At 36.7% G+C, this 288,358-nt stretch overlaps 1 long non-coding RNA gene and 1 pseudogene across 4 annotated transcripts; one reads left to right on the top strand and one right to left on the bottom strand.

Moving 5' to 3' along the window:
- Window positions 1–91,282: 91,282 nt before the first annotated feature.
- Window positions 91,283–91,992, bottom strand: LOC103545095 (swi5-dependent recombination DNA repair protein 1 homolog pseudogene; annotated as a pseudogene).
- Window positions 91,993–106,252: 14,260 nt separating this feature from the next.
- Window positions 106,253–274,551, top strand: LOC103553798 (uncharacterized). 4 transcript variants are annotated; one of them, XR_011538190.1, is made up of 8 exons: window positions 106,264–106,448; window positions 166,346–166,457; window positions 169,954–170,006; window positions 175,186–175,254; window positions 178,375–178,487; window positions 227,225–227,311; window positions 267,419–267,493; window positions 269,772–270,068. It is a non-coding gene; the product is annotated as an uncharacterized lncRNA (long non-coding RNA). The 4 variants fall into 4 exon arrangements; XR_011538188.1 differs by having other exon boundaries at window positions 267,416–267,493; XR_011538191.1 differs by lacking the exons at window positions 175,186–175,254; window positions 269,772–270,068 and adding an exon at window positions 273,317–274,551 and having other exon boundaries at window positions 106,253–106,448; window positions 267,416–267,493.
- Window positions 274,552–288,358: the final 13,807 nt, after the last annotated feature.

The following is a 288,358-nucleotide window of genomic DNA, read 5'->3' as shown; positions in this document are numbered from 1 at the left end:
ACTCTTTCTTCTGAGCTCCAGACGCTTATATAAAAGATATTTATAACAGAAAGTTCAAAACTAAATTCATTTTTCTCCCTTCCTCATTGCTCCTCTCCCAAAACATGGTCAAACATGCAATCCAAACAAAAACTGCAACTTTTCTTTGTTTTTCCACCCGTGGCCAGTTACCACCTTCCTTGGAGTCTGCTTTCTAAATCATTTTCATCATCCTTCTCCTTTCTCCTTCTCTGCTGTATTTGTCCTCAACTGTCATCTAGTTCAGCAATCTCAAAGAAGAATATACACACACTTAAGAATGGTGCATGAAAGTCAGAGAAAATATTTTGGAATTTCTATTTCTGTTTATTTTTTTCTTGTCCTTTTAAGTTTCTGTATGAACTTTATAACATATACTTTACATGAGTATGTCAATACATGTTATAAGATGTGCATATAATAGGGAGTATGCTCAACATTTTACTGATAAGATTTCATGATCAAAAAGATTTGGAGAGGCCTGCCCTGTGGCGTAGTGGTTAAGTTTGTGTGTTCCACTTCAGTGGCCCGGGGTTTGTGGATTCAGATCCTAGGTGTGGACCTACACACTGATCATCAAGCCATGCTGTGGCGGTGTCCCACATACAAAAAACAGAGGACGATTGGCACAGATATCAGCTCAGTGACAATCTTCCTCAAGCAAAAAAGAGGAAGATTGGCAACAGCTGTTAGCTCAGGGCCAATCTTCCTCACCAAAGAAACAAAAAAGATTTGGAGGTCACTGATCAGTACTGGAACCTTCTACCCAGTTGCTTTGTCCCTGTACTTACATTCTCCAATTCATTTTGCAGTTATTAAAACACTTCCCATACAATTGGATGGGATCAGACTTTTTTTGGCAAGACAAACTGTGCCCTTCATTATCTACTCTAAATACAGTCTTTCAGTATCATCTCTCACCACTCTCCCCGTCACATAGCCTTTGCACAGGGCAAAGGGAGCGTTAGTATTCTTCCAGTTATTTCCCCGCTCCGTGACTCAGCTCTCCCTGTTGTTCTCTCTGCATGGGCAGAGGCTTTTCTTCTTCACCTAGCAAATGCCTGCTCTTTCAGACTCTGGTTGAAGTCACTTCCTCCTGAAGCCTTCTCTGACCCAAAGCAGAGTTAGTCTTGTCGTTTCTTGTACACGTGAAGTAGTTTTCCCACAGTGCTATTTTAGCATGAACTGGATTGCATTCTAGGTGCCTGTTCAAGTTTTTTTCTCTCCCTTTTAGACTGTGTCTTTAGATTCTACCTTATTCATCCTTATGCTCTCCAACACTTCCAGTTCAGTGGTTGCCACACAAGGCAATAAATAAATCATCTTTTAATGTTTAAGTTAATTTAGTGGAAAAATAAGAGCTACGGTAACAGAGTGTTATTAAAAATTTCATATTGGGGCCAGCCCGGTCGTGCAGCGGATGAGTTCTGATGTTCCGCTTTGACGGCCCAGGTTTGGATCCCAGGTGCAGACATGGTACTGCTTGGCGAGCCATACTGTGGTAGGCATCCCACATATGGAATGGGGGAGGATGGGCACAGACGTTAGCTCAGGGCCAATCTTCCTCAGCAGAATGAGGAGGACTGGCAGCAGTTAGCTCAGGGCTAATCTTCCTAAAAAAAAAAAAGAATTCATATTATTTTGATATATCAGATAAGCATTATAAGAGAGCAGACTGGATATTAAGATCAATGAAGGAGCCTAGTGGTGATAAGCACTCTTTTTTCAGTGTATTAATCTGAGTAAGGCCTAATGTTTCTATTTCAGGGGTGACTTTAGAAGAGCATGCTCTTTTACCTCTTGATGACTGGATCTTATCAAGGAGGCACCTACTTATATAGGGTAAAATATGTTTGATGCTTTTATTTTATTTTGTTTTCTGTGGAAAGAACACAACATGAGATCTACCCTCCTTACAAAATTTTAAGAGTACACTGAATTATTGTCGACTGTAGGTACAATGTTGTACTGCAAACCTCTAGAGCCTATTCGTCTTTCTTAACTGAAACTGTATACACATTGAATAGCGACTCCCCATTCCCTCCTCCTGCCCCCCAAAGTCTGGCCACCAACATTCTGTTCCTTGATTCTATGACTTTGACTATTTTAGATAGCTCTTTTAGTGGAATCACGCGATATTTGTCTTTCTATGACTGGCTTATTTCACTTGACACAATGTCCTCAGGGTTCATCCATGTTATCACATATTGCAGAGTTGTCTTCTCTTTAAACAATGAATAGTATTCTGTTGTACGTAAGTACCACAGTTTCTTTATCCATTCATCTGTTGATGGACATTTAGGTTTTTTCCACATTTTGGCTTTTGTAAATCGTACTGCATTGAGTCATATCTCTTTGAAACCCTGATTGCAATTCTTTTGGATAGATATCAAAAGTGGAATTGCTGGATCATATAGTAGTTCAATTTTTGATCTTTTGAGGAACCTCCGTACCGTTTTCCACAGTGACTGCACCATTTTGTATTCTTGTCAACGGTGTGCTAAGATTCCGGTTTCTCTACATCCTCGCCAACACTTAGTGTCTTTACGTCCAAAATATATAAGAAATTCCTAAACCCAATAGTAGAAAAAAAATAAGAACAGAAACTAATAACCCGATTGAAAAATAAGGTAAGGACTTGAATAGACATTTCTCCAAAGAAGATATCAGAGTGACCAAAATGTATATTAAAAAATGTTCAATGTCACTAATCCATCAGGGAAATGCAAATCAAAACTACAGTGAGAGATCACCTCACACCTATCAGGATGGCTATTATAAAAAAAATATGTATGGTATTTAAGCAAACATTGATACTGTTTCCTAGTGTACCAAGACTCAGTGGGGAAGCAAGGAGTGGACAAAGAGGTGAATGAGGGATTCTCACTTTTCCAAGTACACTGAAGTGACAGTAAAGAAGGGTAGGTATGGACCATTGTTCAACAGCCATGGATTCTCAGACTATTTGATCTTTTCCTCTTCAGCCAGAGCGAATTCAGCTCTTCGTTGATGATCCCAACAAATGTGATGGAACAGATGTATGTTCTGTTCCCTTAGGATGTCCCAGCCACTAAGTCATATAGGGCTGGATCAGTGTAGACAAGAGTCGCCAGCATATCTAGGCCAATCGAGGCTAGCCAAGCATTCATAAAACTCATCATTTATTTTAAAACATAGGGCTAAAAGTTATTTACCCTCTTAACATTTCAAAGTCAGCAGCAGCATTATTCAAACTACTCTCAACAGGTTGTATTAGCAAGCTTCATATCTGTGGTCTGCAGGTTTAAGTACTGTGGAGAATGGTCTGAGAGCCCGAGAAAGTCTCATCACAAAGCATTATTCAGTTGGAATCCATTAGGTCCCAGGAAAGTTAGGGAGTATACAAAGAGTAATCAAGAAAATAACTAAGAAACAGACATTTTGGTTTGTCTCTCACAGCAAAATTTTTGCTGAAAGTCAAGGGAGGGCGGTCTTACTTTATATATTAAATGTCTTACGCTTACGTTGTATTCTCATGACCTCTCTTCTTCCTTTTTTCACTTTCTGTACGCCACTACACCGCACGTATTCTTTACCCTTTCTAACAGTGATACAAGGCATTTTATTGTGGGAAGCTGTTCTTTTTGGTAATAAAGATATCACTCTATTTCAAGTCATGTGTTCTTAGGTTTCACTAAGATTTTTTTCTTTTTAATATGCTTCAATTTTTATAATAAAGGATTTAAGTGCATTTTTTGCTACATTTGCAACTAAAAGCCACTTTTACTTTGAAGCCTTTCCTGAATTGCTTCCAATTCTAAGGCAGAGGTGATTATTCCAGTCATGATCTCCCAGAACTTCATAAATAAGGTCTATGAGGATACTCACTACATTCGTTATAGTTATTTTTTCATGTTTAACATCACAATCCTAATGTAATCTCCATGAAGGTAGATAATGTATTTTATTCATTTCTGTATTTTTCTCCGTGCCAGACCCTCAGTACATGTTCAAGAAATATTTATTGAATAAATAAATAGATAATTAAATACATGGGTAAGTGCATGAAAATGTGATTTCTGTATTTCCCAGAGCATCATAAACAGCATCATGAACATTATAAGCACTTAATAAATACATGAGAAATTATTAAAGTATTTCATGGGTACCCCTTTACTTTTATTGATTGAAATCCTACCTGCAATGATCATTCCTCGAGCTTCTATTTATAGGCAGAGGGAGGCAACTGAAAAAGTCCTGAACTAACAATTGATTTTTAGCTCTGGTCATGGATATTTTTTTTTCTATGATTTTGGGCAATTCATTTTTAACTTTACAACCCTCAGTATCCTTACCTGTAAAATGAAGATAAGACCTGCCCTGCGCTCTTCCTGGATTGTGCTGAGAATGAAATGGGATACCGTACTTTGTAAATAAAGGAGCCCTGTATAGTGATAAATTGGCATATTGAGTCTGCAATTTTGTTCCACCAAGATTAACTTTCTCCATTCAAAAAATGATTTGAAAGACATGTTTTTGTGGTGGTCAGATGAGTTAGGCATGTACATAAAGCCTTTGTTTAAGGTCTGAAAGTGAATGTTGTTTAATACTAACTTAAAATATTTTATGAATACACAAAAACGTTTTGATAAATTTAAGGAAAAATTGAAAGAAAATATAGATACTAAAAAATTAAAATTCTAATTCATGGTAAATTATGCATTCTGGGAAATTGTTATAAAAATTAGATGTGTCAAAGCATTTCTTCTCCAGCCAGAAGTGATAATCGGGGATCCTTACAAACTTTATTTTATTTTTCACTGGAAGAAAAGTCACATTCCTAAAATCCAGATTCATAGCTATGTTGGAGGTAATTAGGTTTTTGGCAACATATAAACACCAAACTCCAGGTCTAGCACTTGGCAGTGTCAGAATTTCCCGGTTTCTTTGGCAACTTTTATCCTTTATAGGAATTTGAATGTTCATATTCAAAGTTGTCTTCACATCATGAAAGCAGCTCTCAGTAGAACTCAGTAAATTATATTCAATGATCCCAATATTAAAATTTAATTAAAAATTTTTTAAAAATTAACACAAAATTTGAAGCAGACATCTAAGTGTATTTTTCCCTAGGAATTTCTGAAAGGCCAGGCATGAGAGCAATAGTAGTTAAAGACTTATTGGCAACCTGTTTGAGTGTCTGAAATAGTCGTTTAATTTAGGTTATGATGTAACACAGCTACTCTTGAACTGGCTGTTAAATGAATATCCCTTCATTATTGGAAATAATTTTTGAAGATTAGCTTTAGCAATTCTGATGAAACATACTCTATATTCAAGTATATTTCCCCCAAATATGTTTAAATACATATTTAGTAAAGGGTCCCATCTTCTTATGAAAAGGTCATATTTTATACTAGTGTGTTTAGTAAGTTAAGGATATTTGTTGATACACTAGAAAGTATTAGAATAGCAATTATAAAGTATGCTTTTGGAAAGAGTTAGTATGTAAGTATTTAAGATAGCATTTAAGTATTCAGCAATATTTTAGTTTCAGGGGATATATTACAACTCTAAAAAATGTCAGTTTGTGTATTCAATCAGCATGTATTGGACACTGATTGGATACTACTATATTAAAGGCACACTGAAAATACCACGAGGGATTCAAGAATATAAAATACATTTTAATTGCTGTCAAAATCCTTGCACTAAAACAGGAGAAATGCAAGGTAGAAAGTAATAAGAATCAAAATAAGTCAGATAAAATACTAAGGCTGCTTAGAAAAAATGCAGAATTACATCTGACTGGAGTGACTGAAGGAGATTCTATGAAAGAGCATTTTAATTAGTCCTCGAAGGATAAAATATCAGAGCATATGAAAATTGGGGAAGAAGAGGTAACTAGATGTAGAAAAGTTTGAACAAATTCAATCCAATTTATAAATATGAATTTATAAAGCTAATTAATGGAGAAATAATTAATTAAAATCAGAAATAATCTTCCCCTTAGCAAAAGATTTATCATAGGTTTCTCTGAAAAGCATCCAGGTAGACTTAAATATTTTATTCATTTATAAGGAAGAGGTACTTCAAGGGTATCTATTTTAGAAAATGAGGACCGCTATGCGATTAACATTAAAGGAACTCTACCATCCACCGCTTCTGTTTAATTTGGGTTTATTAAAATATAATCTTAATGTCAACCTCCTTTACTGATTGGCTTCATCCAACGTTATTTTTAGCAAAACCTAGAATCTGAGTCACAGCAGTCAGGAGAAAAGGCAAATTTTGGAAATACAAAATTTTAACAAAAATGGGAGGAAAACACCAACAAAAGGAACAACAACGATAATAATATCAACCATATGCTTTATAGTTTTAAAGAGCTTTGTGTAGTGGAAGGAGCATGGCTTTGAGGTCAGGTCATGAGTTTCCACCATTTCTGCAGTCATTTCTGTGACCTTATGCAACTTACTTAAACTTTCTAAGATTCCATTTCTTCAGATGTAAAACAGAAATCTGAATGCCTACTTTACGTGATTGAATTTGTTAACATAAAAGTAAAATGATTAGTGTATAATAGAGAGGCAAAACAATGTTAAATGCCTTTGTCCACTGTTCTTACACATTATCTCGTAACAATCTGGTTAAGTAAGTATTATTCATTTAACTACTATGTATTTCGGAGGCTCCTACTCCAGTGGGCTTTACACCAGCCTAGGAGAGGATACAGTAGAAAACAAAACAAACAAAAATAACTGCATTCATCAAGATTCAATAGCAGAGGGTTGAAGGAGAGACAGCCAATAAACCAATAAAGAAGGAAAATGCATAGTATTATTTGTTTTCCTTGAATTTTAATAACTCACCTAGTATATTGCTCAACTTAAATTGTTTGGTTTTACTTTTATTTTGAAACATGTAGTCCCTATTTGATTTGCAGATTTATTTCATCTTTTGTGTTAGAAAAATTTTATCCAGTGATTATACTTTTCTCTTTCATTTGTTCTTTTTCCTGAAAATTTATGTTTAAAGTTTAATAGGTTTGTGCTAATTTGCATTTGTAAAGTTATAAAATCACATAGATTGAAGTTGGTGCTCTAGTGAAAACTACATAGAAATACTATTTTAAAAGGCATTTCAAAACTAGAATGGAAGGGGCAAACATAAGATGTATTTATTTAAGCACCTACTACCTTTTAAAATATATCTGTCTATATAGTTTTCACTAATGCACTTATTTCAGTCTATGATTTTATATTTTACAAATTTGCACCTATTAAACATCAGAAATTTGAAGGAAACACAACAAATGGGAGAGAAAATTCATTTGATCACTGAATAAACTTTTCTTAATATAAAAGGTAAAATAAATCTGGAGATCAAAATCTTATTCCACGTTACAAAATAAAAGTAAAACCAATCAAAGAAAACCTAATTTGAGGCATATTCTAGATGAGTTATTAAACTTCAAGGAAATGAAAAGTTCTTGAATCATTCAGGTGGGAAAAATGTCCAGTCAACCACAAAAGGGAAATAAAGCAATGATCACGTTTTTTCATAGCAATATTCAATGCCAGAGGACAATGGAACAAGACCTATTCATTCTATATAAAGAAAGTGGGACCCATATTTTCATTCAAAAAAATCAAGAAAAATGGCAGACTTTATCAAACTTGAAAGAATTGAATACTAACACATGAACGATTGTTGTTGAACCAGTTACACATACATATATCCAGTCAACCACAAGATGGATGGAGAGAGAAGCTGTAGTAAAAGATGTTACAACATCTGATGTTATATGACAGTGGGAGCATGTTAGTAAATTTTCAAAGAAAACAAACATTATTCTAAGAATTTTATACCCCGCTAAGATGGATATTGGCAACAGACATTTATTTTCAGCTTTATAAGCACTTGGAAATACAGTACTGTGGATACAGAATAATATAAGCTTCCTCTTAAGAAGAAAAAATATGAAATAGTGAATGTAAGTTTCCGTTTAAGAAGGGAACTCACTTTCATTAAAGGGAACTTATAAAGCAAATCACTTAGGAAATACTTTATTCATGGGCTGTGTTATAAATTGCTTTCTTTGTGTTGGTTAGAAAACTGGAAGAAACAAATATTTTAGGAAGCTAGGGATAAATGAAGCTTATGCCCTGACTAATCATACTGAGACAAAAGTTCCATGTCTGATTATTTTTGACTACTCAGTTCTCTATTGTACGTGATATTTTCTCTAAGTTTCTTAAAAGTATTCCTTTTTTGTTTTTGTTTTTTTCTAATTTCCACACTGGTTTTTTTTTACAGGGAATAGTTTGTGGTCAGTGATTAACTTTTATTCTATTATTTTGTGATTTGATGTAAATATATGTACTGCAAAATGATTGCCACAATAAGGTTAGTTAATATATCTCTCACTTCACATAGTTACGTTTTTTTTGTGATGAGAACTTTTAGGATCTACTCTTCTAGCAACTTTCAATATAGAATACAGTGTTGTTAAGGATAGGCATCAAGCTGTTCATTACGTCCTCAGAATACATTCATCTTACAACTGGAAGTCTGTGCCCTTTAACCACCTTCGCCCATTTCCTCCACAATCCCTTACCGCCTCACTCAGCCAGCCCCTGGCAACCACCAACCTGCTCTCCTACTCTCTTGTCCCCACGAGTTCAGTTTTTCAGATTAAAAGTATTCTTTAGAGAGATGAGTACTCTTGTGGGCGAATTGTTTTATAAGAGAAATTTTCGTTTTCCATGTGAAATGTAAACTTCCATATTTGCATAGATGTCAAGGTTTGTAAAACACGTTTTAGATAGCTGTATAAAGTCATAAAACAAGGCTAGTGTAAGAAAGAGAGATAATCACAAATTGCACCTGTTTTTAATTACTTCCGACATAAAAAGTCACTGTAATCTCTGGGGCTGCATGTGTCTGTTCCAAGTGCTAGAGCTGCTTACGACAACGTTAAATTAGACAAAATGCTCCCAATAGTTTCTAAATCTGAAACATCACATGGATCGGTGTTTGGACAGCAGCAAGAAGTCCTTTATAAACAAACATCAGTCTCCTCGACATTACTCGATATTGCTGAGAAAGTGGAGAGATGGAGAAGCTGTGGCAAAAGTTGGTGGAGAACACGTAAATATGGTACTCTCAGATTTAACAACTGGAGAAATTAGAACGTCAGAACAGAACAAAAATTTTCAAACATCGTCAAAAGAAAAATGATAATAAACAACAAAAATGAAAAGTAGAGGAAGAATGCTAGCTTTCTCACCTTTCAGAGTGGAGAGTCACTTAAATTCTCCGATATTGTAAAACTGAGGGCAAAAAAACTCAGCAAGAACGTCTTTATTTTTTTTTCCATACTTTTTTAAACACTAAAGGGGTCATTTAGAACTTACTAACTCTTGAAAAAATATTTTTCTGAAATTCAGCTATTTCATTTTCACTTCTGATTCTTTTATTTCTAAACTTTAGAAAATAAATTTGCTGCTTTTTATTTAATAATACTATGAGTACTGTGTTTTAATTTGAATGCAATTGCCTCTCTGTTCCTTCTGCATATATGCGTGAATAGATGTATTTTGTATCGTTCTTTAATTTTAGTAATGGTTGCTTCCTTTGTTTTGTTTTCTTCTTTGTGGCTTTTTTCTGGTTTTTATAATAAGCATTACATTTTAAAGGAAAAAACCCCCATTTATTCTTCTAAAAAAAGACAGAAATTGAGGATCAGAGAAGTGAAGTAACTTGTGAAAGTCACATAAAAATGTACCCTGAGTACCTTTTTGGTGAAGATTTAAAAGAAAATTGGCCTAGTATTTCAGGGTTTGTTTGTTTGTTTTTAAACATTACTTCTCTGGATCACCAGTATTTTGCAAATATTTAAAGTTGCAATTTTTCCTATTTTTTCATTTATTTTTAAAAAGATAGAATGCGAATAGATTACTTTTTCTTTTCGTGTGTTCTCAAAATAATCAGATAAGTGTAACTGGAAATTTCAGGCCATTTTTTTTTAGATTTGATACAGAGATAGAAAATCACAGCCTAAACATTCTGTAACACATGCATGTGTGCAAACACACACAGAGAGATGCAGAGGCGGGGTTGGGGAGGTGGAGGAGTAGAGAGCTGCACCAAAAGGGGAGGATGAAGGGAGAGAGCGAGTGGGAAAGGGAAGAGGGAGCAGAAATAAAATCAAGGATAAAGGATAATTAAGGGCTTTTGCTACGTCTGTTCCTTCTGATTCTGCAGCACTCAATTTGAATCCTCTCCACAGATATATATGTATATATGTGTTTGTATACATATATTTGCATATAATTTAAATTTTAAATCTGGATTTATCCCACATGAATGTTCACACTCTTTATCTATAAAAGGCTTTAGAAACTGGAAGGGAGACCATACATTTTAGCCTAATCTACTTTAGAGTACCTTTAAATTGTATTCAACAAAGCAGTTTTATTAAATTCCTTGATTTAAAGTATTACTGAATTATCCTGAAATCTACAATTCTCAGGTGAAGACACGAAAATCTCAAAAAGCTGAGGAGACAGGAATCTAATTCTATAGAACAAAATGTGCTTTTAATAAACTGTGACAAGACAGGCAAGGGAAAGAAAAAGGTTTAGGAGGCAAAAGATTCAAGTCTCAGACTAATGAAAACATTCAAACCACGTGTCACAAGCAAATTGGAGAGAAAAGAATATGGTGAATGGGCGATGACCTTAGAGCAAGAATACATCTTCTCTACACCATAGCAAACTCACCTGAAAGAGCAACGAATCCCTGGTAAAGATTTATCTTACAAAGAAATGTTCTAAAATGGTTAAAAGAATAGAGTTTCAATGCAACAGCACAATGAAACCAACCTAGCCAGAGGAATATATGTCAGATAATACAAATATAATCCCTGTTGAATTACAGGCCACATCTGTGCATATGTAAGCACATATACACAGCATGGAGATGGCTTGGTTGTGGGTTGCTTCCGTCTTCCAAACTCTGCTGCTATTTGAAACTTAAATTATAAATTAAAAATTCCGGTTATAAGTAACATATACCCATTATAGAAAACTACAATAGCCAAAAAATAGAATTAAGAAAAAAATGATGCACACGCTTGAAATCATTGTTAATATTTCTGTGCTTTCACTTTGTATTACTCTTTTTATTTGCTAGATTTTTTTGCATAATTGAGATAATGCTTTTATCTAATTTTATGTCCTTCTCTTATCACTTAACTCAACATAAAAGTTTCCAATCACATTAAAAAAACCGAAATTTTAAATGAATGCTTGGTATTCTAATAGGGCCATGTACCTCAATACCTACATATACCTTATTTGTGGACATTTGGAACAAGTTTTTTTGCTTCTAAATAATGCTACGGTAAATGTCTTTGTGTATACAACATTTGATGTATTTTGCTGCATTTTCTGTGTATAATTTCGATGAATGTAAATTTTGAGACCAAGAGCAGGAACATTTTGAAGTGTTTTTGGTTTATATTACCAATTACTTTCCAAAGATTTGCATCAATTTATACAGCATTACATGGGGCTGTCTCTTACCCTGTGATTGAGCTAACATTGATTACAATTTTCAATTTTTTATAATTTATTAGATTTTTAGAAGTCCCTCTTTATTTGATTTTTCTTTATTCTTGATTATATTCATATTGACAATTTTATATGTACATATTTTTTGCATTTTTTCAGCTCCTTATTTTCTTTTGATTTCTTATTTTCTTATTTTCTTTTTGTTATCTGTTGTGCTTTTTATATAGGAAGGCTCATGACTTTTGTCACTCACATTTTTTACTTTCTTATTTCTTCCTCTGATGGTAATTATATTATGCTAACCATGCAAATATTTATTAGTTATTTGTTGCCTAGATTCTTTTTCAGATGTTAAAAATTGAGAGTGTTCTATTCAAGTTTCCATCCACGGACATGTTTCCATTTCTCCTAGCATTAATAATAATCCTGCTGCTGATGGCTAGCATGTATGTACTGCTTTCTGTGTGTTTGGCACTGTTTGAAGTGCTTGCCACATTATGCAATTTGGTCCTCACAAAAACCCAATGAGGAAGGTCCTATTATCAAATCAACTTTTCAGATGAGGAAATGGAGGCACAGAAAATTTAAATAACTTGCTCAGTGTTACTCATCAGAATTCCAACCCAGGCCCTAGAGTCCATGTTTTTGCTTATGGCATTTTAATACTATTGCGTTCAGTACCTAGGGGTTCATGATGAGCCCATCTTCATTGAGTATGGGATTTTTAATCAATCTAAGCCTACCTTTGAAACCAGTATAGGGTGATGAACATGTTAAACTCTGTGAAGCACGAATAAGAATGGTTTTATTTTCTCCAATCATTGACTTCAGCCGTGCTTTATTGAAGCCCTTTTTCCTTTTTTTATTTTTAGTTTTTTGCTGAGAAAGAGTCATCCTGAGCTAACACCTGTTGCCGATCTTCCTCTTTTTTTCCCTCCCCAAAGCCCCAGTACATGGTTGTATATTGTAGTTGTAGGTCCTCCTAGCTCTTCTACATGAGCTGCTGCCACAGCAGGGCTATTGACACAGGAGTGGTGTGGTTCTGCCATCGGGAACTGGGCCTGGGCTGCAGAAGCAGAGCATGCCAAACTTTAACCGCTATGCCATCAGGGCTGGCTCCCTTTTTCCTTTTCTTGATGACACTTAATGGTATTGTTATCTCAAGCAGATCTTGTAGTAGTCCCAGAAAGACCCTTTCTGGTCATTGTGATATTAAAAAGCCCACTCGTTGCACAGGTTACTTATATAGGAGAGGAATTCTAGCTCAAACTCTTCTAAATCTCCCTCCTCTCTGTCCTCTGTCAGTATGTCCCATTGTCTCTTGCTGCTGAGCTCCTTAGCCCAGCAGGTGGCCCTTTGGGGGTACCTTCAGGACAGCTCAGTCTGTGCTACCTTCTGTGGTGTCCATTGGCCTCGCTAGAAACTCACACGGTCTCTCATCTGCCACCAGGTAAACGTGCAGGCTGCTCTATCGTATCTGCCTACTCTGCTCTTTCTCTCCAATTTTCTTTCAATAAAACAGGATTTGGGGCAGAAGTGGGGCTCTGGCACCTCAGCCAATCCACCACATAAGCAGATGTCCAGCTCAAGAATGAGATGCCTGTTTTACTAACATTCCTAGTTCCTAGGAGTGATTCTCTCAGGATCCCTTCCTTTTTTCAGGGGATGAAGATTCTCTCTCTTTCTCTCTCCCTCATTTTGTCTCTGTCTCTTTCTCTTCCTCTCTCACTCTCCTGCCCTCATTTCCTCTCTGGCTGTCGTTTATACAGGCTGACAGGACTAGAGAGTGGATTGTTTGAGATGCTGGTGGAGGGCAGCAAATTCATTTCGTTTTCTCTTATAATAAGCCCTGAAAACAATGTCTGGCTACTGCTAGTTACTTTTCTCTTTTTGGAATGTATTTTGTGTATTATCTTTTTGATTTAGCTTAGAGTCCTAACTGTCAGTTTTGGGTTAACCACACAAGCCCTGTTACACATTTACTCATTTTTGCCTGAAGTCTATTTGGGTTTTATTTTTGCCAGCCCTGATGACTTTTGGTTAGCGTGCTTTGTTGGTGTATGCCTAGATTTTACTCTGCTTTGAACGGTATGTTTCTCATAAGCAACATAAAGTTTGTAAATCGGCTGAAACACTTTGTCTTTTTGTGTCTCAACAAAGTAAATGACATACCCAAGATTACACCATTAGCGAGAAGAGACATGAGAATTCTATCTCAGGTGTCTCTGCCTACAAAGACTGTGCCCCTAATCACTATATTTCCTATTTTTCTCCAGTAATGTGGAAAATATCACCGTGAACTCCATTTTACTGATTATTGTAATGTTTTTCCAACGTTCACACCTGAAATTTTAATTGTCTAATTCAAGGATAATACCATAAGTTTTGATTAGATGAGAAAACTAATACACTTCATTTCCTGCCACTTCTGCCTACATAGTTTGCAATCTTTCTTGATCTTTGCTTTTCTAATTGGTTTAGTGATTAAACTCATGAGTCTTAGAGTCAAAGGCCTGGGTTTAAATTTCAGATCTGACACAGTTTCATCTGTAAAATGAGGATTAAAGTGCTGAGACATCAAAGTGGAAATTATAGTGTGCGTCTTGTAGAAGTCAATTGACGGAATTTAAACAGGGCTGGCCGTGCCTGGAAAACTGGTGACACAAGCCCAGTGAAAGTCTCTTTGCATTTTGGGGTGAAGATGCCTCTGGGAAAGAATTGACCTGCATACCTGGATATTTATAAGGATATTTATCATTAGTGGGTAAGTCTAGTAGAATTGTATGTACATGCGCGGGATATGTTGTTTAGCTGTTTAGGGAATAGCTGAATTTGACCCAAAATAAATCCTAATGATCATGATTTTGAGCATAGCTTGGGGCTTTTCCTCAAATCTGTTTTCAGTTTAGTCTCCTGAGAATATTGGATCCTAGAGAAGGGGGTGAAGGTAAGTCAAATCTGAGGAGCTGTTTTGGGAAACTGAATCTGGGAGCACAAATAACACCATGTTTGAGCTCTTTAAAAAATACATGTGATGATGTCAAAGGAAGAGAATGGCTTTTCCCTTTCCCTCTTTGCCCTATTCTGCTACAGATACCAATGCCAGGTGGAGCTCCTTCTGAATAGCAGCTTTGTCAGCACGGAGCTGCTTCTTCCAGGTGAGCAGTTATGACCCTGGGGTGCTGAGCGCATCCACCAGAGCCAAAGCGAGGCATGAGGAAGGGATGGTGGAGCCTGAAAGAACAATAGTGTAGAGGAGTAGCTGCAAGTACTCCTGTGGTTGCCAGGTGCTATTTGCCAAGTGCCGCAATAGTGGCACCTACACGCTCCAAAACTAGCTGTGCAGAGCTGTGGTGCCCTGAGGAGTAATGATGCTGCAGCGCTACACAGGTTTGTGAGCATGAACTCCTGATTTCCCCCCTGAAATCTGCTCCAGATGCAATATTCTACACCTCAGTAAATGGCACTTCTGTCCTCCCAGGTACTGGAGCCCCAAACTTCCTTTTTTCTCATCTCACTTCTGATGCATCAGGAAATCCCATTGACTTGTCTTTTGAAATACAACCAGGATGCCAACATTCTCACCGTCTCCGCTGCTACCCCCTTAGTGCTGGTCCCCATCATTTCTCACCTGGAACATCCCCTTAGCCACTTCACTGATCTTGCTGCTTTTCCCCTTGCCCTCAGCAATGTATTTCCACCACAGCAGCCAAGTGAGTCTTTTATTTGCTTTATTTTTATTGAGGTATAATTGACATACAACATTGTGTAAGTTTAATGCGCGTAAGGTATTGATTTGATACATTTATATATTGCAATATAATTACCACTGTAGCGTTAGCTAACACCTCTGTCAGCTCACATAATTATCATTTCTTTTTTGTAGTGAGAACACGAGATCTAGTCTCTTAGCAACTTTGAAGTGTATAATACAGTATTGTTGTTTATGCTGTGCATTAGACCTCTAGAACTTATTTATCTACTGGTTGCCAGTTTGTACCCTTAAACAACATCTCCCCAATTCCACCACCCCAGCTCCTGGTAACCACCATTCTCCTCTCTGTTTTTACAAGTTTAGCTCTTGTAGATTCCACATGTAAGTAATATCATACAGTACTTGTCTTTCTCTGTCTGACTTATCTCATTTAGCATAATGCTCTCAAGGTCCATTCCTGTTGTTGCAAATGGCAGGATTTCCTTTTTTCTCACGGCTGAATATTATTTTATTACATATATATATATATATATATATATATATATATATGATATATATATAGAGAGAGAGAGTGGGATTTTTGCCACATCTTCTTTATCCATTCATCCATTGACAGGCACTTAGGCTGTTTCCATATCTTGGCTATCGTGAATAATGCTGCAATAAACATGGAGTGCATCTTTCTCTCTCTTTTTTTAAGATTTTATTTTTTCTTTTTCTCCCGAAGCCCCCTGGTACATAGTTGTGTATTTTTAGTTGTGGGTCCTTCTAGTTGTGACGTGGGATGCTGCCTCAGCGTGGCCCGATGAGCAACGCCCAGGATTTGAACCGGTGAAACCCTGAGCCTGGTCAGAGTGTGCAAAATTAACCACTTGGCCACGGGGCTGGCCCTCCATCTATCTCTTCAATATCTTGTTTTCATTTCCTTTGGATGTAACCCAGAAGTGGAATTCTGGATCATATAGTAGTTCTATTTTAATTTTTTGGGGGAACCTCCATACTGTTTTCCACAGTGGCTGAGCTAATCTGTGTTCCTGCCAGCTGTGTACAAGGCTTCCCTTTTCTCCATATCTTCACCAATGCATGCTATTTCTTGTCTTTTTGATGATAGCCATTCTGAAACTTTTAAAGTGAAAGTCAGCTCATGTCCCTCCTTTATCCAAAAACTTCTAAGTGGTTCCTGATCTCACAGAGTGAAACTTAAAGTTCTTACATTGGGTTATCACCATAGCCACTGAGATTTTGTATGATCTGTCTTCTGTCCATAATCTCCTTGTCGTCATTGAGGATTATATTAATATAGTGTATATTATATTAATATACAGTATGAATACATCACATGTAATAGTTACTATATAATACAATGTGTAACATAGATAAGATATACCTCATAGGTCTGTTAAGAATATTATATAAATTAATACATGTAATAGGTGGGTGTCTGGCACATAGTAAGTGCTCAATAAATTTAATTTATACTTATTTTTAATTTATACTTATTTTTGTATTCTTATTATTAACCAAGAAGGTGGAATTATGGAAATGAGCAGATCCTCAATTCAGATATTAAAGAATGCAGCTCACAAAGATGGAAAGAGTTGCCTAGGGCCGTTGCTAGCATGTGGTAGAACAGAGATTCTCTCCCAGGTCTCTTGACTGACTCAGATTGCTCAATCTTTTCCCAACAAAATAATTATTAATATCCTGTGAAATCCACTTTGGAAAATGGTGTCCTGAATTCATCTTTTATTTTATATTTTCGTTTAAACTTTCTAGAATAAAGGATGTTGAAAAAGAGCTCTAAATTACATTTATCCAGTATTTCTTACAGCTATGTACCTACGATCATATGTTTGTAAATAAATGCTTCCATGTCTCCTAAACATTAAACTCTTTGAGAGAAAGAACTAGGTAATTGTTGTTTTTTTTTTAAAGATTTTATTTTTTTCCTTTTTCTCCCCAAAGCCCCCCAGTACATAGTTGTATATTCTTCGTTGTGGGTCCTTCTAGTTGTGGCATGTGGGACGCCGTCTCAGCGTGGCTTGACGAGCAGTGCCATGTCCGCGCCCAGGATTCAAAGCAACGAAACACTGGGCCGCCTGCAGCGGAGCGCGCGAACCCAACCACTCGGCCACGGGGCCAGCCCCAGAACTAGGTAATTGTAATTTGTGATTCCCTAAACCAAGAAAATAAATAAACAAATACAGAGCAATGTTGACGAGTATTAAAGCATTTTTATTTGCATTCATCTGTCAATATTGTTTTAAATATACTGACCTATAATCTAAACTCTCTCATAACTTGAAATCAAAATTTCCTATAATTTGTCTTTTTTTTCTTTCTCTTTGTTTCCCTGTGGGTTGTTTGCAGGTCTTTTCGAGTTTGTGATTCACCCTTATTTATATTACAATACTTTATTTATCACAACTAATTCCCAGACTTGACATTAAAAATTGCATGTCACGAAAGTGTAGTCATTTCTTTCACAAGGTGACATTCATATGAGTGAAAAACACCAATTCAGTTCAAGAGCTGTATCCAAACCAATAAGAATAAGATTTATATGCTTCTTTGCTAAGACTGTTTCTTGACTGGTAGAAATTAGAACAAAACACCACTAGCAAATGGAACCAAATGATAAACTCAGTGTAAGCAACACTTAGGAGCAAGTCTATTTAGAAAGTCCATTCCACTTATCTATATACCTTTGAGCGTGCTACAATATTATATAGGCATTTGCATTAATTTAAAACCACTAGAGTGCTGATAATCAGGCATTGCAGTGTCCTTTTTCTCTTCCATTTTAAATTTGCTATATTCAGTGACCTGGCTATCAGGGATAATGATCATGTTAGTTAAGGTGGATGACTATATTTCAAGGGATGAATGGCTGCAGTTTTTCACTCAGAGCATCTCAGATGAGCATAAATATTAAACCATAGAGACCTTTGCTGACTGCTGGCAATTACCGGTGCAGAGGCACAGTGATCCAGCACGGATGACAAGAAGGAGAAAAGATACAGGTTGATGCCGTTTTCTTCCAGGGTTCCTCCATGCCAACAGAAGTAGTAACAGCCACAGTTTTCAAAAGATTAGAACATTATTATACTTTCTTCTGTTTGCTTCAGTTTAGACAATGCTTTCTTTCTGTCCTGAGTAAATGGCAGAGAAGAATTTTCACCTGTAGAATCTTAAAAGGTAGAGGGAGGGTTTTGCCAATGATTTTGTCTCATCTCTCAGGCTTGGAATGGGCATGGGAAATTTGATGATTTTAAATTATTAGAAATGTTTTCCAGCAAGAACCGCTAAACAGATATAACATTGCAGATCCAACATAGCAGATTTTCAGTGTTTCTTTTTCTTAAAAATATATTCATTGTGTAACTAAAGTTAAATTTCTTCTTCAGAGGCTTATGTTCCACCAGCATTTACCTGAAAACATTAAATATCACTTTTCTGTACTATTTTCTCCACTCAGTTTTGAGACACCCCACAATCTCTACTTACCATTGCCTCTAACTTTTCTTTCCATGGTCAAACTCCTAAAGGATGGTATATTTATCACATGTCATGACTTAGTATCAATTATTTTTCAGACCTTCTATGTTTTGGTCTCTATCTCTTCCAGTACCCCAATTCTTCATTCGCTCTGGTTTTTAATGTATTCCTAACTGCCAAAGGGGTAAAAAATCTCCAGCCTCAAATTTTGAAGGTTAAAAATTTATACCATCTCCCATTAGAGGAGCCAAATAGACAAATGATCTCGGAGGAAGATTCCAGCCTTTTGATTTTATGGTTTCAGATAATAAGTTCCTTGAAGTTCCTTGAAGTATGTGCCTATTTGATTATAGTGATTAAAATCAGTTTACATTTATCACTTGGGAACTGATGTGACATTGGGAAGGAGGCAATAGTGAGCAAAAATCCGCTGCTACATCAATTTCATATCGAAACAATGTGACAGCCCCTTTCTCAGGGACTTTCAGGTACTTGTCGGGTAGAGTATGCCTTAAATATGAGATAGATTGATATTGGAAAGGGCTTTGTAAATTCAAATTTAAAAATTGTAGCCAAACTAATTTGCAAACGTAATTTTGTGTAAGTAAGGACTTTTGTGAAATTTACACATAGATCTAGTTTAGAGGTTAATGTCATAAGGCTATGCTACATGCTTTTTTCTCCTTACCATCATCCTTAGGGCTGATTTTCTTCCTTTTATCATAATGCTTAGAACAGTAGTCCTTGAAATTTTTGTTAAAGTTAGAATAGATAAATTTATAAATATAATATAATATTATGTGATATCGGGAACCCAGAATTCTAAACAGCTGATTCTATTCTGTGACTGTTGTTCACTTCGCTCTCGATTCTTGAGGCACAAGAAATTTTATTATTGTTAAACTTCGGACTCTATTTTAGGCAAGGCCATTGGGAAGGCTCAGCTTAACTGACATGTGGAAAGATTTACTTTATTCTTTTCTCCTTAATTTCATACCTAAGCCTGAGATTTAACGTTCCAGTAGTGTTGAAAAAATAAGTTGAGACTGTGACAGCTAGTAAGAAGAGGAGTTCAAAAGCATTAGAGCTAGATGAAGATGGACACTGGGGCCTTGCGCATTGAGGACCAGGTCCTAAGCCCCGTCTTCCTTCTCCAGCCTTGAGGGAGGAAGAACACCCAAAGAGAACGCCTGCCATGTGGAGTCTCACTTTCACTTGGTACAGTTGAAACCCTCCCTGACTTGGAATTGTGATCTAATAAAATATCAGCAAATTGGACCCATCCTCGCATCTCTCCCCTTCTGTGTGAGCAAATTGGGGGTGGGAGTTGGCAAAGAGAGCTGGAAGCTTTCCTTACCCACTTTGCCCCATAACTAGACTGAGGAAATTTGACACATAGGAAAGATGAGTCGGAGGAAAAGCGCTTTGCTTCTGCTGGGACTCTCTGTTTTGCTTGTCTTTCCAGAGATGTTTACTCCTTTTTTCCTATCAACACATGAAAGACAGATGAAATCTGTGTCCCACCAGTCCCGTTGAATAACACTGACTCTGGGAATAACAAAAAGGTACCCTTCCGAATTCCTTATTGAATAAGGAAGCAGAGAGTTTGTTTTATTCTATCTTTGGCAGAACTTAACTAATTTGACTCTTATAACAAATTTCTCAAAATTTAAGCAGCCTGTAGGAATCCCAGGATTTGACCTTTAGAGCTAATGATCGGGACAGATTTTGGCAGATAATTACTAAGGATATAATTTCATTAAAGACAATCAGAGGAAGCTTGGTTTTCCATTATTCTTGAGAAGGCTCCTTTTTCTCAGCTTTATAATCCTAAGTAGTTAGAGTTATAGACACTTGTAGACACTATGTTCATTTTAAACCAGGATCAGTAACTCTATTTTTCCTAATCTATCTGAAAAAATAAAGCTGCATTTATGAATAATGAATTAGCTTAAAACCATTGTCTGCTGTTCTGATTGGTGGTCTCTAAGCATAGTAAACTGCTCTACTTAATATATTGGTTATGTTGTTTTTTGGAAATAGACTGAAATTTTGAGTGCTCTATTTTTATAAAGGTCAATTCTCTATTGCAACAAAGCTGCAGTCTGATTCATTTTCTGCTTATTCTTCAACTATAACATCAGTTATCTTCTGGAAATTTCAAACCTGGATGATGTTGGTAGAAAACCCAGTGAAGGTTATGCAATCCATCTACTTTTCTCGAGATTCTAAATTCTGTTGTTAAACTGGAACAGCAGGAGTTGCATCCATGTGCCATGGAATCTTTGCTCATCATAGAACAGTATTCACCAGGTTGCGTTTGATCACTACACCGCTGGCCCTTAGGAAACATTGCAGGCAGCTGATGGCCCAACGTGAGTGTTCTCCAGGCTCTACTTCCTTTTCTTACTGCGACATAGCGGTCCTCTCTTTCCCAGCCTCCCTTTCAGTTAGCTGAGTCATCTGACTGGGTTCTGGCCAATAAAGTATGGGCAGAAGTGATGAGCGCCTGAGCCTGACCCAGTCTTCAAGCCCTTTCTCTCCCCTTTTCTGCCAGCCTGGGTGCAGAGGATTCCATGGAAACCCCAAGGATGCTGCAATAGGTGGATAGAAGCAGCTGAGGCCCTGAATGATTGTGTGGGACAAATCTTCCCCGACCCCCACAACTCTTTTCAGACAGTGATATAAATGAGAAATAAAGTGAGAGGAGAGAAAACAAGAGAAAGTCATGAGTGAGAGCAGGTCACGAAATAAGAGCCAAAGGTCCTGCAATGAGAGATCGAGAGCAGAATAAAAGAAACATAATCTGAATCAGCTTACTACTTAAAAACACATAAAAATCAGGAGTAAAAAAGAAAAAAATATCTTGATGGTATTATGCTAAGCAAAATAAGTCATACAGAGAAAGCCAAAGACCGTATGATGTCACTCATCTGTGGAAGATAAAACAACAGCAGCAAACACCCTAGACACAGAGAACAGGTTGGTGGTTACCAGAGAAAAGTGGGGAGAGGCGAGTACGAAAGGGGTAAGAGGACACATGTGTACGGTGGCGGGCGGCAATTAGACTTTGGGTGGTGAACACAATGTAGTCTACACAGAGGTAGAAATATAATGATGTACACCTGAAACTTATATAATGATATAAACCAATGTTACTGCAACAAAAATTAATTTAAAAACCTGAAAAATAATAAAAAATAAATTTACTTAAAAACAATTTAAATAAGATATATTTAAAATTGTTAGTTTCGAGGGGAAAGAGGGTGACAGAAATGATGGAATAAACTTGATATTTATGAAGCTTTGGTTTGAAACCAATTACAGTCTGTTAGGGAGGAAGGTACCATGGGCAAATGAGCTAGATCAGAGTGACTGGCTAGGATTTGCTTTGTAGAATTCAGCATGTAGTCATCTTGGGTGGCAGACCTAAAGTTATATAAATAGAGTGACTAAATAATTTATTATCCAAACTGCTAACTTTCGAGAATAGAAATCTTACTACTTAGTTATCCTGGGAAAATAGGCATAAAATTATCCCAGGCAAGCAAAACTGGTGTGATGGTCACTATTCTCCAGAGAAACAGAACCAATAGGATATATATATTCAAAAATCCAGAAATAGCAAAATTAAACCCATCAAATCAATAAATAGTATTTAGCATGAATTTACTGCACATGTAAATACAGTTCGTGAACTGGGAGCTTTCAAATTGAAAACCGATATGAAGCTAAGGGCATGACCTTATAGGATGGCTTACAAAGTGAAAATGAGGAAGGTGTTTAAACTTTACAATGATTGGTTATTGCAATGGGGTTTCCAGATGGCAGGGGATTGGTTAAAAGTGATTACCTTTCATCATTTTTTTGGAAGATGACTTAAGTTTCTGTTGTGATTATCAGAGGCGTTTATAAGAAATAACCTAAGTTAAGTTTCACTTGTTTTGCCGAATAAGCTAAATTAAGTTTTGCTTATGTGGCTTAAGTGGTTTTGTCTGCTCAGGGAATTTCTAAATCCTGTTTATATTTTGTATTTAATTTTAACAATGTATGTCCATATACATATGGAGAGAGAGAGAGAGACTTATTTTAAGAAATTGGCTTACGTGATTGTGGAGGCTGGTAAGTCTAAAATCTGCAGATCAGCCCAGAAGGCTGGGGACTCCACGAAGAATTGATGTTGCAGTTCAAGTCCAAAGGCAGTCTGCTGGGAGAATTCCCTTTTCTCCTGGGGAGGGCAGTCTTTTTCTATTAAGACCTTTAACTGATCAGATGAGGCCCACCCACATTATGGAGGGTAATCTGCTTTACTCAGAGTCCACAGATTTAAATGCTAATTTCACCTAAAAAATACCTTCACAGCAACATCCAGAAGTGTTTCACCAAATATCTGGGTACTGTGGCCTAGCCAAGTTACTACGTAAAATTAAACATTACACTGGATATACAGTCAATCAATACAGGAACGATGCACCAAACTGGCAGCCCTGTGACTGAATTCTCCCTGAAAACATGATGTGTTTGGCTCAGGATTTATAAAGTTCTTTCAGTCAACATTTTGAACTGGGAAATTCCACAGAGAGACAAAACATATTCACATTCCTAGCTTCTCTTAAATATTGGTATACCCACCTCCACTGGGTCCTCATTGCATCACGACCACAAATAGCTGGAAGTCAGCAGCATCTGCCTCCTTAGGATGGGTACGTCCTCACTCCTCCCCCACGGTTCCCACTTCATCACATTGCCTTGTTTCTTACATCCCACCATCCTCACCCACTTATGTGTGCTGCCTAGATATTGTAGGCGTTTAGGCTTTGAATCCTGGCCATATAACTTGTGTGTAGTGAAGATGGATTGACAAAGCCCCCTAATGCTTTGCCCTATACTTAAACCAAAGGTAATCATATTAATGAAATAAGAAATGACTTCTGGCGCTCCAGGGAGTGCAGAGCTGCCTTAGATGGGGCCCATATTCCCAACAGGTACTTAGAATCGGTAACCTACTACGGTGAACACTTAATTTACCTGGGAGCCTTTGACAATAAAAGCAATAAAAAGGAAGTCTTTTCTCTCTTTCTAGTGTTCATTGTCCAAGGAAAGCTAGGTTACATGTTTATCTGGCTTGTAGTATAACTTATATAGCAATTTTAACGGAATATATAATAGAAGCTTTAAGACAACATATGAAAAAATAAAAGTGTTGACTAGCTCTCTTTAGAATTATTATTCAGTATTGTTTTATTCTTATGGGGACCTTTATAAAAAAGGCAAATAGAAATGCATCTGTGTTATAGGGAAAATATGGCTTTTAAGGTTTTGACAGCCTAAATTTTCTTAATAATGAGATTCACAATTGACCTGTGATGCATTTCCTTATCCATATAGGTGAGCAAATATAAGCTTATTGATATGGGCCACTGCTTTCCATGACTCTGCTCTAAAACCCTTTTAAGAAGCTCCTTTTGGGTGGTCAGAAAATATAAAGTGCCTTAGAAATGCTGCAAGAGAATCTGTTCAGATATTAGCAATTCAGTTGGGCTAAATGTACTACTTTCTACCTGTCAAAAGCTTTCAGGGGAGAATGCCTTAATTGGGAGCCAGTCCTAAGGTCTAGGGCAATTGGGCTCCTCCCTTTTCCTATTCATTATTTTCTAGTCTCTTGGAATTTAGTACAAAATTCAATTCTTCTTAAAAGCTTTGGTTGCGGGGGCTGGCCCCATGGCCAAGAGGTTAAGTTCGTGCGCTCCACTGCAGGCTGCCCAGTGTTTTGTTGGTTTGAATCCTGGGCGCGGACATGGCACTGCTCATCAAACCGTGCTCTGGCGGCATCCCACATGCCACAACTAGAAGGACCCGCAAAGATGAATATACAACTATGTACTGGGGGGTTTTGGGGAGAAAAAGGAAAAAAATAAAATCTTTAAAAAAAAAAAAAAAGCTTTGGTTGCTATGCTCCCACCCAAATAGGAGTGCAACAGTAGTAAGGAAGGGTAGTGGAGGCTTCAGGGGAGCTCCATGCCTCTCGACATCAGTAGAAGAGCCACAGACGTTGAGTTGTGCAAGGAGATGTGTATGATGGCTTTTGTGCACTTAGCTGAAGGAGGAAAGAAGAGAGAGGAGGTGTGTGCAGCGTGTCTGGTGAGAGGGTCGAATATACAATATCCGGTCCTCAGCTTGGCCTCAGGCCTAGTGCTGATCGCTACACAAAGAGGGGCATTATTCTCGTTTTATGCATGGAGCACAGTCTGGCTTCAGAACAGTGAGGACTAAAAGCAGCTCAGAATTTTGGCGTTGGGAAAGGTTTGCTGCTTTGGGGTGGACCAGAGGAAAACACCTGGCCAGGGGGCACTGAGAGTGGACTTGAGGCTTTATCACCAGTGAGGGTACAAGTCACTTGGTCACAGCAGATGCTAAATAGAGGCTTGTTGGGAGAGGTCCTCTTGAGGTGTGTGTGTGTGTATGTGTGTATGTGTTAGTGAGGGCAATTGGGGAGTACCTTGTAAGGAACCAAATTTCTGGAATTAAGTAAGATGTAGGGTAGGATCCGAATAATTTGGGTTCTACAAGACTAATCTTATATTGGCAGGACTAACTACTCTGGCCACTTAAAAAAAATCTCATTTGCCAATTATGTTCCCCATCGCTACACTCTAACTCTAATCAACTCTGAATCAAAGAAGTCCTCGTGATCAGGCCGTACATAGCAAGAATTTTGACCCCAAACAAAAATTTCTTCAATTATTCCACTTTCCCTTTATACACTTAACTTTTAGCTTATATACAGTGAATTTTTTCTCTATTTTAGTAGTTTCATGAATATTAACAAATATATATAGTAGTGTGATAATTAACAGTCAGAACAGCCCCGTCACTCCCCAATTCCCTGCATTTATTCTTTGTATCCAGCCCATCCCCCACTCCTTCCCTTTTGAATTACAAACAGAAGTCTCCAGATTTTCTGAAATCTAAACAACTTCTTCGTTGAGAGAAATAATGAAATAATATATGCCTCTGGCCGATCACCTCTGATTCCTTTGCTCTGGCTCTTTTTTGGTTAACAAGCAAGTGTGGGGACCTGGAAATGGCCACCCCAAGATATGTCTCTTTGGCATGAGGATTATTTGAGGCTGGTTACTTTGCAGACAGGAAAGAAACTGAAAAGTAGAATTTACTTACCCTTTGTAAGAGACATTTACATTGTAAAGGAACTTTCCATCTGTAAAGATATCTCTAGAAACTCTTAATCAATGGGGAAGGCAAGGACTTAAATCTGCATTTGTTTACTGTGCTTGTCTGGTAACCTCCTGTAACTGACTTCCCTCCCCCTCCCAACGTTGGCATTCCCTTAAGGATTAAGCATCTTTCCTTAGGCTAGGAACCGATTGCTGCGCTCACCTGTGACCACCCAGCTCAAGACAATAGACTTGCCTCCTGCTACGCCCTCCAAGAGAGCAGACCCACTACCTGCTGTGTCCATCAAGAGCTGTGCGGACACGGCAATCTTGTGACCATTGTGGGAGGGACATTTCAATCATATGTGAAACACCCTCTTTGAGGGTATATAACCGGCCTATGTACCCCCACTTCTTTGGAGCGCTCTGTTCCTTTGTGGAAAGACTCTCCCGGGTTATAATCCTCAGATTTCAGCTCAGAATAAACTCACCCAAATTTTCATTTACAGATTGGTTATGGATTATTTTCGTCGACACCTTCCTGGCTTAACTGCAATAAAAGCTTTTTTTTTAAAAATTATGAAAAAATTAACATATTCATTCATTTGTAAGACCATTTTTCCTTCTTCTTTTGCTTTTTCTTTTTTCCAGACAACTGTCCAGTTGCCAGTGAGTTATATCTCCATTGGATATAACCACCAAAATGCAAAATACAAAGGAAAATACAAAATGCAAAAAATACCATAAAAAAGTTATACAAAGGTACAGATTGATGAGGATATTTAGGCTGCTTAATTTTAAATGAGGGTTTTTAGGCTGGTTACTTTTAAAACTACAGATGAGAAGCAGGTTCCAAGGAGTGGAATTTGCTTGTCCCTTTGTTGGGAAACATTTACATTTCTAAGGAAAACCTCTATCTGTGAAGATGCCTCCCTCTTTGTGCCAGGAAGAAGGGGGATGGGCTTATCTCTAGAAACTCTTAATCAATGCCAGAGGCCAGAACTTAAGTTGGTTACTGTCTGGCAACCTCATGTAACTGACCGCCCCCCCCCCCCCAATCCTCCTTTGTTTTTAGCTGCGGATAAAATTCAAGTGGTGACTTCTGCCATTTACTCAATCCGGTTTGATTCTTATCTAAAAGTTGTGGGACCGCCAAATGGCCAGACCATATGGGCACTGATACCATTTTAACTTTTTTTGCATATTCTTTGTCTTGTAAAGACATAACTCACATACCTATGCCTTAAATTTAGCCTTACTCTCCACCCAACTTTGCAGCAGCAGCAAAGACAGCAGAAGCGGCAGCAGCTGTGCCTGCCCATGGGTCCTGTCCCCATGCCAGCGGCGGCAGCAGCAGCTCCCCATGCCAGCAGCATCTCTGACTGCCCGTGGGTCCTGTCCCCATGGTATTCTATTCTCTAAATAAAAGAGCACTACTGCCAGATCTTAAGAGTCTAAGAAGTCTTTCTTTTGACTCCTCGGCTCACTGACCCCGCATCACAGATTAGAGTTATCAAATAGACTGGAAGCTTCGAGCAGGTTATTCACCCTTTCTTCTTACTGGACTTGGTCTTAAAGCTTCCTGTAGACTCTGCTCTTTAGGGCTGCCTCCTTGTATTAAAGCATCATGGCGGGGCGGCCCGGTGGCGGAGTGGTTAACTTCACGTGCTCTGCTTCGGGGGCCCAGGGTTTTGCCAGTTCGGATCCTGGGAGCAGACATGGCACTGCTCATCAGGCCATGCTGAGGTGGCGTCCCACATAGGACAACCAGAGGCATCCACAAGTAGAATCTACAACTAGATACTGAGGTGCTTTGGGGAGAAGAAGAAGAAAAAAAGAAGCTTGGCATCAGTTGATAGCTCAGGTGCCAATCTATAAAAAACAACTCATCATGGTGTGGACAGCCAGACTTCTGCTTTTCCAGGAAGTTGTTCAGATATATAGTGAACAATACATGTTCATTAATAACTTCAGAGTTGTAGCTTAAGGCAAGAAATAAGTGAAATTCACTGTTTTTAGAAGCTATTTAAAAAATTCTTGTCTCCATCCCATTTTGTTTTAAGATATAACGTTTCCTCAAAGAGAAGAACAATTTTAAGAATAGCTGTTTATCTGTTCATCCTTGGCGATGTTTCCTGACTGCACTATGCTTTAGCAATTTTGAAGGTGGGGCAGTCATGCCAGTATATTGCACTTATAGATAATAGCATTTTACATATTGTCAAGGCATTTTGCTGTTTATTAAAGCCTTTCAAAATCAAAATTTAAATTAAGGCTTTAAACAGAAGCACAGACTTTTCCTGACCTCCTTAATTCAGAAATTTGGATTCTATTGACTATCAATTTCTATAGATCCTGCTTATCTGTTCAGACTTGCACACAGATAGAGATAATTCCACTGACAATAATAGTTACAAATGTATGTTTTACTTTTCATGGAGACAATTCTCTGTGTAGGAAAGATGAGCTGAATCAGAAGAAATGAGAGCCAATGGGAATCTTTTGCCAAGAGATTAAACAAGAAACCTGATTATAGTTGGAAAATGTTGAATTCATCTCCATAATATTTGTATTTCAGACATCCATCTTGGAAGGAGCAAATAGGGAGAACTTTGTATTATGCTGCATTTCTGTGAATTATGTCCATTTTAGAAGGGACTTGTATTAGCTATAGGTAGTAATAACAAAACTATAATAATAATGATTTCAATTTTCCAAAGTAGAGATTGAGTTGATATAAGCTCATAAAAAAGAGTCCTCCACAGGTATTGTATAGAGGAAGAGATTAATAAACACGTTTTATGGGTACCAGTAGCATTTAATGCAGTTGCTGTATTCTCCAAGGAACTAGCCACAAGATGGAGCCCTAGGGAGCTTCCTTCATAGCTGATCTAAATCTGCACTTCTTTGCCTGTACTTTATCCAAAACTGGATCCATCTTCTTCTCTTCCTCTTTGAGTCCATGTCTCAGCACATGGCCTCGCTATCCACATGCCTCCTTTCATGTCTAACCTCTCCTTTGCCTTTCTACCAATATCTTAGTTCAGCACTTCATCATTTCTTGCCCAAATTGTTTTCCTCTATTATTTATTTTGTTCATATGCCCTTACCCTCACTGCAATTTGCGTGCCTTCTGAGATTATAAATATGATCATGGCATACCTTTTATTCACTCCCTTGTTCATTCACTCACTCATTCAATAAATATTTGTTGTACACCTATTATTCAGGGAATAGAATTGTTAATAAAAGAGTTATGTTTCCTGTTCTCAGGATCTTTCTATGAGGGATATAGACAATAAATACACATAAAAGTAAATAAACGTAATTTATCAGGTACTGATAAATGCTGTATAAAAAAATAGAATAGGGTAATTTGACAGAGAGATTTGAGGTGGTAAAATAGGCTATATTAGATGGATTGAACAGGAAACTTCTCTCTGAAGAGATGGCATTGCCATCCATGTGAATAAGCCATGCATGTAAAGATCAGGGGCAAGCATATTAGACCTAGGGAACACCAAGTGCAAAGGCCCTGAGGCAGAAATGAGAAATAAATTTGAAAAACAGAAGAAAGTCAGTCTGGATGGAGCATAGTAAGCAAGGGAGAGGATAGAAGGGAATGAGGTAAAGATCAGAGAAAAAGGGGGGGACCAGGAGCTTTTGGGAGCTTAAAGGCCAAGGTAGTAGTTCCTATTTTACTCATCTGTCTTTGTTGCCCCCTTGACCTCTTTGGCTCCTCAACTAGGGAAATCTACTTGAGTTGTTTTGGACATGCTTTTGCCTGCTCTGCATGACCCCTACTGCTCAGTCTCTGGGACTCAACTTCGATGTTAGGTTATTTCCGCCAGAAATCTGTTGCCCACTCTCGAAGGCCCTCTATTATGCACTCTTGTGATACCCTGTGTGTGTTACCTCACAGCGTCATAGCACTGAATTGCCATGCTATTCACTTATTCCTTCCTTCCCACCTTTGTTTATTTTTAAATGTATTTTTGGATTTACCACAAAAATTAGATTGTGAACTCCTCAAAGGAAGAAATCTAGTCGCAGTCACTGTGGATTCCCTAGCACCTAGCACCTGGCATGGCATCTGGCATATAGTGGAGATTCAACAAATGTGTGTTGAAATATAAATAAGCAAAAGATTAAAAATTGCAGTGCAAATGACAGTAACTAAATTGAACTTCAAATTGAGGAACATAATTGGTTTGAGCCTAGATTTGCCTTCAGTGTGATCAGGAATAAAATAACTCTAGCTTCCTATTACTATCAGTATAAATCTAGGCCTTTGTATTCAAGGCTTGTCAAAATCTAGTCCCAACCACAGTTCCATCTCATAGGATGCTTTCCCCAAGCCTCCAGAGCTTCCATCATCAGGGGCTGATTTCCGCCCTTTCACAGCATACCCCTTCATGCCTTCTTGTCTTCATACTTACAGTTCAGTCCTTTATGATTTATTTCCCACGTTGGCTTTTTGGGCATCTCCAATTTATCTTTCATGAGTTAAATCTGATGTCGCGCTTATGAAGATCCCCAGGAGTTAGTGAAGAGACTTCCATGAAGAGTTAAGTTTTCTTTCCATTGTGTTCAATAGCTCTCTGTCCATACCACTATTATAGCATTTGCTGTGTCACTCTGTCCGTGTCACTCTCATAGTGCATTGTAATTATTCAAAAGTATGTTTTCCCAAACAGGATCTCTAAAGTCAGTAGCAGTGGCCTACTGTTGCAGCTTCAGTGCTTAGCCTGGCATCTGCATAAAAGTCGATGCTCAGTAAATGTTGGTTGAATAAAACGAATGAATAAAAACAATAAGCAATTCTGTAATAGTTTTTTAAATTTTTTGACTCCAACAAAAGTATTTTTCCTGGTGGACAAAGGTGCCCCAATTTTTAAAAAAATGAGCATTTGTTTTTAAGCATGTCCAGGTATGTGCCTTTCTCCTTTGGTCAACTCAGCATCTGATCACAGGGATAATGTGTTTTTCCTAGATGGTATTTTCTATGCCTAGGCTTGCTTCAAGGATTAGTTTGCTTTATCATTTTAAGTACTTGGGGCAATAATATAAAATTTTCAGCACAAAGTTAACTTATAAATAATTGTGTTCAGCCATACAACACAGAATAATAATACACAAAGCATAATATTAGTTACATAAAATCTAATTTTTCTCCTCTGAAGATCTGTTTGCCGTAAAGCATATCATTTTGAAGAATGGCTCACTTTTGCAATTACTTCTACTTTTCTTCACTTTCATGGAGACAGTTGGAATGTAGGTTCTCTGAAACTGGGTTAATCTGGGTAATAGTATAATACTAAGAGTTTTAGGACACAGTTCCCAATATATCAAGATGTTAATCACTCATTAGATATGGCTTGCTCAATTACCTTCAGTATTTGAGAAATATTTAACTACATGAGGTTGTTTGGGGACAAAATTCTCGATGGGTTTCTTGTATTTCTGTGTATTTTGCATGCGAGGCACTGACTACTGTTTGCTCCTAACCATCTTTTCAAAGATGTTTGAATACCATTCAACAGTGGATGATGGGGATAGTGTTTCTCTCTAGAGCAAAAATGAGTCACGTTTACAGACCCTTATAAAAGATTTGGCTTCCCACAGCTCACGCTTCCTCTCCTGTAACATAATCCACTGCAGGCGTCATCTAACCCTCTTCACATGACCCTGTGGGATCTGGGCTTCTGGGAACTGGCCAAAAAAAAAAAAAAAAAAAAGCTGATACTCTGGCTACTGCTGCTGCTGTGTGTAGTAAATTATTCTTCGTCTCTGATCCAGGAGACTTATGTCCCTTATCATTATCTATGAAATCACATCAGGCTAACTTATTAGTTTGCAAGATGGTTAAAATTTCAATCTCAGACCTTTCATAGTCCTTGACAGGTGGCTTGTTGTGCCTTCCTGAGCATATAGCTACACTAAATTTCACAGCCTCTCTTTCAATTTTGTATGACCTTGTGACTGAGTTCTGGCCAATGAGTTGTAGGCACATGCACCCACCTCCAAGACTGGCTGATAAACTACTTCTTGTACTGTCTCTTCTTCTGTCTCCTGGCTACTTAATGAGGATCTAGTGGGGAACTCCAAGGACCTAGATTACAGAGTCATTAGATGGAGGAGCCTGGATCCCTAAAAGACTATGTGAATCAGAGCCCCTCAGTGAACCTCACTGGACTGTGATGAAAATGTCGGAAAAAAAAATCTTCATTAGATTAGACTTTTCAGATTTTGAAGTAGTTTGTTACAGCAGTGAGCCTTTCTTGATTAATACATACACTACTGGGGCTGACTCGTGGTCGAGTGGTTAAGTTTGCATGCTCCACTTAAGGGGCCCAGGGTTTCGCCAGTTTGGATCCTGGTTGCAGACCTAGCACCACTCATCAAGCCATGCTGAGGTGGCACCCCACATAGCAGAGGCAGAAGGACCTATAACTAGACTATACAGCTTGAACTGGGGAGCTTTGGGGAGAATAAGAAACAAACAAACAAAGACTAAGATTGGCAACAGATGTTAGCTCAGGTGCCAATCTTTAAAAAAAAAATTACATACGCAATGTCAACTTCCTAGTTAGTGTTTTTAAGCTGTTAAAATAAATGCAATGGCTATTTAGAAACTTATTCTGCTAGTGTGATTTTAATTTTGACCTATGTTTCACAGGGAGTTGGTAATATTTCCCTACCCCATTAAGACTAACTAGTTCCATGTCTCAGGCATGCTGTTTTAATCACTTACTCTCTTAGCTTTTTCTCTTCTTTTCCCTCATGTCCTCTTTTCTCCACTTCTTTCATCACCTTGCATGTTCCTTCAGGGGATTATGCATTCCTCTAAATCACTCTGCATCCAATTATTATATAACTAAATCTTTCCCATGCAGCCTGCAGAGCCTGAAAAGTAAATTCTTTCCTCCACCCACACATGTTTTTTGTAGTTTCTCCCACATATCTCCACTTTATTGGAGTTGTACTCTGTGTTCACACAAAATCAATGTTTGTTGTTGTTGTTTGATGATGTTGCTGTTTCATACTAAATCATTCCTTGTATCTGCTATCTTCAGCTCCCTCCTTTCAGAGCGTACTCACTGTGTAGCTTTCATTAAACTGATTTACTTTCATTAAACTTTATCTGTACCAAATCTCTAGTAGGTGGCGTGATCTATAGCCAAATATATTGATCATTTATTCAATAAATGTTTATGAAGTGCCTACATAGTTCTAGGCACTGGAGTGCAAAGTAAATAAAACCAACAAAAAGCTCTGAGGTTGTGTAGCTTACGGTCTAGTGGAGGAAGATACGGAAACAAATAAGTAGAATGTATAGAAAGTCAGAGGATGATATTTTCTTCACAGGAAAATGAAAAAAAAAAAGGGATGAAGAAATACTGTGGTGGTAAACAGGGAGTGATTGGACTGCAATTGTCAATAATGTGTTCAGGAAAATTCCCGCTGAAAAAGTGGCATTTGAGTGGAGACCTGTAGGAGGTGAGGCACTGAGCCATGCCAGTATCTAGGAGAAGTGTGTTGTATGCACAGAGAAGGGCAAATGCAAAGACTTTGAAGCAGGATTATCTTGACTTGTTCTTGGAGCAAGAGAGAGGCCAATGTGGCTCAAATAGGGGACAATGATAGGAGCGAAGATCCAAGAGGAAATGGGGGGACCAGACTGCTTAGACCTTTTTAGTCTTTACTGTGATTCTGCCTTTTAATCTGAGAGAGCTGGGAAGCCACTGAAAGGTTTTGAGCACAGTAGTGACATTATTTGACTTATATCTTAACAGGACCAGTTTGTCAGTTTTAATAAAAAAACTGTAGGAGGCAAAGGTGGAAGCAGCGTGAAAGGTTGGAAGGCTTTTGCAACAATCAGAGTGTAGCTTGAAAGAGGGCCTTAGGAGTAAAGGTGGTAAGAAGTGATAGTATTTGGGGTATATCTTGAAGGTGTAGCTTATGGGATGTGCTGATGGGTTGGCTATGAAGTGTGCGAAAAAGAGAAGAGGTAAGGATGGCTTTAAATGTTATGTTCGAAGCAAAAGGAAGGAGAGTGTTACCATCAACTGAGATTTGGAAGATGGCACGTTGCGGGGGATATAAGAAGTTCAGTTTGGGAAATGTAAACGTTGAGATACTCAAGAGATAGTTATGTGGACATATCAAGTATCCAGGTGGATATGAGTCTGAAGTCCAGAGAAGAGACTTTTTCTGAGGAAATATAAATTTGGGAGTTGTTAATGCAAGGATACTACTTAAAGCATGAGGCTAGATGAACTTGCCAAGGGAATAGGCAGCTAGAGAAGAGAAGGGATTCATCTGAGTCCTGGACCCTCCCACATTAAAGATCAGGGAGGTAAGAGGAAATCAGCAAAGGTGGCTGATCCAGAGAAACAGAACCAAAAGAAAAAAAATATATGTGTATTAGCTCATGTGATTGTGGAGGCTGAGAAGTACCATATCTGCCTTCTACAAGCTGGTGGTGTAGTTCGAAGACCTGAGAATTGGAGCCAATGGTATAGGTTCTAATTCGGGTCTGAAGTCCTGAGAAGCAGGAGCACTGAAGGCAGGAGAAGATCAGTGTTTCAGATCAAGCAGCCAGGAAAGGAGTGAATTCAGTCTTCTTTCACCTTTTTGTTCTGTTCAGGTCCTCAACGGATTGGATGATGCCCAGGGATTGGGGAGGGCCATCTACTTTACTCAGTCCACCAATTCAAATGCTGATTCTTTCCAGAAACACTGTCACAGACACACCCAGAAAGAATATTTAACCAGCTATCTGGGTATCCCTTCGTCCAGTCAGGTTGACGTATAAAAGTAACCATCACAGTGGCTTAGAAATAGAAGCCAGTGTGGTAGGAGAAGCTGGTGTTTTCCTAGAAGACACACTAAGGAAGTGTTTGAAAGAGAAGAAAAGGATTGACAGTGTCTAATGCTCTGATAAAGCAGATAAGACGAGGGCCGAGAATTGATATTTGGTTTACCAATGTGGAGGTCATTTGTGATGCTGACAAGAGCAATTTCAGCAGAATTGGAAATAGTTTCCAATGAACAGAAGGAGAAGAAATCAAGACAATGAACGTACATACTTGATGAATTTTTACTGCAAAGGATGGTAGGAAAATAGGGAAATAACTAGAGGAGTATATGAGATTATAAGAGGCTTTTTTTTTTAAAGCAGAGAGATTTTACAAAATGTTTATATACTCATAGGATAATTCAATAAAAAGGAAAAACAGATAATGGAAGAGAGAGAGGAGAGGCTTGCTGGAGCAATGCACTTGAGTAGGTTGTAGGGAGTGGGATCAAACACATGATAAATAATGATACGGTTTGAATGTATAATGATAGTAACACTTAGCAAATGTAGAGGCTGCACCAAGGGGGAGTGACAAACTAGCTGGAGGGCCAGGGAAGGCTCCTTGGGGAAGAGTGGTTGAACTGAACTTTGAATGATAAAGAATTTCTCAGGGAGATAATTGTACTGTATGCTACTGTATGGAGATATGGGAGAGCATAGCATTTTGAGAATTGAAAGGGGAAAAGGCTGATGAGTTGGATAGAAGCCAGATTATGATAAACCTTATGTGCAATGTTAAAGAGTTTGAATTTTATCCTGTATGTTATGAAGAGTCTTTAAAGGATTTTAACCAGGACAGTCATGTACTTCATTTGATTTTGAAAATCTCTCTCTAGTCATAGTGTGGAAGATGGATTGAAAGGGAGCAAGTTCAGGTGAGAGATGATGAGTACTGAACTAGGAGACTGGCAGAATAGATAAAGAGGAAGGGTTTACTTTTACTATCGCGTAGGAAATGAATCAGATTAAATATAACCAAATAGCCAATTAAATGACTAATTAAATATAGAAAGTGATGGCAAGAGGCAGAATCTAGGATAATTCCCAGATTTGTGGCATGACTGACAAAAAAGATATAGAAACTAGGTAGAGAAGAGGCTTAAGAGGGTATACGTTGGTTTAGCTTTGCATATATTGGGAGAGGAACCGGTAGGATATCAAGGTGGGGATGACCGTTAGAGAATCAGAAATGCGGGTCTGAAGCCCATGTGTGAGATCTGGCTGGGAGAGACAGATGTGGACATCACTGGTATATTCTTGTGGTTGAGATTTGGAGATAAATGAGATACAATGAGAATAGAAGAAAAAGAGAAAGGGGCTAAAAGCTCCAGGTGTTGCCAGGAATTTGCAAGTGGAATAAAATTCAATTGTCTAGAAGCCAATTATTTGGCTCTGCAATTAACTAGAATTCTTTTTGTGTGTGTGTGAAAGAAATATAGTATCTTTTAAGGGGAATAACACTACCAATCAGCACTTATCAGTGATTTAAAAATATAGCAACGGTCTGTATATGTGCAAACAAGTGCAAATCTAATTGCTTTTTCCATCCCTGTGACAGCACAATGAAAAAAGAGCCTCCTAATGATAAATCTAAAGCATTTCAAGATTTCAATCATCAAAGAATGATGAAATTCATCCAATATATTCTACTCATGAAATGCTGAGTAGAAAATTTTAGAAAGATTATTACTAAGGGCAGCAAAAATATGTTAATTATAAATCATTCAATTCATTCAATCCATCAACTGGTTCTCAACCTCTAAGGATTTTAGTTAGTCCATATTTTAGAGTATGTATTTATCTAGATGCAAATAGCTTTTATGTAGGATCTGGCAAAGTTATATTTTTAAAGAAGATTACGTTAATGAAGGCACTATGTAATTCTTTTCTGGGAAAATAGTCATAGAGCACAGGAGTTTTCTACCTGTCTAACAGGCATATGTGGTGGCAGCACCTCTCAGCACTTCACTGGTTTTCCAAAGGTTAAACAGACTTTAAGAAATAGCATTCATTTTATGCTGTACAACTCTCTACTATATCACAATTCTTACCAATTTAATGCCATATCCCTAGATTCTTCAAAATGAAAGAAGTGACACATTTCACAAGCAACAAGAAAGCAGCGATTCTGGGAAACCTCTCTCCTGCCTACTCTTCAGTTCCCTCCACGGTGACAGGTGCTCCCTGACTCTCTCAGCAGTCAGGATCCCGGCTGCTCCGGAAATGTGAAGAGCCTCAAGATTAATCCTGATGCTTAGGGCACGAGAATACCTTGCTAATTTCCTTTTTTCCGGAAAATCCACCTTTTTGGAATGACCTTAGTCTTGGCCTACTCTGTGCAAATAGTACTTTGCTAGACTTATAACAACTGATCTTAGAAAATTGTAGGTTCATATGACGCTGATGCCGCAGAGACTTCGGGCATTTATTCCTGTAAGTGACAAGGAGATAAATGTTGAGCTTAATCCTTCCTTGCATTTCCTGCCTTGATGTTGTCTCTTCCTTCTTTGCTATCTTGCCACAGCACTGGCAAGCTGTGAGTTTCTTCAGTTGTCTACCAGGAGACTGCAAATCCATGCATAGAAAGGCTTTTCTCCAGGATAGCCTCTTCATTTAGAGTGGATAGCGACGTCTCTTTCCTATGTGAGAAAGTCGCTCTCGGCCTTCTGTTCTTCATCCTGCTTGCCTTCCTTCTCCCTGTAAACCATTTCTAGTGTTCTTCAAGACTGTGCTTCTTCCGGACATACGTGTGATCCAATGTGTAAAATAAGACCATGGCCTTATAGAGCTTGGAGGAAGGTTCAAGATCAAGAAGTGGAGATGCCTTATTTTACAGGTGAAGGAACTGAGGCTCAGAGAGCAGAGGCTGTGGCTTGAGTCACACAGCCTGCTCAATTGCAGAGTTTGGACTGGTTTTCTGATTTTCAGTCTCTCGTTCTGTATACAACTCTACCTAAGAAAAGCCATAACTTTAAATGCTTTGTGTTCATGGGTAAAAAGTTTTTTTTAGGTGGGTCTTAGTGACCATTCTCCTTTCTTCCTGACCTTCTACCTATCTGACAAAGGTGCTGTGCACAGATTTGCGTCTTCCCACCCAAGCCTTTCAGAGGTGTGTTAGTTTTGCCATGAGCACCTCCTCTCCAGGCTCAACACACAGTGATGAGATGGCAGGAAATGGAGGAGGCAGATAGAAGAGACCTTTGTCAGGCCATACTTAGGAATGAGAACGCATCTCCCTTACCAACAGACATAGATTTTTGGTAGAAGAGCTTTGAAAAGCAAAGAAACAACAAAAAACTTCTTTTGAATATTCCTCTCAACATGAAAAACACACAGGCACCTGTATACCGTCAGGTACAGATGGCTTTTCTGAACTAGCAGAAGACGCACAAAGCTGAAATGGTTGCCTGAAGAATCGCTTACTATCTCATTAGTTTTTTGCACATAAATTTTTGCATTCAGAAATGTAATCCAAGAAGATTTCTTTTGGAATTTCTCTACTAAGAAACTAACATTTAGCTATCACATGCAGGACCAGAGACATTAAGAGTCAAAATGCTAAGTTCAGGTCCTAGTTCTGTTTCAAAGTATGTGGATGTACACGGGTTAGATAACCCTCACAGCTTAGATTCTCGTCTAAAAATGGGCACTAATATCTGAGCTACATGAATATTAGAGTTCTGGAGAGAAAAATTAGAATAATACATGTGAAGGCACTGAACTTCAAGAGAGAAAACAATCCATAGCATCATTACTAGTACAAAAGAATGAGGCATTAAAAAGCAATCAAAATAAATTAAAATATTCCAAAGTAGAAAATTCCTTTTTCTGTACATCCGAGAGCATGTATCCCTGACTTTCTCTCCCCAAACCCCTAGTATACTTAAGAGACCAAATCTCATACCCTGGCAGCAAGGACCAATCCAGGTTTTGTGAGGGCTGAAACATAGACAATTTGAGGAGCACTTTACAAAATCTGGCACAAAAGAGACTATTCATTTAGAATGAGAAATCATAACAAATTAAAAAAATTTAGAGCTAACCGTTACTGGAAACATTACGAAATTCGAAAGGTAACATTATGTTTTCAATAATTTATTACCTGACACAGCTCTATAATTATATTTACTAACTATACTTTCTGGTTGCATGATTTTTTGATCACCTCTTCATATGATAACAATTTTATAATATCAATTTCTGTGAAGACAATAGTCTCTATATAGAAGCTTTTCTCCAGCATGGTGGATGGCAATTTTGTTTTTATTACTGAGAGTTGGGTTGCAGAAGACACGTGACTTCATGCACAGATGTTCTTGCCATTTGCAGGACTGCTATGGCTCAGTGCCCTACATCACAGGGGAGTAATACATTCTAGTCCTTGTGACTTCCATCAAAACAGAGTAGAGTGTATTTGTAATCATATATGATGCATTATTGTGTATATTCCAGACAGAAGAGAAATTTCATTTGACTAGGCATCAATAAGAATTGATGTTTACAATTTTACACATCTGATGATTGGAAGAATTATTTTTAGACTAACTTCTGGCTTTATACATTTCAAGCCTTGTTTTTCCTCCTCTATCAATGCACTTCTGATGTCAGGGATCTCAGGACATGGCCCTACCACTATGCTACATCAGGTCCTGCATTTTGGGATTAACTCAGCAGATCAGTTGGCATAGTTGTCAGTAGGGGGTGTTCTTGGAAACCATTCCTACAGCAGGACAGTTAACAATGGCTTTCACATGCAAATAAGTTAGAACCATATAAATATAACCCAATAAATCCAGATAAATGTATCCTTATCTCAACTTATTAGCTGGACTCCTAAATCATCTAGGGACCTCCAATACCATCAAAACAAGAGGAAATGGGCATGGAAGAGAAGACAGAGTGGAAAGAGAAAGCAATCTTAAGTAATTGTGATTAAAATATCTTCCTTATATAAATTGTACAAAAACATCCAATCATATTCAGACATTACTGGTACCCCTCTCCTTGGAAGGAGCTTATATAAGTAAGGGTCCTGAAGCTCAAATGTCTTAAGCTTCTCAGTGACTTTGCACCTCCCCTGACAGAATCTCTTACTACATGGTACATGCTTGCCTTTGGGGTGCTGTCTACATTACTACTTCCCTGTATTTGTTTCCAGGGCTGCTGTAAGAAATTTCCACAGACTTGGTGGCTTAAAGCAATAGATATTTATTCTCCCACAGTTGTGGAGGCCAAAAGTCTGAAATCAAGGTGGGGGCAGGGCCTCTCTCCCTCTGAAGGCCACAGGGGAGAATCTTTCCTTGTCTCTCCCAGCTTCTCCGGGATCCAGGCATTCCTTGACTTGTGTCTACAAAACTCCAGTCTCTGCCTCTGTTTTCACATGGACTTCTCCATTCTGTGTCTGTCCTTCTCTTCTGTCTGTTATAAGAACACTTGGCAGTGAATTTAGGGCCCACCCAGATAATCCAGGATGACGTCATCTTGCTGCTGAGTTGGTGAGCTGAGGAGTCGAAAGAAAGATTTCTTGGACTCTCAAAGTCTGGCAGTAGTGCTCTTTTATTCAGAGAATAGTGTGGAATAGCATGGGGACAGGATCCATGGGCACTAAAGAGCTGCTGCACACATGGGTTGAGGGTAGGGCTAAATTTAAGGTATAGGTATGTGAGTTATCTCTTTACAAGACAAAGGAAAGAATATGTAAAAAAGAAAGTTGTTAAAATGGTATCAGTGCAGGTGGGGTCTGGTTATTGAGTGGTCCTATAATTTTTAGATAAGAATCAAACTGGATTAAGTAAATGGCTGAAGCTACCACCTTAAATATTATTTTTAGCTAAAGACAAAGGAGGATGTTGGTGGTAGAGGCAGAGTCGATCATGAGAGATTACCATACAAGTACAGTAAAGACGATGCAGATTTAAGTCTTTGCCTTTGGCATTGATGAAGAGTTTCTAGAGATAAGCTCATTCCCCCTTCTTCCTGGTACAGAGAGGGAGACACCTTTACAGATGGAGATTCCCTTTACAATATAAATGTCTCTTAACAAAGGTAAGTAAATTCTACTCCTCAGAGCCTCCTTTCTGTCTGCAGTTTTTAAAAGTAACCAGTGTAAAATAATCCTCATCAATCTCAAGGTCCTTAACTTAATTTCATCTGCAAAGACTCTTTTCCTAAATAAGGTTATATTCATGGGATTTAGGGGTTAAGACATAAACACATCTTTTAAGGGGCCACGATTCAACCCACTATACTGCCTTTCACATATGTCATTCAGGAACAGTCAGAACATGGGTCCTAACTAACTTATATGAGACAGAACTTCCATTATTTATAGATTGTTGTATTATCCTCTACCTTCCTGAAATTTCAAATTCATCTTTTTTCCAGATTCTAAGCCAGGGAGCTTCCTAAAACAATTACCAAATATTTTTGTACCCATTTCACTTAAATCACTCAATGTATAAGCAAACTTTATTTTTATGGCTCAATATGCCATGATCTACGCATCAAGGGAATACAAGGACAGTAGAAAACCTAGTGTGTGTTAGGAAGAGGTAATCCAATTACAAAGGCAATAGGTACGTGGCAGCCAGTGGCTTTGTAATGTTGTATGTTTTCATGCACTAGAATGTTGTTCCCTGTGGAAAGCATTCATTAGTAGGAGATGTAAGTGCAGATGTGTTCTCTAATGGATGTTATGGGGTAGTACTATCTGTCGAGTTCCACAGAATCTGTGACTTAAGGCTACACTAAAACAAGTTTATGAGACCTGCAGGCGAGCTCAGTGGCAAGATTACAGTCAAATCTAAGGATATATTACCGGGATGTGGACACCCATGAAAAATAACAATTGCTGAGTAGTGTTAGGGACGTGCGCAGAAACATTTCCTTCTGACATCCTCTGAGCAATTCTTCTGCAACCTGTTTTTACTGGACCAATCTCCACAGTCTGGTAGGAAGGGAGAATGAGGATTATGTGTGAGCAGGTGTCATAAAGAAGTGATGAGATCCTTAATACTTGGCTTTCATTAACACTGTACTAATTGGCAACAGTGGATTTCTCATTCTGATAAAGCAGTTGTTCACAAAAGTCTCTCCCGTGTTTTTAAAAAAATTTTTAAAGATGCTTTGTTAATCTTTGGCAGACTATTTTCCTCATAATAGCCAAGCTTTGAAATGTAAGTATGCTGTGCAGTCTTTTGTAGGTTCTGTGCACAATGAACGTAATTTGGCTGAAAGATACAGGAATCTTAGAACAGATGGAATTGTAAAGTCAATTCGTATTGTTTTTTTTTCCTTCAGATTTTGCACCTGTACTTTATTATTCAAAAAGATCAACAGGAATACATCAATTTTATTTTGTAATAAGATTATATTCTTACTCTTAAGGTTTTGTAGGGCTTGAGAGCACAAACAGAACTTGGGGGTTTATATTTCATTTATTTATTTATTCATTTCTTACACAAATAGTTGTGGAGCCCCTGATACATGCTAGGTAAAGCACAGAATTTCATTTGGGGCAAAAAAAATTTAAACAAATTTATATTCCTTGAGTAATGAACCTTTCTGAAGTGGAGAAAGAGAAAATAACAAGATTTATTTACCTCTATTCATTAAATATTTATTAAGTGCTTACTTTAGGCACTGTGCTTAGGCTATAACCTCAGATAAGATGAAATATCTGCTCTTAATCAGCTTACCACTCTCGGCATGGGGAGATAGTATAACAATCAACCTTTAAGGTACAACATGCTAAGTCCTACCACAGAGGTGTGCACAGGGTGACATGAGAGCGCAGAAAAGGACATCAAAATCAGCCTGCGAATCAAAGATGTCTTCTTGGTGGAGACAGCACTTAAGCTGAATGTGGAAGAATGGTTTTGATTTAGATCCATGAAGGAGTGAAGACAGGACCTAGGCTGTGGAAGTTGCTCAATGAAAGACCTAGAAGTTTGACAACTTATTACCATGTTGAAAAAACTCAATGTAGGGAATTTTGTAATTAATTTCTATAGCACTTTCCAATACAAATCTCACAAACTTGGTTTGGGAGAGTCCAGGCATAAGATTTGCTGCCAATAGAAATACTTAAGAGCTTTGAAGATAGAGTAATAAATAGAAACAATCTACTAGGTGATGCAATGGAGTATGGATGAGAATTAGCTCTGATAGCTCTATACTTTATAAACCTCACAATTTCTCCTTATGGTCTGTAGCCAGACAGGGATGTTGGAGTCACCGCACGATGAACTTTCAAAAAGATGCACACATCAATATACATAGCTCAATAAAATTGTCTGCTAAATGGGAAATGTTAGCCACAAAACAAATAGAATGAACTTTCTTAACGGTGTTTTTTCGGGGAAGCAAATTTGTCTTAGCATCATTTCTGGAAATACATTTGGAAGAAGAGAAAGGAGGATAAAATTGTGTTGTGGACCTGAGATTGGAATGTATAAAAAATAATCTTAACCTTGTATGAGAGATAACAAATATGAGAGAATATAATTGTAGGAAGATCATAACATTTTTCTTTACTACATGGCACGATATCAAGGAGGAAGTGAAAAAAATGACAAAACAAAGCCTAGACAAATGTAATTATCAGTGTACATTTACATCCGAGTGCTCAAATGGCCATTGTCTGAGAAGGTTGTTTAATGACGGCAATAGAGAAGTTGGGCGCACAAGCCCTGCGACTGTCATTTATGACCACTTACTTCACAGGGCTATTGGGAGGTGCAATAAATATCAGAGAAATTTCACCCTGCTATATAGTCCAGCAAAATTAGGTGCTTTCATAGGTTAAGTGAGTCAGTGCTAAATCAATACAAAAAATAGATGATTTGGGTTCATAAGATGGTCAGCCAAGTTTATTTCCCAGGCATAGATCTCCCTACAAAGAAAGCAATTAATATGCTCACCAAATCAGGACAGTTCCTTTATAGGCAAATGGGAGTGCTGAAAATAGACTTCTTGTAGACTTTTACAGATCTTATCTGATAGGCACGATTCCTGCACTTAAGACCAAATACAATCTATGCTATGTTTTGTTCAACACCAAATAGTGATGAGCTCCTCATACTGAATTGTAGGAAGCATAAAGTGCTGTATTAAGGCCATTGTAAAATTTCCAGAGAGTCATAAAGGGATGCCAGCCCCAATTCTTCAACCAATAACAGGGTTATCTTGGGCTATTAGGACGCATCCAATTTTGTAGGTCACACAGGTTTTAAAGGATTCTGCCCTGCCTTAATTCAACTGTATTTTACAATCATCTTCAGACCAATCAAACTGGACCTGACCTAAAAGCATCAGTACACAAGAAAATGAATGTCTTGTACTTGGAAAATAATAATCAAATAACACAGCATCATATCCTATCTGTGCCTCAAGGTAGCAGAGGAAGTGACACAGAACTGGCAACATTTCAGCAGTCTTAAGAAACAAAAAGAGGAGAGGGCATTGCAGGAAGTAGGAACAGTACGTGCAAAGACCCTGAGTGTGGATGGAACACAAAGTGTGTATGGGAGAGAGGTGGAGGGGAGGTTGGAAAAGTACCCAGGAGGCAGATGATGAATGGGTTGCATGGCATATGTAAGTTCAGATTTTATCCTGCAGGTGATGAGAACTTTGAAGACCTTTTAGCAACAGAAGGATTATGGGAATTATTTTGATCCATCACTGCTTGTTGCCTCTGGAGAGAGCTTGGATCAAGACTCAATGAATTAACTCTTCCAAAACATGCTAACCATATACAAGTTGCATGAAGGTCCTAATTCAAATCGCACGAACTTGCGTTGAACTAGTTACTGATAAACACGCTTACATATGTTACCTTATCTATTCCTTTTGATAATCCTAAGGGAGTGTGTTGTGACCCCTTTTTTACTGATGAGAAAATTGAGAATCAAAGTGGTTAATTTTCTTGTGCAAGGTCATAGAGTCTGTCAAAGTTATACTGCAGAGGTTGGAATTCTGGTCCGGTGGTGCTGGTTTAAGGGTTTAATTTACTAGCAAAAGCTTTGTCCTGATTCTCTGCAGAAGTTCACCAAACCCTTCAACCAGATACTTCAAGATACAGAGTGCTCAGCTGTGGCCTTATAAGCTACTCCTTATTTTCAGTGGAGGAGAAGACAGTTGCATAAATATTTTATTTATATTTTACTTTGTACAGTATCAATTAAGAAAATAAGTATTAATTTAGAAGTTGATCAGACTTTGATAATGGTCTATGGTAAACTCTTTCCATGCAACAGTAAGAGATTCTTTCTTAAAGAATTTCTATATAAATGCCTATATAGAAAAACAAATGGCCAAGAGAAGCTGAGAAAATTTTAAAGAATAAGGTTACATTCCTAGAAAACGTCAAGCACTCATAAAGAATAGAAAAACACTTGGAAATAATAAAGGTCAGCTTCAGAACCTTCGTACTGCGCCTCCCCTCGACTGTGCTCTTTCCTTGGATGACTGAACGATCCTCTCCTCTGCCTTCTTCAGATGTCTGTTCCAACGCAAGCTTCTTTTTCGTAAAACGGCAGCTTTCCTATCCCTGGCACTTCCCATCTTCTGCCCTGTTTGATTTATTTTTTCCATAACATGTATCAATTTCTAGCTCACTATATAATTAGTATTGTCCATAATTTGTTATTGTCCATGTCATCTACTAGAAAAGATGCTTAATGAAGGCACAGAACTTTGCTTCTTTTGTTTTCTGATAAAAATTTCCTGACACATATTATGTGTGAAATCAATATTTATTGGTCATACGAATGAACAAAAATAGGTACCAGGGGGAGCAGATAGTAGGATTTATTATACAGCAATAGAAATTAAGACACTGCAAACTGGTTAGAGGATAAACACTAGGTTGAAGAAACAGAATAGAGAGCTGAGAAACAGACTCATGCTTATTTATTACAAAACAGAGTGCTATTGCAAATCATTGGAGAAAACAGTAGACTATCCAATATATGACACTGTGAAAATTGGTTGTGTGTATGGAAAATCTTTACATCACACTCATCCCAAAATGAGTTCTAGGTGGATTAGATAGGTACATATAAAATGAAAACTTTTTCAGCAAAAATTATATTTATGACCAGGATTAGGGAAGAAATTTTTTATGCAAGACATAAAGAGCAAAAAAACCATAAGAGAATAAAGGATAAATTTGACAACATTAAATTTAAAATCTCTATTCATCAAAAGGCACCAAAAATAAAAGTGAAATGGTGAGCCACAAGCTCTGTAAAGATAGTTGCAATGCATAAAGCTGGCAAAGAATTAGCATCCAGAATATTTATTTAAAAAACCACATATCAATGAGAAAATGACAACCTGATGGAAAAATGTGTCAACAGCAACAACCCTTCTTAGAAGAGAAAATACGTGAAATGGTGGTCATCCTCATTATCTCCCATGGAGAGTCAAATTAAATAAGATGCTGTTTCATGCCCACTAGTTTGACAGAAGTGAAAAAGTCTGACAAAATCAAGTGTTGGTAAAGATGTGGAGCATCACTAAGGCTCCAAACTACACTGTTGATGTCAATTAATTCAATATATTAGAGAAATTCTTGGAATTATTAATAAGATATTGCATTAACATTAATTTATGTTAATGTTAAATAAAATATTGAATACAAGTAAAGATAATATATCCAGTTCTTCTCTCCTGTATAATCCATGGGAGGATTAAATTCTCTTGGTGCCTTGATGCTAGGAATAGCTGTGAGCCTTCCACAGGCCAAAGAATTGTGAGTGGAATTGGAGCGTTTTGTTTACAGATCAAGCACGTTAATGCTATTACACAATACTTCAAGCCCTCTCTTGCTTTGCTCCATGGACCATGTGAGCACATGGTGATATGAATTTGCTAAGACTCAAAGTATTCTGAATGCCAAGCCTATAGCTGAAGGACAGCTCACCTGGACAGGAAACTTTTGTGAGCGAGTCTCTAACTATTGTGTGTTAAGCTACTGAGATTTTTAGAGTTATTAGTTGTTGTAACATAACTAGTTTATCTTGACTGATAGCCCCCAAAATCGAGAAGTTCTATGTCTACATAGGTACCCTACGAAAACGCTTGTACATGTGCATAAGGAGATACACATAATGAAGTTTTAAATAGAAAATATTTTTAATAGCAAAAATTTAGAAATAATCTAAAAGTCTATCAAAAGAAGGGGGAATTTGCAGTATAGGCATACAATGGGATGAAGCAGTGGAGATGAATAAATTGGAGTTACACGTATCAATAAGGATGAATTTTAAAAGTCTAATATTAACCAAAATAAGCAAGCTGAGAAGAATACATATAGTAGTATCCATACTATATTATATATACGTTTAGATCATGTAAACACATGCAAACAATGCTATGTATTACTTAGGAATGGATATTTCCATTAAAATCACAAAGCACTACATAGAAGTATGCAACATCAAATTCAAAAGAGCGGCTGTATCTGGAAAGGACAAAAAGAAATATGATTGAGGAAGGGTTCACCATAGGCTTCAATTATAGTGAGAATTTTTTTTTCTAAAGCTGGGTGGAGGGTATATGGGGGGTTGTATAACTTTTGTGTACATTAATCTTCTTACTAATAAAAATACTACCATTTATACAAGTAAAAAATATGCAAGCAATTATGGACTATCTTGCAGAGTCAGATCAGTATTATGGACTGATTTTTGAAAAATGAAGAAACTTTAGGAGATAAGTATTTCCCAAATAAGAAAGGCCCAAATGTAGTTTCAGATATTTATTGGAAATTTCAACTGAAAAGCACTCCCAAATTCTATTACTTGGCAGTGTATGGAAATGGAAATAGAAATCAAGAAAGTTTGTGAGACTTTTCGAAGAGTAAGACACATTGATTTGCATTCAAATAAGTGGATGTAATCCATATGTATTAATCAGGGTAGGCTAGCTGATATAAAGGATAACTGCAAAATTTCAGTGACTGAACTTAATAGAAATGCATTTCTTGCTAACATAGCACTCCATCTGGGTGTATGACAAATAGACTTCTATGAAGTAATAGGAGCCTCTTCCATCTTGTGGCTCTGGCTTCTTCTATGTCCTCCTGAGTCCTTTCCTTTCAGCCAGGGGGATGGAGAAAGCATGAAGGGTGACACAGAGGAATTTTAGAGGTCAGCCCTGAAGGTAGCATACACTTTGACCACAATCCAGGGAGCCAATATTAGAAACTTAGTCACATCTGACTTTAAGGTAGGCTTAAAAGGTAGTCTAAGGGGAGAGTGAAATGAGTTTGGTGCATGCGTATCCAGCCTTATCCACACTGTATTTAATATAAATGGTGAAACTGGATCATCAAAATGAACTAGATTCTGATCATCAATGATGGATCCTCCAACAGGCAAAATTAGGATGAGCTAAAACACTAGTCAGTCAGAGCCAATAAAGATATTCTTTGAAAAAATTAGATAGTTGATATTGCAAATAACCATCAAATACATCATCATGGGAAAAATAACTCTTTGGATTTCCTTATACATATTTTTATATATTAGGATAGTTTTATTTTTAACACCTTGAGGATGCACCATCAATTATCTTTTCGGTGCTTAGGGCCTGAGAATAAATGTACCCTTACCTTAAACTTTTCTGGGCTGCATATTCATGAGGAGGCAATGGGATGGAGAGCTTCAGGAGAGCATCCAGTACGTTGGGCAGAGAGACAGGAGAATGGGCAGAATGACAGCAGGGAATATTGAAATTGGAGTTGTGAAATTTAGGCCAGGTCTTAGTGCTGACTTCCCTAGTCATGCAATTGTGAGGAAGTCATTTCATCTATCTGTATAAAATTTACTACATGGGACAGTGAAGGGAGAGGACTAAATATTTTCTAAGGCTCTTTCCAGCGCTAAAGACAGTCTGTTTGCTTAAATTAGGCACTCTAACTATAATCCTTCCCACATTACCAACAGCAATTCAATAAGTGTTCTTTCTGAGCAAAGCCAATGGACAGCTAGCAGGTCCAATAGGCAGATAGCACTTAAAAAGCTTAGTGCATAGTTGACTCAATTACCTTTTTTAGGGCATGCAACGAAGAAAGAACGAGAAGTTTTCAGTTGTATCTGCACCTTCCTATAGTACCCCTTTTCAAAATTTCTGGAATCTTTGTCCATTTCTCACTCCTTAAGCAGTTTTTTGGTTATTTTTTTTTCTCCAGCAATTTATCACCAACAGGTTTTGCTTATTTTCTGATTCCTCCCACTAGAGTTTAAGCTCAAAGAAGGCAGACATTTTTGTCTATTTTCTTATTTTTGCATTTCCAATACCTAGAACAGTACCTGGCACGTAATAGAATATTCACTAAATATTTATTGAATGAACAAATAAATTGGAAAGCCATGGAGACTTCAGAATCATCAGGAGAATTTCCAAGGAGGCTGAAATGAACATTTTTGCAGTTTGGATGAAGATCTTTTTGAGAACAGTAAGCTGAGTTTTGCATTGCTTTTCAAACTCAAGCAAGCACCTCAGGACCAGAGAAGGACATATCCTTTTGGGGGCAATTTTTCATAAGTTTGAAACTTAAACCTCTGAAATTTAAAAAAATTGTCATAAAAGATGGATAACATCACATGAAATTATTTCGATAGGGACTATTCTAACAATATATAATAGGAGGTAACAGAGTTTTGTTTGTAAGCTTCAGACAGAATTTTCATGAGGATTCTAATACAATTCAAAAGTAGCAAACAATTCTTAATCTGTTCAGTATAAAGTAAGGTAAGAGTACCACACAAATCTCCATGTCTCCTACTTCAAATCAACATCTAATTATCAGTGTTTATATATTATTCCAAGTTCTCATCCATCTAACTCTAGACCACTATTTAATCATGATGGATTGTGATAACAGCACTGTTTGTGGTGTGGGCTATGATCTGCTATGATTCCTGTGCAAAATTATTATGATGAATCACACTTGTCAATGATTTTTGAATGAGACAAATCCAAAACTAATTTGCTATCTGCAATCCAGATGTAATTGGCTATGTATCATAATTCTTCCATGAAACTATTCTTCAGTTCCATTTCTCTCAACAAACAAAAGTGTTCTTCATAGTTCATTCTCCAAGAAAAACAATAGAGTATAATTAGAAGGGAAGGGAGAAAGTGCACAGTTGACTTGAACATAAAAACCGGAAAATGCCTGGATCAAAACGGCTGCACAAATGAATCTCTGTTATCAAAATCATTATAAATTTTATCTCTCCATTTTTGGTCCAGAGACTCAATACCTTAAGATAGCCATAAAATATTTTATCTTCAAGCTAAATTGTGGAAATTAAACAATGCTAATGGAGCACTCTAGACTTTGAAAATTACTTACACTCATTTATTTTGAAATAGGTGGAAGTTCAGTTACGAAATATTGAGGGAGGCAAAGGTGGAATTCATTATTGCAGTATAGTGAACGTAGATTTGTTGGGGCCAGCCCCATGGCTGAGTGGTTAAGTTCATGTGCTCCTCTGCAGCGGCCCAGGGTTCGGATCCTGGGCATGGACATGCCACTGCTCGTCAGGCACGTTGAGGTGGCGTCCCACATCCCACAACTAGAAGGACCCACAACTAAGATATACAATTATGTATGGGGGGGTGGGCCGTTTGGGGAGATAAAGCAGAAAAAAAAAAAAGATTAGATTTGTAAAATTTTTGTTTTATTCACTGGAGGGAATCTTGCCTATTAATTAACTCTGGTGCAAATAAAACATAGACTATTGTTTCAAACCACATAGAGTCCAGAAACCTTTGTACCAGGGCATACTGACTACAGCATTGACTCTGGAGGGTGTGTGTGCATGTGTGTGTGTGTGTGAGATCTATAAAAAGGGCATCCTTGTTTGAAATTGGAAGTAGATGAGAAATTCTGCAGGAGTATAAACCTGTTATTCCTATTTTTATAAAATGATTTAAAATGCCTCTTTTCTCCGTAGTGGGTCAGTAACCTCTTCCTCCTATGTATGGAGCACGGCACTCTTCATTATGCAAATTTCCGGTGTCAGTATAATACATCCTTTCCAAGTATATGAAAGAAGGCATTTTGACCAATCAAAGCTCAGAAAGTGTAAATAGAACCAAATCTTCTCTAAAATGAAATGTGTCTAATCACAAATGTCATTTCTTTTCCTTATAGTACATTCCTTTGTGCTACTCTTCATCTAATCCTTGCTTCCAAACTAACCTCACGTAATAATATCATTGATAAGGCCTAGCACTTATATAGTGCATCCCATCCTCAAAGTTATGAATCAATGTTGAATAATTAATGCATATTGAAAGAAGTCAGCAAAAGTACAAAAGTTCCAAATTCTCATGACAGGAGCAAAAATATTTCGTTATTAGTTTTTGGATGATGTTATTTGTTTAATCCGTTTTTTAAAACATTCTTTACCCTGACGTATAAGAGGAGTAACGCTCACAGTGGGGAAGTATACGAGCTTATAACTGGCTTTTACAGATGATTAAATGCTGGGGTTGAAGCTGAGCTTTTTGAGAACTGCTAGAGCCATTTATGACCTCATATACTGCTCCACTGTGGAACATTAGGCCTTAAATAACATCAACCATGTGCTTTTACTGAAAAGAGGAGAAAAAAAAGATTCTCTTTCAGATGAAGAAAAACTACATGTAGAGAATTCTATGGAAACGTCATAAATATGCATGAGTAAAATTATATTTAGTAAAGGTTCTTTAATAGGTTTGGGAACCAGGGTATCATTTGACACCTGTCTAGGTAGCCTTTGGATAGAAAATTTATGAAGGTATATTTCTTTTATCTATGGGTATAAAAAATGCCCTGGGTTTATAATAGGCCCTGGCATTAGTCACTCCTGAGCAGAGGCCTCTAACCTTCCCACAAAGTGACCTGATGCTTACAGCATTCATGTGCTTCATTGAATATGGTATCGCTATGTTTATCTTTTTTTTTTTTTTTTTTTGCTGAGGAAGATTAACCCTAAGCTAACATCTATGCCAATCTTCCTCTATTTTATATATGGGTCACTGCCACAGCATGGCTGCTGCTGAGTAGTATAGATCCATGCCCTAGATCTGAGCCTGGGAACCTGGCCTGCCGAAGTGGAGCATGCTGAACTTAACCTCCAGGCCATGGGGCTGGGCTTGTATCTTCTTTTTTAAACTGAGGTAACATTGATTTATAACATTATATATGTTTCAGGTGTACTCTAAATGAGCAATTTCTCAAAATCACATCTAAAAATACCATTGGACATACCATGTCATACCTAGGATCTACATAGTGGGAGCCATCCAGTGTGCAAATGTGGCTAAGGAGGGCCAGGGTTTAAGGCTAAAAACTTGTAACAAGTAGTAAATAAACCATAGAGATACGACGCACAGTATTATGAATATAAACAATAATATTGTATGACAATTATGTAATATGATAAATAACGGTACATTGGCAATCATATTACAGTATATAAATGTTTCAGAATGGCACTTTGTACACCTTAAACTTACACAATATTACATGTCAAATTTATTTGATTAAAAAACCAAGAAAACCATCTATATTGTTGTAAAATGTATCTAGCAGAATGCAAAGATATTGCTTCTCAGGTTGCCACTTAAAGTATGTTCATTGGCTTCTTAATCCTTGCTATATTTTTCCTGAACTTTAAGCATCTGGCACTGAATGACATTTCTCTGAGTAAAAAAAGAAGACCAGAAGGAAGATCTACGTGAGAATATGAATAAAGAATCTGTAACAAGTAACAAACAGCAAAGGAATAGAGGTGCATTTATAATAATTACAATAATATTAATAATGACAGTTATAGTACTAAATTCTCTATACACATTGTCTCATTTATTCATCATAACAATCCCATCAAGAAAGTTCCATTTTTATTCTTATTTTACAGATCAAGAAACTGAGAGTTAAGGACTTTAGTGAGCTCCTACGTGGAAGAGCTGAGATCTAAACCCAGAGGTCTGATTCCAGAGCTTAGACCGTCACCGCGAACTGCCTCAGCAATCAGTGTGCCAATGTCCATGTGTACCACTCATTGCACACACTTCACATGTATCAATCATGACAAAAATCTTATATATTAAATCAGAAGAGTCCTAGAGAGCAAGGAGTAAAACTAGAATTCACATTCATAGTTGATGCCCAAACCTGTGTTTGTTCTAAATATACGTAGGCTGTTTTATCATTTTTGCTTTGGAAGAGACCTCTGCAGCCTCCAGTACAGATCTCTCAGTTTCCCATGCACCGAGGAAAAGGTGGGAGATCTGTCAAAAGTCCTACAATAAGGCAGGGTCAGAGCCCGGAGGAGAATTCCTTGATTTCTGTTGTGACAGTTCCTTTTTCCTGAAGCTGGTAGCATTACTCCTCAATACCCAAAGGGAAGAAGAGTTCCTGGAGATAAAGAATAGCTATTTGGAATGCTCTAGTCTCTATTGTCTTTGCATTGAGACACGTGACAAAAATAATACCATTGAATTTAATGTCAAAGGATTAATAATTAAACCCAATACTGCTAATCCCACAGGTACACCTAATTGTTCTAATATATACTTGAAGATGGTCAAGGAACTGAACTGTACGATTACATTTAGATATGCTAATGAGCACTTACCATATACTGGGCATTGTATTAACTCGATCCTCACAACAATTGTATGACATGGGCGTAGTTATTCTTCACATTTTAGAGGTGGGGAAACTGAGGCACAGAGGGGTAAGTAACTTGCCCAATGTTACCTAGTGGGTTAACATTGGAACCACTAACCCTGGCTGCCTGACTTGGAGCCCACTCTCTCATCCTTTTGTCTGAAACTGTCTCTTAAGTATATTTTTCATGATTTTAAGCTGCAACTGCAAATTTAATGCCAATGGATTTCTCCTGGCCCCAAAGAAATATACAAAGTTCCTTAAAAAAAGATATACATGGGCTTAGATATACATTTAAGAAGACACTTTAGATTGTCTGAAAATGATATCACTCAGGTTACTATTTGGTGCCTAATTTAATCAATGTTGTTTGGTATAGATGAATGTTTTCAAACTAGGAATAATATGCCTGTCTAGAAGAACACTGAATTATTTGAGTACTTCTCTGTATAGGAGAATTAACAGCCACGAAGTGATTTCTTTTCTCCGTGTTCAGATTTCCTTGATATTGTAAAACTGTTTCTTCAGTTTCCGTGATGTATCTGAATTATGAGGAACAATGGTGTGCATTATTATTAGTTGTTAATGTATTTTTTGTAGACTTCTAGCCAAACATGCATTTACAACTGATGCCCCTTTGTGGCCAGTAATTTTCATTTCTTCATATAGGCCCTTTTGTTGCAAAGCGCCTCATTGGTCTCTTATTTTTAAATGGAAATTTCCTGCAGTAAAATGTTAAGGATGTAAATTTGATTCCACAGGCAGATGTGCAAAAATCATTGGTATTCTAGTTAACATTAACTCCATTCTACAGATAATTTGTTGGATGGCTCTGCTTAACAGTGCAAAAGGCAGTCTCAAACAGGTGCTCACCACTTCTCTGTAACCCGATAGGATGTGAGTGTGATACCTGTACATCTAAGTATTTCCACCTGAATAGTAAGTTCCTGCTTTTCAAACACGTGCCCAATAAATGTAGAGCAGGGGCAGAATTTGGTCAAGTAGAAAGTTAACTCCTGATGGCCTCCCTGATGTAATAGTGGAGTGCAGGATAATCTGAGAATGGTATTCATTTTGATCTTTTAACAGATGTTATTTTGATTTTTGATATGTAGATATCAGGGTTTTTTTTTTTTTTTTTTTGCCACAAAGTCTCGTAAAAAATAATACAGAACCTCATTGGCCCATAACAATAAGCCTTTATTAAACTCACACTTTTGAGTTGGTAGACAGGTGGCCCTGCTAAGTTTGGTGGGACTCATTTTTATTTCTAAGGGATAGCAGGCTTTTAGATGATCTGAAAGGGCTTTAGCTGGAAAGACTGGGTCAGCTTGACTCTCCCCCACGTTTCTCATCTTTTTGCAGGCTGGGCTGGGCATGTCCTTCTCAAGCTGATGGCAGAGGGCAACAGTAAGGAGAGTTTTACTAGAGCATCTCAAGCTCTGTTTGCTAACAAGCCATTGGCCAAAGCATGAGATGTGCTCAAACCTAAAGAGGGAAGTTACGTCAGTTCCTCCTACACCTATCCTGGGAAAGCTTGAAAAGTTACGCAGTAGAGTACGTGGATACAGGGAGAGATAAGTAATTGGGTCCATTAATGTCAGTTAGCACAGTCTTAAGCTACAATTATTTAACAATCTCTAATATGTAAAATTTTCTCAACTCTATTCCACCAACCCCCTAGATATCATGCAATCACAGCATCAGGCTTTCATGGTCTTAAAATCTTATAATCTTTAACATATTTGGATGTGGCTCCTCTTGATCTGGAGAACTGTAAAATAGAAAGGTAAATTGTCTTCCCCCAAACACTCGGACTGTGTGGCAGATTATATCTTTAAAAATGATCTCAGTAGTACCCACTGTGTTGTGAATAAGCCAAGTCCACCTGGGAAGACCATGAGAAAATATTACACCCAGTAGATCCAGCTGAGGTCCCCACCAGCATCCATGGTTAGACATCTTAGTGAACAAAACTTCAGATAATTATAGCCCTTGGCCTTCAAGTCCTCTAGCCAAGGTGACAGAGATTGTTATGTAAAGAGAATCTATCTCCACTATTTTTAGTCCAAATTTCTGATCCACAAAATCCATGAACATAATAAAGATTTGTTTTTTGCCACTCAGTCAGGGAGAGAAAACATACAATAAACATTTTCACTTGAATAAAGAAAAATAGAAGGCACTGTAGCAGTCGCTAGTCTATATCAATTCTGGAATCCTTCCCTTTAGAGTGTTGCCAGCTTCCTGCACTCTGGAATGGACTATGTTCTTTGATTCAGCCTCAGTTCTGTAATCTGGGAATGACAAAGTCCCTTTAGAACAAGATGGCGGTGCTTTTGCAAGTACAGCTATCTTGAAAACTGTGGGTTTTCTATGTATCAGATTTGAGTTCTCTACATGCACCAAAAGCTGCATCCCAATTGTTGTGGAGACATTCCTGTCTCTCTAGACTTAATTACTGGTAGTTTTGACATGTCAAGCTACTGTGAGACAACACCATTAAGATTTATAGGAGTTCGTTTGTCCAGGTTAGAAGGTCTACCAGGCATAAATTTAATTCTTTCGGAGATTTTAACAAAAGGTCTTGAAGAGCCTAGGACCTGAGGCAGTATATTAATATGAGAATCTTTTACTTGCTTGAGGGGCTGAGGATGTGAATGGTTTTATTTTCCAAATAACAACTTCAAAAATTTCTGAGCTCTCCACATTCTTACCAAATGTTGCTTGGAAAGTGGTCAGTACTTTGGTCTACATTTTTCTTGTAGAACCTTACCATGAACAGCTAAAAGCAACAAGCAGATATTTCAGTATTTCCTTGGACATCTCTAAGTCAAGTCCAAAAGTTCATTAGGTACCATTTCTAACTTTTAGATTACGTGTGACAGTTTTACTAAATGTGACACAACTTCATAACACAGGTCACTGTATTTCACTTTCCCTCTCACAGTTTTCTTCTAGTTTTTTTAGCCTCCTCTAACGGTATCCTTACTACCTGGCCTCCTGGTCCTAAAATCAATGGATCATATTTTTGTTACAACAGCACTCCACTTTCAGGACAATTTTTTTCTTCAGCTACGTATAGCCTTAATAATGATGTGAAACAAACAACCCCAGAACTTCTGTGACAAACAACCATAAGAATTTGTTGCTTACATGTATGGAATAGTCCTAACAGCAACTCTGCTGATTATGCATGTGGGTTACCTGATTATCAGACAATTTAGCATGGCCTTATCTAGGAAATCTGAGTAACCTCAGCTCTGCTTCATATGTGTCCCATCCTTTATCAGGCTATCCCAGGTATGTCCTTTCACGGCGGTGTTAGAAGGAAAGTGTGAGAATGAACCTAATTGTACAAGCCCATTTTAATCTTTCTTTTGCATCATATTTGTTAACGTACCATTGGCTGGAGCAATACATGGTTTAACCAAGCAGTGGAAATTGTGTTTACCCCATGCCTATGCGTGGGATGGCAAAGTTATATGGCAAAGCATGTGGATACAAGGAGGAGCAAAGCATTGGAGTCATCTCTGCAATCAACCAATTCCAGATCTTCTGACTCCAAACTTCTAATTCTTTGGCACAAGACCAATTAAACATTGTCTGTTAGTTTAGTTTATATTTTACTGATATTGTTTAAGCATTTTTCTTTAGATTCTACACTGCTTATAATTTATTTTGTACATTTAAAGATACTAATTAAAGGGGCCGACCCAGTGGCATAGAGGTTAAGTTCGTGCACTCTGCTTTGGCTGCCTGGGGTTCGCTGTTTTGGATCCCGGGTGTGGGCCTATGCACTGCTTATCAAACCATGCTGTGGCAGGTGTCCCACATATAAAATAGAGGAAAATGGGCACAGATATTAGCTCAGGGCTAATCTTCCTCAGCAAAAAGAAGAGGATTGCTGGTGGATGTTAACTCAGGGTTAATCTTCCTCAAAAAAAAAATTTCCTTTTGAGGAAAATACCTTTCATTGTTTTAGTTAACAGATAAGGAAACCTCAGTAGAGAGTTTAAGATATGTGCTAAATTTCCTTCCCTTTAGGAACAAACAGTTAATGATGTTCAAATTGGTTCCATTTGTCGATTAGAACATTTTTTTCTGCATTTAAACCATATCAAATAGCAGCAAAGTTTATTTTGGTTGAGAGGACTTTCCCCCCTCTGTCTTTTATAGATATATTTTATTTTCTTATACATTAGGTGTTTAATGAGGTTTTCCTGATGAAGACACTCAGACTGTATTTTTCTAACACCATAAACAAGATTCCATATATTTCCACCTTCACAATGTATGAATGTATATTCTTTGATCAATTGGGATTTTCTTGCAGAATAAACTGAATTGTCATGGGTAGCTACTAGGGGAAGTATAGATGACCAGAATGATAATCACTGGTTGTGACTAAAGCTGTCATTTAAGCAACCACACCCCTGACATAAAAGTCCACTTTATTTTCTTTAAACATAAACTAGTTGAATTTTACAGGAACCTTTTAGCCTTCTGTGGTTCTTTATTTCCCAAGGTGGTCACTAAAGGAAAATTAACTAATATTCAAGGACAGGAATATAATACCTTTGTGACTTTCAATCCCAAGAGCAAAACCCATTAGTAGCTATAGATTTTTCTCTGCAGCAATGAGCTACTGGATAATCAATTTATATTAGTCTAACACTGTATATCAAGATGGTGAGTCTTGCTGGGTCTGTGCTTCTGTTTCCTGTGAGAGCTTGTACCAGGCTATACGTTAAGTGTAAGACATGGGACTCAAACTGGAGTCTTAATGGTTATAAAACAATCCTTACTGTATGACCCCAGTCACCTTCTTAACCATCCCTGGGCAATAAACATTTATTTTAATCAATAACTTCCCTCTGGGTGAAACAATTTAATCTTTAAAACTTCTGATACTTTAAACAAATTAACACTAATAATGGGCAGTATATTTGGCTAATGTTTTCAGTTCTTTCTCTTTCTGTCTCCTTTCTTCTTTGTCTTTCTTTCTTGATCTCTCTTTTTCTGTTGCTCTCTCTTATTTTTCTCTGTGTTACATTGTCGAGAATTAGTTTTCTTTGGAGTACGGAGAATTTCAGGTATTGAGAAATGTTTTCTGTAGTCTTAATCTAAAGAAATTAGACTTCTAGAGTATTTAAATAATCTGAAAATATAATGCACAAACATATACTTTCAAGCCTGAATTTTCCACTATATTCACTGATCAAAATGTTTTTCTGTTTCTTTCAAAAATTTTTACGCTGTGTAGTTTTATTTTTTATGGTTACCAATCCATGAATTTTTTGTGTAATGCAAGAAGACGATATAGTGTGTTGGAAAGTTTCTGTTACCTTGGAGCCAGAAGCTCTAGCTCTCCAGTCTTTCACAATCATTTAAGCCTTAGGTTCTTCATTTCTTAAATTTGAATAACAATCATAATTCCTCTTTCTCTATCTCAACAATGATTCATGAGGATAAAAGAGATCACTAATATGTGAATGTCTTCAGCGTACTATAAATCTTTCCACAATGCAGACACATGAGTGTTGGTGTAGATATGGAGCAATTGGATTGCTCAGGCACCTCTGAAAGGAATCTAAAACAGGAATCCTTGGTATTTACTACAATGAGTTGAAAACTTCCACACAAAAACTTGCACACAGATGTTCAGAGCAGCTTTATTCATAAGTGCCAAAACTTGAAAATAAACAGGATGTCCTTCAGGAGGTGCATTGGTTTGCTAGGGCTGCCATAACAAAGTACCACAGATTGGGTGGCTTATATAACAGTAACTTCTATTCATAAATTTCTGGAGGCCAAAAGTCCAAGTTCAAGATGTTGGCAGCATTGGCTTCTTCTGAGGCCTCTCTCCTTTGCTTGTAGGTGGCCATCTTCTCCATGTGTCTTCACATGGTCCTCCCTCGGTGCGTATCTGTGCCCTAATATTTTCTTATAAGGACACCAGTCATTTTGGATTAGGGCCCAGTCTAATGACCTCATTTTAACTTACTTACTTCTTTAAAGGCCCTATCTCCTAGTACAGTCACATTCTGAGGTACTAAGGGTTAGGACTTCAACATATGAATATGAGGGGGAGAACACAATTTGACCTACAACAGTAGGTGAATAGATAAATAAACTGTGGTACAACCACACAGTGGAACTAAACAGAAATGAGCTATCAAACCATGAAAAGACATGGAGGAAACTTACATGTGTATTACTAACTGCAATTTATAATATGAAATGTCTACATATGTTACAATTTAATGTTCTGGAAAAGACAAAACTATGGAGACAGTAAAAAGATCAGTGGTTGCCAGGATACTATAATGATGGATACATGTCATTATACATTTGTCAAAAACCATAAAATGTGCAATACCAAGAGCAAATCCTGACGCAAACTATGAACTTTGGGTGATTACGATGTGTCAATGTAGATTCACTGATTGTAACAAATGTACCACTTTGATGTGGGGTATTGATAGTGTGGGAAGCTGTTAGTGTGTGGGGAGGCTGTATATATGTGGGGTCAGGGGATATATGGAATTCTGTATGTTCTGACCACTTCTTCTGTAAACCTAAAGCTACTCTAAAAAATAAAGTCTATTAAAAAATAGTAACAATGCCAAATGATGACAGATATGCAGAGAAACTGGATCTCTCATACATTATTGATGGGAATATAAGGCTAAGGTCACTTTGGGAAATTGGTTGGCAGTTTCTTAAAAAACTGAGTATATACTAACCATACGCCCCAACAATCACACTTGTGGGCATTTATTTCAGAGAAATAAAAACTCCTATCTGCACAAAAATGTGTACAAGAATGATCATAGCAGCTTTATTTGTAATTGCCAAAAATTGGAAACAACCAAATTGTCCTATAATAAGTGAATGGGTAAATAAACTGTAGTACATCCATACCATGGGATATTATTCAGCAATAAAAAGGAAAAACTTGGATGGGTCTCAAGAGCATTAGCTGAGTGGAAAAAGTCAATCTCACAAGTAATATAATGTATAATTCCATTATATAATATTCTTGAAACGACTATGTATATACAGATCTTCCTTAACTTACAATGGGGTTACACCCCAATGAACCCATCATAAGTTGAAAATATTGCAAGTTAAAAATGCATTTAATACGCCTACCCTACCGAACAGCAGAGCTTAGCCTTGAATGTGCTCTGAACACTTTAGATTAGCCTAGAGTTGGGCAAAATCATCTAACACAAAGCTTATTTTATAATGAAGTGATGAAGTTCTCATGTAATTCATTAAATACTATATTGAAAGTGAAAAACAGGGTGGTTGTATGGGTTCAGAATGGTTGTCAATGTATTGGTTGTTTTTCTTGTGATTGCACGGCTGACCGGGAGTTGTGTCTCTGTGCCACTGCCTAGCATCAAGAGAGAGTATCCTATGGCATATTGCTAGCCCAAGAGAAGATCAAAGTTCAAAATTTGAAGTACAATTTCCACTGAACGTGTATCACTTTTTCTTTTTGGTGAGGAAGTTTGGCCCTGAGCTAACTTCTGTTGCCAATCTCCCTCTATTTTGTATGTGGGCTGCTGCCACAGCACTGCTTGATGAACAATGTGTAGGTCTGCACCTGGGATCCAAACTGGCAAACCCCAGGCCACTGAAGTGGAGCATGTGAACTTATTTAACCACTATGCCACCAGGGTGGCCCCTGTGTATTGTTTTTGCACCATTGTAAAGGTGAAAAATCCTAAGTGAAACCATTGTAAATCAGGGACCATCTGTATTATATGTGTATAATCAATTAGTAGCTGCCAAGGTCAAGAGCTAAGGACAAGGGGGATAGATATGACTGCAAAGGGGTGTTATGAGGGAGATCTTCATGGTGATGGAGTAGTTCTGTATCTTGACTGGGGTCGTGGTTACAGAAATCTATACATGTGATAAAGTAGTATAGAACTATACACACACATTGTAATCATGTGAATTTTCTGGTTTTGATATTCTTCTATATCTATGGTTATGTAAAATGTAATCCTTGGGGGAAACTAGGTGAAGGGTACATGGGGCCTTTCTGTACCAACTTATCTTGACTCTATAATTATTGCAAAATGGAAAGTCAAAGAAGGTACTGTTACAGATATATTAGCATTCAATTGAGACTTTCTTTGTAAAATAATTAGAATGATGAGGATCTCTGAAAAATCACTGGAAAGTGGTGTGAAAAATCTTCCAAAATTTTCCATGTAGGGAAGCAAATGATGTTGATTTGTTTATGTAAAATGCTTTCTACTTTCCAGGATTTATCCTATGTAGATGAGGTTTCAATTTTGTGAATTCTTCTTTTTTTTCCTGATAAAAAGTCATTGCTTCAATGATAGGTTAGTGCTACACAAAACGATGTTAAAATCTAATAAAACCAAAGAAGGAAATTTATATTTACAAGGTTTTGGTTGTTTATTGAAATTAATTTGATTGCTCCTTACTGAGTTTTTTAAAAACATTATTTGTATCCCCTTGCACATTTTTTGTTTATAATCCCATGATGGAGCAGTGGCTCCGAGAGAAATAGGAAATAGGAAAATGTCTTTATTCATAGTATTTTTCCATACTGGAGTTCTTTCTATTTTAAATTCTCAACAATTCTGATGCTCTCAGCAGTATGACATTTATACATTAGCTCTGTGATGATGGTTATGACAGTCTTTGCATGAACCACTTTCTGGAATTCATAGCAGTAAAACAGTCCAAATCTTTCCACTAAGGGCTTTGTTTCCATAAAATTTCCTACTATTGAAATTATTTTATCCTTTCCATCTTCCAAGTGTGTGAGTTTGGAGCACTGTTGTATATTATTGTATTGCTTTGACTAACTTTCCCCTGTTGATGTATTTCTTTAACGGATTTTTTACTGTCAAGTATCTATTGAGTGGGAACAGGAGAATGGAGAAAGAAGAGTACTGGTTCTCCATCTTTTCCAGTCTTCATAGTGTCTTTAGATAGTAGAGATAAGATACCATGGGGATTTGTGACATCTCTTTTTTATTAATGCTTCATGAGCACTGGAAAATGATAAATATGTCTTTGCTTAGTACCGTTACAACCATCACACCTTTAAACATACATATTATTCATTTGATTTACTTGTTTAAGCCTTGCTAACATACATAGGAAAACATGGACTCACCTTTCCTTGGTCTTTTATGTTAAAAACATTGTTTCTTTTATACATTTGCTGAATAGTTTATGTGTTTTCAGAAGGCAGATGCTTCAAAATGATTGAAGGTTAAATGATGATAATAAAGGACCATTATTTTTAAATGCTGGGATCTAAGATCATCACTGAATGCTTGGCTTGTTCAGTGGTTCTGTTTACGTTCCTAAGAGGAGGGACTTTGTATTAGTCAGTTTCCCAGAGCACTTGGACCAATATTTATTATAAGGAGTTGTCGCACATCATTACGGGGGCTGAGAAGTCCAGACCCAAGAGAGCTGATGGTCTAACTCCAGTCTGAGTCTGAAGGCTTGAGAACCAGGAGAGCTGATAGTGTAAGTTCCAGTTGGAGTCCAAGCTCGAAGGCAGGAGAAGACCAATGTCCCAGCTCGAAGACAGTAAGTAGGCAGAGAGAAAAAACTATTTCTTACTCAGCCCTTTGTCCTACTCACGCCGTCAATGGATTGAATACGGCCCATCCACATTGAGGAGGGTGACCTGCTTCACTCAGTTTACAGATTCAAATGCTAATCTTAACCAGAAGTGCTCGCATAGACACACCCAGAAATAATGTTTGACCAAAGACCTGAGCACCTCATGGCTCAGTGACACAGAAGATTAACCGTTACAGATTTACTCTGCAGTGGTCACTGGGTGTGTTCTTTGCTGCAAATGGAATATAAAGAATATTAGAAGGGATAAGAGAGAATCAAAACTACACTAATTTCTTTTTACTAAAGCATTCCAGATGTCTGTCTTTCTGTTATTTTTTTCACTAATTTTATGTGCACCAAAGGCCAAGAAGAACTATGCTTTCTTAAGAAACTGACTCAGAGAAATCAGTGTGCCATCTACAATGTAGCGTTTCCGCCTTTTACCCAGTTTCATTTTCCTGGCACCACTGAATATCCATTTCTTCACTTAGCCTCCCTAGAAAAACAGATTACCATGGTAGCTAGTAACTTCAGACAATTTACAGATAACTATAGAAACATTGGGGGCTAACGCAAGCTGTTTTTATATTATTAGAGTCACCAGTGGTTAATTTCCTTGCTAACATGTCAGTGTAAAAATAGTACCAGAGAAGAGATAATTGCAGAAGTTATTCTTCTAATAAGCAACAATAGGAAGCTACTTCTCCAAATAATAAGTTGTATTCACTTAAACATTTACGTGTGTCATTTATTCAACACACATTAATGAAATACTGGCTAAATTCAAGATACTGCATAGTCCTCCAGGGAAACATAAAGATGAATAACATATTCTGTCTTAAGATTTAGTAGGATAGAAATGCAAGAAAACAACTAGCAATAGGGCTTAAAATTTAAATATCACGGCAGCTTATGCAGTGTGAAGAATGAGATGATGGACAGCAGATTTGAGTAATTCTTGGAAGTTTAGGCAGACAGCTCTAAAAGGGTCTGAAAATGGCAATAGGGCTTTGGCTATAGTTATTTGAACCAGGAAAATGTGTCCAGTCCCTGACTGGGACTGAAGAAAGCAAAGAGAACAATGAAGAAATAGACCAATTACCAGAAGTAGAATTTCAGAACAGAACTCGATTTAGAAGAATTGAAACATATGATGTGAAATCATTTGGAATAAGGTCAGAGCTCATCCTGCAGAAATATAGCACTTCGTTGGGGTCCCATGAGTAACAAGGACAACCTGGTGCTCAGTCAAAAATGTGCCGTGAAGGTCCTTAGAGACTGCCTGTGGGAGTTCATATTGGGTCTTAGAATCTGGAAGCTCTGAGACTTCAGGTAGATATTTAGTCCGAGCTACAGAATAGAGGAAAATGCAAAACCAAGTTGCAGCATAGGTCTTACAGAAGTCAGTGTTTGCAGCCTCAAGAAGCTGATTTTCTATATCTTCCAACACAGATCTGCTTCAGTGGTAAAGGAGAAAGAACGTAGGCTTTATAATTGAGTAAGCTAGGATTTGCACTTTTTGCTACTAAACGGATGATGTTATGTGAATCATTTAAGCTTCTCATCGTTTGTTTCTTTTTTTTTTTTTAAGATTTTATTTTTTCCCTTTTTCTCCCCAAAGCCACCCCGGTACATAGTTGTATATTTTACTTGTGAGTCCTTCTAGATGTGGCATGTGGGATGCTGCCTCAGTATGGTTTGATGAGCAGTGCCATGTCCACGCCCAGGATTCGAACCGAGGAAACACTGGGCCGCCTGCAGCGGAGCGCGCGAACTTAACCACTCGGCCACAGGGCCAGCCCCTCATTTGTTTCTTTATATTTAAATGTGTGCAGAGTAGATCAATTGCATTGATGACCTTAATTTTTCATTCTTCCCATTGTTGGTAGGACATTCTGCCCCACTTCTTGACACTGGAAATAGCCATGAGATTTGATTTGACCAATGGAATACTATTACCAAACATGATGTAAGTATAATGTCTCACTTATCTGTTGCTGTATAAGGAATCATCCCAAAACATAGTGACTTAAAACAAAAATCATTTGATTTTAGTTCTGTGGGTCAGCAGTTTGGGCTTAGCTCAGTTGGCTGGTTTTCTACTGATCATTCCTGGGGTGGCTGGTGCAGAGGCATTCGTCTGGTGGCTTGATTTAGGGGCTGGTTTGCCTAGCAGTTCTCAGCTGGGGTGATTAGTCTCTTCTCCATATTGTCTTATTACCCTCCAGCAGGCTGTACAGAATTTGCTCAAATGGTAACATGACTTTCCAAGGAGATGAAACTAGAACCTGCAAAGCCTCTTGAAGTGTAGGCTCAGAAGTTGAACAGTGTCACATTGACACATTCTATCAATCAAAATAAGTCACAAGACCATGCCAGATTCAACAGTTGGATAAATAGACACACATTGCAGAAAGGCAATTATAGAGGGAGGGGAGGAATCATTATGACCTTCTTTGTAAACAATTGGACATACAAAGACGCGAAAAGCACTTGCATATTGAGTCTTGCTTCCCTGCTATCAAATTCCCTAACTTTTTTTCTGAAGGATGACATATATGGAACAGAGCTACATCATCCATCATCCCTCCTATTCTAGACTAGTCCTCAGTCTGCTGACCCCCAGACATGAGTGAACCCAGCCAAGACTAACTAGTTGACACACAGTTGACTACAGATGCATGAGTGAACCCAGTCAAGATCTCAAAATCCCCCAATTGACCCAAAGACTCATGAGCAATAATAAATGGTTGTTATTTTAAGCAACTGAGTTGTATGTTATTTTCTTATATAGCATTATAGTGCGAATAGATAACTGATAACTTATATAGAGTATGATAAAGCTAGATTCTCAGAGGAGTTTTTATGTATGTTTAGGGATGTGTATATATGTGTGTGAATAATAAATGTGATAGGGATCAGTATAGTGCCTGGCACATAAGATGGTCAATAAATATTCACTGAATGGACAGAATCAGATGCTAATGAATATTAGCCCAGAGACCTCAAATTTTATTGAGAAATCTATGGCAATAGAATATCATTTAAATCCTAATTGGGATAATTGTAGATGTTTCTTTTTCTCAAAAGTGAGTTTTCTTTTGTGAATTAGCTATGTATTTGAGCTAAAGACTGATTACTCTTGTTTTATAGTGTAAGTCAGTGGTTTTCTGGGGAAGCCAGAAAAGCAGTGCCCTTTAAGAGGCCGATCTGACTCTAGCAAATTTACTCCATGTCATTAAAACTCTATTTTAAATGATCAGCAAAAAAATGGAGTGATCTGCTGATTTTGATCACTTTATTCACTAATGCATAAGTCTCTGGCTTGGCTGCAGTGGTTACTACTACATCTTAGGGTAAGATATTGTCGACACAAGTAACAAATAATCTGTAGATTAGAAATGGGGTGAGTTTATTATATGAGTCAGTCTGAGGACTATAGCCTGGGAGCACAGTCTCCACCAGGGAAGAGAGCACTCTGGAGAAACAAGGTGTACAGCGTGGTGATATACCATTTCGGAACATAACATTGAAGACAAGAATACTTCTTTTTCTCTTATACTACAGTCACAAGATGTTTTGCTGTGTACACAGCAGGTCAATCTGACCCCGGTTTCTGGGAAGGATTGCTTAACTTGAAAGAAATGCTGATATGGGAGGGAGGCATCCATCCCAATCTTTAAAGGCAACTCTTTGCTTTGGGATACTGTTTATTGTTTAAAGCAGATGTACAAGGGATGCTTGACAGACCATTCTGGAAAAACAAGTTCAGGACAAATCAGTTTTAATCCAAAATGCCTTCTCCATATACCTCAATATATTAACTTTCCTTATTAGTTTTGTTGCTTTCATTTACTCCATCAATATTTTTCCTCTGGAAACTTTAAGCCAAGGCAGCTAGGATGTTACAATATAAGTAGAATATATCAAACATCCTCTTTTGTAAGTGACTGCTCCCAAATGGTACATAAAAGGATAGAATTGCTTTCGGTGGGTTGAATTCTAGCTGGTGTGTTTGCACAAAGAATTTGTCCAAAAGGCAGTCTTGAAATATAAGTGGGTACAATTTTATCATGTTTTAATGCATTATATGTTTAAGGCATTGTTTTTCAAATCTTTTATGTTTTCCACATTTAGTTTGTGAAAGAAAGAAAGAGAAAAAGAAAGAAAGAAAATCTTTGTAAGCTAAAAAAAAAAAAATCTAAATGCAAAACAATTAAAAGGTCTCATTCGTGAGCCCTGTGGTTATTCTGATCCTATTGTTGTAATGGCTGCTGTTTGCTAACAATGCTGCAATATTTGTGAAGAGGAAGGTAGGAAGGAAGGAAGGAAGGGAGGAAGGAAGGAAGGAAGAAGAAAAGGAGGAAGGAAGGAAGGGAGGAAGGAAGGGAGAGAGGGAGGGAGGAAGGGAGAGAGGGAAGGAGGAAGGAAGGGATGGAAAGAGAAAGAAAGAGAAAGAAAACACTCTCTCCCTTCTCCTGCAAGCTGTTTAATCATCTCTGAATGGTATTTTAAGGTTTTCTTCTTTTTTGGAGGAGGATCCAACTATTATTGCAAGGCTATTGTCATTAGCCTTGTGTTATTAGCAGAGGTAAACTTTTGGTCAGGAGAAGAGAAGTAGATTACTGGCTCAAGGCAGTCAAGAGCGAATGGGCCTTAGTGACTAAAGTCTAGGCATTTCTGATGCCAAGATCTGTTCTCAGATGACAGGAGCTTAATCTCTTTTGTGAGGGTAACAAATGGAACGGTGGATCGGCGGTTATTGATGGTGCAGACACGCATCCAGATTCCCAGAACAGCAGGAAATTTATTTCTGGCAAGTCCTGCATAATAAATAGACAATGTTGCTGTTATCATTATTACTAATAAGTGACATAAGTAGAAAAACATGCTTTCAAATAATCTAACTGAAACAGAGTAGCATTCTCATTAGAAAATAGCTTTGCAGGTTTGTTGTTCCTGATTGATGAAGGAAGAATTGAGGCAAGAAATTGGGACGAGTTGACTCTTCACCTGTTCACATCACTAACTAGTCAGTAATTGACCTTGAGCAAGTGCCCCAACCTCCCTGAATTTTAGATTTTCCAGTCTAACCTACTTGTCCTAACAATATTGCAGAAAACATAAAACAAGATATTTGCACAAAAGAGCTCAATGGGAAGTAGTATACAGGATAAGGTTTTATTTTTGTCACTACTCCTGCAATAATAACTGGACTTTTGAAACAAGAATAAACTGCATACCTTATGAGGGCCTATATAAAAGTACATAATATTTTTAGTTGCTATTCTTCAGATTCTTTAAATTAAATCATTTTTAATATAAATAATATTAATTTCATCACTCGCCATAGTTCCTTATATTGCATTCTCAATATGAGAAGCTTTCTTTCAAAGTTTAGAACCATTCCTGGATATTAATACAACAGAAACTAACTGCTCTGTGGACAGGACTAATCTGAAAAACGTGCCCCATTCTAGTGGTTGATTTTATGATTGTTTACTGACACTATGCAGGGATCTTTTCACATATAGTTTTGGTGTTTTTTATAATAAGTATACAAGGCTACAAGGTAGATATTGTTAGTATTATTATTTTACAATTAAAATAACCTTGCACATTGACAATTTAAGTGACTTGTCCAGTGTCATAAAAGAGCTAGACAAGCCTTTCTATTATATTAGACTATATCCAATCTATAGCCCCTGCCTACATGGAACGTAGGATCCAGCAAGAAAGAAAAATGCAAATGGAACTATTACAATAATTTGAGAGAGATAGTGTTAAACACCATAAAATCAAAACAGAAAAAAATGTGAAAACATATTGGCGAACTTTGGTTGGGGGCCGGCCCCATGGCACAGCGGTTAAGTTCGCACAGTCCACTTTGGAGGTCCAGGGTTCAGCGGTTCAGATCCTAGGTGTGGACATGGCACTGCTTGGCAAGTCGTGCTGTGGCAGGCATCCCACATATAAAGTAGAGGAAGATGGGCACGGATGTTAGCTCAGGGCCAGTCTTCCTTAGCAAAAGAGGAGGATTGGCAGCAGATGTTAACTCAGGGCTAATCTTCCTCAAAAAAAAAAAAAAAAGATATTGGCAAGAATAGAGATTACCTCTACTTATGGGGTAGAAACAGCTAATATTTGAGGAGGATCCTGAAAGGATTGGGAATATGAAAAAGCAGAAATAGAGGGAAATCCATTTTAACTAGCAAAACCTTAATGATAAATTTATGGAAGATGGAAATAAGGTGATATTTGGGAAATTCTGAGTGTTCATTTCCCTGTCGTCTTTTTAAGCTCATGACCTTAGCTCTGGTTATTCCAAGGTTTCAGATGTCTAGTGTGGGGGACTGGAATTGGCCACCCCAAGATATGTCTCTTTGGAATGAGGATTATTTTGGGCTGGTTACTTTTAAAAACTGCAGACAGGAAAGAAACTCTGAAAAGTGGAATTTATTTACCCTTTGTTAAGAGACATTTATATTGTAAAGGAAATCTCCATCTGTAAAAAGTTGTCTCCCTCTCTGTACCAAGAAGGAGGGATGACCTTATCTCTAGAAACTCTTATCAATGTGGAAGGCTAGGACTCAAGTCTGCATAATAACCTGACTCTTGTTTACTGTACTTGTGTGGTAATCTCCCATGATTGACTCCCCCTCCACCCCCAACATCCTCCTTTGTCTTTAGCTGAAGATGATATTTAAGGTAGTGGCTTCAGCCATTTTGGCAAGTTGCTCAGGTTGCCCGAGCCTCTCCCATGTATACATGTTATAAAGCTTTGTTTAATTTTCTCCTGTTATTCTGTCTCATGTGAATTTAATTCATTCTCTGGCCAGAAGGACCCAGTGTGGGTAGAGGAAATGTCTCCCTTCCCTAGAGAGTGATAGTGAGACTTGTTACCATGGAATGACAAGTGGAGAACCGAGGCAAGTTTCAACTTCTAATATGCAAAAAAGGGATTTTGCAGCAAAATCAGTGTTTTTTGAAAACAAAAGGAATTTCCAAATTCATTTATCATCCAGTGAACGTCTCAAGAACCAAAGACTTAAATCATTGAGTTTCTTCCATAAGGTAGTGAAGATGCTCTTTCTCCTACAGCAGCCAACCCTAAAACTTGCTTCTCTAGAGAAAGGAGCAGTGGATATGGAGGAAGGAGGAGAAAATCTTTCATGCTGACTCAGAGGCTGTCTGGAAGAAGACAGAGAAAGGGGAAGGCAGAGGTGTTTTAGTTAATAAAATAACGCCAAATGGGGTTGGGCGGAGGGCTTTTTCCTATGGTCCCCATTGGGAACTCTGGAAAGAGCACTTCTTGCAGACCACCCTGTACTAACCTGCTGCACAGCCAACTGTGCTGCCCTGGGTTCTCAAATGCCGTAGACCAAACAAGATGTGGCCAACATGCTTCCAGTGTGTTTCCAAAGGGAATATCATTGCAGAAGCAAAGCAGCTGTTTTGTAAATTTTTCTTACCAGGGAGCCATATCCATATGAACGTAGTGAGATCTCAGAGGGGTTAAAACTACTAGGCAGGTCTGAGATGAGGCTTCATCAGTCAGAGCTCACCACCAGCCTCTCTACCAACTCAAAGCCACATTATGAGCTATATCAGTATTGAATGCCATCAGGTGGTCAAGAACCATGATCCTAGAGACGAAGGAAACTTATCGATCCTGAATCAATCCTCTAACATGAGGTTGCTTAAGCCGCATATCTCCCTCCATTTAACTGGAAGCTACCTTGAAAAGGATCTGAGAAGGGGGATGGGAAACTGAGGCATCTGAGAGACCAAGCACTTTTTCCTAAGCGGCTGAGTTTTATCCAAAGGAAGTCTTTAACAATTACTTATTTTCCACATTACAATAGGTTCAGGTTTAGGAGAAAGACTAGATTATTGGTAGATGAGAATAAAGAAGTTACATTTTCTCTATGAATCTGAGTTGTAGGAGTTCAATTTATAATTCAAACTAAAATGTGGAGGAGATATTATTCCCATTTTTGGATAAGCAGAAAAGATTTGGAGTAGCTCAATAACTTGGCCAAGGTAACAGAACAGGAAGAAGATGAGGTGAGACTTGAGTTGGATACTCTGGCTCCTAAGTCATGCTTTTACCATAATACCATGCAATAATAGGGAATAGCAAATCACCTTGTTTGGATGCATTACAAGAAGTATGGTTAGGAATTAAATGTGTTATGTCCTGTCTTGGCCAAACCATGAGATAGCTTTGTTAGGAATTATGAGAACCAAGAAGGAATTTGAAGCCCAGACCTAATTTAGGTCTGGGTAAAAAGTATGGGAAAAGAGTACAGGGTTTGTACATCTATTATATGCATTATGCACCTCTTATATCATGGTACAAATTCCATAGATAATACATAGTGAAAACAGTATTAAACCGCAAAATAAGTAGAGTGATGTCCAACCTATTACTAATATTTCCCATGATAACTACTTGAGTAATCAAAACTTTGATGCTTGAACCATCAAAACTTTTAAAAGATTTTTTTCTGGGGTCCATCTGTTTCTGGTGCTGTAAACATTTATCATAATATTACATATTCCAAGACTGTTAAGATAGGAGGATGTCAGTTTCTGTAGTAGGAATGGAGTCAAGATGCAGCTAGAGTAAGATCTCAGAAAAAGTTATCCAAATCTAATTCTTAATTTTTAGTTTTTTTGTTTTATTTTTTGCTGAGGAAGATTCTCCCTGAGCTAACATCCTTGAGAATCTTCCTCTATTTTGTATGTGAGTCACTGCCACAGCATGGCTGCTGACAAGTGGTACAGATCGGTGCCCAGGTATTGAATCCTGGGCCGCCGAAGTGGAGCATGCTGAGCTTAACTACTAGGCCATGGGGCCATCCCCAATGTTTAGTTTTCTAAAAAATATTTTCTTAAGAACTTTAGTAGATTAGACCTAAAAATTTCACAATTGTACTGATTTTATTCATAACATAAATAAATTAAAACTATAAGATTCTTTTCTTGTATTTCAAATTTATATGTGAGACATTTGGATTACTTTTCAATAAATACTCTATTTATATTTATAAATAGAGTATTTTTACATATGGAAAAATGGGGAAATGAACTTACCACATTCTAAAATAACATCATTTGATGACAAAAAGGGCTCATTTTTTAATTTTCACCACAGCTTCTCCAACCTTATGTTCTTCACCCTCAGTTCACCCTCAGTTTACTCATGTAAAGTTTTGAATTGAAATAGAGAAATAATTTTCAATATATCTTTTCAAGTTACATGAAAGCAACCATTGATAAGTTTTGATAATTTTCATAACTACTGCATATAAAAAGCAATGGAGAGTTGCAAGGTCTTAGGAAGTGAGTTTTGGGTTATCTGCATATGAGTAGAAGTTTTTCATTTGAAGGAAAGTATAGAAAAAGGGAGTCCCTAAGCTGAAAAAGTGCAGAAAATGAAAAGAGAACATCCCAGAAGATTTGGGCCCTCTTGGAGAAATAAAGGGCTCAGTATGCTGTTGGTGATGGCTGGCATTTTGATAAGTTTATTTAAAGACAACCTGTTGGGCCTTTATTTTTTCTTTCTAACCATATCTGTAATGTCATAGTAGAAGACAAGGAAGGAAATAGCCATAGTAAATATTTGACATTTAGTAGGACTACATCAATAAATTTTTACTTACTATTACTCTGAGTCTTTTAGACATATAGCATAAATCTTTGGGACCTAGAACAGTGCCTGGAAAATAGAAGAATTATAATGAAAACTTATTTGATGACTGACTATTTCATAAGGGCTATTGCATTTGAAATGTTGGGTAGTGATTGGCAATGATGCTTGAGAATCCTATGTTGAGTCAGACTCAATCCTTAACTGAGTGACTGGAGATTCAAATTCATATCTCAGTAAATTTACAAATTATCACATGTCACAGTCCTTAGGAGTCCTCAGGTATACTTGGAGCAATGAAGATTAGGTTATTCATAAACCCATCATCATGATGCACTTTTAAAAAATGTGTGAATAAGACAGAATAGCTTTTTGATTTTCATTCTGTTTTGTTTTGTTTTTCAGGCTATGGATCTTGGAATCCCAGATATCTGGATTTGAATGGTAACTGAAATATTTTCTTGTTGTGTGACTTGGCTATATTATTCACCTCTTTAAATATCCAATTTATCATCTCTAAAGGAGAAATACTACTCTATCCTTCAAAAATGGATGTGAGAATTAAATGAAATAACATACATAGTCAGAACTCAATAAATGTCAATTCTGCACTATCAACTGCTAATCAAATCTGATATATCATGAAGCTGTGGATATTCACATTGCTATACATGTACACAGCCAGGTAAACCATCACTCAGACCAGAGTAAGTGAGTATTTCCAGCACCCAGGATGCTCCCTCATGTTTCCTCTCAGTTGGTAAACACTCAAGGATAACTGCTGTTTTAATTTCTATCATCTTAGATTGGTTTTACCTACTTTGAGCTTCATATTAATTAAAGGTAGTATATATGCTTGTTTTTGGCTTCTTTAGCTCAATATTATGTGTGTGAGATGTAGCCATGTTTTTGTCTGTAGCAAGAGTTCATTTTTTTCCATTGTTGACAATTTTCATTTGTTCATTCTACAGTTGTTAGAAATTTGGATTGTTTCCAGCTTTTGAGTTTTGTAAGTAACACTGTCATGAACATTTCTAACAATCTTATATGTCTTTTTATGATCAAAGCAGTCAGTTTTTCTTGAGATATATTTAAACTTGCAGTTACATGATGTGTGCGTATGTGTGTTTGTGAGTGTGTGATCATAATAGACATTGTCAAGCCATTTCCCAAAGTGTATGTCCCAGTTTACAATCCCATCAGAAATGTATGAGGGTTTCAGTTGCCCCATATCCTCACCAATACTTGATATCAGTCAGTGTTTGTATTGTAAATTAAATAAAAAATAAGTATCTATGTACAATTTTAGCCATTCCTGTGGGGATGTAATGAAATCTCAGTGTGAATTCAATTTGCATTTCTGTGACGACTATTGATGCTGAATATATTTTCATATGTTTACTATCCATTGGCATATCATTTTTGATGATGTTCCTTTTCAAGTTTTACTCATTTGAAAAATTAGATTGTTAGTCTTTTGACTGGTAGGATTCTCAGTTCAAGTCCTTTGCTGTACCTTAATATTGGGAATATCTTCTCCAAGTCTGTAACTTGCCATTTTGTTCTCTTACTGTTACATTTTTGATGACAGAATTTTTTAATTTAACAATTTTTTTCTTTTATAATTAGTGCTTTTTTGTCCTGTTTAGGAAATTTTACCTATCTAAGGTCAAAAAACAGTTATCTTATGTATTCTTCTAGAAGCTTTTTCTTTTATTTTTCACGTGATATATCTCAAATTACTTTTGCATATGGTGTGAGGTAAGGGTCAGTTTCATTTTTTTCTTTTATGGATATCTAATTTATTGCACAATGTATTAAAAAGACTGCCCTTTAAGCCTGAATTGCAGTGGTACTTTGTTGTAAATCAGGTGACCATGTCGGTGTGGGTTTATTTCTTGATTCTATAGTGTGTTCCATCAGTTTCCTTGTGCAAAAATTTTTATTATCATTTTGTCCATGTTTAGTATCAATTGCGGTGTTTGTGATTTTGTGTCTTTCAATAAAATAAGGCAAAAATTTATAATTTTGGAACCATTGGGTACTAAAATTGTTCTTTCTCAGAAATACATAAGTTGTTTGCTGTCAAATCCTACTTAATTTTCTACAAATAATCACAAATCAGAATCTACATTGGTTTCAACTATTGATGTATCAACACTCATCATTATAGGGTTCAATTTCAAGTTCAGTTTGTAATGTGTTATTTGTTTATCCAGTCATGCACTCATTCACTGTTTGAGGACATGCTACTTTGTTCTTGGCAGTAGTGCTAGCATTTCCCACATATCAATTCAGATATAGGCTCATGACATGTATTTGCATATGTTGTTGATGTGGACAAAATTGAACCAGAACCTAAGGCATGTGGACCTTATGGATAGAGGTAAGAATGGGTTAGACTGAGGAATGGGGAATAGATTCTGGGGATAGGGTCTACGGCCCACAGTAGAAACTAAAATTTGCATCATGAGTCATTCCTGATGATAGAAATGCTGAAAAGTAATAGCTTTGGATTTTTGATTCTTTGGAATTTTTATTTCTGAGAAAGATGCTTTGATACAGACTGAATGACGTTAATGCGCTCATGCTATTCCATTTAAATTCGGTTATTAACAACCTATTATTTAAAGACAAGATTGTTCTTTTAGAGCATGTCTGAAGCTGAAGTATTCCCAGAGAAAAAAATAGTAAAGCTACTCAAATACTATTAATAATGTATTGCAAGTAAGAGCTCTGTTTTCCTTTCCCATTTTTTAAAAAAGAAAAGACAAGTTATTTGATGATGGTTTCAGTTTGCTTTGAGTAGTCTTTTATCACAGGTTTCAAAGGGAGATTTCTTTGAAGCACATCTTTGCTGAGACAAAAAAACACAAGCTGGCTAAAGCCGACAAGTTTGCTACAGTGAGTTAGTCTGGAATATAGGAAAAAATAGGAGGCTTTCTCAATTGCAATAAACAGCTACCAAAGCCTGCCTCTTCCTTTTTACTATGGTGTGTGTTAAGCATTACACTGCCTTCTCCTGAGATAGCATTAAAATCAATCATTTTCTTATTAACTTCAAAGAGTATGTTTCAACAGTATTGCATTTAGCCCCCAAAGAGCAAATCTGGGAGGTTAAATGTGAATCATAAAACTCTGTTTCTCAGTAAGAGGATTGGGTGGGTGGCAAAGGCAATGGCCAATAAGAGTTGATATGTGGTGGTCATTGATTCTATACAATATTCTGAAGGTTTCTTTTCACATTTTTCTTTCCAAAAAAGAAAAATATAGACAGAATTTCAGTAAGTATTTTGAATGATTTGTGTACTTCCTTAAGGGACAGCACTCAAAAGAATAGTTCAGTCTTCATAATATAGATCATTATCATTGTTTTAAAGCAGCCTAGTAATATATATATTCATATGTATGATATATATATGTATATATACCAGTTGACCAAGTAACAGCTATCAAGCTCTTTTCCTGGTCTAAAAGGTCTAATAAGTATTTAAAGATATGAATGAGAAGATTCCCTGTTATTCATTCCAATATACTGGATTTTGTCACCTTTGTAATTATGTTATTTTCACCAATTCATCCTTCTTTAGCATATTGCAGATAAGTTTTTGATGCAATTGTTTTGGTATCAATATAGCAACTTTCCAAATATTTAGTATCTTGCTTATAGAACGGAATACTGAGAATATCACTACCCTTAAAACTTCTGTTCTCAGGAAATATATCTTCTCCTTCAGAACCTTTAGCTTTGCAATCAACACTGCTGGTCAAACAAACATATTTCACAGTAGTGTCTGGTGGAATCTTGGTTAAAAAAAAGACAATTTCCATTCCTGGACAAGCAAGTTTTAATCTGCAATAGGGAACCACAAAAATGTATCAATCATAAATTTAGCCACTTAGGGTGCTACCAGACAACAGGAGGCACCCTCACAGGGTTAACCGATATGAGTTAAAAGGGACTAATTATGGAGATGTAGCCAGAAATAAGAGATGCAAAAAGGGATGGTGAAGCATTCAGAGGCCCACAAGAATGGCAAGGCATTACTACTGCAAAGCCTGATGGGGTGAGGGTGAACTTAGCAATAGCTGCAGTGGGCGGTGATGGGCTGCCCAACAGTGGTGGACACACACAGAGGAACACGGCCACTGTCAAAGCATGGGTTGGGAGAGATGGAACTGAAGTGTTGTAGAAATCTGTACCTGATAACTTTGTCCTCTTACTCTTTTCTCCTGATAGTGGCCTCCTATGGGTGGAAACCAAGAAGATGCCAGGGGCAAGAGATACCAAGTGATGGAGTTCTGGGGCAAACATCAGGGTGAAGAATGAATCCAGAAAGGTAAAAGCAAATGAAGTGAATGCAGAATAACCAGCACAGTCCATCCCTTTTTTCCAATTAGCATTCATTCCTGTTCTTCATTTAGATAGACAAATCTGAAATACAAGGGGAAAAAAAATCCCCAAACACATAGGAAACACAAAATCTTATTAACTACATTATCACCTTTGGAAGATGTCAGTGTAGCTAGAATCTCACCAGGAACTTTAATTGTAATGTTATTGAGCATCAGTGTTCTTCATATAAAGTATTGATATCCGGGGTGGATGCAAAGGAGAAAAATAATGATTAATATAAAACATAGCTGATTGTAGTGCCCACTTCTATAGCTTAGGTTTCAAGACTTGTTGAAATCACAGCTTCATTCTTTGATCACCAGTTTCATGTTCCCTTTATTCTCTGCCAGCATCAGTTGGTGAGTTTTTGTCCTGATGTCGTGACCAAAACTCCACTCCTATAGAACTCACATCTCTAGTAGTCTTGTCTTAATTATGTTGCCCCCATTTCCCATTGGCAACTAATGAAAGAACGGCTGTATTAACAACTGCCACAATGAGTTCTCTGGATTTCAAAATTCTCTTTCCTCCTACTAGTTGGGAGCAATCAAATTTCTCTTTAGTAATTGAATCAATTATTCAAACCAGAACACTGATCTCTTAACTGCCTGTTGGTTCATCAAAATAAGGAGGCCAAGACAGCCTGAGGTCAGTCTCAGTTTCTGTTTCAAAAGAATCATGACTGTGTGGTGGAAGCATTGACTCTCCAAACACACTGAGGTCACTTCTAGTGCACTATTAGGTATAGTGGGAAGAAGGGCTTTTCCTACATCCACTCCTTATTTCCTAGGCCCACGCAGTCTATCTATAAAGGAGATGGCACTGTTTATTGTCCACTGGCTTAAAGCATATTAAAGCAATCACAGGGTGTCCTCACTTACCTAGTGCCATTACTGAACCTTTGGTGGCTAATTCATCACTTTGTCAAACAGCTACTCTCTGGGGAATATGATAAGACCAGAGAACACCTTGAGAGGAGCACGTTGCTATATTTCCTTCACTGTAGAATGCGTCCCTCTAGGAAAAGTGATTTTTTTTAGGATGCTAAGATGATGAACAAGGCATTTTGTTAGTCCCTGCACGGCACTACTGATAGGGTTTCCCAGACACAAAAGTAAATCTGTGTCTGGAATATGAGTAGTTTCCCATGAGAACAATCTTTGGGATTAAAGGGGTGTAAAGCAATCAACTTTCACCTGGTGAATGGCTAGCTCCCCAGGAAATGGCAATATGGGGGGCCTAGCATTCACTTCTGCTGTTGGTGTGTAGGATACTCAGCAATAGTTGTGACCAGATCAATCTTAGTGAAGGGAAGTCTATGTTATTGAGCCCATGCGTAGCCTCCATCCCTGCCACTGTGGCCTCTTTGTAAATGGGCCCATTAAACAAGCAATTTAGCGGCCAAGGATAGAAGCTGACTTATAGCCACAAAACAGGCAATTTTGTTCACTTGATTGGTGAGAGCCTTCACTTCACTGGAGAGAACTTATGTGACCCATGAATATTTTCACACTCTGTGCTCATTCGGAAATGTTTATTCACAATCTTCTCTTCTAGATTCCCTTCTCACTCATTTTCCAATCTTTTTCTTTTCAAAACTATGACCAACAACTAACTTGTTATCCACTGACTATGACTTAATTCTATAATAATTGTTAAATATTACTATGAATTAAGGTAGATTTTACATCAGGTCATCCACCTCTCCTTCCAGATTTCCACAGGAAGTGGACAAATAGATACACTGGCCAAAACCCATACCCAATGTTCAAGGTTCTATTTCTTTCTAACTAGTGGCCTTAAGGTTAGCATAGGAGATCTGAAGAAATTGTACATTGAACTGGCATTGCATGTCTATAGCACTTACAACTAGGCTTTGTATCTGATCCACAGTCATGTGTGCACTCCAGCTATGTGAGAACAGCTTCACAGAGTCTTTCTACACATTGGAAAGGAAGTCCAGGCTTCGAGTTAATTTGTGTGTGTGTTTGTGTGTCAGTTAGAAGCAACAAACATATTCCAGATTTTTACAGCAACAATGTTAACATAGCAACTAAATGCCACAGCAAATTGATCTTCCAAATCCTCTTTCCACTGCACTCCATCTCAAGCCATCTATGATAATTTGTGTAACCATGGTGCCACTGCAACCATAAAGTACCACTGTCCTGTTGCCCCCTAATGAAGAGATGATCTGGGTGCTCATCAAATATGTGAGACATCAATCTTGACATCCAAATTTTAGAGTCTATTTCCTGGGGATAATCTTGGAGAAATTCTCATGTCACCTCTGGTTCTGGCAAGAAATCATTGACATACTCAAGATCATTAAAGAGAGTATAAAGATGGGGTTATTTACAACCTGAGGGCAGGGTTAAGGGTAACAATAAGAAAAGATAAAGCCACCAGGAATTAGCAACAATTATTATGGAACACTTACCAAGAACTAGCTGTTACCATGCCTAGTTTTAAAGGGAAAAGGAGAGAGCATTGTTACTGGAACTCATTGAGAGGAGGCATTCGACTGATGATCAAGTGGAGAGAATTTTAGCCGTCGTCAACACTGCAGGCCAATAGCGAGAAACTAATGGGCTCTCTCCTGATCTCTGCTCTCCTTCCGCTGCCTCCCATTGGTTGAATGCACCTAGAAAACAGAGGGGAAGGGATCCTGACCATAGCCCATAAAGCTCAGCAACTAAGGCAGAGAGAAGGGTGGGACATAGATCTGGAAGAATAAGTGGAGAAAATCCAGCACAAAGCACAGATTAATTATGTTTTTGACTAGTCAATAAATTATTTTAGATTGGCATATTTTCATTTTATCCTTTTAGCCACAAATCTATAATTTTGTTGATTATAAAAATATCTACAGCTTCCTTTGAGGTTGATACAGGAAAGTTTGCTGATTTGCTGCCAGCCGCTGGAATATAGGCATCACGAGGGTGTGGGATTCTGCTCCAATCCTGTATTAGTTTGCTGGGCTGCCGTATCAAAGTACCAAACCTGGGTGGCCTAAAGAGCAGAAATTTATTGTCCCACAGTTCTGGAGGCCACAAGTTGGAGATCAAGATGTTTGCAAGTTCGGTTCCTTCTGAGAGCTGAAGGGAAGAATCTGCCCCATGCCTCTACCCTAGCTTCCGGGGCTTTGCTGGAATTCTTTGGTGCTCTTTGGCTTGTTGAAGCATCACCCCAATCTCTGTCCTCACCTTCACACAGTGTTCTCCTTGTGCCTATCTGTGTGTGTCTGTGTCCAAATCTTTCCTTTTTATAAGGACACCAATTATTTTGGATTAGGGGCCCACCCTACTCCAGTATGATTTCATGTTAACTAGTTACATCTACAGTGACTCTATTTCCAAATCAAATGACATTTTGAAGCACTGGGGGGTTAGAACTTCAATATATGAATTTTAGGGGAACACCATTCAACCCATAACAGATCCTAATGCCTAGGACAATGTATGGCCCAGAGTAGGTGCCCAATAAACATCGTTGAATAAAGGTATGAGTAGTAGAAGAGAACCCATTTATCTATTTTTTAAGTTTTTAGGGTGTTAAGTCTTATACCTTATCCATTAATCTACATATGATTCTCCTGAAAACTATTAATTTAAGTTAAGAAACTTGAGCTGGTATCAGACAAGATCTTTGATTTGCCCCTGATGATTAATTAGTGATAGAAGAGCTGGGTACTGTATTGGGTAATAAATCCTTCTACTCAAGTTCTACCTCTGGTTGTGCCCCTTCAGCCAGTTTCAGAGACAGAGAGAAATCTGTCGAGCCCATAAATGTCATTCTGACCTCTGAACTATCAATTTACTTCCTGCATCATGAGGTTTGATTAAAAAATTATTGCTTGAGCTGGTACCTGACAGTGCTTTTGAAGCTCATAAAATAATCCAATCTCTTTAAAATCTAATTTCAATATTTATCCCAGTGATAGCCTGCACATAAGAACAATTAAGATAATTTTTGCCAACACCCTTTGAGTCATTCTAAGCTAATTTCATTTGTCGTCCTGCTGCCTGTCCCGCTACCACCTGCATTTAAATCCATCTTTACTTTCTAAAATTCACGGGCACCTTTTTCTTTTCCAACACCTAAAATTACAGGAAGCTTTTTATTTTTCAATAAACATTGCACAACATTTTTGAACATGGAAATAAAGATTGTGGTGTTTTCACTTTCCCCATCTAATTTTCTCCTCTGTCAAATTTTGGATAGCAATAATGTGTTTATAAAGCTTTTCTGCAGGAGCCCATCCATAATACCTTCCAATGCAGTGCTGTTTAGAGGGCCCTGGAGTTGGAACCCAATTCTTGTGTTTGGAATTTAGGTATGAAATAAGATAAGGTTATATATTATCATGTATAAGCAAGTAGTAGTATTACTTTCTATAATTACTTAGCTGTTATTTGATCCTTTCATCTTCACTACAACCCTATTATAAACTTCATTTAACAGATGAGGAAATGTTAAGAGAGATTAATTAATCTGCCTGAAGACATGGCTTGGTAGTGGTAGCGGATTTAGATTTAGAACTACAGCTGTCCGCTTTCAGAGCCCACCATAACTTATCCCATCACCCACTAATTAAGAGCAATTCAACAAAGTAGGCAGGCTGGACCCTCCTCTGACCGTGTCTGCTTTCTCTGCCTTGAACTCTCTTTGCCCAGAGAACTTCATAACTCCCGCTCATCCTTTGGGATTTTGCTTTGACATCAATTACGTAGTGATACCTTCCCTACTCACGCTTGTCATTTCTCCTTGGTGGAATTTATTTCACTCATAATTTCTTGTTTAATGTCTGTCTTCTTCATGAGATGGTAAACTCTGTTAGGGGAGTGATTGTCTGCCTTGTCTACCACCATATCGCCAGCACATTTACAGTCCCTGACTGTGCTCCATACGTGTTCCTTGATGCACAGATGGATAAGAACACATTCATCACGTATTTATCTTGCACAGGGCCTAGAAGGCAAAGATTATCTTCTGCAAGTCTTATGCTCAATAAGTCCCAAGAATAATTCAGACAGAACAGCTAGAGTTTGTAAAGGAAGTGCCTCTTTCTTCCCAAATATTCTCAAAATTTATGCAGGAGAAAATAGCACGATGCCTATTTTAGAGGCCATTAAGACTCCATGAAATGCTATAAAAACACATACACATATATAACACACAATACCCTTTTCTACTAAGCTATAAAAAATTGATGCATTTGATTAAAATAAGAATTAGTACTCTGAAAGACACTAGTTTGGGGTTATATTTTCAATTTTAATTGGAGTTTTTATTGTTCACAGCATATGTTCTTACGAACATTGAACCTATGCTTTGCATCTCCCATTTTAGAGACCATAGTTTACTTATTAGATTAGATCTATTAAAATTCACCTAAATAAGGTTTTAATGTCAGCCTGAATCACAAATAAGAAATAAAATGGTTCTCATTTAAGCACATCAAATTATTTGTTCATAGTAGGATGATTAAACATAAGACAATATGTTAACGTTTGATGTTTATTACCATGGACAGCCCATAGATATTAGCTCTTCAAATTTCTGTCCAATAATTCTAGTCAAGTGGTTCTCAAATCTTCTGAACATCAGAATCATTTGGAGGAGTATTGTAGAATAACGCAAATGATAGCACCCCATTTCTGGAGATTCTTAGTGTGTATGGGTTGGGGCCATGAAATACGAATCTTTGAAGAATTTTCTGGTGATTTAGATTTTCACGTAGATTTGGAAACAACAAAATTTTTCAGTAACAGGATAGCAAATCTGGCTTTGCTTCCAACATAAGCCACTTATTAATGACACGTTAGTAACTTGGGAAGATTAACTAATTATTTCAGACAGCAGTCACTCAAACTTTTACCATTCTTTTACCAACCAAAATATAGGGGCTGGGAACTTTCATTTATCCTTTATTTAACTAAAATGGGACATAAGGATAGGCAGTAATCTTGGGGCTAAAATTAATATAATGGAACTTGGGTGTAATTATTTGGTGCACTGAATTCTGCACTGGACACTATATTTCAAAATGTAGTAGGAGGCCACATAAAACTCAATTTTCCTCTTATATATATCTCTCCTCAACATGTGCTTTTCTTTTAAAAGTAAAATAAAGATTCATGACTGAAAATTGAGCTAAAAATGCATAAGAAGAGTATGTAATTTTCAAATCTTAATTTTGCTATTTCTTAACCTAAATCCCAAATTACTTTCAAAAGCCTCTATTACTCCTGCATTATATAATGCTTCATTTAAGAAGCCAAGTTTTGGAAGAAAGTGTAGGAGAACTTTACGTAGAGCCATTATGCAAGAATACCGGGGCTACCTTAGCCAAACTTCACAGAATTGATGCACAAAGAGATGGAGGTAGAATGGGAGAGAGCTTTTATTTCTTATGAATGCCTTTTTATCCTTTGAAATGCTATATTTAACTGTGAAACCATTTTCCAGGTCCCAACAGTATTTGTGTGAGCTAGAAGCTCAATAAATGTTTTTCTACAGCAATCTTCAAAGTGTCTGACAGAAGTGTTAACAATGACAGAAAAGGCAGCTTAGAGTGGTGTTTACCATGACAGAGTGACATTACAGTCATAGCCAATCCGGAGGAAGCTACATGCTAATCACATATTGTTGACTTGAGGATGGATGATTCCTCTCCGTTGAACAAGAACTACAATATCTGATGGCCCGTCTTTATTTGCCACAGTGGGTTAATTTCTAAATATTTTCATTTCTCAATTTTCTCTCCTAAAAATCTAGAATCAATAGGTTAGTTTGGAGGTTGGGGAAGGTGAGCTTGCAGACTTCTTTCTTAAAGTTTTTCAAGCTTTCTACTGTACAATCCTAGGAAATAATTCATGATGGTCTCAGGAACCAGGAAAGAAGATAAAACAGAGACTTTCCTCTTATCTAATATTTTCCAATTCTCATTTTAATTGGTAAGTTTAGTTCTTAGTTCCTAAACATGGTTCCCGCAGTGTGATTTGTCGCATGATTACAGTACAAAGTGCATACATTAGAGAAGCCTGAATCACTGTTTCAAAGAGTCCTTTGACATTTGTGGATTTAACATTTCAGGTTGCAGCCCTTTTCCAGTGACCGTACGTGTTTGTGTCTTGCATATAGTTGTTATTTGGACAAAGCACAAATTTGAACTCCATATGCTGAGACACTGGAGCCTGTCACTGAGATAGGCACTTAGCCAGCTGCGTCTCAAGTCATCCCTGGGTTTCAGCTCATTGTCACCCCTGGATTAAGTGACTTAAGGGCCTAAGTACTTTATGCTTCATGCAAAAGTAGCTAAAAAACAAATTTTGCACAAGTTGAAAAGACAGTTAAGTTGAAGTGTATATACAGGAAAAATATGCTTGTGCTTGAAAACAAGGTTTGAAAAAAACCTGGGAGCCTATAGTCACATTTCCACATTTGCGAAGATATCAAGATTTATCATCTCCTGCATGTCAAGATTTATCACTAGAATGTCAAATGTCTGAAGTAGAAGTCTCTTAATAGTAGGATGAAATTTATTATTTGCATTCATGAAAGCTGTCACTGAACTTGAAGCACTTTCAATTCAAATTTAAAAGTGGAGAGTAATTTAACCCTCATTAGTCTCAACTTTTCTGTATTGTGCCACCTTTACTACAGTAAATTTTAATACTATGCTTTACAAGGTTGAATTCCTCAGGCAACTCTGTCTCCTCTACTCTCGATGATTAAAAACCTGCTCACGAAGAGATTTTTCTGAAGCTATGCTTATTAAACATGCACATACACACATACACACATAGGTTTTAAAATTTTAAAGAATTTATGGGATCTGTGTGGATGATTTTGAAGGATGAGAAACTATGTATTGAAATACGTATATATGTTGTTCTAGCTGGAAGGAATAAAAGATAAGGATTTATGTCCATGTTAAAATCCCAAAGAGTAAAACGTGAAGAAGTTGACATGAAAAGGAGCGATCCATAGGAGTAAGTTACAACTGTGCAGAGAAGAGGACTGAGTTTTGAAGCTGCATTCTAGATAAAGTAGAAGAGTAGCGTTTATAAGAATAAGCGACAAGCAAATATCATTGGTCTTAATGGAGCGATCTGAGTGGGAAGCATGTGCATTTGGAAATAATCTTGAAATAAAAAGTACATATATGAGTTAGAAACGATTAATTCAGGTGACAATCTTATGAATTGTAGTAAAACTTATGCAAATTAGCTTCCAAGCTTTTGGAAAATTCTTTTCCCTTCCCCCAGGCTTATTTTCTACTTCAGAATCCTGTTTGGCTTATCTTTAAAATTAAAATTAATTAATATAAAGTTTTATTATCGTTGACATAATTGGGCTCTCAAACCACCAACATGACTATTTTGGTAAATTATTGGCAGATAAAAAGAAAGGGGATTGAGAAAGTCATATTAGAAATTCCTTTGAAAAGAGTGGCAAGGACCTCTAATAATAATAATAATACAGAAATCAGGCAAAGAATAATATTAGGGCAGAACAAAATGATAGGAATTTAATAAATGTGCATGATTGTCTAAATTGATTTTTGTGCAACTTACGGAAGATATTAAGTAGTTAAGGAAATTTGCCACACAATTTTAATTACTAAGATGAGAAGTTGAAAGGTGAACTTGGGGAACGAACAGAGAATAAATAAAAGGATTTGGAGTGAACTGAAGGAGACAGAGAGATGATAAAATAATGTAAAGTATTGGCTAAATAAAGTTGTCAGTATTTAAAAAGGGGATACTGGCAAGTGGCAAGTGCTTTATCAAGTATGACTGAACAAAGTCCCATTTCCCATAGGACTATAGATCAGGATATTTACATATTCAGAGCAGATCCAAACAAAGGCAAAAGATACAGAAAAGCCCACAGAAATATGAATGGGAGAGGCAAGCGAGTGATATACATTTGTGCAATGGAGGCTAATAAATTGCTTTTTATTATTACTATTTCCTTTTGTTTTTTAAAGATTTTATTTTTCCTTTTTCTCCCCAAAGCCCCCCAGTACATAGTTGCATATTATTTAGTTGTTGGTCCTTCTAGTTGTGGCATGTGGGACTCCACCTCAGCGTGGCTAGATGAGCAGTGCCATGTCCGTGCGCAGCTGGTGAACTGAATCGGAGCGCGCGAACTTAACCACTTGGCCACAGGGCCGGCCCTATTATTGCTATTTCCTTGATGAAACAAGTAATTAGCACATTTCAGACATGAAACATGGAGAATGTTCTTGAATCTGGAACAATTCTGATTAGTGAGGCAACTTGAGAAGGACAAAATTACATGAATATCTCATCCTTTTAGACTTCACCAAAAATGTTCTGTAGAATCAATTATCCAATTGTTTCATAGGACTCAATAAACTGGGGCTGGCTGGTAGCATAGTTGTTAAGTTTGTGTGCTCCACTTCAATGGCCCAGAGTTCGCAGGTTCAGATCCCAGGCGCAGACCTAGCACCTCTCATCAAGTGGCATCCCACTTAAAATAGAGGAAGATTGGCATAGATGTTAGCTTAGCGACAATCTTCCTCAAACAAAACATTAATAATAAAAATAAACAGTTAAATGTGGTAGAAGGTCTTTTGGACCTTTTGTTTTGTTTATGGCCTAAACACTTAGTGCAGACGAGTTTTAGGTGGGAATGAAAAACAGACAACAGAACCTCTGAGTTATGCACTTCCCACCATTCCCTTTGTCTGTGATCAGTCTTCTGGTTTTTCTAGGGTTCTGCTAATTTAGCATCAGCTCTTAGATATAAATGGTATCTTTCTCATCTTCATTTTGAGGGAATGAGAGACACAGCAAGACAAATAAAGGGACACATCTAAACTCTAACAAACACATCCTTTTTAGGACTATGATCAAATATCCCACTTAGTTCCTGAGACATTCATTGGCCCGTTAGCCCACACAAGTCAGATTCTCCCTTTTCTACCCTCTATCTTACGTGCATTATGACAACATTTCAAACCCTGAAAATATAACATTAAGTGATATGAAAATGTAAGAAGCTATGAAACTATAGTCCTGACATAACAATGACTTTAATTTCCTTATGTGTAAGCACATGCAAGTTTGACTCGGGTGCAATCACAGTGTAGACCACAAACTTTGCTCTCTCAATATGCTTTGTAGTAATCATGATACAATGCTGTGTAATATTTTTAAAAATTGCTTTTTAGCAGTTGCTTAATATTTAGTTGAATATTATGAAATGCTCAAAGTCATTAACTACACTGAGATACTACTACATAACCACAAGAATAACTCAAGTGAAAAAGATTGGCAATATTAAGCTTTAGTGAGATTGAGCAGCAACTATAACTTCTACATATTGCTAGGGGGCACGTGAAATGCCACAGGCCAAGGTATAAAATCACTTAGAAACATAGAATTTACAGTACACTTAGTATATGACCCAGAAATCTCATTTCTAGATATTTCGTTCATGTTAGTACCACATAGTCCATTCCGACTCCTAGCACTCTTGTGTACATCAGAGCGGAACCCTGCCCAGTCCTTTGTGCACCAACCTCTTACCTTCTGGCACTATATCAAACAATGCTCTGCCGCTATTGACAGTGTTTTCAGGGCCCATTTTTTTCGGACGTGGGTGGCCTGGTTCTCCTTCCTAGACTATCTTAGTCTGGAAGCTCTGCTGAAACTTGTTACCCATGGGTGACCCTGCTGGTATTTGAAATACTGATGGCATAGCTTTCAGCATCACAGCAACACACAGCCACCACAGTATGACAACCGACAGAAGGGTGGTCTGGTTCCCTGACCAGGAAATGAACCCAGGCCTGAATCCAGGCCACGACAGTGAGAATGCTGAATCTTAACCACTGGACCACCAGGGCTGGCTTCTAGACATTCACCCATGAGCAATAATCACATATGCTTATACAAAGAGTTTTACATTTGTAAAAGCATAACCAAAAACTAGAAACATCTCAGATGTCCATCAACTGATAAATCGATGAACAAATTTTGGTATAGCTATAGGTATAGCTATATGACGGAATGCTACTGAGCAAAAAAGGGCAACAAGATATATGAAGCTCTAAAGCATTCTGGTGAGCAAAAGCAGCCAGACATAAGACTACATAATATTATTCCATTTATATGGAATTTATGAATGATGTTATTTTCTTGATTTCAAATTCAAATTTTTAAGTGCTCAAAAATTAGAAGTGCAATCAATTTTAGTGTGTTGATCTTATGTTCTACAACTTTGCTCCATATGTTTGTAACTTTTAGTAGTTGTCTTGTACATTCCTTAGGCTGTCTAATGCAGACTTGATTATGTCATCTGAGAAAGAAGAAAGTTTTACTTTGTTTCCTGTCTGGATGAACTTGGAATTTTCTTTTTGGGAAATTTTAAAATCACAAATTCAATTTCCATAATACATATAGACCCATATATAGTATACAGACATTTAATACATATAAATTGAGCTTTGAAAACTCTTATCTTTTGAAGAATTTGTCATTTTATCTAAATTGTCAAATTCAGTGACATAAAGCTGTTTATAATATTTTCTTATTTTCTTTTCAATGTCTGAGGCGCCTGCAATGTTGTTCTTTTTTTCATTCTGGATATTGATAACTTGTATTTTTTTAAATCTTGACCTGAGATAAATGGTTTTTTATTATTTTTTCCAATTTTAAAGAACCGTTCTTTGGTTTCACTGATTTCCTCTTTTGCTTGTCTCCTTTTTCATTAGTTTCCAATTTTATCCTTATATTTTTCCTTCTGCTTACTTTAGATTTAATTTTCTTTTCTAGTTTCTTAAAGTGGAAAATGAGATTTTTACTATGAGAATTTTCTTGCTTGTTAATATTGGTGTTAAGTGCTATAAATTTTCTTCTAAGCAATGCTTTAGCTGCATCTCCAAATTTTTATATATTGTTTCATTTTCCTTCAGTTAAAAATGTTTCTATTTTCTCTTGCGATTTTTTTCTTTTACTTATGGATATATTTATATAAGCATCTCTCATTTTTAAATATTTATAGCCTTTCCAGATTTTTTGTTGATGATTTTTTGTTTAATTCTGCTATAGTTAGCAAACAAACTTTGCATGATTTCGTTCCTTCTAGATTTCTAGCAACTTTTTTAACGGAAGTAGATCAATCTTGGGCAATGTTTCATGCACACTTGAAAAAACTTTGGATTCAGCTGTTGTTGGGGAGAAAGTTCTACAAATGTCAATTAGGTTAAATTCCTTGATGTTGTTATTAAAATCTATGTTCTCACTGATTTTTTGGGGGAAAGGTGGGGCTGCGTGTTGTATTGATTGCAGAGAGGAATATTGAAGTCCCCAGGAGGTCTAATTGTGTATTTATTTAATTCTCTTTCAACTTCCATCAGTATTTGTTTCATATATTTTGATATTCTCTTACTAGATACATAGATACAGGATTGTTATGACTTCTTAATAAATTGTGCCCTTTTCCCCTATAGAATGCACTTTTTTATTCTTAATAATATTCTTTGTTCTGAAGTCTACTTTGTCTGATATTAATATAGCTACTCCAGCTTTCTATTGATTAGTGTTTGCATGGTATATATATTTTTTCCATCTTTTCACTTTTAACCAATTTGAATCTCTACATTTAATGTTTCTTGTAATAGTATATAATTGGATCTTGCTTTTTTTATTTACTGTGACACTCCCTTGTCTTTTAATTAATGTATTTAGATTATTTAAACTTAATGCAATTTGGTATGGATCTACAATCTTGGTGTTTGTTTTCTGGCTTTCCATCTTCTGTTTTTTCTCATTTCCTGTCTTGTTTCAGATTAATTGAATATTTCTTATGGTTCTACTTTGTCTCTGCTATTGGCTTATTGGCTATATATATTTACTTAGTGGCTTCTGTCAGGTTTACAATATATCTTTAACTCATCACAGTCTACATTCAATGACATCAAAGTAGTTCACATACAGTATAAGAACCTTCCGTTTACTCCCTATCAGCTTCTGGATCGTCATGTGCTTTACTTCTACCCATGTTATAACCTTGACAAACATTATTACTTTTGGTATATACCATCAATTATCATCTTAAGAGATTAAAAATTGAGAAAAACTGGCATTAGTATTTACCCACAGAGTTGCCATTTCTGGCACACATCATTCCTTTGTGTAGACCCAAATTTCTCTCTGGTATTATTTTTCTTCTGCTCGAAGGACTTCTGTTAATAATTCTTTTTAGTGCAGTTCTGCCGGCAATAAGTTTTGTCAGCTCATTTTGTGGGTAAAAGTCACTATTTTGCCTTCAAATTTAAAACATATTTTCTCTGGATGTAAAATTATCATTAACAGTTTTTTTCTTTTAACAATTTATAGATGTAAATTAATTTTCTTGTGGCTTACCTAGACTCTGACAAAAAGTCAACAATCATTCTTAGCTTTTTTTTTTTTTTAATATAATGTGTCTTTCCTCCCCTGTAGCCACTTTAAAGGTTTTTCTCTGTGGCACTGATGTCTTAGGGATTTCATTATGATACATTTCTGTATTTCTTTGCTTAGGGTTTGCTGAGCTTCTTCAATTTGAAAGATTAGAGTTGTTTTTTTTTTTTTTTTACAATTTTGGACATAAGAGTTTAATTAGCTGCTAGACCATCAAGATGGAAATATGTGGTAAATGGATGGAAATGGATTCATAAACTTAGCAGAGAGACAGGTATTTTTAGACCACTTTTAGGTTTAGACATTTACCAGACTGCACTATTTTTTAAACTTTAAAATGAAACTTTCTTACCACAATAAACAAAAGAATGTATTAAAACTGATTTTCAGAATTGTCACAATTATTTTTTTAAACCTGAATTTTTTTTTCACATTTCTTTAAATGTCAAGTTTTCTTTGGCAAATTTATCCAAAATACTAAATTTTCATTTCAGAACTTAGTTTCTATTTATATAGCAGATTGCCCTAAACTGATGCTCATCAAGATACTTTTCTCTAAGCCCTAATGGTTTATATCTTCCCTTTCAAATGTATTAAGTATCTTTTAAGTTGTCATTCTCAAAGATATTCTGGAGAAAAATCAGGAATTAAACACCTATAAATTCTTCTTCATTTCTGTTATAGGGTAGCAATTTCTCATCTAAGCCATAGTAGTCTATCAACTAAGTAAGGCTGAGTTTCTTGTTTTCCTCGGACAGCTGACTGCAACTCGTAAAGCAACAGCTGGCTACAGCTTCTCCACTTCTTTATTAACAGCTGTAACTGAGACAGGTCATTCTTTGATCTGTACATTTTGACTAGTTTCAGCCTCTGAAGAAGGTCCTCTTTCTCCTGAATCTGCTTCACCAATTTTGCTTTTTCTTCATTTAATCCTTTTTGGGGAAGATTCTCATTCACAAAGTCATTTTGGAGAGCCTCACTGCATGACCCAGCATCGAGTGAATCAGATTCACATGCATTGATATTCTCGAAGGTATTTTTCAAATACGTATTTTCTTCAAATTCACTGTCTGTGTTTAAAATCTTCTCGAAATTCCACCCGGTTTTCTTCTACTGAAGTTGCTGGTTTCTCTGAAAAGTTCTGATCATCTTCATTCTCTACTTTGAGACGTTTTACCATACTGTAACAGGAATTAAATGAAAATCTGGTTTTCCTTAATCGTTCTCTAAGTGTTGTACTCATAGGTTGTTTTCTTGAACTACTGGTATGGGGAGACGGTGACCTGGCACAAGCCTGTGGTGTGCGACGTGAAACCATAGCTGAGTCTGATGGGCTGTCCATCTTGAAAATGAAATCCTGGTTTACCTACTTCCGTTCGCCGCCCCACACGCTACCTCCCTCCTCTACCCCTGGAGCGCAGAAAATGCGCACAGCCTGAAAGATTCGAGTTTTTATTGAGTTTGATATTCTGGTCATTATTTCTTCAATTTTTTTTCTTAGTCACATATATTTTTTCTGAGACTCCAATTATACGTATTTTTGGCAGTTTAATATGCCCCCATTGGACACATCACTGATGTGCGCTTCAGCTTTTCAGATTTCTTTATGTGCTCTGAGTTATTTTAATGCTCTGCCTTCAAGTTCACTAATCCTTTTTTTCTGAAGTGTCTAATCTGATGTTCATCAGATTTGTCTCTACTATAATCATTCAATTAAATTATTATATTTTTTATCTCTAGAAGTTCCATTTGATTCTTTCCTATACCTGCTTTTCCTTTTTCATCACTTTCATGTTTGCTTCACATCCCTGAGCATGTTTATGATATTTGTGTTCTTAAAGTCTTTAATCTCTGTCATTTCTGGGTCTGCTTTTATTAATTAATTGTCCTTCTGGTTATGGGCCATATTTTCCTGCTTCTTTAAATACCCGGTGAGTTTTTATTGGATGATGGATACTGTAAAGTTTACAGTTGTTGGGTGTGGATACAGAATGGCCATTAGTTAGGTCTAATTTAGAAGCACATCTGAAGTGATAGTCTTCTGAGGACTTAAAATTGCCCTGTAAATTTGATGTTGTTTCACTCTAGATGGTAGGAATGTGAACTACTCCCACCCTTGTGTGAGCTCCAGATATTATTTGACCCACTATTTTCCAGAATTTTATTCCCTGGTCTCATGGAATTTCAGCTCATACTTATCCAGATCAGTATGCAACAAAGACTATAGATCTCTGGAGTTCTTACTCTAAATAACTCCTTTCTTTCCGTTACACTGCCCCACAAATTCTAGCTGCCTGACCTTGCTGAAGTCTTTTCACTACTTTCTCTCTCCTCAACACTGCGAGGACTCTGGACTCCTTTGGGCTCACCTTTGTGATCTGCAGCCTGGAAACTGCCTCCGTGTAGTAAGCTTGGGCCATCACAGTGTCTACCTGGTTGGTTATCCTTCTCACAGGGATCACAGTCCTGTGCTGCCTGTTTTTGAATGCCTGCAAACAGAAGTTTCATATATTTTGTCTAGTCATGTGGTTTTTTTATGGTGGGAGTGAAATCTCTATGGCAGTTAATTTTTCATGTATGGAAGTATAAATCCTTTCCAGAAATTTTATAACCACCTAAATCTTACTGTTGTGGTTACTATTGCTGAGTAAAAATTACCCCTAAACACAGCAGCTTAAAACAACCATTTTACTTTACCCACGGTTTTATATGTCAGAAGTTTGGGAAGGTATGTCTGGAAAGTTTTTGCTTGAGGTCTCTTACATTATTGCAATTAGACATCATGAAGGCTGAAATAGATTAGATTCCTCTAAGGCTCATTCACATGGCCTTCAGTTGATGCCTACTGTCAACTGGCCTATCAAGCTTAGTAATCTTGATATAGTTAGTCTTCTCACATGGCATCTGGCTTCTCTCATAGTGACTATCCCAAGGGAACTGGGCATAAGCTTAATGGATTTTTTTTTAATGCTGTTTGGTGAGGAAGATTGGCCCTAAGCTAACATCTGTTGCCAATGTTCCTCTTTTTTTTTTTTCCTCTCCAAAGCCCCCCTTACATAGTTGTATATTCTAGTTATAGGTCCTTCTAGTTGTGCTATATGGGATGCCACTTCAGCATGGCCTGATTAGCAGTGCCATGTCTGCGGCCAGGATCGGAACCGGTAGACCCAGGGCCTCTGAAGCGGAGTGCATGAACTTAACCACTTGGTCATGGGACCAGCCCCTTAATGGATTTTTATAATCTATATTTGGAAGTTATATAGGGTCACTTGCAATGTAGTCTATCATTGAAGGAGATAGATGTCAATCCAAATTCAGAGAAGACACTGATCCCATCTCTCAATGGGAAGAGTGTCGAAGAAGTGGTCATTTTTTTTTAACTGCCACATTTCTATTGTTTCTTCCTGCTTGAAATATCTAGAGTGATTTATTTTTGTGACTAAATTCAGAAATTGGCACCATAATTTGGATGCTGCCTTCGCAGCAGATCTAAAATAGGTGGAGTTCACTTAGCAAAAAGGTGGTAAGCAGCAATTAAAAAGCTATAGCAGCTAAAGGACTGTAGAGCCCCTGCTATGGCAAAACACGTGGTAAGATTATCACTGTGATAACTTAGAATCCTTTTTAGGAGAACATTTGAAAGAGAGTGACAGTGTGTGCTGGCTACTATTGGTGACATTTATCCAGGTGTTACAAGAAAGAGATTAGCTTAAGCAAGAATTGACTGGTTTTCAAGCAGAGATCAAAGGTAATAGAGAAAGTTCAGAGCTCAAGTGCCTTACAAGACTGCAGAAGTTGGCTGTTTCTTGAAGCCAAATACTGAGAGGAAGTTGTAAGAGGCCTTACGTAACCAAGATCTAGTAAGTCTCTTTCTTAAAGATATGAATCATTTGTGTGGTAATTATCAGATGAGGATTTTTTTTCCTTACCCAACTCTACTGCTTCAGGTGGTCTTAATATCATCATCAGTAGTTTGAGAAAGAGATGAGGTGAGGAAGCAATGAAATAGGCAAGCTTTAAGACACAGTCTGGGAAACGACTTTGCGCATAGTTGCTAGAACAAGAAACTAACTAGAAACAAATGGAAAAGAACCACCAGCCAGAAAGATATAATTTGTTAATAGTTGATGATCTTTAAAAAAATAAACCCCAAAAAAGCTTTGGGACCTAGAGTCATTGCAAAATTTGTTCAGCTCCCAAGGAAGGCAGATGTTTTTCATACTTAGCTAGATAATAAAGGATATTCAACATGAAAATACCTCAAAAAAGACAAAAATAGGGTTCTCAGGGAAGAATTCTTTCCAGAAAGAAGATGTAGGATATAATTAAGAACATTTCCTTATCCCCAGGTACGGGACCTTCACAATGCCTGCTCAGCAGAATTTCACACTTTCTATGGACCAGTGACTGTTTTGTGTCATCCATTCCCCTCTTTTCCGAACAGAAGATTTTATTGGAGTCTTCTTTTCCTGCTTCACCACTGAAGTGTAGGGGTGAGGAGAAGATAACATGTCATTTTGGCTCCTGGTTTCCTGGATGATGGGAAAGATGCATCTGACCCTGATGACAAGAAGTGTACATCTGTAATTTCTGGACTTTGAATTAAATGCTTAAATAAATGAGACTTTGGGGAGAGGATGTATGAGTTCTATGTGTAAAAATAAGAGTGATATTTCTTTTTTTTCTTTCTTTTTTTTTGTGACAAAGATTGGCCCTGAGCTAACATCTGTTGCCAATCTTCCTCTTTGTGCTTGAGGAAGATTGTAACTGAGCTAACATCTGTGGCAACCTTCCTCTATTTTTTTTTTTTTATGTGGGATGCTGCCACAGCATGGCTTGATGAGCTGTGCACATGTCTGTGCCCAGGATCTGAACCTGTGACCCCTACGCTGCTGAAGGGGGACATGCAAACTTAACCACTCTGCCACTAGCTGGCCCAAGAGTGATATTTATAAAATAATATTTATTTGATATTTATGTGAAAACAAGGAGATAGAGAGTAGCAGCAAGTTTCTGTGTTTATCAAAATACATTCCTCCTGGATACACAGCTAGATTGAGCTCTTTGGTTTTCCTTGTAGTTAGAAGTGACTATATGACTAAATTCTGGCTCATGAAATGGGCTCAGGTGATGTAAGATGTTTCATGGCTTGACCCATGAAAATCTCCTGCATAAATCTTCTTGCCTTTTCTTTCCCAATCTGCTGATTGAATTATTAGAATTATTAGAGAATTCCAAGGAATAAATAAGAGAAGGGCCTGAGTCAACCGAATGACCACATGGAAGGCTATCTAACTATAAACCTTTATAACACCTGGATTTGAAAAAAATATCTTTTTATCATTTTAAGTCACTGAGATTTTGGGGTATTTCTATTATAACAGTTAGAGTTACATTAAGAAATACATAATTATTATAGGAAGTGGAGAGGGATGGCAGCTTTTAACTGAACCAGAGAGCCTACAGGGGAAAAAAAAGGAAATTTAAGACTGTGGATTCTCAACTCAAGGCACAGAGAACCAGAAAGTCTTTATGAAAATCCTAAAAGAATTTCTTACATTTTACAACCATGGGGCCAATGGCGCCTATAATCCAACTCAAACTTACCCTGTGGGAAGCAGATTACAACAATTAAATTCACTTGACTAGCCGAGTCTCACGTGTTAGAGAATTAGTTGAGAAAGGGTGGGACTCTTAAGAATTAGAATAGAAATATGTGTGTATATACAGATAACCTTGACTGCTCAAATTTCACTGAACCTCTCTTATCACCAGAAGTAATCTGTAATACCTTCATCTATGGCAAGCAACTTTCAAGAAGCTGTTAATACTCCTTAAGATACTTTACCAATTCTCTTGGCTTCCAAATCTGTAACAAAGTGTCCCAGCACTCCAAAGGGGGACTAGTACAATGTGTGATCTAAGGAAAGATAATTCTCAAACCTAAATGATTGCAAAATTTTGTTTATTTATATCAACAGAATCCCAGAGAGCCTATGTGGGGGATGGATTGTAAAGACGTTTGACCAAAGAGGAAAGAGCATAGCTTTGGACTGGGTTGAAATTACTTATATGGGTTCAGTTTTCATAAATTTTGATTCAAAGTTTTAGATGAAGGAACTGGTCATGAATCATATTGCTTTCTTGGTTGGTTGACTGAAATCTGGAATGAGTGATGACCTACATTAAATTAAGTTGAGATTTCAGAATTCCCTTGGTAAAATACAAAGAAAGGAATCCAAGGATTTAGTGGTATAAGAATGTGGACTGGATTTATTATATGCAACCCAATCACTATTTTCCCCTTTATATCCCACAAGAGATCAGAAGATACTCCCTTTACAACAGCTTTGAGAAATATATTTGTGAGAGAGTACCAGCATCCTTCAAAATCTCTGTAGTAGCTTTTTCAGCCAACTGAGGATGACCAGTGTTGTTATATACCCCCACAGAAGTGGGCTAATGGAGGCTTGATGGGATCCTGGGGTGGCAGTACTCAACCAGGTAAAAAATAGATGTGGTTACCAAATAGGTAGCAAGGCTGGAGAAACAAACAGAATTGTCTGACTGATTCTGTCAGGAGGGTCTAACTAATTAATCATTGTGTTATTTTAGTACTGAAATAGATGAGACATCTACTAAAACTATTTGATCCATATAACTGAAATATGCAAAAGAAATTTAGATCGAATGAGCAAGGATCTGATTACAACCACTGATTTAATTTGTTTTCCGTGTAGCCCATAAGGCTGCTGATTTTGAATGGAGCCCAGAGTAAGAAAAGTTTCTGAGTTGAGCATTAACAGATTCAATGGCAACTAAGGTACCTGTGGAAGATACAGATGCTCTGTAAACTTCTGGTAAGCCCAAGTAGGAGAATCACAGCATAGAACCCTAGAGTTTTGGAGCAACACCATGCACTTTGAAGACATAATTAAGGCTGTTAATCAGTTGACCTTGAAATAGGGAAATTATTCTCAATTAACCCCGTGGGCCTAATCTAATCAATGAAGCCACTTAAAAATAAGAAGTTTTCTCCTTCTAGCATAGAGAAGAAACTCAGAGAGATTTGGAGCATGGGCAGGATTTGATGCACTATTGCTGACTTGAAGATGGAGAGGGCCACAAGTCAAAGGAACATTGACTCAGTCCTACAACCTTAAGAAATTGAATTCTGCCAACAACTTGAATATGCTTGGAAGCAGATTCTTGCCCAGAATCTCCAGAAAGGACGACAGCTCTGCTTACATCTTGACTTAAGCCTTATTAGACCCTGAGCAGAGAAGCCATTCATGTCGTACCAGACTTCTGACCCACAGAGCTGTGAGCTGATATCAGTGGGTATCATCTTATGCCACTAAATTTGTGGTAATTTGTATATAGTAATAGAAAACAAATACCTCAATTTTTTAAAAAACATGCATTGTCTGGTCCACTGAGCTCTTATATCAGGCATATACAGTGGTACTCCATCAGCAAATGGAAATGTGTCCTATTGGCATAGGTAGGTGTAAGCAAGTCACTCCAACTTTCAAGGCACTTGCTGCTGCTACAAAGCAACCTCACTCTTTCAATTCCACCCAGGGCCTCATGGAAGGTTGTCTATGACTAAAAAAAAGAACACTGGGACCTTATTTAAAGAAGATTTCACATGTTATGTTGGTGCCAACCTGAAATACAGGCATTACAGTCCCATCCAGACTGAGAGATAGGAAGAATGGAAATACTCCTAATGGACTGAACATCTGTATGTTCAGTTTCTGTTGAAGAAACATTGGCCAGAGATATGGGTTTATATCTATTTATGGACAAGGACTAAGTTGGCTGAATGGTCAGGGACCTGGAAAAACATGATTGGAGAATTGTTGCCAAAAAAGTATGGAAAAAGATACATGGATGGACCTCTCAGTGTGTAAAGATATTGCTGGTGCATACAAATGTCCACCAGAGGATATCCACTCAATAAAAGCTTATTGTATTCAAGTAAGCAAGATGATTCATTCTATGATGGTTGTTGTCATTGATGAATGCCCAACTTGCCAATGGTAGAGGTTAATGCTGAGCTCCTGATATGACACCATTTCCTGGGGAGACCAGCAAGTCTCCAGATGGTAAGTTGATTACATCTGACCCCTTCTATTTTGAAAGAGGCACTGATTTCTCCTGTTTGGAATAGCACTTGGTCTGAATATGGATTTGCCTTTCCTACCCACAGTGCTTCTGTGAGCACCACCATGTGTAGACTTTCCAAATGCTATGTTTACTGCCATGTCTGACCAAGGAACATTTTTACAGCAAAAGTAGTGATAAATGGGCTTAACCCAGAGGATTTACCGGTTTTATCATGTACCAAATCAGTCATTGTAATGGAAAAATGGTTTAATGGAAGATATAGTAACAGTCTTAGTTGGTGATGATAAATTGCATTGTTGGGGTACAGTCAAAAAGATGGACCATCTGATCAGAACCAGTGACTGGTCTGGTGTGGAAGTGGGGGCATCTCTTGTCACTAATAGCCCACTCACAAGCATTTTGTGTTCTGTTTCCAGGACTTTGGGCTCTGCTGACTTAAATACGAAGAGGAATGTTTCCACTAGAAGAAATAACCACGGTCCCATTGAAAGAGAAGTTGTGACTGCCTTGTGGCCACTTCTGCTTCTCACATCAGTGAATGAGCAGTCAAACAAGGGAGTTAAAGTATCTTCCAGGGTGATTAAATATGATTGTAAAGATAAAATATAGTTACTAGGGACAGGATTGCTAGATAAAAATACAGGATGTCCAGTTAAATTTGAATTTCATGGAAACAATAATATTTGCAACATACTTACATTAAATAACTATTTGTTATTTATCTGAAATTCAAATTTAACTGGGTTTCCTATATTTTTATTTTATAAATCTGGCAACTCCTCTAACTGGGTGTAAGGTGATGTATTTCTGGAAACCAGACAATTCTCAAGTACTCTTGATCTTCCTATTCTTTCCCTTTCTAACCATTTTCATTCACATCCTCTTCACCATACAAACTATTGCGATAGCCATGACAGGCCTGCTGGCTTTGGTTTTTCCTGTACAGCCGATCCTGTATGCCAAGAATAGAAAAGTCAACCTAAAATAGCTAACATATCATATCATTTACCTGCTTCAAAAGCATCAAGGATTCTTCTTTGCTACAGAGATAAAGTTCAGATCCATGAGCATCGAATTCAAAGCTTTTCATGCTTCATGCTCTTTTCCCACAACATCCTTAAGTGAGTTCCTTAATCCAACCACGGATGTTTTCTTCACTGATGCATATTTTCACACATGAACTTACCTAAATCTGAGATTTAAAGTCCCCTCATCTTCTGTTGAAGTTTTTCTTATCATGCATACAATAAGGGGTAACTCCCTCTGAAATAGTACAATAAGATAGTGTAGACTTGCACTTATTTCTCTACTTATATTTCCCCAAATTGACAGTAATCTCTTTCCTTGGGAATCACGTTGAACTTTTGAAATATTTTAAATTACACAAGTTATAAGAATTAACATGTTCTATGTACTACAGTTGGTGCTAAACTCTAGATATATATATATAAAACATTTGAACTCGGTTAATCATCAAATATGCCTGACATGATGTATAAGTAGATTCCATTTTTATCTTCATTTTACAAATAAAAAAGCAGAGGAACAAAGTTAAGTAACTTGCCCAAGGTCACACATTTGTAAATGGCAGATTCAGAATTTAAAACCAGGAAATCTGGTTCAGAGTCTGCACTTCTAACCGTTATACTGTGTCTATGAGGAATGACTTTTTCTGATTTAAAAAATTGAAACAATAAGATAAGATTAAATTTTCTTTTGATTTACCAGTTTTCAAAGTCCATGGCACCACTTGGCAAAGCCATGCTGTGGTAGGCGTCCCACATATAAAGTAGAGGAAGATGGTCACAGATGTTAGCTCAGGGCCAGTTTTCCTCAGCAAAAAAGAGGAGGATAGGCAGCAGATGTTAGCTCAGGGCTAATCTTCCTCAAAAAACAAACAAACAAACAAAAACAAAGTCCAGTAACTCACCCAGAGATTACTATTATAATCAGTTTGGTTTGTATTTTTTCATACCTTTTTCTCTATATTTCTTTGTCTATGAATATGTACCCATAGAAAGCACATACTGTTTGAGTATATTTTAATATATATAACATATATACTATATATAAATAGTAACACTATACTGAACATCATTGTACATGTCTCTTTGGGAATATATTCTGTAGGTAGATGGAGAACAAGTGAATTTTTGATTCTGAAGTATTTATGTCTAGCCACGTTTCCAATAGTAGTATATGATAGGATCTATTTCATTTCACCCTTACTAACACAATTTTGTCAAACTTTCTTTTTAATTTATGGATGAAAATTTCAAACTCATTGCTTGTGTTTTCCCAAATGCTGGTAAAGTTGAACCTGTTTTCATATGTAATTGACCATGTTTGTATCTCATCTGTGAAGTGCTCATTCATATTCCTTACCTATTTCCATTAGATTGAGTATGCATTGTATATCTGCTTTAGATATTCCCTATGGCACGAACAAAGGCCCTTGAGATAAAGGTGCAACTTCCCTCCCCCTCCCAACGTTGGCATTCCCTTAAGGATTAAGCATCTTTCCTTAGGCTAGGAACCCATTGCTGAGCTCACCTGTGACCACCCAGCTCGAGAGACAATAGACTTGCCTCCTGCTACGCCCGCCAAGATAGCAGACCCACTACCTGCTGTGTCCATCAAGCGCTGTGCTGACAGGGCAATCTCGTGACTATTGTGGGAGGGACATTTCAATCATATGTGAAACGTCCTGTATGGACGTATATAACCACTCTGTATACCTCACTTCTTTGGTGCCATTTCTTCCTTCGAGAAGAAAGGCCCCTGGCCATGGTCCTCAGATTTCAGCTCAGAATAAACTCTCCCAAATTTTCATTTATAGATTGGTTATGGATTATTTTCATTGACAATTACCTTACTTTTTGGTGTGACTCAGCATTCAGACTAAAAGACGAGCTCATACTGGCACTTCGGGTGCATCGGTGAGAAGACTCCAGAGGCATAGTCAACTAGCACAATTGTTTTGTAACCAAGGCTTACAGATTATCGAACTCTTTAAGGTAGATGAATGAAGTGGAAGATTTCTTTTCTGAGCAATGTATAGGTCTGCACCCAGGATCTGAACCTGTGAACGCTGGGCCGCTGAAGCAGTGTGTGAACTTAACCACTAAGCCAACAGGCCAGCTCCTCAACATTTATTCTTTTGATGCCTTTTACTTCTTTTTGTTAAAAAATACTATACACTGAGAAAAGTGGTTCACACACGTACGCATCTGTCTTTCGGGGCACCTCAATCACACTGTACATCTGTAACGTGTGTACACATATCTGTAATATATGCAAACACACCACATTAGAATCACTGCCTTTTTCTCGTTCTGAGCCTGACACTGCCTCTGCTGTATTCAAAATGTTATCCAGTAGGCTCCCATTTTTTGGCCCAATGGAACCCAGACTAACTTCACCCTCCCTTTCCTTTCACCTTATCCTAAAAACCTTATCCTACCCTTCTGTGAGTTGTTACCTTAGCACATCTCTTTCTTATTTCCATCCCTGTCATCCTCCTCCCACATGATCCCCCAAATCACTCACTCCTAAATCTTCTTGGAAGCTTCCTGGTTTCTTCCCACTTCTTGTAAGAGAATCACTGTCCTTACTCCCCACTGCATTGACAATAACCAGAAAGACAATAAGGCTCCAGTCATATGTAAAAGTTGTTTTCACCCCAAGTCCCTGACATTGCCCTGCCCCAAATCTTTCCTTTTCGATCTCCCATTTAGCCTCTTCTTGTCATTGATTCTACTTAAATCAGTATCACTGTCTCCATGTCAGTATATTATTTCTAGTAATAAATTACACATACTATTTAATTTATTTAGCAAACAGTAAGAGTGATCACTATGCTAGAGGCACCTTTTAAAGTGACTTTAAAAACTGTATGAGAATGCTATTACTATTATTCCCATTTTATGGATGAGAAAACCGAATCCCAGAAAGTTTAGGTAATTTACCCATTATAGCTCATAAGTAGCAAAGCCAGTATTCAAATTTGAGGAGTGTGGCTACAGAGACCAAACTCTTAAACTCTGCACTATATTGTCCTCCATGCTAACAGAATGAAAAAAGAGAAAAGAAAAGAAATCAGCAATAGGAAAGGACAAAAGCTGAAATATGATAAGATTAAAGACCTGCAAAGATGAACAATGACACAGACTGGCAGTGATCAAAGAAAAAGAGGAAGATAGGAATGGGAAATAATGGACAGAAATACAGACACTCAGAGAGGCAGAAAGGGAGAAAAAAATTGTCACATAGACAGCAGCACAGAGCCCAAGACATTCAAGTTAAAAAATAGTGTATTAAATATCTTGCTTATTTGTGAGACATACAGTCAATGTTTTTGAACTGCAAATCAAGAGTTGAAGTTGAAATGTTTGGAACATATTAAAACAACTGAACAACTAAAACAATTATTAGATTAAAACAACGAAACACAAGTAAAAGCGTTTACATTTAGACGAATATGATCTATGAATAGGAGTGATGAAGAATAATTTAAAACAGAATATGGAGAAAGAAAGTTAAAATGAGTAGCTTAGCAACAGTAGAAGGCCAGTGACACATTTAAGAAAAAATGGCAAGATTAGTTGTTTGTAGGGAGAAACCAGAATTTTTTTTTTATTGAGTTATTGATAGGTTACAATCTTGTGAAATTTCAGTTGTACATTAATGTTTGTCAGTTATGTTGTAGGTGCACCACTTCACCCTTTGTGCCCACACCCCACCCCACCTTTCCCCTGGTATCCACTAAACTGTTCTTGGTCCATAGTTTTAAATTCCTCATATGAGTGGAGTCATACACAGATTATCTTTCTCTCGCTGGCTTATTTCACTTAACATAATTCTCTCAAGGTCCATCCATGTTATTGCAAATGGAATGATTTTGTTCTGTTTTGCAGCTGAGTAGTATTCCATTGTATATACGTACCACATCTTCTTTATCCATTCGTCTGTTGCTGGACACTTAGGTTGCTTCCACGTCTTGGCTATTGTAAACAGTGCTGCAATAAACATTGGGGTGCACAGGACTTTTGGGATTGCTGACTTCAAGCTCTTTGGATAAATACCCAGTAGTGGGATGGCTGGATAGTATGGTAGTTCTATTTTTTAGTTTTTTGAGGAATCTCCATACTGTTTTCCATAGTGGCTGCACCAGTTTGCATTCCCACCAGCAGTGTATGAGGGTTCCTTTTTCTCCGCAACCTCTCCAACATTTGTTACTATTAGTTTTAGATATTTTTGTTATTCTAACGGGTGTAAGGTGATATCTTAGCGTAGTTTTGATTTGCATTTCCCTGATGATCAGCGATGATGAGCATCTTTTCATGTGCGTATTGGTCATCAGTATATCTTCTTTGGAGAAATGTCTGTTCATGTCTCCAGCCCATTTTTTGACTGGGTTGTTTGATGTTTTGTGGTTGAGTTGTGAGAGTTCTTTATATATTAAGGATATTAAGACTTTGTCAGATATATGACTTGCAAATATTTTTTCCCAGTTAGTGGGTTGTTTTTTTGTTTCAATCCTGTTTTCATTTGCCTTGAAGAAGCTCTTTAATCTGATGAAGTCCCATTGTTTATTCTTTCTATTGTTTCCCTTCTCTGAGAAGGCATGGTGTCCGAAAAGATCCTTTTAATACTGATGTCAAAGAGTGTACTGCCTACGTTTTCTTCCAGAAGCCTTATGGTGAGAAACCAGAATTTTTTTTGAAGTTACTTGGTGGTTTGTATGCTAACCAAACTTGGAAAGAAACATGATTTAGAACTGGGTGAATTGTAGTCTGCAAATTGCCTGCACAAGATCCATTCTAGTGACACCCTCAATGGGCTCATTTTATACCAGAAAAATGTTCAAACTTCTTTCAGGTGACAGTGGCTGTTGGAAACTTGGGAGTCAGTAGACCTGTAAAAAGCCTCTAGGGAGAAAATGTTCTGGTTCGCTCTTCAGAGCAGGGGCCACACATGGATAAACCATGTTTGAGGATGGTCTGTTATCATCTCCATTTTTTCCACATGCTCTGTTTCTGAAGTGTGGATATGACTACAGTAATGTATCACTGTCACCAGGCTGGCAGCCTGTGCTACTCAGTTGTCAGGTGTGGTTTTTGTTCTGCAGGTGGCACAGGAGAAACGGGAAGAGATTGCTGCCTATTTCCCAAGTCTCAGACTAACTGTTGTACACCTCTGTAACTGAAGGCTTTGTTCTGGAGGGTTCCTCAAGCTCCTTCATTAATTGTTTTTTTGAAGGTATGCTTTTTGCTGAGGAAGATTGGCCTGAGCTAAAACCTGTTGCCAATCTTCCTCTTTTTTTTCTCCCCAAGGCCCCAGTACCTAGTTGTATATCCCAGTTGTAAGTCATCTGGTTCTTGCATGTGGGATGCTGCCGTAGCACAGCTTGATGAGTGGTGTGTAGGTCCGAGCCCAGGATCTGAAACGGTGAACCCCAGACCTCCAAAGCAGAGAGGACAGACTTAGCCACTCAGCTGTGGGGCTGGCCCCCTCTTCATTCTCTTATTTGAACATAGACTAACAAATTTATTGAAGTATAATTGAAATACAACTAACTAAATACAGTTGATTCTTATTTACGGATCCTTATTTGTGAACTTGCTACTTGATAACATTTGTTAGTATCCCCCAAATCAATACTCACAGCGCTTTTGTATTCATTCACAGACATACAGAAGAGCAAAAAACTTGAAAATTTTGCTCTGCCTTCTTGTTTCAGCTCTCATATTGTAAACAGGTGCCCTTTTGGCCTTCTACTCAACAGCACATTTGTGCTTTTTGTGGATGATTTTGCTGTTTAAAATGGTCTCCCAAGCCTGGTGCCGAAGTGCCACCTAGGGCTCCTAAGCATAAGAAGGCTGTGATGTGCCTACCCGAGAACATATGTGGTTTAGACAAGCTTCCTTCGGGCGTGAGTGCTAGTGCTTCTGGCTCTGAGTTCAATGTTAATGAATCAGCACTACGGTGTACCCAGAAAAGGAAGAGGAAATTTGCCAATCTGTGTGTGAGGCTGCTCCAGAGTGTTAGAGAAACATCTATACAAGAAGCTAGGGAAAATAGGGAAAAGTGGCTAAATTTGTGGGCTCATGGGATGATACTTCGTTAAAAAAAGTATTACCATGAAGCTGAAAGCTAAAGAAATTTACATTTCTGTTACTCAAGGTCAGGAAAATATTAAACCTTCCTGGCTAGTGCTGGCTGGCTTCCATGTTTCAAACGGTGATATTATGTGTTAAAACGATTAAAGAAGTCAATTTAGGTGATACAAACAAACTATATTTAACATTTCATGAAGCAGCAGTTTCCACTCTCAAGAGTTCAGAGAACTGCAAAGTAAGGGAAAAGGGCTGCAAGCTTTCTTAGAAAAAGGCAAGCGGGAAACAAGGAAGTACCGGCTTAAGTTGATTGGCTGGGGTTGCACATCTGACCTTATTTACAAAGATCAAGGAACAAGGAAGTAAGAAGAGAGCCCAGAGTTGGCTTCCTGTTTGGGGGTTGGCTGCCTGGATATATTGCATAGGGTCAAGTGGAGCATTTACAGGGACGCAAAAGCTGTTTAGGTTTCAGTTTTCTGATATGGCAGCCTGGGGAAGGAGTGTTCCATCTTGGGCCTAGAAATTTATTCAACACGTGAAAAATGTTAAACTTCTGTGTGAGGTAAGTTCTGCGGATCAGGAAGTTGTGGAAGGATTAGAAAGAATACCTGCTAAGTGTTACATAGGAAGAGGCTTCTGTGGAAGAAGAGGTTTTCAGTGCTGATGAGAGAGGTTATTTTACAAGGATATTGGCAGAGGAACCTCTATAAAGCAAATGACATTTTGGTTGAAGAAAATGTGACCAGAGGCTCACAGGAAGCTAACTCTGGGTTTCCCCAGGAGCAATAGTTGCATATTCTCTAACTCAGTGTTTGTGATGACTTCATAGAATGTAACTGCCATGAATAACGAGAATTGACTGTATATTTAAATTATACTAATTGATCAATTCATATACTTACACATTTGTAGATATGTATGTACACGTGCATTTGTGTACATAAGTATAGGTATGTGTGTATATCCGAGCAATCATTGCCACAAGATAATGAGCATTTTTATTACAGCCAAAAGTTTACTTGTGTCCCTTTGCAATCCATCCCTACCCCACCTCCCTCTCCAGATAATCAGTTTTCTGAACTTATAAATTAGTTTGTTCTAGAATTTTACACAAATGAAATTTACTTTTTTTTTTTTGCTGAAGAAAATTATCCCTGAGCTAACATCTGTGCCAATCTTCCTCTAATTTGTATGTGGCTGGCTGCCACAGCATGGCTGACAAGTGTTCTGGGTCTGTACCTGTGATCTGAACCTGTGAACCTGGGCTACCGGGGTGGAGCATGCTGAACTTAACCACTATGCAAGTGGGCTGGCCCCCCTCCTCTTTTTTAAAAAATTCAGCTTCTTTTACTCAGCATAAAGATTTTGAGATTTAGTTTTGTCTTGTTGTATGTATCAATAGTTCATTCCTTTTTATTGCTAAGCAGTGTTCCAGAGAATGGGTATACCCATTCCTCTACTCATGGACATTTATACTGATTTCATCTTTTGGCTATTACAACTAAAGCTGCTAAAAACGTTTCTGTATGAGTGTTGTATGGGCATATGTGTTTGTTTCCTTTGGTTAAATAGCTAGGAGTGTAATGACTGGGACTGGTGGAAGGTATAAGTTTAAATTTTAAGAATTAATTTCAGCCATTGGTATTTCATTGTGGTTTTAATTTGCATTTCCCTGATTAATAATTTTGCACTTATTTTCATGTACTTTTTGGTTACATATAGTCTTTTTCTAAGGTGACTGTTCAAATCTCTACTTTTAAAAATCAGATTTCCCCTTTTATTATTAAAATTTAAGAGTTCTTTATATATTCCAGTTCCAATTTCTTTTTGTGATACACTCATTGTATTTTCTCCCAGTATATGGTTTGACTTTTTGTTTTCCAAATGGTGTCTTTCAATGAGCAAAAGTTTTAAGCTTTGATTAAGTTCAATTATTTGTTTTCTTTTATGTTTTGAGTTTTAAGTTCTAAGAAATCTTCACCTATCCCAAGGTGGCAAAGATTTTTTTCCTACGTCTTTTTCTAGAATTTTATAGTTTAAGTTTCCATTTAAGTCTATAATCTATTTCGAGTTCAAATTTCATGATTGATATGAAGCAAGGATCAATGTTTATTTTTTTTCCTTATGGATATCCAGTTGATCCAACATCATTTATTGAAAAGACCTTCCTTTCTCTTCAATTTATTAAATTGCCATCTTTGTAAAAAAATTAATTGACTATATATGTATGGGTCTTTTTCTAGACAATGTCTATTCTGTTTCATTGATTTATTTGGTTATCTTGTTTTCAATATTATAATCTTGATTATTATAACTTTTTTTTTTTTAAATAAAATCTTTATTTATGAGATCTTTATTTATGAGATTTTATTATTTCCTTTTTCTCCCCAAAGCCCCCCGGTACATAGTTGTGTATTCTTCGTTGTGGGTTCTTCTAGTTGTGGCATGTGGGACGCTGCCTCAGCGTGGTCTGATGAGCAGTGCCATGTCCGCGCCCAGGACTCGAACCGACGAAACACTGGGCCGCCTGCAGCGGAGCGCGCGAACTTAACCACTCGGCCACGGGGCCAGCCCCTTGATTATTATAACTTTATAGTAAATCTCAATGTCAGTTAGGTCCTGTAACATTGTTATTTATTTTTTCCTTTATTTTTGGCCTTTTTAGATCTTTTTCATTTTCCTTTAAATTTTAGAATCTCCTTGTCAACTTCTACGGAAAAAAGAAAGCATGTTGGGTTTTCCGTTGGAAATATGTTGAATATATAGAGCAAATGTGCATTAGTTTGCTAGGGCTTCCATCATAAAGCACTGTAGCCTGGGTGGCTTAAACAAGGTAATTTATTTTCTCACGACTCTGGAGGCTAGAGACAGAGATCAAGGTGTCCGAAGGGCTGGTTTTTTCTGAGATCGTTTGCACATATCTGTATCTACAGTTCTTCTTCTCATGATACCGGTCATGTTGGATTAAGGCCTACCTTAGTGACCTCATGTTAACTTAATGATCTCTTTAAAGAACTTATTTTCAAATACAGTGACATTCTGAGGTCCTGGGGGTTACAACTTCAACATATAAATTTTAGGGGAACACAATTCAGCTTATAACAAAATGCATCATTTTTTCTAGCGATTTTAAATTTGTGTTATTTATCTTTCAGTTCAGCAGTTTGGTTATAATATGTCTATGTGTGGTTTTCTTTGAGTTTATTCTGTTTAGTGTTCACTTAGCTTTATGTCTTTCATCAAATTTGAGAAATTTTTGGCAACTATTTCTTCAAATATTTTTTCTGCCCAATCTCTTTCTCCTCTCTTGATACTTCATTTTTCCTAGGTTAAGCCTTTTGACATTTTCTTACAGGTCCCTGAGGCTCTGTTAATTTTTATTTCCAGTCTTTTCTCTCTGTTCTTTGTATTGGATGATTTCTATTGACTGTCTTCAGGTTCACTGGTTCTTTCCTCTCCAGTCTGCTGTCTAGTCCACCCCGTGAAGTTTTGTTTGTTTGTTTTTTAACTTTAGATAATTACATTTTTCACTTCTCACATTATCATTGGGGTCTGTGCTATAAGATCTATTTATCTGCTGAGAATTCTTATCTTTTCATTCAGTTTAAGTGACTTTATTTACCTCAGGATCATGGTAACAATAACTGCTTTAACATCTGTGTTGGATAATTATTCTGTGTGATCTCAGGGTTGGCATCTGCTGATAATCTTTTCCCTTGAGAGTTTTTCACATTTTCCTAACTTTTTATAAGCTGAGTAATTTTGAATTGAGTCCCAAACATTGTGATGTTAAGCTCTGTAGACTCCGAGTCCTGTTATAATCCTCTAGAGAGTCTTGGTGTGTTTGTTTTAGCAGGCAATCAATCCAGTTAGGTTCAGACCTTAAGTTCTGTTGCCTTCTGTGGGTGGTGGTTTAAATCTCTAAGCTTTTGCTTTGCTAGTTGTGTCTATCCTGCAAATATGTAGTTCAGGGGTTAGTCTAAGATTTACGTGGTGGTTCAAATCTCAGTCCAGTTCTCTAAGCCTTTGCTACACTGGTTTGGTTCTGTCCCACACAGGCATAACTCAGGGGTAAATCTGATGCTTGTGAGGATTCATACATGCAATTAGTAGATTTTCTCCTCCAGCTGTCTCTCCTCCATGTTTCACTCACTCTTTCAACCCGTAGAGTCTGCTGCCTGGCCAGAAAGATCGAGTCTCTATTAGTTTCAGTTGCCTGTATAGGTTTTGTTTCCAAGTTTTGGTATTCCTCCATAATCTGCCCATTTTCCTTTATTTTTCCAGAGTCTTTAAGTAGTTACTTTTGTCTTATATCTAGAGCTTTTAGCTGCGGTCAGTGTGAAGGACGAGGTGTAGCAGGCTTATGCTACCATGCCATAGCAGGAACTCCAGCTCAATAGTTTTGAGAAAATCTTGAGGTGCTAAGTCTTCCAACTTTCCGGATCACCCTTTATTTAATGTCCAAGTATGATAGTTTAAGACTCCATCCAGCTCATGTATTATAGAATGTTTCCATAACATTTCTGTGGATTTCTAGGGAGCTTACATTGTCCTAGAGTCTGCACTGTGGCCTGCCTCACCCTGCCATCTGATCCCAGATGTTGTTCTTCGTACCTCTGTCTATTATCTGCATACTGGCTGTGTTCCCTTCTCTTTGGCTCAAACCTAGTATTCTCTCCTCCCATCCCTGTACTTTGCCCAGATTTCTCACCTCTGTTCTCTATTTGCCAATACTCCACAATACACATTGCTTTTATATTCTTATGCATAGCATTTATGTCTCTACATCTCCCTGTGAAATACACATCCAAATACTCACTAATATACTCTACTAAGAAAAGAGCCACCCACTCTTGGTCTCTACTCCTGGCTAAGAACCAGGGAATGAACTTTGAAATTATGTATTTTTCCTTTAACATATTCTAGATCAACTCTAAGGCAAGGGTGCCAAGCAAGACAACCAGAGAAAATTCTAGGAATTGATACTGTGCGGTCATTTCCCTTTGTTCTATATTTCAGGCACTAGGGCAGCCACTGGATCTAGGTTTGGGGAGAGGGGAAAAGAAAGACGCATAGGACGAAACTCATATTTATTCCCTTCCCCAACCAAATTGTTTTCCCAGTGAGACAATTACACATTGCCAATTGTGATATGACATGATAAATGTTATAGTAGAACTGTAGAAAAAGTGCTATGAATCAAAAATTAGTAAGTGACACTTTAAGGGACTGGGGAAGCTTTCACAAAGGACAGTGTTGATAGATGCAGACTTTTTTGGAGAGTCTTGAAGGATGTTAAGCAGGTCACCAGTCAGAGAAGGAAGAAAAATAAGTAGAAGGCATATTTGGATCTTGGCAAGTAGTCTGGAGGTGACTAGAGGGTATACTAAGCAGTGGAATGAGATGAAGATAGGAAGATAGGTTAAGTTCAAATTGCTCACAATTTTGCATTCCATGCTATGGAGTTTACACTTTATTATGTAGGGAAAAGTTCATATTTTGAGTTACACATTCAAGTCTATTCCTTTTATGCTCCTACTTGTTGGAATCTGTAAACAACAACCACCACACAAAGCAAAGACCATGCCCACTAACTATCCTGATTTTTAGCATGGCATATATATTTATATTAGAAATGTCCTCAGCACAAAAGATTGGGCTTAAAAGATTAGGCAGAAATCTGGTAACCTTTTTTCATTAATTAGTCTAGGAAACTAGCAAACAGAAATTGATCACAATGAGTCTGAAAGATAATATACAAAACTGGAAGGAAAAATGATAAGATATATTTTGGACTTTAGAATCTTAGCAAGAAAGATTTTAACAATGAATCATAATCTTAGAGATTATCCAGGGTAATGATCCCCATTGCCTGTTGCGGAAACTAATGTCTAACTGGAAGTTTGTACCTTTGACCACCTTCATCCATCTAGTTCTCTGACAAATATAATTTTGATCCGGTATTTGTGTGCTCAAGTTCAACACCAAATCTTTCACTCTTGAGACAGTTAGATGATTTTCTTTGATTTCAAAGACTGAAGCCTGTTTTCCTTCAGGCAGTGCCTCTTTTCTGTGGGGAGCTGTATCACACCCCCTCAGTGTCCCCACTCAACAGCACCACCAGTGTCTCTAGGAGGGTCTCTTTGATACAGTCTCTTTGAAAAGAGACCCTAAAGGCAGTTTCCACTTACATGATCACATCTGGACCATGGAAAACACTACTCTACTCTATCAGCATTGGAAATACAGCTTGTTTCTAGAATGGTCATCTCTTGACTGTTTTAGCTGTATTAGTCAGAATTCTCCAGAGAAAAAGAACCAACAGGATGTATGTGTGTGTGTATGTATATATATACATATTCCTTATAATAATTTATTATATATGTATAGATTGATAATATCTAGATATCTATATCTATCCAGATCTACCTACCAATTTATCTATCTATATAATAGTTTTATTTTAAGAAATTGGCTCACATGATTATGGAGCCTGAGAAGTCCCATGATCTGTAGTCAGTAAGCTGCAGACCCAGGAGAACCAATGGTTTAGTTCCAGCCTGAGTCTAAATGCCTGAGGACCAGGAGAACTGATGGTATAGGTTCCACTCTGAAAACCAGCAACCTTGGGACCCAAGAAGAGCCAGAGTTTCAGTTTGAGTCTGAAGGCAGCAAAGGGCTAATGTCCCTGCTCAAAATGTCAGGCAGGAAGAGGTCTCTCTTATTCGCAGGAGGGTCAGCCATTTGGTTTTATTCAGGCACTTAACGGATTAGATAAGGTCTCCCACATTAGGGAGGGCAATCTGCCCTACTCAGTCTACTAATTCAAATGGTAATCATCCAAAAACACTCTCAGATACACCTAGAATAATATTTGAGCAAATATCTGGGCACTCTGTGGCTTAGTTAAGCTGACACATAAAATTAATCTTCACATTAGCTATGTCTTTTTACATTAAATTTCTCAGCCATAGATCAAAAACTGGTCTCCTATGTTTCCCTAATCTTCACGGGATATATGTGAGGCTGTATAAATAGTTATTTTAAAGACTTTCTCACTTGACAAGGAATGATAGTGAAGTGTCTTCCCTTCCTCTCTCCAGAGCTGGATACGGAAAATGCCATAGGACAACAATAATTTTCCCAGAAAAAAGCTTCTCTTTTGACCCCTCAGGCTTAATTATTTTATATCCTTGAGATTCTGTTGAGCTTCAAGTTATAAGGTTTCGATTATGTCTTGTTATTGGATGAATTATATCCTCCCCAAATTTGCATGTTGAAGTTCTAAGCCCCGGTACGTCAGAATAGAGCTATGTTTGGAGATAGGGTCCATGAGAGGTAAAATGAGGTCCTTAGGCTGGGCCCTGATCCACTATGATGAGTGTCCTTATAAGAAGAGGATATTTGGACACAGACATGTACAGGAGGAAGATGCTGTGAAGATGTAGGGAGGAGATGGCCATCTACAAGCCAAGGAGAATGGCCTCAGAAGAAGCCGACCTTGTCAACACCTTGATCTCAGAATCTCGCCTCTAGAATTGTGAGGAAATAAATTTCTATTGTTTAAGCTATTCTGTCTGTGGTACTTTGTTATGGCAGCCCAAGCAAACTAATGCATCTCCTTTTCAAGTCTCGCTTAGATGGTCTAGCATCTTTAGTTCGGAATCTTGCTTCCTATTATTTTGTTCTTGGCCTTTGGGGGCTTTAGGAGAAACTTAGAAAGAATCCCATTTTAAAATCATCACTATATGTTTCATATCATTTAGAATTTACTATGCCTAAACCCTATTTCTAAACAATTTCTGAACTTATTTTAACTAACCCAGTCTTATAAAATTTCAGATTTATGAACAGATATTCTAAGAAGGTTAGACAATTGGAAAGCAACATAACCTTGAATGTTGCTATTTAGGAAACATTAAAGTTTGATAGAATGTCAATGAAGAGAAGATTTTTAAAATGGCATCTTAAAGTATGAATATGATCCTATTTCACTCCCCTAAAAGAAGGAAAATGACTTGATGCTTTTGATTACTGTCACTAAAGATGGAACTCATCTTTTCTTCCATATCCAAAGCGGGACCTGCTCGGATAAATGAGTTTGATGATGATAAAGCCGACATAGCACAATCCAGAAGACAATTCTGTTACTTTTTCATCTAAAGGGTAAGGTCTAGAGGCATTAGGTATCTCTGTAAAGGTAGAAGACTGGGAGTTCAAAGTTTAAACAAAACAAACAAACAGAGAACAGTGAATAAAATATTATTTTTGTAGTACAATAGTAAAACAGTATTCTATCAGAACTTTGTTAGCACATAATTCATGTATCCTCACTGGTAAGGAATAGCATTGCTTCTAAAAATAAGTAGCTGTGTGATGCTCTAATTTGATCTCCCAACGCCAGTCGTTGGGATATAGTCAATGTGTGCTTATAACATGGAAATTTAAGTATGTCTTTCTTCACTAAAATAAACAAACACATTGGTGATTCATACTTTGGTTGTCAGCTTATATGGTTCTTAAGGCAAACAACAAGTTGGAAACATAAACAACACCTGAAAATTAACATTTTTACCCAGAATAATTCCTCAGCAGGATTCCTAAGTTTGTGTACCTTTCCATATTCTTGCTTTATACAGAAAGCTTAATGAAAGCCTGTGTGTAGAACACAGTCAGAGGGTCTGCTGTTCGTCAGATACTCCCACATTCTTCTCCTCAGTGCACAGACTTCTGTAAACACGCAGACTTCATAGATTCTTTTTGTCAAGAGCTTATTGGAAACAGAAGTCTATTCTGTCTGCTAAATGTGAGGAACTGAGTTTCAAGTTCTGGCACAATTAAGCTGTCAACAAAATGCAATGATCGGGCTGATGTCCAATTTTTTAATGTTGACCTGGTTCTTAGGAATCCTAATAAAGTGCAAATGACAGCTAGAGCAAAAGACATGCTTTGGACACCTTCGTGTTTTATGGGGCCCCATATCAGTTTTCTAGGGCAGCATGGAGTATCTGCTTTATTACCTGTGATGTGTGAGTGCCAGGTTCCTGACGACGAACAGGCTCCCAGACCTGCCTGTTTCCATTGCATCGACATGGAAATAGGCACTCAGACTCCAGGATTCAGAGCTCACATTTCCCACTTTGATGCAAAGTCCAAATGCTTATGGGACCCGTGAAAATACTTCAAATGATATTCTTAATAAAACCTTTCTGATTCAAGTTGGAAACAGTTTGAATTTTCTCTAAGAAGCTTGTGGTGGAAAAGGGTAGTGAGTGGATTTTTTTTTTGTTTTTTAAAAAAATTTATTTAACTCTTTCCCTTCAGGGAAGACTGGCTTTAAAGAAAGTATAGAAGTTTCAAACTCTCCATGTTTCTTTTAAACTTTACATCCCTTCTGTTTAAAAGGTAACTCTTTGGTGTTTTTGTAAACTGGATGTCAGCAGAATTCACTCACTCGGTTGAGATTTACGTAAAAATCAGGAACGCCTATCCCATATGCTATGCAGACCCTTCTCTAAGTTTCTGTGGACTTCTAGGGGGTTACAGCCTTGTGGTTCCTTCTGGCTCTGAGTTCCTACTTATCCTGAACTGCTATTATCATTGCTAGTCCTTTCTGTCCACATCACACTGAACTAGACTGATATCTATTCTCTTTTCCTTATTTCCCACAAACCACCCAGATAAATCATTCGTATATGTAATAGGCTTTCCTGAGATTTTAGGGCAATAGAAGGAATTTTATGTTGCATGTCTGCAAATTTTCTTATCCTAAAAAATCCTTTGTCCACTTTGCTACTAGGAGTTTTTCACCGGCTGTGGGCTACTTGTAACCACGGTAAAGCAGTCCTGTCCCATGTTGTGTGCCCACTGATCACCCTTTTGCCTCTCCTTCTAGCTTTCGGTGTTTACCTTTTGCAAGATTGCCCCAAAATGGCTTTCTCCCTTTCAGTTTAGTTTCCCTCATCTTATTTAGCTCACTTCCCCTCTGGGACTATATTTTCATATCCACAGGCCTATTAATGTGTCTGATAAAACGAGGTATCACCACTCTCTGTCTTGCCCTTTTGTAGACCCAAAGGTTGGATAGTCTTTTCTCCCTCATTCCCCTGCAGTCATTCTAAGTTAGCAGAAATATAGATAACTATTTTTCCTCCTCTGGAAATTAAGCATACACCCCCAAAGATGGACATGTCTATATTTAGTCAGTTTTGGGTTTAAATAATCAAAGCTCATGGTTCCTTTGAAAGTTAGTTTGGACTTTTCTCTTTTCTTCTCATGAAAAATAAATTCATGTTACCATCTTTTTTGGGTCAGATTTCACCAATGATTTTTGCATGGGAGGACTTCTAGAAAAGGAAGGATTAAAAATAGTTTTCCTAAATCTTTTTGTAATGATTATGTGTTAGATATATTAGCCTTTTAGATTTGAGTGAGAGCACGGTTAAACACTACCGAATTATTTTCCAATCGCTGGGTCAAAGGATTGCCAGTGCAGGAATAGTTCCAGTGAATATTCCAAGACAAGCTAAAACGTATGCTGCTAGTCATCTTTTGAGGTGTTTGAATTATTTCCATGCTTATTTCCAAGCCAAAGATAGAAATACACTACTACATATGAAAGTGTTGCATAGATTCAGGCCTCCAGGTGCTCAATAGATGTTCAATTAATTTGAAAGGAAAGGCAGGAAGCTTCTCCACTTTGCTTCATGGTTGGTTATCTCGGTGATTTTTTTTTCTTATTTATTTATGTATTATTTATTTCCCTTCTTGTTCCTAAAAATATTGCATTGCAAGATAACATAAATTAGAAATGAGAAAGAGGAGGCAAAGCATAAACAAAGAAATAAGGGGCAAGGAACAAAGAAAATAGGAACAAGGAACCAAGGTCTCATATAATGGAACTAAGGATAAAACTTGAACAAAATAACAAAGTCTCCTACTACAAAGTCTTAAAGGTACGTGTACCAAGAGATTGGTAAGAAATGGTCATTCCAGAGAGCTCCTTTGCCTTTGTTCACACAGGACTAGGACCATAGTTTTCAGAGTTAAGCCCAATTAGATGCCACAAATTTGTTCTGGTTCTTATATCAGGGTCACCCTGATATTACCTGAGAGAAAGTCTTTTAATAATGGCATATGCAGAAGCTCAGAAAGAAGAATGCAAAGAAAACCTCCCAATATTTTATCTTGCTAGAATGTCTTCATGGTGCTCACATTTATTGGTGAAGAATACTAGCAATGCTTTCTTTAGGAAAGCACAAGACATCACATGATAAAACTTTGAGTGGTAAAAAGTCTTTGCAAACTCTCTTAAATTCAATGACTTTGGGTAGAAACATACTTTGAGTCATATGAAAAGAAAAGTTACTTTGCTCTCTGGCGTCTGTTGATATCTTTGAAGTGATTTTGTGTTTTTTTCCCCTCGAAGCCCCACTTTAATCGGCTTCCTAGAGTTTTGGAATCAAGAGAAGCTGTTGCTCAAATTAAGGGGGTAAAAGATTTGAGAGAAAAAATGAATTAAATATTTTTCACATATGCACTTGGCTGATTGCAACAGTAGGCAAAATAAAAAATGTTATACTAACTATTAATAGTTTGATTCATTTATGATGTAAAATGAACAAATAGGGTTTATATGCATTTATTAGTATGTATGTGTAAGTTTGCATTTGATGAATAAATGTTAATGGCGTCTACATACTATAGGATGGATATGTATATGATAATTATCATTGTAATTATTGTTAAAATGATCGTTTTCATAGGAAACTGCTCCAGAAGAGTTAAGTATAACTTAAAATTTAATGCATATATTTTCAAATATAATATAATTAGGCTTTGGCTTTTAGATAAAAGTCTATCAGATAATACAAAATACAATCAAATCTTTTAGAAACTCTTTGTTGTTAAAATACTGCTCCTTAAAGGGATTGTAATAATTAAGGGTGTGGGGAATTAAGGTGAGTGTGTTTGCATAAAGTGATGTAGAAATTAGCTTCCTTTACTTTTTTAAAGGACAGAATTGAGAAGAGCGTAAATCTTTAATATTTTCCTTTTTTCTCTTTCCAGTTTTATTGAGAGATAATTGACATATATCACTGTATAAGTTTAAGGCATACAGCATGATGGTTTGATTTACATATATTGTGAAGTGATTATCACAATAGGTTCAGCTAACATTCATCTTCTCATATACATACAATACAAAGAAAAAAGGAAAAAATAAGTCTCCTTGTGATGAGAACTCTGAGGATTAACTCTCTTAACATCTTTCCTATATATCATACAGCAGTGTTAGCTATGGTCATCATTTTGCACATTACATCCCTGGTACTTATTTATCTTACAACTGCAAGTTTGTACCTTTTGACCACCGTTCTCATTAGCCCCCTGCCCCCGCCTCACGCTGCCACTAGTAAGCACAAGTCTTATCGCTTTTTTTATGATTTTGGGATTTTTAAATTTTAGATTCCACATATAAGTGACACAAAACAGTATTTGTCTTTCTCTGTCTGACATTTCAATTAGCACAGTGACTTCAAGATCTATCCATGTCACAAATGGTAAGATTTCATCATTTTTTATGGCTGAATAATATTGCATTGTGTGTATATATATGTATATGTATATGTATACAACAACTTCTTTATCCATTCGTCCACCGTTGGACACTTACGTTGCTTCCATGTCTTGGCTGTTGTAAATAATGCTGCTATGAACACAAGGGTGCAGATATCTCTTTGAGTTAGTGTTTTCATTGCTTTCAGATATGTTCCCAGAAGTGGCATTGCTGAATCATATGGTAGTTCTATTTTTAAGTTTTTGAGGATCCTCCGTATTGTTTTCCATAGTGGCTGTACCAAATTGCACTCCCACCAACCGTGCACAAGGGTTTTCTTTCTCCACATCCATACCAGTGTTTACTAGCTCTTGTCTTTTTGATGATAACCGTTTTAACAGGCATGAGGTGATATTTCATTGTGGTTTTAATTTGCATTTTGCTAATGACTAGTGTTGTTGAGCATGATTTCATGTACTTATTGGACTTTTGCCGTTCGTCTTTGGAGAAATGTCTATTCAGGTCTTTTGCCCATTTTTTAATTGGGTTATTTAGTTTTTTGCTATTGAGTGCTATGAGTTCTTGATATATTTTGGACATTAACCCCTTATTAGAGATATAGTTTGCAAATATTTTTTCCCATTCTGTAGGTTGTCTTTTCACTTTCTTGATGTTTTTTGTTGTTGTCGTATTTTTTTGCTGTGTAGATGCTTTTTAGTTTGGTGTAGTCCCACTTGTTTTTGGATTTTATTGCTTGTGCTTTAGGTGTCATATCCAAAAATTCATTACGAAGACCAATGTCAAGGAGCTTTATTCCGACATTTTCTTCTAGGAGTTTCATGGTTTCAGCGTTTACAATTAAGTCTTTAATCCATTTTGAGTTAATTATTGTTAATGGTATAAGATATAAGTCCAATTTCATTCTTTTACCTGTGAATATCCGATTATCCCAGTACCATTAATTGAAGAGACAATCTTTTCTCCATTGAGTATTCTTGGCTCCCTTGTCATATATTAATTGACTTTATAGGCTTGGGTTTATTTCTGGGCTCTTGATTCTGTTCCATTGGACTATTTGTCTGTTTTTATGCCAATACTATACTGTTTGGATCACTATAGCTTGAAATCAGAAAATGTGATGCTTCCTGCTTTGTTCTTCCTTTTCAGGATTTCTTTGGCTATTCGGGGTTCTTTTGTGATTCCATATAAATTTTAGAAGTGATTTTTCTACTTCTGAAAAACATTCCATTGAATCTTCATAGGGATTGCATTGAATCTATAGATGGCTTTTGGCAGTATTGACATTTTAACAATATTAATTCTTCCAACCCATGCACGCACGATACCTTTCCATTTATTTGTGTCTTCCTCATTTTTTTTCACCAATCTCTTGTAGTTTCAGAGTAACGATTTTTCACATCCTTAGCTAGATTTATTTGCAAGTATTTTATTGTTTTAGATGCTATTGTAAATGGAATCATTTTCTTTATTTCTTTTTCAGAAAAATCATTGTTAATGTGTAGAAACACTATTGATTTTTTGTCTAATTTCGTATGCTACAACATTATTGAATTCATTGATTGAGCCTAACAGTTTTTTAGTTGTCTTTGGGATTTTCTATATATAAAATCATATCATCTGCAAATAGAGACAATTTTACTTCTTCTTTTCCAATTCTGACACTTTTTATTTCTTTTTCTTGCCTGATTGATCTAGCTAGGACTTCTAGTACTATGTTGAATAGGAGTGGTGAATGGGCACCCTTGTCTTGTTCCTGATCTTAGAGAAAAGCTTTCAACCTTTCACCATTGAATATGATGTTAGCTGGAGGCTTGTAATATATATGATCTTAATTATATTGAGATATATTCCTTCTATGCCTAATTTTTAAAGAATTTTTCTCTTGAATGGATGTTGAATTTTGTCAAATACTTTTTCTGTATCTATTGAGGTGATCATATGATTGGTATCTTTCATTCTATGAATGTGATACATCACATTAATTGATTTGTGTATGTTGAAACATCCTTGCATCTCAGGGACAAATCCCACATGATCATGATAAATGATTGTTTTAATGTGCTGCTGAACTTGACTTGCTAGCATTTTATTGAAGATTTTTCTATCCATATTCATCAGGGATATTTGCTTAAAGTTTTCTTTTCTAGTGGTATCTTTTTCTGGTTTTGGTATCAGCATAATTGTGGCCTCATAAAATGAGTTTGGGAATGTTCCTTCCTCTTCAATTTTTTGGAAGAGTTTGTGTTAATTTTTCTTTAAATGTGTGGTAAAATTCTCCAGTGAAGTCATTTGGTCCTAGGCTTTTCTTCATTGGGAGATTTTTGATTACTGATTCAATCTCCTTGCTAGTAATTGGTCTATTCGAATTTTCTATTTCTTCCTAACTCAGTCTTGGTAAGTTGTATGTTTCTAAGAATTTTTCCGTTTATTCTAAATTGTCTTTAATATTTTTTTCTTTTCTTTTTGCTGAGGAATATTTGCCCTGAGCTAACATCTGTTGTGAATCTTCCTCTCTTTTCTTTTTTCGCTTGAGGAAGATTTACCCTGAGCTAACATCTGTGCCAATCTTCTTCCATTTTGTGTGAGGGTCACTGCCACAGTATGGCCACTGATGAGTGGTGTAGGTCCACACCCAGGAACCAAACCCAGACCACCAAAGTGGAGCACACCAAACATAATCACTAGGTCACAGGATTGGTCTCTTTAATATTTTCTTATCTATTAACTTTAGTAAGTTACTAAAATCCAATTTTGATTTCTCTTTTTTTTAAAAAAATTTGCAACTATAGGTCAAAACTTGGCTCATCTAATTGCTAGTATAAACTAGGCCAATTTATATGACCTCTATTTCTGTGTTTCCTCAACAGTAAAATAAGGATGAAAGTAGTACCTACCTGACAAGGTTACAGTGCAGATTAATGGGAATGCCTGAAAGAGTTCCAGGTGCATAAATGTGACTTATAGTTATTGCTTTGTTACTTAAATGAAAGATGAATTCATGCAATGGTTTAGGTACTTTCTTGGGAAGCATACTATGAGAGATATGGATCTTCCTATGGTGCATTTTGCTTCCCTTGCCTGGAGGCATAGTGGAACCCAGTTCCAGAGAAAACACCCTTGGTGCTTGCCTGATGCACCTTTTAAGACTGAAGGTTAATTAGAGCTCATTTTTTGGACCAAGAGTTTTGACTCTAAGACTGTTGATCATTTACCTGTTCTAAATTTGCACTCTTCATGTGAACGTAAGCAGCCTGCACCCAGGAGAATAACTTTGCTTTATATTTCACAAGCTAATGAAAAACTATTGACCCTGTTTATCCATATCATTCCTAAAATGCTTCCTCTGCCCTGCTGTCCGTCACCTTGAATACAAATGGTACATTTCACATAATACATTCTTCTGTTTCTTATTTTATGGCCTAGTCCTTACGTGTGGATTTGGTTTGTATTTTTTTGTGTATATGAAATTCATTGGAACTTCAGTTAAACATTTAAGACAATTAAAAATTGAAAAGTTATATGAACTGGTGACCCTTTGACTCTGCTGTAGGAGTTGTTTTACAGGCAGAGATAGAGAAAAATCTCATTGAGATTCTATTTCACCTGATAACATAGCACTGTCTCAGTGGCAAGAAAAGCAGTGGAGGAAAAGACTACATTGTGTCCAATTCCAACTTTTATAAGCTTCAATTTAAATCAGCCAATGTGGAGAATTTGCAATGAAGTTGCTTTGAATCCTTACTTGTTCATTTGCTTATTTATTTATTTTTACATAGGCAACAAGAGGCCTATATTTAGTATATACTATTAAAAATATTGACTCAAACTGGGAATCAATGAAAATCTTAAAACTCTTCATAAATTATTTAATAGGATAGAAGAAGTTTAGAGCCAATAATAGATGGATCATTTTTCTTAAATAAATAAATCCTCTTTTAATACCACATTGCAATTGGAAAGATAATATTTTTTACCATTTACAAAGTACCATACTTAGAGTTTCTTTAAACGAAATACATCCATTTCCACATATATAAGAAATGCAATTTTTTTGTGTGCATGTGTGAGGAAGATCGGCCCTGAGCTAACATCTGTTGCCAATCTTCCCCTTTTTTTGATTGAGGAAGATTGTCACTGAGCTAACGTCTGTGCCAATCTTCCTCTATTTTACGTGAGATGCTGCCACAGCTTGATGAGTTGTGCTAGGTTCACGCCTATGATCCAAACCTGCGAACTCCAGGCTGCTGAAGCAGAGCGCACTAACTTAACCACTACACCACTGGGCTGGCACCAGAGAAATACAATTTTTTTTATCTTTATAGGGATGAGATATACTGGACAGGTTTTGCTTTTTATCACAAAGGAAAAGATATTTTAAGCACTTTTCTAGATTTGAGCTCTAGACAATTTTTTATTCGATTCTTTTTCTAGAAGGACAAATAACCCCACAAGCAGCTCCTTTAGAAATTTGTTTTATAGCACAACCAGAAAGACCTACAGCTAGAATATACAGCTATGTACTATGGGGGGCTTTGGGGAGAAGAAGAAGAAAAAGAAGATTGACAACAGATGTTAGCTCAGGTGCCAATCTTTAAAAAAAATTTCTTTTGTAATCAATTACTATAAAAACACTGGATGTTTCCTTAAGACAGTCTTTTAAAAGGTACTATCATAAAACATACGACCTTTATTTGCATATCCATATAAAATTCCAAGAAGCTACTGTAATATTGAGAAGTAATGTTAAGAATAACAGTGAGGAAATTTCAATGAATGATAGAGGGAAATCAATAGATAGCATTTACACTGTTCCTGATACACAAGGGGAAAAAATCAGAACATAATGTGCAAATACTATTCAATAGTATTAGATACTAGTGGATAGTTGTGTGATATCCACAGGTGACATAATGAAACTTTCTGGTTTTGGTTTAAGAAAGCCATTTTCACACACACACACACACACACACACACACACACACACACACACCTCAAAGTATTTTCCCACTGCTTCTGTTATTCAGTGCTGCAGTGTCTTTTTCCTCAGTTCTGTCTAACTCCTTTATCTCCCTTTGGCCTGTTGTTGATCTCAGTTCTAAATTGGCTAAAGTTCCTTCTAGGAGTAAAATTCCTTGACTCCATGATTCTATTTCTGTTCTGCACACACTGGCTGTATTTACCTATTCCATTTTCACACACACACACACACACACACACACACACACACACCTCAAAGTATTTTCCCACTGCTTCTGTTATTCAGTGCTGCAGTGTCTTTTTCCTCAGTTCTGTCTAACTCCTTTATCTCTCTTTGGCCTGTTGTTGATCTCAGTTCTAAATTGGCTAAAGTTCCTTCTAGGAGTAAAATTCCTTGACTCCATGATTCTATTTCTGTTCTGCACACACTGGCTGTATTTACCTATTCCATTTTCACACACACACACACACACACACACACACCTCAAAGTATTTTCCCACTGCTTCTGTTATTCAGTGCTGCAGTGTCTTTTTCCTCAGTTCTGTCTAACTCCTTTATCTCCCTTTGGCCTGTTGTTGATCTCAGTTCTAAATTGGCTAAAGTTCCTTCTAGGAGTAAAATTCCTTGACTCCATGATTCTATTTCTGTTCTGCACACACTGGCTGTATTTACCTATTCCCAGCCAATGGAGATAAAGGAATTTTAGATTCCATTTTTATTTCTTTTTCCTAGTTTGCTAATTTTTCAAGAACATGTAGTGTTACGGAAAAATCACAGGATTTACATGGGGAAGATAAAATAGATGGCTTTTATTTATTCATTCATGCCCGAGTGATTGCTCACTATATACCAAGCACTGCACTAGATACTAGAGACACAAACAAGACTAGTTTCAGTTCATGCTACCAGAAAGCTCTCGGTGAAGTAGGAGAAGGCAGAAAAACAAGTATAAATGCAATAAAATATTGCAAGTGGCTTAATCTTGAAAGATGAGGGGACTTTTTCCAAGTGCAGGGACGGTCTTTCCAGACACGGGGAGGTGGGTGAGCAATAAACAAAGGTGTGAACCCACTGAGTGTACTTGGGGAGTTACAGTAGTTCAGGACAGCTGGAGTATGGAGGAGTTTGGACTTGATCATCCAAATATTGGTCTCCTATGTGTGGGAAATGCACCAGGTGGTTGCTTAATATATTGCATCAAAGTATGCAAGAATATATTAAAGCATCTATATAATTTTTATATCATCCTTTAATTTTTGAGTGTACTTCATAAGATATATGGATCTAACTTATAGATAAACAAATATACTATGTTGGAAGCATGCTTACAAGTTGTTTAAGGATGGGATGTGTAACCAAAATGTTTGTAGATGACTACTTTAGGGATTAGAGCTTTTGAAGAGTTTTAAACTGAGGTGACCTGTTCGTCCTTGTAGAAGGGGCTGATCAAATTGTTAGGAATTACTGGGGTAGTACATTTAAAAACTCAGCACAATATATGATATAGCAACTGTCCGTGAAAGTTAGATATTATTATTATTTTCCATAGTAGTAGTATGTGTAGAGAAAGGATAGCTGAGAGAAACGAAGACTGGCTTTGGTATCTGGCATATTTGAAGTCTGACTCTGCCAACCATGTGAATTTTTGGCAAGATACTTAAGCTTGTGGAGGCACAATTTCCTCACCAGCAAGATGAGGAGAATGATTTCCACCTCACCAGTTGGTAGCGAAGATTTAAAATAATGCATAAAAGGACCTGGCGTATGACCACGGCCGGTAGTAGGTGCTCAATACATAAATAATACAAAGAAACAAACACACTGCAATCGCGACATGATTGCTATCTTCCTATTCTGAAGACTTGCTGCTTGTTTCTCATTTTCTTATTTATTTTGATTTATAAACATTCCCATGGCTCTTTTAAGCTCCTGACTTTCATAGATAACAGTGGTAAGGGAAATTTGCTTCTGTTTCTCCTAAAACAAACTTTTTGTGTGTATGAGGAAGCTTGGCCCTGAGCTAACATCTGTTGCCAACTTTCCTCTCTTTGCTTGAGGAAGATTGTCGCTGAGCGAACATCTGTGCCCATCTTCCTCTATTTTGTGTGGGATGCTGCCACAGTGTGGCTTCACGAGCAATGCTAGAACTGCACCGGGAGTCTGAAGCTGTGAACCCCAGGCTGCCAAACTGGAGCACTTTGACTTAACCAGTATGCCACTGGGCCGGCCCCACAAATGCTCATTTTTAGTAATGGTCTTATACTCTGTAAAAGTATAAAATAATATCTTCACATGTGATATTTTGCATAAAGGAAGAAATTTAAGCCAATGAGATTCCTCTCTTGCCCATATTCACACTCTTAAACATGTTGTGCAGAAAATGGCTTTCTCTAGCCTTTACTCAGGCTCTGACTCTGTGAATAAGAGTCAGTTTGGCCTACATTTCAGTAGCTTGGGCTGGGTCCTGAGTGATTGATGTCTAGGTAGAATTGCGTCTTAATAGTCCTATGAAAATAAGGCTAAGTGAGGATGTTTTCATGATAAAGCAGATAATTTCAAAGAGTGTAAAACACAGCTGTGCTTCGGCCTCTCTTCCTTTGTCTTTTATATAAATATTTTGAAATCATTTTGGCTCAGTGGCATAATCTGCATACATGGGGCCATGATGTAGAAAGCAGAATTTAAAATTGTGAATGAGGCATGATTTTATTGGGGAATTTTATTATTCTATCTAGGTGCTATCAGAAATTATTGATAAAGATCAATTACCCATAAAAAACCTAAAAACGTTATTTGTGGCAGATATCACGTGGAATTTGGTTTTAGCATATTCCATAATTACATGAGGGATTTTAACTTGTTTAATTACACAGAGATACATTTTGAAAATAATTTATCTTGGCAAGGTCACCAGTGTAGGGGAAAAAAGCCAAATGTTTCAATTTAGCCTTAAACAGAAAATGCAATAGAAGCAAAAACAGGTCTCAGTCACAGTTGAAAAAGAGACTTGCTAAAATGGGAATCTGTTAACACAGGTGTTTTCAGAAACCAAAGCTTGGGGACAATTTCATATTGTTAAGTAGATAAACATTTTTACATAGTTGTAATTACAAAATGAAAGTTAAATCTTTATTCTACTTCTTAGCATAAAGTTGAATCTGTCTAAAATTGCATGCTAAAAAAGACAATTTTCCTGTTAAATTGAATATTTTGTATAACAGTTTCAAGAAATGTTGCTTTGCAAAGTTGAAATCAAATGCTTTCTTCTGTTTTTCTATTTTTATCTTTTGCTGTGGACAGCCACTTTGTTAAAACGTTTGTTGTATTAAACTTGTTTGTTCTTTCAAAATGGTACAATAATGATGAGTTTAGCCATTAATCTGGTGACAATTACCTGTACATTACTAACAATTCTAACGAATCCGACACAAATAAAAGGACTAGATAGATTTTCTTAAATTTAGGAACATTGCTAAAAGGTACATTTTCTTCTTCTAAATTGCCCTTAAAAGTCAGATAAAGTGACTAATACATTAACTTTAAAACGCGACGCACAATCTTAGTTTCTTATGAATAGGAGAAACTATTTTGTTCAATGCTAGTTGTGGGATTAAAATTGCAATATTTAAACTTGAGAATAATATTTTAAAATTTCTTATTCTAAATCTGAGACTATTTCATGTGTATTTTAAAATAAAGTAAGCAATTATAGGGATATTGTTTAGAAATCTTGCTAAATTCTCTACTACTTCTAATAATGTATCTGTAGTTACTTATAGACTTAATTACACACATTTGTATCTTCCTCCATGTAGTGAAAGTCGTGGTTGTACCTATGCATTGTGCATACATTTTATTTCTCTTTATTTTTTTACTGCACTGGCTAAGACCTTCAGAGAACATTGCTGAATAGAATTTTTGGTGATGAGCATCATTATCTCTTTATTCTGATTTTAAAAAGAATGCTTTTAACATTTCATTGTTAAGTATGACGATGATTATTTAGATTTTTATCAAGATTTTCAGTAAATGCTTTTTCTCCTGATCTTAGTTTTCTCATTGCTTGGTTTTTATCACGAAGTATTAGTTTTTATTTAAATGTATTTCCTTCATTTAGTGAGATCAAAGTATGGTTTTCCTCCTTTAGCCTGGAAATGGGGTGAATTTCCCTTAATAGATTCTTAAAATATTAAAATAACATTGCATTCTTGGATAAAACCAAGAAGCACATGACATATAATTTTTTTTTAATTTGGTTAATATGGTTTGTCATTGCTTTCTTTAGGATTTTGTATCTATCACATTGTAATTTTCCTTCCTTGTGCTTTTTGTTGATTTTGCCATAAGTGTTATACCAGCATTTTATATATGAGTTGGGATATATTTTCTCCTTTTTCATTGTCTAGAAGACTTTGCATCAGATAGAATTATTCTTTCCTTCAAAGTATAAAACGGACATGGAGTGGTGGTATACTGGTGGAAGATTTTAACTACAGCTTCAATTTCTTTAATCATTATGCCACGCTTCAATTACCCCAGACCCCACTAGGCTGCTGGGACATTTGAAGGTGGTAATATCTCGGGTACACCGTTTGGTGATTATGCAATGGAGGACTATATAGGCTTTCTATTTTTAAATGTTTGCTGCAGTCATAGTCATTGATTCCCATTTGTTTGTGCTTTCTGTCATTTTTCTTAATCAATGTCACTAGAGGTATGCTTATTTTATTGTTCATTTCAAAGTATCAGTTTTTAGCTCTTTTTATCTTACCTGTTATTATGTGTTGCTACTTCATTTATTCTACTTTTTATCTGTTGTCAGTTACTTTCTTTGGATTTGCTCTATTCCCTTTATAAGTGAACTTGGACAACAGACTCCTAATTCTCTGGCTTTCTTCTTGTCTACTATAGGAACCCTTTAACATTTTTTTAAAGATTTCTTCTTTGACCTATGAATTATTTGAAGTGTAATTTTAAATTTCTAATTTTTGTTCATCAGTTGATTTAGTCAGATAACATGTTACTCATTTTTTGAAAAATTTTCAGATATGCTTTATGGCTTAATAAACCATTTTTGGGGTCTAATGTTTCATGTTTTAAATGTTCCATGTGTGCTTGAGAAGGATGTCTATAATCTATTTGTGAGGTACAAAGTTCAATATATGTTGATTAGATCAAGACGTTAGTTGTGTTGTCCCAATTTTCTACATTCATACTATTTTTTTTTTTTTTGCCTGCTAGGCCTATCATTTACTGAAAAAAATGCATTAAGGTCTCCCAATGATGGTAAATTTATAAATTTTAATTTGTTTATGTGTTTAATTTATACTTAAAAATATCTTATTAGGTGCATATGTTTAGAAATTTAAAAATGACGTTATAAAGGTAATCTTAACCATTATTTAAATAAACTATCTAAACTTTAATAATGTCTTCTGTTTTGTTGTCTAATATGAACATAAACAGTCCAGCTATCTTGTGGTCATTCTTTGCTTGGTTTGTCTTTTCCAGCCTTTTACTTTCAGCCTTTTTAGGTTCTTATGTTTCACTTCTCTCTTGAAAGCCATATCTCACTATCAATGTGCAGATGCATATATTCTATCCGGAAATTACATCCAAAAATCTTGCTATTTTAACTGGTGAATTTTCCCATTTATATTTTATATACATATGGATTCATTTTTACCATATTATTTCATGCTTTCTATGTATCTCATTTGTCTTTTCCTTTTCTTCCCTCTTTCTCCTTTCAGAATAGATTATTTTTAAATATTCTGATATATTTCCCTCAACTAGATTAGAATTTTGTACTCTTTTTCTAATTTTTTAATATTATTCTTGAAATTTCACCATAAATACTAAATTTCAAAGTCTAAAGTTAATCAATATTTTTTTCACCAAAAAATAGAACAAGAGCCGTAGTATTATTTCTAACATTTATAAACTCTCATTAAGCTTTACAAATCATGATTTCCAGGTTTTATTTCTAGTATTTATTTTAGCCTTACACTTTAGGTTTGTTTATAATCTTTGAATCCAATTAATTGTCCATCCTAATAATTTTTCATTTTCTGATTCACAGGGTTTTAAAAATCTTTTCTTTTATCAGGAACTGTGCTAAGCATTAAGGATATGAGTTAAAAAGGATGGAGTCCAAGCCATCAAGAAGTTTCACATTTGAGGTCAGCCAGGTAGTGTAGTGGTTAAGTTTGCATGCTCCGTTTTGTTGGCCTGGGTTCACTGGTTTGGATCCTGGGCATGGACCTACATAGCACTCATCAAGCCACGTTGTGGCAGTGTCCCACATAGAAGAACTAGAAGGACTTACCTCTAGGAAACACAACTATGTGCTTGGGCCTTGAGGAGAAAAAAACAGAGGAAGATTGGCAACAGATGTTAGCTCATGGCCAATCTTCCTCAGGAAAAAAACCAACTCAATAAATGTTTAAAAAAAAAGATGTTTCACATCCAACTAAAAAGAGCATGACAAGATCTTCACTAAGAGTGATGTGAGCACAGAGGATAACATGACAAACTAAATAGGAATAATATATTACATGTGATTACTGTTTATGTAAACTGATTTTTAGATTTACTTCCATATTTATGTATAAATTCTTAAAATTCCTTCTTACACCTCAGACATTCTTTCCAAGTAATCACATTGTGAATAGACATGGTTTTATTTCTTTTTTTCCTCCAATTCTGTATGTTTTTTAAAAGTTTTATTGTCTTGTTGCACTGGCAAGGACCTCCAGTCTTTGTTGAACAGAAGTGGTGAGCTCCCTAGACTTATTCTTGGACTCAAGGGGAAAACGTTCAGACTCTTACTCTGTATGATGTTACTGTAGGATCTTTTTGTAGATGCCTTAACAGTTAAGAAAATTCTTCTCCTATCCTACTTGCTGAGCATTATTAACCAGCTTGAAAGTTGAATTTGGTCAGATTTTTTCTTCTATGTCAGTTTACGTAATCATATTATTTTCTTCTTTAGTCTGTTGATATGGAAAAATATACTGACTTATTTTTGAATGTTAAAGGAACCTTACATTCCCATATTAACCCAGCTTGTATATGCTGTCCTTTTGATATATTTCTGAATTTAATTTGCTAATATTTTATTGATTTCTTCATCTATGAGCAGGACAACTATTGGTCTATAGTTTTCTTTTCTTTGTAGTGCTGCGTCAGGTTTTGGTATCAGGGTAATCCTGGCCTCATAAAATGAGTTGGGAAGTGCTCTCACTACTTCTGTTTTCTGGAAGATTTTATGTAGAATTGCTATTATTTCTTCCTTATATTTGGTACAATTGCCAGTGAAGGCATCCGTGCATTGAGTTTTCTTTGTTAATTTATTGTTTAATAAATATAGGAACATTCAAATAATTTTGTTATTCATCAGTGAACTATGGTAATTTGTGCCTTTCAAACAGATATGTTCATTTTATCCAAGTCGTTGAACTCATGGGCATAATATTACTTTTAGTATTCCCTGATTAGCCTTCTAATGTCTGTAGTGATGCCCTTTCTTTCGCTCTTGACACTTGATGTCTTTTCTCTTTATTTTTCTTAGTCAGCCTGGCTAGAAGTTTATGAATTTACTCATGTTTTTAAAACAGCTTGATATTAGCTTTACTGAGTTTGTTTATTGTTTTCTTTTTTCAATTTCATTCGTCTCTTATGTTTATCATTTCTTTCTTCCAGTTTGTGTTGGATTTAATTTGCTCTTCTTTTTACAGCATTAAGTTGGAAGCTCAGCTTATTCATTTGACAACTATCTTCTTTTCTAATGTATGTATTTGATTCCATAAATTTTTCATTAAGCATTGCTTTAGCTATATCCTCAAAATTGGCGTTCTGTGGGTTTTTTTTTTTTTTTTTGCATTTTCATTCAGTTTAAAACATATTCTGAAGTCCCTTCTGATTTCCTCTTCAGGAGTATGTTGATTAATTTCCAAATATTTGAGGATTTCCCAGATATCTTCTGGTTATTGATTTCTAATTTAATTCATTTATGGTCAAGGAACATACTTCATATAATTTCAATTTTTTATATTTTATAAAGTTGGTTTATGGCTGAGATTATGGTCTTTCTTGGTGAATGTCCCATGTACACTTGAAAAGAATGTCTATCCTACTATCGTTATGTAGACTGTTCTACAAATGTCAATAAATATCAATTAGGAAAATGGCTTGATAATGTTGGCCTGCCTGTCTATATCCTTATTGATTTCCTGTTTATTTGTTTTATCTGTTAGTAAGAAAGAAGTGTTAATGTCTACAACTTTATTTGTAGATTTGCCCATTTCTCTTTTTAGTTCTATCTGTTTTTGTTTCATATATTTTGAACATGTCGTTACATACATATGCAATTGGATTTACAATGTTTTTGTGAATTGACACTTCCACTGTTATGTAATGTACCCGTTTTTTTCTAATAATATTGTTTTCCTAAAGTCTACTTTGTCTGATGTTAATATAGCCACGCAGGCTTTCTTTTGATTACTGTTTTTATGCTATATCTTTTTTCATCCTTTCAGTGTATTTATTGCTTTATATTTGAAATAGGATTCTTATAGGTGACATATACTTGAGTCTTGATTTTTATCCAATATCTCTGTCTTTAGTTGGTATGTTTAGATAATTTATATTTAGTATAAATATCAAAATAATTGGATTAAAATCTACATTCTTTCTCATTGCTATTTGTTCTGTTGGCTGTTTGTCCCTCTCACCTTTAAAAAAATTTTTTTTTCTGCTTGCTTTTGGATTATTTAAGTATTTCTTATGATTCCATTTTAAGTCTACTATTTGTTTTTAATTTGTACCCCTTAAAAAATTTTTTTAAATCACTCCTGTAATAGAAACCTTTAATTAACTGCAATCTATCTTCAAATGATACCACACTGCCACCTTACAACCATATACCCCCTATTCCCTTCTCTCGTTTTTTTGGGTTATTTTTGTCATAGATTTTACTTGTATGTATACTTAAAATCCTCAATATATTTTTGCTTGTACAGTCAATACATTTTAGAGGGATTCAAAATAGGAAACACGTCTTTTATATTTACCTTCATTTTAACTACTAACCTTACAGACTCTCTAAAACTTTCTTGGGGCCCCCAGGAGTTCCAAGATCACACTTTGAGACCCACTGACATAATCTATTAAGATTTATATAAGTGACATTATTTTCTTTCTTTAAACATTCCACTTTTTATTTATCAGAACTTTCAGACATGTCTTTCTAATTCAGTACTCTACTTTTGGCAGCAGTTGCAAAAGATGTTTTATTAAAAAGCATGATAGTTGTCTTTGTAAGACTAACTCCAAGTGTGCTGATTAAGGAGATAATCAGACATCTACACGTTCCTCAGAAATGTTTTTGAGAGCTAGTGATTTCTTTACTATTTAGCACTGTGAACCCTCTGTCATAAACACATAATATTATTACATATATTTTAATCTTTTAAGTCATAAGAGATATCACCATGGGGTCTGGCCCAGTTATTGGAGCTTTTAGGTTTCCTTTGGGTAACTCAGTTTATCACTTAAATTAGTTGAACCGTTTCACCGCATTACGAGGTGTCACACAACAATCGGATGCACTCACGTGAAGTGATGACAGATCCTGTCAGCCACGTAAAGACTCAAGATGATGAGCACTGTTTGGGTCAGTCTCCTTCTCAATTTCTTCCAAGACTGATGCTTCTAAATGGAAATAAGGCACGTGTGAGACATGTCTGCCCCTGCATGGAGAGGAGGAAACAGTTCTTATAATTTGCATTTCCTTCACAAAGTAATGTGAATATACTTTGAAATGATTGAAATATGTAAAGCTGTTAGGACGTTATTTTATCTAAAGACTTTCTAAAAAGATACTTTGATTCTCACCTTTTTGCTTCTAATAACCATGGCATCTTCTGCTGCCTTTTTACTGTCCCTGATTGTCAGCTCTTCATCATTTGGGAAAAGTTATAGAATATCTCTGTGCCTCACCTTTCATCGATGGAAACATGTTTTTGCTTCCAAGAAATTGCCACTTTTCATATGATTTGGTAAAATTGAATTGCTTCCAGTTTTCGGGTTTCCAGAAATGTTGATATTAATCTTATTTTGCACAAAAATATAGTGACGTGTGATTTTTAAATCACAAGTTAAAATATCATAATTATAAAATACTGACTGAATCTCTTTATTTGCAAATGTAAAAGTCCCAGCACTGCGTAACAGATGTGAACTTAAAAGTAAGACATTAGTCTAAGAATCATTAATCTCTATAAAGACAAACTATTATAAAATGCTTAAATATTTATTTGACATAATTTTCATGCCTATGGAATAGGTGGCTGCATAATGCTAACTATGTGTTTGCAAAATCTCCCAGAATACTGTATCACAATAATAGAATAGAAAGTTCGGCAGATTTATAATTAAAATCAAAACAATATTTAAAAACTTTAATGGCATATTTGCTTGCTCTTCAGAGATGTCACTGAGCTTCAAGTAATCCTACTGAATCTGATTAAAGATGTAAAAGATAACATTTAATGCTATAAGAATAGAATTTCTTGTATCGTTACCATACCAATCCTTTATGAAGTATTCTATAGTAGCTGTTGACTAATTTAATTAAAGAGGAATATTTTTATGGGAAATTATTTTCTAACAGCTTGAATTGATTGCTATTTTCAAGGAAATTGGGAAACATATTGCATTTATAGTTTAGACAGTTTGATTTAATTTAACATGCAATTTAAATCAAACTTTAAATCTTGGCCCAAATAACAATCTTTTGCAAATAGATTTTTTTGTTTTTATTAGTATCTGTGGCTTACCCCAAATTTAGAGGCTTAAAATAACAAACAATTATTATTGCATAGTATCTGTGTATTAGGAATCTGGCTAGAGCTTAGCTGAGTGCTTCTGGTTCAAAGTCTCTCTCATAAGGCTACAGTCCAGGTTTTGGCTGGGGCTGTGCTCTCATCTGAAGCCTTGGCTGAGGGAAGATCTATATCTTTGTTTTTTGAGGAAGATTAACCTTGAGCCAACATCCACCACCAATCCTCCTCTTTTTGCTGAGGAGGATTGGCCCTCAGCTAACATCCATGCCATCCTCCTCCACTCTGCATGTGGGACACCTGCCACAGCATGGCTTGATGAGCGGTGCCAGGTCCCTGCTGAGGATCTGAACTGGTGAACCAGGAGCCACTAAAGTGGAGCGCATGAACTTAACCACTATGCCACCAGGCTGGCCCCGGGGAGGATCTATTTTTAAGCTCATTCATGTGGTTCTTGGCAGGATTTAGCTCCTAATGTAGGATTGTTTGATTGAAGGTCTCTGTCCCTTGATTGCTGTTGGCTAGAGGGCTGCCAAAGTCCTTTGCTACATGGGCCTCCCCATAGGTAGCTTATAATATGGCAACTGACTTCCATCAAAGCAAATGAGCATGAAAGCAGAGAAGGTATGCAAAATGGAAGCCATTGTCATTTTTGTAGCTTTTTCTTGGAAGTGGCATTCTATCACTTTGCTATATTCTGTTTGTTGGAAGAGCGTTACTAAGTTCAGCTTATTCAACAGGAGGGGATAACATAAGTATGTGAATACTAGGACATGGGAATCGTTGGGGGCCATGTTAGAAGCTTTCTACCATGTTTGTTTAAGACTATCTTCTGAATTTCTGACACATAGAAAGAATAAATTAAAATGAACCCACATTTGGTAAAACCCCCAAATGAAGTTGGAGTAGATGCAGTAAAGGGACAATATTTTGTTTCTTTCAGAAAGTATATTGCTTTATTTGTTCAAAACAGATACTCAAATTTTCTCCTTATAAATATCTCATCTATTTTTATTTTGCCTTTTTCTGTTTGGGAGCATGGATTCTTAGAGGGCAAAATTTGTGTTTCTAATACTTGTACCATTTTCTACAAACACAGTGCTTGATTTGCTTCAATTCAATTGAACAACATTTATTTATAGGTCAGAGAGCCCTAGGGAAGTGTTCCACTTCACATGAATACACATTTGAGATCATAACTCAGTAAGAATGCACCTTAGAGATCATGACTTGGAGCTTCTCAATGAACTCTCGACTATCCCTGAGCTTTCTAAAATGCCAAAAGTTCTATTGAGTAATCTAAGTTTCAGAGTCAAGAGAGAAACATCTCTAGGTGTGCTTAGTCTAAAGTCACTGTGATAAAAGCTAGAAAAGTCATTAGCTTTGCCTACATTTGCTCTCTTAATAACTCTTGATCTTCCAGATGGACATTTTTAATTTGCACAAAAGGTAGGACTATAAAGGTAGAGACCAACTGATTTTACTAAAAAGGTACCGTATAAATTCCCTTTACCTTGACATTAATTTTCCCATGCTCCAATGCCTCTTCAACAATCCATTAAAATTTTCTCTTACAGAGTGATAATGATAGCCTTTGTCCTGTCATTAATGTGGCCTAATCACTATGGCAAGGAATCCCACAGCCAAGTCAGTCAACTCTAAAATGTAAGACTATCCAAACTAGAGCTTCATTAGATTTAGTGCTTGTCTCATGACACAGCTTTACAATTTGAATTAAGAGGTTCCCAGACATTGCATTCTGTGACTTGATACCCCTAAATGCTCATCAATGTGCCTTAATCTGTCTAAAATATTTGTAATGAGCCTAGATTTACATCCCTAGGAATTAGCTCTTAGGAAGGCCAATGACTTCTTTCATTATTCATCACTTCTTGCCTTCCATTAGCACAATTAACAGCTGTTCCATCCCAAATGATGAGGATAGTTTCAAACCATTCAACAATGTGCATTGAACAGAGAGTTGTTAATTTTGTTTGACATAGATTCAAAAGGTTATAATTCTTGTATGTCTATTACATTTTGGGTGATAATTTAAAAAGTAGATATAAGTGACCATAATTGCAAAAATTATGCTTTTGTTAATCAGAACAGATTGTAGGTGGAGTGATGTTGATAACTAAACTGCCCCGATGTCTCAGTATGGAACTGAAATTGAGGTAAGCTCCACATATTCTGTTAATTCTGCTCATTTTAGTTTTTATTCATATAATCATATCTGCCCTATGTTTTTCTCTCACATCTTCCAGGATTGTGTTTGAAAGTAATTTCCTGTTTTTACTGATAGATATATGATCAGGTTTTCTTTGATGTTGTTCAATGCTTTCAGAAGTACTAGTTAGGGATTGTTATTCCCTAGAATGCAATTAGGAAGCATGTATTTGGATAGTCTCCCTCCTTCCCTCCTCTTTTGTCATTTAACTAATTATTTCCTAAAATTTATCACTTACAGTGAGTCTGTTAGCCTGAACTTTGTTACTCTTTCAACTCCTGACATTTACAATTCTTCTTGCCTGGTGAAAAAAGTCGTAGAACCCATGGACTGGAAAGTCTGATAAGGCTATGTTTTTAATTTTTATATTTTTTTATCAGATTAATACAGTGAATGAGCAGGGAGGGAATGATTAGAGAATGAGATGTTGAGTACTGGGAACTGAGATTTCAGAAATGGTGCAGTTATTGGTGATGGCAAGGGCTAGTTTACCAAAGGAAGTGAGTAGCCAAGATGACAGCAAGGATATCTAGAAATTGAGAAGTCAGGGATGTATTATTATTGATGTTAAAGTCAATAAGAAGGCAAATATGAATAAAAGAAGAGGAGAAAATAGTGAAGCAAGTATGAAAGGCATCAATAAATTAAGAAGGTACTAAGTAATTAGGAGGTGAGAGCAATGAGTGGAGGGAGAGATTGGTATAATCTGGTGGCATATGATGACTATACATGTAGTACAGAACATTTTCCCTCCTATCATGACAGAAATTACTGACTCTGTTATTTCCTGCGTTGCTCCCATAGACATTTCTTATTGTATCACACACCCACATTTTGCTTTATGATTATTTCATAATTAATCAAATTTCATAATGATTAAGTATGGAGTAGCACCAGAAATTCATGGAATGAAAAGAGAAAAAAGAAATCATTTATAACAAAGAGTGGTTCCACTAGGGCTCGTTACTTTAGTAACAAATAAAATCCTTTCGATAATTGTGATTTTAATCACTAATTAGCCTTTGGATTCCCAAATCTTTGCATCTTCCATTACCTGTCTTCCAAAATGCCCTAAACTCACCAATCCAATTCATCTCCTCTGTAGATATTAACCAAGTAAGATTAATTACCTTAAAACCCCCAAATGAAATAAACTCAATGACATTTACTGCACCATTCAGCCATTTACCCCTTTTCATCAATCTTGTGATCCTTCTTGATTCGCAATTAAAACCTGAAGTAAATAAAGATGCTGAAAGTTTTAAGCACCATTTCTTAATGACTTAACATTTAGGTTTTGTCAGTGCCCCCAAAACAAGTTGGGAAAGAAATTCTTGCAGAATGAAAGAAACTAGGGAGAAGTCTTCATATTTCTGTGGGCTATAATTCTCTTATAATGGATATGAACTATAGACACATTTACAAAGATCAGCAATCTTTATAAACAAAACTAGTCTTAATTTCAACTAGGAAAATATCAACAGGAGTGTTTACTAATAAGGGAAAAAAGTGGAGTGGTCTCTGGTGTTGTTTCTGTGTTTAGAGTTGTTCATGATCTGTTACTGATGATATTTAGCACCTTATTATTCTCCTAAAAGAGTTTAATACCAGTGAAAAACTTTGGAAAGAAAATCCAAGTAGACTAATTTAACACAATAATACTATATAATTTCTGTGTGTTATTTCCTTCTCATCCTGCTCCCCTATAAATTACTAGTAGTATTTTTTAACAAAAATGGGAATTGCCAAGAACGAATATCTTTACTTGAGTGGTATAAGTTTAAATCCTTGTTTCAAGAACAAAAATTTGTCAATAACCCTAATGCTATCATACTTATCTGAAGAAACTTTCCCCACGGAACCTTGAGTTTTAGAATTGTGTTTAATTTCAAATCTTTCTCTTCTCTTGAAAGTAAAAGGTAATGTTGACAACAACACACTCATCTAATTAAGACACAAGGAAGAAACTACCAAGAAATGAATATTTTAGTGTTCATCTACCTGTACTTTTCATTTAAAATAGATGGCATTATGTATGGAAAATTTTGCCTTGACTTGAACCTCAAAAATGACATAGAAAAGTAAAAAGAAGAGGCAGTGTAGGATAATAAGTCCTCTGATGGTCTGTTTCTTATAATCACTGCATAATGAATGCAAGGAAGCAGTAATTAAACATTATAGAACCTGAATTACTTGTTCCATTAATTAGTCTCTGTAGCAGTAAAAACAAAGCTTATTTTCTGTTAAATAAGCAAAATTATATGAGAGCCTAACAATTCAAAGAAGTCACATGATAGTCATCCAACATATTGCTGCCTTTTCTAATTCTTTGGAATATTTACCTTGTTGTAAAGTGTGTGATTTATATCTTGCCAAGATAGAAATGATGAGCAGAAAAAGAAAGCTAAATGAAGATATATGATTTTATAGATTTCCAGAGAGGGATTGGGTACATAAAAATGGGGCCATAGATTCTTATTTTAGTGATATCAGATATTTTATTTTTATGTTCTGAACTTTAGACTTAAGGACTATAAACAGGCAATTAAACCACGTGTGACAGGATAAAACCTTCTATCCTCTAGTCTCCTACATTCATTTTCTTCTTATGCAGGTGAGGAAAATGTCTTTTTAACAAAACCAAGTAAAAACTAATTATAAATTCAGCATGATAATTCATCAAATTCTGCTATTAGAGGGGTACAATATTAGCTCAAGAAGTCTTTGTTTATTTTAAAGGCTCCTCACTCCGAAGAGAGTGAAAATCTAAGAAATGCAAAAATCCATGTCACCATAAATAAACGGATGAAACCATAAATAAAGGTCTTTATAATCTTGATGTCAGGGAAAGAAGCCAGGATGGGTGGGAGCAGAATTGTTGGATAGAAAACAAAAACTAAAACAAAAACAAAACTAAAATAACTTTGTACCTGGGGAATGGAAAAGACCAAAAAATTGGAGGGAGGGAGAGAAAAGGGACAGCCAACCGAAGCCAAATTCAAAAGACAACTTGAGGAAACAAGTTAAGAAATGTTTTGTACCATCTTCTATACTCTGCAAATTAACGTTATGGAGTCAATTGTGTCCTTCCCCCAAATTCATCTATTGAAGACCCAATCAACGAAGTGATGGTGTTTGGTGATGGGGCCTTTGGAAGACAATTAGGTTTAGATGAGGTCATGAGGATGAGGAACTCATGATGGGGTTGGTGTACTTATAAGAAGAGACACCGGAGAGCTTGCTGTCTGTCTGTCCCTACCTTGTCAGGACACAGCAAGAAGGTAGCCATCCATGAGCCAGGAAGGAAGCTCTCACCAGAAACTGACTATGCTGGCACCTTCATCTTAGACTTCTAGCCTCTAGAACTGTGAGAAAATAACTTTCTGTTGTTTAGGTAACCCAGGCTATGGTATTTTGTTATGGCAGCTTGAGCTGACCAAGGCAGTTCATGGCAGGTTAATTGTAAGATTTTTTTTCTGGTAATGTATTACAGTCATTGTGGGGGCATAAATAGGAAAATATACAGAGGCTGGCTGATAACTTTGATACTCCAGTATTTGAAAGTTGTCAGGCTCTGTCCTTGTGACTTCAGTAGCCATTGCTTTGGTTTAGACTTGAAGACAAGTTCAACTTGAGTCCTCTAGGGTAAAGGTAAATTCAGAAAACAGAATCCGTGGCACTACTTCCATTCATTTGATAGTCCATATTTACAGAGTGCTACAATGTGCCAGACACTATCATGGGCAGTGAAGATCCAGTAGGGAGCACAAACCCCTGCCCTTATACAGTTATATTACACATGATAAACTGAGTGATAAGATCTACATAGTATAATAGATGTTGACAAGTTCTATGGAGGAAGACAAAGCAGGAATTGGGATAGCTGAGGATAGGGTTCAATTTTAAACAGGGTGGTCAAAGAAGACATCAAGGAAAAGTGCCTTTTTTTAAATCTTATCTTTTTCTGCTTTTGGTGAGGAAGATTGGCCCTGAGCTAACATCTGTTGCCAATCTTCCTCTTTTTTTTTCTCTCCAAAGCTCCAGTGCATAGTTATATATCCTAGCTGTGAGCCATTCTAGTTCTTCTATGTGGGATGCAGCCATAACATGGCTTGATAAGTAGTGTGTAGGTCTGCTGCCAGGATCCGAACCAGTGAACCACAAGCCACTGAAGCAGAGCGCATAAAATTCACCACTCAGCCATGAGGCTGGCCGCCTGAAAAGGTGCCTTTTGAGCAAAGACCTGAGGGAGCCTGGGGACAAGCTATGCACATTTATGTCTCTGACATAGAGAACAGCAAAGACAAAGGGTCATCAATGGCAATGTGCCTGTATATTTGAAAACAGGCAAGGAGCCCAGTGTGGCTGGAGCAGAATGAGGTGGAGAGAAAGAGGTAAAGGTTTGTGGGTATGCGTGTGGTGGGAGTGAGCAAGAGGTTAGAAAATTCGTTGTGTTAATGATTTTGCGCTGAAGTTTTAAAGGAATGCTAATGAACCAAAGTCAAGTTATAATTACATATACTCACAATCACCAGAAGACTGTTAATTTCTAGAAAAGTTTGCAAGTGAAACAGGGATTTTAACATTTTTGTATTGACAGTTTTTTAACAGATGGTTATTTGGTTAACCTGAAGCTCAGATGCAAGATGCTGTATTTTAAATAGACAAGCAGGCTGCTATCTGAGCAAAACCTTTAAGCTCCAATCTTTTTGACGAGGTGAGGTAAGCCAGAGTTTACATTCGAGGACAGATCTATTCTCTTCGAGGCTGAGGATGGCATTCTCAATCTGTGCAATTTTCTGGATGTGGTTGATATAAAACGAAGCAAGCATGCACTTCACACAGAATAGTCAATACTCTGAATAAAATCAATGCTTTACAGTCACTATTAGATAAGGATTTATTTTCAGTCCTTGGGTATTGATTCTGGACTTTTCATATGTATTTAGGGTGTTTCATTGCTAAAATGCTACTTCTAATTAATATAATTGTTTCAAAATCAAGGTTAGCATTTTAAACAAGTATTTGAGTTACTTATGGTTATAGTATTTTGAGCGTTGAAACACCATTGAAGGAAAAAAGAAGCTGGGAGGATATCTCTGTTATAAAACCTGAGAAAGAGGGTGTACAGTGGGAACCCTTGAGAGGTCTATGTAGCTGGTTGTTCTAACATTGGTCCCTAAAAAAAGTTTTAAAATTATGCTATGCTTTATGGAAACTTCCTGAAGTCTTAGAGGGGAATATCTTACCCAAAATTTCATTCTGGATGATTTTGATTATTATGGAATGTGTTCAGTGTAAAAATTGGAAAAAGAAATGAGATCGCACAATAACTTGGCCGTGGTAATATTTCGCATTGGTTTCGGAGAAGGGCACTGGAGATATGCACAGTGCCAGGATGAGGAACAGGCCAGCTAGCCCACGCCGTGAATGGTGTTTCAATCTCTACCTTCAGTGATAATATGTACCATTGAGCCCTCATTATTTCTCACTGAGGCCATTTTAGTAACACTCTATCTGAACTCTCTGCTTTTCAATTTCTTTCGTTCCTTCAGTCTTTCCTTCACATCACCATAGAATTCTAATTGTAGAATTTATTTTCAAAAATCTGCAAAGACTTGTGAGTGGCTCTAGAATAAATTCTGGACTCCAGCATTAAAATCCAGATCCTCATGATCTGGCACAACCTCTCTGCAAACTAGTTTCCCACTAACAGTACCCCTCCCTAACCCCTATCTCGCAGTAGTACTGATTAGTTTTGTGGCCCAGTGATGTTGATCTTGCTGTGTGCTAAGGATGGGTTGCTCTTCCACACTCAGGACCAGATAAATAATTTGTGGGGTTCAGTGCAAAATTAAAATGCAAGCCTCATTGTTCAAAAATCATTACGTATTTCAAGATGTCAACAGCTGAGCATCAAACCAAATGTAGGACACTTGCACAAGTCACACTTCCATGAAGTTGTCCCTTTCTGCACTCTTCACGGACCAGATTTTAATGTTTCAAGGCGTAAATCATGTCTTTTTGTACGAGAAACCTTCCCAAATGCTTAAAGTCAGAATGATCTCAGCCTCCCAATTACTGTGTTCCAGTAGACATAACCTATATACTTACATTATTCTACCTAGGGTGCACACATATGTCAAGAATCTAAAGAAACGGATTGAATCTTATTTATTCTCGATCTTTCCTCCTTTCTTCCTAACCTAGCACTTTATGCATGCACAATCGATGAGATACAAATTATGCCCCTGTATATCCTATGAGATAAAAAAGAAAGTTTACATGCGTTCATCAGAGGCCCCCAGAAAACCTTGGAATTGGTTGCATCATAGCCCATTTGTTTTCCGTGGCTTTCCATAGCCTCGGGATCCTGCCCTGATAACAAACACAATGCACCTGTATCAGTCAATAGGGAGCCTGATTGTCATCTGCCTCATCCTACACAGCACCAGGGGTCAGTTTTGACCCTGGCTTCTTTCTGTTGAGACAGTTAGTGTCGTTAGAACGGTAGAAAGAGAAAATAGACTTTAAACTCTGTGGATAAAGACAATAATTATAACAATAAATATAGAAAACAAATATAGAATGGGTCTTGAATGATGGATGTCAGCAAGTTAGCAGAAAGACTTTATTATTTATAAGACTTATTTTAAAAGCTATTTACTTTCTACAAAATATATTAAAAAGCATAACATATACTGCAAGGGACAATTTGCAAAATCTCGGATTTTATGTCTACGATATGGGCATACTTGCCAATAATTCAAATGCCCCTTGGACGTTTTGTTAAAAAAACAAAAAACAACTTTATTTTTTTGCGGGGGAAAGGAAATAATAACAACAAACGTGAACGTGGCCACAATATTGAGGAGGCAGTAGTTGGGAACTTGCTTCCCCCTAAGATTGGTTTGAAAATATAAAGGGGATATTTGATGTCAGCTACTAAAATTCAAATTAAGTGGAAAATTATTAGAATCATTCTACTTATTAATTCCAGTTACCAGATTACTATTTAGCCAGAGAAACTAGGCTGATTTTGGGCAAAATTTTGAAGTTCATAATATTTCCTTTTACAACCCAGATTACCTTTTATCCCTTTTACGTACCCCTTTGGATACAGTTCATTTGCTTCCATTCACTGGTACGTTCCTTTGGTAATGGTCTTACATTCCGGATAAGTTACAGAGAAGATGTGATGGTGTTAATAAAGGTGATGTACATCCTGGGTTCCAGGAGAGCCTGGGCTCTTGCCTTTTGCTCTATCATATTTATTCATAGTGTCCTCTTTCATTCTCACCTCGCAAAGCCTCACTCTTTCAAACAGCTGAAATCATAAGCCATTTGGTCCTCCTAGTATTACTTAACCCAAAAAGAAATTTATTTTAATAGAAGCCAGAATCCTAAAGGGATAAAGACTTAATGGTAAAATTTAGATACCAAGCAACTGGTTAGAGAGAGTCAGCAATAGAGGGGGAGGGATGGGGAATGAATGGGAGAGGCTACATGCTTACAGCCCTGGAATCATAGAGCTCAGTCTCATTTACTTTATACTAATAACAAGTCCTGTGGGAAAGTCTCTTAGATGTTATATGGCTGTGGCAGACTCAAAATGTCCATCCCTAGATATTTCATTGAAGACGAAGATTCAGGGATTGCAGCATGGGTGTCAGCATGGATCCAGAGCTTCATGGGCCAACAATAGTGTTTCTTAAGTAAAGTAAGTTTTTTCATACACATCCCTAAAAAGACGGATGCAGCTGAAGATGAGGTACTCTAGATTCTTGCGACTTAGAACAACACCAATTTAAATGTCCCAGTATTTTTGTTGTAAGGGTACATCTTGTTTTACAATACAGAATGTCTGGCTATTTGACTTCCTACAAAAATGATTCTAAATCTGTCTTCAGTTTTACATTTTTCATAGGCATCTGACTTACAGATCACTAACAGGAATAAAAGAAACTAGAGGGAAGGAAGAACGGAATAGGCATAGTGAGAGACAGAGTGTCTGCTAAAAGGATGCGTCTGGGAATAACTTGCCTGGAAAGATTGGATATCAAAAGGCAACATTTCTGTTCCCAGGGGTATTCTGATGGGCTTACCCATTGTACACACAATGTAGTCATCCTTTTTTTTCTAGCAGCTTCTATAGAAAGAACAGCCCAAGAGAAATTATTTCGTAAATGTTTATGTAAAATTTTACTTCCACATAGAGGAGGAGTAAACTTTTTGTCAGGAACTTGGGTCCTGGGTTCATTTTACAGACCAGAAGCAAGTTTATCCACAAGTCTTCATCCTCAAGGATAAAAGGGGAAATATGACAGCGCTCTTTGTTTTCTTCAAAAAGTTATTTTGTGGATTAGTGAGGCAAAGTTATTAGAGTGTTTTGAACAACTAATATGGGCTATATAAATGTAGATTATAATGAGGATAGGCAGAAAAATTAGTTGGTTTACAGCATGGTGAGAAAGTTAATGAATTCAGCAGAAGCAACCCATTATGCAGAGACGTCGAGAAGTCAAGGAAACTGTTTGCTCCTATTTGCAAAATGATCTTGAAAATTCATTACCTGACCTCGCTGCGTGCATCGATGAATTTTACTGTATTGGGAAAGAGCCTGAGGGAAATGAGGCATTACCAGAGTACTGGCAATGTTTACAAGGTCTGTAACAGTTGGACAAATGTTTTCATTGTTTAGAGGGTCTGTGTTGTGCCACTGTATAATTAGGTTTGGTCTGATTTCATTTTCAATTAAAGTGATCAGCTTAATTCACTTTTATTCCAGTTACTAGCAAGGTAAATTTGATAATATTTCAGGCTTATTAAGAGTGTCTCCTTGTTCCCTGTAACTATTCAGGATTAGTATTATTTCTCTGGGTTACTAAATGTGAATATAGTTCTCTCCTTGCTGTAGATATACAGGCAAACTCAAGTTGGACATTCTTTACTAAGGGCCTACTGTGTGTCAGGAAAAGAAAGAGAAAGCAAGTGGAAATAGCTGAAAGAACATGCTGGTTTTGGAGTCGGAAGTTCAGAGTGGCAAACTCATAATGCACTTGAGAGAAGCAGAAATTGGACTATTTACGGTGGTCAGCGACAGATTGTAGAGGGCCATGGATATTACATCCTGGACTTTCCATTTTATCTTTAGATGATGGGAAAAAGAAAAATGAGTCTAAAAATAATCATAAATATGATTTTAAAAAGTCACTGTTTTGATAATATATAAGAGAAACTGTGCCTATCCTAAGTACCTTAAAATTGAGAAGTAAATGGTCAAGCAACATGTCTGTAGTCCATTCACTCACTTTGGCAAGTGGGCATGGTGGGGAAGCAGGCCACGTCTGGGGTGGGGAGGGGGAGAAGGCAAGTGACCGGGTCCAATCTCCCTATAAACAAACTGAGGACAGACTCCCAAATAAACCAAATAATTTTTGCCAGCAGGACTGTCACCTATCTTTGGAATGCTATCAGTGAGATGTATCCAGTTGTCCAGTACTGCTTAGGGTAAATATACATGGAATCTGTGGATTAATGGGGCATGGCTCCTTGGACATGTCACATAAGGTATGGAATTATTTGATTATAAAGTGGAGATGTTTCACAACCCAAATATCACCTTCTATGTGAGTGAGGTGACTACATAAGTGATTTAGAAACTCATCTGTTAAACTGGACCACGTTGTACTGATGTGCTTGGTGTGCTGCAAGAAAGGACCTGGGTAGCTGGGGTGGAGGCCCCAGTACTCTTGCTGATTACCTGTAACTCTTACCTGTATCTCATGCTTACATGTATTCTTGAAACTATTAATAAAAGTTGATACTGGGTGAGATCTTTATTCTTGTTAGTCTGATTTTATATGATCCTTTGTGTTATCTCAGGTAATATGGAAGACTCATGCATATTCAAAAAAGAAAAAGATTTCAACAGCATTGGAATTTTAGAAACAGAGAAAGACTTTAACTGACTAAACCAGTCCGTCCTGAGCACCCTCCAACCTTGTCCCTTAGTCCTTTCTTTATCTACGTGGGGAGGACAGCAGATCTGGGGAGGGATGAGGATAATAGCAAGTGCATTTTGAGGTGTCTGGCCACCTTAGAAAATTCTCTCTACCCGGCAGTGGGAGGGGTGAGACAGAGATGGCAGGATCTCTGTCAGCAGTTAAAGTGGGGAGACGCTGGCTTTTAGGTGTTAGATTTGGCCAAAGAACAACCAGATCTGATTCAGGTCTATTTAGAGAATTTGACTGTTGGGACTGGAGGTCTCCCCTTCCAGACCAGCAGAGTCACATCTATAGGGAACAAATTGAGCCTCTTCAGGTCTGGAGCTGAGAGGCAAATATGCTATCCCACGAGTCAAATATCACACCATTTACTCCGCACACATTGTCAGAGAGAAAAGACCAAGTCTGGATAGACTTCTCCTTGTTTAGGGACAAGGAAAAGAAAAGAAAGAAAAGGAAAGGAGAAAACAATCTAGAGGCAACAGGAAAGAACAGTCCATAACAAAAAAAACCAAGATTTTTTTGTTGTTGTTTGTTTGTTTTGTTTTGTTTTGTTTTGAGGCAGATTAGCCCTGAGCTAACATCTGCTGCCAATCCCCCTCTTTTTGTGGAGGAAGACTGGCCCTGAGCTAACATCCGTGCCCATCTTCCTCTACTTTATATGTGGGACGCCTACCACACTGCCTTTACCAGCTGTGCCATATCCGCACCCGGGATCTGAACTGGCGAACCCCAGGCCGCTGAAGTGGAACGTGCGAACTTAACCACTGCGCCACTGGCTGGCCCAAAACCAAGAATTTTTAAGAAACAAATTAAAAATTTTACCTGTAAAAATTGTTACTAGAGGAATGAATAGTTACTTGTTGTAATAAACAAAATTCGACAAGACATGGCTTATATAAAACTAGAAAAAGGAAGTGATAAGCACATAATACATAAGGGCCATATGTATACATGGAACATATAGAAATGCAATATATAATGTATAGACAGTGGAATCTTGTAGAAATAAAAAAATCTTTCAAGAAAAATCTGAAGTTCAATAATTGGACTGATACATTAGAGATATTAAAAGAGCATAATTGGTGTTGCAGGAAATCAAATTATCACACTAGAAGACAAGTTTGAAAAAGCCTCTTTGATGTATGAGAATGAAAGTGATAAAGAAAGGTAGCAAAATTAAAGAAAACAAAGACATGTGATGATATATTGAATTAATATATGTTCCCGAGGAAGAAACTGAAACAGATTATATAATCACCAAGCCAGAATCAACAGAAATCAAAATGACACTAACCTTATTCATCTCTCCAATATTTAATACTAACAGGTAATGATACATAGAACATAAGAAGGCAGGCTGTGTCTCACCCAAATTGGGAAGCATTTATGAAAGTAATAGAAAGATATCCTCGTATATAGCCTTTCTGAAAAATATTAATCACAAATCTGTATTAGCTGAAACAGAGTATAGTAAAAATTAACAATTAAAATCATTTTCATGTGATGGGAAAGTCAGCACTGATTTTTCCCTTAACTTTGATAATTTAAAAGCATTTAGATTTCTGGGCCAGCCCCATGGCCCAGTGGTTAAGTTTAGTGCACTCTGCTTCGACAGCCTCGGTTTGTGGGTTCAGATCTCAGGCATGGACTTACACCACTCATCAGCCATGCTGTGGCAGTGACCCACATATAAAACAGAGGAAGATTGGCACAGATGTTAGCTCAGGGCTAATCTTCCTCAGCAAAAAATAAATAAATAAATAAATATTTAAAATTTAGATTTCTTATATACTTAATAATTAAATAGTTTCATACCAATAGAATTTAATACTCATTAGGAAAACAATAAAATTAAATTTTATTCATATGATGAGAGAAAAATAAAGAAATAAGTTACAAAAAACCAATAATACATAATAAAAATATGTAATAGGCAAATAATATCAAATATATGGTAGGCCAACGAAACTATGTTTAATACTGAATTAGAAAGAAGATATCATCAGATTGAGTTAAAAGACAAAATTCAAATGTATTCTACTTGTATAAGAAATACCTTTATAGTAAGGATATATAGTGTCATAAAGATAATACAGTAGTCACGAATCCATATGAGTCTTGAATCTATACAGGAAGAAAAAATACACCAAAAATAAGAAAACATACATTAATATATATAAATAACAAAGTTGCATAAAGAAATACAACTTGGGGCCAGTCCAGTGGCATAGTGGTTAAGTTTGTGTGCCCTGCTTCAGCAGCCCAGGGTTCACAGGGTTGGATCCTAGACGCAGACCTACACACTGCTCATCAAGCCATGCTGTGGCAGTGTTCCAAATACAAAATAGAGGAAGATCGCCACAGATGTTAGCTCAGGGACAATCTTCCTAACCAAAAAAAAAAAGGAAATATAACTTTACTGATGTTACCATTCATCTCTGATAAGCATATTTGTGAATGTTTATACATACACATACTTTTTACCATAGAGAGAATAATTATTTTAAGCTCCATTAGAAAGTTTGCCAAGTATGATCATAAATTAGGCTGCGTATAAACTTGAAAAAAGCAGACATCACTTAGGGAAGTTCTCAGATTATGATGAAACAAACAAACAAACAAACAAACAAAAGTATTCTAACCCTCTGGAGATGAAATAAAGCTTCCTTAAGCTACTATTGTTGTAAAGAAGAAATAAAATTATATTTATAGACAATATTTTTGAAGAGAAATTATATAACATATCAAAGTAAATTTGCTATAATGAAATCTATATCTGGAGATAAACACATAACTTTAAATGTTTTATACATTAAAAGATAAAAAAGAAAAATAAATGATCTAAACATTTAACCTCAGAAATTAGGAAAAGATTCAGTGTGCACAGTGTTTATGTGTGTGTGTGTCTACACATGCATAGACCATGAGTGCATATAAAACAAGGGAACAATAAATATAAAAGCAGAATTATTGTTACCTAGCTAACCAATCAACCAACCAACCAATCAACCAATCAGCAAATTAAAAAACCCATAGAATTGATAATGAAATCTTGAGATATTCAATAATTTTTGAGAAAATTGTTGAAAAAATAAATGAATGTCTAGATAACCCTTTTTAAAATGGGAGTGGGGTGGGTTTTATTTTGAATATTTTGAACTCAGCAGTTTACGGCATTGCTGCAGAGAGAGTTCAATATGAGATGCTTTATAGACAGGCTTCATCCTCTGAACCGGCAATCATATTAAAATCCGATTGCTATAACTTTGGGTTTGCCCAGTTCAAAACAATAATTTGCTCTAATGTTATCAATTTAAATGACAATTCTACTGCAGCCAACATTTGCCTAATGTTATTCACTAATGTTCATACCACACCATATTACTACAGTTATAAAACATAAATCTAGCACTTTTGATATCTTTCCCCTTGTTGCAGAATATGAAGTGTTTTTCTTTCCAAAATGAATCATTGGTTTATCTCTGCCCTTATTAGTAGTCTCTCTTCTCTCCTATGTCTTTATTCTATCAACAGTAAGCTTCTTTTTCTGGCATCTTCAATCTTTCTCTTTCCCTTGTCCTCCTCTCTATGGTACATCAAATTTCCTCTGTTCTTTTAAAGTTTTTTTTAAAGCCCTGTCACCCAGTCTATTCTCTTTCAAGTTATTTGTGTACTCATTGCCTCCAATCTCTTATCCCTCATCACCTTTGAGCCCTTTGTGACTGGGAATCAGATGGATGGATGGATAGATAGATACATAGATAGATAGATAGATAGATAGATAGGTATCAAAAGCAACTAGAGATGCAGGACAATATGATGTAACAATAGTCAAGAAATGAACATGTTGACTGTCTTGACTAAATGAGTTCCTAGTAATTTTCATAAATTAATTTCAGTTGCAATTTTTCATTTAATTATCACATTTGATTACCATTTGTTTCAACCACTAGACTCATGTCTTTTTTATATACCTAATAAAACGTACCATGAATGCCACATGGTAGAAACTCAATATGTATTTCTTGAATGAAAAATACATTTGTTGAGTAAGTCATTGGCCAACTTAGTCAAATGCAGTTTAGATGTGAAATAAGGTGAAAGAAAATAATTCAGTGAATTTTGCAGTGTGGAGGTATCTGGTGATTCTAGCTGGATGTGTTTCAGTGGTGAGTGTGAAATCCTGCAGTTTCCATATTTAGTAGGAGGTGGGTATGTGGATACTGCATATGCAATCAATTCATTTGAGCAGTTTGGCTGTGAATTGGCAGCGAATAAGTGGAGGCAGTAGATGGAGTCAAATTAGAACAGTTTATAAACTGAGATTGATGAGATGAAAAAATAAAAATTCTTAATCTTTCCCCCAAAACTGTATCAAACTCTAACAATGTTTTGCTTAGAATATTGCAAAAGCTATTTTTTAGTGTTCTATCCATATCTAATCCTCCTCCTGTCCTCCGGGAATATGGTGTCACGTTGCTATTGGAGTGAATTGGCCACTTCTCTGTTTAAAACCCACCAACAACTTCCCCTTAACCTTTGGATATAAACATATTTCCTAAACATATCTCATGTGTTTCTTCTGCATCCTCTAGTCTCTTCCCACTTCTCAGTCCAATCTCTTATTTTCTCCATATTTTCGTTGCTGTAGTAACACATTATTTTCAAAATCTTAGAATACTTTTTCCATTTTATATTTCTTTTTAGAATTTACTTACCTGTTCTCTTGGTTCAATTAATATGTACAGAGCCTCCATATATCAACTAAAATACTACTTCTCCAGGGACTTCTTCCCTGATTTCTCTGAAGAGCTCTCATTGCATTATGTCATTATTTCATAGCAATTAACATGCTTATAAGTTTATGTTTATTTGTGTGATTGTTTCATTAATATCTGAGTCTCTCAGCATGCTGGAAGTTCTATTAGAGGAGGAACCCTCTGTGGTCACTATTGCATTTCCAGTACCTAGCATGTTATAAGCAAAGAATAAGTGCTCAGTAAATATACTTTGACTGAATAAATGAACAACATTCCTTTAAAAGCTAGTGAAGGACAGATTCCAAAAACACTTCTATAAAAAGTAGACTTTCTCAAAAAAGATTCATTGTGTCAGTTGTGACAGAAGGAAAGAGAAATAGGGATTTAGATGTGAATTATTGTGTAGATTTGTTGTGGGAAGATAATGACACTCTTGTCTAATGATTTCTCTTAATATGAGACAATCATATATACTAAATTGGTGGGATGTGGGAAATTTATTGAGAGAAATTAAGTATGAACTAATCATTTTGTAAAAGGGAATGGCAAGCTTCCTTGAAACCTGAAGTAGGAATGAAGAAATGAAAATTCCTATTAGCAGATTGGATGTCCTGTTTTTCAATCTTCTGGTGTCCTGGCCTTTTATCCACAGCATTTTAAATGGATGACTTAATCTTAACATGGTTTTACTTCCATCTTTCTTTTTTTTGTTTATTCTTAGTATTCTTTCTCTGGATGTTAGCCGTTCATACAACTGCCACTCTTTTGCTATACAGCTGTCGTACGCCTGATCCCAATTCTAAACTTGGATTTCTAACTGCTTGGTAGAAGAAGAAAGCTTCATATTTTTGTCAGAAAAGAATGCTGAAATAACAGTTATTTTTCATAAACAGGACTATAAGGAGAAAACAAAATCAAAAGGTCTTAAGGTTTTTTGACTAGCAAACAACAGAATTATAGACTAAATTTAGGTAGAGAACAGATAGTGAGTTACTTAGCATGGTGTTGGTATGTACATAGCAATTTAGGTGTGTAAATTTCACCTCGTATTCAAAATGTTTCTAACAAATGCAGTTTCCTATTAAAAATGTAGCAAGTAAGTAAAATTTCCCCTTACAAAACTTGCAAGAAAAGCTTTGTAGCAAACAACCTATTGGAAATAAAAATAAAGCATAAGTAAAAAGAGTGGAATATTGTAGGAGAAGTTTTTTCTTTCAGCAAATAAAATAGCTGCAAATTCAGTTTCATTATGACAAGATAGAGTATATATTAGCATAAAAGGACCCTAACCCCACAAGCCTAATGCCCTTTATTCATTGTGTCTTGAAGGTAACTGGTATGTTATGCAAGCTTCAAACAACTTCTTTATCTTTTTAACAAAGGGTAATGAATAGTTCAGTACTTTATATTCTCAACAGTGCTTATAAAAACAATCTTTTTTTCTTAATCTTCTTGGTTATGAAAAATGTCAAGGTTTCCTATTAAATACTCTTTTTACTTTGGCTTACTGTTTTCAAAAACGACTTTAACCAAAATTGAGAAACATAGTTTGAGATACACACACGCACACAACACACACGCATATTTTATTTTCACATATTGACACCATCTTGAAACCATAAGAATTTCATTATTTCTTGTTTTTCTCATTCTTTTCCAACCCTATTTCCAAACACATGCTGAGTATTTCTTTTCTTATATTCTAAGAAATGAAACTCTTTGTATTTCTTTGAAAAGTGTATCTTAAAGAGAATTTTCTCAGCATTATTAATATATATAAGCAAATTCTTAATGTATTATTATGAAACCTTACATAATATCAGTTTTCAAGTTTCCTTTTACATTATCAGCTCCAGAAGATAGTTCTCAACTTTTGTCTTGTTCCAGTCTATTAATCTCCTTTGAAACATGAGGTCTGAGTGATCAGAAAGGTATGAATATTATTCCTTAGCTGTGACATCCTTATCTTTTATTGGCTAGGATAAAATTAAAAGCCATATTGTTTTATGAATCACAGCTCTAATAATCACAATAGAGCTATTGTATTCAGGTCTAGAAAAATAGGTATATTCTTACTGATTTGTTTGAATACATGAGGCACATCTTTTATTTACCTACTAAATTTGGAAATCCCATAAATTGGGAATATTATCTCAAACTTTTAGTTTCAAGTATGTCTCAAAGTTTCCATTAATTTCTTTTGGGGAGCATCCAAGAAATGGCATGGCCGGAGTATTATTATATTTTCTGTATCTAGTGTTACAGAAGCACCTTTGTGGCCATGGATGGGCAGATATCCTACAAATTAAACAAGTCGCCTTATGATTCATCATACCTTCTTCTGTTAGGTTACGTGGATTACTAAGGACTTGAGTGGTTTTATACTCTGATATCCTGAGTGATGGATAGATACTTAAAAACATTTTTAATAATATAGAATATTGCTATTAGCATAACATACTAATCCAAAGATAGTATTTGATAATGGATACCCTTGAATTTTCTCATTGCTAGTGTTTTGAAGGATCGGTTTTATCACATAGATTCATTCCCAGAAATTGTAATTCTTGAATGTTCAGCTCTCACACATATTATTCTAGGTGAAAGATCTAGATGGTCAATTTTAGTCCTACTCCTAGAGGATAGCAAATCCTCTTTGGTCTAGGATGGCAAATCTTAATTTTACAGGTGAGGTTAAATGACTATACCAAGGATTACAAGAGGAAAATTGAAACACCATGGCGATTTTTAATTGCTGTGAAAAAAAGTTCTCAGTGGCATTTTTTAGGTCTCATCTATAAAGGAGTGATACTAAATAATATCACTCATTCTTTATGCCTTGATCAATATGAATTTGTTCGTTTGACTTGGGTAGGGTAATGTTAATATGATGATTAAAAAACGATATCTTTCTCTGGCAGAGGAGAATTTGCCAGTAATCACTTTATCTTGTCTCTTGACCCTACTCATGATGGGATGGCTAAGCCCTAACTCCTTTTTAAGAACAGTTAGCCATCTGCACTTTGGAATGCACTGATGCAAACAATGCAGTCAGAAACATGCCGAGTGAAAAGTGAAATCTTTTAATTGAAGAGAAGTGGACTGGTTATTGGACTTCCAGAAGTCCCTTTCCTGTACCATCTATTGAAGTAATGAAGAAACCCCTTGAAGAAGTATTGGTGGTTTAGAAGCAACTTACAACACTTAGAATGTATTCTCATGGGCCATGATGTGGAGACTAAACATTGGATACATGTAGATTCACAAATGCAAAGAGTTCTCATGGACTGACACAAACATTCTGGAATCCAAGGGAATAAGACAGGTAAATTGATCTCTGTTTCTTCTGTCAAGCATAAGAAATGGATAAAAACTTCAGTAATTTTCACATTGACTATCAGTGTTGAACTTGGAATGTCATTCAAGACTTTCCATGGTTTGGGATCTATTTCCCTTTGCACCTGGTCTTCTACCACTCCTGTTCATGTCCCTCATGCTTTAACTTAACTGTGCAATCCCTAAATATGCCCTATACTTTATATCTCCAATTCTTTTACTGTCACTTTTCTCCTGGGAAACTATTTCACACATTTCTGCACGTCAAAATGCACCTCCTCCACAAGTGGTTCCAAGAAGTCCCAACCTTAAAAATATTAATTTCCTTAGGTGGCACTTTGCAAATAGTCTTTTAAAAATATCTTCTGATTACATGGAAATATATCTCCTATTTATGTTACACTATCTGATTTGACAGGAGTTTTAATGAAGATGATACAAATGGAGAAGAATTGGTTTTCAGAATGAGATAATTATCCCATTTAAACAAACATACGCACAATCATATCACAACTTTCTGTGTTGTTGAATGCTTGGTTCAAAGATTAATTTTGTTGTCAGCTTTAAGACACTTTAAATACTGAGTTTTGGATCTGAAGTGTCTGTTGAAACTGTTACATATAAATAACCTCTAAAGCCTTTTTTTGTTGTTGACAAGTTGACATTTCTTTCTTCTTTCTTTCTTTCATTATTCTATTTTAATTGGGAATTTCTTGTGACAAGGTAATTTGAGAGAAGTTTTGCAGTTGTCCTTCCTGTGCGGCAGAATGGGCCAAGTGGAAGTAGATTCTATTAGATTCAGCCTTTTAGGATAGAATAGATATTGTGAGACCTCAATGGTTAAACACCTGATGAGCAACAGTGCCTGTACTGTAATACTCATTGCTGTAATTTGTTAAATCTATTTCAAAATATGTGTATGAGTATATACCAAAGCCAGATTTGCATACATAGTGAATACTATTGGTATAAATGAGTGAAAGGATTATCAGATAAAATCTCAATTTATATACACAAAATGTCTACCTTAAAAAGGAGACTGGGAATTGGCATTGGGCAAAGGTAATTGCTGATATTGGCCAAAGATCATGTTGTATTCAGCAAGACTATATTTTCATGGAAAACAACTGAATCATCAATCAAAAATCATGTCACTATTTAGGATACAGTGGAAATTTAGACATACATGTTAATATGAATTGAAATTGAGGTAGCACATGCCAGAGAAGAAAAGATAAATAGCCCAGACACACATGCACAACTCCTCTAGGTTTCCTATAATATAAAATTGATTTTCTATATCTTCTTAGATCCAGAATAAGTATATAGAAACTATATTGGCCCTATTAATAATGGATTAAATGGGTATATAGTTTTATTACAAGGCATGCAGACAAGAAATAGGCTGTTGTCGGTATTAGTTCTCAATTCACTGGGCTGACATCTTTGTGATTATCTTGACTTTCTTCTCGTGCTCACAAAATGGCTGTAGCAACTCCAAACCTCACATTAACACAAGGTATTCAAAGGCAGGAAGCAGGAGAAAAGGTGGCTTGAGTAAACTCTCATTTTATATCTGTTATTTTTTATCAGGGAACGAGAGCTTTCCTATCCCATAGAATACTTATCTTCTATCTCATTGCCAGAACAATGGGTTGGGTAATCTCTTGCTGTGAATAAGAGGCTAGAAAAATTAGTATCTGGATAAAAGGGACAGGATGATCATGACTGGTTCAAACCAATTGTGATTATCCCTTGGGGTAAGTCACTGTGCAATCTTGAAAAGAATTGGCAGGTAAGAACAAGCAGGAAATGGCTATTGAGAAAAATCTAACAGTGTCTATGACAAAGATATAACCTGAGAAACCAGCTGTTGTGTACAGTTGACAAATCTTGAAAAAGTTTTGTGTTGAATCAATTAATAAACAAAAATATGTATTCCCAGCAAGAATTATAGAATGAATGAATATAACTTGGAGGGCAGTATAATATACAGATGGCCAAAGATTTACTAATAATTTTCTCTTAATTTTTAGGAAAAAAAGATGCTTCTTATTTTCTTGATATTGTAGTTTGTCAAGCAGAAAAACTGAGGTACATTTGTTGTCATTTGGCTGGACATCAAGAGATTTTTATAGGGTGACATTATCCTGATGATACAGGTTTTAGTGCTTGGCTTGGCAAGCATGTAAACTGAGTTTCATCAGTCAATATGGAGATGATTAGATATTCTTTTAAAATTTGCTGGGGACAGATTTGTAATACAGGATACAAAATGATTTTTTGGAATGAGACCTTTCCCTTTTTGGTGAAAGGACAATGTCCATCCTCTAATCTCTTTCCTGATATAAATGTGGCTGGGCATCTCAACTTAGTAATTATAATGACGTTTGGTACAAATGGGGTTAAGAAGGCAAATAGTCTTGAGCAATATTATTTACAGGCCAGGAAAGAGTCTGACATATCTTTGTACCATAGCAGAGTGTGTCTCTTTAGTAATCAGATTATTTGTGTCTGCCAGAGTATGCATTTTAAAGGGCTTGAATGTTAATGAACATGGATTACCAAAGCTTGTTTTAGGACTTGCTTTTTCCATATTCCATTTCTAAATATGACCCTTTGCTGATATTTCAATCTTTCCTCAGCTATGTTAATATTATTGACTAAACTAGTTAAATAGCTTGATCACATGAGCATAGAAGATATTCCTTCTCTTTCATTTTGTATTGTACCGATTATTGAAAAACTCACAGGATAATCTTATTTTCTTTATCTTTATGTTCTTGGAGGTCAATGGTCAACTTACTTTCTTTCACACGTATCATATGTGCTTGTGGTTGAAGAAGGAGATGTTTCAGAATAATTTAGAAAAACAATTAAAAATGTAGGAGAGATGAAAGAAAAAGAACTCTAGGGTTATAGCTGAGAAAATAAGCCAATCAGCTAATATTAGACCAGAGAAACAAGGTGAGGTAGATAATGAGAGTGATTATTTAAAATGAATGAAGGTTGTGAATAAGAAGAACTAGAAGTAACAGGGTTGGGAAGAGAAAACAGACACAGTAGATTGCACAGCAGGGATTAAGTCTTTTTGACAATGCAGCATTGAGAGAGTTAAATCAGCTACAGGTGCATTTTTCTTTCTGTTGGCAGAAAAGAGAGGTTGAGATGTGGGGATAGAAGGCAGGAGAATGAGGCAATTGCATTTGACTAAGGTTTATCATTACGTTATAATGATATCTGTTACATAAATCCTTATTTTTCATGATACATTCAGTGAAGTATCCCCTTGGGTACACCAGGAATATCCCAAAGTTAGTCCCACTGGGGCTGTGAATTGGTAAAAATAAATAGTCCCGACATAAAATCCTATATAAACCATACTTCATTGCAAGCAGCTCAAAGGATACAGGTTTCAGCAAAGGATAGAGGGATACATCTGGCTGCAGTTGTTCAGTTAGTGCCGGAATTTTTCCCGGTTCCCTTAGGAAAAAGATACTCAGGCAGTGGTGATGATGCCAGCTTCTCCACGGTGGGATCTACCATGCTAGGAACTTCTGAGCAAGGGCTTTCTGCGCCTCTGGTATGCACATCTGCATCACTGAAAGCTCCAGTATAATTTCATGTAGCTCCAAAAGCAGCTGAGGTAAGCCATGCCACCCAGATCTAATTCTGATGTTCTGGGTTGAATCTCTTATTTGCCACCAGCCCCACGTTACTGTGTTTTGCCCTGGATTATATAATAATGACCAAATCCTGCTCTATACATTGCAGCAGTGTAAAAATGACCAAATTATGGATAAAACTTCTTTTTCTCCTTTCTTGTGCAACAAGTCAGTGGAGACGGTGCTGGGGAGAACAAGGACAGCGAGTCTATCACCCCTTTTTCCTAGTGTCACCTTTTCCCATCTCAAGCACCTGAGTTATTCACCATTTCCAGTGCCATAATGAATCTGAGAGATGGGAATCACTACAAAGAACATTAGAATAACTGAAAAGTCAGACAAATGTGGTGAAAACCATATTTTAAGTTTTATTATTTTTCAGTTCTCTTTAAGGAAGTCAGTTTTGGGAAACAGATTAATAACCAGAAAACCAGATGGTCTTGACCGTAAATCCCACTTTCTCCATTGCTTGCAGCACTTGTACTGACATTGTTAGCGTCCCCCTGGATTTTTATTTTTCATATTTTGGTTTAACGATTTAGATTCTTTCTCTACCTAAATATAAATAAGACAAAAGGACAGTTTCTAGTATTTTCTGTTAAATTGGCTGCTACTATATTCAAATAAAGATCAGATATAAAGGATGAAGGAAAACAGGGCTATGTATTGAGTCCTTCTTATATATTTATCATGTGCAGTGCTCCTGCTCCACGTGGTTAGCTCTAGCATGATCTTCCATTTGAAGTTAAGAATACAGAGGCCCAGAGAAAGCATGTGACTGCCTATGGTCACTACTTTGTAATAACATGGATGTGACTAGAATCAGGTACCCTAATTTTAAAGTCTGCTTTCTTTCTACAATACTACCCACATCACTGCATCCTCTTTAGTAGCTTGAGTGGCTCCATTGCGTTAATTCATTTACTGTAGAAATCTTTCATAAAGAAGTTACAGAAATACCAAGGGAGTTGATTATAACAAATTTCTATCTACATAGGGTCCCTAGGACATAGGGATTTTCTTACTTTGCTACCAGAGAGATAGAGCCAGCATCAGTGTATGTGTAGTTGGTGATGCTGTCACTCATAGACAGGCCCTTTGGTACCTGGCCAACTATATGTCAGTGTGGCCTCTGCTTTCAAATCTTGAAATTTACTTATTGCATTCTGAAAACATGTGAATGCTCAATTTAAGAAAAAAGTAGAGGCATCTTGCTCAGAAAACAGATCCTGTGAAAAACCAAACGTTTCTTACCAGAAGAGGTTTATAATTTAGTTTCCCACATAGAGAAATGTTTTAATACTACACAAAATAAAAAAAATAGAGGAAGAAGCAAAACACACTTAACAAGGAGGGTGAGGAAACATGAGGCATAAAGCACCTGTTAGTCTATCAAATCAAGTGAAGGATACAACGTCTAAAAAAAAAAAAGAGATTTTGTGAGATGAGTGTGAAAACCTTTAAACCTTGAAAATAAAAAGAGCCTAGAAATTGAAGCAAGCTCTGTGTCTGCAGGTAATAGCACACAGGGCTTGTGGATTTTCCATCTAATTCATTGCACATTTTTGTCATATCATTATTAAGATGAATTATCAGTTGTGCACAAGTAACTGATATTTCCTTTTACAACTTTGTTTTTAAAATAATGATTCTAAAATCTTATCCAACTCTTATGTCATCATTTATTCTCAGGATAAAGCTAAGTAAAAGATTATTGAACATAATTTGTAGGCAATATCAACATGGTTTGGATTTGCTTCTTAAGTATTATTTATTTTGAGGGCTATTATTTTCTTTTTTTTTCAAATCATTTACCATTTCTTATTATATTTTTCTTATTATGGTTTGAGAGTTCATTTTTTTGTCTTTTTTCTTAATTTTTATTCTTTTGGGATGTACATCATATTTCAAATTCTGTGTACATTACATCATGTTCACCACCTGAACACTAATTATAGTGCATCCCCTCACATGTGAGCCTAATCACCCCTTTTGCCCTTCCCCCCCCATTCCCCAAAGGTAATCACCAGTCCAATCTCCAGTGCTATGCGTTTTTTTTTTTTTGTCATTTTTATCTTCTACTTATGAGTGAGATCATATGGTATTTGACTTTCTCCCTCTGACTTATTTCACTCAGCATAATACCCTCAAGCTCCATCCATGTTGTCACAAATGGCTGGATTTCATCATTTCTTATGGCTGAGTAGTAATCCATCGTGTATAAATGCCACATCTTCTTTATCCATTCGTCCCTTGATGGGCACCTAGGTTGCTTCCATCTCTTGACTATTGTGTACGCCGCAATGAACATAGGGGTGCAAGCATCTTTATGCCTTTGTTTTTTCAAGTTCTTTGGATAAATACCCAGCAGTGGAATAGCTGGATTATATGGTAGATCTATCCTTAATTTTCTGAGGATACTCCCTACTGCTTTCCACGGTGGCTGCACCAGTTCGCACTGCCACCAGCAGTGAACAAGGGTTCTGAGGGCTATTGTTTTCAATGGAACAAAGACTAGTCTGTATAGAAATTGAGTTAGAATAAACTAGGCAGTTTGATTATTATAGTAGTGTCAGAAAGTTTTAAAATTTACCTAAATCATGAAAAGGTAAATATTGATTTGAGTTTGTTCTCAGACCAGTAAAAGGTAATGTTTTTCAAACTGTTTTCTTTAAGAAAATAAACATGGGTGAGTCTCCATGTTAAGTTTTTCTGTTCAGACATCTGGATCTTCAAAAAGATAAACTAAGAAAAGGTCATTTACTTTGCCCAAAAAGTCCCCACATCATTCCTTTAGCTACTACATTTCTCTTATTCATTTGGATGGCTTAATCCAATAAATTTAAAAAGTATATTTCCTCATGAAATAGAATTAGTACTCCAGTGTTAGTTGGTATTAAAATTAGCTTTGAAGATCTATAGGAGAGATTTCTTTAGAATCTGTGCTGTATTATCTCTACATCTATGCTTCACCAAGCCAGACTAGCCTAGGGGGAAATTATGGTCCCGCAGATATAGTAATAAACATATTTCTGATGATTCTCTCCACCCACTAATGCAAATCCTTGAGTTCTTCTTCATATTGTTTCAGCATCTACAAGAGATTTCTCAAGAGCACTTATTGAGGACTATTCTTAACCTCAGCAGAATCCTAGTCTCCCACTATCAGGAGGCTACCTGAGGAAGCCTCGTCACCAGTACTGACTTGTTAGATGTAGCATCGCCACTACCTCGCCTTCTAAGAATATGTTATCCAACAGAAAAAAAAAAAAATAATAATGTTCCTAATCATATAGTTAATTTAATGACCTGTGTTTTGTATTTTCAAATAGAAACATTTCTCTTAAAGTCCAAGTCTTTGCAGGGGCTGGCCCCGTGGCCGAGTGGTTAAGTCTGTGCACTCCGCTGCAAGCGGCCCAGTGTTTCGTTGGTTCGAATCCTGGGCACGGACATGGCACTGCTCATCAAACCACGCTGAGGCAGCGTCCCACATGCTACAACTAGAAGGACCCACAACGAAGAATATACAACTATGTACTGGGGGGCTTTGGGGAGAAAAAGGAAAAAATAAAATATTTAAAAAAAAAAAAAAAAAAAAAAAAAGTCCAAGTCTTTGCAGAGTGAATTAGATATGACACAATTAGGGATAGAGATTAATTAGGAAACATGATTTGCATTCTCCCCTTGAGTCTCAAGGTGCTTTCTGAAGACCCATCAGAGACACTGGGAGTACTTATTAAAATGCAAATTCCTTGGCCCCATAACAGACATACTAGATCAGCAAGTCTGGAATGGGTTCTGAAATCTGGGTTTTTAGAATCTTGCCGAGTGATTCTTGTAAGCGTGCAGGTGTGGGAGTGTCTGCGCTATGCAGGCCACTTTTATGATCTCTGGATTGTGACCAAAACAAAATAGTAGTTTTTATCAGCAGGGTTATTTTATTTTAATGGCTTTGTGTTTTGTTGGAAATAGGACTGGATGTTAGGAGTGTGTAAGAAGCACTTGTGGTAGTGAGAAAAGACAAGCCATTGCTCTTGAGCAAAAAAAAGAAACTTCGAAGACAGAGTGTCTTAGGGTAATTCAACTTCTGGATCTGACATTTAGTTTTTACAGCTTTTATAGTTATAAAGCCATTTTATTATTTAAGTTCTTCGAGGAAAAATAACTTTTTTTTCCTCGTCTGAAGTTCCCTTGCCCCTAATTCCTTTTTTCCTCTAGTTTTATTAGAAAATAAATATAATAAAACAGTTATATTAATATTTTGATTTTGTTTTGAGTCCTCTTAGGAACTCTCATGTTACAGCAGAGTGGGGATTAGCAAATGTTTAGTCTGTCCAAGACATCCATAAGACATTTGGTCCATAAGACATTTAGTTCACATCAAAAGGCCCTCGACGTTTTTGTCCTGTCCAAAATGTCCATCAGACATTTGGCCCATGCCAAAAAGTCTTTGATATCTGATCATATTTGGTCCTGTCCAAACATCCATGGAGACATTGAGTTCACACCAAAAGGTCCTTGATATTTGGTCCTGTCCAAACCCATTTGGCATGGACCAAATGTGCTCATGGGCATTTTGGACAGGACCAAATGTCCCGCAAGGCAGAGTCGGGCTGTGTACTACTTTAATACTTACACACCTATGAGATACCCATTGTTATTCTCATTTCATAGATAAATAAACAGAGCCTCAAAGAAGTTAATTAACTTGACCAAAATTATTACACAACAAATAAATGGTAAAGCCAACAGTGAAGGCTGCATAGCTCCAAGTCAAAGGGACTTTCTACAGCAACACGCTACTCTCTTGAAAGAGTATACTTTGTTTTTTCTCTTTAAAACTGACATTCTTGTCTTCTGTGCCCCATAAGCATCCTGAAAATCCACAAATGGTGTTCTTTAAAACCAGGTTGAGTTGGTCAAATGGTTTCAATGGCAGTCTTCTTTCAAATAGAAATTCTAAGAACAAGCTCATAAAAGTGCCATTTTACTGTGTGTGTCTGTGTGTTCTATGATGCAAAGTGAATGAAGGACGGCATGCTATGAGCAGTACTTGTCTAAGTGGGCAAATAATTTTCCATTCTGTCATCCACGTACTCTTTCCCTTGTGACGTTTAAATCCTCTACCGCAACTTTCCAAATGGAAAGTCGGCAATGTCAGGCTAGTTGTACAAACATACTTTTTCCATTTTAAAAGCACATGGAGAACTCTGCGAGTAATCAACCACAGACTACTAAAATTTCTTCAGATTTGAGCCTTCTGCACTGTTCCAATTAAAGTGGATCCTACTCTCCACCATGGGAATTGCAGTGTGTAACTGATTATCAAGCACATCATGTAAACGGCTCTTAGAAACTGCAAACAGCCCATTATGGAGAATGCACCTTATTAGCAAAGGTCATATTAGAATCTCACCCTGGTAACTAATCGCGTCAAATGTACAGTACATCAATAGGCACATAGACTAGGAAGCAGCGTTTTCCAATTAAGTGAATCAGTTTGACCTTCTGAACTATAAATAAACTGCAGCAACAGCTCCTGATGAGGCTTAAGAGTCTGACTTCCATCGCAAACAAATGCCTCAGAACTTAAGCATACTTAGAAAGTTAATCCTATAAAAAGTCAATGAACAGATTTAAAGTTTCAGCCTTGGACCTGAGTTTCCTCAAATTTCTGCAGTGCAGGCAGAATGGGACTGCATCCCTCTGAATAGATAAACAAGCCCTGAATTCATTTTCGCCCTCCCTCAGGATAACCAATTTAGCAGAAGTAAATGCATTTTCAAAACAATAAAATATTTGCCACCGTAAGTAATTATAGGGCTTGGCTTGGCTGGGCTACTGCCCTTACATGAGTATATGCAATTAACTATACTCAGTGGAAATTTAAAGTACTTGTTAAAAAGCAGATTTCTGACCCTTATTTATTTTTATTTGATGTCCGTCCTAGAACTAATTCAAAACCCATTCATCCAATTTAGATCTGAAGTTGAAGTCTAATCCAGTTCTCGAATTTAAAAGCATTATACTTAGTGTACAGGGCTGACACTGCTGACCCACCTTCCAGGGAGGGTACACTTGAGTTGTTTTTCTGGTGGTAGTGATGGATTTCCATAACTTTTCTGGGTCTCAGTTTTCTCATCTGTAACATGAAAGACTTAGACTAAATAAGATTTAAGCCTTTTGCAGCTAAAATTTCTATCTATGTACATAGGTAGCTAACAAAAGTTCAGACATTGATTAACCAGCATAGATGGAAATGATTAATTTTCAACAGTATTCACTGTAATTTTCATCATAATGTATGGGAGAGAGATGATAAATAAATGAATGCAAATTCCTGCAAATTCAAAGAAATAATGGCCAGTATATTTTCTTATTAGCAAGATAAGAGATTTAATAATTAGGGATACAAGCTCACTTTACATAAAGATCATTTTAGAACTTTTTTTATGAAATATTCAATTTCTGAAAATAGACTTGAATAGCTATGTGGGCTTTTTAAATTTAAATAAAAAGACCTAGCCTAGGGCTCTGGCTGCCGATAGAACATAATAGGAACTGTGTTTCTTCATACCATTTCCTCTTTTATAGGAACACCGGAAACAATGAACAGCACTTAGAAATCTCCCATAGCAAATCCCACTATTTAAATTTATAATCTCCTCACTTACTGGATTTAAGGATTCCAACCATTACAAGGCAGGGATGGAGGAGAGGAGAAATCTCTCCTTGACCCAAGGTTCAAGGATATTTATTTCAAGTTTTGAGAAAGGGTAGTGCGAGGTTGATCGGTCATACAGTAGTTGGTTTTGGGGACATACAAATTGGCCTGCTTCACATGATGTTAGAGATTCAATATTTTATTTGACTAGTATAATGGCTGGAGAAGGAGCTCATCATCTAATATTTGGGGTGAAATCTTGACTTTTGAAATGTTTTTCCTCAAATTTTTGTACAAATGCAAAAGTATTTACCATGACTGCATAGATATCTGAAATAAAATTATGAAATGGGAAATATTTCTTTATTTAGTCCTCTAGGTATGTATATTTTATGTGTTCTTAGGGACTCTTTTATCCTCTAGATATCAGTATTTTTCCATTTCAAAGAAAGGCATCTGATAGGTAGATTCACAGAGAAGCTCTTATGATTTAATATAGTGCTCTTTCCAGAAGAATTGATGTATTTAATATAACATGTAATATATTTAAAAGAGGGCTAGAGGGTTAACACAAGTGACTATTAATGATATACTACCTGAATCAAGCAGATATTTCTTTCCTTTTTCTTTTTTTTTGTGTGTGGAAGATTACCCCTGAGCTAACTGCTGCCAATCCTCCTCTTTTTGCTGAGGAAGACTGGCCCTGAGCTAACATCTGTGCCCATCTTCCTCTACTTTATATGTGGGATGCCTGCCACAGCATGGCTTTTTGCCAAGCGGTGCCACGTCTGCACCGGCGAATCCCTGGCCGCCAAGAAGCGGAACATGCAAACTTAACTGCTGTGCCACCGGGCTTTCTAAGCAAAAGGATCTTCTTGATGACCTTATTCCGTAACACAGGCAGGTGGCTATTATTCTTTCTTTGCTGAGAAAATATAAGCTCATGAGGGATTGTTCACTTTATTTACTACTTTTCCCCAGCACCTAGAGTAGTGCCTGACACAGAGTAAGCACTCAATACATATCCACTAAAGGTATGAATCCTCACTCTTACTGCCAAAGTTCAGCTACGTCAACTCAGGGCAGGTAGCGACTACAGAGAATCGTTTGTGAAGCTTATTATGTTGAGAAGCCCGGATGTAAGTGGAAACTGGCTGCAGAAGAGTAATGAGCAAGTGTGGTGGAGACTGCAGTAGACTTATCAAAATCATTTTCTCTTCCTCCTGAGCAGATAGCTAGACTACATTTCCCAGCCTCCCTTGCTTTAGATATGCCATGTGACTAGATTTTAGCCACTCGAAGGTGAGTGGAAGTGATCTGAACTACTGCCAGTCCTAGCTCATCAAAACCTTTGGCATGATCCTTTACACCTCCTTTTTCTCCATCTGCCAGCTGGAAGAGCATTCAATAGAACACTTCATGCCCTGGGGAAGCCCGGAGACTGGATGCTGAATGAAACTGTGAAGGCGCCCTGCTGAACATGGACATCTGTATTGGGTTTTGTGTGAGTAAGAGATGAGCTTTCATTTTACTAAACCATTACGGCTTTAAATTTTGGAAGGGAGAAGAGAAGATGATTCAGAGGAATGGTGAAGCAAGACAGGGCAACGGGTAAGAGGGAGGCCAGAGGGAATAGAAATGTGGTTGAAATATTGGCAGCCTGGGGGATTTGAGAAGTAGGCAAGTAGAAAATTTGAGGTCAGAGTTCGATGCTAGGAAATGAGGAGAATTGGCCGGGCTAGGTCAGCCAAATGAGTGACAAAAAGTGGAGTCACTGGCTAAAAGCTGCTGATATTGGGAAATATTAATATCTTGGCCCAGATCCTTCTTTGAAGTTAATAGGTACTGGATAAGCAAAGCCCTAAGTGGCTATGAATGTTCATCATTCTACCAAATAGCAGAACAAATACCATTGTTAGTCAAATAAAATACTTACTGTGACACAGCAAAAATTTAAGATCGCATGGCCTTATTGCCTAAAAGGTCTTCTCTCACTAGAAAAAAGCTTCTCCTAAGAGCTTGTTTCCAGGTAACACTGAAGTAGTTTTCCTCCCATCCTTCAAAATTTTAATTAACATTTACTTTGCCCTTGAACTTTTCATATTCAATGAGAACATATTTTCAATAAGCCATAAATTTCTTAATGTTTCCACTTGTGCTCAGTGTGGCTGGTTTGTGTCTTTATGGAAAAAAAGTGTAACGGTTTTTTCGTTCCTCTACCAACATATGAGTCAATGCCATTTTTGGCCACTTTTTTAAGTTTCTCTACTTAGGTTTTAAACTCCATAAGTACGCTTCATGCTCAACCATCTCCTCCTCAGGGAGGCTTTCCCTCACACTGCACCCCTCAGACTTGGTTGTTGACCTCACAAGTGTATTAAAAAACAACCCAGTGTGCTTTCCCCAATCATAGGAACACTCTCCCCGTACAATTGTACCTAAACTTACTGTCTTTCCGTAAAGGAACTGCTATGGCTTATTTCTACATTTTCCACAAAATAGATGCCCCAGAAAATGTTACTGAAGAAATAATCGATGATCTAAATCAATATTGCCATTGAATTATATTATTTTAGTTCCTAAAGCCTGTGCTGTGTAGAATTTCATGGTACAAGGAATGCCATTGTTGTGATAATGATAAATGAAAACAATGCCTTAAATTTTTTTGTCAAGGTATAATACATATATAGTAAAGTGTATACAGTGTGGTAATCTTAATTGTACAGCTCAACTAATTTTTCATATATATTTATTTTCATGCATTAGCGTCTACCCATATCCCACACTCCAGGAATTTCCTTCATACATCTGCCCAGTCAACACCAGCACCCCCCTCTCCCTGAGAAAAACACTATTCTCATTTCTCTCACTTTTTTTGTACTTAAAAAAGTATATTACAGTCAAAACCAACTGTAGGTTGGTCAAATAAAATACTGTGACATTGTAAAAATTTGAAGAACTGACCTGCAATATAGACTACCGCCCAATTCCCAAATAATCCCCAAAGGGGCATTTGGTGATAGATATAAATTTAGAATTAAGAAACTCAGTGCCCAAACATGATAAATTCAAAGAAAGCCATACCCAAACTACTAAAAAACAAAGGTAAAGATAACAAACAAAGGCTCATCCTATATGCGTGCGTGCACCATTTAGCATGTATTGCTATGGGAATCATAAAAGATTGTCAATGCCTGAAGGCTAAAGAAAATAACAGTGTGCTTGTAGGAAAAATATTATAAAGTATTAGCAAGACAGATATTTTATGAGAATGGGGCAGTGCTGACCTGACATATAGCTTTGAAAACCAAAATTTGATCCTTCTAGCCTCAATGCTGTGTTTCTCCACAAAAAGATGAAAGAAAGGAAAAAAGAAAAAACTAATGTGGTGAAATGCAAAGTCCAGTTGGAAATCAACCACTTGAAGCTTAATTCCATTTTTTTTTTGTCAGAACTTTCAGCAATATTAGGTTAAAAGGTCACTGCTCTTTACAATACTAAGTGGACTTCCAGTTCCTCAAGGTGTCAGGCAAACGCTTTTGAAGAAGAGGAAGCCATAGATAAGTTCGCCCCATGTAACCAGTTATTTCAAGATACAATCAGAAAGTGTCTGTCTGTACGTTAAGATGCAGAATGAGCTTGAACTGTGAGGGGCTTTCCCATCAGAGAAAGGCAAGCATGCAGATTGCTCCTTTGAGTTAAATACCTGCCTGCCTTCCAGGGGGTAGCTTTAGTTTTGTCATGAGAGGTTTTTCCTTCAAGATTTTAGGATTCTACACTCTTGAGTTTTCAGGTACATGGAGGCCAGTTCCTGGGAATAGGAGAGGAAATTACTCCAGCTAACTCTGCCTCTGAGGCAGATGTTTACTGAAGAAAAGCCATTAATTAATCTTGGGACAATAAAACCCTTTTCCTGTTCTATGGCAGTTAATAATGCATGATAAAAGTTATGTTCTAACTGTAAATCAGGGCGAGCAAAACATACCACAAACTTATTTTCCTAAGTCCAATAGCTTGATATGTGTGTTGTTTTAATATTCCCACTTGGGGCTGCGCATCTAATGTTATCTTTGAAAATGTGCTAACAAGCCTGAAAGTATTGGGGCTTTTTAATACATTTTTATTACAACTGAGGATTTTGAAAAATGAAATTGGATGTTTCTTACTCAGAACATAATGTGAAAGCAAAATAGGAGGTAAAAATATGGCAATAGAATTTATGCCACATGGTAGAATTGTCTTAATTCATTATCTTGCAAGGAATGTTTTTTCTTTCATTTATAACACAACTATTTTTATGTTGCTATCATATTTTTAATAAGAATACTTTTTAGGGTTCTTCTTTTTTTTCCCAGATCTTATACAATCAGATTGCTTAGGAAGAGGGGCTTGGATGACCCACTGCTAATATGTAAAGACCACTGGCATTGCCTTCAAAAATGTAACAGACTACTAGGAATAATATTGAGATGAGCCTCTAAAATTTTAAAGAAGATATTTTGGAATGATGGGGAGAATTAGTGAGGTGGAAATTAACTCATCATTCAGATGCATAATAATTTGGCTCAAACAAAATGGGCTTCTTTAAACATATCAGTGGTTTTGGTAATTATGAGTTATAAATTCATAAACTTACCATAACAAGAAACAGGAGGCCACATTGAATACTCTAGGGCAGTCCAGCTAAGACACTAAATGCTTTTATAAATTGGAAAAATTACTGAATTCCATTGAGATCTGTTTCTACACAGTAAAATGCAAAGATTGAATTATACCTGTGTTTTTAAAAATTTAACCCAAGGACCCATTGGGGTTTCATAGATATCTGGGGACTTTGTGGGGAGAAAGCTGGTGTGGTATTAAGATATAAATTGAGTAGTCAACTGTAATAATGGCAATTAATATAACTTGTTATGTGAATCTCATGGCTCCAAAGATTCTGGGAATTAAAAAAAAAGAAAACACTTATGATAGATCTATTGGTTTTCTCCTTACCTTAGGAAACAGACATTCATCATAAACCTACGGAAAGTGCATGTTAGTTAAAGCAACGGTAAGTCAGATTGTTTATCCCAAGCCTAGTTGTCATCAGAGATGATGTCAAGTGGGAAAGTATTATGGGCAACACTTGTGATAGTTTCCCTTTTGTGTGGCATCTTCTGTGTATCCTGATAGGGGAAAACTTTAGCAGTAACAGAGGCCTACACCCTGGCACCTGTGGAGTATGATATTTCAGGAACTTCTAAGCAATAATTTGGACAGGGTTGGAAATATCTGGGGCAATAATCTGGGTGGAAAAGTAGTAATGGAAGCAGGGATTCAATCTGCCGTAAGTAAAGAGAGATGCAAGCTCCAGTAGTGCTGGATTAACCAGGCACTTCCAGTAACAATAGTGTTGGTAACAACTATGGCCGTCAACTGCTCATTATTTCACAAGAATTTTCCCAAAGATGGAGGAAGTATTTTATTCTTACAGAATTCACATATTAATATATCATTCTGTTTTGACTTATGAAAGAGGAAGGAGCTTGATAACTGAAAAAACCTGTTGATCTAACAAAATTTAAAATTAGCTATATTTCTGCACAACAATCTTACTTTTTATTTTTGTTAAATTAAAAGGAAAAAATTCTCTGTTGTAAGTAGACTAGTTAAGTTGTTATGTAATATTGTTCTTTATATTATCTGCCATATGTTTATAGGACAAAAATTGTACTACTAAGTTCACAGGATAAATGTATAAGTATCTTCATTATTACATAAATCATTATGTAATAACTAATAATCACATATTGTGACAGCTAATTTTATGTGTCAACTGGATCACAGGATGACCAGGTGTCTGGTTAAACATGATTTCTGGGTATGTCTGTGAAGGTGTTTCCAGAAGATATTAGCATTATAATTGGTAGACTGAGTAAAGGAGAATGCCCTCCCCAGTGTGGGTGGGCTTCATCCAATCCATTGAGGGCCTGAATAGACAAAAATGTAGACGAAGGAAGGATTCTCTCTCTCTCTCTCAATCTTTCTCTCTCTCTCAATCTTTCTCTCTCTCTCTACCTGATTGTTGAGCTGCGACATTGATTTTCACTTGCCCTTGGTATTGCTAGTTCTCAGGCTTTCAGACTCCGACTGGAACCTCTCTGGCTCTCAAGCCTTCTAACTATATGACTGGCCTTCCTGGGTCTCCAGCTTGCAGACCACAGATCATGGGACTTCTCAGCCTCCATAATCAAGTAAACCAATATCTTAGAGCAAGTCTCTTTACATATATCCTTTAGTTCTGTTTCACTGGAGAACTCTGACTAATATAATTCTCATCAATTATTACAAAGTAAACATGAACAGATAAAAATTATCATAATTATAAGTAGTTATAGATTATCAGCTAATTGTTTTGGCTAGGCATTTGTGAGTGAGTGTTCTATTGTTGTGGAAATTTTGTCAGTACAAAAATTACCTATTTTTAAAATTTGATGAGTTTATCATGTTCATATTATTTTATATAGTTACACATTTTAAAATAATTTCTAACCTATTGTATATTATTTTCCCCACATGTCACGGTAAAAGGATAAGTTTTAGAAAACAAAATGGAAAGCCATCATAGAAATTAATGAAAAAATCTTTTGTATCCTTGGATACATTTTTGGAGAAAATAGAACGATACAAAAAGGAGAAGATTTCAGAGCTATTAGTTTCAGTGTAGCGTAGCACTAATATGTCACTGGTGGAGGAGGATGTGAATTTAGTTTCTACATCCATTTCAACCATAAATTATGAATTTCAAGAAAAACTGGGATAAAATGTATATAAAGAATCTGTTAAATCACATATATTTTCTGAAGATCCAGATACTTGATGATGTAATTTGAATATTAAACAATGGGAAATTTGTAAATTGCCAAATGACAAAACAGACTTCAGAAGCATCAGTGAGTTCTTCCAAATCACTAAAAATATACTAGATCCATGTTACTTTATTGCAAACCAAAGGATTCTATATACTTTTTCTATTTTGTATTTAGATGGGGATGGAAAATATTCAAACAAAGGGAGAAAACGTAGGCATCATTTATTAGATAGTTTTGGCAAACATGAAGAAGTGAAAACAGTGTTAAGTACTCAAAATTGAAATCTGATAAAGGAAGCTTTCTAAACAGAGAGTGAGTGAGCATAAGAACGTTGGCCATGTCTCCTCAAACAAATTATAGACACTATTTAGTTTTTGCCAAGGCGGTGACTAGTATTCAGAGGACAATCCAAGAAGCCCTGTGATATATCAGGGGATTTTCTTCTGTTGCAGAAAGTGTATCACAATGAACATTTTGAGTTTTTAAATCTGGTAAAAGACATAATCATAGAATGGTCATATTCTTAGAAGAGTACTTAGAGAAAAAAAAACAAATCTAGACATAAAAAATAATTTCAGGTGCCAAAGATAAAATGATACTGCACAAACGCTTGGAAAAAAGAATGGATAGAAGACATTCAAAATGTTAAAGATGTTTTACATTTCTTGTTCTGTGCATTATCTAAATCTGATGGTAAACAATGAGGTCAAATTCTTTCTTGATTCTGATACGTTTTAAAAACTTTTCAGTGTGAACAAATGTTGAAGTATACTAAAAATACATTTACCTGCATAAATTTGCAGCCATTGTCAAAACAGCAAAGGGAAATCGAATTGACACCTTCAAGCCACAAAATACTCATTAAAGGATACTATTTTAATGTTCTTTTAGAAATTGTTGATGAATTAATAAAGATCTAGATTCTGTAATGAAAAACAAAGATAGACTTTTAAAAGTATACTTTAAAAATTTCTTTAGTCTGTACTAATGATATTTTAATCAAAATTAATGTTATAGGCAAAATGATGCATGAACAAAAGGCAATGTAAGAGGGCCCGAAGAGGACTTTTCATTAAACAGCTTATGAAATTCTTTGAAGAAAGGAAATTGTTGATATTTATGAAATATTAATGCAAAATAAAGTACAGACTATCATTATTGACACAGATTCAAAACACACCAGAAAAAGAATAATGACTCATTTTGAGTGTTAACCTCACAATCAGCATATCTATGACTCAAACATAATCTCAAAATCAATTTTTTCCATGTCAAATGCAATTTCTTCCTTATGGAAGGTTTATTACGTTGAAAGAATTAGATTTTATATGTTTAAAGTGGCATAATATTTACCAAAGAAATTGACAGATGAGCATAATAAGAAATGTGCTATTGATGAGACATTTATTTTTGAAGAACTAAAGTGCTTAAATTTTATAAAACCTAGTACAGCTTCCATTATGGTTTTGCAATACATTTGGACATAAATTTGCTAGACACCTTTTAAAATATGCTTGTAGCTCTTGTTCTATATTAACTTAGCTGGTAAAGAAATTAGTTCCTCATAAAATATATTAAAAATTACTTAAATTCCACCCTGTCACATGACTCAAATTCAGCCATCATTTTTTTAAATAAGAAACAAATATTAGAGCAAGTACACATGGAAATTGTAATACAAACTTTCATTTCCATGAAAACAGGAGCATAACTCTTTTACAACATGTTATTATATCCTGGTGACCTTTGTGGAAATTAATAAAAGCAACTTTAACTAAATTGGAGTCAGGAAGGCCTGTAGGGGGAGCTCTCATGCCCTATCAAACATTGTCAATTACACCAAACAGGAAGAGACATATGCTTGCATCTTGGACAGGAAGTAAAAGTACTTTACTACTGAAGGAAGATTTCTCTCCCCACCCTGCAATAGCCCAGCAATGAGAAACGCCACAGTTCAGCCGATGAGAAGCCTTTGCTACCCTGAACTGTTATTTTTCCCCAATGGACTTTCCTTTAGAACAGTCTCTCCCTACTCTCCCTTTTTCTCTATGAAAGCGGCTCCCCTCCTTTGTTTTCATAGGATTTGCCTATGGTTTGCCATAGCATGCACATCTTGAATTGCAAATCTTTTGGCTATTTCCAAATAAACTCGTTTTGAGGATAAAATAACAGGTGAATTTGCTTTCTGATACTGTAAATTTCTAACAATTGTAATGAAAAATTCACATTTGTTATATTATTTTCAAACTTTGGTTTTTGAATTTGTGCAGAATGGCTTTATGTTTCTTATCACTGTTACTATTAAAAATTTTAAAAATATAGCTTTAACTCCTTTTTTTAACTTGAGGAAGGTGTGGGGTTTTTTTTTCTGATTTATCCAAAGCCTGTCTCTCCCAATATACCCTTTTATATTTCAAGAGCTTTGTCTGGGGGATTCAAATCATAAAATTTTATTTTAAGTCACAGTCAGAATAGAAGATATGATTTAAGGAAAGTCCCCGCTAGACAAAGAAAGTGCTGTGCTTTGTAAGTGGGGCCAGAAGGAGGGTGATTATGGTGAGAATTTTGCCTGAGATGGCCATGGAAATAAGGAGGGGCATGGGAGTTTCCTTGAAGCAGGAAAAACAGCATGGATAGAATATTTGATTTTTAAAATTTCCTGTAAATTTCTCAAACAACAACAACAAAAACAACAAAAAAGGTATAAAACTTTGGTAGCCCAAAATACTGTTGTAAAACTGAGATAGACTAAGATAGTTTTAGTGCCAAGTTCAAGGTCTCATCGCACTGACTCCCTTCTCACTATTGAGTGGATATGGAGAATCTGATTAGAGACTAGATCAGTTTCTGGTAAAAACACAAATTACATATGTTAGCCGTCTAAGTTGTAGAGTGAAACTTTAAACTCCTGCTACTCTAACATTTATTTAACTCCTATTATGCTTTAAAAATGCTCTAAGCTTTTTATATCTATTCAATTAATGTTCATAAAAACTTATGAAGTAGCTTTAAAGAGATTAAGCAAATACCCAAATCATAATTATTTGCCCAACCAAACATTTGTGCTCTACACACTTTATACTACTTCTTGATAACAAAAATTTATTTTATAATTATTTCCTGAGAAAGGAAAACCGGTGGGGGATGAAGAGGGAGAAAAGAGAGAGGTCCTGGCAGAGAAAGGAAGGAAGGAAAGAAGGAGGGAGGGATGGAAGGAAGGAAGGAAAGAAGGGCGTAAGGAGGGAGGCAAGGAAGGAAAGAAAGAAGGAGGGGAGGGAGCGAAGGAAGGAAATGAGTCCACGGCTTAGATTTAGAGACATAAATATTCATGAAAAAGATGTGAAGAAATTAAAACTTCTCAAATTACTGTTTACTCAGAAAAAGCAAATGATGTCTGGAAAGGAAGAGAAAGGAGAAAACATCCAAAAAGGATAAAGAGATTTTAAGGTAATGATTAGATTTCAACAGTGAATTTTTATATTTCTTTTGTTCTATGATTTGATTCTATTCTGTGAGAGAACTTGCAGAAGGAACATTATAGAGTAGCTTTTAAGAATTGTAAAGACTAAGATAAATGCCAGAAAAGGAGATTGGAAACTGTAATTCCAATTTCCACCATGGCGATATGAGTCTAGAGGAAATGGCATTATCACATGGACTTGTAATTGATTGATGGGGGGTCCAAACAGTGAGGATGGATAGCTTGAATTCAAACTGGAGGGAGAATTTTAACGCAAAAACAATGAATTTGTCTCTCAACACTGACAATGGCCTACATTTTATAGCAGTGACTTACACGGAGAGAGATGGGGCATGTTTGAATTTGCAAATTACACAAAACTGAGAGGGACGGTAAAATGTTGCATGGTCAAAACTTGAGCCAAATTGATGTCAATATATTGCTGTGATAAATTAAATATAAAAAGATAGATTATAAACCTTATTTTGCATTTTATTTAAAAAAAAAACCCACAAAACTTCCCAAGTACAAAATGAGGGATACGAGACTTAGACCAGCGGGCTTTCAGACAAGCTGAAGCTCAATATGAATTGTTATTGTCATGTGGCTGTTGGTCAATCTACTTTGAGCCTATGCTTTATTAAAAAGAGGCACATAATATCAAAACCATGACTAGTTATGTACACCATTCTTTCAAAGAGGCAGAGGAAAACAAACAAATGGTAGAGTTGGAGAAAGTGACCAGTCCAGGGTCAGAGAGCATTGCAAACCCCTAAGAGGCCAGGCTTCATTCAGACTGCTTTCTATAGATAAAAGCCTGTGTGGTGAAAAGCCAACATACTTATTCAGTAGGAGCTCTAGTTCTGTGGAAATAGTGGGTAGAAATTGCAGAGCAGCTGGTTTTTTACTTAATTTAAGGCAACACAATCACAATTGCCTAATGAGCTGCTTCAGGAGGCAGTACATTTCCCATCACCAGAGGTCTTCAAAAGAAGTTTGATGACCAGTTGAGGGAACATATTTAATATTGTTCATTGCTTTGTCACCTGTTCCCAAAATAGCACTTGACACTCATTAGCCACTGACAAATATTTCTTGAATGAAAGATTGAATAGAAAAAAGTTACTTATAACTGATATTTTTGGAACCCTTATTATTGGTCAGGCACAGCTAACTTTCCAAAACATGATAGGAAAGGACAGTTGTTATTTTCATTTTGTAGCTCAGAGAATTGAAGCTAACGAAGGGAAAGTTGCCCAAGTCACCCAGGAAGTGAGTGGAGGAGGCAGGATTCTAAGGGTGGTACACCAATCTCCCAAGTCTGCTTCAAGTTTAGAACGTGGTGGGCCAGATAACCTGTAAGATTCCTTCACGAAACACTCTCTGATATACCCTGTTATTGATTAAACAAGGAGGTCATTAGACTGAGGTGGTTCTAGTACCTTAGATGCCTTTGTAAGCAAACCAAAACCTAAGCCTGTAAATGCCTCAAGGTTAAGAAATCAAAACCTAAGGAAAACCAATCACAAACAGCCACCTAGACTTTTCCAAATAAGGCAAATGCTTTAGCTATAGCCAGTCAAATAATCTCCTTGCTTTACTTCTTGTCTCTATAAAAGTCTCGTCCCAACTCCTGTCTGGGAAGCGCTCCCACCATTTCCAGTTTGGGGTTGCCTGATTGGAATCAATTTTTGCTCAAATAAAGTTTTAAAATTTTTAGTATACTTTAATTTATCTTTTAACAATGCCAATAGGAAGGGCTTGAATTTCCCAGCTATTACTAGGTTAACCAATTTGTTTACTATATTTGTTAACATTAAAATGGAGGGGTAGGGATCCTGTATATGAGACAATTACATATTTGTTATGGATATTTTAATTAATTAGCAAGAGAAAAGCAGAGGAGTGCAGTCAGGCAGACTAGTTCAATGTGTGAGTTTGAGTAGCTGGCGGCCAGGGTAGCTCTGAGGCTTTATTATGGTTTGGATGCCTGGAAGTGTGTGGAGAGAGTGGAAGGTGGAGCCAACGACAGATTGCACTATTTTGCAAGCATGCCTGGTTTAAACTGCTGGCTATATATATATATATATTTTTTTATAGGGTTTAGAGAAATTATCATGCTCGATCCTTTTTTTTTAAATTGAAGTAACATTGGTTTATAACACTGTATATATTTCAGGTGTACATCATTATACTTCCATTTCTGTGTAGATTATATCATGTTCGCCACACAAAGACCAATTACCATCCATCAGCATACACACGTGCCCAGTCAACCCTTTTGCCCTTCTCCCTCCCTCCTTCCTCTCTGGTAACCACTAATCCAATCTCTATATCTGTGTGTCTGTTTGTTTGTTGTTCTTGTTTTTATCTTCTATTTATGAGTGAGATCATATGGCATTTGACTTTCTCCCTCTAACTTATTTTGCTTAGCATACTACCCTAAAGGTCCATTCATGTTGTCTCAAATGGCAAGATTTCATTTTTTTATGGTTAACTAGTATTCCATTGTATATGCATACCAGATCTTCTTTATCCATTTTTCCCTTATGGGCACTTAGGTTGTTTCCAAGTCTTGGCTATTGTGAATAATGCCGCTATGAACATAGGGGTGCATGTATCTTTACACATGTGTGTTTTCATGTTCTTTGGATAAATACCCAGAAGTAGGATAGCTGGATCACATGGTAGTTCTATTCTTAATTTCTTGAGGAATCTCCATATTGTTTTCCAGAGTGATTGCACCAGTTTGCGTTTCCACCACTGCTGGTTATATTTTAAGAATTAATGCAGAGTATGAGCTCTTTGAGGCAAGGTTTAATACCTTACTAATATTTACATTCTCTGAGCCTTGCACAGTGACTTTCAGTCTTGCACAAAAGATGTGGTCAGGACAGGACAAATATGTGGTGAATACCATTGTCCTTGGGGCAACTGGAATGGTGCAAATATTAATTTGTAACTCTTACAATTAACAAGCCCTTACTTGTTATGGTAACCCTAAAATTTACTAGTAGCTTATCTTTAACATTTACCTCAAATTTTGTTCTGGAGAGTATTACATGACCTACTTGCATAACTACCTTTGTTTGTTTGTTGTTTTTTAGATTACTTATCGCTCTGTTTCCCTTTCATAACACCACTGTGACAGACTGCAATGATCTGCTTCATTATCTGCATGCTCCTACTCCCCCTAGACTCTGACCTCTTTGAGAGTGTGGTAAGTATGCTACTCATCTAAGGTTATCCTCTATGTTTAGCAAAGTGCTTAGCAAATAATTAATTCTGTCAAAGCAAAAATTGCACTTAATGAAGTTGAACAGGCAAGAAAGACTTTATTTTTAGCTTTTGCAATAGAGGAGAGAGGCCAAAACTCAGTCTGAGCTTAACTCTGCTGAAACAAAGGGTGGGAGAGTTTTTAAGAGCTGGGTGGAGGGTAAACCTTCTCCCATCTTCATGAGAAGAGGTAGTTTTACAGCTTGGAGCAAGATGCCTGACTAAATTAGGCTCCTACACTCCCACAGAACCTGGGAAATAAGGATGCTATCTTCCTTGATGATTGTATTTCAAATGGATGCCTCCTGGGTTCTTAAGAAAGATATTCCTTACTGCTCAGCCATAAAAATGACAAAATCATCCCATTTGCAGCAACACGGATGGACCTTGAGGGTGTTATGCTAAGCGAAATAGCCAGAGAACGGCAAACAGCAGTATGATTTCATTCACGTGAAAGATAAACAAACACATAGACAAAGAGAACAGATTAGTGGTTACCAGGGGAAGAGGGTTGGGGGGTTGGCACAAGGGGTGAAGGGGTGCATTTACATGATGACTGACAAAAAATAATGTACAAGTGAAATTTCACAATGTTATAAACTATTATGACCTCAAAAAAAAAGAAAGACATTCCTGGGTTGTAAAAGTGACGAGAGGCTTTTAAAAGTATTTACACCTCAAAGAATTAGAGAAAGAATTTATAATTAATTGTAAGTTTTCTAAAGTAAATTCTCTAAGTAAATGTAGTTCAAGGGCCTAGAGTCAGGAAGAATCTTGTCTAAAGTTTAGTCAAGCTGAAGTCATCTTGGTCAGTGCTCAATAAAAGTTTGTTGAATGAATGCACAAACAAATAAATAAAGTTTATTCCTTTGAGTCATAATTTTAAATGTGTCAGCTTATTGAAAAAGTAACAATGAAAATAACTAAAGCAAATTAAAGTAATATTTAAAAGCCGCCTTCTATCTCTGTTGCTCCTTTGATACTCCATTGTGCAGAAAATGCCACACTCCCCAAATATACTACATGTTGAAGATACATAACATTTTAAAAAATTAAAAGAGACTCCAAAATCATTTCAACTGGCAGCATCTTTTATAAGTCATTTCCTGTGGTGGAGCAAACAGTGATATATTAAATGACTTTTTAAAAAAGTAAAATCATTTTTTCAGAAGCTCTTGTATTTTCATCATGTTTTTTTATTCTCAAATCAAAAATATTAAAGCAGAGTCTGCAACATTATGTGTAAACTTTCTCTGCGGTGGCTGTGGCTATAAACTAGAAATAATGATGCTTTCTCTTCCTACCTTGATGGGTTGTTTATCAGGAGCAAATAAAAATGTGAAAGCACCTTAGAACTGTAAAAATAATTGTAGAAATGCAAGGAATTATTAAAATGAATAATGAGCATATAAAGTCAATTACGAAGGTATTTTTATTTTCTTTAACAATAATATCTAAAAATGTAATGTGATATGGAGACTCAGACTATCTCCTAGGACATGGAAGATGATATCTGGTAACCATTACTTTAGAATAATTGGGAAGTCTGAGTTAGTGATATGTTTAAATATTGGATGTTTAACAATCAATATAATTGACAGTGTTTCAAATATGCTGATTAATAGTCTCCCAAAACATGATGATTTCCAGAAGAATAAGTATTAGGGAGATAGCAACAAATGCTTGTTAAAATTACAGACTTTATTTGGATGCGGGTAGTCTATGTTCAAATGCCAGGTCTCCTACATTCCAGGTCTATAATCTTGAACAAGTTATATGAACTCTCTAAGCCTCTGGCTTGTCATCTGTGAAACAGGAAAAACATCCACCTCTTATAGATGCTGCGAGGATCAAACGGAATGGAGTATAAGGCATTTAGCACAGAGATTATCATAGGGAGTTCTCACAAATATCAGAATATACACAGGCACATACACACAAACACACACATCCATAATTTGCCATAACACACGTGTATACCCAATCCTAATCTGTAGAGATTGACTCTTGGTTACATGTCATTGGAACTTCCAGTGGTCTTCAAACAGTTCATCTTTTCATTCAAATGGTAATTTTTTCCCTGTAATCTTTGTCACACAATAATTTGACATGTAAATCTTTTCTGTTTCTGCAGAAATTTTCTGTTAGTGCAGAAATTTTAGCAAGACCCATATAAATATATCATTAATTTTAAATTGCTCTTGAGATAAAGACATTTTACCAAACAATATTTGGAAAATGTATTGGAGGTACTCTCGTTCAGAAGCAAGAATACTGAATTGGAGGTTTTGAGACCCAAGTTTTTCATTTATCATCTGTCTTTGTGAAAGTCATTTATTTTCTAGAATCCCAGTTTACTGATCTGTAAACACTTAGATAATTCAAACTACCTGAAAGTATTATTATAAAGATAAAGAAGATAGTACATATAAAAATACTTCATAAACATTAAGAACTTGTGTAGGCCATCCCATAGGAAAAGAATGGAACCTCATCTAAAATTTGGTTTGGATGTCAAAACTGATGTTGTCACACACCTATCAAGAGAGTATGAAAAGATTTATGACTCACATAATGAGATTTTCTGGGGAGAGCAAGGCAGGTCTCCTAGGCTGGTCAAAAATGGCTTGAGAAAGCAGGGAGGGGAGATTGGCTTGGGGTTCTTAGGAGATTAGAGAGTGGAGCTGGAATGAGGGTCTCATGGTGCCAAATGTAGGAGTGCCTGGGATTGTTTCTTAGCAGCTTGTCCCGATGTGGGACAGAAGTGCAAGGAGGGGGCTAGGGCTTAAAAAACTGTCAGCAACCAAACGTCCAAAATAGAGTCAAACTTTATTACACTACAAATAATGGATTTTATTATTAAACTGTCAATGCCAGCATCTTGGTGTTGGGTGCTACCCAACAGTCACTTTCTTTCCTCTTCTTTGTTGACACAACTGACCTTCCACAAGAGAGGCTGGAAACGAGACCCATTCAGTAGGATACGAGAGGAAGTCTGCTAGAGGGCCACTGGGAATGATTTTGCTCTCTAATAAAAAGAGATACATGGGAGCCAAATGCTTCATTTCTTTATTATCAGGATATTTTGTGATTCAAATTCATAATGGAATAAATTAATACATTTTAGGGTTATTCAGGAGCATTTCAGCATGAATCCAAAATATCCCATGTGTTCCAAAAAGTTTAAACTGTGCAACTTAAGATAAAGATAAATGGAGGCAAATATGATATTTTTTTGTGCTATCAACTCACTTTAATAAGTGGTTACCTCCTGGTAATCAATAGGCCTAATTGTTAGTAATGAAGTACTTTGATTAATAAAAAAAATGTAGTGCAATCCTAGCCACTAAGTAAACATAATTTGTGGACTATATATAAAATTTCAAATTATGGAAACTGCGCGTGAAGAATTCTTGGCTGCAATTTAGATACACTTATTTAAAGTGTGACTCCCTTCTTTAAGAGTAAGCATTTTAAAAGGGGTTATGGTAGACAGAATAAAATAGTTCCATACAGGTGCCATCCCAAAGATCAGAACCTGTGAACAAATTACATTACATGGCAAAAGGGACTTTGCAGTCAATGAGGGAAAGAGTTTTAGGTGGGATGTCTTGCATTCTTCAAATGCTATCAAAAAGTTAGCTCTCTGATCTTCATACTCATAATTTTAACCCTGAAGCCATGGGCAAACATAAGTGATGTAACTGACTTAATGGTTTTTTCTCCCCACCAGTCTTATTGAGGTGGCATCATGGAGCTATAACTTCTGAGTATCTTACAGCTTTGCAACCAGATATCTAAAATCTCTAGACCCTATTGCTGCAGTTATAGCTTATTAACAATGGAGCATTGCATTCTCCCATCTTCTCCCTGAAATCTGAAATCCTCCATCCAAATACAACAGCATGCATTCTCATGGAATTATTTTAATGTATTGAGGAGAAAAGTATTATTTGCCTTTTCAGTTAAATCCCAGGAAAGTAAAGAATTGTAGATCCTTCTTTGTTCTTAAATCCTAACATCAGCTCTTATTTATTTTTTAATGTTAGTTATTGGAAATATGCAGACAATGAATAAAAAGTTTTAACTAAGCTTTTTTTTAACTTTAAAATTTTCAAGTATCCTTTCTATTTCAGAATTCTCTTTTTTTTCTCCTGCCTTCCCTATCATAACATTTTCTATGTGACATTCGAGGGAGGAACGTTGAAAGCTGAAGTACTGTTTTACTTATTGGTAGACGTAGCTTCCACTGGGTATCCTCTGACAACAGCATTATGTAATGCTAAGAAAAATGATAATGCATCATCATATACCTTAAGGTCATATTTCTGGTTTCTCCATCCAATCACCTTACTATAGTCACTAACCAGAGACTATAAGGAAACACGTCAAATAAGTCAAGAAATTCAATTTCTTTCCTCTTCTTTTTCTTAATTCTCCATTTGTTAAGTTTCATGGCAATATTTCTGCATTAAGTGTTTGGAAAATTGTATATTTTTTCTCATATGAATAAATAGAAAGTGAGGCTGGCTTGGTTTTTCCTGAGGAAAGGTCCCTATCTCAGAGTCCCTTTCTAAGCATGTATCTATCATTCTACAGTTATATGAGCAGCCATGAATAGCTGAAATATGATCATATTAAATTTGTTTCTTAGGTACACAGTTTTTTTCTGGTAAATTGCAATTTTGAAACCATATCTGTAAGTTACTGTATCTGTCTTAGAATACCGTAAAACCTGACATCTTGCTTCATCATTTTGGGTTAATTAGTCCTTGCCTTATAACCTTTATCATTAACAATGAGATGAAGAAATCAGCAACTAATTTTTCCTACAAAAACCATAAATCTTACATGCTTAGTTTTCTCAGATATATTTGAAGAGAATTTATGCCCAAATTACAAACTTGGCAAGACCAGGTTATGTCAAAAAAATATTTGTAAAGGGAAACTTTCCAGTATTTTACTACTGAGTGGTAACTCCACCCTCCTTGTGAACATTAAACTCTTATTACTTATTAATTGCCATGTCTCCTGTGTACCAACCAAAGTGTCAGGACTATAGCGGAATCTTTAAATTCAGAAGATGCTACATACGTTTAGAAGTCACATTTCCTAGTCTTCACTTCTAGGAAGATTTTTATGTTTTGATTTCATTGTGTACTGTAAGAAACTGTTTTTGGCATATCTGGATAATATACACCAATGCAGGTGGTAGGAAATGATTCCAGGCAGCTCATTATTCATAGCATATTTAAATTGTGTAGTTGGCATAAGATTAGCATATTGCTATATAGCATTTGGTTTAAGAGATTAGCAAAAATCTGGATAAAGAAAGACCTTCTATAACAATCGAATAGCCTTGTTGTATGCCCAGGAATAAAAATTGATTACAAAGACAGAATATATAATTTGAAAAAGAACATTCTCACTGTACTAATCCAATAAATCAATACAGTTACATTCCACTGTAGTACATACTCATTTCTCTCAGAGCAGGATTAGTCATTTTACATGTCTATCGGACTAGAATACCACTAATTAAAGGGTATGTTATACATATTTAAAAGCAAAGAGCAGGTGTTCAATATATGATGGAGGAATTAAATTGAATAATGTAGGAGAAGAGACAATTTGGCAGAAGTTGAAAAAAGTAGACGAAAGCCAATTTGTGGTACTCACCATTGGTGTTTTAAGTGCGAAAGAACATTGGAAGAAATCGTAGGTTGTTTCTCTGAATACCAAGCCCCTCACTTACTGGTAAGTCTCCTCTCTGGAAACTTTAGGGATACTAAATTCAGATGCACTGGGCATGTATTTTCTGTCAAGCATCTCTGTGGGGAAGTGGCCTCTCACTCATTCTTGGTCTTTGTGGTTAATGTGGTGTTGATCCCACCTCCTAGGTTGAGGTATGAGAACATCCTGCGCAAGGCCTGTGCAATTGCAGCACCTCCGTGATGGGTTCAGGAGCACACGGCTCAAGCAGAATTGATAAGAATCCCACTCAGAGGATGTTGTGAGAACTATTGGAAAATAACATCCTTTTCTTTCCTGGAGTTTTTAACTGCCCCAAAATTTAAGCCTAGAGCGACCAGTGATCATCAGTGCCATCTCACTGGAAAAGTTTAGCTCAGAAATAAGCCAACACAGGAAGAAAGCAGAGAAGAGTGATGGAAAAAGATGCCCTGATGACTTCTTTAGATCACCCACTGAATTCAGCAACCCCTGTAGCCAGCTGTGCTCCCTGAACTTTAGATTTATGACATTTTCAAATATAAGAAACCTGAACAATGTTATAAATATGAAATGAGGCTGTGCTTTCCAAATAACAGACCCTGTAATGTTCCAAACATAGATTGAATGGCAATAAGAGTTTCCCTCCGAAGGCTGCAATGTTGGCATCTTTTATATACATAAGCAGAGTAGCTGGTTAAACTCCTGTCTATTTTAGATAGAAATTCAGACCATGTGCCTTTCAAGGCTGCTATTGTAGGTCGCTAAAATTGTGAGTGTGACTGGATGGAACAGACATCACCCATAGGTGTTGGTCTTAGAGCTACAGGCCATAATTCCATAAAACCTTGGGTTATTTCCCTTTGTGGGGGGAGTGATTGTACTTTTAGCTGAAGTTGGAATAGTAGAGTTATGTTGAAACTGGAACTTTGAAAGTGTTTAGGAAGAGAAGTGTGCACATCATAGTCAATCACAGTTTGGGCTGTAGCAGATGCATTGACCACTCAGTGCATAACTGTGAAGCTACCATTCTGCCATTCTCAACCCATGCGGCTCAAAGTCACCTGACTCATCCTGTGAGTTCCGAGCAAAGCATGTGGCACAGATACTACTATCAGGGAAACATGGAGATTACTTCAAGGATGGGTATATCAACCAAACCAGACCGATCAGTGCCCATCTCAAAGCGTTTGCGGTAACTATGAGGGAATAAGAACACTATCTTTTTTCAAGTATTGTCAGCTAAGCTTCTACTGACTACTTTTGCCAACATGTGGAGAAAGCGTATTTGAAAATGAAACCCAAATAAGAAATTAGAGATGATGAATGGAGAGAAAATGATGGGTGAAAGAGAGAGGGAGGAAGGAAAGAAGGAGGAAAGGAAAAAAGGAAAGAGAAGAAATCTGACAGTATTCTTGGATCCAGCCTTTATTGAAGCTAGATATACTTCTGATATTCTCAATAATATGAGACAATAAAGTCTCATTTTGGCTTAATCAAATTTAAGTTGTAATTCTGTTATTTGCAACCAAAAGAGTATTTAAGTTATAGAGATCACATTTTAAGAGATAAATTATTAAGTAGATAAAAGAAATGTCAAAAGGTTCAACTTCTGAACCTCAAGTGTCTTACCCATATGAAAACCCCTTAGGTCTTAATCCACAGCTGATATAATACTATAACTTCCTACGCAATTCCAAAAAATTTGACTTTTTGAGTTTTCAGCTTTAAGTAGATAAAACCCGGCTAATTTGTCATAGGGCAATTGCTATAGGTAAGCATGTTGATGACAGTATGTTATAACTGACCACATGATAATTAAAAAGAAGAGGCAAATCTATGAAAAGTTTGCCCAAATACTAAAAATAATCCAAAGCTATATGAGGACAATTAAAACATGGATAAAGTCCTGGAAATAGTGTCTATTATAATGATTATAGTAATTATTATTATGACTGCTGTAGGTACTTGGTTAATTTTATTGTTGCTTCATTTAGTTTTTATAGCCATTCTGTGAGGTAGGTATAATTATGCTCCCTATTCTCCAAATCAGAAGCTGACTCTCATAGAGGTGGCCTTAACCACCATATATTGCTGCTGAATTAATTAGAGTAAGATAGGTGAAGCTGCAGTAACAAATACATCTCAATGTTTCTGTGGCTTAACCTTGTAAGTTTGTTTCTGGCTTAACAGTTTTGAGCTGGTAGTGAGGTCTACAGAGTACCTCTCCTCCACCTAGTTATTTAGTCACAGGCTGAGGCAGTCTCTACCATCTTCAATGCAGGACTCTGAACATCCCAGGAAAATGGAGAGATCATGGAGGAGCCCATGAGCAAAGAATTTATGGGCCAGATCTTGAAGTGGCACATATCATTTCCACTAGTATTTCATTCGATGGAATTTACTCACTGCAAGGGAAGCTGGTACATGTTGTCTAGCTGTGGGCTCAAAAAAAAAATGAATCATTTTCAGTGGATTGCTTGTGGTATCTGCCACAGTTGCCTTCCTTGTTTACTTTTAAAATTGTAGTTAATATAGTGTTAATAAAATTATAGAGAAAGATAGATTGGAGAGAGAAAGAAGAAAACAATCATAAAAATAAAAATTCCCTTTTAAGGGGCTGGCCTGATGGCGCAGTGGTTAAGTTCTCTCACTCTGCTTCAGCAGTCCTGGGTTTGCGGGTTCGGATCCCGGACGTGGACCTACACACTGCTCATCAAGCTGTGCTGTGATGGCAACCCATATACAAAATCCCTTTTAAGAAGCTCACTAGAAACTAGAACAAGATTCTGGATGGAGAATTGTCAAAAGTAAAGCTACAGTAAAACTGAAAATTCCCCAAAGAAAAATTAAGTTGCTTCTGTTTTTACCTTACCTAGGGGATCAATAAAGTTTTAGAAAGGACATGAGATTTGGGATCAAAGAGAACTGGGCTTAAATTCTTGCTCAAATATTAACTAGCCATTTGATATTGGCTAGTTGCCTACCCTCTCTGATGGATTCCATTCTTTGATGGAAAATAGGGATAATACACAACAAATAGAATTCTTGTAAAGACTGGAGTTCATATAAATAAAAGGTCACTATGTGTTATTTGCTGCTCTTAATATCATTGTGACCAGAAAAAAATGGAGTAATTAGCTCATGTTAATAGTATTTCACTATTACTATTTAAAATGTTCAGTTATGAATTTTATGTCCCTTGAGTGCAAGATTGACCCTGAGCTTGGGTTTGGAGGAGGGAGGAATGGTGGTAAACACGTAGTTTCAGAGGGAAAAGCAGAAGACTGTAGGGGCAGAGACCTAAGTGGTTCGGGGATGGGTTTTATCCTTTAAAGCTACATAAAATTTACATGACAGTCCTTTAAATTTCTGTGGTGGCCCAGACTATTTGTTGTGATTTTGCATTCACTGGGCTAAGTGGCTTCTAATCATGGTTTCTTCACTCTCTCTGAAGCCAATCTCATGTAGGGTTTATAGGAACATTTATTTATTTGCCCATCAGGATTTCAGCAAGAGTAAATACTCTGAGAAAATAAGCTAATTAAAAGAAAACAAACCATCACCATCTCCCTGACAACAATAAAAAATAAACTTAACTATGGAATTCAGCTTCCCTTGATGATTTAGTTTACTTTTTCTAATTCTTGCTGGTCACCTTGGCTTTGGTATCTGAACTACTAAATTGTGAAATATTGAAGTAAGGTACTTTGAGGTATAAATCTTCATAGTCACTTCATTTCCAGCTAGAGCGTACTGCCTAATACCAAGCAGACATTGGATGGATGGGTGGGTATGTTATTCAATGTTTAATGAACTCAGCCTGTATCTCAGAACATTTGAGGCTAGAAAATGCAAACACAGTATGTGGTTAATTGGTTGCTTTTAAAAATAATGTAATTGTTATTTTCATTTTTATCTTTCAGCCACATTAAACTCCTTTGCCTACAAAGTGTTCTCTCTTACTTTCTAGTTGTTTATCGTTCATTCATCCACTTAGCTTAGAATACTTCTCTTCTCCCCACACTCTTTTCTCTTCAACGACTCTTATTTGTCTTTCAAGTCTCAGAGTATAGGTTTCTCTTTCTGGAAAATCCTCTCTTACCCCCGATTCAGGAGAAGCATTTCTCTTTTTTGATTTGATAGAGCTGGGTAGTTCCTTTACTAAACTTAAGGCTACCCACACTGTATTTGCATATGTGTCTCTTCTAGTATCAAATTCAGTAAAGAAATCAACAACCAAAAATAAAAAAAGGAAATCCATTCTTTACTCAGTCTTTCTCAAAGAATGTCAACTCCAAATGTAACGAAAGTAATCATCCTTAAAATTGTTTTCCATAGGGGATGCCCACAAAATTTCTCTTCAAGCCCGATTTTTCCTTCCTCACCCAAAATACTTCCCCAAGTCCAGGCCGAAGTACTCTTATCCTTTCATGTCTCCTGTCACCTTCCTGGACCTATGGTTTCCTTTTCTTCTTTCTTCAATAAATCTTCCAGTGCAGGGCTCCACTCAGAGTGGCATGCAGATTTGTGCTGATCCCAGAAACATGCTGCCAACAGCAAGGAGAAAAGTGCAGAAATTGAGAGGAAACATTTAGAACCTTTTATAGCATATCAATAGAGTTTTTTGTTTGATGACTCTAGTAACAAAAAATGGGCTTGATTTTTAATTTCATTTTATATGGTTTTATTTTTATTTAAAAAAATATTGGTCTGTGATGAATTAGGCAGAAAAAGCTGGCTCTTTGAGAAACTTTGTTCTGGTTTCTTCTTGGCATTGATATTCAATAGATTTAACTACCTGTAGAGTACATACACCATCTAATCAGAATGGAGGCCAGCCAAAATCGGTAATTTTGGCCTTCCTGAAGTACTTGTCTGAATATCAGCCCTGCCTCTCCTTCTAGAGGTCTCCCTTTCCTGATTTCTTCAACCCTATAAAACAGCTCAGAAACAAAGCAAGCAAACCTCAATAGGGTGGGGATGCCAGAAGCCAAAGTTATAGTCCTCTTTCACAGCCTGTCAAGTCTAGAGAGGGTGACAGGCAGAAGAAATAGAGTGAGAGGCTGGGTTTTGCCAAATATTTATAATTTATCATCTTTTCTTCTATATTCATTACAAAATATACATTTATTCTAGAAGAAAAGGATTGATGACGTGATATACATTTATATATGTTAGTCTCTTTCATTACAGACTTGAAATTTCTGTTTTATAAGAGACAATAGCAGATACCTACCCAAAGCGAAAGGTGTTAGGAGAAATAATACAGGAAGGTAGATGAGAACCTGTGTTTAATAAGGACTTCATCAGACTTCTTATTTTGTGCTTCTTTATTTAGAAAGATTTTGAATAAGGCCACAGAACTCAAAGTGGTTAACCAGAAGGAAACTTCTATTTAAGTTAGTTTACTTTTCATTTATCTATTATTATCCCAGGTCATTTGATTGTATCTGGCTTTATAATAAAAATTCCACAAGCACTCCTGCTATTGCTGTACTTTTAATCCAACTATGCTATATAGTCTACTTTAAAGCAATTCCTTTAATGCTTTATTGAGCTGTTAAATTCTTAGATGGCAGTTTTTCTAAAAATAATGTTTATAACATAAACTTTCTTGAGCGATATATATTTATAAGGCTGTTTGCATCCCATTATGTAAATGGCTTCAGGTTGGCTTTCTGCCCCCTACTTTGTTTTTTAAAGGCGTTTCCTTGTGACCTACATACTTAGCTTCCTTAAGGCTTTTATTATACAGGAAATACTTTGCATTGTTTAGGAAGGCGTCTGAAAATATCATGGTTAGCGACCTTCCTTGTAGCATCAGTAACTTCTCTCGTCCTTTCGCTCACATCATCCTTGGATTTCAAATGTTGGGTCATACTCATTGCCTGTGATAAATTGATCATTTTATGAGATAAGTGGGCTGTATAAACTATTCTCCATTCATATACACTGCCTACGTCTCTCTCTTTTTTGGAAAATCCATTCATATCTACCCCTTCAATTATCTTCACTATTCATTCAGATAGCTCTCAAATCACTTTCTTCAGCCCCAAGCATTCTTCTGTTGACAATCTGAATTTTCAAAAGCCTAGTGAATATCTGGCCTATATCTGGGATCCTTAAACACAATACATTTGAAATGAAATGGAATTTCTCTACCCACTCTCATTCTCATCCTTGATGCAATAATCTACTCTTTTTTTATGGTCATTATTTTTGTTAGTGGTGACATCAATCTCCCAGTTGCTCAGGATACAATAACTTATCCTTCTCCCTTTCTCTTTTATCCGATTAGTCACCAGATCTTGATTCTACCTCAAAAATATCTTTTGTCTCTTTTCCCATCTCTTTCCTTTACCCTTCTATTCCTTTTGGCCTGCACTGTCATTCAATTTTACTCTCCATTCTACCACTAGGATTTTCTCCCTAAATCACAGGTGGTACGTAGGGACCTTTCCTCATCTCAGAAGTCTTCTAGTTTTCTACTACTTGCAGAATAAATTCAAAGTCTTTAGCATGGAGTTAAAGGTTTTTCAAGATACGTGGCTTAATATGAATCAAAACCTCAATGAATTCAGTATATTCCACATATTCAGGACTTGCCATTTCATATGTCTCTATCTTTTAGAATTTTTTCTTTCCAATCCTTTTCTTTACTTGTCATTGTTCTCTTAAACTTTCAAGGCTTACCTGAAATGCCTCCTTATTTCTTGTATACAAGAGGCTCATTCCTGTGAAATCCTAGAGAAATTAGTTTGGATCTCTACTTTACTTTGGTTTTATTATGAATATAGTGCAGTTTATCACAGATTCATTTAACTTAATCATCTATGTGTGTGCTCAGAATTTCAATAGTACTGTTGAATCCACCTCTACCTGCCATTTTCTCAAAGAAAGCATGAATTGAGTGTTGTGGATTTTAAGTTTCCCGGATAGGTCTCACTTCCCACAGGCATTTGATAGGAGTATCTTGCTGATATGGTCCTAGTTTTGGAGGATGTAGCATTTTTTTGCGTACTTCAGCAATGTCTCAAAATGCTAGGCCAATGATAAAGGAGTACTTCTTAATAGGTCATTCTTTCTCTGACTGTGCTGGACTAATTTAGAGATGTATGTTCATTTCCAGTATGGCGTTTTCCTAGTGAGACTTTTGATTTTTGAATTAGAAGCAAATCTGCAAACTGTTACGTTTTAAACGTTTAGTTTTAGGATTTTGAACTTCCTAAGGGGTCATATATATCATTTCCCTTTTAGCATATATCACAGTGTTCTACTCATAGTGTTTGATGCATGCTCTTTAAACTGAATTTATTTGGACATTGTCTAAGCAGCATGGGCCTCATAGAGACATCAAGTATTTTCGGGCAATATTAACATTCTTTTATTTTGCTGTTTTTGTTGTAGGGTGGGCATTCTATGTCTCCTCTCCTTTAATACTTCCTGGTCACCCTACAGGAAGCCCTTATCATTGCTTTTGGAATTACTTGAATGAGTAAGAATCTTAACTTCTTCCTCTAGTAAATAAAAGTGCTGGGCCAAGGGCCAGCCCACAGGCGTAGTTGTTAAGTTTGCTTGCTCCACTTTGGCTGCCTGGGGTTTGCTGGTTCGGATCCTGGACATGGACCTACACATGGCACATCAAGTCATCCTGTGGTGGCATCGCACATGGAAGAACTAGAAGGACATATGACTAGGATATACAACTATGTACTGGGGCTTTGGGGAGAAAAAGAAGAAGATTGGCAACAGATGTTAGCTCAGGGCCAATCTTCCATACAATATAAATAAATAAATAAATAAGGAGAAATGCTGGGCTGATCTGATTGAATTTGCTTGAAATTCAAGGAGAATAAAGTTCACCTCAGGTCTCCAAAGAGTCAGAAAACAGTGCCAAGCGGCTCACAAATGTGAACTTGTCTCATGTGGATTCAAACTTATGTGTCTTTCAGGCATACTTTAGTGTTTTTAGTCTTATAGAAGAAAAGAATGGTTTAATGTACTTACATGAATATATGTATATATATATGTTACATTATCACATCTCAGTTATAGTAAATTCTCCTTGTCTATGATATTGTGACATTTTAATGACTTTGCAGGAAAGGGTGACACAGAGTCTTCTGCAGGTTGTAACATTTTAATTTTACACTTTGGAGGTTTCATCTTTTGATGGAATCCCTTTTATAACCTGACTAATGTAAGGTTATGTGGTCTCTCATTACCAGTCTTTGATCCTCTCTCAGCAGAGCAAGGCTAACGTCATCATCATCATTAAGCTCTGGAAGAATTTCATGCTGGGCTTTTAGATAATCACAATATTTTTCATTTTATGAAGAGCATGAAAGAAGTTTCTATTTCTTATTATTTCTTATATTGAGTGTTTGGGGTGGAGGCACACAGGAGCAGTAAGATAAGTATCCTGAGACAGCAATCCTAACTATGCTTCTGAATTGATTGTTCTTCCGGTTGTGTGTCCCATGTGTGTTCTGGATGAGCCTCTGCCTGGAAATGACGCTTTGAATCTGGGAACCAGGTTAGATGTTTATCCAAATTGTCATGTTTCAACTAGATTTTTGAACTTCATCATGAATAACCAAATACAGTAACTGCCAAAAACCTAGGCTGAAACTGGAAGCTTATAGATTTCAGCATTTGGCCTGCTGTCCTGCCTAATATCTTCTACCACCATTCACGTTCCAGTTAAGCTATTGAGACTATATTACAGTTTTATTATATTAAGGCTATCTTTGGGTTGTTTTTGGTAGAGCTTTTTTCATAATTGGAGTATGATAAATATTATGTGAAATTATTTCAGGTATGCAAGTTATATCTGCTGTGCTTATATCAATGTCAAAGGAATATTATTAGTATCTGGACTGCTCTGGAATGACAGTGGAATCTGAATAATTAATTATCTGCTGAAGGTCAGCTTGACCACTTCCACAAACATTTAGGAAGGCACATTATGTTTCAGTCATAAAGTACTTAACTGTAGCTTTGATTGTTTATTTCTCACCACTATTACATGAGATCAGTAAGAATTATCTTTGTTACTCTGATTCTATTATTAGAGGAATTGAAACATATGGAATCTGCGGTTAAACCAGTTACCCAAAGTTACAACCAAGGTCACAGATAAAGTAGAAATTCTGAGATTGCTTTCTAAGCCCTTGTGTGTTGTTTCATTGCTCAATCAAAGGAGGTAGATTACTTCTTAGATGTGGCATGTTTGCAATTCTTCAACTTGCAGCAAAATAATATCTTATATTTATATAGTAACTTCAAATTTAATCTCATCCAGGCATTCAGCAAATATTTCTTTAGTGCCTCCCATGTGAACTGCATTATGAAGGATTGTGGACATGACAATGTCACATTTTCTGTCCTCAAGGAGCTTCGTATACACAAATCATCTTAACATAAGACATAGAGGAGAGAAAGACACATAATAACTCTTGAAAGGAAGAATTGGACCAAAGATCAAAGGGCAGAAGTTGATTTCCCTTTCAAGAATCTCTTAAATCTTTTCTTGCCATCTGAAGTTCAGATGTAGGCTTATGGCTGGGGTCTGTAGCCACCTGAATGGCAATGATTTGGCATACTTTCAAATTGATAATTTTTAAATATTTGCTTAGCATTTGTTCAATTGAGTGGATAAGAAAAATTAATTTCCCATTTACTAAAAGTATCAATCTTTTTTAGTTTCAAAAAAAGCAATTTATAATGTGCCAAGTTGAATGAATCTTGGTTCACAGTCCCAGAAATGAGTTTTAATGTTCTAAATTTTCAAATCTTCTCTTTAATTTCTGCTTTTGAACCCTTGGTTACTACAGACCGATGAAAAAAAAACGATGAATGAATCTTTTATAAAATTTGGGCTTTCGACTTCCCTGAAGAAATATCCCCTACATTCAGAATTCATAAATTCAGAATTCTCAAATCTCAATGTTTCTCTCTCTCTAATTTCTGCCATTAACATTTTTCTGTATCAAGAAATCTTATTCCCTGGAAGAAGAAAAACCATAGGGTGAAAGCAAATGCCATGAATAAAATCTCAAAATATTATTCTAGATATATGTATACCCAACTAAAATGACTTTTCCTAATTTCAGTCTTTATTATTTTCACTTGTCAGATATACAGAAAATGAAATAGCTATTGGCTTCATTTTTAATTTTTTTTTCTGTTCCTTTCTATAGGTTTTGGTTTGTTTTCCATATTCTTTGGTAATTTCCCTAAATATCACAATTTCTTTAGAAAGCATATCAAAGGGCTCAATTTAGATAATAAAATGAATCTTTCAATTTGTTCTATACACCCACTGGTTTTATAATTACAGCATCCCACCATTTGAACATCTGAACTAGAAAGAAAAAGACTGGATGGAGATAAGGGTCACTGAAAATTGTTCCACTGTAATTCAGAAGGAGAATGATCAACGTGCATTTTACCATTTTGTTAACTATATTATAAATCTTTTCTACTTAACTGGTATCATATTTTCAATTCTGTCCAGTGATTATTTTCTTTTAGCACCTTTTTATGTTGGTACCTCAGGCATTTGCTTGACTGGTCCATCCTGTAATCTGACAGTTTGCTGCACCCTCGTATCTTGCTTGGACCACTGTAATAGCCATCTAATTAGTCTCCTGCCTCTGTTCTTGTCTTATTCCGGTCATTCAGCCACAGGGTAGCTAGAGGTATGTGTCTGAAATATAAATCCAAGCATGTTATCCCTTGCTTAAAACCCTTCAATGACTTGAAGTCATTGAAGAAATCATAGAAGAATCTATGACAGTGAGCTGTATAAGCTACCTGCTTAAATTGCCCTGGAATGTCTTTAACAGTGCAGTGTACTGGGCTCTGCTTCACAAATACTGATTGAGAATTTCTGGTGGGACTGGGAAATCTCTGGTAGGGTTTGGCAATTTTCATTTGCATTTGAACAAGAATGCGGGGAAATTCCCATGCCCAGCAAAGTTTAAGGATAACGAGTTTAAAGACAGTAAAAAAAGAAAAGTCATTAAATATGATTGCCTTGCATATCCTTCTACTATTATTATGGACTCTCTGCTCAAGCCATTCTTGGTTACTTATATTTTCCTATTTCTTTTATGCCTTCATGATTTTGCACAGGCTATTCTTTCTTTCTTGAATGCCCATTCTTATCTTTTTAACTGGCTAAATCCTACTTGTTCTGTAACAGGCAATTGGATCAATTCTTTATCTATGAAGCCTTCCCTGCTCTCTCACCTCCCACAGATAACCATTCTCACCCTTCTAGGTGCTTCTATCACACTCAATAAATACTACCATCACGGTGAGAAAGAGTTCAAGTCAAAGTTACTGGGCAGCTGTGAGTATTGTGGCCAAAGATAGGGTGTGAACCAATGCATCTGACTCTAACTGTGAGGGTGGTAATTATATTTTATGTGTTTTTGATATTAGCATTCACTACAAGGTTGTCGTATAAAGGCATTTAGTAATTTTTTGGTATAATATATTAAAAAAATAAATACGTAATGGGAAATGTGATAGGACTTTTTCTGTTTCTTAAAATTTACCAATTCAAGTCAGGCCAAAGCTAAAGAAAAAATCACTAAATGCATCCCATTCTGAAGATAGCTACCAAAAATTGATGCTGCATTTCTTCTCCCAGACCTTACTAAGTGCTATATATAGGACTTGATCCTCCTCTTACCACTTACCGCCTCAAGCTTACTTCCTGTCCAATGTATCTAAGACGTTTAGGGAGGCAAGAGACAAAGGAAATGTTATCACAGTCATTGGCCTCATGGGAAGTGAATTGTGGATGGTGAGAAGCTTTTCCACCATAAGGATGAAAGGTGGGCACGCTGCCACCATTTCAAATGATGGAGACACTTTAAGAGAATCACTCACATACTTGTACTACAATAAAAGAGACTGGTGATTTTCCCTCATTTGAATATATACCTAGGCCGTGGATTTCTCGCTGCCCCTCTGCCTTTCTGAGCAAGGGAAAAGAATTGGATAGAGGGCACAGGGCAGGGTGGGGTGGGTGTGAAGCAGTCTGCGTGCTCACTGGTATGGCGAAGATGCATGAATTTCCTCTGTGTCAAGTGCAAAGTGGGGAAGGTAACTGGTTTTTAGCATCCTTGTGGGAACCAACTCAGGAAGACTGATGGTCAAAGAAGGTGCCTTTACATGAGGTGGACAACTGGGAGTGGAAGCTGAGAAGATCAGGGTGCAAGAGGATGAGCTTGAACTCCCATATCCAGGAACTGTGGAGTCGGGGGGATGCTGTGAGACAGAAGCGCCTCATGAGAAAGGCACACCTGGCAGGCAGAGGCCATCAGTTAACGTTGTCCAGAAAAACAGCAACAGCTACTACAGACAGACTTTAAGCTATACCCAGGTTAGTACACTGATGTTCACCATTTTCCCTTCATTTCTCTTTATCCTTTTTATTAGATGACTTCCTAGAAGAGGGAAGAAAGGAAAGGACTGAAAAAGAAGATGTGTCCTTTCCAATTAATGTTCCTAAAGCCGCAATTATAGTCAACAATGTGGAAGACCAAAGCTTTAAATAGACTAATAGGTGAAATTTTAAGCTGGGTTGGATTGACTATGTAGTCAACAACCCCATGAAAGCTGTAGAAGCTTCCTAAGATGGTCATTAAAGAATCTGCTTCCCACTGGGGAGCAGAAATTCAACAGAACTTTTTGGGATGCAGTGAGTAAAGAAAAATAAACCATTTTGTGTTTTTATACCATTAAGTTGAGCTGTCTTTTAAAAAATCCAGTTTAGTTGAGTGAAAATAATGAGCACTATAAGGCAACAGGAGTTCACCAAGGGTTAGTTACATCCCAATAATATCATTTCACTTTCTGAAAGTGTTTCTAGAGGTTTGGAAAAACCCAAGTCCAATCAAGACGAACAAGAAAGCCTCAGGGTAGGAATGAAGATAGAGAAACTTGTAGTTTGTACAAGTGTCTAAGGGAATTAAAGTGTTAGCTGGAGTGGAGTGAAGTTTATATTGAATTTAGAAAAAGGAAAATAAAAGCAAAATTTTTTGTCAGTTTTACTTGATGTTCGGCATTCAGGAGAGGCATTGCATTGATCTGGAGAGGTTAAGAGTTTCGCATGGAATCCGAAGTTTCTGGGTTTGACTTTGATGCCAAACTGGCCTGAATATGCATCTTGGCTCCACCCCCCTAAAGCAATGAGACTTTCTCTGGACTTCAAATTTGTTCTTAGTAAATGAAAATAGCACCATCACCCACCTTGGATAGTTGCGCAAATAAGTGAAATTATACACACGCATAATATGATAGCAGACACGGAGTGAACCCTAATTATGGTGAATTTCTTTCCCTCCAAGAGAATTGTATTCCACTGCTGGAGAAAGTAATAGTTCCTCACATTTTTCTAATAAATGAAACCTCTCTCAAAAATGTCCAACTTTCACACCAGTTCAACCTCCGTCAAGCTATGTTTAAATGATAAATTCTCTCTTCCAGATGCTTTGATTCTGACAGTGGGTGATTTGAATGGAGACATCAGTGTAGTTAGGTTTATGAAAGCCAGAGTTCCATCATATGTCAATGAATCATAATTCTCTTGTGTGTTTGGTTATTTGCACCCTGACTTGATTCCCCTAAACCTCATCAGTTCTTGGTGACATGATAACATTTGATTTCTGGCTTAGCAAAGCTGAAGACCAGCCCTTGGAAAGTGGTGCCCACATTAAGGTGTGACTTCCTACTCTCTAAGGACCAACTGATCTTCATGCATCACGTTGCTGCCACTTCTCTTTTGGATTGCTTTGTGGAAGCACATTATGACCTTAAGAATAGACAGTTTTGGAAACAAGGCAACTCTAGAATGTGTCATGAAACTGCAGCTACAATATAGGCATGCACAGAGTGGCAAGCTCATCAGGCAGGATAGTTAGCAGATTAAACAGCAGGTACACTCTTCTCCTCAGGGCAGAAAATGACATGAAACTGCAAGCAGGCATTAAGGAAAAGTGTTCGTAGTGGCGAAATATTGTTAGCCACCTGCCAGTTCAGCACCACAGCAGGTGCACATGTTAAATGTCCACAAAATCAAAATGACTTTTTATAATGCTTTGCCTGGTTATAATGTCATTTTTAGCCCTTTCAAAACAAGACAATGCTGGGGTGCATTTTATGTTTTAAATCTTTGTCTTGAGAAGAAATGATAATGTTATTTCTTAATCAAAGATAAAGTGTGAAAAAATTCTGAATAAATTCATAGACATGCATTTTTACAATAAACTTTCAAAATTTAACCTTTTCTCCCCATTATAACATTCCAAGACTATTAGAGATTACTTGGTTAACTCTGCCATTAATTTTGATTTCTTATACAAAAGTAGTTACTTTTACCCAAATTGCTGCTTAACAGTATTCTTTGCGGTTTGCCGATGGCAAGGTATATTATAAATATTCCATGCAAAACTAAGCTTTCTGAGATACTCCTTGGGATTATGTTTGGGGCCATTGTCTAATTGGACTTTGCATCCATGTCAGAAATTATCATGGTATCTGACACACAGACACTCAATAAATATTTTTTCAATTGATTCGTTAATTATGTTGTTTAATAGATTTTTAGAGCATGGGTTTAGGAGGATAAAACAATTTGAGTTGAAAAAAGTTCATAAAATAATAGATTTTTTGTGTTGAAAAAGATGTCAAAGGCCATCTAGTTCATCTCCTTCATTTAAAAAACAAGAAACTGAAAGCCAACAAGGGGAAATGACTTGTATAACATTATTGACTAATCATTTAAAAAATCAAAATAGACAACAAAATTTTTAATTAAATGTGTAATTTTTAAGCATACATTCATCATCATACTAATTCCACTCCTATTTAAAGAACTCAAGAAAATAATTAAAAAAAATTTTTTTTGAGGAAGATTAGCCATGAGCTAACTACTGCCAGTCCTCCTCTTTTTTGCTGAAGAAGCCTGGCCCTGAGCTAACATCCGTGCCCATCCTCCTCCACCTAATATGTGGGACGCCTACCACAGCATGGCTTGCCAAGTGGTGTCATGTCCACACCCAGGATCCAAACTGGCGAACCCTGGGCCTCCGAGAAGCAGAACATGCAAACTTAACGCTGTGCCACTAGGCGGGCTCCTTAAACTTTTAATTCATTTGTGGATGACGTAGTTCTCTAATTTCCATTGGTGATTTATAGTAGTAGCACAGCAACCATTTAACCTCAACTGAGTAACACAGTCTAAATTTTTCTTCTATGTTATCACCAAGGTAATGTTTTATAATAAATACACCTCTATATTCACACCGGATGTGAATGATAAAATGTGTTTAATATTATAAAATAGACTCTCAAAACTATAAAAAATTTACATTCTGGCCCTCTGCAGAAAAAGTCTGCTGAACTTGTCCTGAACTTTGAGAAATGTACTTGTGAAATCCTGTGATTTTTTTCTTAGCTTCCAAATAAAGTTTATTTAAATTTGTTTAATTTTCAAGCTGCTAATGTATTCTTGATCCTCTGAAACCAAGTCAGAAGTAGAAAAAGGATGTCCACAATCAAGTGACAAATATTTTAATAATCGGTTAACAATCTATCAGATGTGATCTGATTTTGTAATATCAAGAAAAAAATATGTTAATTTCTTCATAATCCATTCAGTAAATGATTTCTTTTTGAGCACTTAATCTATCCTGGGAGCTTCTCTAGGGTTTGGCTATACAGTGGTACCTTGTATACATCTTACATTGTCCTGGAATGGTTAGTCAATAAGTAGTCACATAAATAAGCTGGATGGTTTTAATAGTAATCTGTGTTTTTTCAGCAAACTGAAAGCAGAGTTAGTGGCTTGTGAAGCGTGGGGAAGTACCATTAAAAAAATTTGCCAACATTTATGAAATGACCACAATGTTCTGGATAATGTCCTACACAGTTTATACCTACTAATTCCCTGAATGCTATCAACCATCTTGTGGGGCAGATACAATTAAACTCATTTTACAGATGAGAAAACTGAAACAAAGAAGAGGTCAGTAACTGCCTAAAGTCACCTGGCTAACTTGTGGTAGAAACAAGGATTTGAATGGAGGCAGTGTACACTCCACTGAGTGATGAGTGAAGACTTGTCTGAGCCTACTTACTGAATGATAGTATAGGTCAAGCCATAAAACCTACTCGGGGAAGAGAATTCTAGGCAGAAGGAATAGAGAGTATGCAGGATCGAGGACTGAAATGGACTAGGGCTGTTTGAAGACTAAAAGATAGTGTGGCTATAGCAGGAAATAAGGGAGAAAATTGAGGAAATGAAGTCAAACTATTTCTCGGCATATAGGCTATGGGAAAGAACTTAGATTTTGTTCTAAAGTGTGATGGCTTTAAACCAGCAAATGACTTGATATGATTGATGTTGTAAAGACCTCTCTGATGCTCCTGGGAAATGGACTATAGGTGGGCAAGAGTAGAAGCAAGGCTTAGAAGAGACTCCCAATTGCCTACCCAATGTCCATTCTCTCTGCCTTTTTTCCTACTAACATAACCCAGTTTTTTTCAGGTTGCAATGCACACAGGCAAAAATTAAATTTCTCAGTCTCCCTTGTAGCTTGGAATGATCATGTAACTGCTCCGGCCAATGAGATAAGCTGAGGTCTCTGGGCGAGACTTTGGGGAAAATTTCTGTATTGGAGCTGACTCAGCTGGTAGTCTTTTTCCCTTCTCCCATTGCTGCTTCTTCCTCCCCAGAAAACGGAGGTAGAGGATGGAGATGCAAGGACCAAACTGCAATTGTAAGGAGATCGAGAGGGTAGAAGCTATGACCTAAGTATGTCTGAGAGACAGAATGGGTCAGGGTCTATGGACTATTCCACAGACCTGGACCACTACATTCCAAATTCTAGCTTCATGAAAAAAAATCAGCTCCATTTTTATCTCAGCCACTCTTATTTGAATTATTTTCCAATATGCAGCCAAACTCATTCCCTAAATTGAAAAGAGAGGCAAGTCAGAGGTTTATCAAAGTAGTCCAAACAGAAGAAGGTAGTGGTTTGGACACGGTGGTGTCTACGGAGATGGTGATTCAAGGAAATGCTCGCTTGGAGAATGCACTCTATAAATATTTACTTGAGAGAAGCAATGAATGAATAAATGAATTGAATAATTTACTAAAATGATAATTAACATAGTTCAAAGACTATAAAACTAAAATTCACCATGATTGTAATCGTGTTAGAATATGTATATATACTAAGCGTTGTACAAAAGGGAAAATAGTTATGTTAACGTTATATAAATGTTTTTCTAATTAAAATTGAAAATAACTGAAAAATGAAATTTCCCTTCTTAGTGTCTCATTTAGGCATAGGTTCATTTGGAAAGGAAAGCAAACTTAATCCATCTAGGCTGTCTTATATAGGCAGCTTTCCAGAGACAGATCAACATTTAAATCCTATCAGATGGGTGAAACTCTATGCGTTGTTTTTTGAACTCTAAAGAGACAAAGTCCTTCAGCTTCCCCTCCCAATCCTTACTGCTTCACATATGCTACACTTGCCAGATTGAAATTTTTGGAGGGTGTATGAAGGGCTTTTTAATCTCCCTTTTTGTAATCTCCATCTGCTGCCTCTTTATACATTAGAGGATTCTATAAACCGGGTGAAGAATTCAATACCAGTGGTGGCTGATGCGCTGGATAATTTAGAGATGCAGCCACCTGACAGCTGATTCTTTAGTGACTCCACTTCTACTGACAGAGGTAAAAGAAAGTGCTGAAGTTGTCAGTCCGCTTCTATTTTTTATGAGCAGATTTTGTACTTTTTGGAGCTATGGGATGGAGGTGCATTGCAGGAATGAACTTCATGTGCCAATCTGCAAAGCAATCCTTGCTCTCTCTTGTGATGGGAATAACACTTGTGGACCATTTTTCACCTGAGGATGGCAAAGAGCTTCATTAAAATGGATTTATTAAACCTCCCGGGCCCTCTGTAGAAGAGAGACGGTCAGCTGTTTTTTCATCAAGATAGGAAACTGGTCCAAAAGGAGTTCAAATAACTAGATTGTAGCATCAAAATTTGGCAAACTTTATATGTTTTCTGCCCTGGCTTTAAAAGTGAGATCAGTACAACCATGAGGCGTGTAGGTGCTTTAAACACCAATATATGTGCAAAGAAGAGGAAAATGCTAGACACAGGATTTCTCAATGTCAACTCTATTGACATTGTGGCACAGATAATTCTTTATTGTGGGGTGATGCTGGGGGCTTTCCTCTGTGTTCTAGGATGTTTGACAGCATCCCTGGCCCCACTAGATGACAGTAGCATCTCCCATTTTTTACCACTAAAAAGTGTCTCTGGACATGGCCAGATGTTCCACGGAGAACGAAATGCCCACCCTGTCTTCACTGAGAGCCACTGAGCATGAAGTAAACCGAAAAGGGGGCCTAAAACCACATCTGGATTCTAGAACTGGCGCTTTAGAGCAGTATCCAGGTTCACATACAGAATGTTCAAAGGTGAGACGGAAACACAAGCTTGATTTAAGCAAACATTGTAATAAAACAGTGAGGGGATTCAGAGCCCCGAAAGGCTTCAGGAGGCAAGTAGTACTAAAGCCAGTGGAGCAGGCAAGAGTGATTTAATTTGAGTGATCCATTCGTTCAGCCAAAGTGATAGAAAGCTGGCAAAAGATAGGTGAGGTCCTCAGACCTCCCTGAGCAGACTGGTTTAGAGGGCTGGCTGAGTGCCAGGCAAGAAACTGACACCTGACTAGTGGCATAAAATGAACCAACAGAGGAGGACAAGAGCTTTCCCTGTCACTTCTAGACTGTGCCAGATGCTGACTTCTGAGGCTGAATACATGCCCCATAAACTGCGTTGGTAAGTGGATGGTGCTGACACTGCTCAGGAAAGGCATCGATAATTATCGAGAGGGGCAAGAGAGAGTAGGGGTGATCATCGATCAGAGTTTCACTCCCTTCATAATTACTGATTATTTGCCAGATACTAATTTATCCCCTGAGTCTGCATTAAATCAGTTCTGAAGCTATAATTAGAGAGAAGTAGTAATTTTTGTATATTTAAATATCATTAAAAAATTTTTAAATAGCAATCATAAGAAGCATTACTATCATTGATCTTGTCATCTGGTATCTGAAAGAAAGCTTCCCCTTTGGGGCTGGCAATCTTTTTAACTCTCTGTGATTAATTGCAAATCTTCTTTTGAAATCCCTAAGAGTACTTTTCCCCTAGTGAAATATGCTCAAACCAGCTTAGAATGTATATGGGACATGATAATTTTTGCAATAACTTGTCCTTCATTAACCCATTCATCCATCCATCCATCCAGACAGTCAAACTACAAACATGGTTTTTTGTTTTTTGGGGCTTTTTTTTGGTGAGGAAGAGTCTCTCTGAGGTAACACTTGTTGCCAATCTTCCTCTTTTTTGGCTTGGGGAATATTAGCCCTGAGCTGACATCTGGGCCAATCTTCCACTATTTTGTATGTGGGACACCTCTACAGCAAGGCTGACGAGTGGTGTAGGTCTGTGCCCGGGATCTGAACCTGAGAACCCAAGCCGCCGAAGTGGAGTGCGCCGAATGTAACCACTACACCACAGGGCCAGTCCCTACAAATATTTTGAGCGTTTATTGGTGTTAGGCACACATCTAAATATGGAACATGTAAATGTAAATAAATATGGTCCCTGACCTCAAGTAGGTCACAGAATCTTAGGGAACTAGTATTTAATTAATCATGATAATATTAGCTCATGCCACTTGCAACACAGTACGAGTAACCATGAAAAAGACATAATATTTCAGTTAAAACTTAAAGAATTATTGATGTTTCACTGGGTGAAAACATGGATTTTAGGACATTACAGTCAGAACCAGCAGGGAATACAGAGGTGTGAAAGAATGTCACGATCAGAGAACAGGAATGCAATTGACATGAGCAGTTGGAGCTAAGCCTAGAAGTGGGCAGGGGCGAGTCTGTGAATATTCTTGTTTGGCATGTGAAGAGATGTAGGCTTTGACTGTTCAGCAGAGGACTTTTACAGCAATGCAGTGACTTGACCAGGCTTGTGTTGTAGAAAGATCACTCTCACGGCAGTGTGGAAGATTTATTAGACTTGAGACAGAGTGGTAGCAGAGAGACCAAGAGACTGATTAGCCAGCCATTGCAGTTGTAGATGTGACAAATGGTGATGACCTGACCTGAAACAGTACCAGTGGATGGAGAGAAGAGAATTGGTCTGATGTATTTTTAGGTGGTAGGAGTAAAGGGATTTGGTAATTGGGTTGACTTTATATAAAGATGTTAGAAACCAAGGAATCAAGGACCAGTGTTCTCTGAGTCTGCCTTTAGGTCAACATGCTCTACCCATCAACAGATTGGCCATTGGTATCTACCATAAATCGTGGACACTCCTGTACCATTATAAATAATCACCCAGGACTTTTCTGCCACATGTTTTTAAAATTTATTTTCTTAACTTTGACTAAGGGTCTTCCTTTTGTTTTTGCTCCAGGCTCACCACTCTTTTCCTCTTGGAGGAAAAGCCTCTTCCTATCTGGAGACAGGACCATTTGTCACTCCCTAGCTTCTTGGACTCAAACTCTGACATGGATATACTTTATCTACTCAAAGAGAGTTGCGCCAAGTTTTTATATTGAATGACTGGTTTAATGGAGATCCTTTAATTGATGAGGGAATATCCAGTTGCAGATGTATGGTACCAGTTACAAGTTCATCTGGTAGCTCAAGAATCAGTAAAAGGCAAAATACAAATATGAGTATTCTCAAGTTTTATATTTGCTCATTGAAGTCATGATCATGAACATGATCTTGGGAGAGAAATGTATAAAATAAGAAAAGATCAAAGAAGTTTTTAGATCAAACATAGAAGTTAGAAAAAAAGTATTTTAGGGCTTACTAAAGAGATAGGGTACAATGAAGGAAAAAGAGGGAATTGGTAAGCGTTAGGAAGGGAACCATATCTTGAGGTCAAGAGGGGAAAAAAATTCTTAGGAAGACAACAGTGGAAAATACTGCTGAGAGACCAAGCAAAATAATAAATTAAAAGTGCCCACCAGGGGCTGGCCCCGTGGCCGAGTGGTTAAGCTCACGCGTTCCACTACGGCAGCCCAGGGTTTGGATCCTGGACGCGGACATGGCACTGCTCGTCAGGCCACGTTGAGGCGGCGTCCCATATGCCACAACTAGAAGGACCTGCAACTAAGATATACAACTATGTACCAGGGGGCATTTGGGGAGATAAAGCAGAAAAAAAAAAAAAAAAAAAAAGATTGGCCACAGTTGTTAGCTCAGGTGCCAATCTTTAAAAAAAAAAAAAAGTGCCCACCAGATTCTGAAATTAAGAAGTGCCTACAGGGCCAGACCCATGGCCGAGTGGTTAAGTTTGCACACTCTGCTTTGGTGGCCCAGGGTTTCCCTGGTTCTGATCCTGGCATCCCAGATAGCGCAACCAGAGGTGCTCACAACCAGAATATACAACTGTGTATCCGGGGGGCTTTGGAGAGGAGAAGGAGAAAAAAAAAGAAGATTGGCAACAGATGTTAGCTCAGGTGCTAATCTTTAAAATAAATAATAATAAAAAAAGAAGTGCCTAGCTATAATATCAAAAATTACTTTATTAAGTAATGAAGGCAGAAGTCACCTCTGTGGATTAAGAAGGGAATGGTAAGTGAGAAAGTGAAGAAAATAAATGTAGTCTTTCTTTCAAGAACTTGGGCAGTAAAGTCAATTACAGGTCAAGGATTATGCTCTGGGAGGAATATACGGCCAAGGAAATATCTTTAAATGGAAAGAATACATATATTCAATATGCTGAGAAGAAAAGTGCAAAATCCAAGAGAAAGGGGATGTCATCAATCAAGCAGGGTCCTGGATGGAGCACGAGGGAAGTGAGATCATTAACAGAGATGGAGCTGTTGGTCATGGAGGTGAGGAGAGGCATCTCTTCTTTTGAGAGATAAAGAAGAGAGAATAGATGTGGGGAAAATAAGTAGGTTAGTAGATAGGTTAACAGAGAGATGAGTTTGGATGTGGTAGGAGGGAAGTTGATGGAGTTCGTGTTTCATAGCCTTTTAGATTCTCAGAGGAATATGAGGCAAGGTAATTTGCTAGAATTGAAAGAAGCAGACTGAGATGTGCTTGTAAAAATAGAATAAGGGCTTAGAGTAACTAAAAGAAAGGATGCTAAGCGGAACCACCTAGAGAGCAGTGAAAGGAATTTCAAGCTTTATTGGAATTGTTTAGTTGAGGCCAGTAATGTTTTTTCACATAACAGTTTAACAGCATAGTTGCAGAAACTGCCATAAGATGTTAGTTGGCTAGATCTTGGGATGGGAATTAGAAGCACGAATTCTTCAGAAGGACAAAAAAAGGAAGGAAGGAAAGGGGAATTAATCTTTATTTAGCCTTTGTATCTACTGATCAACTTTGCACATAATACCTCATTTAATCATCACAAAACTTTTAGAGGTAAACATTATTTCCTTTTTACTGAAGAAGAAGCTAAAGTTGAGAAATAGTAGGGCCTTAGAGAAAGTCACAAGTTTCAAATGGCAGAAACAGAATTTTAACTTGTGTATGTCTTATTTTATATTCAGTGCTCTTTCAACCCAATTATGCTAAGTAAGAATTAGGAGTTATTTGAAATCATTGACGTGGGTCTAGATGGATGAAGAAAGCAGATGAAACATAGTCAGGTCTTTTGAAGGAATAGCATAGAGAAGGGTCAAGAAAAAGGATAATTAAACATATTGAATAATTGGTGCATTTGCAGCTTAGCCATAGAGGATGTAAATGAAGAGAGGGCTCTAGCCAGGAAGTGGAAATTAGAAGGTGGAAATTTCAAAACTGAAGAACATGCAAGTGATAGAGAATCCTGATGCGAGGTCCTAAGAGTCTTTCCTTAAAGTAGAGATGAACTATGCTGGATTCCACAGGTCAAGGAACAATGATATTGGGGAATCGATTAGCTTAACCAGTTAGCCATGTGAAAGCTGAAATGGTCCTAATGATTCAAGGACTTAAGTTGGCAAAGAAGAGGATGAACCTCATAAATGAGGTATTAGAGGAATAAGGGTAAAAAAATCTCACTCTGCCACTGTTAGGTGCTACGTTTGGAAACAGTCTTCCTGTTTAAGTATTCAGAGACAAGAGCCTCAAGACTAGATGGAGAAGAAAGGTTTTATTTCGTGGTTTGTTTTTAGCCAGACTTTACTTTCAATCAAATTTCTGTTCCCAGTTAATCTTTCATTAAATCGACAAAATTACACTTTTTTTGTAATCTTTTAATAAGTTTTATCTAAACCTGGAAACATTTTTTTCAGCATTAATAAGTGATTTATAAATCTCTTTAGTTCACTTTGGGTGACAATGATTAAATCAGGGTGGTTTACTTTGGTGGAAAATTGGAAAATCTCCTCTCTCGTTGCCTTGCCCCTCCCCATTTATTTTGAAGTACAGAACAATGGAATTGATTAATCCTGCTCAATTTATAGTGCTGCATTATTAACAAAAACTGCTTTTTTAAGCCTGTTATAATTGTACCTCAACAAACCATAGATAAATTGTTTTCCCAAATTCCATTTATTACCACATATTACTATTTACCATATTACAGATTCATATGGTAAATGGCACTCATAATGGGAGCAAAATTTTATCTTTTACCATCAGAGAACACATTAATAGCATCTTTCCTTGGTCAAAGATGATGCTCTTAATCTCTCATCTATTAATAATTCTCATGTATGTTCTACAGGTTCATTTTGTCCTTTGGGTTTACTTTTTCTTCTCTTTTTAATTTTTTAACTTGGTCTTATTCAGTATATTTTCTAATGGTGCCACAGTGGACCATTGAGATCACCATTCTTGAAAATACTGCTTCTTCAGATTTTGTTTAGATTCCTTCCGTGTTGCTAAAAACTGGGTTGGATGAAAAATAAGCAAGTTGGTGAATTAAGGAGCATAAGGGTAAGTTTAGAGATTTAGAATTTTCTTCTTATACTATTGCAAAAGGCAATGGGGATAAAAGTCAACACTTTGAGTTGATAAATATATGAAATAACATTTTAATTTCAAACCTGTATAATCATCGTGGGGCACTTTTGGAGGCAATGTCAGTAATTAAGCCGGGACAACAAGATTAATCCAAGATTGTCCTAAGCGAAACAAATGCACAGTCACTCTGCCTGTATGTTTCTTACCCCAGTCCATGCTATTTTATGGTTATTTATGAAACTATGTTATCTGTTTTTGTTGGATTGAAAGCTACCTGAACATAGTGTTATCTGTCACTGCACTCCCTCATTGTATTTCCCACAGTGACTAGCATGTAGTACATCTTCAAAAACTCTTTTCCCACTGAATGATGAATGTCTGAAGTAGCGATCAGCATCCTCTACCACAACGTGACCACTACAGCACATAGCCAACTTGAGTTTCACATGAAAGAGCAGCTTCTGACATCCTGCCTCTTTCCTCCTTATGATAATCCCTTCATAACTATTATCCTCCAGAACTCTGTCCTAATTTTTTTATATTAAGCTCATTTAAAAATAATATTTCTGTATTTTGTTATCTGTAATTAGATATATGTTCCACTTGGCTTCCAGTTGTAGAGTGTATGAGGTCCTGTCCCAAATCCACGCAGCTTACACAAGCTCAAATTCTTGGTAATCTCTCAGATACATTTTCAGTGTCTTTATTCAGCTATAACCGATTCACTTTACAGAGCAGTTACAAGTGAAGAAATACTTGTTTTCAATTACATTTGGATATTTCATGCAATTCTGGAACTTTAGAAGGAAAAAAATTATCTTAAATATTACTTAGGTCAACTACCTTGCTTTTGGATGCTAAGGTCTTGAAAATTAAAATTGCTTGCCCCAGGTCAAATAGTGGTGGAACAGACACTATGTCAGTAAACCATGTACATTTACATTTTCCATCTGTACATGGGGATTGTAATGATTTCCTAACTGAAAAAAAAGAACAATTTTTTTGGTATCACCTGCAATAATCAAATTTTGACTATAGTGGTTTAACGAAATAAAGGCTCGTGTTTCTTAGCTAAATAAAAGTCTACAGAGACGTGATATAGTGATAGCTTTAAACATTAACATTTCCGGCTCCTACTGTTTTTCTGCTCCACCATCCCTAGCCTGTAGTTTAATTTTGGTTCATTGTAATCTCAAAACAGTTACCCAGGTTACAGATTTCCATCTAATTTGCAGGCAGGAAGAAGACGGAAGGAATAAGGAGGAAGGACAGTTCTTGTATCTGTAAGGCAAACATTCTCAGAAGGCTCTAAGAGACTTTCACTGAATCTTATTGGCCATCCATGTCCTGAAGGATGGGGCATGTAGCCTTTTTTTTTTTCTTTAGCTGGCACATTACCACTCAAAAAACCCCACGATATTTTTCTGACAAGGAAAAAGAAGAAATAGACGTTCGGTGACCATCTAGCAGTGTCTGCTACAATTGGCTTAAGTAGGAAGAGAATTCATGAGAGTGTCTTAATATCTCTGGCAAGATCATGGGACCATGAGTGACACTCAAGCAAACCTGTGTCATTCCGATACAAACACCACTCCTACTTCTTGACACTACTTCTCACCATGCAGGGACTTCATAATTATTCACCCTACACCTGTTCCCTCAAGGAGCTACACTCCAGAATGCCTGATTTGCAACTTATTCTTCTGCCAACATTCTTTTTCACATTGATTATCTGCAAAACTTATATTCTTGCTGGCTTAACCATGAATTCAGTCAAATTTAGTTGATAATGACTGAAGATGACATGAATCTATCTTAATATGTCACCACTTTTGATGACATGTTTACATCACAGGTCTTTCTGTGCTTTTATACCAGGAAACTAGTGATGTGGAAAATTTAGGTTCCACTGCCAGAAATGAGAGAAGACATTTTAGGAGACAGAGTCTTTCCTAAAGTCCCTGAGAGGACATTACACAGGAAGTTAAACTTGGTCAGGTGACTTATACAGAAAGAGCACATGGTTTTGGTTTTTGGAATCAGAAGGTTCAGATTAACATCCAGACACCACAACTATAGTAGTGTGACCTTGGCCAAGTGTCTATAATCAGTGTTCAGAGGTAAAGTGGGGGGAAAGTAAGTCTTCCTCAAAGAGTTGCTCTGAAAGTTAGTAATAACTACATGTGAGGACATTGTTATAAACTATAATGGACTATTTAGCTTTTACATGCAAGATCTTATTAGTAAAAGAGAAATGGAAGTAAATTTAAAAACAAGTGCTCACCTTCCTTTAAAGGACAGTTCTATCAGGGCCTGGAACTTTGTGTTAAAGGCTTGCATGCTTCCCCCAGCTGTCTCTGCTGAAGTCACTTAACATTTCTGGGTTTCAACTCCTTCATTAGTAATACAGAGATAGTATTACTTGCTTCTTGTCATCAAAAGAAGGATGTGGTGAAATAGATGTTTAAGAATAAAAAAAGAAAACCTATTGGTTTTCTAGGAGCTACATAGAAAAGGGTGTTTACAGTGGGAAAGAGCACATAGGCGGGAGAATGGAACCCGTACATACCAGGCCAAATCATAGAGATCAAGGATATGCATTGGAAAAAACTGAAATGAGAGATTGGAAAAGGGAAAATGCTGTAGAATCTTAAAGAGCAGAATCAGTGGCTTTACTATCAACCCAAAGAAACTCGTAGTAGAGCAGACTAACATTTCCCTCCACAATAGTGCATGCATGGATTTCCAAAACTGATTAAAGGAATCTTGTATGTACCCTTCATTTGGCTGCAATCAGTGAAGGTAACAGAGAAAATAGGCTATCTCTGCTGTCTCATACAGTTTTCTGTGGATGGTTTTCCACATTTCCTCCTTCAAGGTCAATATACCTAATTCATAAAATAGAGGTCATATATAAAAGGAAATGTGGTTAGTGTAGGGGAGGCAGAATTTTGTCATGGTACTATTCTGTTTTGTACTGTTCCTCATTCATCCCAATTTTGGGAGCTCAATGTCATTGGATTTTTCCCTTTTCTGCCTTGATTTGTTAGATTAAAGTCTGAGCTTTTAGGACACTAGCATTGTCTACGGGCTTTATGTGTGTGACCTGATCTAGGAGATCCTTTGTCATACATTATGGCAACAGTTCAGTGGAAGGGGATGATTTCTACTGATTTGAGAAGACTACAGTGTCAGAATTTGATTTTGAGCTTCCTGACATTTTCACAGCTTTACAGACAGAAATGAGAAACAGCAGTAATTTATCTGTTGTGTTCTTTCTTTGTTGAGTGACTACTATGTATGTTACATGGCAAGAAAACCACTAAATATGCTATCTTTTAAAATTTTCATTACAATTCTATAATGTAGATATTACCCTTTCACAGATGAGGAAGTTGAGACTCAAAGATAGTAAGTAACTCACCCAAAGTCACACAAATAGTACCTGGTGGAACCAGGATTTAAACCCATGTTTGGGTGACACTAACATTTTTGTAGCTAACGACTAAGTTATTCTGCCATTTAGAACATCTTTTCCATTAACCACCAAAATTAAAAACAAAACAAACAAAAAAAAGTCAGATACTTCCAGGAAGGAGTTACCAGTTTCCTTTGTAGGGGACTGGAATTGGCCACCACAAGATACCTCTCTTTGGCATGAGGATTATTTGGGGCTGGTTACTTTTGAAAACTGCAGACATGAGAGAGACTTTGAAAAGTAGAATTTAATCCTTTGTTAAGAGACATTTACTTTTGTAAAGGAAATCTCCATCTGTAAATGTGTCTCCCTCTCTGTACCAGGAAGAAGGGTGGATGACCTTGTCTCTAGAAACTCTTAATCCATACGGAAGGCAAGGACTTAAATATGTATAATAACCTGACCCTTGTTTACTGTGTTTTTCTGGTAATCTCCCATAACTGACTCCCCCAACCCCCAACATCCTCCTTTGTCTTTAGCTGAGGATGGTGTTTAAGATGAAAAATTCTGCCATTTTGGCAAGTTGCTCAGTTTTCCTGAGCCTCTCCCATGTATACAGGTTGTAAAGCTTTGTTTAATTTTCTCCTGTTATTCTTTCTCATGTGAATTTAATTCATTGTCCAGCCAGAAGGACCCAGAGTGGGCAGAGGAAATGTCTTCCTCCCCTACACCTTGGAGATAAATATCCCTTCTCTACATTTCTGGTGAAAATATGCCACCAAACAAACAAACGAAAAAACCTACTGGTATGTAAGCAAATTCAGTTATTGACTGAGATTAGAAAATAGAGTAGGTAGACTCAGCTATAGTGTCAACTAACAGCATTTGATGCTCATGCTATTAGGAACTCAGAAATCTAACCTCAGTCATTAAAAAACAGTCTTTCCACAGAAGGAATCCTGGTAGGAGGGCAGCATATTGACATGGGAGAGATTTGGCATTTACAGCACCCACATGATGTAGAGGGTGGTAAAAGTGAAAAGAAAAAAAGCAGGAGCAAAGAAAATATTTTAAAGTATTACTGTGTGTTTGTGTCAAGAAAGAAAACACTGCTCAGCACAGCAGCAAAACACTTTTAATTAGGGGTCTATTAATCTTCAATATTCAGCAATCTATGAACCATTCCAAATTATAGTTAGTTATAAATAAACTCAATCTTTTCAGACATTGAATCTTCATAACTGACTGAAGCATGGTGAAGATTACCCTTCGATGTTGCTGCTAGTGTCTAAGGCAGCTTAAAGATTCCAGTGCATTTTTAATCCATAATTTTTTCTAATTTTGACTTCTCAAATATTCTCTGAAGAGCTATGACTGCCTTCCGACGTATAGAGTCTGGTGGTTTGATTAACTAGTCCCACAAAGTGTATGAAAAAGCAGGAGGTAAACTGCTCCATGCCGTGTCCCCAAAGCAATTTGCATCATATTTAAGGCTACCTGACACCACCAGTGAACGAGATGCTCAAAAAGGATTTCTCAGCCTTTGACTTTTCAGAGGCTATAGAACAGCTGAAGGCTGGAGTGTCATTAACAGATGAGATTTGTTCAACTTACCCCATCCTCCTGCTCTTCCCAGCTTAATTGGCATGTCAGTCTATGGATCCATCCTGTGATAAAAGGCCAAATGTCTACCGATTCTCCCGGCCTGACTGGTGAGTTTTAAGGGGCTCTGGAGTTGCTCATAGACAATGAGACCATTCAGTGAATCTTGCTATTGAAGTTGACAAAGAAGCAGACTGAGTGTAGGGACGAGTATTTCCACATGCATTATTCTAGTTGTCAGATGCACCATCAAAAGAGAATTGAAGGAGATATGGGGCCACTGGCTTATGTAGTGGCTTTCTTTCTTTTCTTTTTTTTTTCCCTTAAGAATAGAACAACTAAATGTAACAATAAAATCCAAACTCTTGGGTAAGGAAAGATTTCAGTTTATGAAATAAGAAAGAAGGTTTGGAAAGAAGAAAAATACAGTTCTAGAAAAAAAATATAATATCCTGAAATCAGGTTTTCTTTTCTGTTGCTGTTTTGTTTGTTTGGCTGTGCTAACACTCTCTCAGCCAGTGTATCCTCCCTGTTGTGTGTATTCTGCAGTATCTGCAGTTCAATCTGATGTGACTGGTAAACTGTTTTGACCCACAATATCTGCGAAAAGATGTTTAAGTGCTAGGACTGAACTATTAAAAAAAGAACCCAAAGAAGTATATCAAGTGGGAGGTTAATAGACCTTTAATTATGGTTGGAGGTACATTTCTTGTTCAGGAAATGGACAGGAAGGTAAGGACATCAGGGATTTCTGGAAACACTATGAGAAGCATCAGAAATATCTTTGCATCCTGGGCTGTTTGACCAGTTATAAAAAAGGTAGTGGAGCCTGTCGTGAGTTCAGGTGATTGAACAAAAGGATGATCAAGTGCCAGTGAAAGATGCTAGAACTGCGTTGCCACAGGGACAACATGACAAGGACAGATGGCCCTGATTCAGTCACCCCTCCCATTTAGAACCTCATTTTCCTACTAAGTGAAGTAGGTGAGCACAGTTGTATGTCCATCTTCCTTTTGAGAAATAGTTAACTATTGTTTGTCCAGCTAAGCTCATGTCTGTGTCTTTCGAGCTTTATCTTCCACTCCTCCTTTTACGTTTCTTACCTGCCAGTCTAACCCAGTTATTGACTGCTACCTGAACGTGTTTTCTGTTTCTATGTCTTTTCTCATGCTGTTCTATCAGCTAGTCTGCCCTTTCTTCCATCATATTCCATCTGTCAGGCCCTGGCTACTGTGCTGCCTCTTTTCCAAAGACTTTCCTGGTGTTCCCAGGAGAAAGAAATCTTTCCCTCTCTTGAGTTCCTCTCATCACTTTTTTAATCTCTCTGATTGAATTCGTATTTTACCTTATGCCATGGTTATCTCCCCTACTGTCGAAAAATCTCCTTGTCTATCCCATCCTTAATATGAAACTATATTTTAATCATCTCATTATAATTTCTATCTTATCAATAGAAAACAATATAAAAGTAAAGAATGAAGATTTTCTAAGATGACATTTTTATTTAATTTTTTATATTATATTCTTTAAAGTTATATAATGATATTCTGAAATGAGTGTTTGTATAGTAATGATGAATAAGAAGTAATTTAAATGGAGAAAGTACATAGTTAAGAAATTCTGTGTGCTTAGCATAAAATGTCATCCAGTAAGAATTCAATAAAACCTTCATCATTCCTCATTATATTCATTCATGAATTTATTGGATAAATATAAATTATAAGACATTTGTGGACAAGTTACTCAGAAACTATAATATGCAGAGAGAGAAGTTAGGGGTATAAGAAGATATCTCAGGTCCTTGCAACAACCATGCAAGACAGATATTATTATCTTAGCTTACATATGATAAAACCAAAGTTTATGAAGAGTAAATGACTTGCTAAAGGGAACATAGCTAATATAGCTGACTATTCCAAAGCCTGGCCTTAAAAATTCCAGCCTTCAAAATTAACAAAAGAAATTTCAGTAAGAGATGAAGACAAGGCAGCTACTGAGGAAGAAGTATCTCCCTTCTTCATTTGTTGATTGATTGATTGAATCATTCACTCATTCATTCATTCATTCATTTGACAAATATTTTTGAGCCCCATATTATCCACTGATCCAGAGGCTGGGATACAGCAGTAAACAAATATATTTGGTCACAAAAGAGCTGCTGAATCTCTAGCCATCACATCTGCATTCTAGGCAAAAGAAAGGGAAAAGGGAAGAGACTTATCCTAGACTCTTCCTTTTAAAGAAGTTTTGCTGAAAGTCATTCTTAAACCTGTTTCTTATAGCTTACTGGCCACTACTTAATCACATAGCCACTCCCATCTTCAAGGCAGGCTGAGGAGTGTAGTTTTCAGTTACACACATTAATATTGCCGCAACGACTATTTAGGGTTAAAATTTGTGGAGAAAAATGTACAATGGCTAGTTGGTGGGCAGCTAGCCATCTCTGACACTCTTCTCCAAAACCATTATACACAGAATAATCAGAGTGATCTGCTAGTACTGTCTGGCTTTTAACTGATCTAGCCCAGTACCTAAAAAGGGTTCCTAGCCCACAGCTGGGAAGCCTACCCGTCCTTCTCTATCTACTCCTCTTCCATATCCTTGTTCAGTCTCCTTCAAGGTCATCATAGCTTTATATAGAAGAGCATGGCCATTCTATTTCACTCACATCTCTCCTTTTGGCTCAAATAAATTATGCATATTTCAGCATAATCAAGGACAAACCAAGATGTCAAAGTAGGTACACAAGAAATATTAATTGTCTGAGAAAGGGAACTAAAAGAAAAAGAAAGCAATAAAAAATGATAGCACACAAGTAAAAAAGTCCATTTAAGTTAAATTTAAACAATAGCCAAAAGATAGGAAATATTTATATTTAACTATTCAAGTCATTAAGAAGAATTAGAGAAGTACTTTTTAATCAATATAATTAACAAATTTACTTATTATTTTCAAAGGAGGAGATGAATAAAGGATTGCCCCATTTCCTGAATTGCTCATCATTTTAGGGAAAAATTTTCACTTGGAAAAATGGCAAGAATTAAAAAAAAGTTACCTTCTAAAGCAAATGTCATATCAGCAGTATAGAGAACAGGAAATCTGAAGATACTGAATGCCTTTTGGATGTTTGAGTTCGTATCTCTCAGCAGCTGTTTCACGTTGCTTTGAGGAAACAGCTGGAAGCTCGTAGGTTGAAAAGAAAAGATTTAGGAGAAAAAATAGGACTAAATAAACAAGATGTGTTAGTCATTAACAGACAGCTATAGCTTATATTGTGTATTTTAAAATGGATTTAATTAAGCTGGTATTCCTCAGGGCTTGCTAATTAATAAAGCCCGCATCACCGCTCATTTTCTTGAACAGAGATGACTACTACAGAAATGAAACAGTTGCTGCTAAAGGGAAATTAAGTGTTTCTTACAAATGACAACAATTGGACAATGTAAACAAATTTGTGTAAGCTACATGGACTAACTAGCTAATCTGACGTAAGTTTGATCAAAGAATATGGAATATTGATAGAAAAAATGAGAAATGAAGGGAGTCATATATAAGTGTATACAGGTATATGAAGTATATCACATAACCATATTCATATCAACACTTTTATAATTGATTGCTTGATCAATTTTTTAATTAAATATCTCCTTTCCAACCAAAAAGGAGATATCAAGTGGCTTCTGAACAGATAGGAAGAAAACAAACTAATGCGAATGAGAAGTAATTGTGACAAAAAAGTTAAAAGCAAATAAACTGAACCAAATGTGGTTATTAAAAAATACTCCATAAATAGCTGTACTCTTGATAGCTATTGGTAACAAATCTGGTTTTTCTAGCCAAGTAAATAGATTTTTATTTGAGTTGGTAAGTTCATTCACACCCCAACGTTTTATTTACTTACTTCTGAAGGATTTTTATGGAATTGAGAAATAAATGACCTGATGATTAGCTCTTGGGGAGGAAAAGGTGAGAAAAGCGCACCTTTATTAGCTACCAAGACAAGAATCATCAGCTAAATTATATACTTTTTCTATGCAAAGTAAGAATTCAGGTACAACCTACTAATTTTCTCATTGTTAATGGATCGTGGCATTTTTACAAAATGGGTCCACAATGAATGGTGTTTGAATGAAACACTTGATTCAGGCCCTTGCCCTCAAGGTTTTCCATAGTTTTTTTTTTTACGGTAGATGCACAACTAAGAAGAGATATATATCATATGCTTCTGGATATTTTTAGAGTTAGTTGGATATTGGAAAATTAAACAATCTTTCCGATTATGATTTGCAAATTTCTTCATGATTGCTTGTTCTTATAGGTTTTTTTTCTTTTCTGTAACAAACAAAAGTCTTAGAAGAGAATAAAGTATATGTGAAATGTCAGTGTGGCTAGATTAATCCCAATTTATATGTATGATTATACATATTAGGATTATAACATATAATAACACAACCCTTGTTGGAAGTCTAAGAAATCTGAATGAGTGAATTATTTTCTATTGTAATTATAGAAAGGAGTCATGAACGTATTGCCAGTCAGTCAGGCTTCAGAGTGATGACAGAGGCTACTCATGAAAGTTGTCCTGAATTTACTCTGTTAGACTCCTGTCCTTCCTACCCTCTCAATCAGCAATTTAGTTCTTTGTCCTTACAAAACCAGTCCATTAGCTCCTGTGTCTATCCTCACTCCATCAGTGATCTCTGTATTAACGTTCTCCACATCTCAGTTTACATATAATGTCCTAACACTTAAACACCCTTCTGCTATTATCCTCAACTATCTTGCTTCACTCTCCTACTAGTATGTGGACAATTTGAGTTGAAACAAATCGCTGAGTCAAGAAAGATAGTCTAGATATCAAACGAGTAAAATCAGGAACATTTATTGATCAAGTTATTTCAAATAGGTTCTATGAATACACAAAGCTCTTGTTATGCATCTATTCTCTAGCACTTTCATCCATCAGTAAGCCTGGATTAGCGTTGCTAAAGATGTGCTAGGAGGATCCCACACATGACATAAACTCTGACTAGAACTATGTATCTCTTGAGCTTCACCCAACCAAGAGATAACTGAGAAAAGAAAACAGCAAAGATGAGTGTGGGAGAAAAACAAAACAAAGCTAGATATCCTTTTTACTCCTCTACTTCTCTCAGAAAATATGTAATTTTATATTTTATAAAGATCTGTCCTAGTTACAAAGACAGAAATGTAACCCAAATTGTTGAGGATAATTTTGACTTTCTTATAATCGAAAAGTCCACGGCAAGAACTAATTTCCAGCATTTCTGGATCCAGATGCTCAAAGATCAAGAATCTGTCTGCCTCTAAATCTTGTTTTCCTAGGTTTTGGATTTGTTTTCACACAGACCCTTCCCATGCAATTGCAAATATGGCCCTAAGCCGCTTTGGAATTCTACTCAAACAGCTTGGCAATTCCAGTGTCTTTGAAAAACAGCACTTTCTAATTAATTCCTTCAAAACTCCCACGTTTCCATCTTACTGTACTTATTTAGGTTACATTTACATTCTTTAATCAATCTCTGTGACAAGAAGAATGGTGTTGCAAAGTGATCAAAGCCAATTTTGTCATTCACGACTACTAGATTCCTTTCGGCAAATGGCAGTTAGAGGCAAGTGAAGGTTGTGGGTCCCTCGCCACAACTTCATACCAGGTGTCAGTGAAAACAAGTCTAGAACATAATCCTGACACAAATACAAGGAGGCTCAAAGTCCTCAGACAAACTGTGCAGTGGCCTCATTAAAGCCCCAGCTTTATTTCTGGTGCTTCAAATGTGACAATAATCTGGCGGCAAGATTCAGCTCACCATACTTATGGGAGTCAGGCAAGCAAAAATCCTCTGGAGTGAGTAGACGGACATTAAGACCATTTAGGAATGAAGCTGAGAGTAGCATTTCTAAGGACACAGATTGCTCTGCTTGCTTGATTTTTATGACCTGTTTATTCAAGGGCAAGAATGTCTCTAAAGTACTTCTACTCAAATCCACACATCTTGAAAACTACTAATTCACTAACGAAAACTCATCTCTAATATCCATTATGTTCACTAACCAGCTAATAATTTTACCTGTAAAAATTTAATTTAGTATGCAATTATGCTAATTAACAAAACTTCTGGTGTTAATTAAAGATAAAGATAGTTGGAATGCTATCATCAGCCAACTTGGAGTTTGGCCTTTGGAATAAAAATCCAGCTAGCTATTCTTGGAATCTGCATTCCTTGTTAGGGCAAACTGATCACTCTTAAGGGGTCGATTAAAACTAACATGTACACACATTTGTATTTCACTGTCTGTGCTATATTTTAATATCAATTACAGACCGAGTAACGTTTCTAAACAAACTTCTAAATATTTCAGAGTGCTTCTCCAAATACAAGAATACTTACTTTCATAGCCAAAACAACAGGATAACATCTAATAAAATGGATTACAATTTCTTAATGTTAACTAATACTCCATCCATATTCACATTTCCCTAATTGCCTTAACATATCCTTTGCTGCTTATCTGTCATAACTAAGATCCACACATCACATCTATGTCCCTTTAGTTTTCTCTTCTTCAACAGCACCTCTTTGTGAGGAAACTCTCATGAGCTGTGAAGACTGTCACTTGTCCTGGAGAAGGTTCCACCTCTACCGTCCACATTTGGCTGATCATCCTTGCAATAGTCACTATTTTTTCCCTCCAGTTCCCGTGGTTCCCTTAAATTAGAAGTTAAACTCAAAGGTTTAATTAAATTAAATTTAAATATTTTTAGCAAAAAGATAGTTGTATGTGATCTTGTATACTTTATGTGATATATACTTCATGAAGACTTTTCATGGATTCATTCATGCTGTTGGGGTGGCATTTGTTCCTAAGCAGTTTTGGTAGAAATAGAATTAGAAAAGATAAACGTATGTTTAAAAATCACTACATAACAGTGTTCCTTCTTAATGTCTTTGATTCTTTAACTGAACTCTTACTTTCACACTGAAAATCTTGATTCCAAAAAATATGAACAGTTTTTTCTTTCTTTTAAAGATTGGCACCTGAGCTAACATCTGCTGCCAATCTCCTTCTTTTTTTCTTCTTCTTCTCCCCAAAGCCCCCCAGTTTATTCTAGTTGTAGGTCCTTCTAGTTGAGCTATGTGGGACGCCACCTCAGCACCTCTTGAAGAGCAGTGCCAGGTCCGTGCCCAGGATCCGAACCGGCAAAACCCTGGACCAACGAAGCAGAATGCGCGAACTTAACCACTTGGCCATGGGCTGGTCCCTCAAGAGTTATTTCTTTATTTAAAATATAAGAATGTTGCAACATAAAGATATCAATATTACCACTAACAATAGAGCTGTAGATTTAGTTAAAAGATTTTTGAAATTGTATTTGCCTTAAAATGCATGCCACCATGAGTGTATAATTAAAGTACTGTGTTCTAAAGTTATTTATAATAATTCTGCACTCTCTATGTTTACGTGGATACTTACCTATGTGATACTGATATATAGTTAGCTCTATAAAGAATCAATTAATCATTAGAGTATATATTACATATCATGTTTGCACAATAATAATATAAAAATATGGTATATAATATATATATTCATTCCTCTAGTCATTTTCTGCCTTTTACTATTCAATTTTTTAGTAATATTACAACATGCATATTTTAATATATTCAAGTTTTACATTCTTATTTATTATATGGAAATTTAAAGTTTATCTTAAGCCTTTGTATAACTACATACTTTCTTCTTCTTCAAATATACTACATTCTGTTACTAATTTATGATGCTGTGTGTTATTATGCCAAATCTTAGAATGTCTAAATTAAAATAAATCATCTAGTTAGTATCATTTTGCTAAGGAACTTGTTGTGAGATCCTTAAATTCTTCTCCCCAAATCTCATCAGATTAGAAAAGAACACTACATGTGAACACAAATTTCTAGGCTTTTTTGTGATATCATTTTTTAGTCATGAATCCAAAGCATCTCTCCTTTTATATAATTACACTTATATTTATATTTGACTTTAGTCCTTATTTTAATTACTGAAAAATCCTAGTGAAATGTAGAATTGTAAGTTCCTAATGGAATCTAAAATGATTTGAAACCACTCAAAATGCTTTTGGAATCATCTTCCCCCAGAACTTCTTAGGTCCCTGGAGCCAGCCCAGGCATCCCCTTCTTAGGTCTGAATTTCTGATATGAGCTGACACTCAACTTCTGGCTTCTTATCAAAGCTGCATTTCAGGGATGAGCAAGTTTCCACAAGCTGGGTATATATTTTTTCCATTGTAATTCCAACTTGTCTGTGACCAGGATTGCTTTTTAAAAAAATATTTTTGAGCAAATTGTATCGTATAATCTAAGTGTACCATGGTTGGCAGAATCACTTTTGAGGACAAGTAAACAAGAAGATAAAGCAGCCAACCAAAGTGATTGTCCAAAGCTAAGGGACTCTTAGATCTTCTTGCTGATACCAAGGGAAGTGATCAATTGTGAGTGTTTGGGGACTTCCGGAGTCTTAACTTATATCATGTTTATATACAGCACTCTGGCTTGGAAAATGATTCTCAAAGAACAGCACAAGTTTTGAGACCATTGTTCAAGACCAAATACACAGACACACTAATCACTGAAAAAAGTAGCACTAAAATGGAAGAAAATTGTGACACCTTTTTTGATTCATCAAATATCATTACTAAAACTCCCTAAAAATAAATTGTGTGATCTATAGCTTATATTTTTACTGTATCTGAGGGCTAGATAACTTGATAAATAAACTCAAACACAAATGAATATGCAAACTTTCAAGACTGACTATGAATGAGAAGATAACATTTTTGTCTTTCCACTTCCAGCATTAGACTTTTGCATAAACTATTGCTGACACAGTCACAGTTGATAAAACTGATGTATTGAACAATAGAACGAAGACAGATAAAACTGAGGTTGAAACTGAGTGATTACTATTTTTAAGGCTTTATGCAAGCTAAACCAATAAAATAAATGAAATATATCAAGAAAGATGAATTCATCTATGTGTCAATGTACTAGCAAAGATGAAAATAGAGCTACTTTACAGTAAAAATTCTCCACAAAGGTATTTTTTAATTAAGAACCTATGCCTAAAATTAGTGAATAATAGAATACATTTGAAATCTCTTCAGAGCAAAGCAGAAATTAATATTGAATAAATGTCAATAGATATGTAGAGCCATATGTACATAGTCTCAAAAAAAACTTGAACAGAAATTCTAGTTTCAAAACATCATTAAGAAACAGTTTTGTAATATTTGGAAGCAGAAATTTCAATTATCTTGAAAAGTAATTTTAATATTGTTTTCTAAATACTTAAAACTTTTCGTTGATTATTTCACATCTCTCATTTTCAAAATACAGCATTTGAGAATAGTATACACGTGTCTTTTACTTTGTTTCCAAAATGTTTCTTGTGAAAAATATCTCAATAAATGTGTATTTTGGATTTTGAGGGGGAAAAGATAAGGATCAATTTGATCTTTGTATTAATCAGTAACGTACTAAGCCCAGAATCACCTTGCTAATTCCTGCCTTTGGTCAAGTTAATTACCATTCCATACCTTATAGGATGAAATTCACATTCTTGGTTTGGCTTTCACAGCCCACCGTACCAGTCCCATTTCCTTCCCTCTTCACTTTCTTCCCTTTACTACAGTCACAACGAACTTCTTGAATTCTGTGGATATATCAACCATCTTGCACAAAAATATATTTATTCAGATTATTTCCAATGCCTATGTTAGAAGTTGTTTCTCTCCTTCCCCTCTCTCCTTCTCTTTTTCACTCTCTCCCAATCTCTTAATTCTTCTAGAATATAAGGCAGTGGTTCTCAAAGTGTGGTCCAAAGATCAGGAGCATTAGCATCACTTGGAAACTTGTCAGAAATGCAGATTTTCAGGTCCTACCCCCTACCTACTAAATAAAAACTCTGGAGAAGGCACCTAGCAATCTGTATTTTAACAAGCCCTCCAGGTGATTCTGATGAGAGCTAAAGCTTGAGAACCAGTGATACACGGTAACCCGGACAACCCAGTCACAACTCCATATCCAAGCGTCAAGGAGAACTAGAACAACGGCTCCTTGTTTTCTAAGATTCGGCAGCTGATCTAGTAATTCACAGTAGATCCAGTATAAGTGACTCTCCACCTTGGCTGTACTTTGGAAATCACCTAAGGAACTTTTTTACAAACACTGAAATCTGCTATCTCCAGAGATTCTGGCCGGGGTTCAGCCAAGGCATTGGGATTTTGAAAAGCTCCCTGAGTGATTCTAATGTGCAATCAATTTTGAGAATCACTGTTTTCTCAATTCTGTCATTTCATCATTACCTCAGGAGTGAGTGTTCCTTGTCCCCTGCATGCATGTCTCTGCTGTGACTGCAACTCAGCTGTACTCTGCTATTGATCTTTCCTGCTCCTTCTGCTTTTGTCACCCTCTCTGAAGCACTGCAGTCAAAGCGCCGAAAATGGAGTTTCCATCACAATTCAACACAGAATGTTCCTTTTAGAAAAATGCGTTATATCGAGTCATCTCTGAGTTTGCTGTTGTCCCACAGATCTGGTCTGTCGATGACGGCCCTTGGCTAGGGTATTGGGCTCCTGGTCCAGCCAGACATGGACAAGGTAGCAGTGGTGTCAAATACTCATCTCACATGTTAACTCCTTCTAGCTGTCTATTGATGTTTTCAATAAAATACATTGTATTGTAATTATTTGTCAGTGTCTTTTTTCTCCAAGTAGATTGTAGCCTTCCTGATATCAGAGACTGTTTCTTTACCATTTTACATGCTCTGTCAACCCCGCCTCCAAGTTGGATACACCCATAGCACTTACACCCAGTTATCTATGCTCTTATAAATAGACATCAATTTGATGCGGCAATAAACTATTTTCATCATGACTGTAGACCATTGATGAAAAATAAGTGTAAGAAAAACTTTACTATTAAAACTTGCATTAATAAATATTTTTTTTAAAACCTGTTAGAGATAAACAAAAGATGTTAATCATGTAATTATCAGTCACTACCTTCAATATGTAAGCTTCTTTATCTGGGAACTTCTTAGGCAAAATCTTAGAACCCCCCCCAGGCCTACTCCATCTGAATGTGTGTTTAATTAAATTCCCAGGTGATTCATATGCACTTTAAAGTTTGAGAAGCACTGATTTAATTCTCTAACCTATCATTTGAGTTAGAACTATAAATTGTCATAGGTTCATGACTTTCATATATAGATTTTTAATGACCTATTCTGGTAAGTCCTATTTCTTTTGGACTTTAAGTGTTTTTCAGTTTTCCCCCTTAACTGTGGTGAAATCAATAAAAAGAAAATAACACTGAGTTTTAATGAATGCAGTAAATTTGACGTCTATCCAAACATCTACATTTAATAAAAATTTCCTATGTTTCTCTCCCTCATTTTGTTCTTGCCACTTCCATAAAGCATAAACTGCACAGAGAACACACTTGTGAGAACTTCATCCCAGTTCAAAAGCCTTTAGATTGTTATTCCTATAAAGGAATGGCTCTACCTGGTGCCCTGGCCACTTGGTGACTTTGCACATTTCTACATTGGCCATGAAGGCAAGGTTCAATATCAGTTGGACCCAAGTCTTGGTGGGAGGCCTTATGATCTCACCAGAAAATGGCAAGATAGACATCCTCTAAGGAGCTTTCACTTGCCTTTCCCATCTGCCTCTCTGTCTTGGGGGGCAGTCCTAACTTGCTGTAAGCTGCCATGAGTCAACACTCTCCCATAACAGGGCAACCAACCACTGTGACATCTCTCATCTGACCCCTCCATTGTGGTGTCATCCTATGGAATTTGGGAAGCTGAAACTACATTGACATAGCTTACACTACCTAAGTAATAAACTGCCACAATCAGTTGAGGTCCATTGTGTCCTTGTCGGCCTAATCTATGGTAGAATGGCAAGAGCAGCCAAGCGGCTGCTGCTTACACATGCTCAATTGCTTCAGAATGCCACCATATTGAAATTTTGCATATTTTACAGTTCAGTGCAAAATGTTGCTAGATGTTTTCTTCTGCCTCTATTATCTCTTTAGAATAGGAAATCAGGCAAAATTGCCAGAGGATTTTATATAAAATCATAAAAATTTTGAATGGCTTTCTCATCGAGCAACTCAAAGATTGATTTACACTTGAGACCAAACTAACTTTTTGGTTAAAACAATCAAAAAGTAGGGGCTGGCCCCGTGGCCGAGTGGTTAAGTTCGCGCGCTCTGCTGCAGGTGGCCCAGTGTTTCGTTGGTTCGAGTCCTGGGTGCGGACATGGCACTGCTCATCGAACCACGCTGAGGCGGCGTCCCACATGCCACAGCTGGAAGGACCCACAACGAAGAATATACAACTATGTACCAGGGGGCTTTGGGGAGAAAAAGGAAAAAATAAAATCTTTAAAAAAAAAAAAAAAAAAAAAAAAAACAATCAAAAAGTAGTCACACATAATTCTATATATGTTTTTAGTCGATACTCTTCATAGTAAAATCAGAAAATGAGGTTTAAGTCTTTCCTCTTCATTTCCTTTTCTCTATGCTTTCTTCTTGGCTGTGTCTCCTCTCCTTCCAAATCAATCACACAATATTAAGAAGATACACAAGAGTAACATGGCTTATATGCACACCTACCCCAAAGATATGTGTAAGTTGATGAGACAAATTTAAAGCAAAAAAAAAAGTAGCACTCTTGGAAAGATACTATATTAGACATAAAATAAAAATTTCAACAAAGTCATCCGTAACATAGCTATTTTCATTTTACATATTAACTTCCTTTTTCCACCTGCTAACATACATTTATACAGTTGTAGTCAATGTACACACCATTTGCATTCTGCTTTTAACTCCCGACTTTTCTCATTTCTACATTATCCCCATAATAATGACTAAAAGCTAGATGTTCTTTTGTATGTACATACTCTCTCATTTTTACATATTCCGTTACTTTTTTATTATATATAACACTATGATTAATATCTTTTGTTCATTTGACTACTATTTTTGCCCCCCTTCGGTGGCATTATCTCCTGGAGGCTGGTTCACATGGACAGTGAATTGATGTTAGCCCTGGATATCAGCCCCGGTTCCGTCACTTACAATATGCTATGATCTTGAGAAATCTCATCTCATCTATAAAATGAGGGTAATATGAAAACATCTTTGTGGGGCTTATGTGGAATTTATATGAGATGCCATATACAAATCTCACAGAGGGCTCTGCAATAGGAAGTGCTGAATAACTATTACATATAGCTAATATTTTTATTTCAAAGTACAAATATTTTAAAATACCAATTTACTAATTTAAAATTCCACTTAGTGCTTATTTCACTTGAACTGTGTCAGCACTGAGAATTAGCATTTTAAAAATAGCCAGGTACACAAGGAAAACTTACTAGTTTAACACTTGTAAAATAGTTCCTTATGTTGTTTTAATGTCACTTCTTTTAGCAGGTGAGAATAACATTTTTTTCTGTATGAGTATTTACTCTTATATTTCTTCTTTTATGAATTACCATTCATTCATTATTTTTATTTATTGAGGAATTGGTATTTTCTTAAAAGTTTGAAAATTCTTTATCTATCATAGTTGATGATCCCATTAGTTTAATTTTATTATTTTCTCACTGCACATTTATTCTTTATGTGTTTGAATTAGGCAAGCGTTCTCTCCAACATTTGCTTTCTCTCTATCCTTCTACAAGTTTCTATTGAGTATAAAAAATAAAGTCTTAATTCCTATCCTATGATGTTTTGCATTTTGAAGGAGATAAACAAACCAAATAATCATTGCTTTTTTTTTGTACTTAAAGGCTGACATGAGGAGAAGAGACTATATTCACTCTCCAGAAGATAAAAAAGGGCTAATGAACATCAACTTTGAACAGACAGATCCCATGGTAATATTTTTTTCTTCTCAATTTTTGTTTTAATGTTAAAGCTAGCCAAAGAAGGGATTAGAATTGCTTGTCAACGAAAGTCATCAACATAAGCTGGACTGTTTACGAGTGAGGAGATTATAGAGGGGACTCAAGTATCAAATGGTTGGTTAGTGCAACCATTGGCATTAAGTCCTTTAGGATTTATTCTGACACAGCAATTCCATGGTTTGTGTAGGTCTCTAACTATATTATTGGGTCTTATTGGTTAATTTTCTCTCTCATATCACTATTTCTACATCAATGTATCATACTCTGCACTGCATATTTTTGTTTTCATGTATATTTCCTCAACTTGATTGTGAGCTCTTTAAGAGAAGAGACTATATGATTGAGTCATTTATGACCTTAATATGTAGTATAGTATCTAATATATAGGAAATAATAGATGAGTATTTGCTGAAAGAGTACAAGAAAACATGCAAGGGAAAAATAAAAGAAAAAATAAATACATGTGTGGATATTTTGTGGGGGCAAAACAATCTTTACGGCTGCTTTGAAATCTCACCAACTAATTCCTTAGATAATGGAAACATCATGGTTTTCTCTTTTTACAAGAAAAGTTCATGTTTTTGATGTATATATCCCATGTTATCAAATACATAAAAACTCAATTTCTAGAAAACAGCATTTAAAGCCTGACAAACCACATGTGGTTCAGTTTATTTTAAGAAAAGACTTGTAAGACAATGAAGCTTCTTTTTTCTCATTGACATCAGGAACAGGAAATAACGTCTCTTAAGATAATGAACATAAGGGCATTTTGCCAAGACATAGCCTATAAAGTTGTAAAATCTTACCTATATAGAACTTTTAATGTTCAACAAAAAGTAGAGGATTCAGTTTTAAAGTGTGCTAGTGTAGAACTTATAGGTGATAGAGAGACAGGAAAATACTGCTGAATAAATCCTGGGAAAAGCTCATTGAATAGAGCAGTCTGACACACTAGGCAGATCCTTTTAGTGAGCAAATGATTTTCTCAGCTGCAGAGAGCTGGCTCTTGCAATGTCGTGTCCCTTCCCGCTGCAGCTCACATCAGTACTCAAACTTGCAGGGACTATAAAGACCTGGCTATCTTAGCCCAACTAGGAATTCTGCAGGGCCATTCTAACTCTAAAACTCGCTGTGAGACTGCTCGAGGTTGTTAGACCCTCTTCGCAATTGTCTTCATTAGCGTGGGCTGCAATAGTGAAATACACATAGACTGGGTGACTTAAACATAAGATATTTATTTCTCAGAGTTCTAGAGGATGGGAAGTTCAGGATTAAGGTGCTGGCAGATTCAATTCCTGGTAAGAACTCTCTTACTGGCTTGCACACAGCTGCCTTGTCACTGTCCCTCACATGGTGGAGAGAGAGCACTCTGGTCTCCCTTTCTCTTTTTTTAAGATACTAACCCAATCATGGGGGCCCCACCCTTGTGACCTCACCTAAATCTATTTACTTCCCAAAGTCTCCATCTGCAAATATGATCACATTGGGGGTTAGAGCTTCAACATATGAATATTGGGGGGATTCAGAAATTCAGTCCATAACAACAGCTCAACTTCTCTGCCTGTCTGATTATTGATTATATTTTCTTTCCTTCTAGTCTTCGTCCTTTAACATCATGCACATAGAAATCCTTCTCAGAGTCTGTACCTCAGGGAACCCAACCAGAAATAGAAATCACTGTTTAAAAGCTAACTTCAGATAATACTTTAGAAAATAATCAACTTAAAACTCTATTTGCTATTTTAAGGTGCTATATAAAATCCATGATGTTTTTTACTACAAGGCAAGTTTGTAAACTTTATATTTATCATCACAATTAAAATGCCATATGATTTCAGTTGTATTTTATAATTTCAATCTACATTTTTCTCCTACCTCAGCTATTTTTTATAAGGCCATATTATTTAATGGTTATTATATCATAATTCAGTCCTAGATTCTTCCCCCAGCTCTACCATTTGTAGCAAAATTTAAACTAATTTTTTGTATCAACATTTCCTGATCTGTAAAATGGGAGTCTAATAAATGCTTTATCTTTTTTGTGTAATTACTGGAAGGTCAAACTTTTGGGAAATTGCTTCATAAATTGTAAAACTTATACAAGTATAAGGAGGATTTTCTTAACAATGTAGAAAATATCTATTGTTAAAACTTACTTTGAAAGAATTTCAAGTAATATAAAAATATTGTATCTGGCAATAGAGCAATGGTTTTCCACAAGAGTTGAACATCAGGATCAACAGATGAATTTAAGTTAAAGTGCAATTTTAGTCCTAATTCATTATATGAGGCCAATATTACCCTAATATCTAAGCCAGATAAAGACACTACAAGAAAATAAAACTATAGCCAATACCCCTTATGAACATTGATGCAAAAATCATCAACAAAATACTAGCAAACTGAATTCAACAGGATATTAGAAGGATTATATGCCATAACCAATTGGGATTCATTCCTGGAATGCAAGATGCTTCAACATACAAACACCAATAAGTATAATATGCCATAGTAACAGGATGAAGGGGAAAAAAACCATGCATCATTTCAATTGATGTAGAAAAATCATTTGACAAAATTGAATATCCTTTCATGATAAAACAAAAAAATTAGGAGTAGAAGAAAACTACCTCAACACAATAAAGGTCACATATGAAAAACTCATAGATAACATCATACTCAATGGTGAAAGACTGAAAGCTTTTGCTCTAAGACCAGGAAGTAGACAAAGATGGTCATCTTTGCTACTTATATTCAACATGGAACTGGAAGAGATTACTGGGAAAATGGCGATGCAGGAAGACTCTGAACTCCTACTCCCATAGACACAACAAATTTACAATTACCCTTGGAGAAATTACCCCTTAGAGAGAACTGGAAACTGGATAAAAAGAACCACCACAACAAAGGACAGTACTGACTGAGGTGGAAGAGGCAGAAATTCCTTTTGAGAGATAAAAGCCACATTCTAGCTCTGGCACTTCATGGCCAGGAACAATCTTAAGATATGAAACTTTCCCTGGAGGAGTGGGGGATCTGAGTGGGAGATCATTACCACAATAAACAGCTTTTGAACTCAGCACAACCAAGATAAGTGTCATAATATCTGGCTTTGCTGGCTACTAACAACAATGGGGAATACCCCCATAAAAGCTATTGAACATAAGAGAAACAAAAGCCTGCTCTTAAAAGGCCCATGCACAAATTCACCCATTTCAGAAAGCAACCTAAAATCACCAGAATGAAAAGTGCACAGTCCTTTGGTGAAATGAGACTCACTTGTTAGGCTCTGGGCACATCTCAGAAAGGCAGGAGGTGTCTGGGATCACCTCCCCAGGGACTGAGACATTGGTGGTAGACATTATTGTGACCTAGCAGAGGTGTGCTGACACAGATGTTCTCCCTCTGGTCTGTTAGTGCAGGGGTCTCTCCCACCCACTAGAGCACCAATTTAATCCAGCTCAGCCAGAGCAGGCAGTGCCTCCTAGGGACTGGCCCCACTCAAAAGCAAACCCTTGGGCAATTTGTTGGCCAGCATGGGCAGGGTGTAGGGGCTCTGCTGCATGGTGAGTGGGTCCACTTCAGTGGGCAGGGCATGCACACAAGGCAGGACTGCATTGATGGGGTGTGTGGGCCTGTGAGTGGCGGGGCTCCTTAGTCACAGAAGACTTGTGCTTTTCAATAGACACATAAGGGACTGGTCCTACCTTCCAATGCCTGAAAAATTGTGTGCTGCCATGCCTGGGGCCAGCCCCACCCAGCTGCACTACTGAGAGAGCTCCAGGTTTGCAGGCCAGAGGCCTAGTGCAAGTGTATGTCCCTGGGCCTAGCAACCAGGCACATTTGTGGCCCACTCACTTAACAGAAAAACTGCAGTAGGGATGTGCTATTAGACCTTGCAGCCAACTGTGCTGGGGCTCCCCCTGCCCAATAAAGTGGTTGAAGGGACCATAGCAGCTGCATGCAGATGAATATTACAGCCAGTTGGCCAGGGGCCAGGCTAGCTTCCCCATGCACCTGCAGCAAGACCAGCCCTACTGCAACAGAAGGACACACATAGCCAACACAGAGAAGACTGCTGGAACATTTGCAACTGGTGACAATAGGGAAGCACACTGCTGGACCTCGTAGACATCTCTTAAATAAGGCTAGTTCTCTAAGATTGGGAGATATTGCTTATCCACCTAATACACAAATATAAGTACAGAGAAAGAGGTAAAATGAAGAGACAAGGGAATAAGATCCAAACAAGAGAATTGGACAAATCCTCAAAAAAGAACTAAATGAAACAGATAAATAGTCTACCTGATAAAGAATACATACTAATAGTCATAAGGATCCTCACTGATCTCGTGAGAAGAATAGATAAATACAGTGAGAACTTAAACAAAGCATTGGAAAATATAAGAAAGAAGCAACCAGAACTGAAGAATACTATAATGGAAATGAAAAATTCACTAAAGGGACTCAATACCAGAGTAGATGAGACAGAATAACGGATCAGTGAGCTAGATGGAAGACTAGAGGAAATCACCCAAGCTGAACAAAAAAATGAAAAAAAGAAAGAGAATGAGGACAGTCTAAGTGACCTCTGGGACAACATCAAGTGCACAAACATCAGTATTATAGAAAGAGAAGAGAGAGACAAAGGGGCAGAGAATCTAGTGAAAGAAATAAAAGCTGGAAACCTTCCTAACCTAAGGAAGGAAACAGACATCCAGGTACAGGAAGCACAGAGAACACCAAACAAGATGAACCCAAAGAGGCCCACACCAAGGCATATTACAATTAAAATGTCAAGAATTAAAGATACAGAATCCTAAAAGCCACAGGAGAAAGGCAACAAGTTACATACGAAGGAAACCCCATAAGGCTATCTGCTGACTTCTCAGCAGAAAGCTTTCAGGCTAGAAGGAAGTGGCATGATATATTTAAAGTGCTGAAAGGAAAAAACCTACAGCCAAGAATATTCTAACTGGCAAGGTTATCATTCAGAATGGAAGGAAAGACAAAGAGTTTTCCAGACAAGCAAAAATTAAAGGAGTTTATGACCAATAAACCAGGCTTATAAGAAATGCTAAAGGAAATTATTTAAGTGGAAAAGGAAAGACTACAAATAGGAATAAGAAAATTATTTTTAAAATTCAGCAACAATAAAATCATTGGTAAAGAAAAATATACAGTAAAGGTAGCAGACCAACCACATATGAGCTAATATGAAGTTCAAAAGAGAAAAGCACTAAAATTATCTATTTCCAAGATAAGAGGGTAATGGATTCACATGCACAAAGAAGAGGTTAAATATGATATCAAAAACATATGTGGGAAGAGGGTAGTAAAAGAGTAGAGCTTTTAGCAAGAGGTAAAAATTAAGAGGCCATCAACGTGATATAGATTGCTATAAATGTAGCTTATTATATATGAACCTCATGGTAATCACAAACCAGAAACCTGGAATAAATACACAAACAGTTAAGAGAAAGGAACCTGAACATAATACTAAAGAAAGCCACCAAAGCACAAGGGAAGAGAGCAAGATAGGAAGAAAGGAACAGAGAAGAACTACTCAAACACCTGGAAAAAAAGTAACAAAATGACACTAAGTACATACTTATCAATAGCTACTTTAAATGTCAAAGGACTAAATGCTCCAATCAAAAGACGTAGAGTGCCTGATTGGACAAAAAACAGGGCCCATATATATGCTGCAGCCAAGAGACACACTTCAGACCTAAAGATACTCACAAACAGAAAGTGAAGGAAAAATACTCCATGCAAATGAAAAGGAAAACAAGCTGGAGTAGCAATACTTGTATCACACAGAGACTAAACCAAAAATTATAAGAAGAGACAAAGAAAGGCACTACACAATGATAAAGGGAACAATCCAACAACAGGATATAATACTTGCAAATATCTACACACCCAACATAGAAACACCTAAATATACAAAGCAATTATTAACAGACATAAAAGGAGAAATAGACAGTAACACAATAATAGTAGGGGACTTTAACACTCCACTTACATCAATCCGAACAGAGGATCCATAAAGAAACATTGGCCTTAAATGGCACATTAGACAAGATGGACTTAGCAGATATATACAGAACATTCTATGTAAAAACCAGGAATATACAATCTTTTTGAATGCACATGGAATGTTCTCCAGGGTGGATCACATATTAGGCCACAAAACAAGTCTCAATAAACTTAAGACGATTGAAATAGTACCAAGCATCTTTTCTGACCACAACAGTATGAAACTAGAAATCAACTACAGGAAGAAAATTGGTTAAGCCACAAATATGTGGAGATTAAACAAAAATGCTACTGAACAACTACTCGGTGAATGAAGAAATCACAGGAGAAATAAAAAAATACATGGAGACAAATGAAAATGAAAATATGACATGCTAAAATTTATGGGATACAGCAAAAGCAATTCTAAGAGGAAAGTTTATTGCAAGCCCACCTCAAGAAACAAGAAAAATCTTAAGTAAATAAACTAACAGTGCACCTAAAGGAATCAGAAAAAGAACAAACAAAGCCCAAAATCAGTAGAAGGAAGGGAATGATAAAAATTAGAGCAGAAATAAATGAAATAGAGACAAAAAAAAAATAGAAAAAATTCAATGAAACCAAGAGCAGATTCTTTGAAAAGATAAAACAAAATTGACAAACATTTAGTCAGACTCACCAAGAAAATAAGATAGAAGGCTCAAATAAGTAAAATCAGAAATGAAAGAGGAGAAATTACAATGAACCCCTCAGAAATACAAAAGATTATGAGAATACTTATGAAAATCTATGCCAACATATTGGATAATCTAGAAGAAATTGGTAAATTCTTAGAATCATACAACCTTCCAAAACTGAATCAAGAAAAAATAGAGAATCTGAATAAACCAATCACCAGTAAAGATATCGAAACAGTAATCAAAAACCTCCCCCAAAATAGAAGTCCAGGACCAGATGGCTTCCCTGGTGAATTCTACCAAACATTTAAAGATGACTTAATCCTATCCTTGTCAAACACTTCCAAAACATTGGGGAGGAGGGGAGGCTTCCTAACTCTTTCTATGAGGCCAATATTACCCTGATGCCAATACTTGACAAGGACAACACAAAAAAAGAAAATTGCAAGCCAATATCACTGAGGAACATTGATGAAAAAATCCTCAACCATATACTAGCAAATCAAATACAACGATATATTAACAACATCATACACCATGATCCCTGGGATTTATTCCAGGGATGCAGGGATGGTTCAACATTGACAAATCAATCAACGCAATTCACCACATTAATGAAATGAAGAATGAAAATCACATGATCACTGCAATAGATGCAGGGAAAGATTTTGACAACATATAACATCAATTTATGATAAAAACTCTGAATAAAATGGGTATAGAAGGAAAATACCTCTACATAATAAAGCCCATATATGCCAAACCCACAGCTAATAGCATACTCAATGGAGAAAAACTGAAAGATATCTCTCTAAAAACAGGAGCTAGTCAAGGATGCTCGCTTTCACCACTCCTACTTAACACAGTATTGGAAATCGTAGCCAGAGAAATTAGGCAAGGAAAAGAGATCAAAGGGATCCAAATTGGAAAGGAAGAAGTGAAACTGTTACTATTTGCAGATGATATGATTTTATATAGAAAAAACTTGAAGAATCCACTAAAAAGCTTTTAGAAATAAGAAATGAATACAGTAAAGTCACAGAATACAAAATCAACATACAGAAATCTGTTTTGTTTCTATTCCCTAACAATAAAATAGCAGAAAGAGAAACTAAGACTACAATCCCATTTACAATTGCAACAAAAAGAATAAAATAGGAACAAATTTAAACAAAGAGGTGAAAGACTTGTACACTGAAAACTGTGTAAGATTGTTGAAAGAAATAGAAGACACAAAGAAATGGAAACATAGTCGCTGCTCTTGGATTGGAAGAATGAACATGGTAAAATGTCTGTACTTGCTAAAGCAATCTACAGGTTCAATGCAATCCCTGTCAAAGTTCCAAGGACATTTTTCACAGAAATAAAACAAAGTATCATAAAATTTATATGGAACAAATAAAGACTCTGAAGTGCCAAAGGAATTCTGAGAATAAAGGACAAAGCTGGAGGCATTAAACTCCCTGCTTTCAAAATATACTACAAAGCAATAGTAATGAAAATAGCATGGTAATAACACAAAAACAGACACACAGATCAATGGAACAGAATCAAAAGCCCAGAAATAAACCCACACGTCCATGGACAGCTATTATCAACAAGGGAGCCAAGAACATACAATAGGGAAAGGAAAGTTTCTTCTATAAATGATGCTGGGAAAACTGGACAGCCACATACAAAAGAATGAGAGTAAACCATTATCTCACACCATACACAAAAATCAACTCAAATGTATTAAAGACTTGAATGTAATACCTGAAACCATAAAACTTCTAGAAGAAAATATTGGCAGTACACTCTTTGACATGGGTCTTAGAAGCATATTTTCAAATACCAGTTCTGACAAAGCAAGGGAAACAATAGAAAAATAAACAAATGAGACTACATAAAACTAAAAAGCTTCTGCACAGCAAAGGAAACCATCAACAAAATGAAAAGACAACCTAACAATTTGGAGAAGATATTTGCAAATCATACATCTGATAAAGGTTAGTATTCAAAATATATAAAGAACTCATACACCTCAACAAGAAAAAAACAACCCAACTAAAAAATGGGCAAAAGATCTGAACAGACATTTTTCCAAAGAAGATATACAGATAGCCAACAGGCACATGAAAAGATGTTCAACATCACTAATTATTAGGGAAACGCAAATCAAAACTACAATGAGATGTCACCTCACACCTGGCAGAATGGCTATAATTAATAAGACTAGACATAGCAAATGTTGGAGAGGATGTGGAGAAAAGGGAACTCTCATATACTGCTGGTGGGAATGCAAACTGATGCAGTCACTATGGAAACAGTACAGAGATTCTTCAAAAAATTAAGAATGGAGCTATCACTTGATGTAGCTATTCCACTGCTGGGTATTTATCCAAAGAACATGAAAAGATGAATGAGTAAAGATATATGCTCCCTTATGTTCATAGTAGCATTATTCACAGTAGCCAAGACTTGGAAACAACTTAAGTGCCCATCAAGGGACAAATGGATAAAGAAGATGTGGTATATATATACAATGGAATACTACTCAGCCATAAAAAAAGATGAAATCTTGCCATTTGTGGAAAAATGAATGGATCTTAAGGGTATTATGCTAGGCAAAATAAGTCAAAGGGAGAACATCAAACACCATATGACCTCACCTATAAATATAAGATTAAAACAACAACTACAACAACAAACAAACACACAGATACAACACAGTAATGAAAGTCCTAGCCAGAGCAATAAGGAAAGAAGAAATAAAAGGTATTGAAATTGAAAAGGAAGAAGTAAAATAATCCCTCTTTACAGAAGACATGATCTCATATGTAAAAAAAAACCCTAAAAATTTCACAAAACAACTATAGAACTGGGAAACAAATTTAGCAGAGTTATAGGACACAAAATCAACATGCAAAAATCAGTTGTTTCTACATATTAACAATGAATAATCCAAAATGGAAATTAAGAAAACAATCTGATTTAAAATAACATCAAAAAGAATAAGATACAGGGGCCGACCCAGTGGTGTAGTGGTTAGGTTTGTATGTTCTGCTTCGGTGGCCTGGGGTTTGCCAGGACCCATGCATTGCTTATCAAGCCATACTGTGGCAGGCGTCCCACATATAAAGTGGAGGAAGATGGGCACAGATGTTAGGTCAGGGCTAATCTTCCTTAGCAAAAAGAGGAGGATTGGCAGCAGATGTTAGCTCAGGGCTAATCTTCCTCGAAAAAAAAAAAAAAAGAATAAAATGCTTATGAGTAAACTTGACCAAGAAGATGAAAGACTTGTACACTGAAAATTACAAAATGTTGCTGAATGAATTTAAGGAAGATACAAAATAAAGGACATTCTGTGTTCATTGATTGAAAGACTTAATATTGTTAAGATGTTAATACTACCCAAAGTGATCTACAGATTCCATGCAATCCCTATCAAAATCCCAATGACATTTTTTGTAGAAATAGAAAAACCCATCCTAAGTTTCTTATGGAATCTCGAGGGATTCCAAATAGTCAAAACAATCTTGAAAAATAACAAAGCTCTTCCTGATTCAAAACTTACTACAAAGCTATGATAATCAAAACAGTGTGGTACTGGTATAAAGACAGAAACATAGACCAATGAATAGAACTCCCAGGAACACTTTTGAATATACAGTCAAATTACTTCTGACAAGAGTGCCAAGATCGTTTAATGGGGAAAGGATAGTCTTTTGAACAAGTGATGCTGGGAAAACTGGATATCCACAGGCAAAAAAAGTGAAGTCTGATCCTTATCTTACACATTATACAAAAATTAACTCAAAATGAATGAAAGGCCTAAATGTAAGAGCCTAAACTATAAAACTCTTAAAAAAAAGAATAGGGGAAAATGATTCCTTGGCTATGATACCAAAAGCACAACCAGCAAAGAAAAAAATAGATAAGTTAGACTTCATCAAAATTAAAAACTTCTGTGTATCAAAGGATCCTATCAACAGAGTGAAAGGGCAAGTCACAGAATGGGTAAAAATATTTCCAAATCATCTGATAAGGGATTAATATCCAAAATATATAAAGAAGTCCTGCAACTCTACAGCAACAATAATAACAAAAAACAAATGACCTGATTAGAAATGGGCAAAGGACTTGACTAGACATTTCTCTAAAGAAGGTATACGAATGACCAGTAAGCACATGAAAAGTTGCTCAGTATCACTGGGCATTAGGAAAATGCAAATCAAAACCATGGTAAAATACCACTTCACACGCATTAGGAAGGCCAAAAAAAAAACAAAAAAAAACCCCAGAAAACAACAAAACAAAACAAAATAACAGTGTTAGTGAGAGTGTGGAGAGATTGAAATCCTTGTGCATTGCTGGTAGGAATATAAATGATTTAGTCACTGTGGAAAATAATATGGTTATTTCTCAAAAAATTATACATAGAATTACCATATGATCCAGAAATTCCACTTCTGGATATAAATCCCAAAGAATTGAAAGCAGGAGCTCAAACAGATATATGTATCCCAATGTTTACAGCAACATTACTCATAATAGCCAAAAGGTAGAAGCAACCTAATGTCCATTGGTGAGTGCATGGATAAACAAATGTGGTGTATACATACAACAGAATATTATTTAGTCTTAAAATATAAGGAAATTCTGACACCTGCTACAACATGGATGGATCTTGATGGCATTATATGAAGTGAAATAAGCCAGTTACAAAAGGGCACATATTGTATGACTCCATTTATGTCAGACACCTAGAATAGTCAAATTCATATAGACAGAAAGTAGAGTCTTGGTTGCCCATAAGAGTAGGGTAGAGTACAAGAGTTTTTGTTTAATAGGTATGGAATTTCAATTGGGGAAGATGAAAAAGTTCTGGAGATGGATGGTGATGGTGGTTGCGCAGCAATGTGAATGTACTTAATGCTACTGAACAGTACACTTAAAAATGGTTAACCTGGTAAATTTTGTGTTATATATTTTTACCACAACTCAGAAAATGAAGTTTTATAAAGATATGCATTTCTAGAACCCAACCAATCCGTAATGAATCAGAATATCTGGAGTTAGGCCCCATAACCAATTTTTAATAAAAGGTCCACAAGTGACTTTTATACAATCACATTTGGAAATGTCTACTACGGAATGTTTATGAGAATTCCTCAACCTCTCTTCTGCTCTGTGTCTATTCTTCTATGTAGCAATGCATATGGAATAAGTTTTTAAAAAATCCTAAGAGAGTTAACTGGACTTGTCATGTCATGCTTTATTATATTCTTTATTAAATCTTGATTTGGAATTCAGAATTACATGAACTGTGTTGAGAGAAAAATCTAATTACTTGATGGATCTCATTTTAGTATCCTATCATGTATAGTATTGGCTGCCTGCGGTTGGCTTTAAAGGACATTCTATTATATCATTTTTATGGTCTGGGGAAAGGTGACAAAAGTATTACCAAAAGGAACATCTATTCAAATATATCTATAATAAATTTATGGTAAAAGTATAGTTTTAAGATAATAAAAGCATCGTAGTTTGACATAAAGGGACCAGAATGGAGTTTGGAAGACTTGAGCGTCATCCCCTAACTCTGCCATTACAAGGTACACAACCTTTGGTAAACGACTCACTTACGTGGGTACTCTGCATGTTCACTCATGAAGGAAACATTGATGTTTCCTTTTCTGTGGCTCCTTTATTTCAAACTTTATTCCCTTCCATTTCATTCCCTTCCTGTTAATCTCACTACAACTTTGACTGTCTCTCAGGCTCATTACAAGTTTCTCCCCCTGAGCTTTGTGGAACCTCTGCAAGCAAACCCTGCATCATAGCCTTTACTTCCATTAACCTTAGTTGAAATTTCTTTTTTGGGGGCAAGTAATATCAACTCACCATGAAGTCTCCCTTAAAGATTGCTCCTTCTCTCACTTGTGCTTGCTCACTGTGATTCACACGGTTTGTGCTCAACATGCTTGTTTGGTTGCTCAGGCAGTCACCACAGGCAGGCGGCTCATGTGCCAAAGATGACTTAAGGACGTGTCTTCCGGTCTGTAGGTTTTTGGCTTCCAAAGTAATGGAAAGCACAGTGTTTTCACTTGAGTTGCTTTCTAATATCAAAAAATGTGGGAATTTTTAATTAAAAACAAGAATTTCCAGCTTTTCTTTGAAATTGGAACACTGATAGCAGAGCACCTGAATTCCCATGTGGCAATAGTGACTGGAGATTAGCAGTAGCCATCCTCTTAAATAAAACTTTACATTATCCACTTCACTAAAGTCTGCACTATTCCTTGTTCCTTCTCTGTGTCTCAGGTGGACTGTCAGTTCCTTTTTACCATCTTATATTTTTCTCTTCTTCATTTATGCACATTTACTTCCAGGCCATGTAGGCATTTGAGTCTCAAACTTTGACCCAAACACTGTTCCTCAGCGCCACCATTACTCTATGAAATTGTCGTTTTATGCTATCCAAGTCACCGCCTCATCACTCCACTCTTATTTACCATAATATCCAAAATATACACGTCTTTCTTGATATTTTCTACGTCTATTCTTATTTTCTAGGTTAGCTTGTTCTAAACTGTGTTCTACAGATAATTTACTTATTTAGGTATTAATAGATATTCCTCTAGAGTAGAGGAACATACATATACTTGGAAAAAATGAGGCTAAACAAAATTGAATGGGTCTTTAAGATACTACTCTGCGTTGTGGGTCTAGGAAGAGAAGCAGTTTGCAGCATTTTCTAACTTGTTAAACCATAAAAAACCTCTGGCATCGTTCCTCAAAGATTCGTATCCGTTGGAAAGAGCTCTGAGATCATCTCATCCAACTCCTTATTCTATAGATGAGGAGCTGGAGGTCTGGGAAGGATAACAGATGTCTCGCCATGCTTATGTTGGGTGACATTAGCCTCATTTTTGATGACCTCCCAGCCTCGTGCTCTTGAACTGCTGTGAGCTCACTGTTCTTCATCTCCCATTATTTTCAACTTTGCCTCACTATGAAGTGAAGCCTGCTTCACTCACTATCCTGCTTGGAGAAGGGACAACCGTTTTAACAATGCTCCATCTAACTCATTTGAAAAGCGATTTTTCAGCTCCTGTCATCCACAGAGGAGGGAGGGGGACTAACACAATCAAAATCACCTGGGGAAACTAGGGGCTTTATAACATACACATACTCTGTCCTTGGATCTTCTCATAGACATACTGGTTCCTGAAGGTTCTGATATTTTCTTGAGTGATGCATGGCCATAAACATTTTAATTCATTTTTTATTATTACTAGACATGAATGGTTTTCTTTAAATAAGCATTTACTAGAAATAGCCAATTTCACTTGATTTTGGAATGAGGGGTTTTGAGTCAAGTATTTCCTCCTAATAAAAAACATAGGGTAGCAGACAGCAAATAGATGGACTTTGGGACTAGACATTCAGTAGAAGAATCAGCATTCCAACCTAGCCTGATTCATGTGTAACATTAGAATTTATACTAAACTTCCATGCTGAAGTACTCCTTTTTGGAAATGGGTGTTATAATTTCACAACTGTGCTTAAGGATTATATGAGAAAACATATGTAAAATGCGCACGATGGAGTAGTTTCTTTCTAAATGCTGTTTGCTTTCTCCTGCCAGTTAGAATGATTAATGAAACAAGCCACTGTTAGTCTCCTTATGGGAGGAAGAGGTTGAGGATTAGGGCTGTTCTTTCCTGAGAAAGTATTGCACTGTTCTGGAATGAGGTGTTATTTGCCCTGTAAATGATGACTTGTTGCTTTAGCGTTCTGTAGGGGAGAGGAGGTCTTGCTTCCACTCAGCAGTCCATATCAATCCCCACACTATGGTGACAGAACGCTGTGGTACATAAATATTGCAGAATGGGTGTTGCTCTATTATTTACTCCTTTTGAAGAGAAACATTGATCAAATCCAGCATATCTGTGCTAGTGATTTATTATTCTATTTTATTCCCTCACAAGAGGATTAATGTTTGAGGTAAAAGTCCATTCAACTATCGGAGAAATAAATACATATGCTACTTGGTTATTTTATTATTCCAAAAGAATCTTAAGTCCTTAATATTACATTGGGTTTAAGATAGCTTTGAGCAAGAAGTTCCAAATTTCCCCAAGAGTTTTGACTGAGGGGTCTTTTCTATTGAGTTTCTTGTAATTAAGCAATAATGTGCTGAGTTCTAAAATTCACTGTTGATGTTAGAAGCTTATAAATAATTCATGTTAGTGGAAGTAGTTTTAGGCATAAACACTCTGGAACTCTGATCTTTTGAAAAGAAAGAATTTTTCTCACATCAGGAAATAGAAGGAGGACTAGAGAAGTCTTGCTTCACCTGTGCGTTGAGAGATCACCTTGGGGAAAGCAAAATCTACAATGAAAGAGTGAAGCAGACTTTCTGTCCTTTAGGTTTTACCTTTATCTCAACAATCAGTGGGTCTATAATTCATCTTGTTGCTACAGACATGATACCTAATGCATCTGGGGATGGCAGACTAAATATTGACCAAAGCGGCCCTTCTTGTTGCTGCCCTTAATTTTACTCCTTGGTCTCAGAGTTGTTTGCATGCTCCATTTCCTACCGAATCTATCAACCACTTTCTGCTTTCTCTTCTTTCCTTGTCTATTTTAAACCTAATGGTTAATCTTTTAGGCTACACTCTCCCTAACATCTTCAAGTCCCTTGTCACCCTAGCTTTCCTTCTGACCTAGTCAGGAAAATCTCAGTCAATACTGTAATTCTCCTTTTTCATTTCTGCATCTGAATTTTTGTCAGCTGCTGCTGCTGCTGCAGCAAAAAATACACTATTTTGAATACTGTTGCCACTAAATATTCATGCCCTTTAGCTGGATCCAACTACTGACCATACATCATTTTAAATGGACTGTCCAGACTTTTTACCATTTTTCTTAACAAGGATACTAGCCTTTGCTACATTCTTCAGTTATGCTCCACATGATAATCTTGCACTTAATGCAGCTGGAATGGCTTACAAATGTAGCTGGTCTAGCAAACACAGCAAAGAGGACTTAACCTATTTCTGAAGGGCAAAAACAAATTCAAGCCCTATGGGGCATTTTTGTAAAGCATACAAGAGTATTTTAAAAAGAGATAAATAAAAAGGTATGAAAATTAGTAAAATAAAATGCTTTTCAAAATATCTTCAGATGAGGTCTTCCTCTACTTTGCCATATTCTCCACAATATCCACAAATACAGCCATATCCATCTCTACCTCCTTTCTTAGTTTCAGATTCTGCAGACTTGAGATCTTTATCTTCTTAAATCTAGCAACTTCCGGGGGCTATAAACGAAATATTTTCTCTGTCTCATGTATCTTTCCTATCTAATCACTCTCGGCTCCTCTTTGGCTAGAAACATGTTCAAGTATTTTTCATTCATCAAAAGAACCCTGCTTATGTCATCTATCCCTTTTTAATTATCATCTAATTTCCCTTTTACCTGTATCACCAAAACTTCTTGAAAAAATCATTACCACTCATTTCTATCCTTTCTTTCACTCTTGAATGCACTATAACATGGCTCTTATTCCTGGCACCCTTCCAAAATTACTCTTGCCCAGATCACCATTAATTTATTAACTGCCAAGTCCAAACAACAGCTGTAATATTTGAGACTCATAATCACAACATCCATGATAATATTCATATTAATGAGAACTAACATTTACTGGCATTTTTATATGCTTTGATTATACTACACATTTTATATTCATTATCTCATTCAATCCACACAGTGACTCTATGAGAGAGGTGCTATCATTATCCTCATTTTACTGACAAGGAAGTTGGGCATCAGAGAGATTATGTAAATTGCTTGGTCACGCTATTAATAAGTGGCAAAGCCAGAACTGAACCTAGATTTCCTTAAAGCTCTCCATTCCTTTATCTTTTGGGATACTACACTCTCTTTTTTTTCCATTAAACTTTCTGACTCTACCATTTCTGTTTTCTTAGCAGATTCCCCTCTTTCATTCAACCATTAAAACATTGGTTCTTAATCCTTTTTGCACAACAGAATTAACTGAAGATATTTTTAAGACTACAGATGGTATAGTACCACCCCAAAGACTGAATCAGAATATGCAGGGTTGAGATATTAAGCATACCTAGAAATGTGCGTTTTAAACTCCCACATTGGTTTTAAAATATAGCATAGTTTGAGGAGCACTGCTACGCAGTCTTCTAATGATTTCATCTAGTCTCACAATTATGTCTACCACCTATAAACTGATATCCCCAAATGTATGTACCCTTGGAAAATGTCTCTCTGCCTTTCTCCCTTTCATCAATCTTTGATCTCCAATATATTTCTACCTGTTGGATGACTGACTCTATATGTCCTGCAAGAGACTCATCATTTTCCCCCTGAAGCCCTTGTATAAACCAGAACATCTTGTCACTGTTTCTCTAACTGCTTAGAAGATTTCCTTTACCTGCAAGATAATGGTTGAGGCTTTTTAATATGGCATGCACAGCCCATGATAATTTGTCCTCTGCCTATTCTGTAGCTTTTTTTTCTCAGTAGTCCATAACCCAAAATTTATTCTTTATCTTTCTTGAGTACTTGTAGTTCCTTGAATATATGCTGTTTCCTGCTTCTTTTGTCTTTATTCTGCTTCTTATCTAGAATGCTTGTCCTTGCTTCTTTAGCCTGTCTTATTCCTTTCAGAAATGTGTAGGTTCCACCTCTTCCTGGAATTCTCGATTAATCCTCTTTTCCATTAGCTACACGATTTGGTTAGATGTGCCTCCTCTATATAATACCCTATGTATACTAGCTGCTGAACCTCTGTCTGCTGCTGCATTGAACTGAAAGGAAGGTACCTCCTAGTACATTGCAGCATGCTGGAACCAAGCCTGAGTAGCCCTAGAAATTGCTTGTGTTTTGCTGATTTCTCTCTTAGGGGTTAGCCAGTGATTTGAGTCAGTTTCCAAGACTTGATTGGACAACACCCTGCTTACCTCTCTTTCCTACTGGAGCATGCAGCTAAGTTCCCAATGGGCTTGAACATGCTGCAATTATGGCAAGCTTATGTTCGAACTGATGAAGTGGACAAATACAATTTAGCATGAGAGATGGTAAAATACGGTAACAGAAATATATAGAAGTGTTAAGGGAACACAGAGAAACAATTCGTTAATTTTGTCATTGAGAGGGTGTTAGTGATGTATTCTTAGATTAGTTGAATTTTGAGTTGAGTCTATTTTCATAAATGTAGGTACTTTAAGTTCCTGGAGCATTTGAATCATGCTGGAGGTGCTATATTTTCTTTTTAAAAATGAATCTGTTGCTATATTGTCATTTTCCTTAAAACTGTGATTATTTCTTTATCATTCATCTGCAGTTTCAAAGAATGTTTAATGTAGTCTGCACATGGCTGCCAGCAGTGAACAACTCCAGGGGCACCATCAATATTTTGCTCAATCACATTTGATCTTGTTGACCACTCTCATCTTCATAGTGCTGATATTTTTCACACTGAATGCTATATGACTAGCATTCCTTGAAATTCGGTAATACGGTATTCTGGTTGAAAGCAATGAATACATGCATTTGTAGATCATCGGGTATATAACCAATCCTGGGCTAGATCCTCTATGCCTTTAGAAATACAAAAACAAGTATTAGATCTGCTTTCCTGAATCAAGGATTTTTAGGCAAGGTTATAGAAACATAATTTACATATGTGTCTGACAAAGGGCAGTGCACCATACTATATAAATAAGTGCTGCATTGTTAGGCATGATGGAAATTGCTAGAAGGCAGAAGTCAATGTCAACTAGAATACTAAAATATTCTGGTAAGTCTTTTGAAAACAGAGTAGGGAGTAGATAATCAGGGAGAGGAGATGAATAATGCAGCACAAACTAAGTCATGGCATATGAAATTGCACAAATGATACCAAAATCTGGAGAGGAGTTCAAAAACATCTTTCAAATTATATTTGTTTGTGGTCAGTAGAGGATGCTGAAAAATGGTCTCTCACTAACCAAGGCTAATTAGATCAGTGTTTTGTTTGCTTGTTTATTTTTCTTTCAGCATTTAACATCTTACTGTCTCATAAATAATATCTTGCTTTTGATAAAGAACCATCACCCATGGGCATCAAGGCAAACTAAGTAAACATTTATAAGGAGCAGTTAGTTCCTTTCTTCTCGGCCTTGATTTTATTTACTCAATTAATTTTTCAGTCTTAACAAGGAACATAGCCTCCCTGTGCTCCCTTCATCCCTTTGAAGTAATCAGCAGTGAAGGGAGGCAATGCAGTAAATGAACTCTGTATGAAGGGATAAGAGAATTGTGGATAACTGTTGTTTTAAGTACCATGACTATAACAGCAGCAGCTTGGTAATAATAATAAAAAAGTAATTTATATTGAGCACATCTTATGAAAGGTTATTATATAGAGAATGATGACTCGTTGTTCTCCGTCACAAGTAGGCACAGAAAAAGATGATCTGGATTTAAATATTAGTAGACTAAAGTATTGAAAGAGATAGCAATATTTTCCTAGTAAGAGTAACATAAAGGGGAATGGATATTCATCTGTCAAGAACATTTGAAGTTGAAGTCTCTATGTGACTAGGGGGATGAATTAAAAAACTATCTTGTAAAAAGATTATCACTGGGTTTTTGTTGTTGTTGTTGTTGTTTGTAACTTGGAATCCTAAAGAATTGATTCCTCAAATGTGAGCCTATGTTGTTTGGATAGCACTTTATTTATCATTTTATAATTTATGACTATTTTGTTTTCTTTTTGAGATGGATGCTTGACTCCCCATATTCCAGTGGAGTAAATACACCATGAGTGATTACTAGGCTTGGTCAATGTCACACAGCTAATTAATAATCGTGGAGTACAAGCTCAAAACCAGGTCTTATGACACTAAAGTCAATACTTAAATTGCAATTTTGCCATGAAGAGCTCTTAAAAAATACTCTATAATGATCCTCAAGTTATAAATGAAGAAATTGAGGCCAAGACAGTTAAAATTACAAAAATTTAAAAGGAACAGAATTTGAATCTCCTGTCATCCACACAAGTGGGCTTTCCACTAACCACATCTCTACTGACCTCTCCTATACATACAAAGGGCAGTATGCATGAATGCCTGTGCATCCACCTTCTCCTTGTACACTCAGTTAGCAGCAGGGACTCAAAATTCCACTTTCTTCTGCTGTTTTTTTTGTCTTTTAGTGACAGGAGAAAATATGAAAGTCAAAGAATTCATAATGCTGTCCTCATCTCCTGTCTTCTAAACATAGTATTCATTGTGTTGATAGTCTTCTAGGCTTTTTTTTGGGTGGGGGGAGGGGGAAGATTAGCCCTGAGCTAACTACTGCTAATCCTCCTCTTTTTGCTGAGGAAGACTGGCCCTGAGCTAACATCCATGCCCATCTTCCTCTACTTTATACGTGGGACGCCTACTACAGTACAGCTTTTGTCAAGCAGTGCCATGTCTGCACCTGGGAGGATCCAAACTGGTGAACCCCAGGCCGCCGAGAAGCGGAACTTACGAACTTAACCACTGCACCACTGGGTAGGCCCCTCTCCTAGGCTTTTGCTGACACTGTTAATGAGGTCAGAGGAAACCTGGAAGCAATTAGACAAGAGAGTAACTAACATTTCCATTAGAAAATCCATAGAGTGCTTTGTGGACAGAAATAATATTGGAAAGGCTGGAGTAATAAGTGGGTGAAATAGTGGAGAGTGGGGTGGGAAGGGAGAAATGGAGAAGAGATAAACTTATAAGTAACTGCTATGACAAAAGAAATTCTCAGAAGAAAGATGTCTACAAAGATTTTTAGGAAATTTTGCTGTGTATGTACAGTTTAATTCCTTATCCTTCTTCCTGATCCTCTACCACCTTTGCAAGGGATTTCGGTAAAATCCTGCACTGCTCTTCAATGCTTTTAGAGCCAGAACTGCGTTTTTGAGGTAATGAGGGAATATTTCAGTGATCACTTTACATGAACAGGAAGCTCAATTCCTTTGGCTTACTCTTACATTTACATCTTTAAGCAGTGAATTTCATGTTACAATTTTGTTACAATGAAATACTAATCAATTTTATAATTATTTATTTATTTTTACTTTGGAAACTGAAGGCCCCATTGTTTTAGTTATAAAAAGCTATTATGGTTTCTCCTTCTTCAATAGCTTTCCTATTATAGTCAGTCTTTCTGTACCCCATCTGTTAAATTTCTGACTTTACCACTGCATGCTTAAAAGCTACCTTCAAAACAAAAATCTATGCTCCTTCTTTGGCATTTATCATTATCTAGACACAATCCGACCAGTCACGTCTCCTTCTACTGGGCATGTGGCAAGTGTGCTGGATACATGATACACTGTACCACTTTTAAGGTTCCTAAGCATGCTGCTATTCCGTCTTGCCATTGATCATTGCGCATATCACTTTTGTATTCTTCTTTCTGTTTGGCTTTTCTTTTTTTGTCTGATGAATATAACCTTCAAAATGCAACTTAAATACCACTTGTGCATCCTCCCTGTATTCCCAAAGCACAGAAAGCTACTGCCTTATTTCTGTAGTTTGAGGTTTTGAAGTACCCCTTTGTTATGAAACATGCCACAGTATTGCGCTGTGATTGCCTTTATACCCATCTGCTGTAGGTTTTGAGAACAGATATCATGTCTTGCTAACATTTGTTTGCTTAGAACAGCACATGGCATGTAGTAGGTGCTAATTAAAATTTTGCTGAATCAAATTGAATTTAACCAAAGGGTCAAAGAAACTTAAACTACTGACTATTTCCACATGGTTTAAATCAGAGAATTTCAGGGAAAAGAAGAAACATCATGCATCACAATTCTCTTTGGGGCATATTTCTTCATTCCTTCACTTATGCAAATTTGATTGATGGACTTCTCACTGGAGGTAGAATTCTTTTAAGTTTGGTTCCCTGTCATCTTCCGGAGAAGGTGACTTGCAGAAGTCTTGTTTACGAAGAACCAAGTTTCTGAGATTTTATGTTGTGACATATTTTGAGGAGTGGGCTGCCACGAGATGGGGGTAGAGAAGCAAAGGAAGTAGGCAGTCCCAGGTTATGGGGTGCTGGTACTACACAGGTGATGGGCGACACCAACACCTGGAGGATGACCACTGATTCCTAAATTATCACTGATTTAGATTCTAGAATTCTCCTTGCTACACAGTCTACTGCTGAGAAGGCCTACAGCAATCATTCCACTCATCTTAACCCCTACCATCTAAAATATTTAAAGAGGTAAGGACTGGTTAATAGGAGCAATTAAACAAGGAGAAAATAGGCCAGTTTGTGTGGTGTGTTAGGAGGAGAAAATGGAGTGAGGGTTTTTATCATGTGTGTTTAGTGCCTCCACTGTGCCTGGCTTGTAATAGTTTTTGGTCTGTTTTAGCATTAACTGTCTGCAGCATCCTCTTCCCTCCTGGGGCTTCTGTTTCACAAGGGGATCACCTGAGATGTTTTCCAGGGCTCTCTTATAATTTAGTTCCTGAAAATGGAATCATTCGGTGGAATTTTTTAAGGACAGTTTACCTTCAAGGACCAGAAAGGGAGAAATGTGTATTATCTTCACTGCTGGCCTATTAATTTTGCAAGTCCAAAGATAGAAAGCACTAAGAAGCAGTAAAAACCCTTTTACATTCTCTTCAATATTATCTCCACCAGAACATTACACGTTTCTATAGGTAACCAGACACCTCTTTACTATACAAAAGACACTGCAGCATGAACCTGACAACTGTTATGAATGAACAAACAGCCACTGAAGAGTCATCTGCTCAGGAAAGTTTTACTTTGCTCTCATTAGTGCCTCAGCCAATATCTTATGCTCTGGAACTTGCCGTCATTGCAAATGTGCTACAAGCTGATAAACTCAGTCCTGGAGTCTCTTATTTTTTATGTTTGATATTTCATTAGCTAGTACAGTGACCTTTCTTTTTCTTTTTCCTTTGGCCTCTGATGGTGATAGTAGGTATTTCTCTTCCAATTTAAGTATAATTGAATGTGAGATTAGCTGCTCACAGATGCTGGTAAACCTTGGCATGTGTTGCTTAAAAACAAATTCCAACTTTAATTTGAATAGCACTTTTCACATCAGTGCCCTGAATTGTTCACAGTAATACATCATCAATATTTCACAACATGGCATCACTGAGCAGCATATTCAATGATTCAGCCATCACTTCCAATAATCTAGAGAAGCAACAACCAGAGGAAAGCAGGTCTTCTTTTTCACCATAGGTGATATAGATTTAACATTTTCCAAATGTTTTAGCCTTAAATCATGATTAGAAGAGCAGTCTACCAGAAAGATGCAAAACTGTTCTGGAGGAACCAGCAACATTTGCATCAGTAAATCCAAGTCAAACAAATAAACTCTTGCCATATACGTAAGTATATACCTAATATTTCATTTGACAGTACAGCTCTGAAAGCAGTCTATGAAACAATTTTTAAAAATTAAGGATAAAATTGTGTTGTTCTATTTGAAAAATTCATTCATGAGATAAATGTCTAATTACATACCTGGGAACGCAATTTGCCCAAGCTAGGAACAAGAAAAGTCACGCTGGATTTCTTTCCCCTCCTCCTCACCACATCCAGTACTCATCTCAATGCATCTAGAATCCTTGTTATTTCCTTCCATTCTATTGTCATATCCATAGTTCAGCTCCTCATTTTTCACTTGGATTATCTCAACACCCACCTGACTGGTTTTCTTGAATCCGGTTTTGCCTGAATACCCTATCCTGCCACCCTACTTATTGCTCATAATAAGTGCCAGAGTGAATTTTCTGTAATGGAAATGGACAATGTCTCTCCTCAGCTAAAAATACTTCTAATGACTCTCCATAGATTTCAGAATGTTTAAAATGCTTAGCATGGCACACAAGGTCTTTCACAAATTGACCCTTGCCTGCATTTCTACCCAAATATCCTTTTAATTCACAAAATGAGCACCCATGTTGCCCCAACACATTGAGCTCTTTGTAAGGTTCCCTGAATATGCCACCTTCTCTGTTGTCTGTGGAATGCATTGAATCTCCCACTAAAAATCTATAATAATCTGTTTACTCAGTTTTCTCCCTCATTAGGGCAAGATCTTTGCATTTTCATTAGTGCCTGATATCCAATACATAATACCTGATTTCTGAATTGAATATAATTTAATGTGAAGCAGCAATAATACCTCTATACCACTCACATCTTCTGAGTATTGCACGAAGCGAGACATAATCTATAATCCCCAAATTTTTAATTCTTAATATTTTACAAAAGTTATGAATCTCATATAGAGTCTATTGAAAGCTATAGACCCTCTTGGTAGAACAAAAGGAACAGATACTCTTACATACACAATTTTCCATACAGGTTCAGAAGGTTCATAAACACCTTGAGTTCAATTTAGAAATTTGCAGTTAAAGACCCTGCTCTGAGGCATTCCCACGTTGATAAACACAACATTGCAGAATTTGTTCATTTGGGTTGGCTTTCTCTGTCTCATCACAATTTAGAGTATTATGGAATTTCAGGGTTGACAAACCCTCTAAATATTATTATTATAATATAAATATTATTTAGCCCAATTTCATATCTAATATATGAAGCGTGTCTATAACGTTTATGTCACATGCTTTTCCCATAAATATTGTTATCCAATGAGAGTGAAAACACTATTTCTAAGCTTGACCTTAGGTACTTTGAAAGATCCTGTATGATTAAGAACTATTTGAAACTTCTGATTTGAGCTCAGACATAAAAAGAGCTTGGAAGTCATCACTCTCATTCTGAAAATTATAAAAAGCTAGACAAACTTAAAATCAATGACTTCTCTTGGACCTATCAGAGTAGTGAGAATTAAAGAAAATTAAAGAAAAACTGTCCCCTGAAGTCTGGAGAGACAGGAGCATCTAGAGTCACAGGTGAGATCTATTTTCCTGAAATAGAAGCTACTGAAACCATAAACTGGTTTCATAAGAAAAATTCAATGGTAATTCTGATGAATTTCTGGAGACTGAATGTAGGCTGGCACAAGAGTGAGAAACTAACTCCCAGGGACCTTAGTCTTAGGGGGAGTCCCCACACTATTCTGAGTTTTACCTCTAGAAATCCCACAAGGTCCTCATGGTAAAGCTAAGAGAAAGATTCCCTTATATTCTGGCAGGAAAAGGGAAGAGCAACCACTGTGAAATGCACCCAGAACACATAACAAAGACTTACTCTCTGGGGAAACAGACTTTATCAGAGCTTTACCCTACTTGGGGAAGGACATTGCTTGACTCCAGCACCATCTAACCGTCCCATCTCACCATAGTGTGTGCTAGGGAAACAGAATCAACAGGGATCAGGGCTACAGGGAAATAGACTGAGAACACTGAGGCAGGAAATGGTGGAGTGGGGAGGAGTTATACCATTGGAGAAACAATTCTTAAGGTTACAGCTCAGAGACAAAGGCCAGCTAAAAGACTGAGATTTAATCAGAAAATTGTAGAATGTTTCTACCTCCCCACACCTTACCACCATACTAACATGGCTCAAGTGTGACGGGGATTACATCTAAAAGACTTGCAAGACACACACTCTCTCTTTGAAGATAAATATTTACAAAGATCCAATGTCAAAAGAGAGGACAAAAATAAGGACAATAGAGGAAACTGAAGTCTTGAGCATCTATAGCTATACTAAACGTTACACACAGACCATAGCCTAGCCAAATTAACATAACTACTTATGCTAAGTCCTATTTACCTCAGTTCCTATTACCCAACACAATATATCCAGCTTTCAATAAATTATTGCAGGTCATGTCAAAAGGGAAGAGGAAACATAATCTGAAGAAAGAAAGCAAGCACCAGAACTAAACTGAGGTATGATACAGATGTTGGAATCATCAGACAGGAAATTCAAATTAAAAATGATTAATATGAAGAGGCATCTAATTGAAAAAGGAGACAATATGCAAGGACAACTGGGCAATGTAAGCAAAGAGAGGAAAATTTTAAGAAAGAATCAAAAGAAAATGCTAGAAATCCAAAACACTAACAGAAATGAAAAATGCCTTCAATGGGATCATCTATAGACTTGACATAATTGAAGAAAGAACCAGTAAGCTTGGAAAATAGGTCAATAGAAACTTCCCAACTGACATGCAAAGGGAAAAAGAGAACAATAATAAAAAACACCAGAACAGAAAATCCAAGAATTATGGGACAATTTCAAAGGTGTAACATATACATAATCGGAATAGCAAAGTGAGAAGAAAGATGGAATAGAGGAGAAGAAATATTTGAATTAATAATGGCTGAGAAATTTCCAAATTAATGACAGACACTAAATGACAGATTGAGAAAACTCAGAGAATAGCAAGCAGAATAGATATAAAAAACAAAACAAACAACAAAAACAAACAAAAAACTTGGCGTATCACATTCAAACTGCTGAAAATTAAAGACAAAGAGAAAATTTTTGAAAAAATCTGAAAGAGACAACAAAAACCCCTTACCTAGAGGAGTAAGGGAACAAGGGTAAGAATTACCATGGACTGTCAGAAACCAGGTGAGTGAGAAGAGAGTAGAGTGAATATTGAAAAAGTTAGAAGAATAAAAACAATAATCTAGAATTCTATATCCAGTGAACTTATCCTTCCAAAGTAAAGTAAAAATGAAGACTTCATCAGAAAAAATAAAAACTGGGAGAATTTATTGCCAGCAGACCTGCCTTTTCTTCACGCGGAAGGAACACAATAGAGGTCAGAGAGCTGGATTTATATAAAGAAAGGAAGAGCCTCAGAGAATAAGTAAATTAAGGTAAAATAAAGTCTTTTACTTTTCTTATTTTTAATTGATCAAAAGCCTAAATGCTTGTTCAAAGTAGCAATAGTGACAATACATTTAGCACTTATAGCATACGAATAAGTGAAATGAAGGACAGCAATGCCACAAGGGACGGGAGGAAAGAATTGAGGATACATGTTTTAAGGTACTTGTACTACTTGTGAAGAGGTAGAGTATTATTTAAGATGGATTAAAGTTAGTTTAAAAAGTATATTGTAAACTCTAGAGCAACCACTAAATTTTTTTAACATATAATTGATACAATGAGAGAAAAGATAAAACAGAATCATATAAAGTGCTCAATGCTAAAGAAGAACAGAAAAAACAGGAACAAGTAAATAAAGAAGAGATACAACAAATAGAAAAGAGTTGCAAACATCATGGATGTTAATTGAACCATATTAATATTCACTTTAATTGTGAGTGATATAAATACACTAATGAAAAGACAGAGCTTGTCAGATGTATGAAAAAGAAGACTCAAGTATATGCTATCTATAAGAATCCCACTTTAAAAGTAAAGAGATAGAGAAAGCTATACCATGTTAACACTAATAAAAAAAAGTCTGGATTGGCTATATTTCAAACAGAGCAGAACAAGAAAAAGTTTCAGGGATAAAGAAGGACATTATATAATGATAAAGGGATAAATTCTCCAAGACGTCATTATAATCTTAAATGTATGTGAACCTAACAACAAAGCATAAAAATACCTGAGGCAAAAGTTGGTAGAACCGAAAGGAGAAATAGACAGATCCACTATTACAGCTGAAGATATCAATATCCCTCTGTCAATAACTGATAGATCAATCAAGAAGAAAATCAGTAAGGACTTGAACAGCACTATCGAATAATTTGATCTAACAGACATTTATAGAATACTACATGCAATGACATCATAACACATTCTTCTCAAGCTCACATGGAACATTTATCAAGATAAACTATATCCTGGACCACAAAATACATCTTAACAAATGTAAAAGTTTAAAAATACCTCAAACATGTCCCAGATCACAATGGAATTAAACTAGAAATCAATAGAATAAAAGTAGCTTGACAATTGTCAAATATTTGGAAACTAAGGGACATCTTCTCAAATAATACATTTGTCGAAGGAGAAGTCTCAAAAGAAATCTAAAAATATTTTGAGCTACATGAAAAAAATACAACTTAAAATCAGTGGAATGCATTGAAACAGTGCTTAAGTACAATTTGTAACATTAAATGCATATATTAGAAAAGAAGAAAGATGAAAATCAATAACCTAAGCTTCCACTTAGGGAAAGTAGAGAAAAAAGCAATTTAAGCCTAAAATGAGTATAGGAAAGCAGTAATAAGAAAATAGTACAGAAATAAATGAAATTGAAAATAATAGAGAAAAATCAATGGAACTAAAAACTAGTTCCTTAAGAAGATTAATAAAATTGATAAACTTGTAGCCAGGCCAAAAAAAGAGAGAAGATATAAATTGCCAACCTCAGCAAAGGAGGAGGAGTCTCCCTATTGATCACATAGACAGCAAAAGAGAGGAAAGGAATACTTCAAACAACACTATGCCCACAAATTTGATAATAGATAAAATGAACCAATTCCTTGAATGATGCAAACTATCAAATCTTACATAAAGAGAAATAGATAATATGAGTAGCCCTATATCTATTAAAGAAATTGAATCAATAATTAATAAACTCTATAAAAGCAGACACCAGGCCCCTTTGGTTTCACTGGTGAATTCTACCAAAAGGTTAAGGAAGAAATAATATCAATTTTTCACGTTTTCTTTCAGAAAATAGAAGCAGAGGGAACACTTTAGAATTTATTCAGGCTAGCAGTATACCAATACTAAAACTGGATAAAGAAATTACAAGAAAAGAAAATGACAGACCAATGTATTTCATAAACAATGATGAGAACAACTTTACAAAATATTCACAAATCAAATCCAATAATGTAAAAAAAATTGTACACCATGACCAAATGGGATTATTCCAGATTTTCAAGGCTGTTTCCACACTCAAAAGTCATGCATTAAAAATGAAAGAAACTGACTGTAGGGTATATGTAATAATGTTTGACCAAATATTTGGGTACTATAGCCTAGTCAAGTTGACAATAAGGTTAACCATCATAAAGGCTTAGTATAATGCTATGATAATAAATATACCATGGTATTGATTAAAGAATAGACATATGGATCGATGGAACAGAATAGGGAGCACAGAACTAAACACACACAAATACAGTCATCTGACTTTTGACAAAGGCACAAAGACAATGGAGGAATGACTGCCTCATCAACAAATTGTGCTGGAACAATTTGGATGTCCTTATGAGGAAAAGAATAAAGCTAGACACAGACCTTATACATTATATAAAAGTCAACTCAAACTAGATCATAGACCTAATATAAAATGTGTAGAAGTAAACAGGAGGAAATCGGCAAGACCTTAGATTTGGAAGAATTTTTAGATATAGCTTAAAAGAATGATCCATGAAAGAAAAAATTGACGTGTAGAATTTTACTAAAATTAAAACTTCTGCTCTACAAAAGACAGCATTAAGAGAATGAAAAGATAAGCCACAGATTGGGAGAAAATATTGGTAAAGCACATATTTGGTAAAGGACTTGTACCCAAAATATAGAAAGAACTCTTAAAATTGAATAATAAGAAAACAATGCAATTTAAAAATGTGTAAAATTTCCAAACAGACACCTTACCAAAAAAGTTTACAAATGCCAAATAAGTATACAAAACATGCACAACATAATTCATTTTTAGAGAAATGCATGTTAAAACAATAATGAGATGCCATTACACATGTACACAAGTGGCTAAAGTTAAAACATCTGGCACTGCCAATTGCTTGTGAAGATGTGGAGCAACTGGAACTCTCATTTATTTCTGATGGGAATGAAACTTGATACCATCACTATGGAATACAGTTGTGGCAGTTTCTTAAAAAGCTAAGCATAGTCTTGCCGTATGACCCAGCAATCACACTCCTAGGTATTTACCCAAGTAATTTGAATCCTTATGTCTGCATAAAAACCTGTATGTAAATGTTAACAGCGACATTATTCATAATTGCCAAAAATGGGAAGCAACCAAGATTTTCTTCAATAAATGAACAGATAAACACACTGTGGTACATCCATACAAAGGAATACTATTTATTGATAAAACTGAATGAGCAATCAAGGCACAGAAAGATAAGATAAATGTTTCATTCATATGGCTAAGTGGAAGAATTCAATCTGAAAAGGCTACATACTGTATAATTCCATTTATATGACATTCTGTCAAAGGAAAACTATAGAGATGATAAACAGATCTACGTTTGACAATGCCTTGGGGAGAAGTTGAATAGGAGAAGCAAGCGAATTTTTCAGGTGATGAAACTACTCAGTATGATACTACAGTGGTAGAAATGATACTGTGAATTTAACAAAACCCCTGCAACTTTACAGCTCAAAGAATGAACATTAATGTTTAAACATTAAAAAAAATACATTTAGGAGGTCAGGGAATGCATAATGTGACAAAGGAATCTATTTGTAATGCAAATGTATGAAATGACTCCCTGAAGGTAGTGGGGGAAGGCGCTGACCTATGCAACTTTGGAATTGAGTGGAGTTTGTAAATCTAAAGGCAATATCCTCTAGTTGATAAAATTGTTTCCCATGGGCGTATAGGTTAACAAGTTAATAACCAAGTAAATGGATGGTGGATAGTGGGAGCCAAGTGTTCACTGTTGGAGTGAGAGGTTACAAATAACAAGTAGATGAGGCTAGAATGATCTGTGTGGGAGTAGATTAGAGTTTTAGACATCAGTATTAAAGTTTTGTCTTAGTACAGATGGATGTGTGTTTATACACGAGTTTGTACACCCATATATATTTCCTTGCTCTTTCAGCTGAGAGTCACCAGAAGCAATGACACTCCTGTAACAATGCTCACACGTAGCACATAGATCTTGGTTTATAACATCATTCCACAATGTAGTGCAGAAAATAAGAAAATGCAGACACACACATACCCCAGTGAGGTAGTCAAAGGGATACAGGAGCCAACTGAAAAAGCTCCCACTTGCCAAAACGGAAAAATTTGAGCATAAAAATAAAGAAAGTAATATTGGATTATAACCTAAAGTATAAAAATAAATATCCATGAGTCCATACTAATATAAATGACTAAATAAATAAGTGATTTGAGAGCACAGACAAACCTCCCATGCAGAATTCCAAATAACTTTACATACTTACCCTGCCGTCAACGAGGGGGAGCATAACTCCCCGCTCTTTAGGTGTGGGCTGCAAATGGTGACTTCCTTCCAAAGAGTACAGAAAGGAAAGGGAAGGAAAAGTGACTGCCGTGGAGAAACCTGGTAACCACAACCTCAGTTAGAGGAAGGTGATCAAGGTTAATATCAACAATATCAAAGATGGTGTCATGTTGGTAGTATGCAACCTTAATACATTCTGTTGAGAATGGCACTTTACTTCTATGGTCTTCCTCCCTAAAACCCATATCCCTACATATAATTATGAGAAAAACATGAGACAAGTCGCTATTGAGGGACAGTCTACAAAATATCTGACCAGTATTCCTCAAAATATCGAGATTATCAAAAACAAAAAAAATTTGAGAAACTGTCAAATCCAAAAGAAACCTAAGGAAATTTGACAAATAAATGTAACATGATTTGCTGGATGAAAACTTGGAACATAAAAAGGATATTAGGTTAAAACTAAGGAAATATTAATAAAATATGGACTTTTAAAAATAATAATGTATAAATATTTGTTCATTAACTGTGACAAGTGTACGATAAAAATGTAAGACGTTAAAAATAAGAGAAACTGGCTGTGGATACATGTGAGCTTTTTGTGCTATCTTTGCAACTTTTCCATAAATCTAAGACTAATTATTTGTTTGAAAATGAAATCTAATGTGGTGGGTTCCAAGACCATGTGGATACTATTTTCTATAGTTGGGTTCACTAACAAGTTATTCTTTGCTAGTTAAAAATTAAATCCAGAGTAAACAGTTTTTCTCATTGCCTTTCTCGATCTGCTGAGAAATGCATTTGGCTGAAAGATAAACAATGCTATTTTTTCTTTTGTTTACTGGATGATTGGCTTTTAGCAGAATTAGAATTAGATGTCCGAGTAGTTGCCTATCCTTTTATATGTCCTGAATTAGTGCCAGTTTTGTGATTTTTATATTAAAAACAATCTGTGGATCCACATTCTCTATAACGTTAGGTAATTTGTTGCCTGTTCCCATGATATCCCAGTTTTATACTCACATACTTGATCATTTCAGGCAGTTTCTTTTTTCATCTCATTTCTCTGAGGATTCAGCTCGTATCTCTATTATGTTATCTACCAAAGTGTATTACATCCATATTTTTAAATCACATTTAGTTATGAGATGTCTGAAGGTATCTTTTTTCAGTTAGCAACTATTACAGAAATATCACATAACAAACTCCAATGTCCAGTGGTATCCAACAATAAGTATTTATTTATTCCTAAACTGGAAGTTGGCTAGGGGTCAGCTGATCTAATCTGAGCTTAGCTAGGGGTACTTCTTCTCAATATGTCTCTTTCTCCTACTGGAATTGGAAAACTAGTCCAAACATGCTTTTCTCCTTGTTGATCAGAGGTGAAGAGATCAAGTGGAAACAGGAAAGGCCTCTGTGCTAGATTTGAAACTAACACCTTCAACCTGCCTGCCTCCATCTATTGGCCAAATCAAAGCGCATGGCCTTTTCCCAAGTCAAGAACCAAAAAAGTATTCTCCATCCACAGTGGAAGAGCACTAAATTTTTTCAAAGGATGTGGTAATAGAAAGAGAAGAAAGTTAAGACTAAAAACACAATTAACAATGATGATTTTTGTTTATTTTTCTATCCTTTGATCCTAGAACAATGCCTGACACATAATAGGTATTCATTAAATTTCTGTTGAATAAGTGGATGAGTAGTTGGTCAGCTAAGTAGTTAAACACTTCACTTTCTGAGGATTTTGGTTACAAAGAGATGCAGGTGTATTTTGCTTGTAAAACTTTTGATGACTCAGAACTACCCTAACATTGTCTTTATGTTTAATAATAATCATATTATCTTTATGATTCCCAAACAAGTCTCAGTGGCATCTATAGAATATGTTAAATTTCAAGTGTTGTGCTCATACTTTGTGTATGAGAATATAGTCATTTATTTAAAATTTTTCTTTAATGATCCTTTCCTCAGAAAGTCTGTGTATAGTAAGCTTTTGTGTTTTCTTGTGAGATTTGTAAGACTTTTCATGTTGCATGACCTCTTTTTAGAAAATTATCTCGCCATTAATAAGATGTCAATTAATAGAATCCTTACATTGATTTTTGTCTAAAAAAGTTTTCTTACGTTGTTCTTTTTTTTTCTTTTCTTTTTCTTTCAAGTGTAAGAAATAATACCACTGTTTGAATTGCCGTGTCTTAAATTTTCTCTGAATTGCATTTTGAGATTTTGATAGAAAACACCACAGAATGGATAGAAATACACTGATACCTCTAGGAGCTGACAAAAATAAGAATGATACTAATGCCTATCAGGTGATTTCTGAGGCAGTATCAATGTTTACGTTTTAAAATCAGAAAAGACTGAAGGGTTAAGCAACAACAATACTTTTGCTGTGGGTAGCGGATACCGTGGTGCGGAAACGAGATCCTCCCTTCAGGACTGAGGTCATTATCCCTCCTATTGGCTGATGGCCCCCACATGCGTCCCTTTCCAGGAGCGCCCTCTGTGAAGGGGTTGCCTCACCAAATGTCTCTCTCCTCCCTTCACGGGAGTCCTGCATCCAACGACTGGTTTCTACAGGGGTGCAAATGCCTGGCCTCTGGCTTCACTTTGAGAAGGCTCTGCAGGGCTGGAGCTCCCTGTGAGAGCAGCTGAGGACTCTTTGCAATTGCATCACCGTTCAACTCACCCCCATTGCAGCCTTGCTTCCTTCCCCTCTTAGGCCTTGTTCTCCAGACCACTCCTCCTTAAACTGCGGACACTCCAATCTCTATCGTGGAGTTGGCTTCCATTCAGAGAACCTGAATAAGCCACTACCTGTAAGAATTAATTCAGCTCACTCGTAGAGATGTGGATGACTTTGTCCCCTCTCTTTCCTCTCTTGTCATGTCACACTTAGAATCAAGATAGTGTATGTTCTCTGGAGAGTCATTTACTTGAAGAATCTGACTTGATGCAAAAGGGCTGTAGATATTCACTCAAAATGACATCTAGCTACAAATATTCAGCACAAAAGACAAAAAATTAGTTCCAGCTTCCACACTACATAGGGAGATTTTTCTCAACAATATATGATTGTACACAAATGTACAGAATGTAAGAGAAATGAAGCACTGATATGTTAAAACAAAATACGTAAATCTATGTCTTGATCAACAGGCTTCTGTAAGTCTTAAACATAGCAATGGCAAAAGCAAGTGCTGTGGGAAATCTGAATTATTGACTGTGATACCCAGAAAGACGTGATCAATCGTGAACTGTGATAATAATATTTCTAGCTATGTTTTTCTTCAGTTAGATGTCTTATTAATAATTACATGTTTGTCACAAGAGTGAAAAAGAGAAATCAGTAGCTTTTTAGAAGAGAAAAAATTCTTTTATTGGCCATTTGTAATAACCATATCTGTTTCAGTCTGAAACAGCTGAAGACTGCATAACACTGTCCTAAGGAATTAATGCACTTTCCAAAGTACGAAAACTATTACTAAAAGGAATCTTTAATCTCATAGAATGTAGTTCAAAAAACATATTTTTCCTCCATATTAAAATATACATGACTTTTTAATGCTGCTTTGTAAACTTGTAGGGAAAAATCTATCACCCATGTTAATTATCTTAAAATGAAATTGTAGCTTTCTTTGGCATTTAAAAAAATAGTGCTTTATAGCAAGCAAAGAGAAACCAGGCTCTAACAAGTGATATTACCTTTCACTGAGTGCACAATACAATAGCTGTGAAGAAATACTTGGAAAATTTTAGTTTAACTGCAGAAACATGGCTTACATGTATACACACATGTACATATATAGTTTCTTAGGCATAGGTTCGTACGTGGTTGTATGAACATGCATGTATGTATGTAGTTGTGTAAGATGTGTGTGTGCTGTTGAATAATGAATTACTCTATACCAGGGCAGCAGCAGGAGGGTTCCACATATCCTAGTCTAGAATTAAATATTGATTTCCCGAGAAGATAGTGAATTAGAGAATGACAAGATATTAAAGTGTTAGTACTGTCATCAAGCTATCAAATACCTTTATTGAAGTTGCTTTTATCTACGTCTTTATACAAAACACTTCCCCAAACAGGAAAAGAGATGGGTCCTACCCAAGAAGAGTTTATATTCTAACAAAGTCGTAAGCATCCTGATTTATACCACGTTGATTAACTTAATGTTAGCAACATAAATACGTGGGGACTCTTTAATCCAAGCAGCTCTCCCACAGCCACCAGGCAAATATTTGAAGAGGACACCTGCATTCTTAACTTTTATTTTCAGAGACTGTCAACATTCACAGGAAAACAAGAATCCCTTCTGTAAGTTGGCTCTGGTCCCCTGCTGATTGCGCGCAACTACTCATAGAACAGCCTATTCTCTCTCTCTCCTTTTTTCCTCCTTGCCTTTCAGTTCTTTCCTTCTCTCCCTCTGTCTCCACCTCCACTCCCAGCCCTGATTCTCTTCCTGAAATAATTACTTCAATAGAACACCTACAGTGAGGGAGAAATTTTATAAATTATCCACTTAGTGAATGTTAAAATAAGGTATTAATTATACAAACTGTTCAAATCTGAGCCTGATATATACCCTTGCAGATTTCCTGGCCGTATCTCTACAAAGATGACAGCGCTGAAACTCATACGGAAGTCCCCTTCTGCTCCTGCCCCACCCGCACTGAGCCTCCCTTGCTCTGGAACCACAACGTGACACCAAAGTTACATCTAGATGACCATGGCTGCCTCAGCCCTCCTTGCCTCATGTTCTTTCCCTTCAGCTTCCATCTGAAACATAACACCTTCAATCATCCTTCATCTCCTTTAGGAACACTTTCACACTGTTCTGCCCTTTAAGTTCTGAAATCTTGCATTTATGACCCTGGCGCCTACTTCCATGATAAGCAGCCTTATTAAATCTTCGCTTTCTTCATTGACCCATCCATCTACCTCTTGCCTCAATAAAGGCTTGCTAATACACTGATGATATTATTATTATTTTGCACAGACGTATACTTTTTGCCACGCTCAACGACATGGTTGAATGCCTGAAAGTGAGGTTAGCATTCTTCTACCTCTCCAAAGCCATTTCCAAAACATTACTCTTCTACCCCTGTGGGGAAGAGTCTCCCTCCTCTGTGATTAATACTGTATGTCTATGCTGCCTCACCTTGTCTTATCGCAATCATTAGCCAACACCTTAGTTCCCTACAGCTGATGAAACCTTTTATGTTTTCTTTCTACTGTGTAATTCTAAGCATCAGCCATCAGCATTGAGGTGATTTGGGTATGCATGTTGATAATTAATCCAATACCCTAGTTCTTTCTGTTCCATGTGATGTCCTGAATTTAAATGAAATTTCATTTCTATCCTACCTTCATCACCAACACACTCGGTCACTCTGTGACTCTGGTTGTTATTATTATTATCAGAAACACCAAGCCTAAATATTTTACTTTCTGTTTGTAGCTTTAATGTTTTTAATTCTTTCACACCCTCAACTTTAATTTTTTTAAAATCACATAGCCCCTCCTATTTCCTTGATGTAACAGTCTTCTCTCAGTAGTTCAGCTCTCTTTTGCCTTCACTTTTGTGGCTCTCTGGGCATGTTTTATGGTCTCTGATCAATACCGTCAACTATGTTTCATTTCTGCCTCTGTTTCATCCTCCCAGCAAAACTACAACCCTAGGTCTAAGCTACCGACTTCCTGAGGCTAAGGAAGTTTGAACAAAACAAGTCAGTCCTCAAGATTGATGTAACCACAAAAGTCATATTCTCCAACCTCAGATGGTACCTCAACCTTGCACAACAATTTTCGTCATCCTTGGTTAATTACTTCTGTTCTCCACAGCAGTTACGCTAACCCTTCACTTCCCCACTGTCTCTCAGCAGATGACTTTACTTTCCTGCTTCCTACTTCAAAGCAATTGAGGCTTCTAAGTATCAGATACCTCACTCTGCTGCCCCAAATTCATTGATGTCAGAATGTGTCTGCACTCTCTTTTCTATAATCTCAAAGGACAAGATGTTAAGCAGAACTGGCTGCTACAACAGGCATTGGTGAAATACCTTAGCCCAGTGATCACAGATACACGTTTAGGTTTATTTGAGACATAATTGCCAAATCTTCTTTATTTGTTTGTTTTTAAATTCCCATGTATCATTTTCTCAACATAGTGGCAGCTGGCTTGGAGACTGCTTTCACTGTTCAGGGAGTTACAAGGTTGCCCTGTGTTCGTTCAGGAACTTGCAGCTCAGGATTTCCCTCTCTGCTTTCTCTTCAGAGGCCACCCACATATTATTTCTGACCATCAGGATGACTTTGGTTTTCGTAGGCTCTCTTTGACCATCTCTTTCCCTGGCCTTCCCATTAAGCTTCTGGCTGGTCTCTCTTATCGTTATCACATCCAGCTGTTAGACTCTTAATTTCCAGATGATTGCTCTATCGTTTTCAATAATGCCCTGGGTTATGCTTTGTAACAGTCTGAACCAAATAAAGTTAAACACTTTGGCAGGAGCAGAGTGTTGCCCTTCTTTCAGGCTTGCTCCATCCTTTCATTGGGTGGATGCAGAGGATGGATGCAGCGTGGTATAGAACCTCTGCACTATTGAGCAGGGGGCACTGGGAACTCCGTCTTCACCAGCTTCCTCATCTGCATCCTCCCTATGTGTGTGTGGGGGGGATGCTGGCAACAGAAATTGGTGTCTGTGAGAGTAGTGGTTCAGTTTGTGTACTCTCCTTTGGTGGCCCTGAGTTTGCCAGTTCGAATCCTGGGCGCAGACCTACACATGGCTCGTCAAGCCTTGCTGTGGCAGCATCCTACACAGAAGAACTAGAAGGACTTACAACTAGGATACACAACCACGTACTCGGGCTTTGTGGAGGGAAAACGAAAAAGCAAAGAAGGAAAGAAATTTGTGCTGCAGCTTGGCTGCCACTACCACATGGTATGGATCTTCTGCAGCTCAGAGTTGGGAGAATGGGATCTGCTAATATTCACTGGCCATCAAGTCTACCCAGAATAGCTCTTCCGCCTCAGGAAGCAGAGGAAATGGAATTTGCATTTTGGCTGCTGAGCCCACTGCAGTAGCTCTACCTTAACACAGAACTTTAAGGAAACAGGGGACTACATGTACTGTTTAGCTTTTGCTGCATTTGTATCCTCCTTATGTAGGGGGAGTTGAGAGTAGAGAAATGGTCACACTGCCTTGCTGCCGCCACTTGCTCAGTATAGACCTTCCATAGCATGGAGCTATGGGAAGTAAGTTCCGCTGATGCTCACTGGCTGCTGAATCCACCCAGAATAGCCGCTGCACTCGGGGATCTGAAGGAGATGGGAACTGTTGGAGCAATCTTCTGCAGCACAAAGCTGCAGGGTATGGATGCAACCTTCAGCTCGAGTGTCATGGCCTCCGATGCTCTTTAGTAGGCTCCATAGATTATATTGAATTAATGTTCTTAAATTTTTGTAAGCCCTTTGATCAATCTCCAAAGAAGTTGAATGATTGGCTTTGCTAATTTTGACTAGTGTAATAGACATCTCTCTGGGGGAGAAATCTCCTGAAGCTTCTCACACTGCCATTCTAAAAGTCCCACCTCTGAACTCATTATATTTTATCCAAAAATCTGATTCTCTATTGTTAATATCACTCAATAAATTTGCTGTACATCCAGGTAGCCAAGCAATAAACTGCAAGTTTTCCCAGATTTCTCTGTTTCCTTCACCTTATACCCAATTGATGACTAAATTCTTGTCAATTTTCCCTCCCGGATAAGTCTCAAATCTCTCTGTGCTTCCCTAGTCACACTATCGCTGTTCTACATAAGACCCTCATCTTCTCTCTCCTGCACTCTTAGAATGGCATCCTAAATAACCTCCATGGGTTTATTCTTGGCTACCTTAAATCTATCCCTCCCACTCCATTCAGAATAACCTTTATAAGATGTGAATCATTACAATCACCCGCTGAACACCCTTTAATGACTTGCCTATAGAATGAATTACTAAATCCTAGCGTGGTTTTATGGCCTTATACTTGAAGATCCTCTACAGTCTCAAATCTTTCCACTCTGTCTTGCCTTTTATTCCTTGGTAATGAAAAAATGTCTGTGTGTTCCACTTATGCCATTTATTTCACGTTTTCATTTCTTTATACAGACTGTTCCTTTGCCGAGAATACCTATCCATCTTCCTTTCCTTTGATAATTTTTAGTCATGCTTCAAGACTCAATTAAGGTGCTTTATTTCCCAGAGAGGCTTTTAGGGTCCCCGGGTTGAGCTAAGTGTCCCCTTTTGTGCCCCCATTGAAAACCTCTTTATATCACCAATTGAATTTTATTATCTGTGAAAGTTCCTCCTGCTGTACTTTCAGTTCCATGAGTCAGGGGTTATGTTCTTTCCTTTCTACTCCCCAATGGCTTCTCATTGTTCTGAGGCTGGATATTGAAAGCCTTAAAATGACCAATAAGGCTCTGACTAATCCATATAATCTCCTTTCTTGAGCTCTTTTCAGATGCTGTTCTGTTTGGAATGGCCTCTCACACTCTGCCCCTCCTCTTGCCTCTCCTCAAATGCTGACACCCATATTCCTTCCTCTTGTTAACTTGAACTCATCCTTCTGCTTTCACTTCAAACACTGTTTTATTAGGGGAAGATTCCCTGACCCTAAAATTAGTTTAACTCTTCTTACTTACACCCCTTTTACTGTTTCTTCATAGCAGTTTGTAATTATGCATTTTTCTGATTATTTGATTAATGCTTATCTTTCCCTAGGAGGATTGAACTCTGTGCTGGCAAGGAATGTGTTTCCTTTGCTTTTCCTTTTAGCCCCTACTGGTTTGCACAATGCCTGGCACTTCAAACACATTCAATCAATAAGCAGGTTGAATAAGCTTACCAATGGTTAACACTTTTCTGATGACACCAGAGGCTGATTCAATGATTCATGTATAGCAGACTTTAAACTATGATTTTGAACTGAAGTTAATGTTACAAAAGACTGGCATTTGTGATATATTTAACAGTGAAAATTAAAACTATTAGGAAACACACAAAAACAAGTCATATTTACATTTCGATTTTCAATTTTCCACTGAATATTTTTATTGGCAACAAGGTGCATTTAATATATTCAGCATTTGGGGTCTGTCAATAAGATAGACTAGGCTTAGGTTTCTACAAGTGTATGAAAATATCGGTCTTCCTTTTTCTCAGCAGGAACTCCTCTGTGAAGTCTTGGTTGGAGCCCTTCCACCTCCTGACCTGTCACATCAGTAAATCAACCTCCCCCAGGTGAGTTCTCCTTCTGAGTAGAACCTACCTCTATGATCCCACTTGAGCATATTAGATTATTTGGTTACATTCCTGTCTTCTGTGCTGGAAGGTGGGCTCTCTGGGGAAGCAAATTTGTCATTTTGGTCTTCATATCCTCAGCATCTACCGTGGTATCTGGCACAAGTAGGTTTTCAGTTAATATTTGTTCACTGAATAAATGAATCAATTAATGAGTTTCTCAGAATCACTAAATGCTTTTCATAATGGAAATTACAATAAATGGCTTAGCCTAGAATTACTTCAACTGAAAAAAGCCTTTTTCCTCACAATAAGTAAGCCAAACAATTAATATATTTTCTGAATTTTCTTTCTGCTTGACATATTTCGTTTACTTTTAATCTATTTGCCATTTATTCATGTAATGGCTTCCGTGTGCTATCTTCTCTTGGGGAAACTTTTACTGATTTTGAATAAAACACTAAATCTAAAATTGAGTATTAGGACAATTTAGAATAATTAAGAGAGTGTGGTTCTAATCCCATTATCAGAATAAGAGTAATTTTTTCTTGGATTTCCATATAGCAACTTCCTTTTAAGTCTCTAAAATACATAAAGAAAAAAAGAAATTCTCAGTTTTGTGATCTAATTTGTGAAGTGTTTATTCTAGTCAGAATCCTCCCCCACAAATCATAATGGTACAGTAAAGTATAATGGAAAATAACAACTCCAGTTATGTAATATTTCCCATCAAAAATCTCATTGGCACTCTAAAGACATTTCATTTCTTTTATAGTGTGTGTGAGCAAGTGTATGTGTACAGGTTATCTGTGCGTCTTTCCCAGGCTGGATCATTACAGTCTGCCAATGGGTCTGCAGTTGTTTTTATTTGTTACCAAAGAAGATTTGATCTAATGTACTATCTAATGTGCTGTTGTGCTATGTACTGTGTGATGTTATGGACACATGATACAAACAGGATTTTTGACCTCAGGCCAGGTTTTAGAGCATCCTCAAAGCCCCTGAAATTGGCCGTGCAATGTATTTTTGACATTGACATCCCTTGGAGAGGGATGGTCTTTGAATAAAAAATGAGCAATTCTGAATCCCAGTTCTCTTGACAACTCTTGTTATCCTTCCACTGGATAGGTACAAAGGTTCTAATACCATCCCAATTCTGAGCCCTCTTTGATTTAGCCAGCCTGTAACACATTCCATTAACATAATGATTTGCTTTTACTCAAATAAATTATTCATTGGTTAGGAAATTTGAGAATTCTGTTGTTTAAAGGAAACATTCAAAATACATTGACCTTTTTTGTCTTTATTGCCTACACTTTGATTTTTAATTTTTTTTTTTTAAATCTCAGCTGGTCACTTCAGTAAAGTCTGATAAGTGAGTGGGATTCTAATAGCTAAGAAAGCTAATCAGTTGGCAGAGACAGTAGCACATCAACTAGAAGACACTAAGAGTGCATGGACTGAATAATGTCTGCCATCCTGCAAGCTCATTGGAGTAAAAAGGACTGAGGTGTTAGCTTTCACTTCCTCTGGTATGAGTAAAGGGCAGCATTTAAGACATGCTAACAATGTTAGAGCATGGCATAATGATAATAAGAAAAAAACGCCAAAGTGAAAAGGGTAAAAATAACATGTCTCAAAAGTTGCTTACTTCTGTGTAACCAGTTGCAGAGGCTGACTTGTAATTATAGAAGAAAAATGTAAGCAAAAAACTAAAATATGGTTTAATCATTTCCCCTAATAAGATTAGGTTTAATTCAAACAAACCAACAAACCAAAAGATTTAAAGAGAGAAGAAGATCAAAAAGATTGCTTATGAAGCTATTTCCCATGCTCTGCTGGTCCGTATTTTCATCCGTTGGTTGGGACCTGTCACATTATGTCCTAACGTAATGACGTCTTTGATAACATGGACAAGCGCAAGCAGAAATAGAACAGCAGCCACAGACAGGCTAATTTACACTGCTCTTTCCGGCATTGGAATTAACTTCGCATGTGAATTTTTGCTCCATCTAGGCCAAATGCCATTCCAAAAAGCAGCCTCATTTGAACCTCCACAGTGTACTTAATAAATATGCTCAGGATTTCAGTGACTGTGGCAGAACGGAGGCTGAACACTACCCAGTGTCAAAATGTGTTTTCCAGCCCTCTGTCAGAGTCCTTTAGCACAGCAACATTTGTAATTTCTGAACAATTCCCATAAAACTTAGGGGTCGTTGACCTGAACTAAACTCCCTATGGCTAGCAATGTCATTCTCTCTCTCGTTTCACTTTCCAGGTTGACAAAAATCAATACTTTCTCTCACAGAATTCTGACTTTCCAAGCCCCGTTCGGGTTCATGTGAAATGTGGACAGCACATAGAGGACAGGAGCTGTTACTTTATCTTCCAGAGCTCTTTCTTGTCTTCATCCAAGCAGAAGCTAATCCTAGAAGTATTGTAAGAAACAATCATTTTGAAATTAATTAGTTTTGGATTTTTTGATGGAGTGAGTGTAATTTTTAAAAATAATTCACTGTGTCATTAACATCCAGCTTCAATCAAACTACTATTAAAATAAAATCTTTGAGCCTAATGTGCATTATTAACTTCCATTTTATGTTTGATAACACTTATTGCTGATTTATTCTTAAAGAAAATGAAGTTTATAGTTACTGTATGCTTTAAATTAAAAAAAAAATCTAAAAAGAACGTAAAAGCTGTGACCTCATTTGGTTTTGCTCTGCACCTCTCTGAAAAATGAGGAGAAATGGATTTGTAATAGACTCTTTCCATTTCTTTCCTTTTGGAAGAAGATCTTCATGCTGTGTAGCTTTCCTAAAATTAGGGTGATTAGACATTCTGAAAAGGGTTCAATTTCCTATTGTCTGGGCTGGCAAAAGAGAATTGAATCTCTTCTGTATGATAAGTCCACTTCTATGCCATGCTCTAAGCTAAGAGTTGGCAAAGTCTTTTTCTCTAAAGGGCCAGATAGCAAATATCTCAGGCTTTGCAGGTCCTACATTCTGTGCGGCAACTACTCAACTTCTGCCACGGTAGTGTGAAAGCAACCATAGATAGCATGTAAATGAATGTGTGGCTGTATTCTAATTCAACTTGATTTACAAAATCAGGTACTGGAGCAGATTCAGCCCATAAGTCCTAGTTTGTCAACCCCTGCTCAAAGCCAATGATTCTCACAGTTTAGTTCACATTGGAATGATATGGGAGTTTGACCCTGGTCTGTATTGGGGCTCCACCATATACCCAGTAAATAGAATGGATGCATTCTGATTCCATATACAGAGTATATGAAAGCAGAATTTAGACATTTAATAAGCAATTCAGGTGATTTTGATGAAGCTCAAAGTATACATCATTACTCTAGGACGTATTATTCTTGAGAATTTCATTCTCTGTTTCTTGGATGAAGGACTCAATTGTCTTGATTTTCTCTGATCCTTAGGAAATATTCTTATGGATTTACACCAGTCTGCTTCCTTGGTACTTATCCAGATACAGGGGGTTTTGAGTATGGTAGTGGTGGGAATCTTTCTGCAACAGTAGTGTGTCAGGATACATACTCAACTGTCAGGGTGAGCAAATTCATGGAAGGGATGGTTGAGAAACAACACCTTGCCAAGTCTATAATCCTAGTGCCCAGACATTGTATGGCATCTGTGCTCTGGAAGTCAGAGTATCTAAAATAAATAACAGAATAATGATTTAAAAATTTTAAGCACTTACTGTGTGCCTGAAGCCACTCAAATCTTTATATCGATAACATTTAATTACATACATCAATCTTTTGGCGTAGGTGATATTACTACCTCCCCCACCCCACTCTGCTGTTTGTTTGTTTGTTTGTTTTTACATATAAGGAAAGAGAACGACAGAGAGACTAAGGGGCTTTCTCAAGTCCACACAGTCAACGAAAGAGTCAGAGTTTTAGCCCAGACAGCCTCACCGCAGAGGCCAGGCTCTTAACCTCTATTCTATACTTATTTTTTTCATATTAGGCAAGAAGAATGCATAAAAGAAAAAATCAACAATAATGCAATGTAGTTGAAAGAAAAATTAAAAAATTACCAAAGCTATGTAATACTAGGTAGCTGATTTTAAGAAAAATACTTTAAAAAGGTGTCTGATGATAATAATAAAGGAAAGCTAAGGGGGAATTTGGATTCCCGACAACCTCCATATCATAATGTCCTGAAGCAGAGCTCTTTAGAAAAGATGTATTTAGAAAGAATCCAGGTAGAGGAGAGTCAACTGCAGGATGTGGTGTGGGGAAAAAAAATCCATCGTTAAACAGATTCAGAGTGTTTTACTTAATGTGATGAAAAACATCAAGGATGTTGGTTCTACAATGACTGTGGTTTAATTGAATTCTTTTAATAATGTGAATAGAGACTTCTAAATAAACCAACATGAGGTTCTTGAGAATCCGGGGAACTACTTGTTTATAAAGCTGGAGGCAATTAATCTATTCTGCACCAGTGTACACAAGAAAGTCTATTAAACTACAGAGCCTGTGAAACGGTGGCGCTCAGAAGGGCTGGTGGAAGGCAAGTCTAGCATTTGCACAACAGAAGACAACATAGTAAACCCAAAAGGAAGTTTAAATGCTGGGGCCCAATTCCAGGAAGTATTTGGTATAAGAACTGAGCTCCATAAGCGCGCACACCACATTTGTCTCCTTTACTGTTATATTGCCCCCGTGCTTGGCATCAGGGTAGACATTCACTAAATAAGAATTTACTGACTGACTCAAGACTTGGTGACTAGGACAGCAATTATACCAGATTAGAAGTAAATATTCTTGGGCTTTTCTATACTTGTGATATAATTTAACATTTATAAGGATGTCAATAAAATACATTTCTATCCCATGCAAAGGGATTAAATGTCCAGTGCCCCCAAGAGTTTCAGGGCAAGCGCCACCACCTAAGGTACTTACCTCATGCAACTCAGAAATCCAGATTGTTCTTTAGAGGTTCATTTGAAGTAAGTTAGAGAAGAATTTTTCTCTGGTATTTTATCTTATTTGTATTTCTAAAGAAATCATAGAGACCGTTGGGGATCAAAATGCAATACTTATTTTATTTATATGATTGTGTTATGACTGACTTTTATCATTTTTATATACGCATTAGATATTTTATTTTTGATTGACCATCTTAGACCATCAAAGCTGTAAAGAAGGCGTTACTTATGTAGTAAAGAATATGAATAAAGAAACATTCCTTTGCTCAAAGATGATGTGAGAAATCTTTGTTTAAATGCAGATGTTATAATTATCAATTCAAAAATATATAGATTTCCTTAAGCAAGCAAAAGACTTACCTTACCCTTTTAAATCTGGGGTTTCTTTTCCTAAGAAGCTGAAGGTAATCAAGGCTTGCAAACTAAGGTGCATTGAAAATCCAAACACAAGTGATCTTTTGAGAAAGTAAATAATCTATTTCTTAATGATGCTTCATTGCTGTGAACTGAGTCTCATTAAATAGAAATGACAAGAGTGCATTTGCTCATCACAGAGCATGTGCTACCCCAGGCCCTCCTATTTCCTTTACTTCCCCCATACAACTCCCAAGACTCCCCAAAGGCAAGACCTTGGGAAAGACTAGGACACTATATGCACATGGGAACTCCCTATGAGCTCATCTCTTCATATGCATGGATGTGTGTGTGTGTGTGTGTGTGTGCTCTATTGTACACTGCAGTGGAACGATCGCCAAAATAGAGTGCAAATACAGGCTTATCTTTCTTTTTTTTTGGATAAACAGTAAAATACTATATATTCCACTTTCATTCCTCCTGTTTTTCACTTAACCATTGTAGGGAAGGAAGACATTTCCTCTACCCTCTCTGGGTTCGTCTGGCTGGAGAACAAATTAAATTCACGTGAGACAGAATAGCAGGAGAAAATTAAACAAAGCTTTATGAGGACCATGGCCCAGGGCCTTTCTTCCCGAAGGAAAAAAGGGCACCGAAGAAGTGGGGTGCACAGAGTGGTTATATACCCCCAAACAGGATATTTCACATATGATTGAAATGTCACTTTTATAACAGTCGCGAGACTGCTCTGCCGGCACAGAGATTGATGGACAAAGCAGGTAGGTCTGCTGTCTCAGTGAAAACAGCAGGGTGGCAGGTCTGTTGTCTCCAGCTGGGTGGTCATAGGTGAGCTGGGTGGTCAAAGGTGAGTGCAGCAATCAGTTCCTAGCCTAAGGAAAGATGCTTATCCTTAAGGAAATTCCAATGTGGGGGGAAGTTGCACCTTTATCTTAAGGCCATTTGTTCTTGCCATAGTAAACGTTTAAAGCAGATATACAATGCGTGCTCAATGGCCACAGTCAGGCCCTTTTGGAAAAAAGCAAAGTCAGGCCGAATTAGGTTTGCACCAAATGGCTTCCTCACGCACTCCAATATATCCTATTGCTTGCCATTTCTATTTGTCAATGTATACATGGGAGAGGCTCAGGCAAGCGGAGCAACTTGCCAAAATGGCCGAAACCACCACCCCAAATATCATATCCAGCTAAAGACAAAGGAGGTTGTTGGGGGTGGGGGAGTCAGTTACAGGAGGTTACCAGACAAGCACAATAAACAAATACAGATTTAAGTCCTTGCCTTCCCCATTGATTAAGAGTTTCTAGAGATAAGGTCATCCCCCCTTCTTCCTGGTAGAGAGGGAGATATCTTTACAGATGGAGAGTTCCTCTACAATGTAAAAGTCTCTTACAAAGGGTAAGTAAATTCTACCTTTCAATTGCTTTCCTGTCTGCAAAGTAACCAGCGGCAAATAATCGTCATGCCAAAAAGACATATCTTGGGGTGGCCAATTCCAGGCCCCCCACCATATATCCCAAAGATCACCCATAGTAGTATACAGAGATGGTTCACGTCCTTTTTAAAGTTGCACAGCCTTCCAGAGTGTGAACGTATAGTAGTTCATTTAAAATTTTAGGTTTACAAATGATGTCACAATAATTAGTCTCATAATACATTTTTTCACATTTTTGCCAGCATATGTTTTAGACAGACCTCTGAGAGGAGAATTGCAGCCATAACAGGTAAAGTGCATATGTTCATTTTCCTAGTTATTGCCAAATTGCTATATTTGAGAGTGTTTGCTTTCCCACAGCCTTATCAAAAGAATATGCTGTCAAATTTTCAGGTTTTCAAATCTGACAGTAGATAAATGAGTATTTCAACGTAGTTTTTGTTTGCAATTCTCTTACTATAAGAAGGCTGAATATCCTTTCTTAAGGTTAAGGTCTCTCTGCATTTCTTGTTCTGTGGACTGTCTGTTTCTATAATGTTGTTAGCCTCTGTCTTCGTTTTTAGAAGCTCTTTGTATAATAGGGATATCAACTCCTTGTGATATAAGTTGTCATTATTTCTTAATTTTTTGTCTGTCCTTTTTCTTTGCTGGTGTGTGTTTTGCCATACAAGGGATTTTCTTTTTGAAATTTGGTGTAATTAAAATTAATCTTTTCTCTTATTGATTTTGGATTTTACGTCATAATTAGTAAAATTTCCTTTGCTCCCAAATTATAGAGAAAGTCAGATATATTTTCTTCTACTACTTGCATAATTCCATCTATTTATATCCATTTCTCTGATGCAATTAGAATTTATAAATTGCAATTAATCTAATTGTATTGCTTTTTTTCTATAAGGATCTCCAGTTGTATCAACACCAGTGTTAAAAAGAGTCATTTTTCCCCTGAGATTTGAGATGCTGCCATTATTGTATGTTGAATTTCATATACAATTACACTTTTTCTGGATTTTCCATTCTGGTCTATCTATGTGCCTCTCTATTCATGCGTTGATGCCAGACGTTTTCTACTTTTAATTACAGAAGCTTTATAGTATGTGTCAATGTTTAGTAGGACTATCACCCTATTATTGCAGTATTTTTTTAAAAAGTGGTTTCCTTGGCCATTCTTGCTTGTTTGCTTTCCAAATAAATTGGATAATCAGTTTTGTTCCAAAAATATAAAGTATCAACAACAAAACAATAAATTAGAATTGTATTGTGTTTATAAATTAGCGTAGGGAAAACCAATATCTTTATGATGTTTAGTCTTCTTACCCAAGAATATCATATGACTTGTTTTTTATTTAATCAAGTCTATATATATGTCTTTCAGGAGTGTTTTATGGTTTTAGAAATATAAATTTTGGACATATCTTGTTAAGTTTATGCCTAAGTGTTTCGTTTTTATGTTTGCTATTTTAAACGGCATCTGACCTTCTATCATATCTTTCATTCAGTTTTTGTTTGTATATATGAATGCTGTTGATTTTTGAGTGTTAATCTATTAACTATATACACACATATACACAAATAAATATAGATAGGTAGAGATAGATTGTTAGATAGGTTGAGATAGATAGATAGATAGATAGTTAGACCGACAGATAGATAGGTAGGTAGATATTCCCGTCATCTACAAGTAGAGGCAGTTCTCTCGCTTTCTTTCCAATTCTTATATAATTCTGTTGCTTCCTCTATTCTCGTTGCATTGACTAATCTTCCAGAACTATTTCAAATAATAATAGAGACAGTGGGCATCCTTTTTCTTATTTCCTGTCTTTAGTGAGAAAGCTGCTATAGTTTCCTTAAGTAAGATTTTGGTTCTTAGGTTGATGTATATACATTTTGTTATACAGTTCATTACACTAAGGTGGTGACCATCAATTCCTATTTTTAAGAATTTTTAACATGAATGGGTGTTGTATTTTGTAAAACGTCTTTTTCTACATAAATGAACTTTTTCCAGAAATATTTTCTTTGCTTAGCTTCTAGAATCTATTTTGTTTCTCTTCCTGCCAGCCTGGTTTTGCCTTCCTTCACAGTCCTCAAATCTCTGATCTCCAACGTTCGAATGGTTCAGAGCTAATTCCTCTATCATCTTACCAGTCTGCACTCATGTCTTAGGTGACCTTATCCAGGCTCTTGACTTTACAGAGCATCTGTACACTGATAACTGCCGTATTTATATCTGGCAGATTCTCCCTCAGAATGTTAGATGAATATATCCATCTGCTTATACATCTTCTTTCTTTGGATATCTAATAGCTATCTTAAACTGGAAAGAATTCTTGACTTTCTCCACCTCAAAACTGCTTCTCATCCGAGTATCCACCTCTCAGTTATCTTATTTTTTAACAAACACTTAGATGGGGCATACTACATGACAGACACTAAGTGACTTATTAAATATGAGCTCATTTAACACTCACAATAACTCTAGGAGGTAGGCGCTATTATTTGCTCATTTTATCAATGGGGGGACTGAGGCATGGAGAACTTAAATGGCTGGTCCAGTATTTCACAGTTACTAAGTAGTAGCTCTAAGGTTGAGCCTGGGCAGTTTGTCTGCAGACTCTGCAGTCGCTGCCATCCCGCAATGAATTCTTCTGCAAGCCCAGGCCAATGGACTTGGAGTTATCCTGGACTTTTTTATTTCTTTTATATCCCATAAATATACCAGCAAATCCTAATGACTCTTCCATCAAGATATCTCCAGAATTTGAACACTCTTTACTTTATCCATTCCAAACATTGCTGTTTAAACAGCCATAATTTCTTGCCTATGTTATTGAATTAGGCCCCAAACTACTTTTTGTCTTTCACAACTTTTGCTTCTATAGTGTGTTCTCCACATGGTCTCTATTATCCCATTTAAAACATACATGGGATCCCATCTACCCTCTGCTCAAAACCTTCCATTGTCTTCCCAAATAGATTTGCAGAAGGTCAAAATTCCAAAAATGACTTAAAATCTCCTACAAGATCCAGCCTCATTACTCTACGTCAGCCACACTGGCATCCTTTTCTTTCTCTCTTGATTATTTAATTTAAAAACGTAGGCACACAAAACTCATTTTGTAAGTTTGCATGCATGTGTATATCAAATATGTCAAATATACTAGAGTGCTGGCCTATGACAAGGGCTGGGGAGGGGAAAGAGTGCAGAGACATTAGGGTTGAAGGGGAACAGGAAAGAAAAATGAAAGTGAAGAGAAGTAACAAAGAGAGGGACCTACCACAGGCCATTGAGAATATGCTGTGCCACGCAGGCATCCTCATGGTACCTTGAATACACCAAGCACACTCTCAACTTGGAGCTTTCACAAATGCTGTTCCCTCTGCCAGGACACCCTTTCCCTAGACATCTGCATTTGCTCTCAACTTGTCTCTTTCAATTCTATACTCATAAGTCACCTGAAAAAGATATTTCTTAAATGCCTTATATAAAATAGAAATTTCATTCGTTACTCTCACCTGCTTTTTATGGCATTTATCATCATCTGAAATATTATGCTTGTGTATTTGTTTTGTTATTGTTTATTTTCAACGTAGCTTAATTAGGGACTTTTATTTTTTCACTATTGAATCTCCAGTGCCTGCAAAGGCACTTGGTACAAAATAGGTGCTCAGTAATTATTAGTTGAATGAATAAATAAGTAATATGTGTGGTTCCCTTAACTTAATTGATTAATAGGTCTTCTTTTGAAGCATCCCACGGTGCTAATATTCCATGGAGAACCATTTAGGAAACTGAATTAAATACTAGATTATGGTGTTTTTATTTAAACTTGATGAGATGCTCACCAATTTCTATTTTGCTTTGGTTGTTTTGACTAGCTAAATGATGGCATTGAGTTAAACCAGTTTTCTCCTACCTCTGCTTACTTGTGTCCCAACTGTATCTAGAATATACTCCTTTATCTTTGTCCAAACTCAAGAGCCCTTTGTGTTATACAGAATAGATATCCCTCAAATATTTGTCTCCTTTTCTTTTCCTCTTATCTTCAACAGATTCACCAGGGTTGGCTAATAGATTTCAACTTGTAATCCAACTCATAGATTCATTTGACGCCAAGAAGAATTAATGTGTTGAGATGGTTTAGGTGGCTTAGTTAGGGCTCAGGCAGAGTGTCTTTGATAAATCATGATAGCCTAGGGCCAGAAAGGGTGAGTGACACATATTTTTCATCTTTGATTTAGAAGGTAAGTTCTTTGAGACAAATTAATTTATTCCTTTTTTTTAATCTATTCACCATCTAAAGTAGAACACTGTTAGTATATTGTGCATAATGGATATTCGTTCCATACATATTTGTTATTTGCATGATTGTTCTGTGAATGCTAAAGAAAGACTTATTTGTATCCTGAGCATGAATCTCATGCCTCTGTTTCCTAGGCAACTTTTTCTTTGGTAAGAGTAAAAGATCATTAATCTCTAATATATTGCTAGATAAATCTTTCTGTGGCACCCAGGTGTTACCTGCTTGTATATCATAAAGTAGAATTCTACAAGTTATCATATAAGAGAAATGCATCTCTTTTACCTGAATACCTTTCTTGTTCAAAATAAAAAAATTTATATTTTTCTTGGGGTTAATGGTCTTATAAGACTGCAAAATAATTTATAAAACACTGCTAAAATCCAGTAGCTCAGTGTGAATTCCTGTTGAACTCAATAGAAGTCCACTTACCATTTTCCTAACTGATAAAATCACACTGCTGTCAGGAAAGGAAGAGTTATAGGTGCATAATTCATAGTGCCTAATTTTTTTTTTTAAGATTATATTTTTTTCCTTTTTTCTTCCCAAATACCCCCAGTACATAGTTGTATATTCTTCATTGTGGGTCCTTCTAGTTGTGGTAGGTGGGACGCCGCCTCAGCATGGCTTGATGAGCAGTGTCATGTCCGTGCCCAGGATTCGAACCAACGAAACACTGGGCCGCCTGCAGCAGAGCTCGCGAACCCAGCCACTCAGCCACGGGGCCAGCCCCATAGTGCCTAATTTTTCTCCAGACAAAATAATACTCCAGACAAAAATTTAATACACCAAAGAATACAGGTACATGTGGATATTTCATATTTCTAACAGTTAGTTCTTGGCCTTTACAGCAGTGATTTGAAGGAGCAAGTGAAAAGCACTCAATTTCAAAGCATTTACCAAACTTCTACATGAAATCAGACTTTTGTGTATGTATATGTGAATGATTGTTTCTTTTCTGAGTTCTCAACTTAATTGTTGTTTTCATGGTTTTTAACAAATTCTATTTCACCAAAGGTAGCCATGTTCACAAACCTTGTTTCTATAATCTCTATGGGTTTAATTGTCCCTATCTCAGAAAGAAAATAAATCATGCACAATAGCCCATGAATCCCTGAACAATCCGTTAGTAACTATATTTTTATAATTTCTCCTTTTTATTAAAGTACATGACCCCAGTCCAAATCTCTCAACCAAACCACTAGGAATCTGGTCCAAAAACTTTCATCTCTAAATAAGAACCTTCAAGAGTTGTGTGTTATTTGCAGGTGGCATGGTGTAATGAAGGCCTGAGTCAATGGAGTTGTGAGAAGGATAAGGAATTTGATGTTGACCATATTTGACAGGGTAGATTCAAATCCCAGCTTTGTTATTTATTACATGACTTCACTTCTCCAAGTCTCAGTTACTTAATCTATAAAATGCAGAGAAAGGTAGCTAGACTATAGGATTGTTATTGCCTAAAGGAAGGCTTGGCATATAGGAAGTAAATCAAAAGACAGAAACAAACCAATGACATCCAAATTTGACCAAATAATTTACTTTGTTTTAATTTAATGTTTCTGTTTTTGCATCAAGTCATCAGTACACCCTCTATTTTCTCTTCTAGTACTTTGATATACAGAAATGAGCATAGAGAAACCTACACATAAAGTATGCCAGAAAGGCTTAACTAGACTATCTCAGCATCATTATTGCTTTCTAGTTAATTCTCCACATATGGGACCAAAATGTTCTTTCCCATATGCAAATCGGACTGTGTTACCTACTTGCTCAAAATTATTCAATGGTTCCCATTCATCTATGCTAAAGAATAAATTATATACTCACTGAATATCTAACTCCAGTCAAAGTTCTACTCGTCTCTCATTTCAACATAATAGTCCAGCAACTTTGCTCCTGATAAACTCATGCCACCTCAAATGCAATGCCTGTGAAGCCTTTCCTGAAATACTGGGCAAACTTAAGTTCTTTTATACTCCCACTCCATTAAAGCAATTAATGTATTGTACTGAAGGACATGTATAGGTGTCTGAATCGTGACTCCAAGATGTAGTGATGGGATGGTCACAGATGCAACATATGAGAGTTGCCTAATTTGTAAAATAAGGGCCAGGTGGGTAGAGTTAGTGGCACCAACCTTGCTGTACTAATCGCATCTAAGGAAGAGCAGCACCTTGGGTATACCTAGTTTGCATATAGCTAATCATAAACTCCTAAAAGCACAGGACTTGTCTTTCATAGTTGTATACTTAGTGTAATGCCTGGTATGTGTAGGCAGACAATAACATCTTAGAGAGTGAATGAAAACTTTGTCTAACTTGCAACATGAAATATATCCTGAGCCAAAGCAATTTTCTTCTGAACATTTTATCTGTTAGAAAATCTAGAGTTAAAGTCGTCTCTCAAATTATCTGACATTTTGTATATTTGAAATATAAAAAGACGCTTAGCTAATTTTTAAGGTAAGGTCTATTTAATTAACAAAATGGGAAAAAGAAATGTTCACACTCTGTATGGAATGACAGAATTTTATGTGCATACAAGTAGTTGATTAGAGTAGAGAAAACTGTAGCACATGGACTCAACCATACTTTGCTATAGAGTAAGAAAGACAAGGCCCATCATGTCCAAGATTGCCTTCTCAATGTGCTAGCAGAATAAGATTCAGTATAATATGGATTTAAGCTTCCAATGATCTGGAAATGTGGCTTCAAAGTAATTTTCCTGTATTTAGCACAGTAAATTTTGGATTTCCAATTGGGTCAAATAGTAGACCTCTTTCAATTTTTGTTTCCTCCCCTGGTTTCAAGGTCTTTGTTTTTATGTATGTGTGTGTGGTTACTAGATATATTTCAGAAGGTCCTCTCTACCCACTTCATATATGTAAGTTTCTTTCTCCAGAGTGTTTCAACTAAATATTGTCAGAATTAGGGGCCTCCCATGGTGATTGCTGTTTTAGTAGAACTTAGGTATCCTAGGCTTAAACTAGGCTGGAATTAACCCCTTGAACATGTTGATAAGCCGCAATACTCAGTTGAACCCAGAACCTTTGTTGGTCTATTTCACAGTTATCTATTAGGGTATATGCCTTTCAGTTCTTTAACAGTGGAGGGGGTAGAGCATTCTATGCCATGGGGCACGATGGGTATTTTCTCCTATAACTCCAAAGGCCAGGGTCTTTTTTGTGACAGAGGTATGGGCAACAGCAGTAGAAATATGTAAGTCCTCCTAGGATCCCATTTAAGCAATCTGGTTTCAGTAGTGTGGAACTCTTCTTCCACATGATCAACTACTTGATGGGCTCATATATTGTAAAGTGGGTCAGTCTATCACCCAAGAGCTCCACAGAATGGAAATCAATGCCTGATTGAAACAATGGTAAACAATGGTAACCAATTGTCACAGGACAAGGATCATTCTCCAGAGCATAGCATTAGTCGTGACTCCTTCTGGTATCAAAACACGTTATTCAATACAAGACACAAGGAATCTAAGACACAAGGTAGAGGTTGATATACACAATCCAACTCCACTTCAAGAAGTGACACAATCTCATACTCCTGCCCCCAAAAACCAGTTGTTGAAACTTGCAACTTAGGTCCATAAATCTAAAACAAAGATTTGGTAGGACTTTATGAAAGCACCACAGCACAGCTCGAAGCCCAAGTTTACCAGCAGACAGCATCACAACTCAAAGGGCACACTAGCCAGCAGGCAGCCACTCCAAAGGCATGCTCACCAGCAGGCAGCAAGCAAAGCTGGTCTGCAAGTCAAAGGAAGAGAAGAAAATCCTACAGGTTGTGGTGGTCGTCTCCTTGACCATCCTTCTCACAACACCAGTTGTTTTATATTTGCCCATGGAAGGTGTGATTGACACTTCTTCCCCAAAACTGGTTCAGATGTCAAGACAGATGATGACACACATGCACCAAGAGGATATGAAAAGGTTGATTTCTCACAAAGTGGGGCTTTCCGGGGGAGGGGCCAAGGCAGCTACTCAAGCTTGTCTGGAATGCCTTGAGCCACAGGAGAGGTAAGGGTTTGTATTGTGGTTAAGGGACGGGGCTGGAGGGAATGTTCTCATACACGAACTGGGGTTTGCATGGTCTGACCTTACCTTTGGGTGCCATGGGAGGGAGCACAGATTCTCTTATGTGAGGCAAGAGGGGACGATGGAGGGTTGGGTCCTGAAAGCTGTCAGAGATCTAAAGTCAGTGGTGGAGTCAGACTCTTTAGTGCACAAGTTGATCATTTAATGAGACCTTTGATTTTTAATGTTTTCTCAGGTTGGCCACCAATGATTTTCTCCTTTTCTTTCCACTTCTCCAAACTCAAAAGGCATCTGATAAAAGACAATGATATGCTGTTCTCTCAACTTCTCTCCATATTACATATAAGAATTAAATGAGTATCTCAAATCTTACTTATGATTACTTGTTCAGGATGTTTCTTCACCATTCAATTGTAAGCTCCCAGAGGACAGGAATAGCATTTGTGTTTTGCACCAATGGCATATGGTGGGCATCCAAAAAGATCTATTAAATGAGTTACAGAGATAGCACCTTTTAGTTAGCCATTTTGAACCTCATTTTCCTAATCTCCAAAATGGGAAAGTCCTTTCCCTGAAAACCTGTGAACATTTTTTCAGAGATTTTGTCTTGAGGGCATCTAAATGATAAATTACTGCTTAAATATTAATAGAACATTGTTATTCCTTCACCTGAATAGTCATCTGCTATTGATAAGTAATGATAACAACCTGATGGTATTAAGCTCAAAAGCTATATGGACAGTATATTTTAAAAGGGAAATAGAATGTCACCCCCTGAAATTGAGCTCTGTCCACCCAAATGAGGGGTCTCTGTGCCCTCCGAAATGGGGCTTTAGGATCATTACTTATGCACATCAACAAACATCACAGAATAATTAGGGAGAGCAGAAATCATTATAATGTCAGCCCTCCCTATTATTGAATTGTAACCATTCGATAGGGAACTGCCTAAAGCAATTGCTAAATGCAATAGATCCAACATCCTTCAGAGGCCGCAGAACCATCCTGCTGTAGCCTGCGGGTTCCACACAAGACCCTTCCCTCAATTAGGATTTAATCACCTTGGAGAACAGCTGAGAATTTCAATCATTATTTTTTTCCAAGGTCCCATCAATCTTGTCTATTGAAGTAATTTGAATTTTTTTTCCTCCTCTACAAGAATACTAAATCTTCTTAGTGGAGAAAAATGATGGGGAGAAATAAAGTGGAAGAAACTAATTTTTACAGGATAGTTAAACGAAACTCCTTAAAAATTGTTGTTTTAAACCACTCCATTATCCTTGTACCATAATGCCTTGGGGACAGGAAGGAGTCCCTTTTAGGGCTTCATTTCTTATTGCCTATTGCAGCAATTTGGGCCAAATTTGTCATTCAGGTCTGGAGGTAGCGTGTACTGTGGTTAAGAGCTGGGAATTTAGAGACACATCGCTCTGGTTTCAAATCCTGGCTCTGCCACTTAGAAGCCACATAACCTAGATTCATTTATCATCCTTGAGACTCAGTTACCTTATACGTAAAAAGGGAAAGTAGTTGTACCTACTTCAGAGGAAGACTGAAAATTAAATGCTGGCAATGATATTAAATACCTAGAACAGTTCCTGGCATGTAATAGTGTTTAAAATTGGTTGCTATCATTTTTATCTATTATTCCCTATTACCTTGACACACCTATCATCAATCTTTAATGATGAAGATTAGGTCAACAAATGAAATAAGGTGGATTTTCTGAAGTGAAGATCACCATGGGGGTATCGAGAATTACCCATCATTCTCATTGTTTGAAATATTTACTAAGGAGTGCCTAAGTAGGGAAAAACATTTTTATCTTTGCTTTTATTTTATCTTTGAATATTCAGAGGTTAAATTTTAACTGATTATAAAATATATTTATTGGTATATAATGGTTAGTCATTCACTATCAATGAATCAAAAAATCATTTTTGTTTTTTTTAATTCTTTGAAATTGCGATGGTAAAATAATGTGAGGTAAAGTTTTCAAAATAAACCATCAATATTATATCTTTTAACCTTAAATTAAGGCTACAAGTACTCTGAGACAATTGTTTTTGATTTTTTCATCACATTTTGATCTGACTGACTAGAAGTCTGATTACATTCCCTTGAAATTACACTTCTAGACCTTTCTTTACCTCTACATCTTGAGTTCCTCAAGGGTGGGGATCACGTGATTCATCTTTGTATTAAACTAGACCTCAAACAGAACCCATAGCAGGTGCTTAATCGCCCTTCATTGATTGAAGAAACAAACACATGGGTGAATGAGCAATCCTCCTGCTGTCAGGCCAAATTAGAAATTTATCTTTGTATTTGTAGGTTTCTGGATCCGCCCAATTTTAAAGGTCGTGAGAGAAGAGCATTCCGCAATACTTTCTGATTCTGTGTTCAATCACCCTTTCTGTCAAGAATTTTTTTCTTCCCTAGCTGCAATTGCATGTCCTTTCAGGACATCTTCTGGAACTTTAGCATTAGTGTGGGAACACAGATCCCATTCTTGGCAACATCCTAGCTCATATGTATTGAAGAGTATTGTCTTTACTCTTCTTACTCTCTAACCAAATGCAAGCATATCACTCATTTTTCTCAAAACCATTTTTTTCTGAGCTCCTCAAGCTAATAATAGTAGTAGTAGTAATGGTAATAATAATAATTATAGCTAACATACAGTAATTAACATGTTCTAGGCACTCTTCAAACACTTTATGTATATCAAATCATTTAATCTTCACAACACTCTTATGAGAGGTATTATTGCTACCCGCTTTTGACATCCGGTAAATTGAGGCACAGGACATTTAAATGGTTTACAAAAGGTCACATAGCTAATAGGTAGCATATGAACCTAGAATGTGTACTCTTGTCCATTGAGCCTCTAAATTGCTTCCCTGCAAGTGAAAACTTCTCTCTCCAGCTTAGCACTTCTTTGGGGTTCAATTATGTGATGTTGGTGCTGTCCGTGATAATGCCATGTCACACATGAGATCCTGCATTTTGTGAGGGACAGGGTAGCAAAAACTATGAGGACTTCTGCTATGGACCAAGGAAGATTAATTGCTGTTAGGGTTGCACTCCTTACATAAAACAAGAAAACTGGGCAAAATATATGAAACAATTGTTTTTCAGCATTAGACAGCAGGCAATGCAAATCCATGATCCCCAAGAAAAGGGTAAAAGAATAAGGTTATCCTATGCTTACCTCACATTACTGCCTAAAAGCAGTTTCCAGGTTGCACTAAGAGAAGTAGGGAGGGAGAGAGATCCTAAACAGAGCTAGCAGTCACCCTGACTTGAGAACGTAGAAATCAGGGCACCAAGAAGGCAGGGTGGCTGGAATGTATAAGGCATAGGGAAGGGGAGGAGGGAGTAGAGATCTGGAGATTTCCATAGAGTGACTCTCCAGTCTTTGGCTGTGTACTCATTTCGACATTCGTGAGGCGAAACTACACAGAGCCCTGGGGAAAAAACACTAGATAGTAGTAGGCGAACAATTTCCAGCACTTAGTCTGGTATAAGAATAGTTTGTGTTCCCACTAGAGAGCAGGGGGAGGTGACTCAGGAAAGCATTGCATTGCTTGGTGGGTAGGAGATCTTACTTTTAGAGAAAAGGAATTTTTTGTTACTACATCGCTCATACTTGAATAGAGACATTCAAATTGAGTGACCTAAAGTCCTCTCTGGTGTCTCGAAGTTGAGAAAAGAAGGTCTTCCTGTTGCCTAACTGGAAGGGATTCACACTCTGAACTCTTCCTTTGCTGAATTCCCAGGGACCAGTCACTAGCCAGCACTGCAGCTTGAGAGATCAAGAAAACAGGTCGGTGAGTAGATTGTTGGTAACCTAACCTTGACTATCGCAAATATGCAATGGTCGTCCAATTATGATCTAAACTTCTTTTAACCTAATGAATTACTTTCTTTTTTAGAAATGGAGTTTGAGATTTTTATTTTCGTAGTCAAATAGTTAACTCACGTGGTTTTGGATGGTTGTGGATACTTTAACACTAGAGCTAAGAATTAATCTCATAGAATCTTCAAAGAAGAGGAGAAGACATATCTGATCTACGTTCCATTCTGTAGAGACCGCTGGTCAGGGGGGAATAATGATTGGCATTAGATAATGCCTTGATTTTTGATTTCTGTGCTTTGGAAAGTTTAAATCAGAAGTCGAGAGAAGCCTCCAATGATGAATACAATAACAGAAGAAAATGGGAAAATGGAAATAAAATAATCGGTGTCTTTTGCTATTAGGAAATAGGCATATTGAGAGACACAATAAATATACTCCGCTTACATCACACTACACAAATTTTTATTGTTTCAGCTACAAAAGAGTCTGATATTCTTAGCCTTCTTGGGGATGAAGAAGACAGTGATATAAGGAAAGAGCTAGATGTAATTTACAGACACTTTCTTACTCAGTTAGACATCTCTGGACTCAGCATTGTTTGATATCTGCTACAATTAGAGTGAGAAGCAACATGTAGATAATTGTTAAAGGCAAATAGTCTTTTAATTTAGATTTCCAAATTTTAAGGTATAGCCAATTGATTCAGAGCAAATATTGGAAGTATTCAATTATGATCAGTATTTTGGAGGAAATAATGATCAATACAGGGTTGTGACTTATCAAAAGATCATTCATAATCTTCTGGTTTGGTAGTTATCACTAGCTAGGTCAGGTTACTAATGAATCCTTTACCAACTGTATTAGTTTTCTATTACTGCGTAATAAATCATCACAAATCTGGCATCTTAAAATGGCACAAACTTATTATTTCATAGTTTCTAAGGGTCAAGAGTCTAGTCACACAGTAGCTGAGACCTTGCTCAAGTCTTACCAAGCTGCAATCAAGATGTGGCCAGGCTGCACTCTTATCTGGAGATGAGCAAGACTCCACTTCCAAGTTCACTAAGGCTTTTGGCAGAATTCATTTTCTCGTGGCTATTCACCAAGAGCCCGGGCTTCCTACTAGCAGCTGTCTGCTGGAGGCTGCGCTCAGCTTCTAGAAGTTGCCCACAATTTACAGAGGCTACAACAGTTCCCTGCCATGTGGCTTTCCCCACAAGGCCACTTACTTCATCAAGCCCACAAGGAGAGTCTTTTGAGAGAGTGTGTTTGCAAAACAGTGTTATCCATAGTAATGCAATCATGGAAGTAGAATCTAACACCTCTGCCTTGTTCTGTTGGCTAGGGGTAAGAGACAGGTCCCACCCACTCTCAGGGGAGGGAACTATACCAAGGATGTGTACTCTAGGTGACAGGGATCATGGGCTAGCTGTCCTGGAGTCTGTCTGCCACATCAGCTAATGTACTCTTGTTGTCACAGCCAGACAAGAGCCATGTGGCGTGGGATGGATCTCCTTTGGAACTTCACCTGTCACATAATCTTCTTTACACTTATTAATGAATATAAATGCTGAAACCATTCTGATGAATAGCATCAAAGTTAGAAAATCCGGAATGACTAAAATGGGCTCTGCAATTAAGCTGTTTTGCATTTGGGTTGCACTTTGCACTTTTTAGAGCATTTATATATTTTTTTTTCATTTTTGCTTTTTCACTTATAAGTATCCTGAGAAATAGCCAGGGCAAGTGATATTACACATGTATTATAGGAAAAGAAAATAAATAGTTTCGTAAAAGATCTGTAACTAGAATAGTGTCCTGTCCATCCTTCATAGAACGTTCCTTCCAGTGAATTTCAATAACTTTGAAAATATGAATG

The sequence above is a fragment of the Equus przewalskii genome, chromosome 3, assembly GCF_037783145.1.
Source record: "Equus przewalskii isolate Varuska chromosome 3, EquPr2, whole genome shotgun sequence".
Lineage (NCBI taxonomy): Eukaryota > Metazoa > Chordata > Mammalia > Perissodactyla > Equidae > Equus > Equus przewalskii.
Note: the sequence above shows the minus strand (reverse complement) of the source record. Positions and strands in the feature narration are given on the sequence as shown.